The sequence below is a fragment of the Microchirus variegatus genome (assembly GCF_963457635.1).
Source record: "Microchirus variegatus genome assembly, chromosome: 1".
In the NCBI taxonomy this organism is placed as follows: Eukaryota; Metazoa; Chordata; class Actinopteri; order Pleuronectiformes; family Soleidae; genus Microchirus; species Microchirus variegatus.
Genome location: NC_139802.1, coordinates 42139029 through 42400202, shown reverse-complemented (window position 1 = coordinate 42400202; position 261174 = coordinate 42139029). Strand labels below are relative to the sequence as shown.

Here is a 261174-nt window from a genome sequence, read left to right as displayed (position 1 = left end):
GGACTCAGGGGTGGGCTATCCTATCTCTGGTGTTGAGGTTGCCGAGGTGGTTAAAAAGCTCCTCGGTGGCAGAGCCCCAGGGGTGGATGAGATCCACCCGGAGTTCCTTAAGGCTCTGGATGTTGTAGGACTGTCTTGGTTGACGCGTCTTTGCAGCATGACTGGGACGGTGGATCCTCTTTTTAAGAAGGGGGACCAGAGGGTGTGTGCCAAATACAGGGGTATCACAGTCCTCTTTTCAGGGGTCCTGGAGAGGAGAGTCTGTGGGATAGTCAAACCTCGGATCCAGGAGGAACAGTGTGGTTTTCGTCCTGGTCGTGGAACGGTGGATCAGCTCTATACTCTCTGCAGGGTCCTGGAGGGTGAATGGGAGTTCGCCCAACCATTCTTCATGTGCTTTGTGGATTTGGAGAAAATGTTTGGTCGTGTCCCTCTGGGACTCCTGTAGGGAGTGCTCTGGGAGTATGGGCATCCGGAACCCTTGGTAAGGGCCATTCGGTCCCCGTACGACCGGTGCCAGATCTTGGTTCGCATTTCCAGTGACAGTTGGACTCCGTCAAGGTTGCCCTTTGTCACTGATTCTGTTCATGAGCTTTATGGACAGAATCCTCACCTATGGTCACGAGCTGTGGGTAGTGACCAAAAGAACGAGATCGCAGATACAAGAGGCCGAAATGGGTTTCCTCCACAGAGTGTCTGGGCTCTCCTTTAGAGATAGGGTGATAAGCTCGGTCATCCAGGAGAGGCTTAGAGTAGAACCACTGCTCCTCCAAATTGAGAGAAGCCAGATGAGGTGGCTCGGGCACCTGGTTAGGATGCCTCCTGGACGCCTCCCTGTTGAGGTGTACCGGGCACATCCCACTGGGAGGAGACCCTGGGGAAGACCCAGGACTCGCTGGAGAGACTCGGTCAATGGTTGGCCTGGGATTCCCCTGGAAGAGCTGGACGAAGTGGCCGGGGAGAGGGAAGTCTGGGCTTCTCTGTTCAAGCTACTACCCCTGCGACCCGACCTCGGATAAAGTTTGATAAACGTCAATTAGATACACCTGAGCTTTTTTAACCTCACTTTTTAACATTATAGATAATATAACATGAAACACACCATAGAAAACATTCATTAAAGTGAAGAAAAACTGATTTAAATCTAAGTCAATAACAAACAGCAGCAGCATTTGTTTTGAACTCTTTAGTTTTATTTTTTTTACTGTTTATTGTGATGCAGTGATGACGTCACAGCGTCGTCCGGTTGAAGTAAACTACAGACTCTTCTTTGGTCACCTGAAAAATAAACATTATTATTATTATAATAACACATGATTTATGAATCTGTAAATAATCACATTTGATTGATTGATTTCCAGACGTTAGTTGAAGATACAACAAAATACTTTACATCAATCATTCTGGACGTCGGTGACTGAGGACAAGTGTCTCTACAGCGCCCCCTGTGGCTAAGCAATAAATGACATGAGTTAGACATAATTTATCAAAAATCTGACTTTTTTTGTGTGATGTTATACATTATTAGTTTTAAGACACTCATGACATCCTGCTGTGGCAAATTCGGCAGCGTGTGAATGGGTATGAAAGATGAGTGATAGAAAAATGTGCTGCACGTAGATGCGCTGTATGAAAGTGTGAGTGAATGAGTTAATGGCAAAACTGTAGTCATCAAGTCATCAAGACTAGACAAGAAAAGTGCTAAATAAATGCAGACCATTTACAAGAAATATTTACCCTGACATTGGCGAGGAATTCACCAAAGTCTATGGTTCTGCTTCCATCAAGGTCAAGTTGCTTAAACAAGGCACCTACATTGTTGTGCTTGTTAACTGAGATGACAGGGTGAAGTGCACCTCTCCAGAACTCCAACAATTTTAAAGAGCGGCTGTCATCATGGTCCATGTCACTAAATAATCTGAAAAACATGATGACAAGTGACAGCTGTGTCAGGACCAGCTACAGGTCAGACGCTGTTATCACAGGCCCTGTTCAGGACTGATTCAAAGAATACCAGTGAGTGGGTAATGTAGTTCTTTTTTAAACTGCAGTAGATTGACAGTGATGCAACATTCTGGATTAAAGCTGCTGTTAAAGCCTGTGTAAAAACAAGATGGACTCACCATGTGTAAATAACACACCCTTTAATTAGAGATGCAGACAGAAAGACACACTCAGTGTTAGCAACATTTCAATTATGATGAATTTATCTATGTATAAATACAAATAAATGACTGTATGTGAATGTAACAGTGAACTCTTGACTCACCTGCACAGATTGCCGATTTTCAATGAGTTTGGGGTCCGACAGTGCAGTTTGTACAGCTTCTTTGGGTCAGTGACCTCTGACAGGTCCATCTCCAATTCCAGGGTCACACACAGACACAGACACACTGCAGAGGTTAAAGGTCAGTTTTTCTGAAGTGTGGTTGTATGACTGACATATTCTCTTCCTGATCCCTGAGTTTTTTATTTTGTTTTTTAGCCCAATTTTATTCATAAAGTACTTTTAAAAAAACAACACATTTGGCCAAGGTGCTGTTGTTAAGTCCATTAGAAATGATCTTAAAGTATTTACAAAATAATACCAACTTAGAACAATACAAATTCACCCATGTCTTCAGGAGTCACAGCCTCTTTTTGCTGCCATATGGACTACATTCACTGAGACATTTGCTCTTTTAAACCAGTTCAAACTGAATGTACAAACACTGCTCTTTGTTGCAGATTAAACAGAAGAAAATACACATAAAATATTATTAAAATGACACAATGTGTCCAAGGTAAACAAGACTTGACTCACTTTCACTTGATAAAACTCGTATCAAACATCTGCAAAAATGCTACCAAACGTTAGCAAACAACTAAGAACATATTAATAATGTATTAAAAACATGTAATGTACAAATATAAATCACTACATACCGAGAAAAAGCGTGGAAATGTTCATGATGTGATGTAACGGTGTTTCCTCAGTAAGAACTTTACCAGAATGATTCATTATCACAGGTGTGTGTGTGTGTGTGAAGAAGACCAAAGCAATCGATCTCAGATCATCACATCAGGACCACTCTGTAGATCCTAATGTAAACACTGTAGCAATAATTAATTTAATCACGACTTTAAAGTTTGATAAACGTCAATTAGATCCACCTGAGCTTTTTTAACCTCACTTTTTAACATTATAGATAATATAACATGAAACACACCATAGAAAACATTCATTAAAGTGAAGAAAAACTGATTTAAATCTAAGTCAATAACAAACATCAGCATTTGTTTTGAACTCTTTTTTTTTTTTACTTTTAATTGTGATGCAGTGATGACGTCACAGCGTCGTCAGGTTGAAGTAAACTACAGACTCTTCTTTGGTCACCTGAAAAATAAACATTATTATTATTAAAAACACATGATTTTTGAATCTGTAAATAATCAAGATTGATTGATTGATTTCCAGACGTGATCAGGACGTTTGTGTCTTGTTTGGTACTTGTGCCTCACAATACTAACAGTCTCAGTCTTTGTTTACTTTGAAAATAACTTTACATCAATAATTCTGGACGTTGATGACTGAAGACAAGTGTCTCTACAGCGCCCCCCTGTGGCTAAGCAATAAATGACATGAGTTATACATTAATTCATCAAACTGTTTGTGTTGTCAAAAAGCAGTTTTAAGACACTCATGACATCCTGTGGCAAAGCATCAAGCTACTTTTTTAAACCAACACATATCCGAAAATATGCAATTTTTGTGCGAGATTGAATAGTTTAGATTAGAAAGATGCCACGATGTGATGTTTTGGTGCAGGATTCAGTTGCTGAGAAAAATACTGCTCACATGGGTGATTGTAGGAAACACATGATCCATTTAAGGTTCTTAATGCAAGACTTCATACTTACATCATTCATATGGGGCAACAGTAGCTAGTCTACATGCTGATGTGTCCTTGGCAAACACCTTTAACCTTTAACCCCCAGGTTGGTCCTGATGGCCGGGTATGAAAGATGTGTGATCGAAATACCTGCTGCACGCACTGTCGATGCACTGTATCAACGTGTGAGTGAATGAGTTAATGGCAAAACTGTAGTCATCAAGTCATCAAGACTAGACAAGAAAAGTGCTAAATAAATGCAGACCATTTACAAGACTGTGTACAAATATTTACCCTGACAATGTCAAGGAATTCATCAAAATCCATGGTTCTGCTTCCATCAAGGTCAAACTGTTTAAACACAGCATCAGCCTTCTCCTCCTCCTCAGTGGAGGAGGCAGGGTGAAGTGGACTTCTCTGGAACTCCAACAAGTTTAAAGAGCGGCTGCCATCTTTGTCCAAGTGCCTAAAGAATCTGAAAAACATGATGACAAGTGACAGCTGTGTCAGGACCAGCTACAGGTCAGACGCTGTTATCACAGGCCCTGTTCAGGACTGATTCAAAGAATACCAGTGAGTGGGTAATGTAGTTCTTTTTTAAACTGCAGTAGATTGACAGTGATGCAACATTCTGGATTAAAGCTGCTGTTAAAGTCTGTATAAAAACAAGATGGACTTGACATGATTCCACTCATCACCACACCTTCCAGCATTACCATTATTATAATTATAATTTTTTTATAACAGGACTCACCATGTGTAAATAACACACCCTTTAATTAGAGATGCAGACAGAAAGACACACTCAGTGTTAACAATATTTAAATTATGATGAATTTATCTATGTATAAATACAAATAAATGACTGTATGTGAATGTAACAGTGAACTCTTGACTCACCTGCACAGATTGCCGATTTCCCATGTGTCTGGGAGCAGACAGTGCAGTCTGTACAGCTTCACTGGGTCAGTGACCTCTGACAGCTGACGCTTGCCCTTTGAGCTGGGTTTGGACATCACCAGGGTCACACACAGACACAGACACACTGCAGAGGTTAAAGGTCAGTTTTTCTGAAGTGTGGTTGTATGACTGACATATTCTCTTCCTGATTCCTAAGTTTTATTTTGTGCTTTTAGCCCAATTTTATTCATAAAGTACTTTTAAAAACAACACATTTGGCCAAGGTGCTGTTGTTAAGTCCATTAGAAATGATCTTAAAGTATTTACAAAATAATACCAACTTAGAACAATACAAATTCACCCATGTCTTCAGGAGTCACAGCCTCTTTTTGCTGCCATATGGACTACATTCACTGAGACATTTGCTCTTTTAAACCAGTTCAAACTGAATGTACAAACACTGCTCTTTGTTGCACATTAAACACAAGAAAAAACACATAAAATATTATTAAAATGACATGTGTGCAAGGTAAACAAGACTTGACTCACTTTCAAAAAATCGGCAAAAAATGCTACCAAACAACTAAGAACATATTAATAATGTATTAAAAACATGTAATGTACAAATATAAATCACTACATACCGAGAAAAAGCGTGGAAATGTTCATGATGTGATGTAACGGTGTTTCCTCAGTAAGAACTTTACCAGAATGATTCATTATCACAGGTGTGTCTGTGTGTGTGTGAAGAAGACCAAAGCAATCGATCTCAGACCCACCTGAGCTTTTTTAACCTCACTTTTTAACATTATAGATAATATAACATGAAACACACCATAGAAAACATTCATTAAAGTGAAGAAAAACTGATTTAAATCTAAGTCAATAACAAAGAGCAGCAGCATTTGTTTTGAACTCTTTATTTTCATTTTTATTTACTTTTTATTGTGATGCAGTGATGACGTCACAGCGTCGTCAGGTTGAAGTAAACTACAGACTCTTCTTTGGTCACCTGAAAAATAAACATTATTATTATTATTATTATTATTATTATTATTATTATTATTATTATTATTATTATTATTAATAATAATATAACACAGGATTTATGAATCTGTAAATAATCAAGATTGATTGATTGACTTTAGTTAAAAATAAAGACCATACAACAAAATACTTTATCACTCTGGATGTCGATGACGGTGTCTGTTCAGCGCCCCCTGTGGCTAAGCAATAAATGACATGAGTTACACATTAATTTATCAAACATCAGACTTTTTTGATGTTAAACATTTATATAACAGCTATATAGTTGCAGACCATTTACAAAACTGTGTACAAATATTTACCCAGTAAATGGCGAGGAATTCACCAAAGTCTAAGGTTCTGCTTCCATCAAGGTCAAATCTCTTGAACACAGCATCAGCCTCCTCTTGATTCTCAGTGGAGATGCCAGGGTGAAGTACACCATGCCAGAACTCCTCCAAGTTTAAAGAGCGGCTGCCATCTTTGTCCACTTTTGTGAAGAAGCTGAAAAACATGATGACAAGTGACAGCTGTGTCAGGACCAGCTACAGGTCAGACGCTGTTATCACAGGCCCTGTTCAGGACTGATTCAAAGAATACCAGTGAGTGGGTAATGTAGTTCTTTTTTAAACTCCAGTAGATTGACAGTGATGCAACATTCTGGATTAAAGCTGCTCAGTGCTTTAAGTAGAAAAAAATAAGTGCCAGTGCTCCCCTTATACACTTGTTGCCAGGTAAATTAGGCGGTGGGCGGTTGGTTCCAACAGATCATTAAGCCCTGCCCCAGTACCTCCCCCTTAAAATTTCCACTTGTTTTGGACTGCCCTCAACCGTAAATTCCCCTCTTTGAGGAAAGTGGCTTCCCTATGGAATTGGAACACCCCTATATGCATATTAGCTAGCTAGCGGCTATTTGCTGAGTGCTACGAGAGCGTAGGCCCGTCATGTAGCTCTGCATGACGGGCATACTCTCTCTCGAAATAGCCGCTAGCTAGCTAGTTAGCTAGCTGCTAACCAACATATTCCAACACAATTTGACATTGCAACGTGCTTATTTGCGAAAATATATTACAATGAAATAGTTCCTCGGCAGATGTGGCCGCCATCTTTGTTGAATAAAATCAGCCGGCTCGCTGAATTCGCAGAGCATCATGGGTAATTTCATCTTCCACTTTGTTTTAAGCCCGCATCAGAGCTCATGGTCGTGTTGCTGTTCTGGTTGGCATTATATTGTACAGATGTGTCAAAAGAACCGGAATATGAGTATATAAGACAATTGTGATTATATTTCAACTGACTTAAAAAGGGCTCCAGCAGATGTTGACATTCAGCGTCCGCGAGATCTCTTCTTCTTTCACGTGAAGTCCTTTAAGGTGCACTCTACTCATGAGGGGCAGGAGGGCGGTGTGTACCAGTGCACACTGGGTTATGTATTATAGCCATAGAAGTATGAGTTTCACGAATCGCAGATAGAAAAATAGAACAGGACAGGGTACTATGAGCTCATGAGAAGTCCCAGTACGCCAGAGACTCAAATTGACAAGTGCAGGTACTTTGTACCTGTGCGTACTGGCCACTCAAAGGACTGAAGCTGCGATTAAAACCTGTGTAAAAACAAGATGAACTCACCATGTGTAAATAACACACCCTTTAATTAGAGATGCAGACAGAAAGACACACTCAGTGTTTTTAAATTATGATGAATGTATCTATGTATAAATACAATTAAATGACTGTATGTGAATGTAACAGTGAACTCTTGACTCACCTGCACAGATATTGGATTTTCCATGAGTCTGTGGACAGACAGCCCAGTCTGTACTTCTCCACTGGGTCAGTGACCTCTGACGTCACCACCATCTCCAGGGTCACACACAGACACAGACACACTGCAGAGGTTAAAGGTCAGTTTTTCTGAAGTGTGTTTGAATGACTGACATATTCTCTTCATGATCCCTGAGTTATATTTTGTCTTTTCAGCCCAATTTTATTCATAAAGTACTTTTAAAAACAACACATTTGGCCAAGGTGCTGTTGTTAAGTCCATTAGAAATGATCTTAAAGTATTTACAAAATAATACCAACTTAGAACAATACAAATTCACCCATGTCTTCAGGAGTCACAGCCTCTTTTTGCTGCCATATGGACTACATTCACTGAGACATTTGCTCTTTTAAACCAGTTCAAACTGAATGTACAAACACTGCTCTTTGTTGCAGATTAAACAGAAGAAAAAACACATAAAATATTATTAAAATGACACAATATGTGTCCAAGGTAAACAAGACTTGACTCACTTTCACTTGATAAAACTCGTATCAAACATCTGCAAAAATGCTACCAAACGTTAGCTAACAACTAAGAACATATTAATAATGTATTAAAAACATGTAATGTACAAATATAAATCACTACATACCGAGAAAAAGCGTGGAAATGTTCATGATGTGATGTAACGGTGTTTCCTCAGTAAGAACTTTACCAGAATGATTCATTATCACAGGTGTGTCTGTGTGTGTGTGAAGAAGACCAAAGCAATCGATCTCAGATCATCACATCAGGACCACTCTGTAGATCCTAATGTAAACACTGTAGCAATAATTCATTTAATCACAACTTTAAAGTTTGATAAATGTCAATTAGATCCACCTGAGCTTTTTTAACCTCACTTTTTAACATTATAGATAATATAACATGAAACACACCATAGAAAACATTCATTCAAGTGAAGAAAAACTGATTTAAATCTAAGTCAATAACAAACAGCAGCATTTGTTTTGAACTCTTTATTTAATTTTTTTTACTTTTTATTGTGATGCAGTGATGACGTCACAGCGTCGTCAGGTTGAAGTAAACTACAGACTCTTCTTTGGTCACCTGAAAAATAAACATTATTATTATTATTATTATTAAAACACATGATTTATGAATCTGTAAATAATCAAGATTGATTGATTGATTTCCCGACGTGATCAGGACGTTTGTGTCTTGTTTGGTACTTCTGCCTCACAATACTAACAGTCTCAGTCTTTGTTTACTTTGAAAATAACTTTACATCAATAATTCTGGACGTTGATGACTGAGGACAAGTGTCTCTACAGCGCCCCCCTGTGGCTAAGCAATAAATGACATGAGTTACACATTAATTCATCAAACATCAGACTTTTTTTGTGTGATATTATACATTATTAGTTTTAAGACACTCATGACATCCTGTGGTAAATTCAAGCTACTTTTCTTAAATCAACACATCCCTTAAATCTGCAGATTGAATAGTTTAGATTAGAAAGATGCCAAGATGTGATGTTTTGGTGCAGGATTCAGTTGCTGATAAAAATATTGGCCCTCAGCTAAATTGACTTGTCAAACCCCTGCAGTGTATGATGATGTTTGACTTGTGTTATTTTACTGAACATGACGTTAATATTTCAGTTCAAAGGACAGAAGAAAAACTGTCTCACATCGTCTCCACCTTCTGAATTGTTTGCATGACCTCCTCCTCCTCCATGACCACTCACATGTACGGCTGCAGGAAACACATGATCCATTTAAGGTTCTTCATGCAAGACTTCATACTTACATCATTCATATGGAGCAACAGTAGCTAGTCTACATGCTGATGTGTCCTTGGGCAACACCTTTAACCCCAGGTTGGTCCTGGTGGCTCGGTATGAAAGATGAGTGATAGAAAAATGTTCTGCATTTACTGTAGATGCACTGTATCAAAGTGTGAGTGAATGGGTTAATGGTAAAACATCAAGTCATCAAGACTAGACAAGAACAGTGCTATATAAATACAGACCATTTACAAGACTGTGCACAAATATTTACCTTGAAAATGTTGCCGATTTCACCAAAGTCTATGGTTCTGTTTCCATCAAGGAGAGTTTAGGGAGAAGTGTACCTCTGCTGAACTCCTCCAAGTTTAAAGAGCGCCTGCCATCTCTGTCCAATTTCAAAAATGAGCTGAAAAACATGATAACAAGTGACAGCTGTGTCAGGACCAGCTACAGGTCAGACGCTGTTATCACAGGCCCTGTTCAGGACTGATTCAAAGAATACCAGTGAGTGGGTAATGTAGTTCTTTTTTAAACTGCAGTAGATTGACAGTGATGCAACATTCTGGATTAAAGCTGCTTTTAAAGCCTGTGTAAAAACAAGATGGACTCACCATGTGTAAATAACACACCCTTTAATTAGAGATGCAGACAGAAAGACACACTCAGTGTTAGCAATATTTAAATTATGATGAATTTATCTATGTATAAATACAAATAAATGACTGTATGTGAATGTAACAGTGAACTCTTGACTCACTTGCACAGATATTTGATTTTCCATGAGTCTGTGTTCAGACATATCCACTTGTACAGCTTCACTGGGACAGTGACCTTTGACGTCACCACCATCTCCAGGGTCACACACAGACACAGACACACTGCAGAGGTTAAAGGTCAGTTTTTCTGAAGTGTGGTTGTATGACTGACATATTCTCTTCCTGATCCCTGAGTTTTCTTTTGTCTTTTTAGCCCAATTTTATTCATAAAGTACTTTTAAAAACAACACATTTGGCCAAGGTGCTGTTGTTAAGTCCATTAGAAATGATCTTAAAGTATTTACAAAATAATACCAACTTAGAACAATACAAATTCACCCATGTCTTCAGGAGTCACAGCCTCTTTTTGCTGCCATATGGACTACATTCACTGAGACATTTGCTCTTTTAAACCAGTTCAAACTGAATGTACAAACACTGCTCTTTGTTGCAGATTAAACAGAAGAAAATACACATAAAATATTATTAAAATGACACAATATGTGTCCAAGGTAAACAAGACTTGACTCACTTTCAAATATCTGCAAAAACATGCTACCAAACGTTAGCTAACAACTAAGAACATATTAATAATGTATTAAAAACATGTAATGTACAAATATAAATCACTACATACCGAGAAAAAGCGTGGAAATGTTCATGATGTGATGTAACGAAGTTTCCTCAGTAAGAACTTTACCAGAATGATTCATTATCACAGGGGTGTGTCTGTGTGTGTGTGAAGAAGACCAAAGCAATCGATCTCAGATCATCACATCAGGACCACTCTGTAGATCCTAATGTAAACACTGTAGCAATAATTAATTTAATCATGAAGTTTAATAAATGTCAATTAGATCCACCTGAGCTTTTTTAACCTCACTTTTTAACATTATAGATAATATAACATGAAACACACCATAGAAAACATTCAATAAAGTGAAGAAAAACTGATTTAAATCTAAGTCAATAACAAACAGCAGCAGCATTTGTTTTGAACTCTTTATTTATTTTTTTTACTCTTTATTGTGATGCAGTGATGACGTCACAGCGTCGTCAGGTTGAAGTAAACTACAGACTCTTCTTTGGTCACCTGAAAAATAAATATTATTATTATAATAAAAACACATGATTTTTGGTCATCTACTGAGCATTGACATTAATATTTCACTTCACATGAAAACGTGGCTCACAATATAGTCTTCGGTCTTCTCCACCTTCTGAAACGCCTGAATGACCACGTCCTCCATGACCTCCTCACATGGGCGACTGTAGGAAACACATGATCCATTTAAGGTTCTTCATGCAAGACTTCATACTTACATCATTCAGATGGGGCGACGGTAGCTAGTCTACATGCTGATGTGTCTTTGGTGTAAATAACCTTTAATATGCCATAAATGTGTTGTTCCTATAGTTATCAGTTTCATTAGTAATCTTTTAGAATTAGCGTATTTATTTTTTACAGTCATTTCCGGTGTTTGGGTTGGTGCTTTTATTTTGATAACCGGAAATGGAAAAAAAAGACGAAGCTGAGAAGAGTCAAGCGTTCGCACGGCATAAACAGGTCTAAAAAAGGTTCAAAAACGTTAAGAAAAGGATATTAATAAGTTTGTTTAGCACCTGGCTGATAAGGGGCACAAGGTTTGTCATCATTTCGTTTTAATGTGGTGCTTAGAGGGACAATGTGTAGTATTTATGGGTTTATATGACCCAAAATCCACTTTTTTATACATATTATGTGCTCCTGCATTGTCTAGTCGCTGTATAATAGTTTTTGTTTCATTTTCGTAGTGTTTCAAAAAGTCATGTTAAATAACATTGTCGCGGGCCGCGGTTGCATAGCCACTGTTAGCAGAGAGACGCCATGTTTCTACCGGAGCCTGTAAGGACAAACGCGAGAGAACAATTCAAGCGTTTCTTTACTTGTAGCGGAAGTCCCGCCTCCTCTCTCGCCGCTTCGTCTGCTATGGCCGCGGTAAGTCGCCCTCTCCCTCGCCTCAGGAACCTCATCTGCTGACACGGAGAAAGACAACGAGGACGACATTTGACCAGCTGCGGATACCGTAGCGCTCAGGGAAGGGAGGGGGTGAGCAGAGCAGCAGGTCTTTGTTGTAAATTTCAGCCTTTCCTCTAGATGGCACTATAAACTACTTACTTCACCTTTAAGACACTCATGACATCCTGTGGTAAATTCGGCAGCGTGTGAATGGGTATGAAAGATGAGTGATAGAAAAATGTGCTGCACGTAGATGCACTGTATGAAAGTGTGAGTGAATGAGTTAATGGCAAAACTGTAGTCATCAAGTCATCAAGACTAGACAAGAAAAGTGCTATATAAATGCAGACCATTTACAAGACTGTGTACGGATATTTACCCTGACAACAGCGAGGAATTCACTAAAGTCTATGGTTCTGCTTCCATCAAGGTCATATTTCTTTAACACAGCATCAACCTTCTCCTGCTTCTTCTCAGTGGAGATGCCACCACGAAGAAGAATTCTCCCAAACTCCTCCAAGTTTAAAGAGCGGCTGCCATCTTTGTCCAATTTCCCAAAGAAGCTGAAAAACATGATGACAAGTGACAGCTGTGTCAGGACCAGCTACAGGTCAGACGCTGTTATCACAGGCCCTGTTCAGGACTGATTCAAAGAATACCAGTGAGTGGGTAATGTAGTTCTTTTTTAAACTGCAGTAGATTGACAGTGATGCAACATTCTGGATTAAAGCTGCTGTTAAAGCCTGTGTAAAAACAAGATGGACTTGACATGAGTCCACTCATCACCACACCATCCAGCATTATTATTATAATAATTATATTATAACAGGACTCACCATGTGTAAATAACACACCCTTTAATTAGAGATGCAGACAGAAAGACACACTCAGTGTTAGCAACATTTAAATTATGATGAATTTATCTATGTATAAATACAAATAAATGACTGTATGTGAATGTAACAGTGAACTCTTGACTCACATGCACAGATATTTCATTTCCCATGTCTTTGGGGTCAGACAGTGCAGTTCGTACTCCTTCACTGGGTCAGTGACCTCTGACAGCTGACGCTTGACATTTTTGCTGCGTTTGGACGTCACCAGGGTCACACACAGACACAGACACACTGCAGAGGTTAAAGGTCAGTTTTTCTGAAGTGTGGTTGTATGACTGACATATTTCTGAGTTTTTTATTTTGTCTTTTTAGCCCAATTTTATTCATAAAGCACTTTTAAAAACAACACATTTGGCCAAGGTGCTGTTGTTAAGTCCATTAGAAATGATCTTAAAGTATTTACAAAATAATACCAACTTAGAACAATACAAATTCACCCATGTCTTCAGGAGTCACAGCCTCTTTTTGCTGCCATATGGACTACATTCACTGAGACATTTGCTCTTTTAAACCAGTTCAAACTGAATGTACAAACACTGCTCTTTGTTGCAGATTAAACAGAAGAAAATACACATAAAATATTATTAAAATGACACAATATGTGTCCACGATAAACAAGACTTGACTCACTTTCACTTGATAAAACTCGTATCAAACATCTGCAAAAATGCTACCAAACGTTAGCTAACAACTAAGAACATATTAATAATGTATTAAAAACATGTAATGTACAAATATAAATCACTACATACCGAGAAAAAGCGTGGAAATGTTCATGATGTGATGTAACGGTGTTTCCTCAGTAAGAACTTTACCAGAATGATTCATTATCACAGGTGTGTGAGTGTGTGTGTGTGTGTGTGAAGAAGACCAAAGCAATCGATCCCAGATCATCACATCAGGACCACTCTGTAGATCCTAATGTAAACACTGTAGCAATAATTAATTTAATCACGACTTTAAAGTTTGATAAACGTCAATTAGATCCACCTGAGCTTTTTTAACCTCACTTTTTAACATTATAGATAATATAACATGAAACACACCATAGAAAACATTCATTAAAGTGAAGAAAAACTGATTTAAATCTAAGTCAATAACAAACAGCAGCATTTGTTTTGAACTCTTTATTTAATTTTTTTTACTTTTTATTGTGATGCAGTGATGACGTCACAGCGTCGTCAGGTTGAAGTAAACTACAGACTCTTCTTTGGTCACCTGAAAAATAAACATTATTATTATTAAAACACATGATTTATGAATCTGTAAATAATCAAGATTGATTGATTGATTTCCAGACGTGATCAGGACGTTTGTGTCTTGTTTGGTACTTCTGCCTCACAATACTAACAGTCTCAGTCTTTGTTTACTTTGAAAATAACTTTACATCAATAGTTCTGGACGTTGATGACTGAGGACAAGTGTCTCTACAGCGCCCCCCTGTGGCTAAGCAATACATGACATGAGTTAGACATTAATTTATCAAACATCAGACTTTTTTTGTGTGATATTATACATTATTAGTTTTAAGACACTCATGACATCCTGTGGTAAATTCAAGCTACTTTTCTTAAATCAACACATCCCTTAAATCTGCAGATTGAATAGTTCAGATTAGAAAGATGCCAAGATGTTTCATACTTACATCATTCATATGGGGCAAAAGTAGCTAGTCTACATGCCGATGTGTCCTTGGGCAACACCTTTAACCCCAGATTGCTGCTGATTGCTGGGTATGAGGGATGGGTGGTCGAAAAACATGTTGCATCTACCGTAGATGCACTGTATGAAAGTGTGAGTGAATGAGTTAATGGCAAAACTGTAGTCATCAAGTCATCAAGACTAGACAAGAAAAGTGCTATATAAATGCAGACCATTTACAAGACTGTGTACAAATATTTACCCTGACAACAGTGAGGAATTCACCAAAGTCTAAGGTTCTGCTTCCATCAAGGTCAAACTGATTAAACACAGCATCAGGTTCCTGCTTCTTCTCAGCGGAGAGGTTAGGGAGAAGTTGAATACTCCAGAACTCCTCAAAATTTACAGAGCGGCTGCGATCTTTGTCCAATTTCCTAAATAATCTGAAAAAAATGATGACAAGTGACAGCTGTGTCAGGACCAGCTACAGGTCAGACGCTGTTATCACAGGCCCTGTTCAGGACTGATTCAAAGAATACCAGTGAGTGGGTAATGTAGTTCAATCAATCAATCAATCAAGTTTTATTTGTATAGCACTTTACCATAGCCAGACAGTACCAAAGTGCTTTACATAAAATCAATAAAATAATACATTAAAACAATATGTAAAAACAAAACAGAAAGTGCTACTAGTGCTGCAGGGTATTAGAGGCCTTCTAAAAGTGCATAAAATATAAAACAGGTAAAATAAGTACACCTAAGAGAAGGACTACCCTCGTCAGAGTTAAAAGCCAATCTAAAAAAGTGTGTCTTCAGCTTCAATTTAAAAAGGCTGAGGTCAGTAGTGGTTCGAATCTCAGAGGGCAGTCTGTTCCACAGCCTGGGAGCTGCGACAGCAAAAGAGCGATCGCCCCACTGTTCACGCCTGGACCTCGGGCCAGAAGAACAGAGGGCCCTGCCATGATCGCGAATAGTTAAAATCTCTGACAGGTAGGAGGGAGCCTGGCCGTTAATGGCGTAAAAAAAACAAACAATAAGAGTTTAAAATCAATTCTAAAACAACCTGGAAGCCAGTGGAGTGACGACAGCCCCGGGGTAATGTGTTCACGCCTGGACGTGCCTGTTAGAAATCGGGCCGCAGCGTTCTGCACAAGTTGGAGACGCGAGATTAAAGACTGGCTAAGGCCAACATAAAGTGCATTACAATAGTCCAGTCTTGAACTAATAAAAGCGTGGACAACCTTCTCGAGGTCCTGCCGACTTAAAAAAGGCTTCACTTTGGCCAGGAGGTGCAGCTGAAAAAAGCTTGTGCTGACAACAGACCTAATCTGTCTGTCAGATCTAAGCCCGCTGTCAAATATTACCCCCAGATTCTTCACATATGGTTTAATAAAGGGCGCGAGAGTTCGAAGTTATTTTTTAAACTGCAGTAGATTGACAGTGATGCAAAATTCTGGATTAAAGCTGCTGTTAAAGCCTGTGTAAAAACAAGATGAACTCACCATGTGTAAATAACACACCCTTTAATTAGAGATGCAGACAGAAAGACACACTCAGTGTTAGCAACATTTAAATTATGATGAATTTATCTATGTATAAATACAAATAAATGACTGTATGTGAATGTAACAGTGAACTCTTGACTCACAAGCACTGATATTTCATTTTCCATGTCTCTGGGGTCAGACAGTGCAGCTCATACTTCTTCACTGGGTCAGTGACCTCTGACGTCACCACCATCTCCAGGGTCACACACAGACACAGACACACTGCAGAGGTTAAAGGTCAGTTTTTCTGAAGTGTGTTTGAATGACTGACGTATTCTCTTCCACCATTGTTGACTACACTGTCTCCACCTCAATCTCTGTTGTTACTATTTTTAAGTTTAAGACGAAAAGACAAAAGCTGACGTTAATATGTGTTTGTGTTCACTGCTTCATCTACCAATCCAAGGCCTTTTCCAACAGAGACATACGTTTGTGTTACTCACTCTGCTACACCAAAGTCCACTGAGAACATTCCTGATTCACCTCACAGCACACACGAGGTTTTAGCTTGTCTTTTTAGCCCAATTTTATTCATAAAGTACTTTTAAAAACAACACATTTGGCCAAGGTGCTGTTGTTAAGTCCATTAGAAATGATCTTAAAGTATGTACAAAATAATACCAACTTAGAACAATACAAATTCACCCATGTCTTCAGGAGTCACAGCCTCTTTTTGCTGCCATATGGACTACATTCACTGAGACATTTGCTCTTTTAAACCAGTTCAAACTGAATGTACAAACACTGCTCTTTGTTGCAGATTAAACAGAAGAAAATACACATAAAATATTATTAAAATGACACAATATGTGTCCAAGGTAAACAAGACTTGACTCACTTTCACTTGATAAAACTCGTATCAAACGTCTGCAAAAATGCTACCAAACGTTAGCTAACAACTAAGAACATATTAATAATGTATTAAAAACATGTAATGTACAAATATAAATCACTACATACCGAGAAAAAGCGTGGAAATGTTCATGATGTGATGTAACAGTGTTTCCTCAGTAAGAACTTTACCAGAATGATTCATTATCACAGGTGTGTGAGTGTGTGTGTGTGTGTGTGTGTGAAGAAGACCAAAGCAATCGATCTCAGATCATCACATTAGGACCACTCTGTAGATCCTAATGTAAACACTGTAGCAATAATTAATTTAATCACGACTAAAGTTTGATAAACGTCAATTAGATCCACCTGAGCTTTTTTAACCTCACTTTTTAACATTATAGATAATATAACATGAAACACACCATAGAAAACATTCATTAAAGTGAAGAAAAACTGATTTAAATCTAAGTCAATAACAAACAGCAGCATTTGTTTTGAACTCTTTATTTTTATTTTTTTACTTTTTATTGTGATGCAGTGATGACGTCACAGCGTCGTCAGGTTGAAGTAAACTACAGACTCTTCTTTGGTCACCTGAAAAATAAACATTATTATTATTAAAACACATGATTTATGAATCTGTAAATAATCAAGATTGATTGATTGATTTCCAGACGTGATCAGGACGTTTGTGTCTTGTTTGGTACTTCTGCCTCACAATACTAACAGTCTCAGTCTTTGTTTACTTTGAAAATAACTTTACATCAATAGTTCTGGACGTTGATGACTGAGGACAAGTGTCTCTACAGCGCCCCCCTGTGGCTAAGCAATACATGACATGAGTTAGACATTAATTTATCAAACATCAGACTTTTTTTGTGTGATATTATACATTATTAGGTTTAAGACACTCATGACATCCTGTGGTAAATTCAAACTACTTTTCTTAAATCAACACATCCCTTAAATCTGCAGATTGAATAGTTCAGATTAGAAAGATGCAAAGATGTTTCATACTTACATCATTCATATGGGGCAACAGTAGCTAGTCTACATGCCGATGTGTCCTTGGGCAACACCTTTAACCCCAGATGGCTGCTGATTGCTGGGTATGAGGGATGGGTGGTCGAAAAACATGTTGCATCTACCGTAGATGCACTGTATGAAAGTGTGAGTGAATGAGTTAATGGCAAAACTGTAGTCATCAAGTCATCAAGACTAGACAAGAAAAGTGCTATATAAATGCAGACCATTTACAAGACTGTGTACAAATATTTACCCTGACAACAGTGAGGAATTCACCAAAGTCTAAGGTTCTGCTTCCATCAAGGTCAAACTGATTAAACACAGCATCAGGTTCCCGCTTCTTCTCAGCGGAGAGGTTAGGGAGAAGTTGAATACTCCAGAACTCCTCAAAATTTACAGAGCGGCTGCGATCTTTGTCCAATTTCCTAAATAATCTGAAAAAAATGATGACAAGTGACAGCTGTGTCAGGACCAGCTACAGGTCAGACGCTGTTATCACAGGCCCTGTTCAGGACTGATTCAAAGAATACTAGTGAGTGGGTAATGTAGTTAAATCAATCAATCAATCAAGTTTTATTTGTATAGCACTTTACAATAGCCAGACAGTACCAAAGTGCTTTACATAAAATCAATAAAATAATACATAAAAACAATACGTAAAAACAAAACAGAAAGTGCTACTAGTGCTGCAGGGTATTAGAGGCCTTCTAAAAGTGCATCAAATATAAAACAGGTAAAATAAGTACACCTAAGAGAAGGACTACCCTAGTCAGAGTTAAAAGCCAATCTAAAAAAGTGTGTCTTCAGCTTCAATTTAAAAAGGCTGAGGTCAGTAGTGGTTCGAATCTCAGAGGGCAGTCTGTTCCACAGCCTGGGAGCTGCGACAGCAAAAGAGCGATCGCCCCACTGTTCACGCCTGGACCTCGGGCCAGAAGAACGGAGGGCCCTGCCATGATCGCGAATAGTTAAAATCTCTGACAGGTAGGAGGGAGCCTGGCCGTTAATGGCGTAAAAAAACAAACAATAAGAGTTTAAAATCAATTCTAAAACAACCTGGAAGCCAGTGGAGTGACGACAGCCCCGGGGTAATGTGTTCACGCCTGGACGTGCCTGTTAGTAATCGGGCCGCAGCGTTCTGCACAAGTTGGAGACGCGAGATTAAAGACTGGCTAAGGCCAACATAAAGTGCATTACAATAGTCCAGTCTTGAACTAATAAAAGCGTGGACAACCTTCTCGAGGTCCTGCCGACTTAAAAAAGGCTTCACTTTGGCCAGGAGGCGCAGTTGAAAAAAGCTTGTGCCGACAACAGACCTAATCTGTCTGTCAGATCTAAGCCCGCTGTCAAATATTACCCCCAGATTCTTCACATATGGTTTAATAAAGGGCGCGAGAGTTCGTAGTTATTTTTTAAACTGCAGTAGATTGACAGTGATGCAAAATTCTGGATTAAAGCTGCTGTTAAAGCCTGTGTAAAAACAAGATGGACTCACCATGTGTAAATAACACACCCTTTAATTAGAGATGCAGACAGAAAGACACACTCAGTGTTAGCAACATTTAAATTATGATGAATTTATCTATGTATAAATACAAATAAATGACTGTATGCGAATGTAACAGTGAACTCTTGACTCACAAGCACTGATATTTCATTTTCCATGTCTCTGGGGTCAGACAGTGCAGCTCATACTTCTTCACTGGGTCAGTGACCTCTGACGTCACCACCATCTCCAGGGTCACACACAGACACAGACACACTGCAGAGGTTAAAGGTCAGTTTTTCTGAAGTGTGTTTGAATGACTGACGTATTCTCTTCCACCATTGTTGACTACACTGTCTCCACCTCATTCCTGATTCACCTCACAGCACACACGAGGTTTTAGCTTGTCTTTTTAGCCCAATTTTATTCATAAACTACTTTTAAAAACAACACATTTGGCCAAGGTGCTGTTGTTAAGTCCATTAGAAATGATCTTAAAGTATTTACAAAATAATACCAACTTAGAACAATACAAATTCACCCATGTCTTCAGGAGTCACAGCCTCTTTTTGCTGCCATATGGACTACATTCACTGAGACATTTGCTCTTTTAAACCAGTTCAAACTGAATGTACAAACACTGCTCTTTGTTGCAGATTAAACAGAAGAAAATACACATAAAATATTATTAAAATGACACAATATGTGTCCAAGGTAAACAAGACTTGACTCACTTTCACTTGATAAAACTCGTATCAAACGTCTGCAAAAATGCTACCAAACGTTAGCTAACAACTAAGAACATATTAATAATGTATTAAAAACATGTAATGTACAAATATAAATCACTACATACCGAGAAAAAGCGTGGAAATGTTCATGATGTGATGTAACAGTGTTTCCTCAGTAAGAACTTTACCAGAATGATTCATTATCACAGGTGTGTCTGTGTGTGTGAAGAAGACCAAAGCAATCGATGTCAGATCATCACATCAGGACCACTCTGTAGATCCTAATGTAAACACTGTAGCAATAATTAATTTAATCATAACTTGAAAGTTTAATAAACGTCAATTAGATCCACCTGAGCTTTTTTAACCTCACTTTTTAACATTATAGATAATATAACATGAAACACACCATAGAAAACATTCATTAAAGTGAAGAAAAACTGATTTAAATCTAAGTCAATAACAAACAGCAGCATTTGTTTTGAACTCTTTATTTATTTTTTTTTACTTTTTATTGTGATGCAGCGATGACGTCACAGCGTCGTCAGGTTGAAGTAAACTACAGACTCTTCTTTGGTCACCTGAAAAATAAACATTATTATTATAAAAACACATGATTTATGAATCTGTAAATAATCAAGATTGATTGATTGATTTCCAGACGTGATCAGGACGTTTGTGTCTTGTTTGGTACTTCTGCCTCACAATACTAACAGTCTCAGTCTTTGTTTACTTTGAAAATAACTTTACATCAATAATTCTGGACGTTGATGACTGAGGACAAGTGTCTCTACAGCGCCCCCCTGTGGCTAAGCAATAAATGACATGAGTTACACATTAATTCATCAAACATCAGACTTTTTTTGTGTGATATTATACATTATTAGTTTTAAGACACTCATGACATCCTGTGGTAAAGGATCAAACGACTTTTTTAAACAGCACATCTCCTAAAATCTGCAATTTTTGTACAAGATTGAATAGTTTAGATTAGAAAGATGCCCAGATGTGATGTTTTGGTGCAGGATTCAGTTGCTTAGAAAAATACTGCTCACATGGGCGACTGTAGGAAACACATGATCCATTTAAGGTTCTTCATGCAAGACTTCATACTTACATCATTCATATGGGGCAACAGTAGCTAGTCTACATGCTGATGTGTCCTTGGGCAACACCTTTAACCCTGTGACAGCAGCTGGCGCATGCTTATGAAAACAGGGTCATCGAATAACGGGTTGCATTTACTGTAGATGCACTGTATGAAAGGGTGAGTGAATGAGTTAATGGCAAAACTGTAATCATCAAGTCATCAAGACTAGACAAGAAAAGTGCTAAATAAATGCAGACCATTTACAAGACTGTGTACAAATATTTACCCTGACGACGATGAGGAATTCAGCAAAGTCTAAGGTTTTGCTTCCATCACGGTCAAACTGATTGAACACAGCATCGGCCTCCTGCTGCTTCTCAGTGGAGGGGTGAGGGCCAAGTGCAGCGCTGCTGAACTCCAAGAGGTTTATAGAGCGGCTGCGATCTCTGTCCAAGTTCCTAAAGAAGCTGAAAAACATGACGACAAGTGACAGCTGTCAACCAGAGACAGAACCACACCCTTAGAAATAAAAGTGCTAAGTAGAACCATATCAGGTGCTTCGGATTGTCCCCATAGGAGAACCATTTTTGGCGCTAGGGCTCCACCAATAACCCTTTTAAAACCCTTTATTCAGGAAAGGGGTTTTAAAGGGTTCTCTGGATCAAAATGGTTCTTACTGGAACCATTAGTGTTACCAAGAACACTTGAAAAACCCTTTTTTCGGGGAAAGGGTTTTTCAGAAGCAAATGGTTCCAGGTAGAACCTCAGCCCTTGTAGAAGGATCCTTTTGGAACCCTAAGAGTGCAGCTACAGGTCAGACGCTGTTATCACAGGCCCTGTTCAGGACTGATTCAAAGAATACCAGTGAGTGGGTAATGTAGTTCTTTTTTAAACTGCAGTAGATTGACAGTGATGCAACATTCTGGATTAAAGCTACTGTTAAAGCCTGTGTAAAAACAAGATGGACTTGACATGATTCCACTCATCACCACAGCCTCCAGCATTATTATTATTATTATAATCATTATAATTATATTATAACAGGACTCACCATGTGTAAATAACACACCCTTTAATTAGAGATGCAGACAGAAAGACACACTCAGTGTTAACAACATTTAAATTATGATGAATTTATCTATGTATAAATACAAATAAATGACTATATGTGAATATAACAGTGAACTCTTGACTCACAAGCACATGTATTGGACTGTCAATAAGTTTGTGTTCGAACAGCCCATTGTGTACAGCTTCACTGGGTCAGTGACCGCTGACAGGTCACGTCCGGGTCTGAACGTCACCACCATCTCCAGGGTCACACACAGACACAGACACACTGCAGAGATTAAAGGTCAGTTTTTCTGAAGTGTGGTTGTATGACTGACATATTCTCTTCCTGATCCCTGAGTTTTTTATTTTGTTTTTTAGCCCAATTTTATTCATAAAGTACTTTTAAAAAAACAACACATTTGGCCAAGGTGCTGTTGTTAAGTCCATTAGAAATGATCTTAAAGTATTTACAAAATAATACCAACTTAGAACAATACAAATTCACCCATGTCTTCAGGAGTCACAGCCTCTTTTTGCTGCCATATGGACTACATTCACTGAGACATTTGCTCTTTTAAACCAGTTCAAACTGAATATACAAACACTGCTCTTTGTTGCACATTAAACAGAAGAAAAAACACATAAAAGTGGCATTTAAATATTATTAAAATGACACAATATGTGTGCAAGGTAAACAAGACTTGACTCACTTTCAAAAAATCGGCAAAAAATGCTACCAAACAACTAAGAACATATTAATAATGTATTAAAAACATGTAATGTACAAATATAAATCACTACATACCGAGAAAAATCCTGGAAATGTTCATGATGTGATGTAACGGTGTTTCCTCAGTAAGAACTTTACCAGAATGATTCATTATCACAGGTGTGTCTGTGTGTGTGTGAAGAAGACCAAAGCAATCGATCGCAGATCCTCACATTAGGGCCACTCTGTCGATCGGTGTTTCTACTTAGATTTAACAAGACTGACGTTAACGTTGTGGAAATAATTCGTTTAAACATGACTTTAAAGTCAAATGAATGTGAATCTGAGCTTTTTAACCTCGCCGCTATCGTACTCCTGACAAACATCACAGGTTGTGTAATATCATACAGGATAAGACCACATCACACTTCGCGTGAGAAGAAAAGTTGATTTTTTTAATCAAACGAACAGCGGTCAATAACGAACGACAGCAGCATTTGTCGGAGCTCAGTGGCGGCGTCACAGCTTCCAGGCGTTCCTCATCATCAGGTTGAAGTACGCGTCGCTGTCGATGGACGCGCTCACGCCGCAGTAGTAGTTGAAAAACTCCTCTTTGGTCACCTGTCGTTCAGAAAACGTTGATTGATTTAGTATCGGCTCAACTCGCTTGGAACCGCACAAGAGCAGGTACTAAAAAAGGTACCGGGTACCAGGTACTATAAGTGATGGAAAAGCATCACAGGTGTTCACTGACTGAGGCCTTCACCTGGCCCCGCCCCTTAGTTACATTACCTTTCCGTCTTTTTCATAAGGCGAGTCAAAGCTGTCCAGAAAGGTCCGGAACACCTGCTCCTCTGTCCACTCTCCGTTCCTGAACTTGGGGTGGTACGTGGCGCTGTACACGCCCTGCAGGTCTTCAACGGTGATCACGCCGTCGCCGGACTTGTCCAGCTTCCGGAACGCCTGCATGACCACCTCCTTCCTGGCCTTGGACATGTTCGGCTGCGGGCGACACAAGGCGGTCGTTACGCCACGTCAAGGACGCACGCGGTGACTCGTCAATACAAATATATACTAACCCTGACGGTGACGAGGAATTCGTCGAAGTCGATGGTTCCGCTCCCGTCGCGGTCGAACTGGTTGAACAGAGCGGCCGCCTCGTCCTTCTCCATCAGGACGCCATAGTCGTTTAAGCCCTTCACGAACTCTCTGAAGTCCAGAGAGCGGCTGCTGTCGTCGTCCATGATCTTGAAGGTTCTGACAAATGATGACACGTGTAGCTTTATTGGTAAAAAACACAACAACTACATTCGGTTTGATATAATACGGTATGGTTTGGAAAGGTCAAGCCCTCGGTCAGGCTTGCCTTTGACTGAGAGCAGTACCTTTACTTTAGTACACTCTTAGAAGTAAGTGTTCCAAAAGGGTCCTTCTACAAGGCCTGAGGTTCTACCTGGAACCATTTGCTTAAAAGGGTTTTTCAAGGGTTCTTGGTAACGCTAATGGTTCCAGTAAGAACCATTTTGATCCAGAGAACCCTTTAAAACCCCTTTCCTGAATAAAGGGTTTTAAAAGGGTTCTTGGTCTAACCCTCCAAAAGGGTTCCAGGTGGAACCTTTATAAAAAGGTTCTACCTGGAGTCAGAAAGGGTTCTCCTATAAACTGATAAATGCCCTGAGTCGACTTGACCACGTCCTTGTTGACGACTCATCTGATGGCTTTAAATGTACCTTCTATTGCTCCAGGTTCTTCCTGGATCCAAAAAGGGTTCTCCTATGAGGACAAGTCGAAGAACCTTGTATGGTTCTACTTGGCACTTTTATTTCTAAGAGTGTAGGCCGTACCATACTAGACCAAACAGATCCGTTCAATTGGTGGAAACACGGCTTTATAGTGCTATAGACTGGATCACATGATTATCATATTAGTGTCTTGACCTACACTCTTAGAAATAAGGGTTCCATAAAGGCTCCTTCTACAAGGGCTGAAGTTCTACCTGGAACCATTTGCTTCTGAAAAACCCCTTTCCCGAAGAAAGGGTTTTTCAAGGGTTCTTGGTAACACTAATGGGTCCAGTAAGAACCATTTTGATCCAGAGAACCCTTTACAACCCCTTTCCTGAATAAAGGGTTCTTGGTGGAACCCTCCAAAAGGGTTCTCCTATGAGGACAAGCCAAAGAACCTTATATGGTTCTACTCAGCACTTTTATTTCTAAGAGTGTAGGGTGGGTGGACTCACCTGCCCAGGCCTTTGATCCCAGCTGAACCCCGGGTCAGACACTGCAGCCTGAGCCGCTCCAGTGGGTCAGTGGTCTCCGACAGCTCACGCTTGGCCTTGGTCGCCATCTCTCTGTCGTGTCTGGACGTCCCCGCCATCTCAGAGACGCACTGTTGGAAGTTAAAGAGCGACTGAGCATGACTGACGGCGCATTCCAGTTGTAGTCGGAAATGTCTGTGTTCCTAGTCGGACGTTTCAACTTGGAGGACCTCCTCAGTTTTTGGTGAAGGAGTCCCAAAATCTCAACCTTGTATTTACGTTTGAACAACAGGTAAACTTCTTTAAGAAAACGATGATGTCATAGTCCCACCTCTGTGTTGTGATGATAACTTTGATTTTTATTTCCTTCCTTTCCGTCTGGCTTGGTTCATGCTGTCTCTGTTTTTGGTGTAACAGCACCACATAGTGGCCTGGAATATTTACTACATCGTTTAGAGTTATGAAGAACTTTTTTATAAATCAACAAATATAAAGATTTTTTTCTGTTTCGTTGTAACGCTCACACAACCACACTCCCCCCCAAAAAACTGAACTATCCCTTTAAATGGTTATTAACTTGTTATTCATGTGTTATTAACATAACTTCCTGTTGTGTGTCAGGTGATCTCACCTGCTGCAGTCTGATCCGAGCTGTCCACTTCACTGTCCACGGGTAAACGGTGTGATGACGTCACAGCGGAGACGATCTTTGACAGGTCAGTGATGACACATTTATTGTTATTTTTAAACACTCATTTGAATTTTTGACCGCGCACACACAAACACGCACGCACGCGCTGCACATCATTACATGTTTATACACATTTGAACTAGTGTTTACAAATAAAAAACAAAAAAACTAACAAACAAACACTCAGACTCACCGAGCACCGCAACACACAGCTGCCCTTCCCCAAACTATCCACGGTTGCCATGGAGACCCACAGTCGCTGCTCCGATTGGCTGTTCGCCCTGAAAGGCTGCAACATCCGGTTATTTATTTACGGCGTCTGACAGGAAGTTAGTCCTTCACAGTAAAAGCCTGTATCGTATCAATAAGATTTCTTTTGTTATTATTGATCCAATCATTTTCCATCGTTTACTAATGAATAATTTCCTAACTTTTAAAATTTTATTTATCATCAAAGCCATTACAAATGATAATTGTACAGATATTACAGACAGGAAAAAGTTAAGTAAAAAAAAAAAAAAAAATCTACAAATCTGATTGAGAATGAAAACTATAATTTAGCAAATGAACACCAGTATAGTTTTTATGTATTTCAAAAATACATTATATATATTTATTTTTTTATTATGTGTAATAAGTTTGGAGTAAATCACAAAATTTCTAAATCAAAAATCACCAAACTAGCTATTTTTGTTACTGATTAAAGAAAGAATTGCAATCCATCGTCCTTGACGACGTCTTTAAGTTAGAAAAACAGTTTTAAAGAGCAAATTAAGTGTCAAACCACTGGTTTCAGCATCTTTATCTGTCACGCATGTCACAAACACAATACATCCTGTTCATGTTTCAAAGTAAAAGCACTCCAGCGTTGTAATAAAACCAGTTTGATTGTAAATCAAATAGAATGTCAATTATATCAAGTTTTAATTGGAGCCTTAATCATAGAGACAGTCAGTGTGTCATCACGTGTTTTATTAATAGATGTTATTAAAAAAACAACAACTCAAACAACATCACAACTGTTGTGATGTCATGAGGAAACACGGGTTATCCTCAGCAGCTTATATTTTTTTTTTAATTAACTTTACAGTTGTTAAGGCAACATGTAGAGCGAGGGGGTCTCAAACTCATGTGACCTGGGGGAGGGGCCAGTCGTGTGCACATGAAGTGTAACTGCGGTGAGTTATTATTTAGTAATTATCTTTACATTTGGCAGCTATTGTCCGAGTGAGAGTCTACGGGTTTGGCATTTCCTGTCAGTAGTTCTGTAGCTTTACTACAGCGGGCGCCGACGACAACTTTGACAGATCATACCGCGCCTAGGAAACAGGCATCATGTGTGCTGTTAGCTGTCGCTATAAGAGGAGTTGGTTTGAGTGAAAGTCGTCAATGGAATGTTTTCAATCATCAGCCGCAAATAAGACGGGGAAAATGGACGGATGCAAGTCTCGATAAACTTTTAGAAACCAGAGTCTGTGTTTTGAAACGCCGGCAAAACTTGTTGTTACGTGTTGTTAGTGTAGTGTCATTAAAAGCATCATTTCATTCATTCATACAACTGTCCACACAGCGCCACAAAACTATCCTCATACGTTATATGAGGCCTATGATATTACCCTGACAGTTCCATGCGTTAGCGATATTTCTGAGTGTTTGCGCGACATATTCAGGAAAACAAACCTGGTCCTTTTACACATTTTAGACCCTTTTACTTCCTCATTCAAAAATAAAATGTATAGAGGTAGGAGGTGTGTATTTTCACAGCTCAGACAGGTCAAAGACTATGATAAGCACAAGAGAGTGCTACTCTAATAGTGATTGGTTAGCTGTCTTATAAGAGTCAGCCAATCAGATGCAGAGTAGGGCGGGTCATGCCTGGTTTTCATTATTATAACTTGCGATGAATTGACGGGCTGCATTAAATTAATCATGGGGGGGGGGGCTTCATGAGTTTGAGACCTCTGAGAACAGCGACAAACACTGAGGGGGCGGGGCCTGAGCGGACATAGGCGTGGCCTCCGTCTCACAGTCGAGCCTTGCTCATGCGTCCCATCAGTTTCTCCAGTTTCATGGCGAGCGACATGTCGCCTTTGATCCGTAGTTTCCCGGACATGAACGCCAACGTGGGCTTCAGTTTACCTGAAACAAAAACAAAAACATGGCCGTTAGCAACGAAAAACACTAAAAATTCTGAACTTGTTTTCCTTTGGCGACAGCTCACCGGCGAACATCTTGCTGAAGTCGCCGGAGTCCATCGTCATGACGACGTCGGCTTTGACCGGCGACTGTCCCTGGCCCGCGCTGCCAGAGCCGTTCTTCAAGTCCAGGAACCAAACGCCCTCGTGTTCTCCTAATATGGTCGTGACGGCATTCCACCGTTAATGACACGCCCCCACGAAAACAACATCCCCTCAAAATGGACAGAAGCGAGCAGCGCTGTCGTTACCTGACAAGTCGAACTGATAAATGCCCTGCGTCGACTTGACCACGTCTTCGTTGACGACTCCTCTGATGGCCTTAAATGTACCTTCTATTGGTCCAGCAGAGGGGGGCGTGGCGGATGATGATGGTGGTTTGAATGCTGGTGTTGCCCCTGGGTTTAAAGGAATAGAAGCAGATATATTCTAAGTCTTGATTACTCGGATAAAACCACAAACTGTTACATTGACAGCGACAGTTTTTGTAGTAGTGTTTACATTATGTCTAGTACCGGCTGATATATTTATAGTACTTTTAGTATCCGGTGTAATTTACCATGTTGCTCCATCTGCTGGGCCAGAGACTCTGGTGCTTCGTCCAGGAAGAAGTCCGGCAGCAGTGGGTGACCTGTCGACCAATCAGACACCACCATGAGCACCACATGACCAAGTGTGAACGCACGATCTACTCAACCTGGCCTCGTAGCCCACCTGGTTGGACGGCGTAGTGATCAAAGTCCTGGACTCCCTGCTCTTTCAGCACGTCCTCGTCCACCAGGAAGTGTCCCGTGTAGTCCTTGGGCTGGGACAGGACGATGTAAGCGGCGTCGGCGATGATGTCGGATGTGCGGCACTGCTTACTGATCCCATCACCGCCCAACATGTCCATGGCTGCTGTCTGGATCGCTGCGGCAAAACAAAACAAAACAGAGTCAGCGTCCCCGGTTTTACGATTAACGTCAATAATGGAAGATATTAGCACGCTAACCAGCCACTCACCAGTTTTGGGCCACAAGGCATTGACGGCGATTTGACCTCTGAACTCTTCGGCCATTCCCAGGACACACATGGACATGCCGTACTTTGCCATCGTGTATGCTGGAGAAGAAGAAACAGAACATGTCAGCACTTCACCGGTGTGTGTGTGTGTGTGTGTGTGACAGGACACCTGGTGCTATAACAGTTACCAGTGTGGTTCTTGAACCAGACGGGGTTGAGGTTGAGCGGCGGCGACAGGTTGAGGATGTGAGGACGCTGACTCTTCAGCAGGTGAGGGATGACCATCTTAGACCTGGGACATGGAGAAGCTCGTTAAACTGACTGTACAGTTCCAGCACGGAGTCGTGAGCGCGACACAAGAATTATATTAACAATGACAAACTGTAGCTCTGTTAAAAAAAGACTTAAAAATACCTGAAAACATGTGTTAATCTCCAACGCTTAGCAAGGGTTAGGGTTAAAGCAGGGGTTCTCAAAGTTTTGATACCTGAGGGACAATTTAGGAACCCAATGTTGCACTGAGGGTCGAGAGTTTCAGTGAGGAGAGATTTCTATCGGCTCGTTTGCAGCAACTAGGAGGTTTTTAACCATAAAAATAAGTTAATGTATGCAAGTAGACCTCCATAACTCACATATGTGTGATAGGACCACTCTATGGGAGCTTTAAATTATTAAATTACACCCAAAAACAACTGCGTTGCCTGTCACTAGTAGAACTGTACAGTGGGGGGAAAAAAAGCAGGTTCCACTCTGTTTGCACAACATACGTCAGGTACGTCCCCCTCAGGTTGATTCCCAGCATGAGATCCACCTTCTTCATTGGCGTCTCCAGCGTCCCGGTCAGACTGATGGCACTCGCGTTGTTCACCAGGATGTCAATACCTGCCAATCAAAACACAGGCACAGTGACGATGTCATCAAGTCGTCGTGATGTGATGTCACGCAGCAGGAAGGTCGTGCCACGTCGGAGTCCCCTACCTCCGAACTTTTCCACAGCTTTCTGAACGGCTTCTTCCAGTTGCTGCTCGTTGCGGATGTCGACCACACAGGGCAACGCTTTCCCCCCGGCTGCCTCCACTGCAACGCACAAGGCACAAAGTTACCCTGGGGGAGGAGGTAAACACCCTATATGATTCTGATATTAATCATTTGACTCGTATTTTTAGCTCTCTTTACCCTCCTGAGCGGCCGTGTAGATGGTTCCTGGTAGTTTGGGGTGGGGCTCGGCGGTCTTGGCGGCGATGACGATGTTGGCTCCATCTCTGGCGGCTTTTAGCGCGATGGCCTTACCGATGCCTCGACTCGCTCCTGTGATGAAGAGCGTGAGGCCGGCTAACTTCCTAAAACAGAAACAAAAATAAATAGTAAATCAGCTGATTTTATTTACATTTATTATTTCCTCATGTGTCGTTTAAACTTCAGCGGTGGTGTCGCCACGTTTCTTGCCCCCCACACTGCTGATAGGCCAATTATCAGCTGAAGGGCGTTTCTTGATGTTGCCTGGTTGCTGGTTCTCTTCCCACGTCCAAAAACATTACAGACATGAATTGAACACTCTGAAATTGCCTCTCGATGTCAGTCTGTGAGGGAATAGTTGTTTGTCTCTAAATGTTGTCAGCTGAAATTGGCACCTGCAGCCCCCACATGTGGAAATTACGCATTGCAGCTTTAACTGGAGTAAAGGGAGTTGATCTAAGTACTATTGATATATGTGTTTTTTATTATTCTGTGCTAATAAATATGTATTGTTAGTCAGTTGAAGACAGTAGAATGGCTGTAAGAAGCAGGAATGTCAGTGGAAAACGTCCCCAAGGCAAGGCAAACATTTTTAAACCAGTTCAAATCAGCTAACCCCCAGCTAACCAAACTCCATACAATATTTCATAACTTTTTATAACTTTCTATACATAAAATCGCATTAACAGCGATCAGAGCCTAACTCGGTCCAGTTCTGGCAGGATTCTGACTCAAAGCTCAGATCGGCTCCTGCTATGAGAGTTTTGCAGTCGAGTTCTTCAAACTACGACAATTAAAACCGACAGGAGCTTCTGCTCCTCGTAGACTCACCCTGTGTTCTGCAACATTGTCCCTCAAGTTTCCCGAAATTCTGCTCAGTTGCTGCGTCCTGGACTTACAAGAGCGTTGTCTTCTTCACCTTTCACCCACTGAAAGACCTTCTTCTTCTTCGTCTAATAATAATAATACTCACAACAACTTCCGGCAGACTGTGTACGCAGGAAGGCGCCACGCTGCCCCCTAGAGGTGGGAGCGTTTATATCACTCCACAGTCTTTTACACACAGACACCAACTTCACGGCCCATCTACGCTAACACTGCCTCACTGTTAATGACCGAGCTGATGATTCTAATCAATACTGAATATTGATTTTAAAGGGAAAACGAAGATGACGATGACGGCAACAAAAACTGCTCAGGGAAGCGGAAGTTACGACGAGCTGTATGCTAGTTCCGGTCGACGGCGAGCTTAACAAAACAAAAGTCTCCAACGGTTGGTTCAAAAATGTTTTGTATTTACATATTTCTACGTTAATTAATATGTTTTTAAATTACATTGTTTTTATTTTTGTGCTATTTAGTGCTTCTGGTTAATCAAAGGCACCTTTTTTATTATTAATAATAATAATAATAATTATTATTATTTTCAAGTTATTTTGGATGTGTGATTGAGACACTAACATGACCATAGTATTAGGAACATAAACTATAACAATAACAGTGTTAAAAGTAGTTGTATAACTCCAGATTCCTTCACTGAACCTGTTTATCTTCAACTCTAATTCATGTGTTTATCACATTTATCAGTAACTTTATGAACAGATAGTGGCACTTACACGTGTGACATGAAATAACATTTTAATAAAATATAAAATAGACATAATTTGTTAATACGTCAACATACGGATGATGTAAAAGTGTAAAAATGCTAGACGAGACGTCCTCTGACGTGTCCTGAGGGCAAACTGTGGACGACAGGAATGTCGTCATACCTCCTCAAACCAACTCAGCAGGTGTTTTTACCTTGTAATTTGATCGGATTAGATTTTAGTGCTGTTCACATGTGATCAGTTCACTCAGGACGGTGTAAACACCAACATCTAATGAGTACTGACATATATTACTGCAGTAATGATATCATTCTCCTGTTGGTATGAAAAGGATTTGTGGTATTTGTTACTTTATTTGAATAATATGACGTACACCGATACTGAAACTGTACTTCTGTAGAGTACGCTGACAGTGTCAGTCTGGAGATTAATTTACTACAATTATTTAATAGTATTAGTAGATTATTTTCACAGTATCTATTAGTGAGTAGATTATTCTACTTGAACAATATCAGGTTAGTTTATTACTGTACTTTGACAGTATCAGTCAGAGGATTATTTTAACAGTATCAGTTAGTCTGTAGATTATTTTTCTTCAGTACAATTGTGTGTGTGTGTTAGTGAATTGGTCTGTTGTTTATTTCAGTGTGGGGATTTAAAAAATAAATAAATAAAAAAATAAAAAAATAATAACTCTTTCCGTTTCAATAGGGTAATACTACCTATATAAGTAAATAATGCGTGACGTCACAGTCCTGCTGCAAACACTGGCGAATACTCGAGACGTTCCGAGCTGATTTATCGATTAGCATCGATCGCTCTGATGTGAGGTGTGTCCGCCAGCCGCCATGTTCTTTCGTGACGTCAGCAAACGGGAAGTGAGCTCGTTGTTCTGCACTGCCTGGCTGCGGAGCGGGACGCTCGCGGACCAAAACAACTCTTCCTCCTCCTCTCCCCTCTTCTTCCTCCTCGCGGACCATGGACGGGTGAGCGCGGGAAACCTCCCGAACCTTCCCCCGCACGTCCCGCCTGTTTTGTCTTCCTTCCTTTCCCCGCGTTTCCTTGGTGATTGGACCGCACCTGCGCGAGCCCCTGTCGTCCGCCCTCGCGCCTCGGCGTTGTTGTTTACTTGTTTACCGATACCCGTTTCCCGCCACCGAATCGCACCCGCGTGCCGTTTGTCGCCCGTCGCGCGCCGACGGTAGCCCCCGGTTCGGGTTTTCTGCGTTTGTTTTGGTGTCGCGAGCCAACGGGGACGGGGTAGAGGTGGGGAGTGATCGTCGGAAATCTCGCGACAAGTGCGCGTTCTCGTGCAGAACACGGTGGCGTTTTCGTTTTTAATGTGACTCGTCACCTCAACTCGATGATCAGAAAAAAACGCGTTTTGTTCACCGAGATCGATCGATTGTGTTCGTCACTGATCGATTATGTTCATCCGTTCATCATCTGTGGAACAAAACCAGAACACTCTGTCATTCATTCATTATATATGTGATGTTTTTGACCGTTTTAAAGAGCAGAGGAATCAAAACAATAATCAATAATCGACTTTATGTATATAAAGTATAATCATATAAGTCATGTTTAATAGTTTGACTTTCAAATATAAGTGACAGCGAAAATGTAAATGCAGTGATTTCACAAAGGGCTTTTATTGATGCAGTTTTTCATATTTCATTTCCTTTAATTTTATTTATTTATTATTGTGTCATTTAGTCATTAAATATTTTTTTAAAAGGCTCTGTTTTTACAAGGTTTTTTGGGGGGTATGTTTGTATGACATTTTTTTTCCGGGTATGTTTTATGAGATATTCTTATTTTGGTCCCAAAAAAATTTTCCGGGCTTGTTTTTAACAAGATTTTTTTGAGTGTGTTTTTTTATGATTTTATTTTCGGGGTTTGTTTTTGCGTAAAAAAAAATTTCCGGGTCCGTTTTTATGAGATTTTTTTTGGGTCTGTTTTTACGGGATTTTTTTGGGTCTGTTTTTACGAGATTTTTTTTTGGGTCGGTTTTTGTGAGATTATTTTTTTCGGGTATGTTTTTACGAGATTTTTTGGGGGGGTTGTTTTTACGAGATTTTTTTGGTCGGTTTTTGTGAGATTATTTTTTTCGGGTCTGTTTTTACGAGATTTTTTTGGGGGGTTGTTTTTACGAGATTTTTTTGGGTCTGTTTTTTTAAGAGATTTTTTTTTCCGGGTCTGTTTTTACGAGATTTTTTTGGGGTTTGTTTTTACGAGATTATTTTTTTTCAGGTCTGTTTTTATAAGATTTTTTTTTCCAGGTTTTTTATGAGATAATTTTTCTAAAATAGTTTTTCCGCGGTCTGTATTTTTTGGGGGGATCCGTTTTTCTGAGTGAATGAGTTAGTGGAGAAGCTTCCTTTGACAGGCAAAGATGTTCCAGTTTAATCCAGTTTTACACGTTTTTTTGGTCTCCTGTCTTTAAGTCGTATTGATGAAATTGTTAGTTTGTCGACTTTGAGGTTGAGACGCAAAGAACATTTGGATCTGCTGGAGATTGCCATGGTTTGCAGTGGTCAGGCAGGCCGACTGGGCAGGAGAACTTCTCGTCTACGGAAGTGTGTTGCAACCACCTTCCTTTGGATGCGTTCAGGAGCTAAATTAAATTAAACCTTGTAAAAACAGAGCCTTCTAAAAATTATTTTAGGTGGAGGAATCCATAGTAATTTGAATGTTATCTAAATGAATTAATGTCTGCAGGTGTCAGCGTTTACCTTGTCTCGTAGCCGCTCTGCGAACATGAGCACTGTCGACCTGTCCACAGGTGAGACGCCCCTCCCCACTCTCTCTCTCGCTCTCTCACCTGACGTCATGTGACCTGTTGTCGAAAACACCTGATTCACCCGTGTGTTTGTGTCTGTTCACAGTGGATGGCACTGATAGGCTGTGTGTTTCTGAGCGCGCTCAGTGCATCCCGTCCCGGGTCCTTCACCTGCGTCAGCTTCCCCTCGACGTCTCCGAACAGGAAGTGCTCGATCTGGCACTTCCCTTTGGCCGAGTTACTAAACTGATCACGTTGAGGACCAAAAACCAGGTGCGAGACGAGACGTTTGATCATGTTTTGTCTTTGTTTTGGTTTGAAAAAACAGGGGTTCTAATCTCAACCTTCCTGGGCCTCCAACACACACACATACGTTTTCATGTCATGATGAAAACATGGCCCACATAGAATCTAGACAGAATAAACAACTACATATTAACATTAACGTTCCGTGCACTTTTCCTCATAGTGTTGAGTCAGTTTATTGCCGTTCACAAAGTGCTGAGTCATCATATGATTTTTGTTTACTAGGCGTTTTTAGAGATGGCCTCTGAGGAAGCGGCTGTTACTATGGTCAACTACTACACGTCGGCCGCGCCCACTGTCAGGAACCAGCCGGTCTTCATTCAGTACTCCAACCACCGCGAGCTCAAGACTGATAATCTGGCCAATCAGGTGAGGAGCAGAGTCTCAGGCCACACCCACTTCAATACGAATGCAGTTTCTTAAAAAAATCTAAACACTTTTCACGACAGTGACCACAATAACTTTATTTTTTGGTTTATTGACAGAGAGCTCAGGCGGCTCTGCAGGCAATCAGTGCAGTCGCAGTGCATTCTGGGGGCATGGCATCAGGAGGGAATGGGCGGGGCTTAATGCCAGGTCAGAGTCCCGTCCTGAGGATCATCGTTGAGAATTTGTTTTACCCGGTTACCCTGGAGGTTCTGCAGCAGGTCTGATTGTTTGTTTTTGTGTTACGGTTACAGTATTTTCAGATTTTGTTGTTGTTTGTTGTTTGTGTTACAATTGTGTGTCTGCTGTTGTTGTTATTGTTGTTGTCGTAGATCTTCAGTAAATATGGCACCGTGTTGAAGATCATCACCTTCACCAGAAACAACCAGTTCCAGGCTCTGCTGCAGTTCAGTGACGCCGTGCACGCTCAGCACGCCAAGGCTGTGAGTCTCACACACACACACACACACTCACGCACACGTTTGAACGTCAGCTGTGGACCAATCAGGTGACACCTTTGTGCTTTCCTGTCTTTCAGTCACTGGACGGTCAGAACATCTACAACAGCTGCTGCACGCTGAGGATCGACTTCTCCAAGCTGAGCATGCTCAACGTCAAGTACAACAACGACAAGAGCCGCGACTTCACCAGAGGAGACCTGCCCACCGGCGAGCTGGAGCCCGCCGCCGCTGCCTTCGGTGAGACCGTGCTGCACATGCAATCCCAGCGCTAAATATGGACGTACTATGGCAGTTTTTTTTAAATAAAGGTGTTTGTGTGCAGGTGTAGCTCTCCCTCCGTATGGAGCGGCGGCGTTCCCGCCCACCTTCCACCAGCACACAGGTAAAAAACACTTGGCCGGAGCCGAATCTAAGTTTATTTCGTTTTTTAATGGTGCTAAATCATGCCCGACAAAGAAATGACACAGATTGCCAGACGTCCTCCGATGTTACCCTTTGTTTTCTGTGTCACTTTCTTCCTCTTAGTGGAATGTGTTGGCGAGCTGCGCTCGTATTGCGTCACGCTCTTATTATAACTGGCTCACACATTCCATGCTGGAGACACAAGCCAAATCAGGACCAAACACACCGTGGCACTTTACTTGCACAAGGCCCTTAATCTCCCTGGGCAGGACCTAACACACTTGGGTAGTACCTAATCTAGCTTTGGTGCATCTTATGCTCTGTGGTACGGTTCAGTGTGGTACAGTATGGTATGGTTGGGAATGATACAGCTCCTGTGTCAGGCTTGCGATTTACCTGAGAACAGTGTCATTACCTTTACTTACCCTGACCGTATTCTGGTACTCTAAGGGAAGGCTGCCCTTTATTCACAATTGGGCGTAGCTTAAGCTCACAGTCCACGCTGATGTCAATGATGTGAAAAAGATTCACTAAAAAGTCATACAAATGTTTTTAGTCCAAAATGTGACCAAAACGTCATACTATACTATGTCGTCCAAAATCGCAAAAAAAAAATATGTCGTACAAAATTTGACAATTTAAATTTGACCAAAACGTCATATTATACTATGACGTCAACCAAAATGTCATGCTATACTATATCGTCCAAAATCTGACAATTTTTTTGAAAATAAAATTGTGGTCTGAAATTTGACCAAAACGTCATACTATACTATGTCGTCCAAAATGGAAAAAACATTTTTTTTTTTTTTGTCCAAAATGTGACCAAAACATCATACTATACTATGTCGTCAAAAGTTAGGAAAAAAAATATATTTTTTTTTAGTCCAAAATGTCATAGGTTAGTATGTCATCCTTATGTGTGCTAAAATCTGAAGTGGCTTAATGAGTAAGGCACTGGCTTCCTGAGCCAAGGTTTGTGGGTTCGAGTCCCATCTGAGGTCAATGATATTGAGACAAGATAGAGACAACTAGAATATGACTAAAAAGTCATCGAAAAGTGTGTCTTCCATAATGTCGTACTGTGCCTTCCAAAATTTGACAAAATGTCATACTAAACTATGTCCTCGACCTCAATGTCATACTACACTTTTTCGTTCAAAATCTGACAATTCTTTTGAAAAAAAAAATGTTGGTCCAAAATTTGACAAAAACGTCATCTATGTTGTCCAAAATCTGAAAAAAATGTTGAAATTTTTTTTTTAGCCCAAAATGTGACCAATACGTCATACTATACTATGTCGTCGACCTCATTGTCATACTACATTATTTCGTCCAAAATCTGACAATTTTTTATGAATAAAGATGTTGGTCCAAAATTTGACAAAACATCATACTATACTATGTCGTCCAAAATCTGATTTTTTTTTTGAAATTTTCTTTTTTAGCCCAAAATGTGACCAATGTGTCATACTATACTATGTCTTCGACCTCAATGTCATACTATACTATTTCCTCCAAAATCTGACCATTTTTTTCGAATAAAAATTCTGGTCCAAAATTTGACAAAAACGTCATACTATACTATATTGTCCAAAATCTGAAAAAAAAATTGAATTTTTTTTTTAGCCCAAAATGTGACCAATAAGTCATACTATACTATGTTGTGACCTCAATGTCATACAGCACTAATATGTCCGAAATCTGAAAAATTTTCGGAAAAAAAAATGTTGGTACAAAATTTGACAAAAATGTCATACTACTATGTTGTCCAAAATCTGAAAAAAAAATTGAATTTTTTTTTTTAGCCCAAAATGTGACCAATACGTCATACTATACTATGTTGTGACCTCAATGTCATACAGCACTAATATGTCCGAAATCTGAACATTTTTCGGAAAAAAAAATGTTGGTCCAAAATTTGACAAAAATGTCATACTATACTATGTTGTCCAAAATCGGAAAAAAAAAATTGAAATTTTTTTTTTAGCCCAAAATGTGACCAAAACGTCATACCATTGCATGTCATCCAAACTATAACAGACTATTTTTTTTAAACATTTTTTTTGATCAATCAAAAAAAGTCCCAAAAAGATTTTGTCCAAAATTTGACTAAAATATTCATACTGTAGCATGTCGTACACAATGTGACAAAAAAGTCATACTTTCAGTATCTTGTTCAAAATCTGACAAAAAAAGGTCCAAAATAAAATGTATCCAAAATTTGACCAAAAAGTTCTACTTTAGTAAGAGTTTCTTCTCGATCCCTCAGGTCTCTCGATGGCTGTTCCCGGGTCTTTGGTGTCTCCTCCTCGTATGTCGCTGCATATGGCGCCTCCTGCTGTCCACTCAGTGCTGCTTGTGTCCAACCTGAACCCAGAGGTCAGAGGTCACACTGTCACTCAGCAGCTGAACCAATCGGGTGCGCAGCACTCACACACGGCTAACATTTGGGTTTTTTTTTTTGGGTTTGTTTCCACAGAGCGTCTCTCCACACTGCCTCTTCATCCTGTTTGGTGAGGAAACGCTGACACTCTGAGACAGCTGATCGACAAACACACAAACACACAATCTCACAAACCACACAAGTATTAAGGATAAACAAAATTCAAAGTCAAACGTGAACAGGAAGTGAAGGATGTCCCATTGTGTGTGTGTGTGTGTGTTTTCAGGTGTTTACGGGGACGTTCAGAGAGTGAAGATTCTCTTCAATAAAAAAGAAAATGCTCTCGTCCAGATGAGTGACGCCACTCAGGCTCAGCTAGGTCTTTACTCAGTTTTTAGTATTATCCTTTATTATCCTTTTTTTTAAAAACTTTTATATGTAAAGGTTTTTGTGCCATAATTATTGTCTCGACAGCGATGAGTCACCTGAACGGCCAGCGTCTCCATGGTAACGTGATCCGGGTGACGCTGTCCAAGCACCCGGTGGTGCAGCTGCCTCGCGGCACCGCAGGACAAGAGGAGCAGTCGCTGACTCGGGACTTCTCAGGCTCCGCCCTCCACCGCTTCAAAAAACCCGGATCCAAGAACTTTAACAACATCTTTCCCCCGTCTGCGACGCTGCATCTCTCCAACATCCCGTACGTACGACAAAACATCTAAGGTGGTTTTAGAGAACGAGCGTGTTGTTGATCCCTCGTTACCTTGTCTCCTCGTCTCCTAGCTCGTCAGTGAGTGAGGAAGCGCTGAAGGATTTATTTTCCTCCAGTGGATTCACCGTCAAAGCCTTCAAGTTTTTCCAGTAAGTCACAACAAAACACTGTTTTTACGCCATTTTTTCCCAGGGTCTGTTTTTGCAAGATTTATTTTTGAGGTTTGTTTTCATGAGAAATTTTTTTCGAGATCTGTTTTCGCAAAGTTTTTTTTCAAGGTCTGTTTTACGCAATTTTTTTTCCGGGGTCTGTTTTTGCAAGATTTTTTTTTTGAGTTCTAGTTTCACAATTTTTTTCAAGGTTTGTTTTAGCGAAAAAAATGTTTCGAGATCTGTTTTTACGAAGTTTTTTTTTAAGGTCTGTTTTTACATCAAAAAAAATTTTGGGGTCTATTATTGCGAGATTTTTTTTCCGAGGTCTGTTTTCACAATAATTATTTTTTCAGGTCATATTCTGAGAATTTTTTTTCAAGGTTTGTGATAACGAGAATTTCGGGTCTGTTTCTACAAGATTTTTTTCAAGTCTGGTTTTGTGAGTTTATCTTTCGGGATCTGTTTTTACTAGGTTTTTTTTTGAGGTTTGTTTTTAAGCGATAATATTTTTTGGCGTCTGTTTTTATGCAATTTTTTTTTTTCCGGTTCTGTTTTTGCAAGATATTTTTTTGGGGGGGGGGGGGGTTTTACACGATTATTTATTTCGTGGTTGTTTTTAAAAATGAATTGATGTGAGTTGATGCTAGTAAAATGTGTCTGATCACTTCCTGTGATGTCACAGGAAAGACAGGAAGATGGCGCTGATGCAGCTGGCGTCGGTGGAGGAGGCCATCGAAGCGCTGATCGCTCTGCACGACCACCAGCTGGACCACAACCAGCACCTCCGCGTCTCCTTCTCCAAGTCCACCATCTGACCTTTGACCGCCGCCCACCCTCGACCGTCTTTAGCTTTTAGCCTGTTACCTGCACGCCAGTTAGCCTGTAGCTACACACGAGGTCATTTGTTCCCGTCGCCACGAGTTGATGGGGATTCCGATAATTAGCATTGACGAACGACGACGGCGTACTGCTGCGGCGCTAAACCGCGTTCCGAGTTTTAGGTCGAATTTTCTTGTGTTTCTTTGCAAATGAACCTCGGAGGTAAATCTTTTCTTTGTTTTTGTTAAATATATAAACACTTAAAAACATAAACACTAAGTAGTGTGCAGGCTAAAAGGTTAAAGGTAACAAGCTAAAAGCTAAGTAACGTCACAGCTAATGGTCTGAAAGCTGGTTAGCATCAGTGCTGAACTTCGCTGACCTTGTGATTGACTGACCTTTAACCCTCGACCCTGTTATCTGACCTTTGGAGCTGACGGACCAATCAGAGTGTAGGGATTCTGATTGGTCCACTGTCAGAAATATGGACCAGTGGTTGAGCTCCGACACTCCAACGATCTGTGCCTACAAACACTCTGACGTCATGGTGACGGACGACGTCACCGGGGGTCGTCGCCGTGGTTACAGCGGTTACAGAGCACATTCCTGAGTAAACCGAGCAGCAATGAATTTTGGGTAGTGGGGTTGATGTGGTGCAGGGAATTAAAAAAAAAAAGAAACTGAAATAAAAAAATCAGGAAGCATTTTTTTTTTAAAGATTTAAAAAAAAGTCAAAGTAAAAGCCCCCGAAACAGTAAATATGGTTTTATTTGTTCATTTAGCTTGGTAAACAAAAACTTGCTGCCGTAGTAACGGAACTTATTTATTTTCGTTTAGTTTCCACTGTAACTTTTTCTTTTTAGTTTTCTCATTCAAAATCGTTTACGGTTTTAATTCCAACGTTGTCGTTAGCGCGTGCTTTGACGACAATTTTGTTTATTTGTTTGTTTGTTTGTTTGTTTGTTTGTTTGTTTGGTGAAACCTCAAAACTTCTTCTGTGCCTTATTTCTCTCAATTATTCCGCTGGGTTTACGTTTAGTTTTAGTTAAGTTTTTTTTTTATTTTTACGTGTTGATCGGACTTTTATTTTATTTTTTTAATTTTTCTTCGTAGAATATATTCATTTAGTTGATACTATTTTTGCTATTGTTGGTTTATATTATTGGGGTTTTTAATCATGAATGTTTGTAAAGGTAAAGCTTTGTTGTTCCGCCCACCTGTCGTACCTGCGTGTGTGTTTAGATATATATAATATATATATATATATATACAGCATATGTGTGTGCGTATGTATCTATGTGAGGGTGTGTCACTCTGCGATTGGTTGATGCTCAAATGTCCCATCCCGATTTTTTTTTTCTATTAAAAGTAATTTAAGTCAAATTCAGCTCTTTTTATATCCCGTCATCGCTGCCGTTTAAAAAAAAAAAAAAAACAGGAAACAAGCCAGAACAAACAGGAAGCTGCCGACGCCCACTTTGCCTTCTGACCTCTGACCTTCCACCAGAAGTAGGCGTGTGTTTGTGGTTAAAAGTTTTTTGTTTTTTTTGTAAAAACATACTGTATGTACTCCGCTTCATGTTACATAAATTCTTGTGAAGACAAACATTTTAGAAATTTCGGATTATTGAATCTTGGAAAATTTAATTGGGGGCGTAAACCAAAGTTTATGTGCCTTTCAATTGGACCAACTTATTTCCGTATGATGACATCACTTCCTGTTTAAATGGCTTTCCAAACAAGTTACTGTTATATGATCGCACTTTTTATTTTTTAAATTTTGATTCTCCTGAAGGCAACGTGTTTTTTTTGTTCATCAGAAATGTGATTTTTTTTAAAATTATTATTAAACACTAATGTAAATTACCATGTGACCACGCCCACTCCACCACACACCACGCCCCCTCTTTTTTTTGGCGTTATTATTTACAGTTCTTCATCGTTCAATGTGTCCATGAAAACCAAAGGAAGCTCGTTAGCAACGAGGAAAAACACTACGACACACAAACACCACAAACAGAAGTTTGCGCGTGCAGCGCTAACGTGTTTCACGTAACCAGGCATGGGATGATATTCAATTTTGGTCAGAAACATGTTTTTCTATCTCGCATTTGTAAACAGAACTTTTATAATGCTAGTAATGGTTTTTGTAAAGGTGGACATTTTTTGTAACGTTAGTTACCTTTTGTTGTTGATGTAAATAATGTTGACGTTGGCAACATAATTCGCGTAACTTGTGTGTGCACAAATACGACGATTTAGTCAGTTTGTGCATGTTTTCTGAACACAAGGAAACGGATGATTAACTAATGTTACTAACGTTACAAAAAAAAGGCTATGGTACCAAAAAAGCTACGGAATGTTGGGGCTCCCCCTTGTGGCTGGCCGCAACTAAGTATGTTAGTAAACAGCATTTTCCGGTCACACACAACAAATTTTATATCATCCCATTCTGATGCTCATGGAGGCGAATTGCATTCACCTAAAATCATTTTAATAGTGTTCGTTTTTACGCTAATATTTTTTTTGAGGTCTGTTTTAACAAAAAAAAAATTGGGGTCTGTTTTTACGAGGTTTTTTTTTCCAATGTCTGTTTTTACGAGATAATTTTTTGGGTTTGTTTTTACGAGATTTTTTTCGAGGTCAGTTTTTACGAAAAATAAATTTGGAGTCTCTGTTCAAAATATTTTTTTTTTGGGGAGGGGGGGGCTGTTTTTACCCAAGATTTTTTCTGATCTGTTTTTATGGTGAAAAATACCCTAAATAAAAAATCTCGTAAAACCGGACCTTGGAAGAAAAAAACTGACCATGTAAAATTTTTGGGGAAAAATATCTCGTAAAAATAAGCTGTGAAAACAGACCCCTGAAAAAAAAACCTTTCTAAAAACTGATTCTGGGTGAATGCAGAACGCTTCCATTGATTCCTGTTACTCTGAGGGAACATGTAAATTTGACCTTACATATATTAATCAACGCATGTTCCATAAAAAAAACACACACACAAAACCCTCTGAAAAACAAGTTGTGTCTTATTTGGTTTCATGTCTTTTAAAAACTTTTACTTTGAAATTCTTTGTACACCTGGAAGTTTCACTACTGCAAAGTAGTTGTGGTGCATTGTGGGAGAAAGCGGATTATAATTGTTATTATATTTGAATATTTTTAATATTGAACATGTGCATGGGGGAGGAGGTGGGGGTGAGGGAGGGGGGGATGGGGGCGGGGGCTGTGTTTGTTTGTTTTTTTATTTATTCTGAAAGTGACAGGAAGTTGTAGCATGAACCACTGAATAAATAAAAACATGTGACCACGGGATGAGCCCGCCTCCTGTGTGACGAAGCAGGGACGACGACGAGCACGCGGTCGTTGAAATAATAAAACTTTTATTTGTTCATGTGTTGACACAATCCACAACCAATCTGTTGTGATGAAATAAAAAAAATTATAATAATAATAATAATAATAAAAAAAAAACACAAATAAAGACCGCATCATGGGTTCGTCCGACACGCGCGGTGTCATCAACCAAACCTGCCCGATGCTAAGCTAATGGCTAACAGTAAAGACAGCACAGTGTTGGACTGAAATGAGGCGACCATGAAATTTTTTCATTGGCTTTTTTTTTTTTTTTCTTTCTTTTCATTTTGACTTTGTTTTTATTCACAAAAAGAACTCTTTATGGCGTTTATTTACCAGGAAACGGTATCCTTCATTTAAAGAGAAACTCCGACGCAGAACAGGACGACTTCAAGAGTCCAAGCTCGCTCCTCATTGGCTGAGGATTTTCACATTTGTTTTATTTTATTTTTTAAGTAAACTAAGAGTTGTGCCGTGCTCCTGGAAATCGGATTTCCGCCCGCTAACGAGACGAGAAAGCGCCCGCCTGCTGCCCGCCGCGCGGCGGCAGTGACGGCGGTCAAGAGACTAAAACCCATAATATGCAAAATGATTTGCACTTTATTTATTATTTATTTCGTGGCGAAAAACAACGGAGAAATGCATGGTGGGATTTTTAAGCACGACTGGATGTACGTTTTATTGTGAAAAAAAGAAATATTCAGTTGAATTTCAAAAGAATTAACTGTTTCAACACTGAATCTGGTTCAGTCGTGAACTTTTTTTTTTTTTCCTCCTTCATTTTTTTTTTTTTTTTAACAATTAAAAAACTTGAGCCAATGAATGAACACAGAGTTCCACATCCTCTCTCCTCATTGGCTGATTTTTTTTTTTCCTTATTTTTTGTCGTCCAATCAAAGATCGGACAATTCAGTGCGACGTGCCCCCCCTTATTTTTTTTTACTCTTTTTTTTTTTTTTAACCTTCCTGCGCTCTCATTGGCTTGTTCTGGCATCATTTCATTTTAGCACCAAAAGGAACATAAATAGTTAAAAACGCGCACACACACACACACACTCCTACACACACACACACACTCTTACACACACACTTGTTTTCATAAAAAAACAAAAATACACATCAGTCTCTTCCCCTTAGAGGACGATGACAATGAAGGTACGCAGCCGGTTGCCGTGGCAACTACACGTCGAGGATCTCCTCCGCGGTGCCGCCGCAGCGGAGCCGGTACCGCCCGGTTCTCCAGCTGATGGTCGGGTCCCACAGAGCCGACAGGAAGATCTGCACCGCCATGGACTCCCTGATGAACCACGCCACGGCAAAGTCCAGCTTTGAGAAGCACAGAGGCCCGCCCTGAAAGAACACGTCATCCATCAGTGCTGAGATACGCCATTTTTAACTCAAGATTTAAGGTCTTTTCCAGGACCAATTTCCTCAAAATTCAAACACAGACTGTTCCGACACAGCATCAATGACCTCATGTCTATATATTACAAGGACCTAGAGGAACAGCTTCATTAATAATTACATTAATATCATGGTAAACAACAACAACAACAACAACAACAACAACAGAAACAGGCAGTACCTGAACTCCAGTGAGCTGAACGTAGTCTGACAGAAACCAGGCGAGACAGTGACACATGAAGAACACCATCATGTCCCACCTACAAACACACACACACACACACACACACACACACACACACACACACACACACACACACACACACACACACACACACACACACACACACACACACACACACACACCATTACCATAATGTCTCTGAAACTCATTAATCAAATATTGTTGGTTTAGATCAATAATCACCACGTCATATTTGTAAGGAAATTCATCTCGGGCCTGAAAACTAGCGATTATGTCCATAATCTGTTTATATTTATATGTATTTGTTAGATGAAGCAAAGAAACAGCTGGAAAAAACCCAACTCTCAAACCGGATCGCTCATCTCGTCGTTATCAAAGATATAAACCCCGCCCACGTAAGATAAACACGCTGTTGGACTATGATTCACCCTCCCATGTCAGGTGAGGTGTGAGATCACAGCTGCAGTATCTGAGTGACTTCACTGCCGTCTAAAACTACCGTCTCCGCGTCTCTTCTGCAGGTCAAAGATTTAGCGGCGGCGGCGGCGACGTACCTGAACACATAATGAGCCGCCCAGCCAATGATGAGGCTCGCCAGGAAGCACTCGGAGACGGGCTCCAGCACGGTGCCGGGAAGCATGTTTATCCTCAACTTTGTCCATCTGTAAACAAAAACACACAAGGCAAACTAAACTCAATCAAAAGACCATTTGAAGCATATCTGATCAGAATCTGATCTTCCTGACCGACTGTTCACACTATACATCGCAAGTGATCCCCGGCGTGTGCACATATGGACATTGTCTCGTCTTCCACGTGGATTTCTATAGGTACAGGCCTGGAAAAACAAGCAGTCTACACAAATCATGATTGTTCCCATCCCAGATTTCTTTGTACTTGGGTTTTGAGAGATTACGATGGCATTGAAGCCATCCCGCGCGCTACGGCCTGTCATATGGATTTATTTAAGCATCAACGTGCCTCCAAATGGACATCCGTCTCTCCAGATCATGGAGTGATGCAGAAGATCGCTCAGAAAATCTGATCGGAATCGCTTTCAAAACCACCTTCACATGTGGTTTCAATCAGTTTTGGAAAAATCGGATCGTCCAGACTGGCAAAAAAAAAAAAACTGACAAAGAATCTGATAAATATTGCGTGACGCCCAAACCACTCACAATAAATAACAAAGAATTGGTACGATAAACACGGCAAGATGGACGCCAAATTCAAAATGGCCGACTTCCTGTTGAGTTGAGTCCATGATCCTAATTCACTTTTTTTGCTCGTCTTATTCGCTATAACAAGTTCCCGCCAAGTTTCGCGCAATTTCGTGCTCAAGCGCTAAATGTAGCTAAAGAAAGTTGCACTAAATACGTTGATAATCAACGATCTAACGGTAACGACAACAAGAAAACTATCTGCTTAAATGACCCTTAATACTGCGTCTGTTTTTACGAGATTTTTTTCTGATCTTTTTTTTTTTTTATAAGAAAATTCGGAAACTCGGAAAAACAGACCCCGATTTTTTTTTTTTTTTTAAGTCAAACCGATATCTAAATACCTAGAATGAACAGCCAATCAGAGCGCAGAGTTCTACACTCACCTGATCATGCGGGATTGAAACTGGCCAATGGAGTACGAGCCGGAATTCTGCAGCGCCACCTGTGTTGCCATGGAGAACTTCCAGCCTCTGAGGAAACAAAAAGGAATCAAGATTAAGACCTGACCGACTTCAAAACGGAGAGAAAAAACAGCAGTCACGCTAACGTGCTAACCTGTCGGCGATGGCTTTAGCCATGAAGTAATCTTCGGCGATGTACTGAGCGAAGGAGACCAATCCACCGGCCTGATCCAACACGTCCTTCCTCATCAGACACGACATTCCCGTCACGCACTTGATCCCCGTCACGTTGGCGGAGATGTACGAGCGAGGGTGCGACGTCCCGAAATACACCTGCGCACACAGTTAGCGTCCGTTAGCGACGTAAAAAAACAGCAAATGAAGAAGGTAGGGAAGGAGTATTTGTTAGAGCGACCTCGCCAAAATAAAAGTTGACAACATCGTTAGCAACAGAAATGTACGTACAAAAATAAAATATATAATATGCAAGATGTCTAGCTTCAGATAATCTGCACTCTTTACATGAATAAAACAGTAAAACAGAGGTAAAATGATGATTTAAGGGTGTTTTAATGTGTGCCTGTGTGGTGTGGACGTTACTCTCTGCTGCTGCTACGGCCAATGTTTAACTTTCACACGCTCTGTAAACGTTTAATCCGCCTGCGGTACAGATTACACGGGTGTCAGGATTTTACAGTTCCGTTTAACGATTCCCCCGTCGTACCGCTGTCAGTCATTTTAATTATCGGCCTCGGTCGAAATGTCCTCCACGCTAGCTCAGCTGCTGAGGAGTTGCACTTTGAAACCAGAGTCCGAGGTGCAGACAGATTCCTGCGTTCACCTCATATTACGCCATGTAATCCGACTTCAGATGTGAAAGAAAGGCCTGCGTGGCTTAGATTTGGCTTCGCGGCCATTCAAAAATGATAATTGTGACAAGGACAATAAGGGTCTGAAAGGAACATTGGCACCCCCGCCGTTGCTGAATCAGTGGTCTGATCCCAGACAGAGATACAGGAAGAACAAATGTGAGAGAATCATGGTGTGCAGATAAAAAGTCGATAAACAGTTAAACAAGTTTCTTTTACGGCATTGGTTCTCAAAGTGCGGCCTGCGGGCCAATGACGGCAATGAATTAAAGTTGATGGTTTTGATCCAGGAGCTACTAAGCTTGTTAAATGTTTATTGGACATTACTGGATACAGACCAATAAGTGTAAACAAAAATACTGGGTATTTACCTGGTTTATATATGGTGAAGTGTAGTGTATTATTGGGTTATAAGCTGGTAATAAGCAGGTAGCTACAGCCCCCAATTACTAGCTATTTACCCAGTAAATATATGGTAACAGAAATGTGTTACTTGGTATTAACCTGTAATTAGAAGGTAAGAACAATGGAAAGAATACTGGGTAATTACCCAGTTATTATATTAATGCTTATATTACTTAACGCAATCTGCAATCTGGTCATTAAAATGATTACAAATAGGATTTCTTTCTGGTTTTTTTTCCTATTTTTTTCCTTTGGAAGCCCTCGGTCCAATGTTGGGTTCCTAAATTGGCCCTCAGGTATCAAAACTTTGAGAACCCCTGTTTTACGGGGTTCATCAACACGACTTTACTGCGTGAAAACACGCGTTAGCCTCACCTGCTCCAGCGTGGCGGCAAAGCCTTGGCGGTCGGCAACGTACGGCAACCCGTGGACCAGGCCCACCTTCTCCGTCATTTGATTGGTCATGTCTGTCAGGGTGTCGGGTTTCACTGCCACACACACACACACACACACATATATAAACAGTTAGCATTTGAAAAAAAAAACAACAACAACCTAACACTGGATTAGCAGCGGTGGCGCTAACCTCTGATGCCACTGTCACAGATCCACACCAGTCCATACTTGGCACCTTCGTAACCCGGCATCAGGTTGTTGATTTTGGGGTTGATGCCGACTTTCTTACCCCCTGGAGAACGAGAGAACGTTTAGTTATTTAAAGCATAAAAACATGCGCGTAAACACAGATTTTTCAAAGTTTCTCACCGATGAAAAGACGAGCGTCCACGTTAGGATACTTCCCCAGCAACTTCTTACAGACGTCGACCGCCGGGTCGTCGTGATCCTGGACGCACAGCAGGATCTCGTACTGAAACGCAGACGCTAGCATGATGCTACCGAACATGACACACGGACGCCTTGTGCTTCTTCTAAATAAATCACTAGGACTGTGTGCATTTTCACAATTGAAAATAATCCCAATATTGGAAATTTACCACCATCAGATTTTAAATTTTTAAAATCATGATATGCATTATCCAATCCAACTTTATGTATAAAGCACTTTCAAAACAACAACAGCTGAAACAAAAATACTGTAGAAAATATAAAAACAACACAAATAAAGAAAAGCCTAAATGGTCATTTTTGTGGGTGTGTTGGTGGGCGGAGCTTCAGACTCACCTTTGGGTAATCCAGTGTAAAGAATGTCTCCAGGTTGGAGATCAGGTTTGGGTCGACACCCTTCAGTGGCTTCAGCAGAGAGACACCTGCCATCTGTGCAAAGGACTGCTTGACCTCTGACCTCTTCCTGTGCAGGTGGAGGCGCCTGAGGGGCAAAGGTCAACAAACAATCTGATGTCATGATTTGCTCTGTGAAGCGCTGATACACAGTCAGAGAGAGCACGCTCTGCTCTGGACGGCGCTTCTTTTGTCCGGTTCACAAATTTGTGTCGATTTGTAAACACAAAGTCACTCCCCCCACACCAAAGTCCATAGAGAAAATAAGTGTACAATGACGATTATATGAATTGTTATTGTTTTTCTGAAGATACACAGGAGAGACAACTCCTCACGTCAGGACTAGGGATTCAAAATTGGAAACTTTTTATGGAAATTAACTTAAAGGTGCATTCTGTAATAAATCTAAAGCAACTGGCCATAAAATCCTCCTAATATGTCACAGAGACTCAGGAATAATCTTCATATAACAAACTGAACTCACCAACAACAACAGTACAGACAAAATATTTGCATTAAAAAACACATTTTGCAGACTGCAAATCATGTTTATGTTTTGAAATCATGTTTTAAGCATGTGGCGCCACCTACCGCCGTCTACCAATCATTGCAGTCAGTAGAGTCTCAGCTACCGAGCAACCACGGGTTGCCAGTTAGGTCAGAAAACTAAACCTAAAAGACCTTGATATTTTGAATTTGAATGTAGTAACTGTTTTTGGCCACAATTCTTACATATGGCACCTTTAAATATAGCCGGTCAATAACATATCGTCGCATAAGCTTGGCTACACAATCACATTTGTATATATGACACAGTTTTGTTAAATTATCCTAAATCTAGTAGTTAATTCTCATGAATTGGTAAAAAGACAGTTTCCAGCCGTCGTCTGTGTCGTCTTTTGAGAATACAAATTAGTGGTGGGCGCGTTAACGTCGGTTAGCGGCATCAACGCACATTAACGCATGACCCGTTAACCTAGCGCCCGGCACTAATACAAATGTTCACGTTTTGGACAAGGAAAAGGAAGGAAGACGGTTGACTGAAAAGAGAAGTGAAGGAGGGCATCCATGTTGAGAAAGCATCTCTCAACAGGAAGAGGAGGAGGAGAACGGTGATCTTTCATCTCTTCACAGCCCTGTGCACCTATAGATGTGTCACATGACCCTCACCCCCCACTCACTCACTCACCCATGTGACTTTAAACACCCTTAATGACCATTGTGAAGAAACTCTTCAACAACCGTCAGTGTCAGTTATGGAGCAGTCTGATGACTGTCATTAGGACACACTGGAGTTACAGTGAGCACCGCCCACATTTCAGAGGCCCAATTTCCTGGATTTCAATCACAAGAGAAGACGTTCCTTTCTGATTCTTCAGCTTCTTAAATGTTAACATTTTCTGGTTTCTTTGCTCCATAGAACAGAGAAATCATTCAAATTCAATTATTTTCAGACCAAACAAGACCAAATTATTACTTGATTCATTAGAGAGCAACAGCTTGATCAATCCTCACTGGTCAACACCAGATTTTTGTTTTAAAATCTTTTTTTTTAGCTGATTTAGGATCATTTTGATGCGCTGAATCCAAAAATCACATTGGTTTTGCTGAATCAGGTCAACTTTCTGAACAAAGCTTCATATTTGTTTACATGTACGGGTATTTTCACGTCATATAATGCAAAATTCTTTTATATTTCTTGCAATAAACAAATTCTGAAGATATTGAATGTGCCAACTTGACTAATAGTTTTTTATATATATATATATATATATTACAAGTCAATGAAATGGCTTCGACTAGAAGATCTTGCAAAATAAGCCTGACGTATTCTGCTACATCTGCGGTGAAAACACCATCGGTTTGAAAATCTTTTTTTTTTCCTCCCAAAACCTTTTTTGGAAGAGAAATATTATCCAAAATCAACAGATAATGTCACAAAAATGTAATTTATTCAGAAGATCGGATTTTTCAAAATCAAATTAGCAATAAAAACCCCGACCTGATTGAGAAAAATGGATGTCATTTTTTGGAATTCAGCGGTGCAAAATGGTCCTCATTCAGTCGAAAAGACACAGACAACCCAGTGTTATGGTTAGCTGCCGCTCTAAAAAAGGTTCTTCATCACACTTTGAAGGTGTAAAGGTGTCACTAATAAAGTTTATTTAAACGCATTTAAACGACGCTGCAAAGCTTTAAAACCGCACCACTCTGCAGTTTCACCATCACCACCGCGGTCAAAGGTCAAACTAACTCTGCCGGCGACAACAATCGACAGGTTCACTACAGGTCATTGTGTGTTCATCGGTTCCCAGCATGCACCTGTGTTTGACCGGAATTCGTTTCCTTTTCAAAAGGTCAAAATGTTAAACCCGCGCACAGACACAGACACAGACGACGACACAAACGTCTGTCTGAAAAGACACTTTTTAACCTCCGACAGAAGAATTGTTGACAGTCTACGGTCCTGGAAAGTCTCCGGCCGTTAAAAAATAAACTGCTAAAGTTTGTTCAATAACATCACCAGCTGACTAAAGTGCTGCGCACACAGTAATGAAAGAAATAAAACAGCGATAAAACATGGAAATTAAACCAACGCAAAGATAAACCAATGAAACGTTTGAATAGGTAAACGAATAAAACGATAAAAATACGGAATTGTTTTATGATGCACAATAAAAACCAAGATAATGTGATTAACCAGAGCTGAAGGAGTTGTTGTTGTTTTTAATTGGTCATGGGTCTGAGCTTAGGAGCTGCTAAAGAAAAGACTCCATCGCCTCTTGAACTCAAAGAGTCAGCTGACCTCTGAGCGAGAGGTCGAGACCCAGGGTGGAGCCCTGAGGCACCTCCAGCGGTCGGTCCACCTGACGCCCACACACACAAAACTCAAGATGAGGATAAAGATAGTTAAAGATAGATAAAGAGGCCGTTTGCTCAAAAAAATTTAATGAATTTAGCTCCAGACTTGACTGCAGTTGGGTCACAAATCACATTCTTCAAGTTCTTTAAGACTTCCTTCAGCACTTCCTTCTTCCTTTAAGCAGGCAGAGCTGTTTTTATCGACTTGCCCGTAAAAAGTTTGGTTTTAAACCATGAAAAAACACGCACTGTCTGCATTTCAGTGCATTGTACTTATGCCAAAGTGCATAATAAAAGGTTATTTTATGGAAAATGAGAATTTTTACATCTACAAATATGCTATAAAATGTTACACACTGGACCTTTAAAGTCACCATATAGCAGCTTTACAGCAGAGTGAGTGACTTCAGGTCATGTGACACATCTGCAGCGTGTGTTTTTAATGAACATCTCAAACATCTGAACTTTCCCTCACCTTTAAACTGAGCCTTGGATCTCGTTTCGGGTGAAACTGATTTACCGCTCAAGTGGAAAAAAAACCCAGATTGCGCCATTGCTACGCTTCACTGCACCCAACTCCGTTACAAAATCTGAGGGTTTGCACATTCCTGTCGTACAGTCACAGGAAGAAGCGCCTGATTTTTTTATTAGGAGCAAATGTGTCACACGCGCACGGACGGACGCACGCGCGCGATGTAAATGTGTTACGATCAGTCCCGGAAACTAACAAAGAAATAGTCACACAAGGATCAATAAATCATTTGAAGTGAGTCAGATTAAAGCCGAATTACAGGGCAGGTCACATTACCTCCAAAAGTCGTATTACATTCTCGGCCACGACGCGTTTCGCAACGTGAAGACCACGATTCCGTTAAATCGTCACATTTTTAAAAAGGGATTTCAACATTTCAAAGGAAACAGGAAATCTGTTGAAGTTGCCGCAACGAATCATGGCGGAACAGAGCAGACTGACACAGGAAAAAGACGTTTAGTAAATACACACGACTCCAAAACATGTCATTCTACGGTTAAATCCACAAGCAACGCGGACCCCCATCTACGCGGTATTCAATCAGAGCGCCGCGGCTAACGGTTGACCAGGAAAACGCCCAGCAATTAAACACTCCGACACGGACGTGTTCGCCACCTGTCACGCACCCGGAACCCGCCGATCGACGCCACTAGTGTGGCTCGAAAGTTCCGTGACCAAAAGTGGACCAAAACGGGTGTCAAATTCACACACACACAGAGAGAAGGGGGACAAATCAGAAGCGTCACACTGCTAGCTGTTAGCCTAGCCGCTAGCCTAACCGATTGTTCCAACTTACACGTAAATGATGGACATCAAGTGCATGAGCCACAGCACGAAGAACAGGATGAAGCCGAACACGGCCAGTCCCTGCATGGCGAGGTCCAGCAGGGCCATGGCGGGGGGAGCGTGGAGCGGTGGCCGGCGTAGAGTCACACAGGCTCACCGGCCTTGGAACGGAACCAACCAAGGGGGCGGAATGAGTGGATCCAGCTCACGAGTGCGACGAGCTTGCCTTGTTTTTTTTTCAGGCCAGCGATCCGACCTCCAGCTGTCAGCGGGGAACTTAACGTCCCGATCCGGGTCATCGGCTTCGGTACCCGCATACACAGTGACGCGGCTGGTCCCGGAGAATCCGGTGTCCAGCTCCAGGTGTTTGACAGTAAGCAGACCGGCCGACGGTCAGCTGACCAACCGCGAACGTTGTCGCATCAAACGCGAAGTTATGACACTGGAGGAGTCATTTCCGGTTTCCTTCAGAATAAAAGCTTTTGTTTATGAAAAAAACAAAAAAGGAAGATAGAACAATAATTTATTTTTTTCCAGCAAAACCAGGCATTCTTCCAAAAAGAAGATGAACAGATTCATAGACATTTCATATATTCACAGAAAAATATTGACATGATAATTTAAAAAAATAACCTGAATATTAACTTTTCCCAGTATAACCCCGATATTTCTCTATTTCAGCAAATGTAGGCAAATTAAAAAAAACATGAAATATGTGCATTTTTTTAAACATTCCTAAAAAAAAAAGTTACAAAAATAAAACAAGCACAGTAGCATCCAGTGTCATAACAGATTAATGTCAGAAAAATCTGCAAAATAAAATCATTCAAAGAAAATCAATAACAACAAATCAATCAATCTCACCATGACACATTCACCCACAATTCCACAGTCATGTATAAAACTAAACGGCAGTAACAACACTCACCATTAAATACTGAGCACGCAAATCAATTGGTCTCTACGTTGCCATAGCAACAACAACTGACCACAGATTAAAATTCAGTGTTTTCCAAATACTTTTTTTTTCCAGTTACAGTCAAAAACCTGAGCGAAGAGGAATCATTCATTCATCAGCAGTTATAAACGTGTTCTGGAATGAAGACGTGATATGTTTGTGATATGTTTGTTTTGGTTTCATTTTTGTGCAGGAACATTCGGTTAACGTAACCTCGAATGAACGCGTCGTCGTCGGTGATCTGTCGAGTTGATCTCCTGAAACATGTGGATATCATCAGTCCAGCCGCACGCGGTAAGCGCTGATTTCCATCGGCTTCAGGTGAGCCACGTGTGGTGCCCCCGCCCCTTCCTCCTTCTCCTCCTCTTTGTCGTCACGCAGCAGAGTGAGGCCGGAGCGGCGGATCGAACGGAACTGAAGAGGAGAGAAGAGGTCGTGCAGGTTCACCTGGAAGAGGAGAGACGACAACATCTGAGCAACGACGGGAACAAAACAGTGAAAAATGTGTGTGTGTGTGTGTTTGTACCTCGTCGTGGACACTCCACGTGCATACAGGTGCTGGTTCAGGGGCGGAGCTACAGTCAAAGCCCTTCCTGTGCAGGAGGAGTGCAGCTTCCTGTGACGGGCTTTCTGCTTCCTGTTGACAAACAAAACATATATATGAATTATGCTGGAACTAGTATTAATAGGAAAATGATAATGTCAAATAAAAAGTACAACAATCAAAAATAAATATTAAAAAAACCATACCTTTAGCATAAATTACATTCATTTTAAATGTAACTTTAAGTTAAAATGGTGTGTTTAAACTAGAGCTGGAACAATTAATCGATTACTAAATCAATCATCAACTATTTTGATAATCGATTAATTGCTTTGAAGCTTTTTTTCATCAATAAAACAAGATTTTTTCAGCTTCTTAAACGTGAATATTTTCTTTGTTTCTTTGCTCCACATAACAAAATAAATCATTAAAAGTGAATCATTTTGGTTTGTGGACAAAAACGAAGACGTTGGAGAACATCGTCATTTCCAGGTTTGACAAACACTGATCGACGTTTTTAGCTAGGCCCCTAGCTAAGTGGGTCAGGGGCCTAAGATTATATTTACAATGCTTCACCTTTGTTCACCTTAAGTTATTGTTTGTTTCAAAGCTTTGAAAAGTTTGTTTTTACAAGTAAAGTTTTAAGAACACAAAAACTAGGGGGGCCCCCGTAGCTCCGGCCCTGGTGTGAAGCCTCACCTGTGCGTCCTCCAGCGTCCTCAGATTCAGCAGGTGAATGTCGCACGGCAGCGACGAGTGCAGCGGCCTGAATGGGCGGAGCTTAGGCACCTGGCTGTGGCTGGGGGCGAACATGGTGATGGGAGGGTGGCACAGGGAGAGCGAGGTCAGGTGGGCGAGCAGTGACAGGTGTTCCGTGGAGGCTCCGCCCACTTCCTGTTTAAAAAGAAACAAGATCGAAGATCAAAACGAGGTGAATCGTGAAGGAAGACATCGTTATTACCCAGAGGCCGACACCCACTCACCTTCGCCGCGCTTTTCCTGTCTTCCAGCAGCAAGTTGTAGAGATTTGCCGTCAGCTTGTTGTCAGTGACGCCCTGACCGAGGCCGCGGTTATCGTCCTGCTGCAGTCGCCGGTCCAACACCACCTCCAGCTCACCTGCACAGGGCAGACGTCAGGGTGGACAGGAGGCAGGAAGTTAGCGGGACGTTAGCGGGAAGGCTAAGGTCAGACATCACAGAGTCTCTGCTCACCTGCTCGGAGCGATGCTACACCCTGACTCTGCGCCGAGAGCAACGTCAGGCGGGACGTCGCGTCCTGAAGGAACGCCGCAGAGCTCATTGGGTAAAAGTTGGCCTGCAGGGGGAGCTTTGCGAGGGTCCTCCGCTGCTGCATCTGTAACCAATCCATCATCAAATCAATAAACGAAGCTCTAATCAATATCTATACGCGGAGTAAACACGGGCTGTTTTGAAATGCTACAAACCTGGAACCCGTTGAGGTCGGAATAGAATCTGTTGCCGCTGGCGACGTCGCTGACGAGCCTCATGACGAGCTCACGATTGGACTCTGACCTGATGTCCACCATGTTGGAAATCTCCACGGCTCTCCCTGCATGACCTGAAGACGGAAGATGACGGAAGAGTTTTATGGTCAAAGGATTCTGGGAATTGGAAATATCTGTACATATTCAGCTGTGCTAACATCATTGCACAAGGGCTTTCTAATCGTCCAATAGCCTTCTAACGCCATTAGTTAACACAATGTACCATTAGAACAGTGGAAATGGGCCTCTATACACCTATGTACATATTCCATTAAAAACCAGACGTTTGCAGCTAGAATAGTCGTTTACCACATTAACAATGTATAGAGTGTATTTTTGATTCTTTTAATGTTAGATTCATATATTCTAAGTGACCCTAAAACTTTTAAACGGGATTTTGATGGAATTTGATGCATGCATTGTTTACAGATAGACACTGTGGACACACCCACACACACACACATTACCGTCCAGGTGGAAAAGTCGCACAGTGTGTGTGAAGTGGCGGAAATGGGAAGTGATGTCAGAGAAGACGGGACCTCTGGAAACCCGGATCAGCGGCGGCTCTGGGGAGGAGTAGAGCTGCAGGCGGGCGAGAGACATCCACAGAGAATTAATTATTAACTAGATAGATAGATAGATAGATAGATAGATAGATAGATAGATAGATAGATAGATAGATAGATAGATAGATAGATAGATAGATAGATAGATAGATAGATAGATAGATAGATAGATAGAGACTCACCTGTGACCCCTCCTCTCCTGGCAGAAATAGGTACGCTCCACTCCTGTCCTGGTTCCTGTTGCTCCTGGTTCCGTACCATGCAAACTGTACGCGGAGCTGACGGACAAGTCCAGACTGCAATTGCAGCTTCTGGATTTTCAAAATAAAACACACAAACACACACATAAGCAATTCAATACAGATGTAAAAAAAATGCCCATTACAAGAAACCGAATACATGTTCAAATGTATTTTTAAAACATCTAATTAATATGTAAGTATATTATAATACACTGAATATGTGATTTTTATTTTGAAAAGTCACACCTGCATCAGGCCAGTCTCCTGGGAACTCCACATCTGCACGTGCTTGTTTCTTATCGACAAGGGGACGTTGTCCTCGGGGTGAAACACCTGGAAGTGCTCTGTGTTGACAGTCGGTGTGTTGCCGTGGCGATAGAAGGTGTACCGTGCCCTGTGGGCGGAGCCGGCGGACGTTTTGATCATATGATACACGACGAGCGCCAGTGGATGAAGTTCAGCCACAAAGGAGAGCTGAGGAGGAAACAAACATGACGTCACGTAACGAAACAAAGGGGAGCGTCGGGTAAACAAACAAACAAACAAACAAACGAGAAACTTCCTCCACCTGGAACACTTTAGTGGACGCTCGGCTTGGCTCCTCCCACACCGCGGAGATCTGCGCAGCCATTGGTTGACCCGTCTCCGCGTCGACAACGCTCGCATCTGCAGAATCGACAGTGACGCTGATGACGGACGTTTGCTGCTGCTCCGTCGGGTTAAAGACGATCAGTGACCTGAACACACACAAAATGCTCTGTGTTCACTTCCTGTTTGTCAACGCGGCTAACGCTCCTGCTCACATTCAGGCCACGCCCCCCCATTACCTGGGCTCATCGCTGAGTGCGAGAGGCGTCTTCTGCGGCAGAGCGTCCTGAGCCGAGACGACGTCATCCTGCAGAGAAGTTACATGGTTAACAACAGAGTTCAGACACAGACGGGGTATGATCATCGGGGTCATAGGTCACCATGAGCAGGAAGGGCTTCGATTGGTCGTGGTGATAAAGGCTCTTGTCCAATAGGAGCAGCCAGTGGGCGGAGCTCTGCATCACCTGACGCAGGTTCAGGATGGAGTGAAACAACCTGGAAAACAAAGTCACGTCAGAGTCGACATTCTCTGATTTTTCCCTCCGTCGTCAAACTTCATCAAACTCAGTCCATTAGAGCTAACGTTAGCACTACAAATGGAAATAATGGGAAGTTAATGTTAGACGCTAACGCTACGTGGATGGAATGATAGCAGGCTAACGCTAGCAGTTAACTGATCACACTAAATGAAGAGGTACCTGTGACCGCTGCAGACGACGATGCCGTCCTTCAACAGAGAGCATGGAGGAACAAATGAGACAGAGACAAGCTAACGCTAACGACACAGGCAGGCGCCAATTCCTATCTGTTGTTTTTATACTAGTGCTGGGCACTAGGTTAACGCATGATGCATTTCCACGACGACTGACCGGAAAAAGACGCGCGTGACGTCATGTTTACGCGCCTGCGATATCAGAGGCCAGGCAGCGTTTACCAGTTAGCTCCGTTAGCTCCTTTTAGCGCCGGTTAGCGCACCTACAGTGGAACTGGAGCGGTCTGTTTATTAAAGGAAAAGAGCAGCGCTACAAATAACCAGCGTACGTGTGCCTCTGTTCTTAAAGATTAGCGTTACTTTAGAGACTAATTTTAACAATTGTGAGTCACGTAAACATGACGTCACGTGCGTCTTCTTCCGGTCAGTTGTCATGGAAACGCATCATGCGTTAACGTGTGCCCAGCACTTTTTTTATACCAACTAATGCACGAACAATATAGGACAATATGCGAGTGTGCTAAAAGGAAATAGCCACCTGGTGCCGTAGTCGACCACCACGGGGTCACGGGCCGTGCCAGTGATGGCGTCATGGTGTTGGAAAAGTCCCAGGCTCCGCCTCCCTTCCGTCAGGCGCTGGAAGTGTTCATGAGCGGGAAAAGATTCTATGGGACGACCTTCGCCGCGGTAACGACGCATTTCAGCCAAGGTCAGGCTGAAGAGGATTTCTGTCGCTCTGTGAGAAGGGAAAAAAAAACATATTTATATAAAACGAATTGTTGTTTTGATGTTGATAAATGAGCTGGGGATCAAACACCTGAGCATAGACTCCAGCGTCCTGTCAAGGCGTTTGTAGAACGGTCTGGAGGTGAAGTAGCCACTCCAGTAATGATCGTCGCGGTCAGCGTACGTGAAGAAGTCGCCGCCGAGTGTCGGCAGAGTTGTTTCTGCCGCGCTCATGTGCCGATGAAGAGCAGTGAAGTAATCCGACAGAGTCCCGAAACGAGCCTGAAGAAGCACAAAAAAAACACGGAACGTGAAACGCCGCCTTCACTCGTCCGGCTGACGCGGATCGTTGAGGCCTCTCCGCTCACCTTCACGTGGAGCTGCGGGTTCTCGTCAAAGTAGTCGAAGAGTTTCTGGTAGTTGCTGAACTGAGCGTCCCACTCGCGCGAATCCACGAATCGGAAGTCGTCGCCGAGGGGAACGAGGAGAACCGGCGAACGGAAGAGACGAGACTTCTGACGGTACTGGTCCAATAAGAGGAGAGCACTGGGAGAACAAACACACGGGTTTTCACCACACGTTCATGAAATGGAAGCGAAAAGCTCACGCTAACGGTTAGAACCGTGGTTCTCAAGCTGTGGTACGTGTACCACCAGTGGTACGCGAGCTTCCTCTGGTGGTACTTGGTATAAAACGTTCGAAAACCACTTTTTCAGAGTTACAATGTTTATGTTTTATTGTGAAAATTGAATGCCGTTACTGTTGGCCCCTCCCCCTACCTACCGTTCCTGGACATTCTGTTTGGTGATTTCCTGCGCCGGGATCTTCCACGGACAAGAGACGCGCCCGCCCGGCAGGCGGTGGAAGTCGAACTGACAGCAGACTGACGGGTTTGGTCCGCACGTGTGCGGCACGTCGTAGCTATAGAAGGGCATCATGTGACACGTGATGTCACTGTGGGGGGAGGTCTCTGCGGGAAACAGGAAGTGAGCGGCGGTGAGTACTCGTCAATACATACAAAGGACCTTTGAACACTAATGTCAGAAAACAACTGACGATTTATGAAAGCAGCTAGCTAACTAGCTAGCTAGCGGCTATTTGCCGAGTGCTTCGAGATAGCATGCCCATCATGTGACATGTGATGTCTCTGCGTGAAGCAGGAAGTGAGCGGAGGTGAGTACTTGTCAATGTCATTAAAACAAACATACAGTATTATTCAAATAAGGATTTGTTGGTTTTAGTTAGCACATGTAACACATTTTTTTATATGTTTTTTTTTGTATTAAATAGATATTAAATCGATTTTGCTTCGATGCTCATTAAATCATTTCTCACCCCAGCTCTGTCGCCACAGAAACTCGAACGTCTGTTGGCGGGCAAAGTGTTTCTTGACGGCGTAATGGACGCGCTGGATGACCATGTTGCTCAGCCCCGCCCCTTTCAGCAGGTAGGCCATGGAGGGGGAGTGGCCAAAGGGATCCACCGCCCAGCCGCTGCTCGGCTTCACACCTGCTCCGGAAAAACGCAAAAGTGAAAAGTCAAAAAAACCGTTAACTTTGCATTTGGAATCTGAAGTCTGACCGAGCGCCAGCGGACGAACCCAAGTGTTTCTGGATCCACTGGTGTCCCTCGATCAGCTGATCCAGCAGCGCGAAGTAATGAGAATTTGCTTCGTCCGGCATCACCCAGCCTCCCGTCACCAGCTCCAGCTGCCCGTTCTGCACCAGGCTGCAAAAACATAACATCACAAAAAAAAAGTGTCAGGAGATTCTTATGTACCACTTTCTCTACGTCCTGGTGATCTGGAGAAGCTTCCTGGAAGTCAAAAGTCAAAAAACACTATTTCCCTGCTTTCCGGTATCCATCTATCCATCTTCTATTGATCTTTATCCTTCACCCGAGGGTCACACAGGGATCTCAGCTGACATAGGGCGAAAAGCAGGGGGCCAGTTTTGACTTTTCGAGATATATCACAAACGGTCTGGGAGTTCCAGGATTTGACATGCGTACCTTTGACCCCCGGACAAACACAGGTGTTGCAACCAGACTTTGTAACGGAGATAAAGCAGAAAAACAACCAAACAGAAAAGACAGGATTTTAAAAAAAACTTTAAAAAAAACGGAGGTTACCGTTTGACCATGTCTCTCTGCTGCTTGTCGAGCTCCGCCCACCATTTGGAAAAATAACTGACCTCTGCCCAGATCATCTTCTTCCTGATGATGAGAAAACACCACACACACACACACACAAATGTGACTCCTCAACCAATGAAAACGATCCCTGGTGAGCGACTGATGAGCGACTGATGATCACCTGCTGTCCTCGCTCAGTTTGATCAACATGTTGTGAAGAATGTGACGCGTCTGATCCTGATAATAAAGGTCAAACGTCTTCAACCAACCTGCGAAACACACACACACACACACAAACACACACACACACACAGTGAGATACTATTTCTATCTTACGGTTACACGGTTGTGTGACAGCTGTGGACGCGTCGCAGCTTCTCACCGGGGTCGTTGTGCGAATGCGGGACCAGAAAAACCTCCAGCGGCTGCTTGTCCCACTCGCTCCCACTGTAAGCGATCTCGAAGCCCTGTTTCCAGACGCCGCCGTCGGGGTTATCGAACGGCAGCAGGTCGTAGACGTCCAGCATCTGAGGAAATGGACAAACGAGCAAACGATGAGCGAGCGCTCGATCAGCCACACACACACAAACAAAATAACGCAGGTATGCTGACCCCAACGCTGCTGTTCTTGGTTTCTCCTGTCGTTCGACAGCCGGGCACCGCGCCAGCTCGGCCGTGGGAGGAGTCTGAGCCCACATTGGCCCCTCCCCGTCTCATCTCCAATGATGCTTTGTGGTAGACCAGAGAGTCCCGCAACTCAGCGACCACACGGTTGTTGCTACTGAGGAGACGCTCCAACCTGTCAATCCTCTTCTGGAGCTGGTACAAGTCCTGCAAAGGGGATTTCAGTGGTTTAAAATACTTAGGCCCCTGTCCCAATACCTCCCCTAACCCTAAATTTTGCACGTTCACGTGTAGCGGGGAGCAAGGGGAAATGCGATTTTGCCCTTATATTCAACCCTCAAAATGTAGTGAGCTCTGATGCGGGCTTAAAAAGAAGTGGAAGATGAAATTACCCATGATGCTTTGCGAATTCAGCGACCCGGCTGATATTTTTCAACAAAGTTGGCGGCCACATTTGCCGAGGAACATTTTCGTTGTCATATATTTTTGCAAATAAGCACGTTACAATGTCTAATTGTGTTGGAATATGTTGTTTTGATACACATCCAAAGGACTGTTGAGCATTGAACACTAATGTCAGAAAATAACTGACAGCTAGCTAACTAGCTAGCTAGCCGCTATTTGCAGAGTGCTTCGGGAGAGTATGCCCGTCATATAGAGCTACATGACAGGCTACTATGAAAATAGTAGCACGCTCCACCGGTAGAATTGTCAACATGTGACGTAGGTTAGCACGTTCGTTACATTCACGACGCTAATTTGCATGTAGTGGACCGGGCCTTGGAGTCGATGTCCACCTGGAGCTATTCCACTAGTCAGTTGTCAACATGGGAAAACTTGGGGAACGAGTTCCAGCCGGACAGCGACTCCAAACCTGTGACTACTTCCTGTCCATCGAGCTTTCATTGTTCAATGATCTGTTTTCTCGGTTCAATTCAGCTTCCACTCAAGTGTCGTTTGCTTCTTCAACCGTGCAAACACTCGCTTTGTGAAAAGTGTTGTCAGGGCGTGGTCAACCTGGCTGACCGCCCTGCTCACCCGTCAGTGTGGTTAAACAGGCGTAGCCTTGTTTCCGTCACTTACCTCGTTCACGTGTAAAGCAGGCGCGCCCGCGCCGCGTTGAAGCTCCGCCCCCTGCATCAGCTCCAGCATGTGGTACAGGGTCATCACGGCAACGCAGAAGATGACGCCCACCAGCACGCACAAGAGCCGACTCCTCTTTGTCACCATGACGACGAAGAACGGTCACGCTTGTGATACAAGAGAACAAGAAAAAAAGTCACAATATGATAACATTTGAATTAAAAAGTGCTTTATGAGTTTCAATGGCACACAGAAATATTTAAAAAAACAAGTGTAATTTGTGGAAGTGTGTGTGTAATATGTGTGATCTGAATTCTGCTCTATGTACAGTATACAGAGGATTAAAAAAAAAAAAAAAAAAAAGTGTATAAATGTAAAATATGAAAAACCAAAAACTTCATGTACTGTATGAGCTTAGGCACAAGGTGTTTAAATATGTCATTGAACACGTGACTCAGTAACTTTCCTTCAAATGAATGAATGAATTAAATGTCATGGTAACATAATAGAAAAATTAGGCGTGAAAAAAAAAATCGACTTTTAAAAGAAAACAAAAACTTACTCCTTCACCCCTGGACTTCCGCGTTGTGCACGCACCGACACAGATGTTTCTTTCTCCGTCTCGCGCTCCGCTGTGTCTCGTGCCCGCCTGTCACGTGTTGTCACACATACTTCCTCAGATTCTCATGATCTATAAGCGACGTGTTCCTTTGATTTCTTTTCGTTAAGAGTCAACTTTACTCACTTGTCGCTCACGTTTGATGACACAACCTCTGGCCGCAGATGCCGCACATGCGCGCCGCGCTTTGTTTTGCTTCCGGTCTTGTTCAGGTGACTCAGCACTGTGGAAACGTCGCTTCCGGTTAGATATGGGACCTGTCAGGTTTTAGAGGTCTCTCTGTTAAAGGAAAGCTGACAAAGCACAAGGTGACGGACATGGAAACAGCCCTTTGTACGTGTTTTTGTTCCATTTTTTTGGGGCCTGTTCCAATGCATTGTGATCCATTTAAGTGATAAAGTGCATCAGGGCAAATGGATCATTTCCTGAATTTCAAAAATTCATTAAAATTATTCGTAAAGAGGTTTGCAAATATTTTCAACGCATCCTTGTTCAGGGCGATCCCGACTATTATGGTGGTAAATTTCAAGTCATTCCGAGATACTTTTTGTTTTTGAGACTAAAGTCAGCTCACTGTCAAAGTGCATCATGGATGGATGGATAATTTTCAGAATTTAAAAAATTCATTAAAATTATTCCTTAAGAGTTTTGCAAATATTTTCAACAGATCCTTGTTCAGGACGATGCCGACTATTATGATGGTAAATTTCAAGTCATTCCGAGATACTTTTTACACTCATCAATCACTAAAACGCCCTGCTACTTTTACTCTTAATACACATTTGTAATAAGTAAAAGTATGAACACAACATAACTATGAGTATATATGCATTAATTTCATCTTTTGGAACCTACCGTACCTGTTTTGAAAGCAAATGGCTGCAATTTTGAATATTTTGCATGTTTTACATATTTACCATAATGTCCCCTTTAAAAGTAGAACAGGAAGCCATGAACGCAAACAGAATGACTCTCACTTCAAAATAAAAGCTGAGATTAAATGTTCAAATTGATGGTTTACAAACAGTATTGAACTTAAAATAACAATCAAGAAAAAAAAAAAAAAAAAAGATTATTCTTATTTTTTTGTGATCAGAAGTTTAAAAGACACCGGACCACGCCCCCTCGCTCGTGACGAAGTCATGTGACCACTCCGCAGCGTGACGTATCATCAGCTGACAGCTGTCGCAGGAGTCGAGTCCCTCCGTCGACCTTCGTCTCCGTGAACCAGTCCTCTTTCAGCCCGCAGAGCGCACCTCCTGTCCCCGCCATGGCGAGTCAGTCTCAGGGTATCCAGCAGCTGCTGCAGGCCGAGAAGAGAGCGGCCGAGAAGGTGGCGGAAGCCCGTAAACGTGAGTATGACAGGCGGCCTCGGGGTTTCGCGGAGGCCCGTTAGCCTGTTAGCCCCTGTTAGCACCTGTGAGCGGCTGAGCCGCCCCCGGTGTGTTCTGTCCGATTCAGACCCGGTCCAAAGCGGACCCGGGTCTACAGTTAGAACCAGTTCTACTGTTAAATCTGAGGGTCAGTGTTTGTAAGAAGTTAATCTCGAAAAAGAAGGAAAAGGAAGATGGCGTCTGGTTGTTTCATTGACTCAAACAGTCGTTTCCTTCTCTTCAGTTATTAATCATATTTGTTATTTGATTAATAATGAATACATCAACACCTCATCATTAATGAATGTTAACGAGTGCTTTTAATGTTAAATTAATGTCATTTGTTTTGGTTCCTCTTCTGATGCTTGTGGACGTCACATGATCTCATCATGTGATCAAGACTCAGAATGAATGGAGATTAATCACAGACAGAGGATTGAATCACATCCTATCAAGAGCACAAACACACACACTCATTTTACATCCTTTGTGAGGACACACTTAGATATAATGCGTTCCCTTAAATGTTACTAGAGAATTAATCTTTTAATAATATTACTTAAGAGTCTTAAAGTTTATCACATTTACTGTACTCGAGTATCAAAAGTCACTTTCTGATATAAAATTTACTTTTAAGTAGTTTTAAGTAAAGGTTGTTGGTTCAATTCCTATATAGTCTATAATATACGTGTCCTTGAGAAAGACACTTAATCCCATGTTGAAGCTTGTGAATGGGTGAAAACTGTAGAAAAGCTCAAAACAAATACAGACCATTACCAACTCTTCTTCTGATTTTATTTGCTAGTAACACATATAGATAGGTCGGGGAAATGCAATGTTACTTTGTTACTGTACAGCACCGCCTACAGGTCTGGCATATGTACTACAAGATAAGACCCTCGTCTCTTTTCCACCACACTTCTGTCTCTCCTTGGAGCATTAAAAAAGACGAAAAAAATTCTTGAATTTAACTTGTAGAAACCATAGGAACGTCCCCCCCCCACCACCACCACCACCTCCTACTGGTCCTGACAAAGTCGGTGTTTATGCCAGAAAAGGTTCTAAAGAGGCTTTGTGTAATTGTGTCTAACTTCCTGTGCGTCGTTTCCTCAGGTAAGAACCGGCGTCTGAAGCAGGCGAAGGAGGAAGCGCAGGCTGAGATCGAGCAGTATCGTCTGCAGAGAGAGAAGGAGTTCAAGACCAAGGAGGCTGCTGTAAGTTTTCCATGATGATATGATTTAATAATATATAAAATACACCATCCTGTTTAAATCAAACCTGAATATATTGTTTAAAAAAAAACATGTTTTTCTTTGCCCTTACCCCCCAACAGGCCCTTGGTTCCCACGGTAACAGCGCGGTGGAGGTCGACCGCGACACGGCGGAGCGGATGGGTCGCATCCAGGCGAGTTACCGCGGTAACCGGGAGGCAGTGCTGGGCGAGCTGCTGCGGCGCGTCTGCGACATCAAGCCGGAGTTCCACGCTAACTACCGCGTGGCTGGCTGAGAGGGAGGGGGGGAGAGACAGGGGGAGTGGCCACGAGGTACCTGGGAGGGGTCCATATGGAAGGGGGGGGGGGGGGGTGCGGAGCAAAACGGGAGACGTGGATGTTGGCGACACGAGTGACCAAATATGAGACAAATATTTATTGTGAAGGCGTTTTTCCTGCTCCGAGCTGAAATAAATGTTGTGTTACTGTGTTGATGTTTACAGATATAAATATCAAAATTAATGTTTGTTTGTTTGTTTTTGTTCAATCTTTAACACGTCGCTGTATCTTGGGTCAGGACAGAGAACCAAACAGACTTTAGCTGTACATGACATCGTCTTAGGCAAAGCTGATTGGCTGTTTCCTCTGAACCTGATCTCTAACCTGATTGGCTGAAAGGTGGAAAGGCTTTTTTTGTGTGTGTGTGTGTGAGAAAATCTAATGTGACCCCGTGACTTCCTGTTGATGTTTGTGAAGTTAATGATGAAAATGGTGATTAAATGAAAACGTATAAAAAAGTAACTGACTGTTGATTGGCTCAGACTGTGTACAGCTGCTCTGTGGTTGTCTGACAGGGTCATGGAAGATGAGATTAGATTAGATTAGACTAAAATAGTCAACGGTGAGAATACAAAAGAGGAAATAAGCACCTTTCACCACAGACATAATGAAGTGCAGTGGCACATAATTATTGCACAGATGAGTAAGAATTTAATCGTTGTGTGTCTTGTAATTAACACCTGTCACAGCGTTTAGAGGAGTTAAACTGATATGATGATAGGTTTTCTGCTAATAGAGTTCTGACTTAAGCTTTAAGTATTCCCCTTTGTGCGTGAACCTGATGAACAGGAACTTTGTTGTTGTTGTTGTTTCCCCACAGCTTTTACAGACGTGAAGGAAAGGAATGTGTAAAAGAGTCTGTTTATAGGCTCCTCCCCCTCACCTGCTCGCTGTTCATCCTTTTACCGTAATATTGTCTTCATCCAGCTTCCTTGTTGATACCAAACCGAGTCGTGTAGAGCTGGAGCTGTAGAATATAAAAGCGTTGTATGGTTATTTAAACATTAGTTATTATGTACATCCATATGGTCACTGAGTTGCCAAACTTCTTACAATGGGGACCTAATTTTTAAAGATGTGATCTGAAAAAGACCCAGTGGAGAATGGAGGAGCATGTTACACTTGTACGATTATTGTTCTTTCCTTTTCTCTTTTCAACTGCCCAGACTTTTGATGTCTGCACATGAAAAGCTGGTCCTCCGCGTCCTGTCTAGTACAAACGTTTTCATAACGCAGCGCAGGAAGTAGGGCCCGCCGGAATCGAAGGGGAAGGAGGATGTTGACGTTGACTCGAACACACAATTATAGACATCGATGTTCCGTTAAGCAAAGCTGAAGGAAAACCAGTCGGTACGTAGAAGACACAGGAGGACGTGTGTACAGTGTATTCATAAGAATGTAGGGACGAGTAGAAGAAGACGGGGCAGGAACTGAAAGGAAGGTCAAAGGTCATCAAACGCCTCAGGATAGGGCATACAGGACTAAATCACACAAGTATTGTGTCATGTGACACATGGGCAGATGCCTCCTGGTGTGAAGAAAGAATTCCCACTATTCCTGGTACATAATATTTGGATTCATTTGGGGGGGAAATAAATATTAAAATAAAATGACTTTGGTCGAAGTTGAAGTCACTTAAAAAAACAATATATATATATAGATATATATATATATATATTGTTTTTTTTTAATATTTAAATATATGACATTTACAGTACTTAAGTATCAAGAGTAATTTTCTGACTTTTACTTTTTTAGAGGTAAAAGTAACATGCTGGCCTATGTGTCCTTGAGCAAGGCACTTAACAGTATAAATACAGACCATTACCAACTCTACTTCTTCTGATTTTATTTGCTAGTAATGAGTAACAAAGATAGTTAGAGGAAATGTAGTGGAGTAAAAGTAACAAAATAAAAAAAAGTAAAGTACAGATACCTGAATTTTGTACTTAAATATTTGTGCTTTTACATTACAACACAAAAATGCACCCCACATTTTATCCACTTTACAAATGAGTCCAAATTATACATCAAGTCTTTAAAACGTATAAAATGAACTAAAGCCCACAGATTGTATGATATTGTGAAAACTATCCTCCTTTTCTTTTCCAATAAAAACATGTAGTTGTCTCTCTCTGTATTGTAATGAGTCTATGTATCCACACCCCCAATCCGGCAGGGGGCGATAGAGCTCCTACAAGCTGGATGCCAAACGTCATTGAAATCAAAAGGAGACGACGGCGAAGAAGAAGGAAGTGCTGCTGTCGTACAGAGACGCTGACGGAGAGGAGCTCCTTCTCTTCTTCACTCGCCTCTGTTTTCCCTCCTCCTTCGCCTTTTTTGTGTTTTTTTTGTAAAGAAAAATATATTTTTCGTCACATTTCGTCAACTTGACGTGGAGAAGAAGAAGAATTCCCGGAACATCCGCGGGTGAGTGAGCTCGGTGTGCTTGCGTGACCTCTGCTGCTAACTTTTAGCACCTCACTTGCCAACGCATCAAAACCCCGACAGAGAAATGGACCGATTTAATGTTTGACTCGGAACGGCCCGGCGAAGGTCGAGCTCGGGCTCTCGTCCGAACCGGTTTTCGGAACCGGACCGGGCCTGTAGTGAGTTCGGCTCGCGTGTGGTTCACTTATAGCCTGATATGAATAGTGTTTATGTGGTTTTTGTGTGTGTGTGTATGTGTGTGTAGTAGTCAGTGACCATCAGCTGAGGAGGTTTTAGCCTTAAGTGTCAAGTGTGCGCGCGCGCGTCCCCGTGACCACAGCAACCACATTCAATGTTTTTCTTATCCTTTTAGATGAATATTTGTATTAATACAACGTATATATATGTTTCTATTATACCTGAACATTACCGGGTTAATTACTAAGAATATTTAACACGTTTATGAAAACTGCAAGTGAGTACAGAAAACAACAGTGTCACGTTCAAAGTCCCTTTCTTCCCCATTATGATGCTCACTGTTGTTCTTATCTTGATTTCCGTCTAACTTATCTTAGGCCTCAACAATCAAACATTGTGAAAACAGGGTCACTTTTCTTCTTCAATCAAAAATGACTCGATTAATCACCGAAAAGCCACAGAGAGGCTAAATAACAGTAGACATGCATTTGAGCACTTAAAGAAGGAGGTAAAGGTCAAAAAAGTGAAGTATTTTACCATCATTCTCTTGTCAACGGAGACAAAAAAAATGGAACTGAGACGTTTCACAACCCTGTATATGGCGTGGAAAAACACATGTCTGTTTAGATCTTATTTACTCTTATTTATTGTTTGTTTTTCTACATATGCACTAGGGATGTGAATCTTTGGGTGGCTCACGATTCGATTCAAAATCGATTCCCGATTCAAACGATTCTCGATTCAAAAATTTATACAATGCATAGCGTGTTAAGGCAAAATATGGCATCAAAACAATACAGTTTGCATAAGATAATGTGATCACATAAAGGCAAACTTAACATTTATTAATTCAAAACAAAACAAAAACTTACTGTACAAAAAAATAACTTGCATAAATAAAAGCTAAGACTAGCTGCCCTTTTCTCCCAGAAGTTACACAAATAAACTGTACGCAAATAACACAAGAACTAAGGGTGCGTGAGGACTGTCTGAACTAATCACAGATAATGTTTTAACATAGAGAGCTCTGCTAATGTTTTTTTTAAAAAGCCTCAGACATCGGCCCACAATCTAATCTAATCTACACGCTGTGATTTACGGGGGCCCCTGCTGTTGAAAATGCCAATGAACTACAGTACTGATTCCCAAATGGTAAAGAGTCAAGTTACAATAAACGGTGTAAATGAATAATGAATAGAATAGAAAGGAACCAATTTAATACAGGTTATAGATCGTCATCCGTGTCATTATTTCAATATAACTAGTGAAATACCCATTCAGTGTGTGCCTCTTACTCTGCACACACCTGTAGGGCTGGAACAATTACTCGATTATTAACCGATTAATCTAAATGAATCGTCTTTACCTCTCTTTTTTGCTCCATATAACAGAGACGTCATTTAAAAAAAGGAATCATTTTGGTTTGTGGACAAAACAAGACGTTCGAGAACATCACCGTTTCCAGGTTTTGGGAAACGACGATCAATATTTTCTGACATTGAAGTCTGTCAATAAGTATATGAGAATATATACAGTCACAGAGACGGGATGAACCAAGCCAAGGAAAGTGGAAAGTGCTGCATTTATTTATGTGTTATATGATATCTCATAATTACCATTGCCTCACCGTGACCTCTTTAAAATTTAAAAAAAAAAAAAACAGATTACAAAATAAGGAGCAGTAAATCACGTTAAACAAGATTCTCTGTTGGGAGTTCATCTGATCAATAATCAACCAGTTAATCAATAATCGGCTGTACAGGTGGTGAGTTCACCTGTGGTCTAAAGGTGAGACCCAGATAGGACTCGATAACAGGTCACTGAGGTCTACGTGATCTTAGGAATCGGGCGTCATGGTCACATGACTCGGTGGAACGCCACCTCCATCGCGTTCCTTGTGCTCCTCCATCACGCCTGGGTTTTTAATTTCTTTGATTTACTAACCGACTGAGATTAAAATCTCTTTTACAGGAAACACCAGAGGGGGAGGGACTGAGCGTACGTGCAGGCTCTGTTGTTCTAATCTGTGTCATTGGGTTAAAGGTCACGGTTGTTAACCCGCATATAAAGTCATTAAAGAAAGAGAGAGGGACACACTGACCTCGTCAGAGAGAGAGCGAGTGATGCTAACTCGGGTCGCTCGCGGCGACGATCGTTCTCGCTGTTAATGTTAACGATGCTGTAATCTAATAATCTAGTGGCAGGACGCAACCGCAGAGCGCTCAGATTGGCTCTTTGACTCTCCCGTAGCCTCAGGGCTCAGGCGGCCAATCGGATTAGAGCAGGGCGTCTGCTCTGTGGCGTCAGACTGTTACCGCGGTTACATCTCTGCTGCGTTGTGATCAGTTCAGTCTGAATCTCTTACTGGATGAGTTGGCATCAGCGTGACTAAGGTAAGACAGCGAGAGAGAGTTCGTAATGCGTTATTTTTTAACAATGATTTTATATTTATTTGCTTGCAGAGGCTGCAAAGCTCCAGAAAATGATGAGAAATTACGAATGTCAAATGTCTTGTTTTGTCCACAAACCTAATTTATTCAGATTTAATGATTTATTTGTTAGATGGAGCAAAGAAAACAGAAAATATTCACATTTAAAAAGCTGAAAAGTCACTACACGACTATAATAGTTGACAATTAATTAAGTAAGCAATTAATAATCGACTCATCTGCTCTGTGACTGTTCATTATTAAATTAAAATTGTTTTAAAATCTCTCATAAGTAACAAGAATACCAGTATTTTTTCCCTCCTGTATGGACCAGATTTCCATCTCTATCAGCAATATCAGAAGCAGAAATGCGTCACGTTTACGTCATCGTCAGTGAAAAACCAAATCACGAAGTCATGACGGGAACAACTGAGGAACAATCGACGTAAATCAAATTGATTTCAGACTGAGCCGTATTGGACTAAAATATTCAAATTGGCGTGTTTATTTGAAGCGTATATATTTGAATAAGTCGTGTCCATGTATACAAAGCCACAGAGACTTTCTGTTTTTAAGTTTTCTTCAGTACACGCTGTTCTCTCTCGGTTTCCTCAGGAGTATTGGGGGAAAACATGGCTGTAAATCTAATTTATTGTGGATTGTAAATTACGATTTCAATTAAAAGTGTAATTTTCAGTCGTTTTATACTGAAATCACACAGAGGTTCTTGCTGCTCGGTTTCATCACATACATGATGTGACGTCACAACGCAGCTCCACTTGAACAGAGTGACACGTTCACAGACGACACAATAGAAGAACAAAGAAACAAAAAAAAGTGTCTCTTCTTGTCGTTCACACGCAGCCGCAGGTAAAACAGGTCTTTCTGCTGACGACAATAACTGAATATTGATGACGGTGAGCGCACACTACAGAGCAAATAACACTCAGTTTTGACTAATTCATGTTACATCATGTTACTGTAAAAAAAAAAATATATAAAGTATATTTAGATTTAAAAGTTCAGGCTCTATAAAGTGACGCTGGGTGAGGAAGGCAGAGGATGGACCAGCTTTTCCGTTGAGGACTAACACGAGTTGCTCTCGTTCTTTCACAGCCACAGCATCGTAAGCGATGAACCACGACCACGACCACGCCCATCACATGCACAACACCGTGGCCACGCCCACCACCGGCCATGACCACGGTGGCGGAGGAGATCACGGAGGACACGGCGGCGGCGGCGACGCCGGTGGACACATGATGGTGAGAGCAGCTACGTTCTACCAACAGTGGCATCAAATGGCTAATGTTTCAATGCTAATGCCAACTGTTGTTGTTGTTGTTGTTGTTGTTATTAGATGATGAGCTTCTACTTTGGCTACAAAAACGTGGAGCTGCTGTTCAGCGGGCTGATCATCAACTCTGCTGGAGGTCAGAGGTCAAACAGAACCATTCTTGAACCATGATCGCATTCTTTTCACTCTTGACAATAACCCCGCCTCCTTCTCCCCTCGTGCAACCAGAAATGGCCGGCGCGTGTATCGGCGTCTTCTTGCTGGCCATCCTGTACGAGGGCTTAAAGATTGGCCGCGAGGTTCTGCTGCGTCGCAGTCAAGTCAACGTGCGCTACAACTCAATGCCGCTGCCCGGGTCTGACGGGACGGTGCTGATGGAGACGCACAAAACTGTCGGGTAGGTGGCAAACCCGGACGCTAGCGGCTAACAGGCCCTTACACGTTTACACTCTATCGGTAGATTCACATTTCAACAAAGTAATCACTTGTTCATGTCAGCGTGAAGGGGGCGGAGCCTATTTTGAAAGTCAAAGTAAAGTCCAACCTCTCGAGAAGCAGCAGGTAACTGTAAGAATCCTTGGTTCTGGTATGTTGGTTCTGGTTCTGGTGTGTGTCGGTCTGATACGAGGCGCATGTACTCATATTTGCACTTTAGTACTTTATTACAGTCATTATTTCAGTTTGTGAGTCTCGAGAGCGTTTCACAATCTTTTATAAGGGCATTCACCCTCTCGCATCCACTTTCCCTTACTTAGTCTTACTCTCACACTCACAGTGAGAGCGAAAGAGTGTCCCACAACTTGAAAACACAACTTATATCTGTGTTTTTGTTTGTAAAACACACACTACTTTCTCCTCCTTGCTCATGTTTTGCAAAGCAAAGCCACACCATGAGATGGAAGATACATTTAATATAATAGAAAACCCGTTTGGTACTAATTGGCAACAAAATATAGGATGAAAATATGTTAAGTTATATTAATTCACTCATTAGATACATTACAGTTAAACACAAGTAAACCCATAGGTATTGTACTACAACTGTAAGTACGTACTTGGCCTCTTCGCCAGCATAAAGGTTTTCATCTTTGACGGTGGATAGATGTTGTGACCTGGGATGACAAAAACATTATTCAGAGACAGGCTAACGGGAGGAGAACATGATACCAGATCCCCACAGGATCCAGAGAGACGGTGGAGGTGAATCGCCGGTAAACACTCCGCTGTATTATGATGAAAACTGCCAGCGAAGAGATGAGTTTTCTGACATATTGCCTGATTTATGTGCTGTCTACTGTATACTATGGGATGAATCACGTTCTTTTTGGCCAGTGGGCGTGTCAGAGGTTGGTTGGTTGGTTGGTTGGGACGTCGGGTACTGGAGCTCAATTGGCAACAAGTAATGAAATGAAAGTGGTGTCGGTGAATCCCTACTGTTAACCTGTTCTGTTTGATCTGTGGGCATTTGACTGTTTTGTCTTTAATAATAATAATTATTATTATTATTATTTTATAACTCACTTAATTTTTCTGAATTTGAATCTTTACAGTTTTGGGTGTTTTTTTTCATATTTTTTTCCCCACTGTGTTGACGACTCTCTGACCAATCAGGAGCTGTCAGTCTGTCGTCTGTTCACATTTTTAGTATCGGCTCAGCTTGTTTGGAACCTCTTTAGAACAGGTACTAAGAAATAGTGCTGGGCGCGTTAACGACGTCAACGTCATGTTTGCGTGACATCATGTTTAAGTGACTCCGGATTGTTTAAATGAGTCTGTAGAGTAACGCTAAACTTTAAAAACAGAGGCACACATACGCAGCACACAGGTACGCTGGTTATTTGTAGCGCTGCCCTTTTCGTTAAATATGCAGACCACTCCTGTTTGACTGTACTGAAACGAGCTAATGCAGCTAACGGGGCTAACTGGTAAACAGTGCCTGGACTCCGGCGTCGTGGCACGTAAACATGACATCACGCGCGACTTTTTCCGGTCAGTCGTCATGGAAATGTGTCGTTAACAGAGTACCCAGCACTACTAAAAATAAAACCACACAAGGTTGTAGGTACCACTGTCGATCAAAAACTGGTTCCACCTTGATGACGGTTCCAGAGAAGCTAAGCTTCTGTGGAAGTGACGGTTTTGCCACATTTGTCAAATGAAAAAATACCTATTCTGTGCCATCCCATAGAGAACAGTTGAAGCTGAGTTTCAAGTAGTTTTAATGCGGGAATACAAAAAAATCACGTAAGACGATCTGTGATAAACGGCCGATTCTGAACGAACTAGCGGCACGTTCTAATCGCGTTCTAATTGCACGTTTAGTATTGAAATGTAAATACAACACACTACATATTTGACAACATTTTAGAGGAAGCTGAGCTTCACTTACTGCGTTAGAGGAGGAATCACCGCTGCTGTGCACCACTATAACACGTCCCCCTCTGCTGTTGTCTCCTCAGGCAGCGGCTGCTCAGCCCCAGCCACTTCCTGCAGACCCTGCTGCACATCATCCAGGTGGTCGTGAGCTACTTCCTGATGCTTGTCTTCATGACCTACAACGGTTACCTCTGCATCGCCGTGGCGGCCGGAGCCGGCATGGGCTACTTCCTGTTCAGCTGGAGGAGAGCGGTGGTCGTCGACATCACCGAGCACTGTCATTAGCAAACGTGAGAGTGAGAGAGAGGGAGAGAGAGAGAGAGAGAGCGGGGAAGAGAGGGAGCGTTGACGGGTTTCATTTCTGCTGATTACAATCGTGACACACTCACTACTGCCCTCCAGAGGCGACGTAGTGGTGGTGTTTCAGGTAGCACTTGAAAATAACAAGAAACTAATTATTCAGTATCCATGGTAACACTGAGTTATTAACATTAGGTTAGCGTGCACATTAACCAACACATTTGACCAGTAAATATCCTTCTTTAGCTTCACACAAAATGTTGTTTTCTTTTTTTTTTTCTTCACACCTTCTAGTGGCTGAGCCAGCCAATCAGAGCTTGAATTGGCCAAACCTCCTCCTGTCTTTAATTCCTCTGTTATTTTTGTGCCATGACAACTAGAAGGTTAGCCTTAGCTGCTGCTAGTCAAAGTAGACAAACCATACATACACTAATCTAGTTAGTTAGCGTTGTTAGCAGAGCTCGCCGAATGAGCCATCGATCACAACATGGTATTTAAGCAGAGAGTTTAATTTATGAATGACACACTTTATATACATTATCAATTTTAGATTCTTTTGATTTAACTGCAATTGTATAAAAAAAGAGAAAGGGTTTGTTTTTTTTGTTTTGTTTTTTTAATTGAAAAATCACAAATCATGTGGTGCTTCTGTGATTCATCCACAGACATGAACTCAAACTATAAAATTACTTTCATGTTTACACACCTTTTTTTTAAATATTTTTTTTAAGTATAAAGAAATTGGAAAAAGATGAAAGACAAGTCACAGAGTCTAGTCTTCTGTGTTGCTCCCTGGGCCTTAAACGCCACACCGTCTTGCCTTAATGTGGCAATGATCGCAAAAGCCACGGTCTACAGCGGTGACCTTTACTGACCGACGCCAAACTGTCGTCCTCGTACGTCTCGTCAATGTATGTCGTAGTTGTGATTCACACCTGAAGGTAGGCGGGGTTTACTTAATGGACCAATGAGTTGCCGGGACAACTCCGTCTCTGCTGCGTACAGTAATGTCGTGTCCCACTCACTTTTCGTCTCGGTGCTGTCAGTGTTCGTGGTGCGTTCAGAGTGAGTCTGTAAATCCGAGTTGTATATGATGATTAAAACACGATGAAGGAAACTTTTATCTGGACGTTGTTTAATTGTGTCATAAATGCTGTAATAAAAAAAAAAGAATAAAGTTTAAAGAGGAAGTCCTTGTCGGCTCATTATTACTCATCACTTCCTGTTTGTTTAAATCTACTCCTCAGTGGGTAGCTGCTGCAGTTTTGGATTCACATACTCTCTCTGCAAGAGCAGGGAAATGTGTTCTCTCTCTTTCTCTTTACAGAATGACATTATTTTCTCACAACCCTCCTTTGATAGTTCTCACAGCTTCTTCTTGGACGACAACTATTGTAGGATTGGTCAGAAATGTGGAAGTGGGTGTGGTTAAAGCGGATATGAGGACTTCCCAGTTGTGTACACTTTCAGGAGTTTCTCTCCTGACCAGAACTCACTTTGAAAAAGAACACATTCTCTGTCCTACTGAGTATGTACAGGCTATTTTGACATGTTAAATAAATGTAAATATCTTAAGATATACAGTATGTAAACAGTGTACCTGTCTGTGTGTGTGGGGGGGGTTTTCCTCCAGGTCCTCCAGTTTGTGGAGTGGACGGTTGTTTGCCTCTGTGTCCCTGCCTTTCCTGCTGTGTCAGCTGTGACTGGCACCAGCAACTCTGTGGAGGATAAAGTGGTAGAAAATGAATGAATGAATGATATAAATAGTGTTTATCTCAAGTTATTTGGTTTTATTGCGTTCACTAGGTGAAAGTGCAAATTAATACTATGACATTTGTACCAATAAAACACATTTAGATTGATAGATTGTGCTGAGGGCCCCTGTAAAGGCTTGAGTATTGAGCATCTTTGGCAGTGTTTAGATGAGAAATGTGACAGATGTGTGGAAAAATGAGTGGAAACAGATGTCACCCTCATCTTCCTTTGATCTATGTTCAGATTATAGCAGCAACACACTTGAATGTTGAAAGAACTAATAATTTGTCAGGATTATAAATGCATGGAATATCCCAGTGTTTTACTCACATGTGTGTTGACAGGCTTCACCAGTGTGTGCAGGACACACTTTGACTTTGTTTGGACAAGAAATGCAAGGGGACAGGTACTACACAATAATAATAATAATAATAATAATAATAATAATAATAATAATAATAATAATACTAATAATACTAATACTAATACTAATAATAATAATAATAATTGGTTAAATTTAAATGTTAAAGTATTAAGGGTTTTATATTTACAGAGAACTGAGAGAAATACAGATTAATACTGCTGTATTTATGTTTCCGCGTCTACCGGAACTTGCGTATAACAACTTCCTGTTTGCAGGTGACAGTTGGATGTGTGTGTCAGGTCAAATCTTTCGGACTCCGCTTCTCTCGTCTCCTAATCGGGACGTAATTGTGTCCACATAACGTTAACCGGCTCCCGGTCAGGCTTCTCTCGCTGCTGGTGCTGTGATGGCCTCCAGGCGGCCGGACAGCTTCGATGGGCTCGGTTACCGGGGCCGCGATGATCCGCTATACGGAGCCAGCTACCCGCTGAGGAGCGCCGGAGCCCCCGCGGAGCACTGGGTCACCACGCCGCCGGACATCCCCGGCAGCCGCAACCTGCACACCGGAGAGCGGACACCGCAGCATGACGAGCAGCTGGGGGAGCACGGAGGTCGCGGAGGGGCAGGCGACTGGGACGCATCGCAGCCCGGCGTACCACCTGGCGGTAGGTCGGCGCGGAGAAGCGTTAGCTACATGGCTAACAGGCGCAGTGATGATAGAGGTTAGCCTGTAGGCTAACTCTCTACCACTGCTTAACTGTCTGTAAATATATTTAATTAGCGACCTATTACTATCATTATCCTTAGTTGTAGGCTAAATATGTCTTATTTTGCAGGGTATTTGTTTTTTTAGTAGAAATGTCATTGTTTGTTGTAAAGCAGTCTTAATTGTTTTGTATTTAGCATGCTAACTGTTAGTTATTTAGCAAGCTAATTGTTATTTAGCAGGCACACACACAGGCTTATTAACCTTTACATAGTTATTGGACATATGAACATATAATGTCAGGATTTTCATGACTTAAATAATTACAATATAATTCACTCTCTTAGTCAAAAATGCTAATTATATATAATGATGATATTCTTTGTTGTTACAGAGCATATGAATCGATTTGCCGGCTTTGGAATCGGACTTGTCAGGTAGTTGTTGTTCCTAAAGTGAAATGACATAATGTCTCAGCTTTTCACAATAAAAGCACTGATGGAAAACTGTGTGTGTTCAGTCTGTTCACAGAGAACGTCCTCGCTCACCCGTGTATCGTCTTCCGCAGACAGTGTCAGGTTGGTTCACGACATCATCTCGTCTCTGTGGTTGTGGACGTTAGTGCGACGTTTTAACTTGTACTGACACTTTACTCGTGCGACACAGGTGAACTACCACGCCCGATGTTACCACCTGACTCCGTTCAGCACCGTCTCCGTCATGTACGCCTTAACCAAGGCTCAGGTGAGAAAACTGATCATTCTGAAATAATTTATGACACCATTGTGAATATTAGGTAAATTATCAGTTATCAATAATCAATACTGTGTACTGATCGTCTGTTCAGGGTGTGAAGTGTCTGTGGAAGGGGATGACGAGCACGTTCATCGTTCACGGCATTACACTGGGCGCTGAAGGCATCATCAGCGAGTTCACACCGTTACCACGGTAACAAACTACTGCAGTATTTACATGGTGCACCAAAATGTTACTGTGGTACAGTACACTAATACTGCAGAAATGTTGTACGTTTTCTGTCTTCAGGGATCTTCCACACAGATGGACCATCAAACAGCTGGCTGGACATTTCCTACTTAAAGGGTCAGTCCACCTTTTCTCCTCTTGATCAGGTGATCAATAATGACATTAATTTTGTGACTGATCTTTGGGTAAATATGTTTTACTCTCTTTCGCTCACTCTCAGGTTAACGGCTATGGTTGCTCTTCCGTTTTACTGTGCCAGCCTCATCGAAACAGTCCAGGTCACCACTGATGATTGATTATTGATCAAAAAACAAACTGAAAGCTCCAAATGTTACTAAATGGCGTCTTTCTTTTCTCCCCAGAGCGAAATTGTGCGTGACGAATCGGCGTCTGGTCTGCTCGACTGCCTCCGCGAAGGTGTGGCTCGACTGTTGGGCGTAGGCGCTCCCCACAGCCGCCGCCTGCTCCCTCTCAGCGCTCTGCTGCTTCCCGCCGCGCTGCACGCCATCCTGCGCTACGTCGTCATGTCCAGCGTGCAGCGAGCGGTGCTGTGGCTGCACCAGCGCACCAAGAAGCAGTGGACGGAGCCTTCCAACCCACTGGACAACTACTTCCCTGAGCTTGCGGCGGCGTGGGCAGGCGCGCTCGTGGCGGACGTGGTCGTGTTTCCCCTGGAGACGGCGCTGCATCGCCTCAGCCTGCAGGGCACACGCACCATCATCGACGCCACCGACGGCGTGGTTGCTGTTGGAAACGGTAACAGTCCGCTGGTCCTGCCCGTCAACACGCAATACGAAGGCTTCGCCGAATGCCTCCACTCCATCCGCCGCAGGGATGGAGTGGCTGGCTATTACCGAGGCTTCGGGGCGCTAGTGACGCAATATGCGCTGCACGGAGCCCTGCTGGCGGCGGCGAGGACTGTGCTGAGGCTGCTGCTGCTGGATGGGAGGCTCAGCTAAAAGTGTTGCTATGGAGACACGGCGTGACCTTCAACAGAGTCAGCTGGTCAACAGGAAGTGTCCAATGGAAGTCTCACTAGCAACTGCCAAGTGACACCATGGCAGCCAATGGGAAAACTCTGCCACCCCTGATTGACTCATCTGTTGCCATAGTAACAGCCCCCCCCCATGTCTCAGCAGTTTGTCTCACTTCCTGCCAACAACGACATGTCACAAAAGTAAAGCCAAGTCACTTCCTGTCCCAGCATGAAGTCATGACCTGTGCTTGTGTTTAAATAGTGATTGGTCACTAAACAGCTGATTGGTCGTTGGGTGTTTATTTGTATAAAGTTGTAAAAAAAAATATGGAATAAATGTAGCGTTAGATTAAATTATTTGTGATTGTTTCACAGTCATATTCCAATCAAAGGAAAGCACTGATTTTACAAAATAAACAAAATAAGTTTGTCACAAATATGAAACTGCACTTGAGCTTTTGAAAATATGAAAAGTCAAATTATCCAGTGTGTTATTCTGTAAAAGAGTCAGCAGAAATAAAGTATCATGTAAAACTGTTGCACGCTTGTTTTTTTTAACCTGCCATGTCCAATAAAGATAAAATATTACTAACATTTTTGTTTGCTTTAAATCATTTTTTTTTTTTACATTAAATGTATATAAAAAACAAATTCTTCAATTTAAATGAGTAAATAAAACTCTAAAATCAATCGGGGAAAAGGAACCAACTTTTTTCTCAAGGCGGAACTATGTAGTCGTCGCTGCTTGTTTCCGCTCGGACTCGGTTCCTCTCGGCCTCTTAAATCAAGAGTCGTCCCCGTGTGTTTTCGTCCTACGATAGTTATTATATTTTGTGTTTTCTCCGTTAAAACTCGCCTGTTTCTTACCGGACATGCCGGGTGGCGGAAGTCTCGCGGGCGGCGGCAGCTCTCTGTTCTCCGGGTTTCGGGTTCTGGGTCTTTATTCCAACCACGTGCCGCACGCGATCCGGTTCCACCAGAAGCACCGGGAGTTCTACCTGGTGACGGCGGTCGGTAAATGTCTGCACACGTACAACGTAAGAAACTTAACACACCTTTAACTCACGTGGTTACAAATACATTATTCGCATGTTTGTCCACTTAGGGCTGCCATACACTTTTAAGGGATAATTCAGTGTCTTTATATGATAGTCGTTGCAGAGAGTGTTGTGAGCGCCCCCTGCGTCAACAACCAGCCAAAGACCCAGAAAAACTAACCTTAAAGGTGCCATATGTAAGAATGTGGCCAAAAACGGTTACTACATTCAAATTCAAAATACCGAGGTCTTTTAGGTTTCGTTTTCTGACGTAACTGGCAACCCGTGGTTGCTTGGCAGCTGAGACTCTTCTGACTGCAATGATTGGTAGACGGCGGTAGGTGACGCCACATGCCAAAACATGATTTCAAAACGTAAACATGATTTGCAGTCTGCAAAAAACATTTTTAATGCAAATATTTTGTCTGTACTGTTGTTGTTGGTGAGTTCAGTTTGTTATATGAACATTATTCCTGAGTCTTTGTGACATATTAGGAGGATTTTATGGCCAGTTGCTTTAGATTTATTACACAATGCACCTTTAAAGATTCTATTCGAGGCTGTGTGTCACATTGATAACGGCTCACTCTCCTGCACCAAACTCCATAGAAAAATCTGTGTTCTTATCTCAAAGGGAGGCAGGAGCTGCTGGTCTACTGCTGCTTCGTGTGGTAACTTTGTGTCACTGATGTGACTCTGAATGAAAGAGTGCGTCATTTAGATAAAAACCGAATACAAGATTGTAAACAATCGGAGTCACAAAATGACACATTTGAACTTACCGACGGAGGCAGCAGTGGATCCTGTGAGCTCTGACGTCGAAATGCTCCTTTTCTCTATGGACTTTGGTGTGGGGGGGAGTGAGCGCTTTACACAGTGACACAGTTTCCTGTTTGAAAAAGTAAAGTTAAACATATTCTGAAGCTCTGTTTAACGTCACATGTATTGATTGATTTTCAGGTGAACAGGTTGGGGATCGTTGCAGTCAGTGAGTATTTAAACACTTTAAACACCTCGGTGAAGTTGCCGCCGCTGCTGGTTCTCTCTGTTTTCTGACTGCTTCCTGTGCTGTCTTGTGGTCGTCTAGGTAACAGCCTGCCCGATGACATCACCTACGTGGCCGCAGATAGGATGTTGGTGTTCGTGGCAGCCGGAAAAGTCGTCAGCGCCTTAGCCCGAAACAAAGAGGTTCGCGGTTAACGATTAGCTAACGACGATAATGACTCTTTCTTTATTGCTGTTTGTTTGTTTTTTTGACAGTTTTTAAAACATTTTTCTACAGGTTGTGATGCGCTACGACAGTCACAAACGGGACGTGCGCCTGCTGCTTCCTCTGGGCGATCACCTGATCTCTGTCGACTGTGGCGGCGAACTCGTCGTGTGGGACGTGCAGGGTGGTGGTGAGTACCAAGCTAGTTCTAGACATATGGCTTCAGCATGACATATAAGGCATTAAGAGTGAATAATACAACATCCTAAGGTAGTTTATAATCAATAAATGCTTTTTTGTAAAGAATGGTACTTTACTTGTAATTTTTATAAAATAAATACACGCTAGGGGTCATGGCTTCTTATTTAGTGATAACAGGAAGTAGCTGCACTTTTAAACGTGCGTTTCTGGCACATCTCCTTGTACCTGTCCTGTTACCCATCATGCTTTGCTCTCTCTTCCCCTCCCCTCAGACGAATACATGCGTCTACAGTTTGACCCAAACACCTTTGACGTGACGGCCATGATGCACCCGAGCACGTACCTGAATAAGATCCTGTTGGGAAGTTCCCAGGGTGCATTGCAGCTGTGGAACATCAAGACCAGGTGAGAGGAGGGGGTGGGGCTGGGGACGTGGCTTTTTAGGTGCTAGTTCCGCAAAAATAAGTAAACAAAGGAACCAACATAGTTGTTTCTCTTTCTGTCCTCAGCAAGTTGTTGTACACATTTACTGGTTGGTCAGCAGGGGTCACTGTTCTGCAACAGGTGAGACACACAAAAAAAAATCACATTATGAATAATTCATTAAGATGAAAAATAGTGACTTATGTTGTTCATGAAAACTCAATTTCCCAGAGTCCTGCAGTGGACGTTGTCGGCGTTGGCACGGCGACGGGCCGCATCATCGTTCACAACATCCGCATGGACGAGACGCTGATGAGCTTCACGCAAGACTGGGGACCAATCACGTCTCTCGCTTTCAGAACGGGTACGCACTCTTCGTAGAACCAACCTGACTCAATAATCCCGGATTATTTAATCCTGCAGTCACTGTACAAACCTCTCTCCCTCTCTCGCTCTCGTCAGACGGTCCTCCCATCGTCGCGTCTGGAAGTCCTCAAGGCCACATTGCATTCTGGAACCTGGAAAACCGTCAGCTGGTCGCTCAGCAGAGACACGCCCACAGCACGGCAGTCGCGGCGGCGACCTTCCTGCAGGGGGAGCCACTGTTGGTCACGAATGGAGCCGACAACGCCATCAAGGTACAACAGACGGATGTGAAAGTGTTAATCTACCTCATGTATTCATCAGCCTTTGTCTTAAGCTGATGTTGTTGTTTTGTTTTTTTCTCCAAGGTGTGGATTTTTGACCAGGAGGGGGGCGGAGCCAGATTGCTCCGCAGTCGTCAAGGTCACAGTGCCCCGCCCACAACCATCCATCACCATGGCAATGACGGGAAAAACATCCTCAGCGCAGGTAAACAAAGAGTGATGTCATCACTGTCTGATTGAATTTACATGTTTGTCACATGTTGGTCAGTGTAAACTGACTGTGTGTCTGCCCCCTACAGGTCAAGATGGGACATTACAGTCTTTCTCCACTGTCCATGAGCGTTTCAATAAGAGCCTGGGTCACGGTCAGTTCACTCACACTCATAATCCCCAAAAAAAACATAATTAGTGACAGCAGCTTTAACAGCTTGTTTTCTCTCAACCAATCAGAAAAGATGTGATTAAAACACACAGCGGTCTGAATGTGTGTGTGTGTGTGTGTGTTTAGGGTCCATCAATAAGAAGAAGGAAAAGAAGAAGAAGAAGGATCTAACATACAGCTCGTTGCGTCTCCCTGCAATCACCTCGTTTTCCTCTGGTGGGCGCTCTCTCTTTTCTCTCCCTTTATTTTCTCTCTTGCTGTGATTGACACTCTCTCTCTCACCCTGCCTTTTGATTGACAGCTACTGCCCGTCAGTCAGACTGGGATAGCATCGTTGCGTGCCATCGTGGTCGCCTCGCGGCCTCAACGTGGAACTACCAGAGGTGCACCATGGGAGCTCATCACCTGCAGCCGCCGTCCTCTCGCAGGGACACCGTTGCCACGGTAATGATGCTCAAATTGTATGACTTTCATAATGTTATGAAATGTTATTAATTGTTGTCTTTTAACATTAGCATGTAAACACGCCGACTGTTACTCACTTCCTGTTTCCAGGCAGTCGCCATCACTTCCTGTGGTAACTTCACCGTGATTGGCTCGTCAAACGGACGCGTCGACGTCTACAATCTGCAGTCCGGCCTGCACCGTGGTTGCTACGGGGACGATGAGAAAGGTATGCTCACCCGCTCAGCTCTGTGATTGGTCCTTTCTGTGTGTCCCACCGCTAACCCTGTCCTCCTGCGCCAGCTCACGGTGGCGTGGTGCGCGGTGTCGCAACGGATACGCTGAACCAGCTGACCATCACCGCCGGCTCCGATTCGCTGCTCAAGTTCTGGCGCTTCAAGACCAAGAAACAGGAAGTGGCGCTGACGCTAAATGCGGCGCCAGCTAACATGATGCTACACAGAGACAGGTAAATTCATCATTATCACAGATGGCTGATTATATTGATTATAGATGGCTAACCTTTTGAGTCCCTCTTCCTCATGGTAGCGGGATGTTAGCGTTAGCCCTGGATGACTTCACGCTGCAGGTGTTCGACATAGAGACGAGACGACTCGTGAGGAAGTTTGCTGGTCACCATGGCAACATTAACGACATGGTGGGTTGACGAACAGTAGTGATTCTAACAGATGCTCAGTCTTGTTGCTTATCGTAATGACTGACACTGGTGCTTCATCTTCAGACGTTCAGCCCTGATGGTCGCTGGCTGATCACCGTGGCGATGGACTGTACCATTCGTACGTGGGACCTCCCCTCAGGCTGGTGAGGATGGAACAGTCCACTGTTGATTTAACCTTCAATCATGAGTGAACATTTGATCATTTGTCTTTCTTCTCTCTCCAGCCTGGTTGACTGTTTCCTGGTTGCCACGGCGCCAGTGGGCGTGTCCATGTCCACGATTGGAGACTTTCTAGCGACGGTTCACGTTGACAGTCTGGGTCTTTACCTATGGTCTGAACCAATCTTGTTTTAGGGGTTTTCTCGCCTTGTTTACTTATTAATGACATCACTTATCAGCTGACCTGATGTTCTCTTCCATCAGGACCAATAAGAGCCTATGTGGGCCCGTGGGGCTCCGCCCCCTCCCGGCTGACTACCAACCAGTGGAAGAGACACTCCCGGGAGTCACGGCGGACGAACAAGAACAGGAAGTGACATCAGAGGAGATGGACGATACATATAAATCAGCTGATCAGTTAGGGGCGGAGCTAGTGACTCTGTCGCTGCTGCCGGAGTCTCGATGGAAAAGTCTGCTTCACCTCGACGTCATCAAGGTGACGCATGACGTCTTACGTTTAAGTGTCATTGGCCGCATGACGACATCATCATCAACCTGACACTGTTTTCTTCCTGTGTGTAGAAAAGGAACAAACCTGCAGCGCCCCCTGCAGCTCCGATCGCAGCTCCCTTTTTCCTGCCCACGGTTCCCGGTCTCACGCCGCAATTCGCAGTGGCTGCAGATGAACAGCAAACACAGGTACGACTCTGCAGGACTTCACCGATGTCACTGTGAGGCACAAACAGCAACTGGTACAGTGTGATTTATGTCACGTTGTTGTTGTCTTGTTACAGTCAAAGGTGCTGAGCTGGGGTTCAATGTCCCAGAAGTCAAAGTTCGCCACTGCCCTGGAGACGGCGATGGAGTCTGGGTCATGTGAGTCTGAGAATCTGAAATTCATACATCCTCTTTAAGCGAATGTTAGCATCCACCGTACTTCACTTCTAGCCAACATAATTTGACTAATTAAAGGGAGGGTTCAGGATTTTTTGAAGTGTGATTGGATCATTTCCTTATACAACTTGTAACTACACCTTTAAATGACCTATCACTCTCTCTTTCTCGCTGCAGATGATCACCCTCTGCGGCTCCTGAAGGATTATGGGCCGTCAGCCGTCTCCATGGAGCTCAGCGCTCTGACATCAGAGGGCGGAGACAGCAGCCTCCTCATGGCCTTCATCCACATGATTGACAGCATGTTGTCGAGTGGGCGGGACTTTGACCTGGCTCACGGTTACCTGGCGCTGTTCCTGAAGGTCAGCCAATGAGAGATCAGCAGAGCATCACGGCGCGTTGTTCATGTTTGTTGTCGATCGGATCATGATATGTTGGTGTGGTTTTTTCTCTCCCCCAGACGCACCTGCGCTCGCTGTCACAGGATCCCGTCGCCATGGAAACATTGCACCGCCTGTCAACGCGGCTGGAGGCGGGCTGGGCGGAGCTACGAGCCTCGTTCGACCAATCACTGTGTCTACTGTCGTACGCCAAGAGTGCACTGCTGTGACACGCTCACACTTGTTTTTTAATAAATAGTTGTTTGACGTCAGCTTTGCTTCAAGGCGTCATTTCACACTTTATCCTCCTCGCGAGGAGCCGTATAGAGGTGCTGGTGCCAATCCCTGCTGACATTGGGCAAGGCAGGGCCAGAGTGTCCTCCCCCCATCTGTGAGGAAACTTTTGTTTGGACACTGAACCTAGTTCAAACTATTTTAGCATGTTTTCGATAGCGTCTTTGTAATATGGTTTACAGTTTCCTGGATCTCCGTTTGTTGATGGCGCAAAGTTGAGTTGTTATGAAAATCACAGATCATAATTTTACTGAAAGTTATAAAATGTAAACTTTTATTTTACTTAAAAAAAAAAAAAGAGGAAAAACTACAGAGCTGCAGCTTCCGTCTGCGCCGACATCACGACCACATCACTCAGACAGCCACAGTTTGAAGGTTCGGTCGTACGAACTGGTTGCGATCAATTTCCCGTCGGGCGACACGTCGACGCCCATCACCTGAAGACAAAATCACATTAATGTTATTAATGTGCACAATCTTTCCTACACGGACAGATCACAGAGTGTAGCTTACGTACCTTCCCCTCGTGTCCAGCGAGAGTCTTCAGAGGCGTCCACCCAGGGTGAGTCCAAATTTTAGCCGTGTTGTCATAAGCCCCGGACAACAGGAAGTGACCGTCGGTGGCTACGAACAAACAATCATTACCGGTTAAATATACTACGATTATTAAAGAGTCGTAAGAAAGAAAATACAATTTAGTTTCTTATTTACGTTGAAAGCGGACAGTAGACACCAGGTTCTGGTGGGCGGGAATCGTGTACAGACACCTTCTGTTTCTCAAGTCCCAAACCTTACAGGTGTTGTCACCACTTCCTGATGCCAAGTGATACCTGAGGAAAGAAAAATGTAACATTACATCACTGAGGTTGAAACAAATAAAACATGTAAATCTCTGATCAGCTGTTGAGTGTCTGTTTTTCTGACCCGTTTGGAGAGAAGTTGACGCTGTAAATCTCCTTCAAATGTCCCTCGAGGAAAACGACACATCGTCCAGTTCGAAGATCCCAAACGCGAGCGAACGCATCCAGGCCTCTGATTGGACAACACAAGATTAGCATTAGTCCAATTATAGCACAGTCTCGAACAGTGTAGTACATTTTAAAATGGTGGAGTGCAGTACACTACAGTATAGTATGAAATACCATCTAGTATATAGTGTAAAAGTAGTGTAATCCATATAGAACAGTTCATAGTAGAGTGTAAGTGTCTTGTTCAGTTTGTAGTACAGTCTAATGTAGGTTGGAACATTGTAGTACAGTATAGTAGCATAAAACAGAATAGTACAAAGTACAACACAGTACAGAGTTAGTACTTTACCCAGTAGCTGTCAGTGAACCGTCTGGGTGGAAGTGCAGGTCGTGGACTCCTTTGCTGTGACCTTCCTGATGGAGGATTTCCTCCTGAACCTCCAGGTCCCACAGACGCCACGATTTGTCGTAACTGCACACACACACAAACACACACAGCATGTAAATACTCTGTGCGAGTATTAGTACACAGAACAGCGATGATAACAGTGCGACACCGGCTTACCAGGTCGTTCCCAGGAACCTTCCAGATGGATGCCAGGTTATCCGTGACACGCGGTCATCGTGACCCTCGATGTCCGCCACCGGCTCGTCGCTATGGTAACCAGGGACACAGCAATTAATGACCATGTAAAGACAGATATGCTCCTCCTCCTTCTCCTCCTCTATCCCTTCCTTTATTATCACCTCTCCAGGTTCCACAGTTTCACTGAGCCATCAGTTGCACACGACGCCAGGCTGACGTCCGAGAGTTCCAGAGAGACTCCGGCCTGAGGACGGAAGACGATGGCGCCCACGTTGGTGTTGTGTCCTGACGAGACAGCGGACGGAGTCGTCATACTTTACATTAGCCCAAAATAAATGTTCACAAAGCAATAAATAAAAATGCATTTACGACACACTGTACAGTAAAACTCCACCCACCTCTGAGTGTACGAATCAGGCTGCAGTCGGGGACGGACCACAGCTTACACAGACCACTCCTGTGAGGAAGAGGAGTTTTAGCGTTAGCATTAGCTATCAAATATTACAGTACACTAATATAGCAGTGGACAGAGTCCCATACCAGGAAGCTGTAGCCAGCATTTTGGAGTCAGGGCTGAAGTGACAGAAGCTGATTGGTCGGTCGTCTCCGATCTGACTGCAGAAGTTGTTCAGATTCTGTGGAAGAAGATGGTTATTGATCATTTGTGAAATTATTGATCAGGCCATATTTTTTAAATCATTCAAAACAAACATCGGCTCACCCTCAGGCTCTTGTGCAGTTCCTGTTGCTTCATCGTCTTGGTCGACTCGGAAACCTCCTTCTGAGCACGCGCAGCGTCCAGACGCTCCACTGCCCTGAAGGACCAATCACAACTGAGTCACAACCAATCGGATCTCTCCAATATTTGAACACCGAGATAATTGTAACCATGAAAACCTTTGACAACACACACGCGACTGTCTGTCATTGGTCAATTAGTAGATGACTCACCGTGGCAGGGAGTATTTAGCCAACCAGAGGCGAGCTTCCTTCAGGGAGGTGGGGCCTTCGTGGTACCATGTCTGCTGGCACTGCAATTAGACAAAGAAAAAACTACAGTTTATTTGTGGGTACCTACTGTATTTGTGTACACGTTTACTTCTGTGTATTTGTATGCAGTTCTGCGTGTGTCCTTGTGTGTTCTGACCTCTTCCTTTGACCTCTTGGCTCGCTCTTCGTCTTTCCTGGACTTTTTCAGAGCATCTGGACCGACCACGGAGAGGACACTTCGCAGCCTGAAATACAGTCACAGGAAGTAGAAGCTTTAAATCTGGGGGGGGGGGCAAAAAAAAAAAGTACAGGAAAGACAGACACAGGAAAACAAGTCTTTCCGCACCTCTCTCGACGGTCAGCTGGTCCCTCTCCGAACAATGTGATTGGTTCGCCAAGAGCGCGGAGGCCCGCCTTGACCTCGGCGTCATCAGTGGAGACGGTGATCTGTCGTGCTCGCCGCCTCCGCTCAAAAGCCGCAAGCGCCTCCTGCTGCCGCTCGTTGGTCCGCTCCTCTATCTCCATAGTCTCGCCTGAACAGCGAAGTGTAAAAATTAGTCTCATGTCATACATCAACACATCTGTTGTTTACGACACAACACCCACCTGAGGATATGTTGATGTTTCCCGCGTCGATCCCCGCCTTCACCGCGCTACTTCTTGACGACATGCCGCCCCCTGCGACCAGGCGCTCACGCTCTTTCTCTTCCAGGCTTCCATAGTAAACGCGGCTCCTCTTCATGATCGGAGGCCCGTCCTCGTCGTCCGACATTTTGACGGCTAGTGTTTAGGACACAAAATGCTGCTGGGAAAATTCCAACACTGATGATCAGATGGGAGCACAAACAGATTGAGATGTGTTTCCTACTGCTATGGGCCTTGAAAATAAACTGTAACATGACAAAACCTAACAGTGACCATTCGTGCCATTTGAGTGTTGGTCTAACAAATAATGGCGAATGTGACAGAAATTCCACCCACAAACTTCTAGTTGAAAGTGCAGTAAATGTCATATACTTTGACTTTCACTGAAGTATCTATCACAGTCATTTCCTGGTAAAATACAAAACAGATAATGGTAAGATTTGGTTTAAAGGTAAAGTAACAGTGACTTTATGCATCATGTAACACTCAAATCATGGCCACACTCAAAGTACACACATTAACATAGCATAATGTTAGCATTAGCATCCAAACAGCGTCTTTCTCTAGCTCTACACTAACACACGCACACACTAGAACAAGTACGTAACGGGAAATGTTTATTTGGTGAAGTTAAAGCGAAAACGTTCTCATTATTTCGTTAAAATTAACTTGTTTTTTTGTTTTTACCTGAAGACAAACGAAGCCGCGGCGTCTCTCAGCACAGCACAGCACAGCACCGTGAACCGGAACGTATACAGCGAGCGCATCTGCTTCCGGGCTATGAGGTTGTATTTCCGGTTGCTATAACTGCAGCTGTTGAAGAAGAGAAGAAAGGAGGAAAAACACGGGAATATTGCTGTACACCTGTCAGGTAAACGTGACACGACTTCGTCACAACGTTAGAATGTGTTTACGATAAAGAGTCAGGAGGCGCGAGAGTGCGTTTCCGGTTTATTTAACAGCCTTTCTGTGCTCTAAATGGAGGTTAGCCGATTAGCTTAGCTTAACTTCTGTTGCTAAATGTATTTACAAATACAATTCACATCATTTTATTAGTAGAAAAACAAACATTTTTAAAAGTCTGTCTGTTTCTGTATCCCTCTTTAGCTCAATTACTGATCACGTGATTACATTTGCTGCCTAAAGTTGATGATGGTGCGTTCAAGTGCTTCAGGAGTCAACGACTGAAAATGCCCATGAACGCACCATTGTCATGAGTAAATAAATCAATAAAATCAAAGTCACAGCATTTAAAATTAAATTAAAGATGATGCGAAGCAGGGAAATGGTACAAAAATAGAAGCTGCTTGTTTTTTTTTTAATATTCACTATTTATTTTTTTAAATATATAAGATTTAAAGAAAACTGCAAGAAGTCAAAGTAAATGAACAAACGAAAACAATGTTCAGTGTGTGTGTGTGTGTTTAACCATATTGGTCTTGTGTTTGCAGAAGTTGTGAGAAGATGTTGAGGAGGAAACCGACTCGCCTGGAGCTCAAGATCGACGACATCGAAGAGTTCGAGAGCATAAAGAAGGAGCTCGAGGTGCACACAGTTTTTAATCTGATCAATATTCTGTATTTTTATAAACACTCAAAAGTATTTGGTGACAATATTGATTTGGTGATGTGTCGTCATCATCCTTCCCCATGCGATACCACAATCGGGGGGTGGGTGATTCCCACTCCTACTTCAGTTCCGTCCCTTATTTATACTTATGTAATACTAATGATCCATTTGTCAAAACATTTTTCAGGCCAGGAAGCGCCAGAGAGAGGAGGCGGAGTCAGGAGGTGGAGTGGGCGGTTCCTCTGTAATTGGTGTTGACATAATTGGGGGCGGAGCCTCAGCGTCAGCCTCCTCCTCCACGGCGGCGTCCAGGACGGAGCTCATCAACGAACGAATCGGCTACAAGCCTCACCCCAAACCCGCCACGCTGCCCACGTTGTTTGGAAGTTTACAGTTTTAAACGTGAACAGTGAAACTACGTTAGGTTTGTTTTTCCCATGTACAGATCAAAAACACAAACGGACCGTTTAAATATTGTGTAACTAGATATATATTTGAAATAAAACCATGAAAATGTACTCGAGTGTTTTGTTGTTGTTGTTGTGCTCTTAATAAGGAAACACAAAAGACGAGATGTCATCGGCTGTTTTGACATTTGATTTATTTTCGTAATAAATGCTACGATATTTTTTTATAAAGAGCGTAAACAAATATAAAAGACAAACAGATGATTAGTGTTTCATTTATTTACAGTAACAGTCAGTAGCGCTGACATAACTCATATTTAGGCTCCACCCTCCCTCGCGCAGTCCAGGAGGTGATGTTGACCAATCAGGACTCTCGATCCATCACGCTCAAACTTTCTAATACTTTTAGAGTTTTTTTTTTCAGTTACCATGGCAACCAGCAAATATTACTGAATAAGTGCTGATTTTTTTTTAATATATATTTTTATATATATATGGAGCCATTTTACAAAAAAAAATTAAGTGTTTAAAAAACAATTAAATGTAAAAATTTAAAAATGTTCAAAATAAGACAAACTGTAACATGTATGTTCTTACGTTTACCTGACGAGATGCTGGAAACTGCTCAGAAACTACATAGAAAAAAGGAAGCTGGGTGGGCGTGGTCTGTGTGATGATTGACATCTGTTTTTTTTTTTGGCATAAAAAGAAATAAAATGAATAAAAACATAATAAATAAAAAAAAATTAGCAGAGTTTGTAGTGTTTTTTAGTGTTCACTCTGTTGCCATGGTTACAGTAGTGGTGGGGCCGGTAGCGGCGTCTTCTAGCTTATGGTGTAAAAAAAAAAAAGAAGTTGTTTTTGGTTTGTTTTTCTTTTCATAATAAATAGAGGGTTTTAATCACTGAAATCACGGGAACTGTTACCGAGGTAACCGCTGAGGTTTCTGTCGCTTTTATGGTTTCTGTAGTGTCAGTCTGTTAATCGATAAGTGACGATTGAGACGTGATCAGGAAAGTTCAGTGTAAATCAGAGCAGGACACCTCACTACATTCATGCTCTTCGCTCAGTTATCGATTGATCGTGTGGATCAGCTGGTGGTGTCGACCTCGGCGTGTTTTACCGACGCAGGTTCAGTCCTGTATGCTAACGCAGGTTCAGTTCTGCATGCTGCTGACCACGCCCACCTGATTTTTTTAAAAAGTGACTTGTCTTCGCCCTCCTCCCTCTCCCCCCCTCGGATGATGTCATCACTTCTTCTTGATGGCACTGAGGTCTCGCTGCAGCTCGGAGAACTTGGGCCGGTCCTCGGGGTTGTACTGCCAGCAGCGCTGCATCACTTTGTACACTTCTTCGGGGCAACGCTGAGGGCACGCCATCCTGTAACCTAGCAACCAAGAGGAAGAGGATCAGGTCAAGAAGGGGAGGATGAGACTAGAATATATATAATCATTCCAGAAGGTGGCAGTCATGTGACATCATGGATGCGAGCCCCACAGAAGAAAAAGTGTGTCTGCAGCACCCCCTGGTGACTATATAAGACAACACATTCATTCATTACTACAGTGGTTCTGAATTAAGGGTCCGGTTCAAATTCATCCAATGCAATGATCGTGATATATGCCAACATCTCTACTTTCTTTGATAAAGCTACAGATTACAAAATAATCTTGACCTTACTCTGCATTTTTAGACATAGCTGTACCTTTCTCCACCTGCTCTCGAGCCTGCTGATTGGTCATTCCGGGGTAAGGACACACCCCCAGACTGAAGGTTTCCCACAGCAGGATCCCGTAACTCCACACGTCGCTCTCTGAGCTGTAGCGACCTGCAGCCAATCACAGAGCAGGACGCAAGAGTCACAACTAATACACAAAGATAGTCTTAGATAGTCAAAGATTATCTTCTATTTTTTTCTTAATGGGACCATAAATAAATAAATAAATAAAGACCTGAAACTAGAGGCTGAGACCTGAGATTAACTTCTCAGGAAAATGTTTACTGTTATAAACACAAACAAGTGACAAATAGAAGCTAATTTTTCCACAGACTTCCATTCATAGTTATTTTTACAGTGCACAGAGATGCCCCCTGGTGGTTAACTGCTTCTTCTGCCCCTATTGTCCTCAAACCATGTCCATTTATATATATATATATATATATATATATACAGTGTATGGTGAAAGGGCACTGTGGCAGCCATTTTAAGAACTTTATGGCTTCCCTCTTTAGGACAGACTTTGCCTGAGGGAGTCACATTATGGAGATAATTGAAAATCTATGACAGCAATGAAAAAAACCTGTTGACATTGAGGGAAAAAATGCTCTAATGTAATCAAAGTGTAGTCAGGGGAATTTAATAATACAAAATGTTAACCGTCTATTTTGAGTAAACGCCGTAAAAAATAAAGTAAAAACTCCAGTGAAAGAAAAACATTATGGATCATAAAAAGCTGTCACATTTATATTTATGCGTCTTCAGCACTAAAGCACTGAGCAGGTGAAGGTTCAGAGTTTGAGAGCTTTATGGTGCATTCAACAATTCAGAATATCCGAATTCCCAGAAGGAAGTTTCTACATATTGCTACAACACGGGTTAAAGACGTAAAAGGAACTCGCCATTAGGGGCGGGGCATTGGGACAGGACCACAGACAAGTGAGTGACAGGCGTTACCGTAGTTCAGCGCCTCCGGTGCCGTCCATTTGATGGGAATCTGTTTCAGTCCAGACGAAGAATAAATGCCGTCGTCCTCCTGACGGCTCATCCCAAAGTCGCTGATCTTCAGCACGCTGCCCTCGCCGACCAGACAGTTCCTCGCCGCCAGGTCCCTGAGATACGGACGAGAGAGGAGACGGCGAACGTGTCACACTTTGTGTTTTTCAGTAGCAGTTAGAGGTCGATGCGTTCGCGGTCTGCGGGGGGGAGATCCCAACCTGTGGATGCAGTTCTTGCTCTCCAGGTACGCCATACCGGCGGCGGCGTCGACGGAGAAGCGGATGAGCTGCTTCGTCTTCAGCTCGTCCTTCTTCTTCCTCAGAAACGACAAGAAGTCTCCACCTGAGAGACAAAACACAACTTGATCAACACCGCGGGGGGAAAAAGCAGCGGTGTCGGCCGCTTGAAGCTCCGCCCACCTGGAACCAGCTCCATGACGATGTAGATGGGCTGTCGCTGTGTGCAGACGCCGATCAGCTTCACAATGTTGGGGTGGTCGTACTGCTTCAGGATCCTGCAGCAGACACCAAATAATCAGATTATTTGGACTTCATATATTTAGTATTGTTTTTAATCGTTGGTGGTTGCCATAGTAACGTAGTAACGGGGCTGACCTGGCTTCGGACAGGAAGCGGATCTTCAGCTCCGGCGGTAGGTCTTCTTTACAGGTTTTGACGGCGACCGGCGTCTTGTCGCGCTGCAGCGTGCCTTTGAACACCTCGCCAAAGTTACCCTGCCGCCGGGCATGATGGGTAGCAGAAGTGGACACATGTTAGACGCGCGGACGCGGACAGACGAAAACAAAAGACGACGATGAAGCGTTTTCGGAGCGCTCACCTTTCCCAGCAGGTCGCCTAACGTCACGTCCTCGTGGTTCAGGATCCACTTCTTATCCTGGACGCAACATTTATGTCATTTTTTATGTCATGACCACTCTCACACGCTTATGTGTGTGTGTGTGTGGGGGGGGGGTTACCTTGACGACAGGGTTGAGCAACACGACTCCAGACTTCTTAGTGATGACCTGTTTGCTGGTGAAGTGATGCTCAATGAGCTGAGGGATCGTACCGAAGCCTGTCCCTTCAAAACGATACTGACTCTACCAAAGAGAGACAGAGAAGGTCGTTATCGGTTTGTTTGTTTTGATGTTTATTTCTTTTTGTAATGGACGCACGTCGGTGGTACGTACATCTGCGAACTGGATGATGAAGTGTCGCCGCTGCTCGTCAGAAAACACCGACAGGACGTACTCGCCCGGTTTACCGTGGCTCTCCCTCACCAAGAATTCTCCCTGTTGCCGTAGCAACTCCTGGGCCTCCGTGCGCGGGATGGCACCGTGATACCACTCCTGGTCTGCCAGGGGGCGCTCTGATGTCGGGATGACGTCAAAGAACTGCTGCTTGGGAGAGGGGGGGGAGGAGGAGGAGGGAGTGTTAGATTTGACACACACACAAGCACAGATGTTAAGGAGGAATGAATCTCACCGAGGAGGAGGAGCCAAGCATCCCTTTCGGCGAGCGGATCATTCCCGCCAGAGAGTGACGCAGGGTGTCGAAGCGAGACGTTCGCTCCTTTGCCTTGTCCTGTGCAAATAAATGTTCAGTTAACATGTTCAGGAACAGGAAGGGGTAGCTTTTATTCTGAAAAAAACAATCATTAAATGAGTATTTACAGTCGATCCAACAGAGCGAGCGTCGTCCTCGTATGGCATTGCGGGGGGCGGCGGTGGAGGCGGAGGGGACGTGGCGGCGACGGCCATCTTGGTGTCCAGCAGAGCCTTTTGGGACGCCAGACGTGCCTCGGACGACCGCAGCGACTGAACGGCGTTCCGGAGCTCGAGGAGAGAGAGTTTCTGACTGAGCAGGAGGACGCAGCTGAGGGTGAGAGACACAGCTAGTGAACACGGGGAGAGAGAGAATATTTGACAACTTTGGACAAGAGACACGAATAGAGAGAGATAGACTGACTCGCTCGTCCTCTCTGCGTTCTGCTGACTCGTCTGGATCCTGGCGTCGAGGTCGTCGGCCAGCGCCTCCTTCGTCCTCAGATTCTGCTGAGTCAGCGTCAGCTCCGCCGTCGCCGACGACGACCTGACGGCCACAGTGTGAGCAGTGAGACTCTTACTTTGGCGGAGTTAGCGGGTAGAGTTTTTTTTTAATTTGAAGGTGCTCACATTGCCTGCAGGGTCTCAGCCGTCAGCGTGTTCCACAGGATGTCGTTGGCCGGCAGGTTGTCCGTCTCCTCCAAGAGGCTCGTGTCAAACTCCACGCTCGTCTCCGGGGTCTCCGGGGACCTGAGAGAGGCATACGGTGTTACCACAGCGACGGGGGGGGACATAAGTATTACCACAGGTGATCGCAACGAGATACGAGACCTGTAGGCGTCGATGAACTGTTGGTACTCGGCCAGAGGATCGATCTGCTGAACCGCCGTCGAGATCTCCTGGTGAACTTTGACGATGTCGTCGGTCAGAAGACTGCTGATCTCACAGTATTCCTGAAGAATGCTGCGACTGCGCACAACAACCAACACAGCTGTAAACTTGATTGGCACCTTTAGGTAAACGTCATCTTAATTCAGCGCGTCATGCAACTCACAGCGCGAGCGTCATGTCCTCCTGCATCCTCTGGAGGGCGTCGAGCAGAGCGGGCGCCGAATGCTGCTGGTGTTCTTCCTGCTGCGTCCGAGCGCCGCACACCGCTAACACGTACTGGTTGTGAAGGTTGTGAAGTTTGCCCGTGACTTTGTCGTAGCGCTCGCGCGCACGCTCCGCCTCCCTGCCTGTGATTGGATAGGAGACAGAAGGGGGGAGGAGTTAGCGGCCGTGCCACCTCAGCGAAGTCGTCGTCTTCGTGGTGGGAAACGAGCGGCAGAAACCTTTAGTGAGCGCCTCTCTGTATTTCTCTTTGGCGTTGTTCGCTTCGCGGCTCAGCTGACGATACGTCGACTTCAGCTTCTCCAGATCGCTCCTGGTTACCTAGCAACCGACAAAACAACAGCAGGGTTACTGAGAGAAAGGCTCTGGGTGTAGTGATGTCAGCGCAGGTATTTCCCAGCAAACCTTGTGGTTGTGGCTCTCCAGCTGCTGATGAAGACTCTGGTAGCTCTTCTTCACTTGCTGCTTGTCCCGGATCAGCGTGGCGAGGCGGTGCAGAGGACCAGAGTTCAGGTCGTCGGCATGACTCCTCATCACGCGACCCAACGCTTCGGTCTGACGAATCACCTGTGACCACGACTGACAGAGAGAGAGAGAGAGAGAGAAGGGTCAGGTGTAAGACCGGGCGAGCGACATCATCGCTGAACGGACAGGTGAGGTCGACCTCACCTTGCTGACGGTGCTGATGTAATCGGCGGCTTCCTGTTTCTCGGTTTGCTGAGTCATGCTGAGCAGCAGGGCAGCGTATTCCTTATCGCTCTTCACGCGCAGAGTCATGAAGCGCTTCACAGTCTCCAACAGCTAGAGGGCGACACACAGGTTCTGTTAGCTATACATATATATATATATATATACATATATATATAAATATACACACACACACACATATATATATAAAAACATATACATACAAATACATATATACACCTATACATATATATACACACATACATATATATATATATACACATATAAATACATATATATATATATATATACACATATACACACATACACACACATATATACATATATATAGTTAAGTGGATGTCATGTCATGTCAATATATTTCTTAATAATCTTAACTCTGAGCCTAATGTTTACACAGTTGGTGCAACAGAACCTTCATTGATGAGATTAGTAACATCTGTGATTGATGTCAGGACCACAACTCCCTGATTTAATGCTACTTAGCATGTTGCTCATCCTAAACTGTCTTTCAGCCCCGCCTCCTCCACCACGCCTCTCTCTCTTTCTTTCTCCAGAATCAAGACGCTGAGAGAATCTCAGCTCTGATCACACACTCTCCACTCTTACAGTTCATCATATCACCATAATCTGGCATATTTGATGAAGTTATTGATACGATTGAGGAGGAAGAGATTTTGAATTTTTTAACTATTACTGAATGGACGACACAGGGTAACGAAACCAATCGATCACAGTGCAACACAGTACAAAGTCTTCACGTGTACCAAGTGCCGTTTATCTGAACAAAAGGCATCGTTTGACCCGTTTTGAAAGTAGTAGCAAAAGAGTACAAGTCAAGTTCAACCGTGTTGACAAAGAGCCTGTTTGTTTCCTGCCAGTTCATCTGATCTAATCTGATCTCCACATAACTGTCTTCTCCGAGGTCATCGCTCAAAACGACCCCGCGCAGCACATCTAAAAGATTTACACTCACCCACCCATAACGATGACCGTGTGACCCACCAAACTATGACCCCTCTCAGCTACGATGTTTAACATACAAAACATGCAACATGCCTTTAACTCCCAGTCCTGCAGCTTCAGTAATCCCTCGTGGGAATTCCTGAGATCTCGACCAAAGCCCATCCTGGATCACACACTCACTCACCCTCTCTCTCACACACACACACACTCCCACAACTCACGTGCACACACTAACACACACACACACACAGACTAACGGCGAGGGCGGGCGGGTAGTGATTGCATGGTCATCTGTGGAGAGAGACAACAAAAACACAAGTGACACTTTGACCTGCAATCAAAATATTACACTCATCACACACTTTTATTTTTTTGTTAATACTGACAGCAATATTATCGATGGATAATGGCTTTAAAATGCATTACTGGATATTAGAAAACATGCAGGAATCTGTTGAAATATACAATACAATAAAGACATTTTTAATCCATGACAAATGTATGAAAAATATGTAAATTTCATGACAGGAGAGACAAAATGACTTCTGCAGTCGGGCAAAAGGAAAGATGTATATATAGGTATCAGCTCAATAACTCCTGATATATATAAGGATATCGACAAAAAGTCCAATATCGTGCATCCCTAATTAATAATCTATACACGTCAAATAAAACCAGACAACTTTCATTAGAAACACTTACAATAACAACCGATGATCAACAAACCTCCATGTAAACTTGTTTTTATAAGCTAACTGACATTTCAACACTGCCAACTAAAACCTAAGTAAAGTTCAAATACTTGACATTCCTCGGGCTGCAGCTATCAAGCTAATACTAGCCGCTCCTCAAAAAAAAAACCCATAGAGAAACTGGGGCTAGCAAGCTAACGCTATCCGCTCTCCATCAGAGCAGACAGCAAACTGCAGCTAACATGCTAACGGTCTTTTAAAGTCTGGGAGCAGCGGGTTTGAACGTAGAGAAGTCGTGAAGTTTAAAAGTTTCTTCTTCTGTCGGTAAATACAGAGATGAGAACGATGAAGGAGGAGGAGCAGTGGGAGAGTCGGGAGGGGGCTAGCTATTTTTCCACCGCTGCTCGGCACTTTTCAGCCGCACTGACTCACCGGAAAGCGGTTCTTTTCTTCGGCAGGGTCGCTGTCCGGTCACCGCGCGTCTCTGCCGTCCTCCGCCGGGACCATCTCCTTCTGTTCTGCGCGTTTTTCTCCTCCGCTTACCCCGGCGTCCCCTCCTGTCGTCCGGGCACAGTGCTATGCAGCTAACGGCTATCAGGGAGGGGCTTCCGCCGGAAAAAGGAATGGGAGAAGGAGAGAGGGCGGGGCGTAATTTGTTATGACATATTTAACGCACATATTTACCATATTTTAATACATTTTTCACATATTTAGCACATGTTCGCCACATTTTCAGATATTTCTCACACAAATACCATATTTAGATAACATGTGTCATATTTAGCAACTATTTACCAAATTTGTTTCACATACTCTTTTCATATATTTCACATAATTACCACAAATCAGTTTAAATTTGATACATTATTAAGTGAACATGCTATATTACATTATATAACATTTAAATTGATGGCCAGGAGGAAAATTAACCGGAAGGTTGCTGGCTCAGGTACCCATGAGCAAGGCACCCTATCCCCCATTGACCCCCCCAGGCACTATCAATAATTGGTATTTGTGCAAAAATAACTAATTCTAATTCTAAATTACATATCCAAATCACATATTTACACATCATAATATGTCCAATACATTTTCCCATATTTCAATACCACATTTATTACAAAATGAAAAGAATATATTTGATATATTTATACATGCATATAAAGAAAAAGTATTATCTTACCACGTGAGAAGCACTGTAGAAATGACAGTGTTTAAATCCCTGAAAACAAGATCACGATCGTCATCAGTCAGAGCTAAAAAAACACTCTGAATATAGTGCTTTGAGCAGCATTAACTGAAATTATTATGCATTCATATATATAACAATATCCACTTTGTATGAATTGCATTGACACCTGTCTGAGTGTGTCACAGCCAATGAGAGCAGAGTGTGGGCGGAGCTTAAGTGTGTGGAATGAACCAGAGACAAAACAAGTTTCTGTCCAACCGGTTACCGACACTCACACACACACACACACACATTCTTGTACAGCATTCCTAGCGATGACACTTTTACACATAACGCTCAACAGAGGGCTGCGTCTTAACCTAAACCCATTTATAACCTGTACTTTAAACCTTAAAAAAAAGCCCTTTAAAGTTGCGAGGAGCAGCCAAACTGTTCCTCACAAGGTCAAAATGTCCTCACAAGCTGATAAAGTCAGACATGTACACACACACACACACTCTTTCACTGTCTCGGTCTCTCCCTGGTGAATATCTTATCTGAAGAATCGGCCTCATTCTCCTTCAGATAAAGTCACTCATTCATCTCTGAATCCCTGTCGTTTTGCCTCTGATCTGAATTTTATCAACGGAATCAAACACAATTCAATAAAAAAAACCTATGTATGACTCAAAAAAAAAAAGGGTGGAAATGAATAACCCCACAATAATGATTCTCTTACAAGAGCGAGACAGAGAATGAGTAGAATGGTGAGGTGGGGGTGTCAATGGGACGGGGGAGTGGGCAAACTCACTAGAGAATGAGCAGGTAGACAGAGAGAGTGAGAGAGAGGGAGAGAGAGAGAGATTGTCATCAGGTAGAACAGGTTTGGGCGAGGCGGTTAAAGTCAGTCACTCAGTGAAAAGGTAGAGCGAGAGAAAGATTTTTTTATTGCTTCTGTTGTTTCCTTTCAGTTTGGGACATTATTTTCACTTAAGAAGAAGAAAAAGAAGAAGGAGTTGGGATTAAACCAGAGAAAAGGTCTGTGATTCCTGACACTACAACAGAAGGAAACACCTGTTGCCTTCAGACAGGTATGGACGTATTTCAGACTAAAATTAACAGATAAAAAAAGCTTCAAATTGTAGAGAGTACAGACAGATATTGTCATAAATCAACATTTAATTGATGGCGTATAGGTTGTATCAGTAAAATACATGTAAAATAAATTAATTTTACATGACTGTCTGAAACAGAACATTTTAAAAACAATATGTGTAAATGTCAAATTTCTCAAAGTCGCACTAACACACCCAGATAATGCGACTGGGAGTCAAGTTACTAACACCATCAGACGGACCACAGATGGACTCATGCTGGCTTTGTGCTGCTGCATGTACCACAGTTACCACACTGTTTGCTTAGTGTCCGGGAAAACAATAGAGGAGAGGCCAGGACATAGAAGAATAAGATGACAAAACCAAAAAAAAATCAAAGCAATATTCAGGCCGGACTATTGATGAGACAGATGTAGCTTCAAAAATGTGATATTTTTAAGTTAAAGGAGCATTATGTAATAAATCTAAAGCTCAAACTGGCCATAAAATCCTCCTAATATGTCACAGAGACTCAGGAATAATGTTCATATAACAAACTGAACTCACCAACAACAACAGTACAGACAAAATATTTACATTCAAATTAATATTTTGCAGACTGCAAATCATGTTTATGTTTTGAAATAATTTTTTGGCATGTGGCGCCACCTACCGCCGTCTACCAATCATTGCAGTCAGTAAAGTCTCAGCTGCCGAGCAACCACGGGTTGCCAGTTGCGTCAGAAAACGAAACCTAAAAGACCTCTGTATTTTGAATTTGAATGTAGTAACAGTTTTTGGCCACATTCTTACATATGGCGCCTTTAATGGATGGTAGGAACCACTCGCTACACAATATGTACCGTAAAACCTGATTTTGTTCTACATCATATGAGCGGGTTGCTAACAGTTGTGGTAATGGTACTTTGCAGTTAGCATTTAAATGTACAAGTAGGTTGTGCTAATGTTAGTTTAGAGTTAGCATTTAAATGTACATGGTAGGTTGTACAATTGCTTGTTTAGAGTTAGCGTTTAAATGTACAGGTAGATTGTACTATGCTAGTTTAGAGTTAGTGTTACATTTACAAGTAGGTTGTGCTAATGCTAGTTTAGAGTTAGCATTCAGGTAGGTTGTACCCATGGTAGTTTAGAGTTAGTGTTTAGAAGTACAAGTAGGTTGTACTCATGCTAGTTTAGAGTTAGTGTTTAGAAGTACAAGTAGGTTGTACTAATACTAGTTTAGAGTTAGCGTTTAATTGTACAGGAAGGTTGTACTAATGCTAGTTTAGAGTTAGCATTCAGGTAGGTTGTACCCATGGTAGTTTAGTGTTGAGAAGTACAAGTAGGCTGTGCTAATGCTAGTTTAGATTTCGCGTTTGTACAGGTTAGGCCCCTACTCTAGTCACCATTAACTTTTCTCTCTCTTTCTTTTCTCAGTTCTACACAGAGCTCTCTCGCCCCCCCACTGGTTGATTGGTTAGTTCCAGCCAGCGCCATGTCAACCATCAATGTCTCCTTAGATAATCCCTACGGTCAGGTCAATATTCCGAGGGCTAAACTCCGCTCCTCCGACGACCCCTCTACGGTCATAGCCAATCCGATGGCTCTGGACAGTAACGTCGGGAACCCGTACAGCTCGTCAATTTCTGCGCCGCCACCATATATGGTCAAGGAAGACGGCGGGGAGGAGGACGAGGGCAGGTGCCGCGTCTGCTGCTACCGGTGCAGGCGAAAGAAGTGACGTCACGTCGGCAGGAAGTGACATCAGAAGACAGGATGTGATGTCACAGCACCAGGGGCTTGGATTAATTTATTTTTTCTGGTCGACGCTCCCTGAGGAGAAATCCAAGGAAGGAAGAAGGAAAGAAAGAGTCATGAACTTCAGGAAGTTGTGGTCATTTTTTTTGTGGACTTCCTGTTTGTTCAACAATAATTCAGACAGAATTATTCCTGAAGATTACATGGTTCCCGCCTGGAGGAAGATCAATGATGCAGCTGAACTGAAGCGACTTCTGCTGCTGCTGCTGCTTCAAAACCTTTAGATTATTTTAAAATTCATATGACGTCAACAGATTATTTTCTGTTGGATTTTTGTTCATCACTTTAGAAAAACATACAAATATTAGTTTCACAGATTATTACAATATATTTAAAAAATACACAATAAATAGTCTGTAGCGAAATTTTAACATCCCATTTTAAAATTCCATAATTCCTAGAATTAAAATAAATTAAATTATTTAATCTCAGTTTGATATTTGATAATCACAGTTTGAAATGTGTTCATAAACCCAATTTTAGAGCTCCATTTAAATTGCGTTAATCCCAGTTGGAAGTTTTGCTAATCTCAGTTCACTGATTACGGAAACGATGAAGACGACGATGAAGATGAACGAATCGCATTCACGTGGTTTGCTAACGGATGTTAATATTGTTTATTATAACAACATGATTTATATACACTTATATATATATATAATATATATATTTGATATTTTCTTTATATATGAATTTGCACAAAGTATTTACAGTATGTGTTGTCATGGCGACGACTCAGGATGAAGGTTGTTGACTTTTCTGGTGAAATAAACAGTTTTTCATATTAATAGCATATTGATTGATTGATTGATTGATTGGATTATATTAATATGATATAGAGTTTATCATCCCTCAGCTCCCTCTCTCTCTCTCTCTCTCTCTCGCTCTGTTGCCACGGTGACGTTAGTCTACACTGACTTGTCATCTGACACCAGTGACTGCAATTCCACTTTCCACTATTGGCCGATCAGATTACAGGTCAGATTATTGATCGTTTAACTTTGATACGATGTAAATAAGAAGCAATGCAACTGTTGTTTTTATTGATTATTTACTTCCGTGATCAGTTATTGTCTTGTTTACATTTTGTTTGCAGGAATTATTCAATAACTTCAATAACTAACTGCGTACGTGAGAGTGTCGATTCTGTTTACCTGTTTACTGTCAATGTTACGATGAAATGATTCAAAGAAAGAAAGGAGGAAAGAAAGAAAGAAAGAAAGAAAGAAAAAGTGCAGAGCGAGCGAGGCTGAATTATTGATGAAGCCGAGTCTCTCTCTCTCTCTCTCTCTCTCTGTCTGAGGCAAACAGAAGAACGACAGAGCAGAGAAGAAGAAACAAAAGGAGAGAGGAGGCGATTTAAAAAAGAAGAAAAGAAAAGATAAACACAGGGAAGGAGAAGAAGAAGAAGAAATACCAGTGGAATAGAAGAAGAGAAGAAGAAAAAAGGGTTGGGGAGACATGACAAACGACAGAAAGAGGAGAGGAAAGGAGTAAAGAGAGAGAGGAAGAGAAATGTGACGAAAAAACACGGAGGAGAAAATTGAGTGTGAGTGTGTTTTCGTTTAATCTGATTTGCATAGATTTCATTTATTCATGAGTGACAAAAAAAATAATATATATATATATATATATAACTACACTCTGTATGTAGTAATAGTACAATTACACATGTATATATGTAGTCAAATGTGTGAATACTGTGTTTGTATCTACTTTTGAGCGAGGTTACAAAATTCTGTAGGAAAACTTTATTGACAAAACAGATGACTTATAAAAAAAAATATTATTTCATTTGTTTGGGGTCTCAAACTCGGGGCCCGGGGGCCACATTCGGCCCGCCACTGGATGTCCTGCGGCCCTACACTTATTTTGAAATTACAAAATTCCACATTTAATGATATACAAGTCTGTCTAATGTTTCAATTACAATTGTCTACATATATATATATTCTGAGTTAATGTTTTAATTCTGTCTGTTTTTGTTATTTACAGATTCTTTTTGCGTCATAAATGTTTGGGTTATCCATCAAAACAAGCACTTTTACTTTGAAAGGGTGTGCGATGTCAGCCTAAATATTTGCAATTGCAACATTATGATGGATTTGCATGAAAATCCCAGTATATCAAAGTCACTGAAATTACCTTTCTACCGTTGTACCTAATGAAGTGGCACGTTAACGTACATATAGTCACAAAACAATTCCTTTCATTCAAACGTAAAACTTTATCATTACTCGTCAAATCAGAACAAAAATGTCCGCCGACGGGAAAGAGAAAGAGGAGCAGGAACAGGAAGTGACCCGCCCGCCCCTCCCTGCCTCCTCTGCCGCTGCCGTGGAGACGATGATGTCGCTGAGGCGCGACCTGGTGTGCATCGTGTGCTTCGGCAACTACGACCTGGCCGCGCGGTTGCCGCGGCGACTGCACTGTGGCCACGCCTTCTGCCAGGCGTGCTTGAAGCGGCTGGACACGGTGATTAACGAACAGGTGAGCGGTGATGTCATCACCTCGTTGGCGCACTCATTTACATATCTATTGAATATGTCGCCCCCGTGTTGTTTGCAGCATGTTAGTTGAGCGTAACGTTGAATAATGGTACATTCCATTTATTAAATCTGAAGTGGGAACTGGCAGCGGAGTTGAAAATCTGACCAGAAGGGGGCGTTCCAATTAAAAACTTCCAAGTAGGAACTGGGAAATTCTATGCTCTGCCCCTCCAGGTGTGGATCCCGTGTCCTCAGTGTCGTCAGAACACGCCGAGGCCCAGGGGTGGAGCGGCGGGTCTGGACCTGGACCTGGCCTCCTTCCTGGGGGTCAAAGCGCAGCAGACGTGCTCCTCCTCCTCCAGGAGCTCCGGCTGCAGGGAGGGGACAGCGGCCGCTGCCGCCACCGCCCAGGACGGGAAGCTGTGGCTGAGGAAGGAGGCCGCCGACGACGGCTGGTCACACGGAGGTCTGGCAGAGCCACGTTTCCATCGCTACGGTAACTGCTGTCCGCCACTCTCATACTGGCTGTGCTGCTGGTCATGCTGCCCTGGGCGGGGCTGACTCAGAGGGGCGGGGCTTAGGCTGACCGAAGGTGTAAAAACTTTATTTAACTGTAATAAACTGTAACCGTTTTTCTGAATGTTTACAGTTCAGTTCATAAGTATATTTTCTTCTTTGGTATATTATATGAAATGATCGCTCCTGAGACAGACGAACAATAAAGCTTCAAACATTCAAACTGTGTGTCAGTGGACGGCAAGCGTTTTAATTGTGAATCTGACGACATGAAAAATAAACATTTCACTGTTAAAGAAAAGGAATAGTTCAGTTTTTTGGGGGGTATACATCATCATGCATCGTCCCCCATGACGAGGCACACAAGGCATTCTGGGAGTTTGAGTCATTAAAAACAACGGCGTCCTCTCTTTTCATGGAAAATCACCCACAATGCCTTATGTCGTTGGACACCTTTCCTGCGCTCGGCCAATCAGAGGCAGCCGAGCCCCTCCCCCACTCTGATTCGCTGTCCCGGCTGCAGGTTAAAGTTAAAGTCTTTGGGGGCCTCGAACAAGAGAACGATGGTGGAGCCCAGGTTAAACTCCCCCAAAGCCTCGCCCTTCTGTAAGGCCACGCCCCCTTCGCTCGACGAGACCTCGTCCTGGCGCGGCGCCTCCGCTTTACCGTCTGTGACGTACGTGCGGTCGTGGAAGGAGCCCTTGCTGTAGCACGGAGCGTTGGTCTGAAGCTCCTGACCACGAAAACAAAAAACATGTGATCACGTGATCGGTAAACACACAAACGTACGATCAGGATAAACAAAAAAAGAAGATGTATTCACCTGATCAAAGTAAACCCGAATGGAGCCCACGTTCGTGGCGCCGACAGCCGTCAACGAGAAGAAGCCGTGCTGCCATTGGCCGGTGAGCACCACGCGCTCGTTGAGACAGAAGAGCTCCTTGACCCATCGAGCTACACCGGGGTTAACCGACATTAACGAACCTAACGGGAAATAAAGGGGGAGGAGCATGTTTTCCTGCTATCGCTTCATCCCTGAAACGGCCGTAACGGAGTAAAAGGTGGACTCACTCACCGGGGAAGTGACGTCGAAGCTCCACCTTCCAGTCTGTGGGCGAATGGAAACAGTGATAGTCACCTGGAGCCAGGTAAACCACCACATGGAACAGGTCGTTGTCAGGGGACGACAGGAGGTGGTCCCTGTATGAGGAGGCGGAGTCTAAGGATAGGCATGGACAGAGGAGGGTGGAGTCAGTTCAGCAGCTGGGTGACGCTAGGCTGGAGTGGGGGTGTGGTGTGGCGTGATAAGAGTGGGCGTGGCCTCACCGTTGCCGCGTTGCTGCTGTGGACCCAGGAAGTTCTCCAGGCTGTAGGTGACGCCTTTCACCTGCTCCACCTCCGAGTTCTTCACCTGACCGAAGTGGAGGATCCGCCCGTCTGCTGGCGAGATCTGCGAGAACCAATCAAAACGTCAAAAAAAAAGCAGACTCACGCGTATCGATATCAATGCAACGATGGTGGGCGGGGCCTCACCACACAGGACGAAGCGCAGAGCGGTCGCACTGCGGGTTTGAGACGCCGGCGGAAGAATTCACCCAGGTTCCTGTACTGATGCAAGTCCTCCACTGCTGCCTCCTAGTGGACAGAACCACACACATACACCCATATGTTTAACATGACGTAACCAGACGTCACGTGATCAAAGTCGCCCGGCGGCGAGCGCTGACCTGCATGTTGACCCCGAACGTCCAGATGTAGAGCGAGTACACGGGCTTCCTGAGCCAGGTGGGGAGCTCCACCCCGTTTAGGCGACCCCAGGTTCGAGAGAGGAGGCGGGTAGGGAAGGAGCGGTACAGCGCCACCTGTGGGAGTAAACGGGAACTTACGCGTTTATAATCTGGTTTTCAAAAAGGACAAATTGCAAGTGAGGGAGGAAGTGGAAGAGAATGACTGTCAGGGGGGCGGAGCCATATCTAATGATAATAAATAGTTCCTGTTATTAGCATGTTTCGTGTCAACAGCGTTTAAAGGCGGGAACATTACCGCACGTTAATGCACGACAGCTGACCGTAAAAAGACGCGTGTGACGTCATGTTTGCGTGACTCCGGATTGTTAAAATGAGTCTCTAAAGTAACGATAAACTTTAAAAACAGACGCACACATACGCAGCACACAGGTACGCTAGTTATTTGTAGTGCTGCTGTGTGTTTTCGGTCAGTCGTCATGGAAACGTGTCATGCGCGCGTTAACCTATTGGACAGCACTAGTTGTTTTGTGTGACAATCTCACACATGTGTGTACTAAACTGGACAAAGCTACAAAGTTATTTCTTGTTAATGAAAGTAAACATCTTGGCAGACACAGAGACTAGGACTCGTATCGTCACGTCGTTTGACGTCGGCTTAAGGGTTGAAGTAAGGATGTGACAGAAACAGTTACATCGTCCTGCGCTCTTCTTACCCGATTGGCCAGAGGCCGCAGAGCACTGACGGACAGGACATAGTAGAGGAAGGCTATCGGCCGCCGGCGCCAGGGGGCGGGGCGACACACCTCCCCTCTGAGCGCGCTCAGACGATGGCGAAGATCCAAGCGAGGCACCTTGAGCCTGATCAGGCCAAATGAGAGTTAACCAGAGTTAACCGGGGGGGTTAAACCAAAGCCGAGTTAACCGGTGAAATGTTGATTTTGCAGCACACTTTATCATGACATCATTCCGTAATCTCACTTAAGTGACAAAAAGGTACAAGATAACAACACGTGGACGGGACGAGGCAGGAGGAGGAGGAGGTGTGAGGAGGAGGAGCGTATAAAAAAACACAGCACATTGACGCTAAGCTAAGCTAGCCAATACAGCACAGCTAACACAAAAACAACCGATCATTGGACTCGACAGCGGATTTCCCCCCCCCCTCAGATCGATAAAGTCAAATCTAATCCCTGAGTGACAGGTGAGTGTGTTAATCTGGATGTAAGCACAGCAGCTAACTGGGTTAAGCGGGTTAACGCGGGATCAGCGGGAAACAGGCTAAGCTAGGCAAGCGCTAAAATAGCTGACCTGACACAGACTACGACGTGTTCGGACTCAACCTCTCTCTGACACTTTACGCTTTTTAAAAAAACATATATATGTGTATATTTAAAGGAATAGTTCAGCATTTTTGTGGCTGTATGAGATATTGATACGTTAGCAATAGCGACTATGTGCCGCCCAGGAGCCTTGAGACGGCCTCTTTCTGGCCCGGGAACTTCAGTTTGTAAACCACTGCCTGCATCACCAAAGTCCACAGAGAAAATCTGTGATTTTGCATCATTGCTTAACCACTACATCATCCGTTCACGTGTTATTTTGTGACAGATTTACCTCAGCGACACAAACTACTGAACAGTAGACGACAGTAATCCAGCAGCTGAGCTAAAAACACTGATTATCTTACTCTATGGACTTTGGTGTAATGACCAAATTCCAGTTTTCACAGAGAGATAGGGCTGGGAATACGTTTTAAGTCGTTAAAATCTGTTTTTACGTGGGACCACAGAAGTGCGGTGAAGCAACTACTACTACTAGAACCTGAACTATCCCTTAAAACAAACTTAGTTTTCTATTGAATCCTCTTATTTTCTTACTAATACGCCTGTCCACAGCTCTCCTGTCCCACCTGAATCGTGCTGATGCTCTCGTCCTCACCCTCCTTCCTCCTCCTCCTCCTCCATCCCGCTCTCGCTCCCTCTCGCTGTCGGCCACACGCCGCCCTCGCTTCACCTGCCGCAGCAGGTCGCGCCTCCGACGCCCGTCTCCACCGCCAGTGCGGCGGGAGGAGGAGGAGGAGGAGCAGCTCACCATGAGCGGCCGTCCGCCACCGGAGAGAGAGGAGGCCGACGACACATCCCGGACGTTTGCGTGAGTGCGTGCGTGGTCAAAAACTTAGCCCCGACAAAAGTTTCAAGAGGAACAGAACAACGAGGTGAGGTCAGAGGAGACTGGAGAGAGGAGACGGGTGAGGAGAGGAGACAAGGGAGAGGTGTGTTCTCAGAGAGGAGAGAGGACGGAGTGACACAGAGGCTGGGATTAAGACAGACAGAGAGAGAGAGGGAGGGAGAGGGATGTATAAATACCCAGGAGACTCCCCCCTCCCCCTCCTGGTTTTCTCACACATGCAGATTATGGTGCAACTTTTGTTTATTTATCATGTTGTGTATTTGTCATAAGTTTTCCTTTGTTTACAGTTTGAGTGAGTAAAACATATAACATGTAAGATATGAAAATGGAGATTTTTTTTTTTTTTTTTTTTTAATAAAAAAATCTCTTGAATATCATATTCAGTATGTAACTGAACATAAAAATAATTTTAAATGATTTTATCAACTTTTAATCAATGAATTGTGTTTTTTTTTTCTTATTTCCTGCTTATTATTATTGTTAATATTATTGAATTGTGCTTCATTCTACTGCATTTCAACAAAGTCTTGCGCATTTGTGTTAAAGTTCAACTATTGATCCATTATTTTTGGTGTAGGAGTTCAAAGGGTTGCGGCTGTGTGTGTGTAAGCGTGTGTATTTGTGTGTGTGTGTGTTGACTGATATAAATATATAAATAAATGATGGAAAAAAACAAACACAGAGTGTTTTATTTGCTGTGTAGTTTCTGTCCAAACAAACTGATCGGCCAATCGGATCGTGTCTTTGTTCAGAAGAGGAGAGTGGGGGGCGGGGCCTGGGCGAATCGGGGAAGTGGTGATGTGGCAGTGTAATAACACAGTGACCTGCCAACGTGACATCACTCCATCGACATCAGTCTCAACTTTCACCCAGACAGCAAATCAGACCATCAGTCAATCAGTCCATCGGTCAAACAGCGAAGTAAACCTGACGCAAGACAAGGACGTCTAACGGTGACAGACCAGTATTCTGTCTATACAAGTTATTATTATGATTATCAGATGAAGGACGACATAAAAGTCTCTATATGAGGAATAATAATCAGCAAAAACTTAAAAAAAAAATGCTTCTCTACTCCACGTACACGAGGTCTCCACAGACATGACGCCTTAGCTCCTCCCACCTTGGCACTTGTACAAATGGCGTGATTGTAACTCTGTCTGCGAGTGAAGTACAGTAACAGCCGTTATCTTTACGCGTGTGTTCTTTCTTTGTCCTGGGACAGTGGTGTGATGTGTGATAAACATGTCGGAAAGAAAGCCAGGGGGGTGGGATTGACACATGAGACGCGATACCAATCAAGTCATAATCAATATTACTGCAAGACAAACGTTTTGAATCGTATTAAAAGTGCAGGATTTCTCCATTTATTCACAACCATATTTAAATAAAAATATTGAATATTTGCCCTGGCGTAACGCATCTTATCTATATCATGTCACACTCAAGTATCATTACCTGGCAAAGTGAACACCTGTATTCTCAATGTTTGACTCCGCCCCCCCCCCCCCCACAGTAGACAGCCAAATAAAGATGAGACAGGAGAATAAGGGAAGAGGAATTATCGCTCACCTGTGTGGGTGAGGCCACTGTGGGCTCTCCATCCTCCCGATGGACTCTATGTCTGTAGTGCTGGTACCCAAGGTATCCGCCGCCAGTCACCAAGAGGAGGGGGAGCGGACGTGGACGAGGAAACAAACCTCGACCTGAACACAGTGACGGGAAGTCAGGTGAAGAGACATTTACAAAAACAACAAACATGAATTTTAAAATCAAAGCGATCAGAGGAGCAGATACTCACCTAGGTTGAGGCTGCGTTGTTGTTGTTGTCTGCAGCTCAAACCAAGAGCTCTGTAAACAAGACCAACATGGTGATGATGACTTACAATAAACATCTGTGTGTGACGTAACTGACGTGTGTGACGTAACATCTGTGTGGACACTCAGTCTATAAAAGCCCGTCTAAGTCTAAAATGCCTACAATAAACAGGCAATCCCGAAGTCGACTCAAACATCACGTGACCCTCTGATTAAAGTGAACAGCATGTACATGTACTTCCTGGATTAACGCCGGACTCGATCTTTATTCAATTTAAAAGCCACGCGTTCACGTCCACTTCATTTCTGCCCAAGCCGAATCGTTCACCGTTCTCTCGTGCACACGTCACACAGGTTTGCGTCATCGGTCAACGCACCGTTCGCACTTTACACGTCATTACATATTAATTTGACGCAGACTTTGAACGGAGTCCGGCGAATCGCGAGTGCGACCTCTTCACGTCTCTTCCAACACAACAGATACGTCACGTTGATATTGCGTGTTGGTCGCACGTCACTGACGCACAGCGATACACTTACTTTGTTTTATTTTTGTTCCATAAAGTACATACAAATAAAGGTACGAACCTTGAAAAGAGTAGGCAGCGCGTCCGCAAGGGGGCCGCCATGTTCCGGCTACTGACGTGACGTCACCATGTCTTCTTCTTCTTTGTTTAATGGCAGTTTGCTACCATGTGGTTTGCATGACTGCCACCCTCTGGTGTCAGTTAACTCCTACAACAACATGACTGGTAATTTATATATATGTATTAATAGGTATTGACTGCTAAGCTAGATATGATACGAATAGCTATTACTCATAATAAATCAATTTTATTTTGAGGAGAGTGTTAATAATAATAATAATAATAATAATAATAATGCATTATATTTAAGGCGCCTTTCACTTGCTTGAGTTGTAACGCTCTTCGGCAATTGACAGTACACAGAAACAGTGGAAACGGACACGTTTTATTTGTTCCAAAAATAGAACAGTTTTCATAAGAAAAATAAGTTACACTGTAAAAATATTCACCAGAGAAATCATGTCACCAGCAGGGGGCGTGCTGACATCATCCACACAGAAGCTAAATATTAAATATTCCAGAGGGTTACTACAGTGTAAAAAAAAATTAAAAATGAAATCATCAAGTACACAGCACAAATAAAAACCTACCATATGGTACTGCCTTACGAAGGATGTTATCCTGGCAACGCAGTGGTTAGCAGGCATGCTAGCAGCTTATTTATTTGGCCTTAAGTTAGCCAACAGGAAGTGATATCACAGTTTACACGTCCAGGCCCTGCTGTGTCAGGAAGTGTTCGAGCGCGCTCAGTCGCTCCACCAGCATCACGTCCAGGTCCAGGTCGTCTTCACTCGATCCTCTGCCGTGGCAATGGCGCCGAGCGGCGGCGCGCTTCCTGGGCAACCCAGCAATAGGTAGCCCCGTCCCTAAAACAAACAAACAAACAAACAATAAAATGTGTTGACAATTTCTCTACAGTTTTAACTCCTCTTGTCTTTGAAGGATTTTTTCCCAGAATACCTTGCGCCCTCTTCCTCTTCCTTGGCTGAGTAAAGTCAGGGAAGAGGAGGAGTCTACGCCGCCTCTGCTGGCCAATCAGAAGCAGCGCCCCGTCCTTCTCTCGTGGCTCCTCAAAGATGGTCTCCAGGCTCCTGTGGGAGGAAAGCAAAGCATGATGGGAAGAACAGACGTATGCTGGTGCAAGTTTCCTCAGAAGTGGCAGCAACACACACAAGTTAGGTTAATCAGTGATAAGAGTTAGCATTCTGACTAAGTTGGCTAATAGCCAAGCTAACCTATTGATTTTGATATTTACCTGTTGGTGGTCGGGTGGTTGTTAAAGTTCTTGTTCGTGTAGATTTCCTCAAGACTAAATTCTTTCTTTTTTAACCTAAAAAAAACAAGAAAAGGATTAATTTATTTATTTAGGATATTTATTTAGTTTCTTTTGTAATTCATATTTCCTTCCCGCCCTCCTCTCTTCACCTTTTGACCTTGGGCAGTCCCATAGGCGTGAGCAACGTTTCCTTCGGGGACGCCCGGCGGATTCGAATCTGTGACACGCGTTTTCCCAACTCCACCTCTCCATTTGTGCTTAGAAACCCAGAGCCGGCTGCCGATTGGCCGGCGGGGAACGGAGCCAACAGCCCATTGGCCGAACATGGGGGCAGGGGGAGGGGTCGTCTCCGAGGAAGGTGGAGGCCACGATTGGCTCGCTGCTTCGGTTGTCGGCGTGTGGATAAAGTCGAGCTGCAACGAGGCGAGCAGAGGTTGAATTCATGAGACTTCATGAAATCAGAGGCTACTGCTTCTGCATTTACAATAAAAGCTTATTCGACATTTTAAAGTAAGTAAATTACCTCTGTGTTGGTGTTTGCACGTAGCTGCAAAAGATAAAAACAACGACGTGATATTAGTTTGTTCCTTTTTGATCACCAATAAGTGCAAATATCTATAAAAGCCCAACCAACCAGTGATCGCCGATGACACTGGGCGGAGCTGTCCAGTCCTTCAGGGGCCGCAGAGGACTCCCACAGGCCCCGCCCCTCACTAAGTTTACCAACGTCTCCACAGAATCCGTGGACAGCCGCAGAATGGAGGCGGGGCGAAATGAAAACGGGGAGGAGGAGGAAGAAGAGGAAGAGGGGTGGAGCCACAGGCTGAAAGCAGCGGGATTGGGGGAGCGGGGAGGGGTGGAGTCAGAGGTCCACCATTGGCCAGATAAAACAAAAACGGGTTCCGATTGGCCGCGGGTCCGAACGCTCGGCGCTGGCTGGAAAAGGTGGAGGGAGGGGGCGGAGCTGGAGATGACAGGAAGACAGAGAAAAGATTTTAAATAGGAATGAAGTGAACTCAGTCAGCACCCTCCGCTGGTCAACTCTGGTACTGCAACATGCACTCTCACTCTCTGGGTTGTTTCTCAGTGTCTCTCTCTCTCTCTCTCTCTCTCTCACCTGTGTAGCTGCAGCGGGTCTCTGTAACCGTTCCGCCTGCCAACGACACTGACGGCCGTCTCTGATTGGCCGGTTCCTCCCTCCAGTCTCCGTTTGGCCGCGTGGACGTTGTGTAGCGTGAGCGACGCCTCCTTCTCGGCTCCTCCTCTGAAGGAGACGGCCATTTGTCCAACAAACCTTCCAGGATCCTCATCTTCTTCATGATCATCATCCTCTTCTCTGTTCTTCCACCTCCTCTTCCTGCCCCTAAACTCCTCCCTCTTGCTCTGCTCTGATTGGCTTAAACAGGAGAGAAGGGCGGGTGCGTTTGATTCCTCGCTGTCTAACGAGGAGGAGGTGGTAACCGGTGGGATGGAGACAGAACTACAGGAGGTGGAAGCAGCTGGGCAAACAGGAAGTAGATTATTTTAGCCTTTGGTGTTTCAAAGTAAAAGCTTTTTTTTCAGAATTTGATTTGATAATTGATTTATAACCAACACAGGTAATCTCACCGGGAGAAGACGCCGCTGCTGCTGCTGCTCCTCTTCCTTTCTTTCTCCGTTTCGTCCTGCTCCTCCTCTCCAAAGTATCCAGGCGACGACCAAGAGACGCCATGGCTCCTCGCAGGAGGCGCCGCATCTCCAACCGGTGAGCCGAGAGAAGGCGAGGCAGGAGGGAGGAGCAGGAACAAGCCAGCGGAGGAGCTACGGGGCAATGAGGAAGAGGAGAGACAGGAGGAGGAGGAGGAGGAGATGTGTGCACAGAGGAGGGAGAGGGATGAGGAGAAACAGCAGCAGCGTGAGGAGTTAAAAGAGCCGAAGGAGGAGAAGGAACGAAGCGAGGAGTGTGAGGATGAAGAGGAGAAGGCGAAGAGAGAGAGACAGAGAGAGTAGCAGGAGAAGATGAGGGAGAAAGAGAAGAAAGAGAGGTGTGAGCAGGGAGGGTGGAGGTAGGAGGAGAAACTGTGTTGTTCAAGGGTTGAAAGGAAAAGAGAGAAGGAGGAGAGAGAGACATTCGATGAGCGGAGGCAGGAGGAGGATGACAAATGAAAGAGGATGAAGGAGAGGAAAGGATGCAGCGAGGAAGTAAAAGAGGAGCAGCCGAGGAGGAGGAGGAGGGAAGAGATGAAGAGGAGGAGGAGAAGGGGGGAGGAAGCGGTAAAGAGGAGCTCCAGGTAGTAGGGGAGAAAACTCCTGCAGGAGGAAAAACACACATCAAAGACATCAAGACTCTCCTCCTTTATTTATTTATTGATCAAAGGTGCCAAAACTGTTACTGTAATAATCTACAAATATATTCTATCATTCATAAAAACGTATACTTAGACGCGCTCTCTCGCATTTACCTGTTTGATCAGCCAATGGGAGGACAGGACGCGGCGTCACTGATACTGGGCCCCGCCCCCTGTTGTCGCTCTCATTCAGTGCAGGAGGCCGAGAGAGCATGATGGACGCTGAGGGAGCGAGGCAGAAAGAGAGAGATGTTAAATGTGGCGTTACCTCCACACAAGGACGAGGGCTGCAGCGAAAATACTGAGCTCCAGAAGTAAAGTTATCGCCAAAGTACGCATGTACTTCACACACTGGTATAGTGAATTAGATTAAGACGGCACGAGAGACAATGTGACTCTAATTATTATTATTATTTCTTATTTTTTTACGCATGGTATATGCAGTACAATAGTATTTCTGATTTTTCCTCCAGGTACCCACTGGGGGAGCTTGGTACCACTGGTGGTACACATACCACAGAGTGAGAACCATGGGATTACGGATTATGAACATAATAATAATAATCCCTAACATGCAACCACAGACAAAAAAAACATTACCTTAGCCTAAACACAGTTAAAATCTTAGCCTTAAACCGGACCAGTTCCAGTTGTTTACATCAAGTGGAACGGTTTAGTTTGGTACAGTGCGACACATGCACGCACACGCACGCACGCACGCACGCAAAAACACACGCAAAAACACACAGACCCGCACGCACGCAAAGACACACACAATCACACACACACACACACACACGATGACGTAACGTCAGAACCATGTACAGGTGTCTGTCAAGTGTTTATTCACAATCTGCTTTTTCACGCGAAAGTGATTTTTTTTTTACTCCATCCTCGCGAGAGTAGAGAATGAATCCCTTTTTAGAAAAATCCAGAACTATTATAGTGAACTTTCCGCTCAGTATGTCGTGGGTTTAATGGCCTTGTAATGTCACGACAGCTCTGTGTGTGTGAAGGGGGAAACTGAGAAAAGAGGCACGAGTCTGGGCTCAGAGTTGAGGATAAAGCGGTATTTAGTGGAAAATTAAGCAAACTCTTAAGCGCTAGCTGCGGCTAACTGCAGTTAGCCAGCTCTACTGCTGCGTGCGAGCCGTTAACCCGGGACAAACTACCCGGGACATGCTAACGGTTCGTTTTACCTGTTAAAAGCCGGCGGGTCCGTTAGTGTCCGATTATCCGGTTATCGCTCATTTCAGACCGACGTTTCCAGGGGGACGCTGCTCATTGTAGCATCGACCCGGCGACAGGCTAGCGGAAGTTAACGTGACGTCACATCCCCCTTAAGAAAATTCTAACGTGAAGTTACAGGGTGAATTATCGCCCCCGTCTGACATAACGACCACACTGCAGCTTTGCTTTTCAAAATAAAAGCACTGTAATGAAGCTCATTTATATCCAGATGATCGTTTATTGTGATTTAAGATGACTTTACTGTCACTCTTATTCATTAGGAAACGAAATTTAAATTATATTAACATACATGACATAAGATAAGATAATATGCATGTGCAGTGTTACAGCAGCATATAATCACAACAATGTACAAAAGTATGAATAAGATAAGGAAATAAAGACTATTAAATTTAAGTTAACAGTGCTATCATTTGCAGTATTACACATTTAAATGTACATAAAAGTCTATAAAGTGCGCCCATGTCGTACATTGTTTTTAAGAATGTGAAGAGCGTCTTTAAAATGTTTAATTCTGAAATGCACTCATGCAGTGGGTGTTACTACACTGATGTCAATAGAGGAGAGCATATTTTGACTGTCGTGTGGAAGAAGCTGTTTACCAGATGTTCCTGAATCTTTTTTTTTTTTTTGCAGACTATAAAGCTGTGGCAAAAACAGAATGTGGGGCGGGTCCTTGATATAATGTTGACACACACACGCACACACACCTCTCAGCTCACGGTAAAATGGCATGTGTGGACATGTGTCAAGGGCAGGGATGCTGTTGTTTTCTTTCATGAGCAGCGATGTTGCTGCACCAGTCGTATTTGAGTAGACTGTTGTCGATGATTTCTCTGCAGAATAAGGTTTTCTCTTCTCCCTCCCTTCCCTTCTCACCTTTGACTAAAATGTTTTATGATGTGGCTGCTGTTTAATCTGGCCGCGCAATCACGGGATAAGAGAGCCAACTATATTACTTGTATAAAGTGTGTTAAAGGTGATACTTGAGTAAAAGTACAAGTATGTTGCAAGAAAATGACTTTGGTAGCAGATTAAAGGTGCATTATGTAATAAATCTAAAGCAACTGGCTATAAAATCCTCCTAATATGTCACAGAGACTCAGGAATAATGTTCATATAACAAACTGAACTCACCAACAACAACAGTACGGACAAAATATTTGCATTAAAAAATTGTTTTTGCAGATTGCAAATCATGTTTTGGCATGTGGCGCCACCTACCGCCATCTACCAATTATTGCAGTCAGTAGAGTCTCAGCGGCCGAGCAACCACGGCTTGCCAGTTACGTCAGAAAACGAAACCTAAAAGACCTCGGTATTTTGAATTTGAACGTAGTACCCGTTTTTGGCCACATTCTTACATATGGCGCCTTTAAAGTCTTAACGTTTATGACATTTACTGTACTTAAGTATCAAAAGTCATTTTCTGATATAAAAAGTACTTACATTTTAGAAGTTAAATTATTGGAAAAAGTGAGGATTGAGCCATGGTGAACCTGGAGAAAACTCATGTACACATGAGGACAACACGCATGCAACTCCATGCAGAAATCCTCTTCTTGCTGCAAAGACAACAGCGCTAACCATCTATCAAAGCACTTGAAAACATTTATTTTAAAAACAAACAAATTGAACATTTATTAATTCATGACAACGGCAGAAAACATCATTGTTTCTGCTGTACATTTACAAACAAACAATAAAAACATCAGTCTTTCTTTTCCCGCCGTCTACGCCTGCAGCAGCTCCGCAGCACGCATCTCAGTGTTGCCCAGCAGAGGGCGCAGCAGGTCACCACGACAGCCAACAGGGCGAGAACCACGTCCACGCTGTGGTACTGGAACCAGTTCAGGTCCTGCGAGGCCAGACGCAGGTGGCGCGCGCCGCCATGTCGCATCACATATTCCACCCAGAACACGGCAGTGTTCAGCGGCGACACCGGGCGCTCGCGGTGCAGCTGCGACAGGTACTGCATGTTGGTCTTGTAGCTGAGCATCATGGGAGATAAGAAAATCAGGGGATCACAGTTTTCTTCCTGCTTTTAACAGTTTAAAAGTACAATACAAAGTTGACCTCTGACCTCGGCTGGTTGATGACAGCGTGCAGCGCCTCCGTCAGCTCGTCTGACGTCATAGTGTGGATGTCGAGGACGATGGCGCCGCCGCGGCGGGTCAACCGCGCGAGGTTGTCGGGCTGATCGGCAAACAGCGGGAGACCGACCATTGGCACGGCATGGTACACGGCCTCGTACAGACCGTTAGTGCCGCCGTGGGTCACGAACGCTCGGGTCAGAGGGTGACCTGACAGGAAGGACCAACCAGGCTTTTATCATGAAAGGACTCTGTTAAGGTAACAAGGGGATTTCAAATGCACAAAACAAACTGCTCTTTACCCAAGAGGTCGTTCTGAGGGATCCAATCATAAACCTTCGTGTTTGCCGCCAACATTTTTGGTTTTTGTTTAAACCTCCAAATCACCTAATGACACAGAGACAATAAACCGATTAATTACATGTTTGTAATATATATACATATAGATATATATGTATATATATATCTATATGTATATAAAATTTCAAGTCATTTCAAGATTCTTTTTGTTTTTGAAGAAAGTCAGCTCACTGTCAAAGTGCAACAGGGCATTTCCTGATTTTCAAAAATTCATTAAAATTATTCCTTAAGCGATTTTCAATTTTTTTTAACTGATCCTTGTTCAGGGCGATGCCTTCTATTATGATGGTAAATTTTAAGTAATTCGGAGATACTTTTTTTTTTTTTGAAGAAAGTCAGCTCACTGTCAAAGTGCATCAGGGCAAATGGATAATTTCCTGAATTTCAAAAAATCATTAAAATTATTCCTTAAGAGGTTTGCAATTTTTTTTACAACTGATCCTTGTTCAGGGCGATGCCGTCTATTATGATGGTAAATTTCAAGTCATTCCGAGATACTTTTTGTTTTTGAAGAAAGTCACCTCACGACTCTCACCTCACAAATGGATCATTTCCTGAATTTCAAAAATTCATTAAAAATATTCGTTAAGAGGTTTGCAAATATTTTCAACGGATCCTCGTTCAGGGTGATGCTGATTATTATTATAGAGTTATTATAAAGTCATTCCAAGATACTTTTTGTTTGAACCCTAACCCTATATTATATACTGTATACTGTGTCTATATACATAAACTTCTGACCTTCTGTGGGATCCGTCCTAAAGCCGCAGCGATGACATCGGCGCGCTCTGCCGTCAGGTTGGTCACCATGGAGCCAAAAGAAACGACGACCACGCCGGCGTCGCCCGCACTCTGGACGAAGGCCTCCAGGTCGTCTGGCAGCTGATTGGCCGGCCTGCAGTGGAGACCTCCCACGTATTTGAAGTTGGGCGGGAGCGGGCGCGGCGACTCCACGTCCCAGAACGTCCTGATGAGCCAGATGTCGGCTTTCCCCAGAATCTCGCGCGCGCTGGTGGGACGTCCTGTCCGCACAGGAAACAGGAAGTGTGACCTTTGAGCTCGTCGGTGAAGGTCATAATCTTCTTCAAGTAGTTAGAAGATGGACTCTCATCCAAGAAGGCTTCTTCAGCTCTTAGACCTTGACCTTGACCTGACCTTTGACCTCTTCCTAATCACTAACCTTTGATCTCACTGTAGTACCCGTTCAGCGTCATCCTCCAGAAGAGCTCCGTCATCGCCGACGTGGCCACGTACGTCACCATGTTGACGACCCTCTCCCTGAAGGTCATGCGGTCGCCGTACGGCAGCGGCGCGGCGGGCACGAACGACGGCGGCGCCACCGCGTGGCCGCAGTGCCGCTCCACGACGCTGCCAAACGAGAAGCGCAGGGAGAGGACGAGCGGCGCGCCGAGCACGTCGGCCATCAGGTCGCCGCACATCACCATGGGGTCGACCAGCACGGCGTCGAACTTGGCGGCCCGCAGCGTCGCCATCAGCTGCTCGTTCCTCAGCATGCCGTCGCACTGGCGCAGCCCAAAGTCGGTGGAGCGCCGCACCCACTTGTGCAGCAGGAGCATCTTCTGCAGAAACGACGCGTGAGGCAGCTCCGTCATGGAGAAGTGGACGAAGTCGAGGATGAGTCCGTGGACTTCTTCACGAGTGTACGAGACCTGAGGGAGAGACGCTCATGTGACTCAACAGAGGCCTAAAGTATGTTTTTTTCACTATGTTTTAAATCAGTTACTTCACTCTTAGAAATAAGTGTTCCAAAAGGGTTCTTCTACACTCTTAGAAATAAGGGTTCCAAAAGGGTCCTTCTACACTCTTCCAAAATGGTTCATCTACACTCTTAGAAATAAGGGTTCCAAAAGGGTTCTTCTACACTCTTAGAAATAAGGGTTCCAAAAGGGTCCTTCTACACTCTTCCAAAAGGGTTCTTCTACACTCTTAGAAATAAGGGTTCCAAAAAGGTCCTTCTACACTCTTCCAAAAGGGTTCTTCTACACTCTTAGAAATAAGGGTTCCAAAAGGTGGTGGAACTCAAGTAAAAGTCTAAAAATGTACTCAAGTTAAAGTTACAAAAAGGTAGCTTGTTTAATTGTTTTTAATTAAAAGGCAAACCTTTATAAATTAAAGTGCTGACAAAATGTAAACACACAAACGTATCAGTCAACATGGGTCAAAGGTCACACATGCTTTAACTTTATCCCTCATTCGGGACCTCAATTCACCCGACCTTATCAGATACAGCCTCATCGGGACCTTAACCTGATCAACTCACATGACCGTTGTTGTTCTTTAGCTAAATGTTTTGTTGCAGAATTCCAGTCTAATCTTGATTACATCCTGTTTGAATGACAATATGACCTGTGACAGATACAATCAACGCTTTTGTTCAACTGTTCTTCGTCGTTTAAAGGCGCCATATGTAAGAATGTGGCCAAAAACGGTTACTGCACTCAAATTCAAAATACCGACGTCTTTTAGGTTTCGTTTTCTCCACCATTGTAGCTCAGTAACGTAACGTAACTGGCAACCTGTGGTTGCTCGGCAGCTGAGACTCTACCAACTGCAATGATTGGTAGACGGCGGTAGGTGGCGCCACATGTCAAAACATGATTTGCGATCTGCAAAAGATTTTTTTAATGCAAAAATTTTGTCAACTGTTGTTGTTGGTGAGTTCAGTTTGTTATATGAACATTATTCCTGAGTCTCTGTGACATATTAGGAGGATTTGATGGCCAGTTGCTTGCTGAACTATCCCTTTAAAGGCGCCATATGTAAGAATGTGGCCAAAAACGGTAACTACATTCAAATTCAAAATACAGAGGTCTTTTTAGGTTTCGTTTTCTGACGTAACTGGCAACCCGTGGTTGCTCGGAAGCTGAGACTCTACCGACTGCAATGGTTGTTAGACGGCGGTAGGTGGCGCCACATGCCAAAACATGACTTCAAAACATAAACAAGATTTGCAGTCTGCAAAATATTTTTTTGAATGCGAATATTTTGTCTGTACTGTTGTTGTTGGTGAGTTCAGTTTGTTATATGAACATTATTCCTGAGTCTCTGTGACATATTTTTTTGTCCAGTTGCTTTAGATTTATTACATGATGCACCTTTAAAAACCTCACGTTTTAGTTTGTCAGCACTTTAATTTGTAAAGGTTTGCCTTCAGTTAAAAACAATCCATGTGAGACAACTTTTACTCTGAGTACTTTTTCTTTAACTTGTAAAATCTTATTAAAAACAGTGGTTCTTTTACTTGAGTGTAACTGAAAGTCATTAAATTAATGTCTTTTTTAAAAATCACTGAAGCATGAAATCACCTTAAAAACCAGGAAGTTGAACTTGGCAGCGTCGCGGCTGTTGTTGTAGGGGATGGACGGCGACGCGTCGGAAACCGCGACCGTCACCGAGTGGTTCCGCCGCACCAGCTCCTCCATGATGTTCCTCATGTTCAGCCAGTGGCTGTACTCACCGGGGAACACCAGGACGTGGCCGCCGTCCGCCACCGCGCCGAGGTGATGGAGCGCGACCAGGAGGAAGACGGGAGGGAGGAGGAGAGCATGACGGAGAGGGAGAGGCTGAGGACGCTTCATGTCTCCAGCGAGAGACAAAGACGAAACTCCACAAATGTGTGACGTTTGCTTCAGCAGCACAAGATCAACGTCCAGGGCTCACAGATAAGAGCTGCGCTCTGATTGGAGGGAAGTTCCACACACAGGTTTATAGGTGGTGTCGTTTTTGTCAGGCTTCCTTCTTGTTCAGAACACCAGGTGATGAGATGATGACGTAGAATGAGACTCCGTGACACAAGACATTTACCAAACAAAGAGATCTTTATTCTGTAACATGTCAAGTGTCAATTCCAAGCTCTGCAGTTGCTCGGGAGTGCCTCAGCCAAAATCCTAAGAAGCACTAACTTCTCCTGAGCAAAGCCACACTTTATAAAGGTTACCTGCTCCTCCTACCTCTTCCTATGCCCTTGGTTAGCCATACGACCTCCAGTCTCCTCTAGGGAGCACATCAAAGGACAAATGCCAGGACCAATGCCTAACCTACACCTCCACTTTATGGTCAACCGATGATCAATCAATCAATCAATCAATCAATCTTTATTTATATAGCCCACAGTTTACAAAACATAGTTTGTCTCACGGGACTTCACAGGGTTGGTAACATCCTCTGTCCTTAGACCTTCGACCAGGGTAAGGAAAAACTACCAGGGAAAAAAAACCCAGGTACTGCTCAGATGATCCATCTGAGCAGTACCTGCTCAGACAAAATCTACAGACATCTGTCGTAAAACTTAATTGTAGGGTATTGTAAACCCCAGTTCACAGAGCATGTGAACCCACAGAATTATAGTAACATATTTGCTGTGTTAAAGTGTCTAATACACTTCATTCCCCCCTTCGGGACTTCATAGAGTCCCGAAATGCAGAATAATTAACACAGCCATGAAGTTTTGGCACATTATCACACTTGCTTGTTCACTCAACAAAATTCCCCTTGTTTGTTCTTTTTATCCAATTTAAAACCTAATTTTAAAAACCTCAATTTTGGGATCAGCTAATTAAGTAAGTTCTTATTAAATGTCCTATTCGCACATTAGTTTAACTATTTTAGACTAGGTAAACTAATCACCTATCTTAATCCAATCAAATTCGGCTACTCTTAGCCACATCTGTCAATCTCCTTTCAGCCACACTCCTTTAAATCAAATCTCCTTTGAGTGTAGGTGTAAGGGAACCCCTGATCAGCTGTTATCTCCCAATCAGAAAAACCACCCCTCTAAAAGTGGGAAAAAGATTAGGAGACCTTTCTAAAATGAAATTAGAGAAACTCTCATCCACTCAGCCAATCAGGATAAGAAATCTCCTTTAAATTTAACAATTAATATTTATCCTCTAATTGTATGACTCCTTGCCAATCGGTCATATAACACACTTTTAACACTGAAGATTTCAAAACATCCAAAACATCATCAGAAATTACACTCTAACAAAACAAATCTTCATGTTATAAAAGACACCTAATAAAAATAAAGAAAACATAAAAACAGTTTCTGTATATAAACATTCACACACATGTCATCCAGTATGTTATTTAAACGTTGAAACTTCAGTAGCATCGCCTCCCAATGCAATGTAATAAAATGTAATGTCCAGAGTACGTTGACTCAGTGAATCCTGCTTCTGTCATGTTCAGGAACCACAATCCACTTTCTGCTGTTCGAGCAGAATGTGTCGTCCACTTCCTCGTACTGGCTCAGTTGACACCATGCCATGCTCCTTCAGACTGGACTGCTGATGATGTTCTCATCACAGTTCAGGCTCCTTCTCTTGTTGGCTCAGTCCACTTCCTTTGGACCCCCCTCGTGTACACAGGTTCTCAGGCAGCATCAGTCACTCAACTTCCTCAAGCTGAGCTTCCACCATCTTTCCCGAAAGTACACAAACTATGGACAAGCCTATGGAGGGCAGTCAACGAATGTGGGTTATTTCATAAAGACAATGCTGTTACATATTTCAACTTCAGCTTGCTGTATTCATATTGATCTTACACATATGTCATTTTGTGAACTATAGCTGTAGTTTTATTTAATGTTGTGCATAGGTCGACCTGTTAGCATTTCATGCAGTGTTAGTACTGTGAATTAACATGCAGTTATTAATTTTAAGCAACCAAACATATATTTAGTTTAGTGTAATATTAGTACACATTTCATTCAACTTTGCCCTTGAATCTTTGAAACAACCTTGACTTTGAATATGGTAAACAATAATGACAAACAACCACTCACTTCCACACTCACATCTCAATTTAGAGCATCCAATATACCTAATCCCCCAGCTTGGAGATTAAATTTAGAATAAATAATATTCAAAACATTCCCAAATTCCAAAACATCTTTCATCAACTATTTCTTCTCCTTTTTTAAATCAACTGTTTCTTATCCTTTTTTATCAACTGTTTCTGCTGCAAGGTTGTCCAATGGTGCTATTTCAATCCAATGCAGACAATGGTTCATCACTATCAGAAGTTATCACTTTATTGTTCCTAGTGCCTACAAGATTCATAATTAAAATGTAATATTTTAACTATCGATCTGGTAATGGGATTCTCAGTGGCGTATTAAACTACTAACAAAGAATACAAATGCATTACATTATTTCCTCATTTCAAATGAAATAATTTCTCATAACTTCCATAAAATGTATTGAATTGTTTCAAAAATTTTAAAAAATGTATTTATTTATTTTTTTGTTCCAAATTGTATGTCCATCATTCCCCCCTCGCACAGATTCCAACTGTGCGAATCCTAAACTGAATGTTCACAATTATACAATCACCTTTTATTGTAGAATAGTCTAATAAAAATAATTTAAAATTAAATCATGAGCCACCTACATATATCCCCAGAGAGAAAATTAATATTGTACTTTTTCACACAGTTCTTCCCCACTGATTAATGAAAATTTGGGCAAAAGCCAAATTTGGCATTTTGGTCGTCATAAAAGCTCCCCCTTATAGAAATATTCTCCACAACCACATTCTCCCCAATCAGGGTCAGCTCATGAACTCCTGCAGTTTCCAGTCTCACCACATCCACAGCACAGATGTGGCAACATCCTTCACTCATTGGAAGTGACACTGTCAACGTCACTGTTCTTCACTGGAAATTAAGTCTTCTTCTTGCATTGATTGTCAATCCTCAAAGAGGTAACTGTGCCAGCTTTCTTTGCACTGCCTCACTTTGCATCTCAAAGATATGTTCACTCTTCAGCACCTCTGGATCTTACATGGGATTTATCATCCAGCCTTTCCCCCTGGAGTGCAGTAGGTTCTCCACTGCTGTTGTTCCAAGAACACAAGTCCACACAGCTTCATTTCCTTCACGTGGCAAGATTTTCTTCCACTGTCATTTCCCCATTTGCTCTCATCCACTCACTTGCCCCTTCATGAATGTCTGGCAGTCTGGACATCAGCCTCACAAGGTCAAGTGTTTGGTCCCTGACGACCCTCAGCACCTTTAATTAACAAATAGTAACCAACCAGGAGAACGTCTATCTGGTGGGTGTATGTTGGCTCTCTATTTTAGATCAAAACCTGTCTCCTAATGAGATTCTCAACATTAGTTTCAGCATCATTTCCAAATGTATCCAACCACCTGTCTCAGAAGATTAAGATTTCTGTATTTGGCTTTTTATTATTGAAATCAAGTAGTATGATTCATCACTTCTGGACTTGAAGCAGTCTGTTATACCAGAATAACCCCTAGGAAAATCAGCAAATTGAGGGTATTTTAGATTTAGATTTGTTAATCTAAACCTCATTAATGTTGATAGATCCTAAGCAATTGATGCAATCCTACAATCCTCAGCAAGCTTTGCTGATTCTCTTTGTTTTGTTTTCATCAATTCAGTTTAGAATACAGCCAACCCTGTTCTTGCATTATTTCTGTTATTGTTGGCCTTCTGCATTGAAGAAATTTCTAAAATTCTAATTGTCTTTTATTTTGTTGTGTTTTACTTTTTACTGTTTAACCTGTACAACCTCTGAATGAAATACCTCATTTTATTCAAACTAGGCATTAGTTGGTGTTTCAATTCGAGAGCTAAAACAATTAATTCTGAGAAACAGCTTAAATGTCAGAACTCATCCAATCTACTTGCATATATCTTAAATCTGCTAAAAATGCTCAATTTAAATGTATTTATCCAAATCCTATTAGTAATTCTCCACTTTTGAATTGTATGTGTAGCTTGCATACAGTCACTTTAATCCTGTTTTGTCCCCTCTCAAAGTTGTTGAGTGGAGACTGAGGCCTCACAGAGGAACTGTGAAGGTGACCAAATGTCAGAGAACAAGATGATAGGACAACATAGATAGCCCCTCCTACTCCACTGAGAGTCCTCAAGTTTAATTTCTGCCTAAAACACAGAAGAGAACACTGCTCCAGACCACAAAACAGCCATTCCAGCTAAACATTAATTGTCCAGCTACTATTTGCACCCTATTCATCAGTAAACTTACATTTTAAAAAACTTGAGTCACTAAACAGTGATACACTGTTAATCTACCTTTTGATTTGAATCCAATCAGCTGTAAATTACCACTATATTTATCTATATTTTACTTAACTTCACAAATAAAAGTAATCAGTGTCAACACCATCAGAACACCTTGAAGCAGAACACCATTTCCAAATTAGCACATGTAACTTCTTTTCATTCAAACATTTCACATACATTCATTTAATTATCATCACACTTCAAACAACTTTCAGCACAAACTCATACTCTTCCAGACACTCTTCACCTTACACACAGAGGCACTCTCACACAGACATTCAGTCAGTCAGGTCTGTTAGTGGAGTCAGTGATTAGATCAAGGTAGTCAGTCCCCTATACCTATATTAAATGTAATGGTTCTCTATTCATGTCTGAAATGATCAGAAGATATTTATTTGGTCAGTAAGTGTTCACCCAAGGCTTTGAGAAGAAAAAGAGCGTCCCCGATTTCCTCTCATTTGGGATCACCGAAGAGTCATGGCGTCCCATGTCTCTCCTGTTGACCTCTGATATCTCCTGAGCCTAATTGTAGACTATGTGTTCAGATGTTTCTTCATGCAGTCAAATTCACTTCTGGATTACAGATTATTTTAGTCCTATAGTTACTGGAATGTAATTACAGATTTATGTGTTAGTTTATAACCACTTCAGTCATTTCCACATCACATCCACAACATCCACACAACACCCTCCTTGTCTACAATAAGACAAAGTCATTTGAAACAAAAACAAAATCATGTCACACATTCATGTTAAAAACTATGGGAGCCGTTTAGAACTTAGTGTCTTGATCAGGGACACCTCGTCATAAACAATCATCCCCTCATGCATTATATACAACATAGGAACATATTTAAATTTCCACAACTGAGTTGAGCTAACTCAGCCCCAGCCACACATCATCCTCTCCTGAGTGACAGGAAATCCTGCTCTTTTCCCAAAGAATAAATTCTCTTGACTCAGCCTTTAGAAATAGAAAGACAAAACCTTTCTATTTCATCCTAATTAAACAATTATAAATAATTTGCGTGTCGGTATGTAGTTTTTAATCATTATTGTTATTATTATTATTATTATTACAACATAGACAGTTCCTATTATTTATTATAATACAGAGGCGCAGCTTGTGAACAGGCAAGGCAGGCAACTTCTTGGGGCCCTGAGCTTATAGGGGGCCCCCGACACTTGGAGCCTGAGAGCTGATTTATATATGTATTTTTTTAAGTTATTTACAGTGTTTTATTGTTCTTTATATTTATATTGTTTTATAATGTGGGTTCTTTACAGTGTATTGTATTTTTTAATTAAGTTTATATAGTTTATATAGTCTATAGCAGGGGTCACCAACCTTTTTGAGACAGAGAGCTACCTTAAGGGTAAAAAATAAAATGGAGGGCTACCATATAATATTTTTTTGTTTGTTTACCATTTAAATGATTAATATTATACTGGCGAACTGTCCAGGGCGTACCCCGTCTATCGCCCAATGTCTGCTGAGATAGGCACAGCACCCCCCGCGACCCTCTGGTGGAGGAAAAGCGGTAGATAATGGATGGATGGATGGATGATTAATATTATGCATTCAACTGCATACACATTCATTCCAGTGCTTACTCCTAACGATTACCAGTTTTTATAAACAATATCAAAGATATTTTACTGAGCGATCATACGGATACATGCAAGTGAGGTGAAGTGAAGTGAGCCCGCGGGCACCGTATTGGCTGCCTGCGGGCTACCAGGTGCCCGCGGGCACCACGTTGGTGACCCCTGGTCTATAGAGTTCCCAGGGCCCCCTGGGAATGTTTGCTTAGGGCCCCTACAGACTCTAGAATCGCCTCTGCCCATTCACACGCTGCAACATGGGGTTAACTATCTTGCTCAAAGACGCATATAGACGAGCAGAGCCGGGAATTAAACCCACAACCTTTCAGTTGAAAGACAACTCGCCTAACCACCAGAGGCGTTTCTAGAGTCTTTTGGGGCCCTACGCAAAAATTAGATATGGAAAAAAAATAAAATGTCGCGTATGCTAACCACTGAGCCTCCATGTGGCACACCAGACTGGTTTAATGTTGATTGAGGTGTCCACAGGAAAGTGTTATTCCAAATATAAAGATATCTTTGAGTACACTAAGTGACGACATTGTCGATTGTTGAAGGATTTTATTTTGTACAAAACAAGCACAGGCTCCGCCTCCTCCGTCCACAAACGGAAAAACAATAAATCGTCACATGACCAGCTGACCACTGTTCAATAAAACGGAATCAAAAGATCACCTCACACCAGTGATCCTCATGATGATGGCGACCGATCACCGAGACTTACTTTTTAAAAAACATCCAGCAGGAGGCAGCGGTGGACTGAAAACAGGAAATAAAACCAAAAAAAAGTTACAGTTAAAAAAAAGAAAGAAAAATAAATACATGAAATTAAAAAAAAAAGTTTGAACTTTAATATGAAGGATTTTACAGGAAACAAACGTCATCCAACCTTTCACAATAAAACTAAAAAGTGTGGATGGTGTGACAGGACGTTTCAAAATAACAGCTCTTTTTGTTTTTAGATTCTATTCACATAAAAACTGACACTGCTCATTGTTTTATTCCAAATAAACAAAAAAACAATAAACACTGACAGGATGTGACATCATCACATCACCTGCGGTACCGCCCCCTTTCTTTGTCCCGCTCTCTCTCCCTTTCTCGCTCCCGCGGTCGTTCTCGTTCCCTCTCGCGTCGCGGGCCGCCTCGCTCTCTCTCCCGCTGCCGCTCGCGCTCACGTCGGCTGCTCACCACAGCCTGTGTCCGCCGCAGGAAGTCGTCCACTCGCATGTCGTAGTCATGCTGCATGATGGGTAAAAAAAAATAATAAAAAAAATAGAAAATTAAAATCACAAATGCATTCGACAGATCAGGTATCAGTAAGACATAATTCAGTGAGACAGTGACAGTCACTCACCGGGCTGGAGGCGAATGCTCTGTGCTGTGGCGCCCTCTGCTTGTCTCTGAAGCGAGGGGGCGGAGCCTCGTGTGGCGGCATGGCTGGGTGGTGGTGGTGGTACGGCTGGTGGGGAGGGGGAGGCGGGTGGTTGTGATGGTAGTAGGGGGGGTGGTGCGGGGGTGGCTGCTCTACACCAGGGTACGCCGCCTGATGACACATACATGAGGACGTTAGCGTGTGTGTGTGTCGTCGATCAGCTGATCGATCGGGGAATAAGATCGATAACGCAAATCATACCAGAGTCTGCCAGGGAGCAGGAGGACCGACGCTGTGGTGATAGTCCCGCATGTAGTCATACGACTGTAACAAAAAACGACAGTGAACACACAGACTAGCATAACACACTGAATCTACGCTAACATGCTAATAGCTTACAGTGATCACATGTTCCTCATGTAGTCATAAGACTATAACAAGAAGTACAGGGAACACACAGGCCAACTTAATGGAGTGTAGCTAAGCTAACATGCTAATAGCTTACAGATAGCATATGTCCCTCATGTAGTCATAAGACTGTAACAGGAAGGACAGTAAACACACTGGCTAGCATAACACACTAAATCTATGCTAACAGCTTACAGTAATCACATGTCCCTCATGTAGTCATGAGACAGTAACAGGAAGTACAGTGAACACAGAAGGTAACATAAAATACTGTAGCTAAGCTAACATGCTAACACCTTACTGTGATCACATGTCCCTCAAATAGTCATAATGCTGTATTATTACCTTAAAAAAAAGCTAAGATAACAGTTTAAATGCTACTGTGATCACATGACCCTAAACTCGTTATACGACCCAAAAAGGAAGTAGGGTGTCCAAACCTGACACAGACTAACTGAACAAACTGATGCTAAGCTAACATGCCGTGACCACATGAACAGGCTCAGACAGCGTGCTAACAAGTTTGAGACTCACCCCGTTGAGAAAAACATCTCGTCTGACACTGGAGAATCGCCTGAAACAGTACAAATAAAACAAATTAAAGCTTCCGTCTGCAAACGTGACCTGGAGCCGACCGTCAAACAAGCGTCGCGTTATAACGTCAGGTGTTCTGTCGCTCTGCCTGTTTTTGAGAGTCTCACCTGTCCACTGGCTGGTTACGGAGGTCCTGGATGAAGCCTGGAAATAAAATACTTCTTGTTAAAGTTCTGAATTAAATGTCAAAAAAAGAGGAAAAAAACAAACAATAATACAAACAAAACCCATCAAACATTCACATTTTCTTTTGAAACTCAAAGCTTAAAAAGACAGAAACAAAAAGTGACCGCAGACGACCTGCGCGCTGGTTGAAGTCCGGTGGTCCGTCAGCTCTTGGCCGCTTCCTGCCGTGGATGTCGTACTCTTCAGGTCGACGCCTACATGAATAAGTTGACAAGTAAGACACACAGACACATGCATGCGGAAAACACATCACACACACACACTTCAGCAATCAATAGGGCTGTCGCGGTTATTGCAATATCGCGGTAACGTCATCTTGTCAAGTCCACGGCGGAGTCAAATTCACAGAATAAATCAGACGTTATTTCGCGGGCGATTCAAACCGTCTCATTATTCTTACCTTCATGATTTGATTTGAGTCCAGTTCTGCCGGGTTGGCTCGGTTTTGGACTAACATCAATAACTTACACGCGTCCGAGCCATAAAATGCAGCTTATATTAACTACATGGCAATTTCAGTTGAAAAATCAATACCACGACGGCCCTCGTGATCAATAATATCTCTCCATCCAACCAACCAATCAGATGACTCGACGTCCTGGCGGACTGGACGCCATGTATGTTTAACGCATGTTGATAAATTTCACTTCAGACACACAAGCAAAACAACAAACAAAGAACCTGTGAAAGAACATACCGCTTCTGTTGTTTATGTGGGCGGGGCTTGTTTGTTTGTCAACAAAACTATAAACAGTTTTTCTCCTCATCAGTCCATGTTAAAGGCTTTTTTAACCAAAAAAAACCCTCTTATTTTGAAAGGGTGGAAGGAAGTGATGATGGTGATGATGATGGTGCAGTCCTGTCAAGCAATACCAAAAGCCCCGCCCACTTCAATCCCAGCCCCACCCCTTCGAGACCTGCAATAGTCCTTCCTTTTGCGCGGTCCATTCGGATTCTGACTCCGCCCCCTCAATAGTGTGACACACACAGTCCTGAATCAGTGTGTATGTATAGGTGGAGTTGGGGGCGGAGTTAACGGTCCTTTCTTGGAGGGGCGGGGCTTATCTTTTTCAGTCCAACAGTCTGTAACTCTACCTTATTAGAGCCAGTGAGGAAGCCCCGCCCACTCACAAACATCAACCCTCTCTTTGGATATAGTCCAGAGGCCCCGCCCCCCCGCTGACCAACCTGCACCGCCTTCTCAAAGACCAGAAACAGTCAGTTCTACAATGCTGGCCCCGCCCCCCTCCAGTGACGCTCGTCCTTTATGCTTTTATTTTGAAAGGCTCAGCCACAGTCCCGCTAAGAATTCAGATTTTTAACATCCGAAGTACGAAACTCCTGCAAAGAAAAGAAATTCAGTAACAACAGAATTTAGAAACTTAACTCAGAATAATTTGTTACCGTTTAAAGAACTATATGTTAAACTGTGAACGTTAAGAAACGACTCTCCGGGCCTTTTAACTTCCTGCCTGACTCTTTTACGACTTCGAACCACAGACGCAGAAGCGAGGTGTCGCTCCAGCGACTGGACAAACCGCAACAACCAGAGAACCAGCAACACTGGACACCCGACATGGCTAGCCACTGGCTCTAAGCAGCGGTCGTCTCCGTCGTCCAGCAGCAGGTGGCGCTGTGGTCACAGCAGGAGGAGAAGGAGAACAGGAACAGGAAGCGGGAGGAGGAGCTTGGTGATTGGCTAACCTTCCCGGTTCGCGTTGCGGCGGTCGGCCTCGGGGCCGCTGTTCCGACGGCGTCCGACGTTTGTGACGAACGCGGCGAGCTACCTGGTGGACGTCCACGCTTTCATCCAACGGGAACAGGGTGGAGAGCTGTCCGCCGACATCTGGTTGGATCTCCTGGAGGAGGAGAGGAAAAAAAAGAGGGGAAGAGTTCAGTTTTTTTTCAAGCGTCAATGTGTTAGCAACACATTTAACCACACGGGGAAAATAAGAGCAGGCGGTGAGCTCACCTGTCCGTCACGGCCGATCTTCACCGGCTTGTGTTCGTTCCAGGGATTCGACAGGTGGGACGTCTTTGTGAAGGGAAGCTCCCTCCTACCAAACACACACACACACACGTATAATGTGACCAACTGACCATTATCTAGTACATATATATATATACACAAACATACATACACACACATATATGTATACATATATATACACATACGTATATATCTATAGACATACATATATACATATATACACACATACACACATTTATATACATACACATGTGTATATATACACATACATATATATATACATACACATATGTGTATATATACACACACATATATATACATACACACACATATATATACATATGTGTATATATACATATATATACACATATATATATATATATATATACATACATACATATGTGTATATATACATATATATACACATATATATATATATACATATACATATATACATGCATATATATACACATGCATATATATACATATACATATATACATGCATATATATACACATGCATATATATACATATATACAGTCACATATATATACATACATACACACACACACACATATATATACAAATATATATATGCATGTCATGGTTGTTTACCTGCAGAGCCAATCGATCTTAAAAACTCCGCCCAGCATCTTGGCGTTCATGCCGGCAGGAAGAACCCAGTGAATCGGAGATCCCCCATGATGAGACTCTGATGCCAGGCGAGCAAACCCTACAGACACGTCAACAACAAAAGAAAATATATTTAACATCGTTTCCAGATAATAAATAATAATAATTAAATCAGACAATCAATCATCAACTGAGTCACGCGTTACCTTGAAATTTGCCACTCTCCCTCACGGAGAAGACCAGGATGACACTGCGAGCCGAGCGGAAAGCTGCGTTCAGCTTCTTCTCGTTCACGGGAAGTGTTGACCACACGCCCTGAAGAAAAACAAACAAACACACGACATAATCAATATCATGTGCTAAAATCTTCATCATTTCGAATTAGAGCATGGCGACGCTAGGTGGCGTCGTACCTTGGCTTTAGCCAGCGACACATTCTCATGGTTGTTGCTCTTGATGAGGAAGTATCGAGCGTCTCGCAGGATGTAGCGCAGCTTCGTGGCCGGATCTGAAAGGCAGAAAGTAATCAGATTACTCATCCGACGACAACACGGCAAAGAGGTCTCGTTTTAAAGAGAAATCAAGATGGCCGACTTACTCTCCATCCCCTTACGAACAGCCCGCACCGAAGAAGACAACTTCTCATGCTTCTTCTCTGAACCTTTAAAAATAAAAGCATGGGACTTAAAACAAGACCATTCAAAAAGCAAAAGAAAACAAACAAAGTATGCATTGTTGTCATAGTTACCCGACGCATCTGAAGCGGAGCCTGAGTGAATCGACTCGCCGTCGTCAGAGAAACTGACCGAGGAGGCGGAGCGTGAATCTCCGGCCTCGCTGCGAGTGTCGTAGTCGTTGCCTTCGCCGCGACGCTCGTACTCCTCCTCCTCTTCTTCGTCGTCCTCCTTCTCCCCTTCTTCCTCCTCCTCCTCCTCCTCCTCCTCCATGCCCTCTTCCTCTTCGTCGTCCTCGTCATCTTCCTCATCCTCTACATGGGAACCGGCGGGGGAGGAGCTTCCCGATCCCTGATCGGAGCCATACTCTTCGGTTGCGCCCCCCTCTGATTGGTTGTCCTGCTGGTGGGGGGGGGGACTTGGACGACGCTCGTCGCGCCTTAACTTCTAGAGACAAACGTTTACAATAAGTAACAGGACAAGTAACAGTACCACTGCTGTTAATAAGCAGTAATTGTAGTATCAGGAGTACTGGCGGCAGTAGAAATACCTGAGGCAGACCCTCTGGGCCTCTCTGAGAGTCACGGGGACGTGCGTCCTCTCTCATGCGGCTCCTGGGCGGAGCCTCTCGCGTCCCCCGGCGACCTTTTCGCTCGTCGTAATATTCGTGGCGGTAGCTGGAGCTGGTGCTGGTGGAGTGTCTGCCCCGCGGGCTCGGTGTCGTCTTCTTCGACGAGGAGAGAGGCGGACCGGGCGCTCTCTTGTTGGACGATGACCTCGAGGGGGCATGACTCGCTGATGGGCGGAGCCTCTTCAGGTCATGGCTGTCGGAGCGCTCACTCTTTCTCTTTGTACCTTTGTACAGACAGGAAGAAGAAGGAGGAGTCAAATGAGATACAAGACGACAACATCCTGATCAGTAATAGCACTATAGAGCTACCAGACACTGAATTAGTACTTTCAGTAGTAGTATTTAAATACTTACTAGCAATACTTGGCATTTAGCTTTGTATTACTAGAATAGGGGTAGTATTTTTGAAATATCTTCATTGTTTTTGTTGTTACGTGCCCACCAGTGACACTTGGCCCTGTTAGCGTAACAGTTAGCAAAGATGGCGGACATTGTTTACATTCTGGGAATGAGGTTCTGTTAACCTACGGGTGGGTCTAAAAAGTACGGAATTAGCGTAGCAGCTCCAAGCCTCGGACCAAGTGACAATGAAGATAATTCTCAACTCTATGGAGTGGTAGTACCAGTATCAGTACTATCAGAGATTGTATTGAAGATGCACCTTTCTTGTCGCTGACGTCGCGCTCGCTCTCAGGGTTGTAAAGCTCATCGTCTTGATCCGGAGCTTCAGTCAGAAGATCTTCCAGAACGTTCAGCTCTCCGTCTGAAACAAACAAAAAACAACTTAGTCGACACAGGAACTCGATGAGCTGGTTGTAGTGGAGTGGAGTGGGCAAATGTTTACCCACAATTCAACTATAAAGGCAACGTGATGCTCAATGTTCATAGTTGTACCACTGGAAAACAATTGGATGAGCAATGTCATAGCTCAACAATTTACGTCATCAAACTTTAATGTAACCAAATCCAGCGTTATCGTAGTAGTTTGATCTATTTATTGTGACGAATAATAATAAAAATGAGCTGCTATGTAAACACCAATAACGCGTCATGCCACATTGTTGTTGACATTTCATTTGGATGTTAACTTGTGTGTCACGTTAAGGATCGAGAATGATCGATACATAATTTATGAGCAGGACACGTAATTTATCCTCCATAATAATTAACCGATCACAGCCCTGATCGATTAGGGAAACAGCGTGGTTCAATTACACGCGGTGGGAGCTAAACAAACACAGCGAGAACGTGATTTCGCAGATGCAATAATCGCAACTGGGACATATGCTCGTTGCTAACGTCATCAGCTCACTTTAATGAATAAATAATCGATACGCGATCGGTCGATCAACTGCACTGCGAACCCAAAGTATCATGAGAACAAAGATAGCACGGATGCTAACTGTGGCTAACAAAGCAAAAAAAAAAAAAAGCTCGCGTGCGTTACCTTTGTCCTCGCGCCGGTCAGCCGCCGCCATCACCGCCGCTACGACGTGTCACTGGCTCGTGCACAGGTGTGGCACGGATGGACCGAGTATGAGTTGAATCCAAAGAGAAAAGGAGGAAAAAAATAGAGAGCTAAACGCAAACAGGGCAAATGGCGGACACGGGATTCCTTCTTCTTCTTCTTTGGTGTTTAGCGACGGCTGGCACAGCAGCTTATTGGGGGCATTACCGCCACCTTCTGGAGCGTGGACCAGTGACAGGAAGCTGGTGCCATACGCTGTGACAAAAAACGACCAAAATCATTTATTGCTCAAAGATTTCAAACTATTGTTTTCATCTAGTCACTGTCCCCTTTCATCCGTTGATACATCAACACATTAGACTTGGATGGCGAGCACACATTAAAGGCAATCTTTCCATAGGAGAGTACTTAGCATTCCAAAATACTGCGGTGCATCATGGGAGTGTCGTCCATGGGGCTATTAGCACTGTAGCTGCTAGTAGTAATTCCTCTCTCCACGCGACTTCACAGTGATAACCAGGGGTGAATGTAACGAAGTACAAATACTTCGTTACTGTACTTAAGTACTGAGATTCAGTACTTCCTCCACCACTGGTGACAACACAGCGTTTGTTTACGTTCACCTCCAACACCAGTAGCCCCAAACGTGGATGACATGACACATCCCACAATGCAAAGCAGTTTCCAGGGACTTTCTTTACATTTTGATGTTTTTAATAAACATTTGATTCTCAGTGTACATCCTGTCAGAAATTATTTCGAGGACTTAAATATAAAACATTATTTATTTTCAATTTATAATGACAGTTTCATCCTCAATAGTTTTATTTTTTACATAATGTATGGGTATTATTTTGAAAATTCCACAAAGGAAGTGGTGTTTCCAACCGGAAGACCACGTCATTCCTGTTTCGAGAGCCACAAGCCAGCCGGAACCCGGAGACTGGACCCGAATAAACTCTTGAGCTGAGAAGAAAACTTTTAATTTGGGAATTTTAATATGGCGGACGAAGCCACGCGCAAGGCCGTGTCCCAGATTCCGCTGTTGAAGACGCACGCGGGGCCTCGGGACCGCACGCTGTGGCCGCAGAGGCTGAAGGAGGAGTACCAGGCGCTGATCCATTTCGTGGAGCAGAACAAGGGGGCCGACAACGACTGGTTCCGTCTGGAGTCTAACGCGGACGGTACGCGGTGGACCGGCACTTGCTGGTTCATCCACGAGCTGCTGCGCTACGAGTTCCGGCTGGAGTTTGACATCCCGGTGACGTATCCCAACACCGCGCCCGAGGTAGCGGTGCCAGAGTTGGACGGTAAAACGGCCAAGATGTACCGCGGCGGTAAGATCTGCCTCACCGATCACTTCGCGCCGCTCTGGGCCCGGAACGCGCCCCGGTTCGGCCTCGCGCACCTGATGGCGCTGGGTCTCGGCCCGTGGCTCGCGGTGGAGATCCCGGACCTGATCAGCAAGGGACTGGTGGTCCACAAGGGGCCGCAACGCGAGGCGGCTGAGTGACGTGACGTGACGGGACAAAAACTGTTAAAAACCTATGAAAACACACATCATGACTGTGCAGCAGAGTGGGAAATCACGTTATGTAATAAAGTTATATTTATGATACTTTATTATGATTAGAAAACACCAAGGAGTTGGACGGTGATGATGTCAGTTATGAAGAGCGGATTCTAATGTACAACTATGTCCTCAAAGAAAACGTCATGATGTCTGAAACATCAATAATATTTGTTCGAGTCAGTGACGTAAAGAAACATCAATTCCACTTTCTGTCGTATTTTTTAATTTTTTTATTGTTGATCTTATTTTCCATCTTGGCTCATTTCCTCAGTAAACTTGGATAAGCTCCTCCCACTCAGCTGGAGGCCACACCCCGTTTTCTTGCACATTGCTCGGCGACGACTTCCAGTCCCAGCTCCTCACAGGAACGCTCCAGGTGGCGCCGTAGTTCGCCGTCACGTAATCCAGTGTCTCGCACGGAACGCGCACCTTGAGCTCCAGAAGCTCCGTCCAGCAGAGCGAGAAACGAGGGAAGATGTACCTGTACGAAGGAGAGGAAGAAACGTTGCTTTAAACGTGGCTCGCACGCACGCGGTGTTTCACGTCACGTCAGAGTTTTACGTACTTGAACTTCCTGCCGCTCTTTGCCTGCGTTCCACCGTTCCACGCGATGTCTCCGTCCTCGTAGAAAAAGAAAATGTCCAGTTTGACGTCCCCACTCACAAATGACAATTCCAGACTGTCGTCCACCTGTGGTTCACAATAAAAGACCCAAAAATTAAAATTAAACACCCAAAATACATGCCTGTCTTCCCCATGTATGAATGGGTTTTCTGCAGGTTCTAGACACTCTAAATTGACCATAGGTGTGCGTGTGAAAGTGAATGGTTGTTTGTCTCTGTAGCCATGTAATGGATTAGCGACCTATCCAGGATGTACCCTGCATTTGGCCCTATGTCAGCTGGGATTGGCACCAGCGCAACCCCCCATGACCCTCATGTGGAGGGTAAAAGAGTAGATGTATGGACCCAAAATACAGCCTCAACACAAAGATAAATAAAGTCTCTAAGTAAGTGTCGATGTGTTTACGAAAGACGCAAAAATAAAAAAATAAGAATGTGAGTTCTGACCTTTCCAAACTTGTGTTTGAGTGACAGTCCGGCTTTTTGGAACGCTGCAACGATGTCAGACTTGAAGTCCACAATAAAGATCCCGATGTCCACGTCGCGACTGTACGAGATGACGCCGCACTGCCTGAACCAGCCTGCAGGGGGGGGCGACATTTAAAATTTGAATTGAATTAAACCTGGTCATGATGCTGTTATTATGCTTTAAAGTTAGCCAGTTAGCGTATTACCCAGACAGGTGCCGCTGCTGAGCCAGAAGGGAATGTCGAGGCCAGCGAGAGTCCGAGCGGCGATATGAAGCAACGACTTCGCATTTCTGCGAAAATCCACTGCCGCTTGAGACGAGTCCTCTGGGTAAAGCTACGTTCACAAATAATGGAGAGAGAGCCAACACTTTAGATTCAGATTTTTTGGAATTAAACAAAACTTCCAGGTACCTTAAAGCTTTGAAAATGAAAAAAAAAAAAGTCTTAAGTTCACAAGTTCAATGTAATGACATCACTTTATCATATTTTTCCCTGCTGCTTTTGTGTCCTGTACCCCTTCACAATAAAAGTCCTGGGTTCTGTCAGACCTGGAGAAAGGTGCGGGCCTCGCGGTAACGGCACTCCAGGAAGTGTGCATGTCGCTGCTCGGACAGGAAGCGAGTGATGTTGTGCGGGACTTGAATGTCAAGACCATCCAGGACGGTCAGGACCAGCTTTGGCCTGCAGGGGGCGAGCACACACAAAACACACACCAGGATGTTCAGAACATAGCACCCGTTTGCTGACATGTTACTGTGCGTGTCAGAATGAAGTGTTTATAGTTGTAGTATACCTGTCATAAGCTCCAGTGTGGTGTCCATAGTCCAGCAGTTTGAACGGAGCAAAGCTTCGGTCCATGTTAGCTTTTAGCCGTAGCGCTCCGTGCCACAGGTAGTTGCCGCTGCGCTCGTACAGGAACACCACCTGCCACAAAACACACGGTTATTGGAGTCATTTCTGTGCTTACCAGGTATTGCGAGGTTATGTGAATCCACCCACATGGATGATGTAACCATGGAGGCGGAACAGGAAGTGCAGCGGGATCTCTTCTCCTGACAGGGTGTCCAAACTGGCCAAACGCGGGTCCTCTCCTCGCACCTGCAGCAGCTCAAAGCCTTTCTGCTCAGCAGCCAACAGGAAGTTGGCCTGACAAACAAACAAAGAACTGTGTCAGATGGAGTCTGTGCTCCGGTCATGCAAAAAGTACTGTTTTTTTGTTCACAATTCTGCTCGAACTGTAGTGGAAAAAGGGTTAATCGTCAGTTACATCGTCATTGATAGTTTTAAAAACTCACATTGTGCTTCCATAGGTTGGCCTGCAACGCAAATGACGTGATCGGCCGGTCAGTGCACAGGAAACTGCAGTGTGGCTCACGCGTCTGCCGGTCACGCTGCCGCAAAGCATCCTGGGAGAGTAAGGCGAGCGCTGCGGTGTCGGCGAGAAACAGCGGCAGCCTGAAACGCTGCGCGAGGGCCAGGAACTTCTTCACCGTCTGCTACAGAGAGAGAAGAGCAAAAAAAAGGGCTGGTTAGTTACCATGGAAACCACGGACAGTTACTGTGGAAAACAACAGGTTATGGAAGCAACTGACAGTTACAATAGTATGTAGTGCAACAGAGCAGTTGCTATGGAAACCAAGACAGGGCACCGACAGAGAGGTTAACATTTAGACAACAGTAACAGTGCTGCTATTGTTAATGCTAACTTACCCATTGGATGTCACTGGCAGTCAGGTGACCCGTTTGGCTCAGGATATGAGGACCAGACTGCAGAAGAGCAAGATAGGTCATTAAATAAACAAACAAATGTTTAAATGTGCCATATGTAAGAATGTGGCCAAAAAAGGTTACTACATTAAAATTCAAAATACCGAGGTCTTTTAGGTTTCGTTTTTTAAAGTAACTGGCAACCCGTGGTTGCTCGGCAGCAGAGACTCTACTGACTGCTACGATTGGTAGACGGCGGTAGGTGGCGCCACATGCCAAAACATAAACATGATTTGCAGTCTGCAAAATATATTTTTTAATGCAAATATTTTGGCTGTGCTGTTGTTGTTGTTGGTGACTTAAGTTTTTTTCATGAACATTGTTCCTGAGTCTCTGTGACATATTAGGAGGATTTTATGGCCAGTTGCTTTAGATTTATTACATAATGCACCTTTAAAAATGCGTTGTGGTAATTTAACTAACTCGAACATAAACAATGGATGTCCTCACCCCGGTGACGTACTTCCGGTAGTAATAGAGCTGGAATAGCAAGAACACGCAGCTGCTCGCGATCAGCAGGGACAACACGACCGTCCGGTTCACGCGAGGCATCCGGAAAAAGTGCGCAGTGACCCGCGCCTCATGACGCCAGCGGCGGCGGAGCGCTCCGTGAGGGATAAAAGTCGGTAAAACCGTTACACCGAGCTGTCCGCAGTGTCGATAACACCCGCCATCTTTAAAACGACCCGCCGCTTCTTCTTCGTGGACGTTTATTGGCTAAAACTGTATTGGTGCAACAGCGCCACGAGCTGGTGAGGAGGAGTCGCGCCGTTCTCGAGACGCCACATGACCGCGCTTTGCTGTGCTCGTACACAGCTGTGACGTCACTCTAGCAAATAGTATTTTTCTAGACTTTGTATGGCCTTTAGGAAGGTTTTACAAATATGAAACTCCAATCAATTAAAAATATTGAATATAAAGATCTATAAAAGTATATGACCACGTCTCGAGGTATCCTGTGGACACTTTTAGTGACGTCTCTTTTACTATTGTGGTCAATGGGAATAATTGCTTTTTGGGCCCAATGAGTATCTTTTGTTGCAGTACACAAATTGGCCACTATGATACATTTGTCTTCAAGGCAGAGGGGGCGGTGCTCTATCCAGATCTTAGAATACATCCATGGGTTCACAACAAAAAGACGGAGCTAAACTTCGCCGGACTTCCAGAACTCCGCGGACCGGGGACATGAGCGGCCTCCACCGCCTCTAACGACTCGCGCCGGTGCCGCGTTTCCTTGGGATGTCCCGTTCGGCTGCCTCCGTCTGAGGTGGACTTTGGTCGTTTCCTTCAAACCGAGGAGGTAAGAGGCGGCCGCGCTGTTAGCTTGCCTAGCCACTAGCCTATACAGATCAGCTAGCTCCGCGCTAACCATTTGTTATGGTTGGATGTGGGTGCTCGGGCGGTTCAGCGGGCTCACCGGCGACGGCCACAGTGTTCAGCCGCACCGTAAACATGACGGCCGGGAGAAATAAGATGGAGTGCACCCGGTGGTGCGGCTGTGATTCGGGTTAAACACAGTAAGTCGGCAGGTCAATGGCAGCTGGACTGCAGCTGGAATGCTATCTGTTCAGCTAACAGCTAAAGAGCTAGAGTTGCAGTGTTTTAAATGTACTTTAACTGCAAACGATGGTAGTACTACTGGTTTACCACTGCAGTATTAATACTACATGTGTTAAAGTTCACCTACAAGTGAGAGTGTGGTTGGTTTGTGACCACTGTATGTGTGCGTGGAGGACAAGTTCTGATTCAGAACTATCTTTGTGCGCACAGTTTAGCTAGCCCTCACGACCATCAGGGGTTTTTCCTGGGCTAAGATTAGGGTTTAGGTTTAAACGCAATAGTGTGTTTAATCAGGGAAAGATTAGGGATTAGGCAGTGATTTGTGTAAGGTCAGGGAATGTATGCGGACTATGAGTGTCCACACTATGTGTGTGTGTGTGTTTGTGTTAAAGGGATAGTTCAGGTTTTCTTAAGTGACGTCACCCCACGATTTCAACGCATTTCAGTGGAGAAGTCGAAATTGCTTACATGTCTCAGGCTAAACCATTGTTGTACATGGTATTTTGTGCACATGGCAACATAAATATGCACTGTTCATGCCAAAATTAGCTGTGTGTGTATATGGTAGCAGATATTGTGGAATCCTGAACCTGGGAATGTTGGGTTGCTCCAGGTTTCTGAGATAAAACGTCCAAGGTTAGGGGGTTTCCATGATCTTGAAAAGTCAGTGTTCAGTCTTCAAATGGAACATGCAGAGGTCCATCATCTTCGTGCTGCAGTGTATTAGATTGTGTGGATTTTTGTTGTTTTGCATCTTTTTAAGCCCAGTTTATACTCCTGCGGAAATTGCTCTACGTCGGTTATGGAGACCCCTCTACGTCGCCGCAGAGCCTCTCCGTCGTCTCCGGCTGCGTGTAATATTTTTTGAGTGTCCGTCGCTCCGTCAAGGGACAACTGAGACGGAAAGGGCTGCGATGGGTCCTCAGGACAGGCCAAGTTAACGCTGCTCTGTGCCGGCCACTGCCAAACTATAAATAAGTCATATCTTAATAATCACACCACATGTTTAGACTCTAAATGGCCAATTTCTCGCCTCAAATGATCTTAAAACTGCGTTCTGGGACACAGAAAACATTTATTTCAGGTGAGAAACGGCCAATGTTATTCAGCTGCAACAACAACAACAACAGTCTTTCTCTCTCGGACGCCATTGCTCACTGTAGAAAGAAGCACAACAACCTTGCATAGCGACCCCTACTGATCGGGCGTTAAATTGCAGTACGTAGCCGGCACCACGACAGAGAACTATGAAGGCTCGAGGGGTCTCCGTGGTTACGCAGTTGTATAACGCATTACGCAGTTGTAGAAGTATAATGTAGGCTTTATAGTTTTGTTTGGAACATTTTTCTATGCTGCATTGTCGAGCAATACTATCAGACCCGACTGGGGGAGTGTTAATGTGTACACGCCAGCAGTGCAGGGAAAGTGTGTTTCAGTCTTACTCTAACCTGTTTGGTTTCCTCCTGTGAAATGTTACCATTATGACATTAAAAAGAAATCACTTCCTGTGGGCAGCGTGAGATTGTAGCCACGCAACGCAAGAATTGAGCACCGCTTTGCTGAAAAGCACAGAGAGTCATATGGGGCTGATGGGCGTAACCGAACTTGTGTGAACTCATTTGACAGTGGTTTGACATCTTAACGTTACAGTTTTACGATAACACCATCCTATGAAAAAGTTCTTTATTCCTGTCTAACAGGAAATGTAAGTTTTTAAATCGCTCAACATCAATGTGCACAAAAAGAAATTGTGTGGAGTCAGAGATACAGGAACTTATTTTCTACTGCTGCTTCTTTTGGTAAGTGATAAAATTAAAAAAGTATTTTCAGCTCCAGAGTCTTAAAATAACACATTTGAACCGAATCAGAAATTTACAGGCATTAGCTATTTGAAACAGGCTTCCTGCGGGGTCTTAAACAGTATTAAAAAATCTTAATCGCAATTTCATGAGGTATTACATTTTGTCCATAGAGTTTGACTGCAGAAAGTATGCATGAATGTATTCATTTTCCTCCCCGTGTTTGTTAAAAACAATAATAATCTCAGAAATAGCCTGAAATTGTACTCTATAGATTTAATTGCAAACTGAAACTGTTTTGTAAGTTAAATATGTGTTGCTGATTATAGTTTGAAGTGGCAATAAGGCCTTAAAATATTTCGAGAAGGTCTTGGATAAAGGTATTGAAATAAACTATAGGATTCCTGTGAAAATACTAGCTGTCAATCACACAATATCCACTCAAATCTATTTAATTCTAAATGGGAACAAAACTTGCATCATATTTTATTGGAGACCGGAAACATGCGAGGAAGACGGGGAAAAATGTGAACTAACATTGCAAATCGAGTGAGAAGTAAAAGTTTACAAGGACTTCAGTTCAGTGAGTTTGAGATTCTATGAGTCGATCTTCCTGATGGAGGCAGCAGTGGATCAACAACTCCCGTGTGCCCTGGTGTAAAACAGTTTTTCTCCATGGTCTTTTGTTGTTGGGAGAGTGAGCGGTTTACTAAGTGTGACTCAAACTTCAGTTGCCAGTTGGAAACATGAAGCAGCAGCAAGTGTATTTCTAAAGATATCACAGACTGAAGATGATTAAGATTTTACTCTTGGGGGGGGGGGGGTTCACTGTGACACATACACACACGCACGTGCAAACACCCATTACTCACAGTTTTGAATGAATTACACAAAGCATGGTATTATTTACAGGCTCATGAGCTGATGACATGCAGTGATGATGGACTGTTACTCATGAGAAGCGTCAGCTGATGTTCGTATGTAGACAGATGCGTGATTCATTTGAGCTGCGGTTTAGTGCAGTGTTCCACTTATGATGCGTGTACTTGTATTTGTTACCTCTTAAAGACCTTTTCCTGGAGTAAACACCGACCTTGTCAGGACCAGTAGTGTCATGGAGACCAAAACTTGTTCGTACTATGACAGAACTCAATTTCTGAGGAACTAGTTGAGATAAGTTGAGGTGTAAGGTGTTTGAATTGTGACATTAGGATGGCTAAAACACTTTGTTTAGGCTGTCCAAATTAATGGAAGTCAGTGCTGTGTCCTCAGAAGACCAGCTGTGCAAAACGGTGTGTGTATCTGTATTTTAATCCCACTGTGTGTGTGTGTGTGTGTGCGTTAATCCCGGCGTGTGTGCATATTAATCTGTGAGTGTGTAAATGTTTGTGTGTTAGTATTTCAGTAACCCGGTCAGTCCTGCAGCAGCAGCAAAGCATGCTGGGAGGAGGAGGAGGGGGGCTGCCCCTCCCTCCCCTCCCCTCCCCTCCCCCTCTGGCTGTCTCTGGCCTCTGATTGGCTGCTCTCTCGCCCAGCTGACTGCTCTCTCTGTCAGACAGCGAGCGAGAGAGCGAGAGAGAGGGAGGGAGATGGAGGCGACAGCGATGGGGTGAGCTGCCATTTTCTCTTTCTTTTACTAACACCTCTCCATCCTTCATCCCTTCATCTGTTTTATCTGCTTCGTGTGTCTGGTGTTGAATGAGTGAGTGAGTGAGAGGAGGACGGGGGATAAGAGGGGAGGGAAGGGAGGGGTGGCCACTGTCCTTTCATTGTCTTCTCTCCATCCTCTCTGGTTTGTGGTTTAATTTATTCTGTTGTTTTTGATGGAGGGAGTGAAAGAGAGAAAGGGGGGAAAAGGACGACGGGAGAGATGGGGGGGTAGAAAGGGAGAGGTGGGGGAGGCAGGGGTGATGGAGGAAGGATAGAAGAGGGAGAGAAAATGGCTGCCTGGTGATAGGGGATGGAGACAGGAAGGGAGGAGGATGAGGAGGAGAGGCTGCTGTTCTCTGCTGTCCTTCACTGTTTCTGCTGCTGCTGCTGCAAACTTTGTTTATCGTCGATGGATCAGACCGTTCCGTACACTTTGATTAGTCATTTTCCATCGATCATGTTGTGTTTGATGAATTATTGATGAGCTCAGATCAGACAAAAAGGTCTGTGCTGCAGTAATGTAGTGTCATTATGTTACAGTGGGGTATTGATGCAGTTCACACGAGTACACCGTAGTGTTTCTGCAGAGTAATATTGCAGTGTATTGTCACAGTTAAGTATAGTGTGCTGTAGTGCACGATTGTATTACTGCAGTACAGTGTACTAAAACTCCAGTACGCTGTCATTATTATTGTAGTATTACTGCACTACAGTGTAGTATTACACAACTCACCGACTATAATGATAAGATGGATCATGATGCCTCAGAAAGCGACATGGTGTATTTCATCAGTTTCATCAGTCCAACAGTCGTGTCGTGTGCACCTAATGCACAATATATATTATTCTATTTACGCTTTATGCATTTATATTGAAATAAATATCGCAAACCACCGCTAAATAATTGGCTGTCGTGGTGCCCTGCTGTCTGAGAGCCATCAGCTGTTTCTCCGCCTCTCCTCCAGCTGATGATGACGATGAATATCATCGTTAAACTGTTTTTACTCCTCTGTTCGGTAGAAAAATATCATCAAGAACATATTAAAAATGTACTGACTGAGACAGTCCTAACTGTGACTAGCTCTGCATTGATCAGCTAATATATCTATCGCCTATAGTCCGTCATTAATTATGAATACATCAACAATGTTTACCACTCTGCTCGTTCTACGTTCTCTTTTTTTAATCTACTCTGAGAAATAAATACATGTTTACTAGTCTGTTCCCCGACAAGCCAGCAATTGACAAACACAGATGGCTGCTAAAATGTCCAGTTATTGATTTTTCCGTAATCCTATTGCTTACGTACCGTGTCCAAATGGGAATGTCCTGAAACAGTTTTCCTATGGCGATCACCTCGATTTGAAATGTTTTCTAGCGTGGAATTTGCCAAATATTCTGTGCAGACCATTATTTTCATAATCTAATCTAATCTGTCAATTAATAGTAGTTAATTCCTTAATTGTTGCAAAACAACAACTACGTACGTAGTGTTTTAGATATGGCAGACTGAGTTCTAAATGAATTAAATAATAGTATTTGTTATTTCTTGTGGGAAGGGAGGGGGCATCAGAATCGCTCAAAAGACCCTTATTGCTGATTACGTGGAGGGGGGGTTAAAATGAAGGAAACCAGAAAATATTCTCATTTAAGAAGCTGAAAAAAAGACTCAAACCGATGAAGCAATTCTCAAAATAGTCGATGATTCATTCAGTAATGGATTAACAATCGATTGATTGCCGTAATCTGTTGTAAGGTCAAGTCTCTGAGCGTTTGCGTTTTGTTTTTATAGAGATTGGGAATTAACTTTGGTAATTAAAAATGTGCAACATGTTATTTTGAAATGTGTTTTTTTTGTAATATGAATGTATCATGTTATGATGACGTGTCTTTCTGAACCTGTGGGATGTGTGTGATTGAAGGCATCAGCGCTTTTTTGGATGTCGGTGTTCTATCTCTCTGCTCAGCTGTGCTGCTCTGCAGGCAGCGATTTGCACGAGTGACGACGCTGCAGTGGCGTTGAAAGTGTTTCCACTTTAGTGAGCAGCAAGTGTATACCAGTGGTTTCAGACAGTCACCTTTCTCTTCACTGAGGCGCTTCCTCTTACCGCTCATCACATTAAAGTGAAACCTGACGCTGCTCCTCCAACATCAGCACACAGTGATAGGATAGCTTCTCAGGGCGAGGTGTTTTCCTGGACTTGCAGGCTCACGCAGCATCAACTCGGGGCGAAAAATGTAATGTGCAGAGTTGGTTTTTATGAAGCCGAAAATACCCAACTGTGCTGAATGGAAACGGTTAAATGCTATATTGAGAACTGTGGAAGTGAGGTCTTGACAGTGTCGGTATCGTCTGTGTTCCTCAGGTCAGCCGTGGCTTTTCCAACATGGCGGCAGCGTCCTACGATCAGCTGCTGAGGCAGGTGGAGGTTTTAAAGATGGAGAATTCCAACCTGAGGCAGGAGTTACAGGACAACTCCAACCACCTGACTAAGCTGGAGACCGAGGCGTCCAACATGAAGGTCAGTGCTGATGAGGTCACGTGATTGAGTGAGTGAGTGAGGGGGGGGGGGGGGGGGTCAGCTGACTGGGAGAGACAAGTAGGTCAGCTGACCGTGTCGATCAGCTGAGTGAGGATGCTCCTCTCTGCTACATAAACTCTCTCTCTCTCTCTATGTAAATTTAGTTTAGTTTAGAATAGACGTGGTATTTTCCAACAATCACATGCTACGCTGACTTTCAGAATGAGCTCCATGTTGTTGATCAGAGTGAGGTGTCGGTGTGTGTGTGTGTGTGTGTGACGATCTTTGGTCAAAGGACTCAGTAACCCTGTCAGAGTGAGCAGTCTGTGGTTAAATTGTTTGTTTTCTTTGTGTTCATTTTCTTTTTGGTCTGTTCATTTTCGACCTTTTGTTGTTGTTGTGTGAGTTTTTGTGTACCCGCTGTTGTTGTCCTCCTTTTGTTTTTGCTAATGTCCGTGATTCTTACTTGCCCCCCCCCCCCCTCTTTGCAAACACACCCTCACTTCCTGTTTCCCAATTCCTGTTTCCTGCTTCCTGTTGTGTGGATGAGTAGCAAATAGAGTGAGTGTTGCTAGTTCCACCATGTCGCTGTATGGGCGCTGTCGTTTCATTGTGGTAAGAGACATAGACCGACCCACAGAGAGAGAGGAAGTTTAATCTGTTTGTGTTTTGTTTTATTGTTGTTTATAGGAAAACATGGTTGTCTTATTTACAAGACGTTCAAAGCATCCGTCCTCATGCGTCTCTGTGATGTCGCTCTGTACCAAACAGGAAGTGCTGAAGCAGCTGCAGGGCACCATAGAGGAAGAACCCGGAGATGGGTCGGGATCTCAGCTGGAGCTGATCGAGAGACTGAAAGGTAAAGAGTCTTCCTCGCTTCCTTTTATTTGAACAGGTTCTGCCTCATTTCAGACCAGGCTTTGGTCTCCATTAGGCCTACTGGTCCTGACAAGCTCGGTGTTAATGCCAGAAAAAGGTCCTAACACAGGCACACACTCACTACACGTCACTGTGCTGTCTTTTCTCATCAGAGATGAGCATGGAATCGTCAGGTTTTAAGGCCAGGTCCAGGCCTCCTTTCCCCCCCTCGTCCTCCTCCAGCTCAGCCTCCTCTGGCTCTGGAGCTTCAGGGTCAGCTGGAGGTCCGGCGACTACCTCGGCCTTCCCCAGGAGAGGGCTGCCGTCTGCGGGCAGAGACAGCCACGACCGCTGCCTGGAGGAGCTGGAGAAGGAGAGGTACTGCTGAGGACGAGTGAATATTACCGAGCAGCACTGAGAGTGTGAATGATTTTTAGCTGTTACCACGGGAGGAAGCTGCTGGGAAACGGGCGACACTGTGTTGCTATGGAAACTACTTTAATTTTAACAGAGCACTTGTTTTTGCCACCAGTGTGCTCCTGTCTCTTTGTGTTGCTCTGTGATTGGATGTTGCTGTTGGCTGCTCTGCCCTCCCTCCCTCCATGTGCTGTCTGTGATTGGCTGTTGCTCGCCCGACAGGTCCCTGTTATTGGCTGAGCTGGAGAAGGAAGAGAAGGAGAAGGACTGGTACTATGCTCAGCTGCAGAATCTGACCAAAAGAATCGACAGTCTGCCGCTCACGGAGAACGTAAGAAACGGAACAGTGCTCTTCCCATCATGCTCTTCTGCTTCCCCAGTGAGAACCAGTTTGATTTGGTCTTTTTTTTTTTTTTTTCAGTTCACGTTGCAGACGGACATGAGTCGGCGTCAGCTGGAGTTTGAGGCTCGGCAGATCCGCTCAGCGATGGAGGAGCAGCTGGGCTCGTGTCAGGAGATGGAGAGGAGAGCTCAGGTAGAGTCAGAGGTCAAACAGGTCAAAGGTCACCATGTAACAGCTTTGACGTCATGTGTCCAACAATCTTTGTGTGTTTGTATTTGTGTGTTCAGGCCCGTGTGGCTCGCATCCAGCAGATAGAAAAGGACATCCTGAGACTGGGAGCCCGACTGCAGGTGAGTTAACCACTGTGTGTCTCCTGTGATCATGTGACTCGGCTGATTGACATCGTTTTTTAAGTCTCTTTCTCTCTGTCTCTGTGTAGGTGGAGGGAACTCAGGGGCCGAGCGAAAGCAGTGCATTGGTCGCAGCTCAGGTTAGTGTTTGTCTTACACGACCGTTCAAGAGATAGGGGTCACTTAGAAATGTCCTTTTTTTAATGAATATAACATTAAATGAATCATAAATACATTCTATACATTGTTAATGTGGTAAACGACTATTCTAGCTACAAACAACTGGTATTTATATGTACTTAGGCGTTTAGAGGCCCATTTCCAGTGTTCTAATGGTGCATTGTGTTTGCTAATCGCGTTAGAAGGCTATTGGATGATTAGAAAACCCTTGTGCAATGACGTTAGCACAGCTGAAAACATTAATTTTGCAACTCTTTTGATGAATAAAAGTGTTTATAACAATTGTGTATATATATATATCTATCCTGTTTCTTCCCTTTGTGAATCCCGATTCAATCTTTTTTTTCTTTTCTCCTTCAGAGTTCCAGCAGCCGATTGGACCACGAGCCGGCCAATGAGACGAGCTACTCTGTGCCTCGACGTATCACCAGCCACCTTGGAACCAAGGTCAGGATTTTCCAACGCGCCACCTTATCGTCCCTGCGGAAAGCGATTCGTGATCAATAACCGGTGTAGTGTATGTGTCTCCCCCTACAGGTAGAGATGGTGTACAGCCTTCTGTCCATGTTGGGGACGCACGACAAAGACGACATGTCGCGAACGCTCCTCGCCATGTCGAGTTCGCAAGACTCGTGCATCGCCATGCGTCAGTCCGGCTGCCTCCCGCTACTCATTCAGCTGCTGCACGGAAACGACAAGGACTCGCTGTTGCTAGGTAACCGCGCGGTTCCTCTATGTCCCCACTTCTTTTTATCCGTACGTTCGTTCAGTTGTTCATTTTCGGGTGCATCTTTCCGTCAACCCAGGTAACTCGCGTGGCAGCAAGGAGGCGCGAGCGCGGGCGTCGGCGGCGCTCCACAACATCGTTCACAGTCAGCCCGACGACAAGCGAGGGCGGCGCGAGATCAGAGTGCTCCACCTGCTGGAGCAGGTGCGGCATTACTGCGAGGCCTGCTGGAGCTGGCAGGAGAACCACGAGAGGAGCGTGGAGCAGGACGACAACCCTAGTAAGTGAAGCCTATCGTAGAACAGATGATCCCAGGGGCTTTTTCTGCGTGAATACACCTTAATTGTGTTTGTGTGTGTGACAGTGCCATCTCCAGTGGAACATCAGATCTGTCCGGCCGTCTGTGTCCTCATGAAGCTGTCTTTCGATGAAGAACATCGCCATGCCATGAACGAGCTTGGTAAGTGACCACCTGAGACTCAACACCTTTTCGACCTCATCCAAACGCACGCCCTCTGACCCCGCCCTCTCTTGCTCTGTAGGCGGGCTCCAGGCGGTGGCTGAGCTCCTGCAAGTCGACTGTGAGATGTTCGGGCTGAGCAGTGACCATTACAGTGTCACGCTGCGACGATATGCCGGCATGGCGCTCACCAACCTCACCTTTGGAGATGTGGCCAATAAGGTCTGGCCACACGTTTTTAATAAACCTTTTTCTTTTCACTGATGGTTCTGATGGATGAGTTAACTGTTTGTTTGTTTCCCATCAGGCCACGCTGTGCTCCATGAAGGGCTGCATGAGAGCGATGGTAGCCCAGCTGAAGTCTGAGAGTGAAGACCTGCAGCAGGTTTGTTACCATAACAACGGTTTGGTCACCTGTTACCACGGTAGCCTGTGGGTGTGATACTATTCTCGTGTATTTTCAGGTGATAGCAAGCGTTTTGAGGAACTTGTCATGGCGCGCCGATGTCAACAGTAAGAAGACGTTGCGTGAGGTCGGCAGCGTGCGAGCGCTGATGGGCTGCGCCCTCGAGGTTCAGAAGGTAAATTAATATTCGGTGCAGGTTTATTCTGGGTTAAGTGAGTTTCCGAACCTCCCTCTCACGGTCTCTTGTTCTCTGCTCAGGAGTCGACGTTGAAGTCCGTACTGAGCGCGCTCTGGAACCTGTCGGCGCACTGTACCGAGAACAAGGCCGACATCTGCGCTGTGGACGGCGCTCTGGCGTTCCTGGTGGGAACTCTGACTCACCGCAGCCACACCAACACGCTCGCCATCATCGAGAGCGGTGGAGGCATTCTGCGCAACGTGTCGAGCCTCATCGCCACCAACGAGACACACAGGTAAGAACCGACTAGGCAATAAACTCGATAGGGTGACACAGAACACCGTGGACAACCCATAATCCTCTGCTCCCTCTGTGTCGTCTTACAGACAGATCCTACGTGACCATGGCTGCCTGCCGACACTGCTGCAGCACCTGAAATCCCACAGTCTTACCATCGTATCCAATGCCTGTGGCACGCTCTGGAACTTGTCGGCGCGAGACGCCAAAGACCAGGAGACATTATGGGAGCTGGGTGCTGTTGGCATGTTGCGCAACCTTATCCACTCCCGCCACAAAATGATTGCCATGGGCAGTGCTGCAGCCCTTCGCAACCTCATGGCCAACCGCCCGGCACGCTACAAGGATGCCAGTGTGGTGTCACCAGGCGCTGGCGCCCCGTCACTGCACGCCCGCAAACAGAAGGCGCTATTCGAGGAGCTGGACGCGCAGCAGCTGTCGGAGACCTTTGACAACATTGACAACCTGAGCCCGAAGGCTGCACACAGGAAGGGGCGTGGCTGCAATGGAGCTGGAGGAGGAGCAAGCGCAACGCGGCCATACGCCAACACGCCAGTGCTGTCGAGCCCAAAGAACGGCGATGGGTCGAAAAGGATGGGGGAGGACACCGTGTACCCGGTACGGCCGGTGTTCCCGCCCAGCGTCCGAGCGTCCAGTGACAGCCTGAACAGTGTGACGAGCGCCGACGGCTACGGGAACCGTGGGAAGACGAAACCGTCGGCAGCAGAGCCTTTCTACTCCTCGGACGAGAGCGGCGCCAACAAGTGCTGTGTGTACAGGAAATACCCGGCTGACCTGGCCCACAAAATCCGCAGCGCTAACCACATGGCGGACGATGACGGCGCAGAGCTGGACACGCCTATAAACTATAGCCTCAAGTATTCTGATGAACAATTGAACTCTGGGAGACAGAGTCCAAATCATCGCGGTGGCATCGAGAGCGATGACGACGACGGACAGGACACTAGGCTGAGGAGAAGGAATGACGGTAGCGAATCGGCAACAGGCAACGGTCGCATGGCATCGGCCTCGCAGCCACGCTACGTCTCTGCGACGTCCAACTACAGCGGTGAATCCACAACAGAGCAGCCGATCGACTACAGCCTCAAGTATGGTGCCGACGCCCCCCGCAAACCACTGTTCAAGTCCGAAGATGCCACAACCGCCTCTCCTTCGCCTCCTCAGCCCACCACCGCAAATAAGCTCCGCCCGACCGCTCCTCCAACCAACCGCGGGGTTCCTAAAAGCAACCAGGAGTCGACGCAGACGTACTGCGTGGAGGACACGCCCATCTGCTTCTCTCGAGGCAGCTCGCTGTCATCGCTGTCGTCGGACGAGGAAGAGGACGGCGACATGATTGGGAGAAAGAGGAGAGGCGGCAGCGTCATCAGTGGCGTCGGCGGCAGCGACTATCCGACGCTTCCTGTCGGCGAAAAAGATGATCTCGAGCAGCAGCAGCAGCGGCCGCAGAAAGAAGCAGAGAGCCAGACTGCTGCTGCTCCTTCCACACGTGGCAGACGGAGTCATCACCATCACCACGGCCACGCCCACCATCACCATCACCACCACCATATGACGACTACTTCCTCCGGAGCAAGGACTCCTAAAAGCCCGCCCGAGCAGCCATACGCCCAAGAGACGCCGCTGATGTTTAGCCGCTGCACGTCCGTCAGCTCATTGGACAGCTTCTCGACGTCCTCCATCGCCAGCTCTGTACGTTCCAGCGAGCCGTGCAGCGGTGTCCCAAGTGGCGTGGTGAGCCCCAGTGACCTGCCCGACAGCCCTGGGCAGACCATGCCGCCAAGCCGGGCCAAGACCCCTCCTCCACCCCTACCGATGCAGAAGAACAAGGAAGAGGATGCGGCCAAGAAGGACGTGCATGAGAGCAGTGCCGACGTCTTGTTGCACTTTGCCACCGAGAGCACGCCGCACGGCTTCTCCAGAGCATCCAGTCTGAGCTCGCTCAGCCTGGATGAGCCGTATATCGTCGCGGAGATGAAGAAAAAGAAAGAGGAGGAGGAAGAAGAGGAGGAGTGCAGGGACACGGAGAAGAAAGAAGAGGATTCAGCAAAACCCATCCTCGACGAATCGGACGACGACGACGACATTGAAATCCTGGAGGCTTGCATCAACATGGCCATGCCCAAGTCGTCGCGGAAACCAAAGAAACAGCAACAAGCAGTGCCACGGAAACCGAGCCAGCTTCCGGTCTACAAGCTCCTCCCACCTCAAACCCGCACCCAATCGCAGCAGAGGAAGGACCTACCACTGCTGCCGCCAGAGGAGGTTCCGAGAATTTACTGTGTGGAGGGAACGCCCCTCAACTTCTCCACCGCTACCTCCCTCAGTGACCTCACCATCGACTCTCCGCCCAATGAGGAGGCACCAGATGCCGTCGTACCTGTGGCGCCACCCGCAGCCGCCCAGAGGAGGCGCACCGGAGCTCCAGAAGGCGAGAACGGCGACGACATCCTCGCCGAGTGCATCAGCGCCGCCATGCCTAAAGCAAAACCCAGAAAACCAATCAGAGCGGCAGCAAACAATGATCACCTCCAAGCTCCGCCTCTCCCCCCTCCTCTTCCTCCTCCAGCCCCAACTCCTCTTGTCTCTCAGCAGCAGCAGCAAAAGAAGAAGCCAACGTCGCCTGTGAAACCGATGCCCCAGCGGGCGCCATACAACGTTGTCGCCGCCGCAACGACTAAACCAAAACCGGGGTTTGCCTTCGACTCGCCACGACACTACACCCCCATCGAAGGAACGCCTTGCTGCTTCTCACGCAATGACTCTCTGAGCTCTCTTGACTTTGACGAAGACGACTGTGGAGGCGGCGTTGAGAAGGATGGAGAGGAGAAGAAAGTCAAAGAAGAGGAAGGCAGGAAAAGGAAGCAGCAGACGGCCGCCGTTTTCCCACGCACAAAACCCGCGACCAATCAGATAACGACGGACGAGAAGCAGAAGTTCGCCATCGAGGACACGCCCGTCTGCTTCTCCAGGAACTCGTCGCTGAGCTCGCTGAGCGACATCGACCAGGAAAACAACAACAAGGAGTTTGCGCCGCCTGTTCCTGAGCAAAAAGACTCAGGAAAAACTGCAACAAAGTCTCCTCCCACTTCGCAGACGGCGGATTCAAAACCACGCCCCCCTGCAGGCACTGGCTACGCTCCCAAAGCCTTCCACGTGGAGGACACCCCCGTCTGCTTCTCCAGAAACTCGTCCCTGAGCTCGCTCAGCATCGACTCGGAGGACGACCTTTTGCAGGAATGCATCAGCTCTGCTATGCCCAAGAAGAAGAAGAAAGCTGCAGCCGCTGCCGCCGCCACTGTGCCTGCCGCCGTCACCACCACGCCACTTCCTGTTCCCAAAGCTGCTGACAACACTCTGGCGGAGGAGGAGCCTCCAGAGGCACCAAGAAGCCCCGCCTCTCCTGACTCCGAGTCATTTGACTGGAAGGCAATCCAAGAAGGTGCCAACTCTATCGTGAGCAGCCTGAACGCTGCTGCTGCCGCCGCCTCATCACTGTCCCGACAACCATCATCAGACTCTGACTCTGTTCTCTCCCTCAAGTCTGTCGGCTCACCGTTCCACCTGCCCATCGCCAAGAACAACGCGGAGGAAGAAGAGGAGTTGGAGGAAAAGGATGCGAAGCGAGGCGCAAGGATCCTGAAGCCAGGCGAGCGCAGCACGCTGGAGGCGAAGAAGAAGGAGGAGGAAGACGAGGCAAAGGCGTTAAAAGGTGGGAAGAAGGTCTACAGGAGTCTGATCACAGGGAAGCCAAGGTCGGAGACTGCAGCCAGGGGGCGGAGTAAACCCAGAGCAGCTGCTGCTGCCAAAGCTCCCGGCAGCAACGACGACAGAGGAGGCGGCTCATCTCGGGACTCCACGCCGTCTCGCTCCTCCTCTGCGACCAATCAGAAAGGAGGAAAGCTGTCGCAGCTGCCACGAACGGCGTCTCCAGGAAGTGCATCGTCATCGTCGGCTTCCAGACCGGCCAAACAGAGCGTGGCGACACCCAGGAGCGGTGCTGGCGGCGGTGGTGGCATCCCGAGGAGCGAGTCGGCATCGAGGGTCGGCAGCTCCTCTGCAGCAAAGAAGCAGAAGGCGGAGCCTGAGAAACCGACGCTAGTGCGACAGTCGACCTTCATCAAAGAAGCGCCGAGTCCGACGCTGAAGAGGAAGCTCGAAGAGTCGGCAGCTGCCGCGGCGGCGGCTTCAGAGTCGCCGTCCAGTCCTGACGCACCGCTCCCTCCAATGACTCGGAGACACGACGTTAACCGCTCGCACTCCGAGAGCCCCTCGCGCCCACAGGAAGTGACGTCATCGTCGCGAGTCAGCCGCACCGGCACCTGGAAGCGAGAGCACAGCGGAGCAGGAGGAGGAGGAGGCGGCGGAACTGGCGGCAAGCACTCGACGTCGTTGCCTCGCGTCGGGACGTGGAAGCGGACGGGAAGCTCGTCGTCGGTGTTGTCGGCGTCATCGGAATCCAGTGACAAGGGCAAGAGCGAGGAGGAGGGCGCCGCGAGGATGAAGGGGACGTGGAGGAAGGCGAAGAGCAACGCGGACTTTTCGGCCGGACGCAACATAATCGACAAATCGGAGGATGTGTGGGTCCGCCTGGAGGACTGTCCTGTCAACAACCCGCGCTCCTCCTCTTCCTGTTCAGCTCGCTCGCCAACTGCTGCCAATGCCCCGCCCGTCATCGATAGCCCTGCCCCGTCCAAAATCCCGTCCTCCACCTCTTCCTCCTCCTCCAATCTCAACCTGCGTCGCAGCTGCGAGAGTCTGGACGACAAGACGCCTGAACGCCAACAATCCCAACAACAACTACAACAACAACCGCCGCAGCAGCAGCAGCAGCGCGGTCAGCAACGCAGTGGCGCAGTCGCGGCGAGAGTCAGCCCCTTCAACTACACGCCGAGTCCCAGGAAGAGCAGCACAGACGTCACCGCCACCGCCCCAGCGCCCAGCACGACATCGTCGTCGACCACGCCCACGCGACCCTCGCTCATCCCCACCCCCGTCACTAAAAAGCGGGAGCCGAAGGGCGGAGAGGGCGGTGCCGGTGCAGGTGGTGGCGGCGAGCGCGGCTCTTACATCGTAACGTCAGTGTGAAGAATCTGGACTAAAAAAAACAAACAAACGCCACACAGTGTAAATATGGAGAAAGAAATGTGTATAGGAAGTGAGTCTGTATTTAAGTGCTAGCCCCGTCCCTCTCCTGTCATTGGCTGTTTTCACTTGTCAATCACGCTTCCTCAGCCAATGAGAGGAAACTTTAAAAACAAGAACTTTTTATGTTTTTATACCACTAAATTACATGTAGCGCTTAGCCCCGCCCTCTCCGTCTGTGTCCCCCGCATGGCCCCGCCCCCCAAACCCATAACAATGACAGTTACCATTGTGACAATAAGATGATAACAGTTTGGTGATGATATTTAACGAACGTGTCGAATGTAACGAGAGGAATCACATAAACATTGAAAATGTTTTTTTTTTTTAACCTTCTACGTAAGTTTTTTTCACTCTAACACAAGGACTTTTAATCTGAAAGTCTTGTTTGTCGCTGAAAACTACCCGCTCTGTGTTGCCTTGGAAATGAATAACACTGTAAAACATAAGTTATTGCTGTAAACCCGTTAAAGCACATGATGAAACAAAAAGATTTTTTGCCAAAAAAAAACTTACCTTTTGGTTTTCACTGTTTTTTTTTTCTTGAGGAAGAAAAAGGCAGAAGGTTTTGGTGAAATGTTGAAACAATAAAATTCTTTAGGAGCAAACCGTTGGTTCTTATCGTTTTCATTGAAATAAAGCGTACGTTTTAATGTGTGTCCTCCTGACATGAGACTTTGAAGGATGCAGTTAATAATATACTGAAAGTGTCCAAAAAGACTCTTGACATTTAATTTTCTGTAACTTTACACTAAAGGATTCAGCTTTATTTTGAAATTTTGAAGGTGGAGTGATCTGTATATCTCAGGATTTTACTATGAACTGAAAATTAAACATGAACTTTACGATCTCAATTATCAATGACCTGATAAAAATAAATGGAAGACAGAAGCTTTATTCTGCTCTTATTCTTGTATTTCCATATGCTTTTATTTTATGGGTGGCGAGCCGAGTTTTAATGTGAAAGGGCCCCCTAGTTACTTCCTTTCTCTTCAGCTTTATAAGCTTTTATTTTGAAGGCTTGTGTAGAAAGCGACTGTAATTCGCGAATTGTTAAACAATTTATTTATTTTTCAACTAAAGATGATCTGTAAACACTTATACGTCGATATCGCTAAAATATTAAAATAGTAAAACACCGCTGTTCGGGTTTCCCCCCCCTTCTATCAAGCGTTTTATTTTGACGGCACAGGCGTAAACTGAGCCTGTGACGTATGACGTCACTTCCGGACTGTGCCCCCCGTCTCTCTCTGATCATGGACAGTCAAAAGGTAAGATTCTGATCGATTAATGATCGATATCTGATCAGTCTGATGAGAGCGACACACTTATTAAATGTATGGCGAGAGAGAGAGACAGGAAGTTAGCTTACCGTTAGCTGTCTAACCAAGTCAGTCTCGCGACCTTTCCCCCCTCTCTCTCTCTCTCTCTCCGGATGAGTGAGTATCACTTTGAATGGCGGATTCTCTCTCTCTGGTCCAGTCAATATCGGGAGTGAATATTTCAATCACCGATCGTGAAGTTATCGATTATCACGTGCTCAGGTGACGTCATTCGACCCCTGTCTTTGCTGTCAGTGTAACTCCACCTTACTCTTATAAAAAAAACACTGATATTTGTTTTCAATAATAATTGGTATTAGGCAGGTGATTAGGTCACGTGACAGCATTACCTTTCCCCGTGTTGACTGGTGACGTCACAGACAGTAGATGGAATTAATCAGAAACGGAATTCCAAAATAAACAAAACAGCAACAACACAGTTCACATGCTAGCATGCTAACCTGAAGCACAGGTGTGTTCAGTAACAGATCATGTGACGCTAAACACTGTCCCTGGATTCATTGAGTCAATATTTATATTGATTATAAGCTAATAATCTGCTTTTGTGTGTTTGTTTGGGAAACAGGAAGCTCTTCGCAGGATCATTAGCACATTAGCCAATAAAAATGAAGAGCTGCAGAACTTCCTGGAAACGGTTGACAACACGTTGGTGGGACTACAGGTGAGGGGGGCGTTCCATTTATACTGGAACTCGGAAGTGGGAAGTGGGATTGAGGCGGAAACGTCAGGCATCGGAAAATGAGGCTTTAAAACCTGAAAGTAAACTTTGTCCAATCAGAGGGAGTCCTGCAAGGTGACGACAGACCTGGAGGAGGAGCTTGAGCTGCTGAGCTCCGCCCTCCACGAGCGAGGCGAGGAGCTGCGCGACATCATCACAGAAGAGAAGCACAGGAAGGAGGCGGAGCTTCAGGTGCGGAATCTGATGTTTTCGCGATTGTCATTGAATTTTGTAAACTTGATTTGATTTTGAAATTCTAATTTTCTCATTTTGTTGAAAACTATGTTGTTTTTCAGGAGCAGCTGTCGGAGGGAAAAGTGGCTCTGCAGTCGTGCGAGCAGCTGCTGGAGTTCGCAAACCAAACGCTCGGCATCACCACAGAAGAAGAGTTCCTCACGGTTAGAAAAATATACATAAAAAAATATAAATTTTAAACAAACATTCAAACATAAAACATTTTTTGATCATCAGTATTTTGTCTTTATTTCCAGGCTGCAAAACAAATCAAAGAAAGGTTTGTATGACCTGTCAATCAATCACCTGACATGTCAATCAATTATAAATCAATATGCGATGTCACCAGATATTATAATAACAACGTATCAATATTCTGTTTTTCTTTTCTGTAACATTTTTTATTTCTTTTGTTTGTTTTGCTTCTAATGTTAAGCTTTATTAATGAATCACAGCTCTCAATCATTTGCATGTTAACCTCACCCCAATTAACACAACCACACCCCATAACACATTAACCCCGCCCCTAACATACCAATCCTGCCCCCCAAACATGGGACCCCCTTCCAATCCGATGGGACCTGCCACCCCCCAACCCCCCCTCCCGTTGCCAGGGTAACGATGGCGCCAGCGTTTCGGCTGACGACTCGTCCGTCTGTGTCGGAAAACATGGCGCAGTTCACTGTGGACTTCAGTGCAGAGAGGGCGGGGCTTCAGCGACTTGAATTCCTGCCAGGTGAGCCATCAAACACGCCCACCCAATCACTAATCAATACTTTACTAGGTCAGCTGTGATTGGTTGAAATGGTTTTCACAGTTCCCAGACCTCCAGAGATCGACGTCTCCAGGTGCGTCATTTGCAACAACAACGTCACCGTTGCCTGGCGACCGGCCGACGAGGGCGACGGCGACGACTTCGCCGGACCGATCAAAAGCTACGAACTCGAGTATCGCAAAGCGAGCCACGACGGCTCGCTGAGAGCCGCGGCGGAGGCATGCTGGGAAAAAATCGGCGACATCGGAGATTCCCAGGTCACCATCTCGGGTGAGGAAAGTGTTAGCGTCATTTTCGCTTCATTTCATTTAATAAAGTTATTATCGCTAACTTTTATGGATGGGAAAAAATGATGTTTTTCAGATCTGAAGTTTGATTTCCGCTTCATCGTGTTTCGCGTGCGAGCCAAAAACAAAACGGCCGCTGGGGAATTCTCTGAGCCCGTCGCCATGGAAACCAGAGGTGAAAAAATGAGCGAACAGCAGCGAATGAGCTAGCTGCGGCGGGAAAACGTCGCCGTACGAAACTCTTTAATCCTCTTCGTTTTGCAGCGTTTAACTTCGGCTTCGACGCGGCAACGGCTCACGCTGAGCTGAAGGTCCACGGCGACACGGTCACCTGGGAGCCTCAGCGGGTCAAAGGTCACGACCCCCGGCTCAGAGCCAAAGACTGCAAAAGCAGGTGAGGAGACGCATCGCCGACGCTCGGTCATCAATGCGTTTGCACAATCTGTAAATAATGGAGAACACTCAGGTCACGTGATGTCATATTTTGTCCCTCTTCAGTCTCCGTACCGCGTCCTCTCCGACAAACTCAGGTAGAAACCGCTGTCGACGACCGGTTGCTTAGCGACCGCCGTTTCACCTTCTCCATCCACCATGTCTCCTCCCATGCAGCACCTGCATCACTGCCGACATCATATCAGTGTTTGTTTGATAATTCGATGACATCTATTCATGTTTGTTTTTTGAGACCGATTTTTAATTCTTTAATTTTGACCGCAAATTCACGTTAGTGTTATTGTTGTTGCACAGAAACATTGTTGAGAAAAGGTCTCTCTTTCAGGTTTCGTTGAGTTCATGTTCGAATCCATGTTTTACAGCTTCATCGTTCAGCTTTGACGTCATTGGCTTTTTTCCACCTCATTGTTTTCTAATCACGTTTGTTCCCTGGAAACGTCTCCTGTCTATTATTATTATTATTATTATTTTTTTTTAATATTGCTGTATTTTGTTTGCAGCAGAAGTGCGACACCGTCGCCCAATAAGGCGGGAAACCGAACGGGTCGCGACAGATTCGCTGGAGAGTCGTACACAGTGCTGGGTAAAACAGAAAAAGACTTTTATTTTGAAAATATACGTGTTATTATTTTCTATTAAAGGTGCATTATTAGGAATAATGTTCATATAACAAACTGAACTCACCAACAACAACAGTACAGCCAAAATATTTGCAAATCCTGTTTATGTTTTGAAATCATGTTTTTGCATGTGGCGCCACCTACCGCAATCAGTAGACTCTCAGCTGCTGAGCAACCACGGGTTGCCAGTTAAGTCAGAAAACGAAACCTAAGAGACCTCTGTATTTTGAATTTGAATGCAGTAACCGCTTTTGGCCACATTCTTACGTATGGCGCCTTGAAATGTTGAAATATTCTCTCAGGTGACCAGGAGATGACGGGCGGCTGCCACTACTGGGAGCTCCGCCTCTTGGCCGACTGGAAGTCGTTCAGTGTGGGCGTGGCTTACCGGTCCAGCCTGGGCCGCTTCGACCAATTAGGGAAAAGCGCCGGTTCGTGGTGCGTCCACGCGAGCCAGTGGCTGCAGAACTCGTTGGCAGCCAAACACAACAACCGAGCCAAGGCGCTGGATTGGCTGCTGCCTCAGCGAATCGGAATCTACTGCGACTACGACAACGGTACGAAATAAACGTTTGATTTTTTCGTCATGTCGTGGTTTTATTTTATTTTTTAAAATTTCATTTTCGCATTTGTGTCGCAGGCGATTTATGTTTCCTCGACGTCGATCAACGTCGTCTTCTTCACTCCTTCAAAACAAAGTTCAGCCAGCCGCTCGTCCCCGCCTTCACTGTGAGTACTGCACTGACGCTAGTCCACGCTACTGCTACATACGCTAACTCTGTACTGCAATACTGTATCTGCATTAGTACTACAATGCCAACACAGAAGTACTTCAGTACTATGGTTGGGAATAATGTCATGATATTGCAAAAATACTTCATCATATATTCTGCTATACTCACAAAACAGTTCTAATGAGAGTGAGCACGTGGCTCCATCTAGTGGACTGAAACTATTAACGATTTTTTTAACGCTACCAAAATATGCAAAATTCTGGCTAACAAGCTAGCTTAACCCAGTCTTCTTCTAACACTGGCTTACCAAAGCACTGTTCACTAGCGCCATCTAGTCACACACGTGAACAGCACACTCAGGCAGTACAATAATAAGGAATACTTAAGATATTGTGTTGCGATATTTCACTGAATTGATTTTCTTTACAGTACTAGAGCAGTAATTTTACAGCCATACAACACTGCTACTGTAGTACTGTGATACTACTGTAGTGTAAGTACTGTAATACTACTGTAGTACTACTATACTCAGTAATACTGTGTTGCAGGTGTGGTGTGGCGGTATCACCGTGGTGACGGGTCTTCAGGTGCCGAGCTTCATAGAAAGTTTCCTCTCCACCAGTCGGAGCCTGAGCGACTTGTCCCAGTAAATGTTTCATATCATCAGTGATTTAAAAAAAAAAAGTTTATTTATGAGTAAAATGTAAAGCGTAGAATTTGTTTATCATGAAATGTTTATTTGAAAAAGCTGTTTTTAAGAAGAAAAAAAAAGTTATGGATTGTTTTAGTATTTTTAAAGGTAGAGAATATGTTTCTATTTATGAATGATAAGGTGTGACACATCAATAAAGTTAATTATCATGAAACATGAATTAAAAAAATTAAAAATATAAATATATATTTTAAATATGAGCCGTTGATTGTTTCTGACTGCTTTTAGTTTGAAAGTCTACATTTTATTGTGAAAGGGCTTTTAATCTGAAGCAATTGTAATTTTTTTCCCCCATTTATTGAATTAAACAGGAAGTCTTATATTTTGATGTGTTTAAAGCTTTTATTCTGAAAAACTTTATTAGAGCTAGCGATTTATTTTGAAGGTGAGAGCAGACTGTCCAAACAAATAATTTTGATAAGCTGTGAAAAATAAAAATAAACATTATTAATTTGTTCTTCTGTCTGTTTTATTGAATTTTTTATTCATAATCTGTTAATATTTGTGTTTAAAAAAAATATTTTATACTTTTACTGTATGATTTTAATGTAAATATTACATTTCTGATCACAATAAAACAAACATTGAGACACAGAGAGGGGGGGTGAGGAGGTCATCTCCATGGCAACAGCGAAATTTTAAACAGTGGAGCGGGTGGGGGGAGGGGCTTGTTTCCATGACAACAGGACAACACAGGAAAAGAAAAGAAACTGTGGAAAAGAAGGAAGAGGAGAGACGAGACGGAAAAGGTGAGAAGGGAACGAGTGGAACCGTTTTATTTTCCCACAATGCATCTGTTGTTTGTTGTGTTTGGAGAAAAGCTTTTCAACAAACAAACAAACAATAGCGATGTGATGATTCAGTGATCATCTCTTCAGGCTCCTGAATAGTTGGTATCTGCTGCAGGTCGATGGCCTGTTTCCGTGGCAACCGGGAGGAATTCTATGGAGAAGTCCTCCTATTGGACGAGACCAAATTCCCGCTGACGGCAGAGCAAGGCATAAAGGTGAGCGAGCACTTCCTGTCTGTTTACACACACACACACACACTGAATTGTGGTGTCACTCGTCCCCATTCCCCCTCCCTCCCCCAGAAATCCTCAAAGGCAGCGGCCATTTTGAAGCAGGTGTTTTCTCGCCTGAACGTGGTCGAGGTCGACTTCTTTGGTCTGAGATTCTGTGACGACAAACAGCAAACGGTGCGAGTTTTAGTCGGCGCTAATAACTTGTTATGTTAATAAAGTAATTTTTTTTAAATAAAGTTATTTCAAAGTGTGAAAACCTGCTTGTTTCAGAACTGGTTGGATCCTTCAAAGACGCTGTCACAACATCGCAGCCTACGTACGTTTCTCACTTTATGATGAAAGTTCTTTGTTGTTTTGTTTATTTTTTTTTTTCAAAAGTCTTTTTTTTATCTCTTTTGTCTCAGTTGGGCCTCCTTACATTTTTTACTTTGGCGTGAAATTTTACGCCGAGGATCCGACGAAGCTCGAGCATGAAACGACACGGTAAAGTTTTAAAATGACTAATAACTTGTCATGTGGTAATTTGACATCCTTCGGATCGATTGATTATGACTGATCGTTCGCAGGCATCAGTTTTACCTGCAGCTTCGTCAGGACGTCCGCCGAGGTCGCCTGCTTTGCCCCGCCCACCTCAGACCACGCCTCTTTGCGCTGATGACGCAGGGTGACGTCAAATAAAAACATATAAATATGTTAAATTAATGTGTTTTATTGATGTTTATTTATATTTTTTTTCTTGTTCAATTCCACTGTTAGTGGAGCGAGGTGATTACGGCGCCACAGACATGTTGGACCCTGACGAAAACCAGGAAACGCTAAACATCTACAGGTCGCTGAGGTATAAACGTAGAGACGTGTAAACGATATTTACGACAAAGGTAAACAAACACGTTCACAAACTCTCTTTCTCTGTGCAGCGGCGTCTCTCGTCCCCAGGCTCTGAATCTCTTCCTGTCCCAGTGCAGCTCTCTGCAGATGTATGGAGTCTCTCTGTTCAACGCCTACGTAAGAGCGATAATCAGAATAACGATGGATTATAACGTCAAATTACTAATTTATGTAGAAACAATAACAAATCACTCAATCAATCAATAAATATGGAATATTTCATCCATTTTCATTGCCATCACTCCCATGATTCTTTGCCAGGGGGAGAACCAGTCCGAGTACTTCCTGGGTCCAACTCCAGTGGGCGTGGTCATCTATAAGAACAAAGTGCTGGTGGGAAAATATTTGTGGTAGGAGTGAGACCTCACCATTTTTCTTCTATGTACACGTCTTTGATCGCTCTTTAGTTTTTTTTTTTTTAGTTTTAGAGTAAATGTAAGTGAATTTAAAAGATAGACAGAACCTTAACAACTTAAACTTTTCTCCTCAGGCAGCGAATCACCAGACTGCACTTTAAAAACGAGACGTTTGAGCTCAGAGTCGCTGGAAAACAAGTGAGTTCCTGTTGACATTCTGATGCTGATGCTAATGCTAATGCTAATGCCAACACAACACAGAGAAAGAAAGTAATAACAGGTGTATTTGTGTGTGTTTCAGGGCTCAGAAACGTCGTTTTTCTTTCACACGTCAGACTGTAAACGTCTGTGGAGAAGTTGTGTTGAACATCACGTTTTCTTCAGGTGACACACACACACACACACGCACACACACACACATTATTGTACTTGCTGCTTACTGAGGACCAGCATTTCCACTTTATAAATCAACACAATTACAAATATATCTACTTCATGAATGACATCTAGAAAGAACTACTGGGTGCAGTACCATAACATGTCTGCAGGTGATGCCCCAGAGCAAAAAGTGTGTAAAACGCCATGTCTGGAAAATGGGTTGTTGTACCAAATTGAGGACCTAAAAACAGAGTATAGCATGTTTACAACCTAAGGAAGTGATTTCAATGAAAACAAAGTGAGGACTGGCCAACATGTCCTCACTTTGTAAAAATGACCTCACTTTGTTGGTTAAAAACCCTCACTGGTCCTCAGTATGCTGCAAGTACAAAACACACACACACACACACACACACACACACACACACACACAGGTCTCCATAACCCTGACCTCAGCCTAACCTTAAAATTTTTTAATTAAATAAATTAAAATGTCACCGCTACATAAAGAATAGCAGGTAACTGTTTACTAATTAACTCTTGGTTGTTTCAGGATGTCTGAGTCAAACCCTGTTACACACAAACTGAGACACAACAGGTAAACAAAGAAACATTTACATGACATCATTTATTTTAATTTAATTTAATTTTATTATTTATTTATTTTTTTGTTTATTTGCAGCATTGCTCATTCGCCCACTCTGGCTTTTCCTTGGCTAAACGTCAGCATGCGTCGAAACAAAAGTGTCAACAACAAAACAACAACAGCAGATCTCTGTATGAGACCTAAACAACCCAGTATGTTGTCTTTAATGTGAATATATTCTTAACTTTTTTAGAATCATAACTTAATTTTACTGACTCTCTCTGTCTCTCTCTCAGCCACACATCACACACCAGAGAGTGTCAGCAGTGAACCAGTGAAGACACAGACAGCGCCACCTGCTGTTAACAGGCGAGAGCCTGCTGATCATGTCTCCTGATATATATATATCATTGGCTGAGAGCATTATATCACAATGTCACCTTGTACCTGCAGGTCAGAAGGTAGAGCAAAGGAGGATCATGCGAAGCCCAGTGCACCCTGGGAAAGCGGCAACACTGCCAGGTGAAACAGGAAGTGAGGAGTTTCATTGTTTACATAGACATGCGACTCATCATCTGTCATCTGTCTTCAGAGGCCTGTTCAACCCAAGGTTTCCGCCCACAACCAAAGAGGACAAAGATACGAAATCACAGAGGTAAACATACAAACTAACGCACTAACTAACTAGCCAACCAGCTAGTCTCCAACTAGCCAACCAACTAGCAGCGAAAGAGCGAGCTAACTAACCAACCAACTATCAAACAAATGCGCTAACTAGGTAACAACTGAATGAGCTAACTAACTAACCAACTATCAAGCAAATGAGCTAACTAGCAAACAACTAAACAAGCTAACTAACTAACCAACTATCAAACGAATTAGCTAACAACTGAACAAGCTAACTCACTAACTAACCGTTCCTGTTTTTGTTTCAGGCGATGCAGAAGCCTAGATGATGATCAACCAATCAGAGAGCACAGAAGGAGGTGAGGGGTGTGGTCTAATGCCTGGTGCAAAAGTGTAACGCAACATAGTTAAGACATAAAATAGAAATGAAGCATAGTTCAGTTCAGTTCAGAAATATAGACGTCAGAAGAAAACAAAATTAAGTGTTCATTTTGTTCGTAGATCTCGTTCCCGCGGCAACACAAGCAGCGGCAGCGAATCGGAGAAGACAGCGAGTAACAGCGAGCGACAAAGACGACGAAAGAACCGGTGACATGAAGTCTTTATTTATTGATACATGTAACTTATGTATTCATTTAGCATTGGTCGCCATGGTGACCAGAGACCTGTATGTGGAAGCTTTGGTGAAGTGACCAGTGCTACTGCTAATGCTTATGCTAATTCCTTACTCTACACACCATACACCATGCTAACAATTTAGCACAGTTCAAAAATATAGCCATTTTGGCTAATGCTAATGCTAATGCTTTTCTTTGTAGGCGGAGTCCAGATGGTCTTCTATGGCAACACATCGAGTAAGTGTGTGTGAGAAGAGAGTGGGCTTCCTTGGTGCTAAGAAGCTAAGCTAAGCTACTTTGTTGAATTATTGCACGTTTTGATTTGGGAAGAGACAGGTTTTATGTGGTGCTCCCCCTGCAGGTGACTCTGAAGCACTGCACGGGAGGTTTAGACTCTTACTTTACATTATACAATACTTACCTTATATTTAATAAATAACTTATATATTCATCTGTGTGTGTGTGTGTGTGTGTGTACAGGAAGCAGCTGGTGGAGCCCAGTGTTTCCCTCACCAGACAGACAGAGGAAATACCTTTTACGGACGTGAGGTAAGGAAGGAAGGAAGGAAGGAAGGAAATAAGGGAGGTAGGACAGACAAAGGGGACAGGACTTGAACTTGAATGTCTGTGTCCCACAGAGTGTCACACGGGCCAATCAGAGCGCGTCAATCTCCGAGGAGGCGGCGACATCGCCAGTGGGCGTCGGCGTCAGACCTCTGGTGGGTGTCAGTCAAAAAAAAGAGTGTCCTTCAGTGATGTCGTCGGTAAGTCAGTCATATTAAAACTGTTTCCTGTTTTCCAGCGCAAAGATGGCGCTCGTTCCTCCTCTTCCCGTTACCAAGACAACCGACACTTCCTGCCATTTACCGGCAAATCCCTGAAAAGGCGGCCATCTTGTTTTTTTGTTGTTGTTTTTTTTTAGTTATTTTACATAAAAACTAACAGTATTATCTATTGCATTAACAAACAGAAATAATTTACATATATCATTTCAACGAAATAAGAAGAAAACAAAAACCCTGAACTAAACCACTGAATTATTGCGCAGTTAGCGCCCCCTTCAGGGCAGATGTTACAGGTGTGAACTGAGTGTCTGACAATATTAAAGTGACTGAACTTTGTTATTTGTCACATGTGTGTCAAAGGACATACTGCTCTGTCTCACACACACCCACACACCCACACACACACACACACACATGCTCCTCACACACCTATAGTGAATTTGGAGTGCTACAGTTAAAACAGCTATTTAATAAACATGTGTGTTTAAAGTTTAAACATGTGACACACTCTTTAGCCCCGCCCCCCCCTTCTCCGATCATCAGAGGGTCAATCAGACGTGGGTCTTCATTTAGTTTCGGACAAAAATTTTGAGCAGCAGCAGAAACAGACCACACAATAATAATAAGAAGAAGAAGAAAAAGAAGGAGAAAAAGAAGAGATGGAGGAGCTGTGCAGTGTCAGTGGACTGGATCCTCTCTGGGTGAGTCTCATATTCAAGATTTGCGTGATATTATCATTTAACAAGACACGAATCATCCGATTTAATCAATAAGTTGATTTATTTAATGACAAACTGATTAAAATGTCCCGCTGCATCAGTCACCTTTAAGACCAGGACTGAGTCTGATCCAGAAGCCTGATCTAGACCCTGATTCAAAAGGATCAGCCTCTTCCTGTGATGTCACTAAATGTAACCAGGTGGTTTTCAAACACCTGCACAGGTGCCGCTGATTTGATGTGAAACCAGGAACCTGTGTGTGTGTTTGTATGTGTGAGTGTGTGTGTGTGTGTCTTTGTGGGTTCTTGTAACATTCTGGTTCTCTGTCTACATGTGTGTGTGAGTGGAGGCTGAGAGGAACTTGGTGTGGACCTGAACTTTGTGGACTTCATGGATTAAATAAAGGGATTTAAGTGTCACAGTTATAACAGACTGTCTGCTGATCTCCTCTCGGTGAACCCGGTCTTGTGTGTGAGCTGGATCCTGTGGGGCTCCGTGTCATGGTTGAAGAGGTGTTGCTAATTCTGGACTTTGTTTTGGACTTTGTCCAACTGACTCTTTCCTGAACGTTATTCTGGGCGTACTCTTCTTAGACTTTGTTCTGGACTTTATCTAAGACTTTCTTCTGGACTTTATCTTATACTTTGTTCTGGACTTTATCTAAGACTTTATTCTGGACTTTATCTAAGACTTTCTTCTGGACTTTATCTTAGACTTTGTTCTGGACTTTATCTAAGACTTTATTCAAGACTTTATTCTGGACTTTATCTTAGACATTTCTTCCAGACTGTTTCCTGAACTTTTTGGACTTGCTACTTCTTAGACTTTGTTCTGGACTTTATCTAAGACTTTGTTCTGGACTTTATTAGGACTTTGTTCTGGACTTTATCTTAGACTTTTCTTCCAGACTCTTTCCTGAACTTTTTGGACTTGCAACTTCTTAGACTTTGTTCTGGACTTCATCTTAAACTTGTTTGTGGATCTTTGTTGACTGGCCTTTGTTAATGAATTCACGTTTGTCGCTTGTCCGTATTGGTCTGAACTCTGTGTTTCTGTTCCCAGGACTGGAACCTGACCTGGTACACCTCCAAACCAGACCTGACCCAGTGTTTCCAGCACACTGTCCTGGTGTGGATCCCCTGTGTTTACCTGTGGACCTGTTCTCCGTTTTACCTGCTGTACCTGCTGCTCCGCTCCCACCGAGGCGTCATCCCGCTCTCCAAGCTCTGCTGCAGCAAGATGGTAAGAATCTGGTCTGGGATCAGGAATCAGAGATTAACATGCCGATTATTCTAATCTTGGTCTAAATGATTGAGTCTCTGTGGGTCTCTGTTGTAGCTCCTCGGTCTCAGTCTGGCCTCCTTTGGACTTCTTGAGATGTTTTACTTTGTGATGAAGGAAAATGATGAGATACACAAGCACCTGCTGATGCTGCTGGGTCCGATGGTCCGGAGCCTCACGTTGGTACGTCACAACTCTTCAAACAGGTGCTGGTCACCATGGATACCAGGGTTTTAGATCAGATTTAACTCCTCCTCCTCTTCTTCTTCCTCGTCCTCAGGTTCTGGCTGTTGTTATAATTCAGGTGGAAAGAACGAAGGGTCTTCGATCATCCGTCCTCCTCTTCCTCTTCTGGACACTTCTGGTTCTTTGCTCCATCGTTCCTCTGAAGGTCAACATCGAGATGATTATTGATCAGGTATCAGCGAGCAGTTCCACCTCTCAGATCCGGTTTTGATCCTCGGTCTTTAGTCCTGGTCCTGGATCATTGTGTTGTGACCCAAGGAATGAGACTAGAATGGACTAGGCTAAAGGTCTGGACTGATCCTGAGAGTCTGGAGAATCAGATGAAGTAGTTTAATAGTTTATCAGTCGCTGCTGACACAGTGAATCTAATCTTGGTTAGTGTCTCTGTTACCTGACATGTCTTTCCGCCTCATACCACCAGGGGTCCTCAGTGAGTTTCACACCTAAGGGCAAACCCAGGGTTTGCATTGTCGAAATACTTCAAGTTTTAAAGGGCGATCCCACAAAAACACCACTTTGTACAAGTACTAACAGTTTTAAAGGGTCATTTCACCCCAATTTTTTTTCCTTTGAAAGTCAAATAAGAATAACAACATAAGATATAAAAAGGAAGGAATTATTGACATTATTAATAATCATTATTATTATTATTTAAATATGGTTTGCGTTGTGTTTCAGGGTTTTTCTTCAGACACCGTTCGATTTGTGGCGTTCTTCATCTGTTTCGCTCTGCAACTCGCCGCGCTCGTCCTCTGCTGCTTCTCAGACCGCAGAACGCTGTCTGACAACGCTGCCCAGGTAACACACACACACACACACACACACACACACACACACACACACACACACACACACACGGATAAACTCTTGTTTAAACTGTTTGTCTCCTCAGAAGAGATGTCCCGAAGAAGACGCCTCCTTCCTGTCAAAGTTCCTCTTCTTCTGGTTCAGCAGGTATGATCTTTGCATCCATAACAACAGCTCTTTTGTTGCCATAGAGACAGATGTTTTTTTTTTCAATATGAAATTATACAGAGGTTTATTTTATTTTTAAATGTTAACTCAAAAGTCAAATGTGTTTTAGGATTTCAAAATAAATGTTTGTACTTGAAGTATATAATGCCTGTCACGTTTTCTCGTCCTCTCAGTTTGATGGTTAAGGGTTACAAAAGCCCCCTGCAGGCCACAGACCTTTGGTCTCTGCGGGACCAGGACTCTTCGGACCGGATCATGGCGGACTTGGAGAATTTCTGGACTCAGAAGTGTAAACAGTTGCAGTACGACTCTTCACGTTCCGTCTTTTAAAATGCAGTATATTGATATGTTGTGAAGTCAGTGGGGATGACCACATGCACAGTAATAAATGACAGCGTTGACGTGTTCCGCAGAAAAGAGTCCCCCGATTCTGATTCGTCCCACTCCTGGTCCTGGTCTCGCTCGGACAGTTTCTCGGGCCCGACGGAGAAGACTCACCTGTTGAAGAAGAACTGCAAGGGGCGGGACTTCAGCCTCTACCTGCTGCACGCTCTGGGGTGGAGCTTTGGCCTCTACTTCCTGTTTGGGACTCTGTGTCTCCTCCTCCACGACGCCTTCATGTTCGCCGTGCCACAGGTGCTCAGGTGAGTCCGAGGTCAAAGGTCGGGCAGGAGATGACACCGGTAAAAGTCATAGATCGTTTGACACAATTTAATGACGTTACAACGTGCTCAAAGGACCGAGTCGTTGAAATCAGAATAATGAGTAAATTGCTGAATAGATGGCACAATTCTTGTTCTGCGTGTCGTCCTCAGTGCTCTCCTGGTCTTCATGCGGGACGAGAACGCGCCGGTGTGGAAGGGTTTCCTGTACGCCGTGCTGCTCTTCCTCTTGTCGTGTCTTCAGTCCGTTCTTAATCATCAGTACATGTTCCACTGTTTCACCGTGGGAATGAGACTGAAGACGGCGCTGATGGGACTCATCTACAGGAAGGTGACCAACACCAACAACAACAACAACAGACTAAACAAACTTTAACCATGACCACAATTCAAATCGTAGTCCTAAACATAACCAGTTCCTTAACGGGATAGTTCGGAATTTTGGACATAAGACCTATTTTCCAACTCAGCCGGTGTGATGGAGACGTTTTCAAGAAATTTCATTCAGTTCTTCTAGTTGCCGAGTTCGCTGATGCTATGGCTAGCGCAAGTCAATGATACCAGCTAGCATGGCATTAGAAACACTCATACCGACTCCACAGTGCACCCGAGGCAAATCAATTGTAACGGCAGACTATCGATCTGTGTTGATAGAATGTTTGAATTAAAACCAACCTTGCAATTTGAAGGATTTATGTCGATTTATGCACCAGCGAACTCGGCAACTAGAAGAACTGAATGAAATTTCTTGAAAACGTCTCCAGACGTCTGCATCACAGTTGGAAAATAGGTCTTATGTCCAAAATTCTGAACTATCCCTTTAAGAAATGAGGTTCTGCCTCATCAGGACCAGGTTTTTGTCTCCACGAGGACTACTGGTCCTGACGAGAACATTGTTTGACATTGAAAAAAGAGTCAAACAATCACATACAAAGTTGCCCACACCATTGTCAATAAAGTTGTCCGTGTGGTTTGAACGTCAGACTCTCCTGATGAGCAGCGCCGCGCGCAGACACTTCACGCTGGGAGAAATCGTCAATCTGGTTTCGGCCGACACTCAGAAGCTGATGGACTTCGTGGTTTACTGCAACAGCGTGTGGATCGCTCCCATCGAGATCGCGCTCTGCTTCTACTTCCTGTGGCAGGTAAACGCAAACACAAAGAAACGCGGTGTAAAAAAACAAAAAAAACACGGCGAACGAAAACATTGAGGAATATTTGATCGACAGCTCCTCGGTCCAGCGGCTCTTGCTGGGATCACTGCCGTCGCCTTGACCTTTCCCCTCAACGCTGTTCTGGCTAAGATGAGAGGCAAACTGCAGGTGGGGAACCATTGGTTTTTATTTGATTTGAATGGGTTTTGAAGTGTGCTGAACATCCTTTGCTTCCATCAGGAGGTGCAGATGAAGTTCATGGACGGTCGAATCAAACTGATGAATGAGATCTTGGGCGGCGTGAAGATCCTGAAGTTTTACGCCTGGGAGGAAGCGTTCCTGCGCAGAGTCGGCGTCCTCAGAGACGGAGAGCTCAGCGCTCTGAAGAAATCTCAGATCCTTTACTCGGTCTCTCTGGCTTCGTTTAACTCCTCCTCCTTCCTGGTGAGTCCGACTCACCTGTGGTCAAACTCACTGTTTGTTTGTTTGTTCCTAATTCGTCGCCGTCTCTCTCTCTGTCCTCCTCAGATCGCCCTGTCGGTGTTTGGCGTCTACGTGTTGTTCGACGAACGAAACGTCCTGGATGCTCAGAAGATCTTCGTGTCCGTCGCGCTCATCAACATCCTGAAAACCCCTCTGAGTCAACTTCCTTTCGCCATGAACACGACGATGCAGGCGAGTCATCGACCCGACACCGAGGACCACAGAGTCACACCCGACTTGTGACTGACGTGAATGTTTCTTTGTAAATCAGGCCATCATCTCCCTCAGACGTCTGACAAACTTCCTGTGTCAAGATGAACTGCGGCTCGACAACGTGGAGAAACTTCCTCACAGCACAGGTATGACGGCGTCTCCCCGGTATGTCCACGCGAAGCTGAACGCTCCCGGGTGAAACCGACAAAATATTTTATCAGATGTGCCATTTGTTTAGACGGCGGCAGCGTTTTTAGGGCTTAAAAACGCCAAAAAATGAACCCACCCTTCAGAGTGGAAATCAAAAAAACGTTCCATCATCATCATGTTCCCGTCTAAAACGTTGAAAACGCAAAATTGTGCTCCGAGCTGCTAGCGCTGGCATATCCTCCCGTACGCGTTGACGTCAGATCCATGCGCAGTACAGCCAAACGACAACAAACATATCGGATTATATCCATCAGTCCTGACATTCAAGTTGCCTTAGCTGCTACTTTGCGCTACTAGATGGAAGTAGGACGTTTCAGTGCTCCTGCTGTTGTTGTATGGCAGTGCTTCACAGTGGCACCTAGCCACCTGGCATGCATACTACATCAAATTTCACACACTTTTGCGTCACCGTGACATTCTTTCCTCAGGAGGAAACGCCATCGTGATCGAGGGCGGGGTCTTCTCCTGGTCGCATGACGATTCTCCGTGTCTGCAGAGCATCAACGTGAAGGTGAAGACGGGCTCGCTGGTCGCCGTGGTTGGGCACGTCGGCTCGGGGAAGTCGTCCCTGCTGTCGGCCATGTTGGGAGAGATGGAGAGGAGGTGTGGCTTCGTCTCCATCAAGGTGACGACAGTTTGAGAGGGCAACCCCCTAGCGGCGGAAACGCTTCAAACAAAAACGATTAATCGATTGTTTAAAATGTCAAAATCTATGTGATAAGCAGCATTGTTTCACACGTGATTGGGGTTGGTGGGCGGGGTCAGGGTTCTGTGGGCTACGCCCCCCAGCAGGCCTGGGTCCAGAACGCCTCTGTGAAGGACAACATCGTGTTTGGTGGCGAGAGGAAGGAGAGCTGGTACCATCGTGTTCTGGAGGCCTGTGCGCTCCTGCCGGACCTGGACCTGCTGCCTGCCGGGGACGCCACAGAGATCGGTGAGAAGGTACTGTCACTGCCTCCATCACACCACCAGGGGGTCATGAGGAGTTTGGGTCTATCTTTGAACATTATCGACGGGTGTGTTTGCTGACTGCAGGGCTTGAACCTGTCTGGAGGTCAGAAGCAGAGGGTCAGTCTGGCCCGGGCCGTCTACAGGAAGTCCGACGTGTACTTGTTGGACGACCCGCTGTCGGCTGTCGACGCACATGTGGGACAACACATTTTCGATCGAATCATCGGACCCAGAGGACTCCTCAAAGACAAGGTCAGAATGACCGTGCACCAGTATTCGCAAGTGCTAGTGCCACTCTTGTGGCGGCCGACAAGTTTTTTGTTTTCGTTGCAAGGAAAAGGTCAATCTCCAGCTAGGAGTGATCCTAACTGGAGGAAGACCCCGAGCAAAGAGAGCCCTCCACATTTATACCTGTGCAACTCCCCCTTTTGCATTCCTCCAATAGACAAAGAGTCTGCCATTGTAGGCGGTGTTTTCGCACCTCATTGTCTACTATAGGTATTGGGGAGCTGACTCCCTGCGGATGCTGTAGGAAGGTGTCAGTTCAGGCTAGACACAATATAAAATACACTATACACAAAGGGCCTGGTATTCTGTACTGGGCTGCTCAGAGCTAGAGAAAATGAATTTACCATTGCAATACGAAGTCGTACTAAGTCGTTTGTCGTTTTCAGACGCGGGTGCTGGTGACTCACGGCCTCAGTTTCCTGCCCAGAGCAGACATGGTCGTCTTGATGGAGGACGGCCGCGTCTCCGAGATCGGCTCCTACGCCGAGCTGATGGACAGGAAAGGAGCCTTCGCCAAACTGATCCAGAGCTTCAGGGGAAGCGGGCGCCGAGAAAACCCCGCCCTCACAGACAAGAGTAAGGCCCCGCCCACGCATATGTGAACGCATCACTTCCTTTCTGTATGGAGGAGGGGCTTAAGTGTGTATATGTGTGTGTGTGTTTGTGCGTGCAGGCAGCAGAAAGGGCGTGTCTCGTCTCAGTTTCACGGATTTCGATCTCTCTCAGGAGCAGCTGATCAGGTAAATGCAACACTGGCATTTAAATGTTCACATTTTCATCATCATAATAGTTGTGTGTGTGTGTTGCAGCTGTGACATGAGCAGTGCCAGCGTCCAGCAGATGAACGACGTCGATCGGGATCTGGACGTGGACGACGTTGGTAAACTGACGGAAGCTGACAAAGCTCACACGGGGAGGGTGTGTGTCCTGTTTTTCGTAAACTTCTGTATCTCTTACGAGCATGTTAGCGATAACCCCTGACCTTTGACCCATGCTGAGTCTGACCTCCGACCCTGGCCTGGTCTGCTCACCCTTTTTTTTCCGAAACTAAATCCAAATTGGCTGAATAAAATAACTTTGTGTCAACACTGCCCTCCGTCTGTCACCAGGTGAAGCTGCAGATGTACAGAGAGTACTTCAAGACCATCGGCTTGACCTTCATCATGACCATCATCTTCCTCTGTGCCTTTCAGCAGGCCGCGTCGTTGGCCTACAACTACTGGCTGAGCCTGTGGGCGGACGAATCGCCCGTCACCGGCACGCAGAGCGACCACGGGCTGAAGCTGAGCGTGTTCGCGACGCTCGGGTTCACTCAGGGTCAGATGTTGCTACGCACACGTCGTCTGTGCCGAGCTCCGCGGCTTCTGTCAGAAAACCGTCATTGGGAACACGTCGGTCTAAGTTGCCCTTCCTTTGTGTTTCAGCGATGGCCATGTTCGGCACGACGCTCGCCATCGCGCTGGGCGCCATCGTGGCGTCGCGCCACCTTCACGCCGATCTCCTCCACAGCGTCCTTCACTCGCCCATGTCCTTCTTCGAGGCCACACCCAGCGGGAACCTGCTCAACCGCTTCTCCAAAGAGATCGACGCCATCGACTGCATGATCCCCGACGGGCTGAAGATGATGCTGGGCTACCTGTTCAAGCTGCTGGAGGTCTGCATCATTGTGTTGTTGGCCACGCCCCTCACAGGACTGGTGCTCCTCCCCCTCGCCTGCGTGTACGTCTTCATCCAGGTAAAGGTCTCTCTGAACCGTCGTCACCTCTGGGCTTTATACTTGTCTTTATACTTACTTTGTGTTGGTCTCCAGAGTTTCTACGTGGCGTCTTCGTGTCAGCTGCGGCGTCTGGAGGCGGTGAGCCGCTCGCCCATTTACAGCCACTTCAGCGAGACGGTGCAAGGCGCCGTTGTCATCCGGGCCTTTGGCGAGCAGCAGCGCTTCGTCCTGGAGTCCCACCTTCGCATCGACAACAACCAGGAAGCGTACTTTCCACGATTCGTCGCCACAAGGTTTTCATTAAAACTCCCAAGAAATATATAGCGATTCAAAACTGTAGCTTGCGTAGCTTTTAAATACAAACAAATGACATTAAAACTACTGTCAAATTAGTTCACACAAAGTCGATTATGCGAGAAAACTGCAGAACAAGGGTGAATTCCAATTCCTTGCTTAACCCTCAATCTCAAAAATGCGTGCACCCTCTAGTGCAAGTGCTGTCCCGATTCTCAGAAACATTAACTTGAGGGCGAAGTTTAAGGGCTGTATCGCCCTCAATATTGAGATTTTCCAAGACCACCCTTGGGAGCAAGGGCTACCCAGAATGCATTGCGTGTTTTGACAGAACAAAGATGGCGCCGAAAGCAGCGAAACGAGTACGCTTCAAATTAAGTATTTTCTTTGTTAATAGAGATATAAAAATTATGAAAACCATTGTATTATCTTAGTTTAGGCCCATATTATGGATTACTTACGCCATTGTTGCGTAACATCAATTTGCGTTATTCTGCCCCCCACAGTCTGAAGACGTATCTGCAGTTAAGGGGTGTCCCATTTCTAAGTGACAAAATAACCCTCAACACTTGGTTTTGAGGGCCAGTTCAGATTAAGGGTTGAGCTTGAGGGTTAAGATAGGAATTGGAATTGGCCCCTAGTTTGAGTATGACTGAAAACACAAAGGAACATCTCAAAAACTTGGTCATTCTACAGTTTGACAGGATAAACCCAAATGCTCCCTGTTCACAAAGACGAAATGGAAGTAAATAACAACAAAAATTCACCAAAAGTTATGCACTACAGCTTTAGTATTTGACCTGAGATACAACAGATGGTTGATATTTTTTTAGGATGTTTGCATTGTGATGATTTCTGCTGCGTTCTTCCTGGTTCAGGTGGCTCGCGGTGAATCTGGAGTTTTTGGGGAATCTGCTGGTTTTGGCAGCGGCCATCTTTTCTGTGCTCGGCCGTGCAGAGCTCAGTCCCGGCATCGTGGGTTTGGCGGTCTCGCAATCTCTCCAGGTTTAGAACACCGTTTTTTTTCTGCCTTTTAGTACAACGTAAAATCCCAAAGCTTCAGATAAGTGATGCTGAGTCTGGTGTTGGACAGGTCACTGGAATCCTGAGCTGGATCGTTCGATCCTGGACTGACGTGGAGAGCAACATCGTTTCCGTTGAGCGCGTGAAAGAGTACGACAACACGCCGAAAGAGGTTTGGACCTTTACGACGTTCTGCCACTTTATTTTAAAACGATTTAAACTTGATACTAGAGTGTATTCTGTGTTTCATCTTCATCGTCTACCCTCATGTCCTCATCTCTCTCTCTCTCTCTCTCTCTCTCCCCAGGCGGCGTGGACCGTCCAGGGCAGTTTTCTGCCAGAGTCCTGGCCGACCACGGGTACCATCCAGTTTGAGGATTATGGGCTGCAGTACCGTAAAGGACTGGACTGGGCCTTGAAGGACATTTCTATCAACATCCAGAGCAGAGAGAAGGTCAGCAAAGACTTCCATGAGTCCCATGCGTGACACATACTTGTATTCTTTTGAGTATTCTTTTGAGTATTCATCGAGGAAGTGACCGTTATTTGTCAGGTGGGCCTTGTTGGGAGAACGGGAGCTGGGAAGTCGTCCCTCGCGTTGGGAATCTTCCGGATCCTGGAAGCGGCAAACGGACGGATCTTTATTGACGGCGTCAACATTGCCGATATCGGCCTCCATGACCTCAGATCCAGAATCACCATCATCCCCCAGGTCTGAACTCCCAAGATTACACCAGTTCACTTTCTGTACTACTTTAATGCAGTTTCCTATAATTGGTATTATCGGCAGTATAACAAAGGCAAGCACAAGTTAGGAAATGCAAGAGTGAACGAAAGATTTCTTACGATTTACGATGAAACTACTGACCCCGGCTATAATGTGACCTCTTCGACCTCTATGTTTCCAGGACCCGGTGGTGTTCTCCGGTTCCCTGAGGATGAACCTGGACCCCTTCGACACCTGCTCGGACGAGGAGCTGTGGACGGCGCTGGAACTCGCTCACCTCAGCGGCTTCGTGTCAGAGCTGCCGCAGAGGCTGAACTATCAGTGTTGTGAAGGAGGAGAGAACCTCAGGTAGGCGGATCTACCTGCGACCAGGTGTTTACAAACCACAGTTTACATGTACAACGAACGTGTGTTCAGATACAGAATGTGGGCGGAACCTGCAGGTAAAACCACAGACTGTACTTAAAAAAAAAAAAAAAGAAAAAAAAGTGGCCTTACTGGATAGCCACCAGAGGGAGACACAGCTGCACGACCTTACCTTTCACTCACTCATTGTCAAACAACCATTCACTACAAGAAATCGGGGGAAAAAACCCTGAACGGAAACCTATCTTGGGTTAGCCAATGTTAGCAACTTCAGCGTAGCATAGCAACACGTCGACGGTTAAAAAACAAACACTACTTTTGTTCAACAACTGACTACATGTGAGACGAATATGACAGACCTGCAATTAAAGGTGCATTATGTAATAAATCTAAATCAACTGGCCATAAAATCCTCCTAATATGTCACAGAGACTCAGAAATAATGTTCATATAACAAACTGAACTCGCCAACAACAAAAGTACAGACAAAATATTTGCGTTAAAAAAGTGTTTTGCAGACTGCAAATCATGTTTATGTTTTGAATTCATGTTTTGGCATGTGGCACCACCTACTGCCGTCTACCAATCATTGCAGTCCGTAGAGTCTCAGTTGCCGAGCAACCACGGGTTGCCAGTTACATCAGAAAACGAAAACCTAAAAGACCTCGGTATTTTGAATTTGAGTGTAGTAACTGTTTTTGGCCACATTCTTACATATGGCACCTTTAACTATGAAAGTAGCAGTGTTTGTGAGTGGCAGCCATCTTGGAATCCCATGTCGTCGTTGGTTGAAGTTGCTCCGACATGAAGGGGGCGTCATTTTTTATGAAATTCCGACTACAACAGGACACCAAGCATCAGTTGCTAGCTTCAGGTTTAAAATGTTAGCTATGGAAGTGATGTCTCCTTTTAAGGGGAAAACAATGAGGGCAACATGTGAGTGGACTCTGGTGTGATTGGCTCAGCTTTAGAGAAAGGTCACGAGGTCACGGTTTCTCTCTTCACAGCCTCGGTCAGCGGCAGCTGCTGTGCTTGGCTCGGGCTCTGCTGAGGAAGACCAGGATCCTGGTCCTGGATGAGGCCACGGCGGCTGTGGACCTGAAGACCGACCAGCTGATCCAGTCCACCATCCGCAACCAGTTTGACGACTGCACGGTCCTCACCATCGCTCACCGCCTGAACACCATCATGGACTACACAAGGTAGCGACGCCGTGACAGAACCACGAGTAAAATAAATAAACAAATAATTTACGAGCTCATAAAACGGACAGTAGTCGCAAACATGGAGCTTGATTAAAGTTAGTAGGTCTGTACAAAGATGCCGTAGGATGGTCACGGGGTTTTATTGCTGTGTTTTACTGCGTTTATGACGCTGCTGTAAATGAAACTGTCCTTTAGTATATTTGTTCATGCGCTCAGTGTCCTGAAGCGACCAGTGTTTACAGACGAAATGTCTAGGGCATCTTTCCGACTTTTGTTGTGCGTCTCAGATTTGAATTTGTCTGCTTCTTGAACCTCTTGTTGACTCGTCTCTCTCGTCTCATCAGGGTCATTGTGATGGACAGAGGCACCATCGCAGAGATGGACTCCCCCCCTGCGCTCATCACTCTTCAGGGTCACTTCTACCAAATGTGTCTCGAGGCCGGACTCGTCTGAGATCGGCTTTTGTTTTTTGTTGTTGTCGTTTTTTTTAAAAAGAAATGCATCATCCTGAAGAGACGTTCACATCGCACGGTTGCTCGGGGACTGTACCATCTTGAACTTGTTATAATTATGTGTGCATCTGTGTGAGAACAAGTAAAATCCAGACAGGGAACTGCAATCGGCTTGTGTCTTCAAGATTCATTCATTCTTTCTTTGTCTACCATTTTCTATATATATCTATTGGTGCAAAAGGTTAACGCACGTTAACGCATGACACGTTTCCATGACGACTGACCGGAAAAAGACGCAAATGACATCATGGTTACGTGCCGCGACACCGGAGTCCATGCACCGTTTACCAGTTAGCTCCGTTAGCTGCATTAGCTCCTTTAAGCATGACAGTGGAACTGCAGTGGTCTGTTTATTAAACGAAAAGAGCGGCACCAAAATGTTTTTTTGTTTTTTTTTAAATTGTCAAAATTTGGACGACATAGTATAGTATGAGGTTTCTATGTCTTCTATTAAAAAAAACAACAAAAAAAAAATGTTGGTCCAAAATCTGACAGAAATGTCATACTATACTATGTCGTCCAAAATTTGACAATTAAAAAAAAAAAAAAAAAAAAAAACTTCTTGGTCCAAAATTTTACAAAAACGCTATGCTATACTGTCAAATTTTGGATCAAATTTTTTTTTTTTTTTACATTGTCAAATTTTGGACGACATGGTATAGTATGACGTTTTTGTAAAATTTTGGACAATTTTTTTTTTAATTTTTTTTTCAAATTTTGTACAACAGTATAGTATGACATTTCTGTCAAATTTTGGACAATTTTTTTTTTAATTGTCCAATTTTGGATGACATGGTATAGAATGACGATTTTCTCAAGATTTTGGGCAACATAGTATGGTGTGACGTTTTTGTCAAATTTTGGACCAAATTTAAGTGATATGTTTCTCAAGACCACAGACTTCACGAGTCGATTGAGATGATTTTCAAGGCTCCGGGTCAGCATCCAGTCTTGCAAGACTGCTCTCTTTAACGCCTGTTAGCGAAAAACCCAGACTCCTAAGCTGCTAAAACATTATAAATTCCTCCCATTCAAAGATACAAACGATACAAAAAACCAACATTTTATCTGCTCTTTATTGGAATGTCCACATTTTGGTTAAAACACCTGCGGATAACAAAAAGGTCCCATGTTGCTCACACCATGGCTCTGGAAGAAAGTGAGAGAAGATTACAGCTGTAAAGTTGTAGTTTGATTTGAACGACAGAGAAGAGAAAATATCCCATCATCCCCTTCAGAGATCGTGACACTTTATCGAGCATCGAGTGTGCGGACACACGGTGGCTGACGGGTTTAACAGCTGCACTGCTCCAGGGGCAGGTGCTTGTGCTCGTGGTTGTAGGCCGATCTGGAGAAGCACTCGGCAGCCTTCCTGTCGCACTCGCAGCTGAACATTGCACATCTATCTTTGTTGCCTGAGGAAACGGAAATGGAGAGAAAACCACGTGGTTAGCAATCAGGCGAGAGCGTAAATATTTGTTATATTTTTCAACTGGCATTGGAACCCAATGTTCTCTGCAGAGTCGGTCTTGATCTTATCGGGATGTGTTGTTGTTGGTGTTTATTTTGAGAGCTCACTATTTCCCTTTTTACATTACGTTACATTTACGTTTGCAACATTTTTTTTCCATTTTTTTTTTTTCATTTTGGACGACGTATGTCGTTTTTGTCAAATTCTGAACCAAAATTTTTATTTTTTTTAAATTGTCAAATTTTGGACGACATAGTATAGTATGACGTTTTTGTCAAATTTTGGACCAATTTTTTGTTTCAAATTTTTTTTTCAAATTTTGGACAACATAGTATAGTATGATGTCTTTGTCAAATTTTGGACCAAAACTTTTATTTCGAATATTTTTTTTGAAATTTTGGACGACATAGTATAGTATGATGTTTTATCAAATTTTGGACCAAATTATTTTTTTCAAAAAAAATTATCAAATTTTGGATGACATAGTATAGTATGTCGTTTTTGTCAAATTCTGGACCAAAATATTTTTTCAGAATTTTTTTTTTTAAATTTTGGACGACATAGTATAGTATGGTGTTTTATCACATTTTGGACCAACATTTTTTTTTCAAAAAAAATTGTCAAATTTTGGACGACATGGTATAGTATGATGTTTTATCAAATTTTGGACCAAAATATTTTTTTCAAAAAAAATTGTCAAATTTTGGACGACAGTATAGTATGTCGTTTTTGTCAAATTCTGGACCAAAATATTTTTTTCAAAAGAAATTGTCAAATTTTGGACGACATAGTATAGTATGACGTTTTTGTCAAATTTTGGACCAATTTTTCGTTTAAAAAAAAAAGGTCAAATTTTGGACAACATAGTATAGTATGATGTTTTTGTCAAATTTTGGACCAAAACTTTTTTTTCGATTTTTTTTTTGGAAATTTTGGACGACATAGTATAGTATGATGTTTTATCAAATTTTGGACCAAAATATTTTTTTCAAAAAAAATTGTCAAATTTTGGACGACAGTATAATATGACGTTTTTTTTTTTACAAGAGATGAATGGGAAGCTCTTGTGTGCGTGTTGTTGTCGTGGGAGACTCACCGCTGCAGGTGATGGTGTTGTTTTCTTTGTCACACAGGTAGTTGTAGTACGTGATGTAAGGATATTGGTAGAACTTGCATTCGGCGAGTTCCTCGGCTTCTCCGTAACAGTTGTCGTGCACTTGGCAGCACCTGCAAGTTTGACAAGACACACTTTTTTTTCCACACGGACTGAACGGGGCATTATTTATGTCGCCTACGGTTAGCGACCGCGCTACTTTGAGGTCCTGGTTTATACACTTATACTACTCAGTCCACAAACATTGCTTTATGTCAGTGTTTGTATAGAATATTAATGTAAACACTCTGGTATCAAACCATTTATTTATTTATTTAACAAACGCACAGAGAACTGACATTTTCACCATTTTATTTGCAATTTTACATGTCGTACACACACAACCTTGTTTATATGCTTTAGTGGGGACCGTCAAACAATGCCGTTTTGCAGTGTTGGCACAGAATTTGAACGTGAACGCTCCCATAGCAAACCACTTGTTTAATAAACATGTAAATAAGCAACAATCTTTTCTTTTTTTTACTGATGATTGTGGTCACCGTTCAAAAACAGAGGTGGTTTCAGCGACAGTCCTGCTCTCTGTCTCCCTCTTTGGCTATCAGTGGTACTGCAGCCTTTGGACGACAGTATATAGTATGACGTTTTTGTCAAATTGTGGACCAAAATGTTTTTTTCAAAAAAATTGTCAAATTTTGGGTGACATAGTATATATTATGACATTTTTGTCAAATTTTGGACCAAAAGTTTTTTGTTTTTTTTCTGAAAATTTGGACGACATAGTATAGTATGACGTTTTTGTCAAATTTTGGACCAAAATCTTAAAAAAAAAAAAAAAAAAAAAAAAGGTCAAATTTTGGACAACATAGTGAATTATGACGTTTTTGGTTTATTTTGGACGACATAGGATATAGTATGACGTATTTGTCAAATTTTGGACCAAATTAAAAAAAAAAAAAAAAAGGTTAAATCTTGGACGACATAGTATAGTATGACGTTTTTGTCAAATTTTGGACCACAATGTTTTTTTCAAAAAAATTGGCAAATTTTGGATGACATTTTTTGTTTTTGTTTCTTTGTTTTTTTTCAAAAAAATTGTCAAATTATGGATGACATTTTTTGTTTTTGTTTCTTTGTTTTTGTCAAATTGCACCATTTCCTGTGGATGTAGCATTAGCACATGAACATAGTAAGTGAAATCAGAACCTGTCCAGATCATCCACAGGTGTTCCACAGCCTCCTCTTCCACAGTAGCAGCCGTAGTCGGCGTAGTCCAAAATAGGCCAGCTGTCCGGCATCAAGCACAGGATCATGGATCGGAACTGGTGGAGTGCATTCTTCTCTGAACCCTGGGCTGAACATAAGGAGTTTTCTTTTAAAGCGTCCGTTCACAGCCGCCCCACGTGCAGGTCAACATCTACTCACCGACAGAGAGGCCCACAGCCAGGAGAGTCAGAGTCTGGAAGGTTTTCATCGTGAAATCGTCAGAACTTTCAGCTGCAGTTGTCTTCTCTCTGCGAGCTCCGCTGCTCCTTATAAAGCAAACACAGAGCCTCGTGCTCCACCCTGGCATCTGTTCATCGGTGGTGACACTTATCGTGATGTATGACCCGAGACATTCAAACAAATAAAAATCTTAATAGCAATGTACATCGTCTATTGTCTTAACTCGTGACTGAAGTATTATGTTTTTGTCAAATTTTGGTATAGCATGACGAATTTTGGACCAAAATGTTTTTTTCAAAAAGTAAGTTTTGGACGTCATACATATATAGTATGAGGTTTTTGTCAAATTTTGGACCAAAATCTTTTTTTTCAAAAAAGTTGTCAAATTTTGGACGACATAATATACTATGATCTTTTAACTGACATACTAACCGATTACTTTTTTTTGTCAAATTCTGGGTGACATACTAAACTTTGACACAGACAGGACTTCGCATCCATGATCATTGCCTTTGAAGGCCAGTGTCTGAACCATTAGGCCACTGTGGAAGAGTGAGGACATGACACATGTTCTGTATTTGTCACTGTATTTGTCACTGTACTACATAGTATAGTATGTCGTTTTTGTCAAATTTTGTACCAAATTCTTTTTTCAATAAATGGTCACATTTTGGACGACAGTATAGTATGTCGTTTTTGTCAAGTTTTGGACCAAACAAATGTTTTTCATTAAAATGGTCAGATTTTGGAAGAAATAGTATAGTATGTCATTTTTGTCAAATTTTGGACAGAATTTTTTTTGCAAAAAATGGTCACATTTTGGACGACATAGTATAGTATGACGTACTACATTGTATAGTATGACGTTCTACATAGTATAGTATGTCGTTTTTGTCAAGTTTTGGACCAAAAAAAGGGTTTTCCAAAAAATTGTCCGAATTTGGACGACATAGTATAGTATGTCGTTTTTGTCAAATTTTGGACCATTTTTTTTTTGCAAAAAATTGTCACATTTTGGACGACATAGTATAGTATGACGTACTACATAGTAAAGTATGACGTTTTTGTCAAGTTTTGGACAAAAAAAAGGTTTTTCAAAAAATTTGTCAGATTTTGGACGACATAGTATATAGTATGTGGTTTTTGTCAAATTTTGGACCAAATTTTTTTTGCAAAAAATGGTCCCATTTTGGACTACATAATATAGTATGACGTACTACATAGTATAGTATGACGTTTTTGTCAAGTTTTGGAACAAAAAAATGTTTATCATAAAAATTGTCAGAATTTGGACGACATAGTATAGTATGTCGTTTTGTCAAATTTTGGACCAAATTTTTTTTTCAAAAAATGGTCACATTTTGGACGACATAGTATAGTATGACGTACTACATAGTATAGTATGAAGTTTTTGTCAAGTTTTGGACCAAAAAAATGTTTTTCAAAAAAATTGTCAGAATTTGGACGACATAGTATAGTATGTCGTTTTGTCAAATTTTGGACCAAATTTTTTTTTCAAAAAATTGTCACATTTTGGACGACATAGTATAGTATGACGTACTACATAGTATAGTATGTCGTTTATGTCAAATTTTGGACCAAAAAAAGTTTTTCCGAAAAATGGTCACATTTTGGACGACATAGTATATAGTATGTCATTTTTGTCAAATTTTGGACCAAATTTTTTTTGCAAAAAACGGTCACATTTTGGACGACATAGTATAGTATGATGTACTACATAGTATAGTATGACGTTTTTGTCAAGTTTTGGACCAAAAAAGTGTTTTTCAAAAAAATTGCCAGATTTTGGACGACATAGTATAGTATGTCGTTTTTATCAAATTTTGAACCACATTTCTTTTTAGTACGTCATTTTTGTCCACAGCAGCTTGGATGATCAGGTCTGTTGTACCGAAACCTCCTGTGCAGCACCAGCTGGAACCCATCTCACTTACATGCAGACACACACACGCACCCACTAGAAAAAAGCAGTCACAAACCCCGGGTCGGGAACAATAGCACAATTCCACTCTTTTTTCCTTTTATTTATTAATCTTTCTGATATGCGTTTAAACTGCATTAATGTTTCTGTTAAGTGACAAGCACCAGAATACATGATGCAGATCTTGTCGGGCTCTCCTAACAGTTTGCTCTGGACATGCCCCTGTATTCCTCTTTGTATGGTGTTCTGGCAAAACACTCAGCGGCCTTCTTGTCACATTCACAGAGGTCAGCCTGACAGTCGTTGTTGTGACCTGCGGAAGGGAAAGCATGAAGGAGCACACTGGTCAAAGGTATGCCACATTTTCCTAATAAATAATGTGACAGATTAAACGAAAAATAATCCCTGACAGTCATCCTGTAAGAGGTGGTGTTTTGCTGCTGGTATTTACTGAGTCACAATTATAGCTTATGCGGTGCTGAGCTACTAAGTCATAATTATGAGATGCTAAGTCATACTTATGAGATACTAAGTCATACTTATGAGATGCTAAGTCATACTTATGAGATGCTAAGTCATAATTATGAGATGCTAAGTCATGATTATGAGATGCTAGGTCATAATTATGAAATGCTAAGTCATACTTATGAAATACTAAGTCATACTTATGAGATGCTTAGTCATACTTATGAGATGCTAAGTCATAATTATGAGATGCTAAGTCATGATTATGAGATGCTAGGTCATAATTATGAAATGCTAAGTCATGATTATGAGATGCTAGGTCATAATTATGAAATGCTAAGTCATACTTATGAAATACTAAGTCATACTTATGAGATGCTTAGTCATACTTATGAGATGCTAGGTCATGATTATGAGATGCTAAGTCATGATTATGAGATGCTTGGTCATGATTATGAGATGCTAGGTCATAATTATGAGATGCTAAGTCATACTTATGAGATACTAAGTCATACTTATGAGATGCTAAGTCATAATTATGAGATGCTAGGTCATGATTATGAGATGCTAAGTCATGATTATGAGATGCTAGGTCATAATTATGAAATGTTTATTCATGATTATGAGATGCTAGGTCATAATTATGCTAGATCATAATTATGAGATGCTAGGTCATAATTAGGAGATGCTAATTTATGATTATGAGATGCTAGGTCATAATTATGAGATGCTAGGTCATGATTATGAGATGCTAAGTCATGATTATGAGATGCTAGGTCATAACTATGAGATGCTAGGTCATAATTATGAGATGCTAAGTCATGATTATGAGATGTTGGTCATAATTATGAGATGTTTATTCATGATTATGAGATGCTAGGTCATAATTATGCTAGGTCATAATTATGAGATGCTAGGTCATGATTATGAGATACTAAGTCACAATTACGAGATTCTCAGTCATAATTATGAGATACAGGCAACTCTCCAGTAAAAACGTGGTCATGATTTGAGGTTTATACGTCTAAAGTGTGGAGGGGATTGTGTTTACTCACAGGTGCAGCTGATCCGACTGCGTCTGCAGCAGAAATGGTAGTAGTCGCTGTAAGGGTCGTTGAAAATAGGGTCACAAGCAGACGACGCTCTCACTTGACTGTAGCAATTGTCATGTTCTTGGCAGCACCTGCACGTTTAAAAAGGCACGTTTTCAAACAGACTCAAACAGCATTTGTGTTGCTTTGACAGGAAGCTGCATTGATATAAAACAAAGTGACAGAATTGTGACCTATCCAAGTCATCCACAGGTGTTCCTCTGCCTCCATAGCCACAGTAGCAACCATAGTTGTTGTAGTCCATAACAATTCGACCCTCTGGCATCATGCAGGAGATCATTTCCAAAAAATGGGGGATTTCCCTATCGTGGGCTGGAGAAACAACAAGGTGGAACAAGTCAGTTTCACAGAGGAGGAACCACGTTTAGCAGGATACAAACAAAGCATCACATTTTACAAATAGAGGAAGAGAACTGGTATTAGTATCAATCTCAGTATTAGTATAAGTGAAGATGGCTGTAAATGCGTCTGTTTACAACCACGTGGAAAAGATGTTCTCACCCAGAGTGAGTCCCACCACGGCCACGAGGATCAGAGTCTGGAAGGTTTTCATTCTGTGAGTCTGTGATCTTCTTCTTTGTGTCTTCTCACTGCAGCTCTCTCCACTCATCCACACATCTCTCAACCTAAAGTCTTACTTATATACAGTAGTCGTAGGATCTCTCTCTCTCACACACACACACACAAACCCCTATAGCTATTTATTTGGCCTTGTTTTAAAGGGAAATGTAAATATGTCAATATTTGTTGACGGGATGAAGTAGTCTGTAAATTAAGCTGTGTGTAAATCTATGTACGTATACATACAAACACATATATATACTAACAGACAGACATACTAGCTATATATATGTATATACATATATATATGTATATCTATATTTATCTGTATATGTATATATATATATATATATATAAAAAGTAATTTTCCTTTGTAAAAAGAAATTTTAGAAATTTTTGACTTTTTTTTTATTTTTTTTTTACAAATTTTGAAAACTTTTTTAAAAACTTTTTAAAAACGTTTTTGTCAAATTTTGGATGACATACGAACCCAATGACTTTTCTGTCAAATTTTGAACATTTTTTTTTTCTTTTTTTGTCAAATTTCGGAAGACATACTAACCCAATTACTTTTTAGTCAAATTTTGGATTTTTTTTTTTTTGTCAAATTTTGGATGACATACTATATAATGACTTTTTTTTGTCAAATTTTGAACATTTTTTTTTTTTTACTTTTTTGTCAAATTTCAAATATTGTTTTTTTTTACTTTTTTTTTTTTTAATACATTTTTGTCTAATTCCGGACGACATACTAACCCCATGACTTCTTGTCAAATTTTGGACATTTAAAAAAAAATAAAATATATATAAATATATATTTTGTCACTTTTTTTTACTAATTTGTACAATAACACATGGATAAACGAAACATCTTTTGAGTTTTGATGTTATAAACGAAAGCTCCATAGATTGGATCCAATTCACTTGGAGGAGAAGGTGAGGCGAGGGAACTTCAGCCGCAACAAGAAACTGTACACACTGTACCTTTAAACAACAACAACAAAACAACCATTCACTCTCATGCATCATTTTGCATCATTTTTATTCAGATAACACAAAGCTTCAGCAACAAAGAGCTTTTCAGTAGGCTGGTGATCGGTGAGTAACATCACAGACATCATCCTGTTAGAAATTGTACTGCAGTGTAAGCACCAGAATACATGATGCAGATCTTGTCGGGCTCTCCTAACAGTTTTCTCTGGACATGTCGCTGTATTCCTCGTTGAATGGTGTTCTGGCAAAACACTCAGCGGCCTTCTTGTCACATAGACAGAGGGCAGCCTCACATTCGTCGTTGTTACCTGTGGAAGGGAAAGCACGAAGGAGCACACTGGTCAAAGGTAGAGTATGCAGCATTTTCCTAATCAATAATGTGACAGATTAAACCAAAAATAATCCCTGACAGTCATCCTGTAAGAGGTGGTGTTTTGCTGCTGGTATTTACGAAGTCATAATTTTGCGATGGTAATTCATAATTATGCGGTGCTAAGTCATAAAAAGATGCTATCTCGAAATTAAGTCATAATTACGAGATGCTAAGGCATAATTATGAGATGCTAGGTCATAATTATGAGATGCTAGGGCATAGTTATGAGATGCTAGGTCATAATTATGAGATGCTAGGTCATAATTATGAGATGCTAGGTCATAGTTATGAGATGCTAGGTCATTATGAGATGCTAGGTCATAATTATGAGATAATAGGTCATAGTTATGAGATGCTAGGTCATAATTAGGAGATGCTAAGTCATAATTAGATGCTAAGTCATAATTATGAGATGCTAGGCCATAATTATGAGATACTAAGTCAATTAGGAGATGCTAGGTCATAATTAGAAGATGCTAAGTCATAATCATTAGATGCTAGGTCATAATTATGAGATGCTAGGTTATAATTATGAGATACTAAGCCAATTAGGAGATGCTAGGTCATAATTATGTGATAATAGGTCATAGTTATGAGATTCTAGGTCATAATTATGAGATACTTAGTCATAATCATGAGATACTAGGTTATAATTATGAGAAAGTAAAAACCTTGGTCATGATTTGAGGTTTATACGTCTAAAGTGTGGAGGGGATTGTGTTTACTCACAGCTACAGCTGATCAGATTGTGTCTGCAGCAGAAACTGTAGAACTCGGTGTAAGGGTTGTCCAAAAAAGGGTGACAAGAAGAGGACGTTCTCGTTTCACTGTAGCAATTGTCATGTTCTTGGCAGCACCTGCAGGTTTAAAAAGGCACGTTTTCAAACAGACTCAAACAGCATCTATGTTGCTTTGACAGGAAGCTGCATTGATATAAAACAAAGTGACAGAATCGTGACCTATCCAAGTCATCCACAGGTGTTCCTTTGCCTCCATAGCCACAGTAGCAACCATAGTTGTTGTGCTGCAAAACAGTCCGACCCTCTGGCATGATGCAGGAGATCATTTCCATAAACTGGGGGATTGCCCTCGTGTTCCTTTTGTTGGCTGGAGAAACGACAGAAAGGTGGAACAAGTCAACGTCAATGTCACAGAGGAGGAATCACGCTCATCAGGATAATAACAAAGCATCACATTTTACAAAGAGAGGAAGAGAACTGGTATTAGTATTAATCTCAATATCTCAATCACGTGGAAAAGATGTTCTCACCCAGAGTGAGTCCCACCACGGCCACGAGGATCAGAGTCTGGAAGGTTTTCATTCTGTTAGTCTGTGATCTTCTTCTTTGTGTCTTCTTACTGCCGCTCTCTCCACTCATCCACACATCTCTAAACCTAGTCTTACTTATATACAGTTGTCGTAGGATCTCTCTCTCTCACACACACACCCTCAGACAAAGGTCAATGGCTATGAGCTATTTATTTGGCCTTGAAAATATGTAAATATTTTGTGACTTTTTAGTCAAATTTTTGTGGACTTCATTTTTTGTCAAATTTTGAACATACTATAGTACGACTTTTTTGTCAAATTTTGGACACATTTTTAAAAATTACTTTTTTGTCAAATTTCGGACAATTTTCTTTTACTTTTTTTTTGTCAAATTTCAGACGACTTACTAACCTATTTTTTAAGTCAAATTTTGGACACTTTTTTTTTTGGTAAAATTTCGGACAACTTTTTTGTAAAATTGTTGAAATTTTTTCTGTTCAAATTTCACAAGACATACTAACCTATGACTTTTTTGTCAAATTTCGGACAACATACGAAAGTATGACTTTTTAGTAAAATTGTTAAAAATTTTTTTTGACTTTTTGTAAAATTTCAGACAACACACGAAAGTATGACTTTTTTGTAAAAATGTTGACAATTTTTTTTAAACTTTTTTTTTTGTAAAATTTCAGACATACTAAACTTTGATTTTTTAGTCAAATTTTGGACAGTTTTTTTTTTTTTACTTTTTGTCAAATTTTGGACAGTTTTTTTGGTATATTTTTTTATACATATACAAATACATATACATATATATATATATATATATATATAGACCCTCATGTACACACCTACTTACACATACACACACATGTACAATTAAATAAATAGGAAAAGTTCAATAAAATGGTACATAAACAATAATCGTGAAAATAAATCAAATGTCTTGAATAAATGGACGAACAAACAAACAACCACACAAATAAACAAATAAGGGTGTGCTGCCGCTGTGTCAGTGTTAACCACGACACGCAAATTGTGGTTGAAGCCATAAAAGTTCATAACATGCAAAGTTTACCTCACCCCCGCCCCAAAACCACACACACACACATACACAAAAACAACTCAAACAGTATTTGTGTAGTATAATGTATACTTTTAATACAAATACCTCCTTAAGTGAAAGTATACACACCAGCATGGTTCAAACTTCACATTTTTTTTTTTTTTTTTTTTAAAGGTACTGCAAGTTATTTGCACGTCAAACATAAAAAAAATAAAAGAAAAATGAAAAAATAACTACTGCCTCCACATCATGGCATTAAATATTGGCTCGTGGTCATCGTTACTACACAGCATGATCCAACAGGAATTATAATGATTACACTATAAAAAAAACAACAACAAAAACCCAACTCTTGTGTAACACATGATCCTATGATGGTCCCTTTGTCAGTGTTGTGGTTCTTCAACGCTAATATTGGTCACTTCTCCTTTAAAAGACCTTCAGCAAAATCAATTTTAATGAATCTCAATATTCAGTTCTGATGATTTCTTTGTTACGCGGAAAACAAAGAAACCAGAAAATATCCACATTTAAGACGCTAAGAAAGACACTCAAACTGATTATGTCGATTGTCAAAAAAATGTTCTGTATTTGTTACGTTCTGTACGACATAGTATAGTATGACGTTTTAGTCAAATTTTGGACCAAAAAAATGTTTTTATAAAAATTTTAGGATTTTGGACAACATAGTATAGTATGACGTTTTAGTCAAATTTTGGACCAAAAAAATGTTTTTCAAAAAATGGTCACATTTTGGACAGCATAGTATAGTATGTCGTTTTAGTCAAGTTTTGGACCAAATTTTTTTTTCAAAAAATTGTCACATTTTGGACGACATAGTATAGTATGACGTTTTTGACAAGTTTTGAACCAAAAAAAGGTTTTTCAAAAAATGGTCGGATTTTGGACAACATAGTATAATATGTCATTTTTGTCAAATTTTGGACCACATTTTTTCTTTCAAAAAATGGTCACATTTTGTACGACATAGTATAGTATGACGTTTTTGTCAAGTTTTGGACCAAAAAAAGTTTTTTTTAAAAATGGTCCCATTTTGGACGACATAGTATAGTATGACGTTTTTGTCAAGTTTTGGACCAAAAAAAGGTTTTTCAAAAAAATTGTCAGAAATTGGACGACACAGTATAGTATGTCGTTTTTGTCAAATTATGGACCAATTTTTTTTTGCAAAAAATGGTCACATTTTGGACGACATAATATAGTATGACGTACTACATAGTATAGTATGACATTTTTGTCAAGTTTTGGACCAAAAAAAGGTTTTTCAAAAAATGGTCACATTTTGGACGACATAGTATAGTATGACGTTTTTGTCAAATTATGGACCAAGTCCACAGCAGCTTGGATGATCAGGTCTGTTGTACCGAAACCTCCTGTGCAGCACCAGCTGGAACCCATCTCACTTACATGCAGACACACACACGCACCCACTAGAAAAAAGCAGTCACAACCCCCGGGTCAGGAACAATAGCACAATTCCACTCTTTTTTCCTTTTTTTCTTAATCTTTCTGATATGCGTTAAACTGCATTAATGTTTCTGTTAAGTGACAAGCACCAGAAAACATGATGCAGATCTTGTCGGGCTCTCCTAACAGTTTGCTCTGGACATGCCCCTGTATTCCTCGTTGTATGGTGTTCTGGCAAAACATTCAGCAGCCTTCTTGTCACATTCACAGAGGTCAGCCTCACAGTCGTTGTTGTGACCTGCGGAAGGGAAAGCATGAAGGAGCACAACTGGTCAAAGGTAGAGTATGCAGCATTTTCCTAATAAATAATGTGACAGATTAAACCAAAAATAATCCCTGACAGTAATCCTGTAAGAGGTGGTGTTTTGCTGCTGGTATTTACTGAGTCACAATTATAGCTTATGCGGTGCTGAGTACTAAGTCATACTTATGAGATGCTAAGTCATACTTATGAGATGCTAGGTCATGATTATGAGATGCTAAGTCATACTTATGAGATGCTAAGTCATACTTATGAAATACTAAGTCATACTTATGAGATGCTAAGTCATAATTATGATATGCTAGGTCATAATTATGAGATGCTTAGTCATAATTATGAGATGCTTAGTCATACTTATGAGATGCTAGGTCATGATTATGAGATGCTAAGTCATGATTATGAGATGCTTGGTCATAATTATGAGATGCTAGGTCATGATTATGAGATGCTAAGTCATGATTATGAGATGCTAGGTCATAATTATGAAATGCTAAGTCATACTTGTAAAATACTAAGTCATACTTATGAGATGCTAAGTCATAATTATAAATCATAAATATTGTTTTTTTTAACTTTTTTTTTTTTTAATACATTTTTGTCTAATTCCGGACGACATACTAACCCCATGACTTCTTGTCAAATTTTGGACATTTAAAAAAAATAAAATATATATAAATATATATTTTGTCACTTTTTTTTACTAATTTGTACAATAACACATGGATAAACGAAACATCTTCTGAGTTTTGATGTTATAAACGAAAGCTCCATAGATTGGATCCAATTCACTTGGAGGAGAAGGTGAGGCGAGGGAACTTCAGCCGCAACAAGAAACTGTACACACTGTACCTTTAAACAACAACAACAAAACAACCATTCACTCTCATTCATCATTTTGCATCATTTTTATTCAGATAACACAAAGCTTCAGCAACAAAGAGCTTTTCAGTAGGCTGGTGATCGGTGAGTAACATCACAGACATCATCCTGTTAGAAATTGTACTGCAGTGTAAGCACCAGAATACATGATGCAGATCTTGTCGGGCTCTCCTAACAGTTTTCTCTGGACATGTCGCTGTATTCCTCGTTGAATGGTGTTCTGGCAAAACACTCAGCGGCCTTCTTGTCACATAGACAGAGGGCAGCCTCACATTCGTCGTTGTTACCTGTGGAAGGGAAAGCACGAAGGAGCACACTGGTCAAAGGTAGAGTATGCAGCATTTTCCTAATCAATAATGTGACAGATTAAACCAAAAATAATCCCTGACAGTCATCCTGTAAGAGGTGGTGTTTTGCTGCTGGTATTTACGAAGTCATAATTTTGCGATGGTAATTCATAATTATGCGGTGCTAAGTCATAAAAAGATGCTATCTCGAAATTAAGTCATAATTACGAGATGCTAAGGCATAATTATGAGATGCTAGGTCATAATTATGAGATGCTAGGGCATAGTTATGAGATGCTAGGTCATAATTATGAGATGCTAGGTCATAATTATGAGATGCTAGGTCATAGTTATGAGATGCTAGGTCATTATGAGATGCTAGGTCATAATTATGAGATAATAGGTCATAGTTATGAGATGCTAGGTCATAATTAGGAGATGCTAAGTCATAATTAGATGCTAAGTCATAATTATGAGATGCTAGGCCATAATTATGAGATACTAAGTCAATTAGGAGATGCTAGGTCATAATTAGAAGATGCTAAGTCATAATCATTAGATGCTAGGTCATAATTATGAGATGCTAGGTTATAATTATGAGATACTAAGCCAATTAGGAGATGCTAGGTCATAATTATGTGATAATAGGCCATAGTTATGAGATTCTAGGTCATAATTATGAGATACTTAGTCATAATCATGAGATACTAGGTTATAATTATGAGAAAGTAAAAACCTTGGTCATGATTTGAGGTTTATACGTCTAAAGTGTGGAGGGGATTGTGTTTACTCACAGCTACAGCTGATCAGATTGTGTCTGCAGCAGAAACTGTAGAACTCGGTGTAAGGGTTGTCCAAAAAAGGGTGACAAGAAGAGGACGTTCTCGTTTCACTGTAGCAATTGTCATGTTCTTGGCAGCACCTGCAGGTTTAAAAAGGCACGTTTTCAAACAGACTCAAACAGCATCTATGTTGCTTTGACAGGAAGCTGCATTGATATAAAACAAAGTGACAGAATCGTGACCTATCCAAGTCATCCACAGGTGTTCCTTTGCCTCCATAGCCACAGTAGCAACCATAGTTGTTGTGCTGCAAAACAGTCCGACCCTCTGGCATGATGCAGGAGATCATTTCCATAAACTGGGGGATTGCCCTCGTGTTCCTTTTGTTGGCTGGAGAAACGACAGAAAGGTGGAACAAGTCAACGTCAATGTCACAGAGGAGGAATCACGCTCATCAGGATAATAACAAAGCATCACATTTTACAAAGAGAGGAAGAGAACTGGTATTAGTATTAATCTCAATATCTCAATCACGTGGAAAAGATGTTCTCACCCAGAGTGAGTCCCACCACGGCCACGAGGATCAGAGTCTGGAAGGTTTTCATTCTGTTAGTCTGTGATCTTCTTCTTTGTGTCTTCTTACTGCCGCTCTCTCCACTCATCCACACATCTCTAAACCTAGTCTTACTTATATACAGTTGTCGTAGGATCTCTCTCTCTCACACACACACCCTCAGACAAAGGTCAATGGCTATGAGCTATTTATTTGGCCTTGAAAATATGTAAATATTTTGTGACTTTTTAGTCAAATTTTTGTGGACTTCATTTTTTGTCAAATTTTGAACATACTAAAGTACGACTTTTTTGTCAAATTTTGGACACATTTTTAAAAAGTACTTTTTTGTCAAATTTCGGACAATTTTCTTTTACTTTTTTTTTGTCAAATTTCAGACGACTTACTAACCTATTTTTTAAGTCAAATTTTGGACACTTTTTTTTTGGGTAAAATTTCGGACAACATACGAAAGTATGACTTTTTTGTAAAATTGTTGAAATTTTTTCTGTTCAAATTTCACAAGACATACTAACCTATGACTTTTTTGTCAAATTTCGGACAACATACGAAAGTATGACTTTTTAGTAAAATTGTTAAAAAAATTTTTTGACTTTTTGTAAAATTTCAGACAACACACGAAAGTATGACTTTTTTGTAAAAATGTTGACAATTTTTTTTAAACTTTTTTTTTTGTAAAATTTCAGACATACTAAACTTTGATTTTTTAGTCAAATTTTGGACAGTTTTTTTTTTTTTACTTTTTGTCAAATTTTGGACAGTTTTTTTGGTATATTTTTTTATACATATACAAATACATATACATATATATATATATATATATATAGACCCTCATGTACACACCTACTTACACATACACACACATGTACAATTAAATAAATAGGAAAAGTTCAATAAAATGGTACATAAACAATAATCGTGAAAATAAATCAAATGTCTTGAATAAATGGACGAACAAACAAACAACCACACAAATAAACAAATAAGGGTGTGCTGCCGCTGTGTCAGTGTTAACCACGACACGCAAATTGTGGTTGAAGCCATAAAAGTTCATAACATGCAAAGTTTACCTCACCCCCGCCCCAAAACCACACACACACACATACACAAAAACAACTCAAACAGTATTTGTGTAGTATAATGTATACTTTTAATACAAATACCTCCTTAAGTGAAAGTATACACACCAGCATGGTTCAAACTTCACATTTTTTTTTTTTTTTTCTTTTTTAAAGGTACTGCAAGTTATTTGCACGTCAAACATAAAAAAAATAAAAGAAAAATGAAAAAATAACTACTGCCTCCACATCATGGCATTAAATATTGGCTCGTGGTCATCGTTACTACACAGCATGATCCAACAGGAATTATAATGATTACACTATAAAAAAAACAACAACAAAAACCCAACTCTTGTGTAACACATGATCCTATGATGGTCCCTTTGTCAGTGTTGTGGTTCTTCAACGCTAATATTGGTCACTTCTCCTTTAAAAGACCTTCAGCAAAATCAATTTTAATGAATCTCAATATTCAGTTCTGATGATTTCTTTGTTACGCGGAAAACAAAGAAACCAGAAAATATCCACATTTAAGACGCTAAGAAAGACACTCAAACTGATTATGTCGATTGTCAAAAAAATAGCTGACGATACATTCACAAAACGGATTAGCCGTGGATTAATCGCGATGATATTGATGACGTGAGCCGCTACCGACGCCTTCTCCTCGTTCTTTCGTGAGGAGAGATCAAGTTTTAGACCGAGCTATGGTCTGGTTTTTGTGCGACGGTGAAAACCAGGCTCAAGAATTATTGTTCATCATCATCGTCATCATCATCATCGATGTGCTTAATAAAGTGAACAAGATCAGGCATAGCATCAAAACGACTGTGTATACATTCAACAACAACAAAAAAGTGCAAAACTAACAATTATTTCAAAGTTAATTTATGATAAAATAAAAAATAAAAACAATTTGGAGTTTTAGGCTCAAGATGTCCTCAGTAAGCACCACCCTTCCACTAGGGGGCACTCCAACAAAACCCAAATACTTACCATATGTAAATGAAAGAGGTAATTATGTGTTATCTAAGTTTTGAAATGACTCAAACAAATAAACAAACAGTGGTATCCGTGACGACTCGTGTGTGAGGCCCTCCTGGAAATATTGATGCTGCCTCAACGCTGCCCCCTACTGTTCATGACAGTATTGCACACACACACACAGCCATGGCAGCCATGTTGTGTGGTGGGGTTAAAGGTACAGTGTGTGAGCATTAGTGACCTCTAACGGTGAAAGTGCATAATGTATAATAAATGTTCAGGGGACTACGGTGGCTTTCAAAGCTGGAAATGACAATGTTCTCGAACGTCTCGTTTTGTCCACAAACCAAAACTTAATGATTTATTTGTTATGTGGAGCAAAGAAACAAAGAAAATATTCATATTTAAGAAGCTAAAATGAAAAAATAATGAAAAAAAGCTTCAAACCGATTATCAAAATATTTTCAGCTCTAACGGCAAGTCTTAAATTTGAGGGCTGTCACTTGCAGCGTAATTACTTTAGACAGTCTGATGAACGTCTAGGCCGTATATATATATATATATATATTTTCACTTTTTATTTTAAACCAAATTTCGGGTAAAAATAAATACATTTCAGCCAATAAACCTTTCCTAAATGTTACACACTGTACCTTTAAGGGCTATTATCTCGGGCCTTAGTCCTAAAATGTTTTATGCTAAGACAGCTAGCGACTGTAATGCTAACACTGCAACAACACTGTGACTGGAAAACGACGACGAATTATGGAACCAGAGCAGAAAGAAATCAAAAGTTGATAACACGTGATAATAAATAATAAGATAATCTGCCGCGTGCTCCGTGATCACACTCTGAACTAAAACTATTTCAAGATGAACAGGTTAAATAGAAAACAGTGAAGAACTAACGCAGTGCATTCTTTTTCCTTTCTGCGATTCACATCACAGCGACAGTCACATTCGTCTGAGGTCTGTCGGTCCATGCTCTCACCACTGTGTGTGTGTTTTAAACACAGACACAGTGTCCTACCTGCTCAATAATGCCACGCTACGTCTACTGAGCTTATTATTGTTATAATAACTACTGCTTAGTACTTAGTCAGTGCAGGAGTAAAGGCAGAAGATGGAGGACACGAGGGACCGAGCAGGGACGTACGTCTACAACAGCAGAGGAAACAGTGAGTGTACAAGATATCACCTTCCTCCTCTGACCTGTCAGTTTTTATATCCGTCGTCAACATTAACGAGGGTTTGGACGACATTGTCGGAACCTTAGTTACTTCCTCGTTCAAAAATAGAGTCTATATGTGTTCTATGATCTAAGGCGACAATTTGTTTAATTTTACAGTACGAATATAAACTTGGATTTAGAGGCGCAACTAACGATTATTTTCGTAATAGTTTGGTTCATAAAATATCAAAAAACGTCCAAGATGGAAATGTTTTTGTCCACAAACCAAAACGATTCAGTTTTAATGATTTCTTTGTTACGTGGAGCAAAGAAACAGAGAAAATATTCACATTTAAGAAGCTAAAACAAGCAGAAATCTTGTTTTAATCGTGAAAATCGATCATCAAAATAGTCAATTCAGTCATCGATTAATTGTTTCGAAGATTCGAAGGGGCTGAAAAATGATCATTTTGAACTCCAACTTCATTCCAATCTCTTTCCTCAACCTCACTCAGAGTCACCTCATTGAGCCAGGATGAGGATTTATATCAGGAGTCTGGCAGAGCTAATATTTTGTACACTCAGTGTACACAGGTAACACACGGGGACGGAATTCATACAAAGTCTTATATAGGCTTGTAAAGCAAAGTGGTGACGTACTTCTTCTTGTAGCGATGCGTCGCGCTGAGCACCATCACGCCGTCCTGCGGCAGAAAAACATGGAAACAAAAGTGAACTCCACAAACGTGTTTCTATGTTATACACAGAGGTGTGTGTTTGTGTGTGTGTGTACGTGTGTGTGGTGCGTTGTAAACCAGTCAATAACAATACTGTACACGGTAATCCTGACAGGATTTAGCATGCGTACTTCTCATTATCGTAACTGTGTGACTCCGCGCAACCCTCATGTTGCGGATAAAGCAGCAGAAATAGAGCTTTGTGCCTCCATACACTTGTTATTACAGTCCCCCAGTTTTCCTTTCACCCCAACCGGGCGAGGCAGATGGCTGCACATCTTTGAGTCTGGTTCTGTCATATTTCTTCCTCGTAAAAGGGAGGTTTTTGCCTGTCACAGCCAGACAAAATCAAACAGGAAGTTAGCTCATATCAGGAACGCTTTCACGTATCGAAGCACAAGATCTGAAAAATGAAGTATTGATGAAATTCTCAGCTGAAGCATCAACACACCCTGTTCCACTAGCTGCTCGCATTAGCGAAATGCACCCGAGCAAGCGCACTCTGCAGTTCCCTAGAAATGCATTCTAGTTGAATTCTACAGCCCTGAAATCAAAATAAATCCAGGCGGCCTGAATATCATCATGTTAATAAGAGGACATAAAACAGAATTACACTGTTGACCCATAGGATCGTGTCGCGGCTGACTTCCTCTATAACCAATGCACATCATCATGTTTGTTTTTCTCCGTCAAATGTCTGTCCTCCAGCTCCTCGAATATAAAACAAAAACACAGTTAAGATCTTACCTTAATGGAGAGAGCGTAGAGGTGGTTCAGCATGACATGGTTGGGTTCTGGGAGTAAAGCAGGGTCACACTAGATGAAAACAAAAAAAGAAACATAAGAAAAGATGCAAATAGTGATTGCAACTACTGATTTTTGTCTATGCTTTAACTTAGGAGGAAGGAATAACGGTTACGGTTTGAAGTGGGACAACTACAGGCCTGAAATTCACAGTTTCAAGAGCGTAAACACTTACAGAAATGCCCGTGTCTTTGTTGAGGATGACCTGCAGCAAATGAGGCGGCAGTATGGGCGGAGACTTAAACTTCTCTTCCTGTTTGGGAACGTAGGCGTCCTGGTGATAAGGTCCAGGAGGAGAACTGGAGAGGTCTAACGAGGGCGGTCACATCAGGTCATTAATGTTAAAACGCCGGTGTGGAAACTCTCACAACAACAACAACAACAACAACAACAACAACAACAACAACAACAACAACAACAACAACAACAACAACAACAACCTGCTTCTCTGTCCTGTGCTCTCACCTGACATGTCGGAGCATTTCTGCGAGTCCACCATCAGAGCGTCAAACACCTCAAAGTCTGTCTTCTTCACCTGGATGATGTTGTTGACGGTGCCGAGCTGACTGGTGGTGACCGGCTGTGCAGCAGAAAATAAGCAAGCATCGCTCAGATTACTGTGATCGTTGTCAGAATATTACGTTAAAAGACTGGAGAGAGTGTGAGAGTAAACTGCTGACCTCGGCTGGGTCGTGGGTCCACTGGCCGTCCACGTAAAACTTGTACTGATGCTCGCCCTCAGGCAGATCCACGATGGCCACGAAGGTGTTCTGACTACATGGATGACAAGAGGGCGAGAAAGAGGATTTTTGCGTTAAAAACAATAAAAATGAGGATTTACCTTATATTTTTATAAGGGTTTTTATTTGTACAGCATATCATCACAGGACCAGTGTAAAATAATCAGTCGTGAAAACAGATCAGACTGTTCAGGTGATAATGAATCAAGAATAGAACAATTTCAATGCCTTTACATCAGCATCCAGCTAAAGGTGACTGGAGGGCTGCAATGATTCATCAGTTACTAAATGAATCGTCAGCTAATTTGATCATCGATTTGAGCCGTTTCTGCTGCTCCACATTTTTCAAAATTTTCCATACTTTTCCAGACTTCTCTGAGGATTTTTCAGTCAATATTAAACATCTGAACACAACTTGTTAGATTCTTATTATGTAAATAAACGCTTTTAAAATCCTTCGCTCATTTTCCATGAAGCCAGCTCTCGGAAAACGTACAGTAACCATGGAAACTCGACACCATTCTACAGCCAGCTTGATTAGTTTTATATCATCTACAGCACATGTGTCAAACTCAAGGCCCGGGGGCCAGATGTGGCCTGTGTGTAATAAAAGCATATCATATTTGATGGCCCTATTAACTGGAGTAAGTATGGTGTGCGGGGCCGTCGTAAAACTCTGATCAAGTACTGAGGAAGTGCTGTTCTGGAAGCCGGATCTCGTGATAATATTTTGCGGCGACAGGTGGACAGTGTGATATCATTAAAAAACTGTGTGTGTGTAAATGTGACCCTAATGAGTCTACGACTCTATAAAGTCCACGTCCACAGCTCGACGTCATGCCGGCTGAAGACGTCTGCTTTTTTTTTTTACGACCTTTTTACGTTATTTTAAATAAACGAGCTCACCTTCGCGTGAGGGGAATCTTGTTGGCCCAGTTGTTGAAGGATCCGGAGAGGTAGACCTCCTTACCGTCGCCGATCCAGCGGAAGACCGTCGGTCGGTCCAAGGTCGGCGCTTTGTCGTCTGCTTCTAAGTCTTGCTGCCACGCAAGGAACTCGTCTTTCTCTAAAGGAGCCTGGAAAAAAAACGAAAGAACAACAAAATTAGAAACGAGGTCACGTTTATTGTTTTGCATGAGATGTGGTGCAGACTGAGCCTGAACATAGTCTGTGAGTCTGCGTCCAACAATTACACAACAACAAAGTGTTGTATTATGTGCAGGTCATCAGATGCTGAACTTCAGGGAATCATCCTTTTCTGCCTTTAAATATAAGAGTTTCGTTTAAAAAAGTGACAAAAACTCAAGAGAATTAGATGCATTAATGTAAAAATAAACGTTAATGCGTTTCCATGACGACTAACCAGAAAAAAAACCGCTTGATTGTTAAAGTGAGTCTCTAAAGTAACACTAAAACTTTAAAAACAGAGGCACACATACACAGTACACAAAGGTACGCTGGTTATTTGTAGCGCTGCTCTTTTCCTTTAATAAACAGACGCTCCAGTTCCACTGCAGGCGCGCTAATGGAGCTAAAAGGAGCTAATGCAGCTAACGGAGCTAACTGGTAAACGGTGCCTGGTAAACATGACATCGTGTGCGTCTTTTTCCGGTCAGTCGTCATGGAAACGTGCCTAGCACTAAAAAAATAATAAGTAACAAATAATGGACAGTGGGATTATTTTCCTCGATTAATCGAGTACTTGTTTGTTTTGTAAAAATGTCAGAAAAAGTTGAAAAATGTTGATCTGCGTTTCCCAAAAACACAAAATTAAACTAAAATTATTCTGATTTTAATTATTTCTTTGTTATATGACACAAAGAAACCAGCAAATACTCACATTTAAGAAGCTGTAAGATCAGAAAGCTTGCATTGCAGCCCTAATCAGGTCATTAATATTTGCTTGACCTCTGGTTTCGACAGTGACATCATGTGCAAACGGCATCGACACGACTCACTTTCAGATCTTCACCGTGAAATATATCAGCGTCTTCAGGACTGTCCATGAGGATCTTTGGCCTCTCTCCCTCCTTCATTCCTCGGCTGTCTCTCCGGTGAGCCTTCTCGCCGTGGCCCATGGCCGCCCTCTCGCTGCTCGTGTTCCCCATGGCTTCGTCTTCTCGTGGGCCGAGGCAAGGTCACTGCGAGAGGAAGAGTGCGAGGTGTGAATGTGAAGCCATTTATCATAGACAGCAACAGCACTTCCTTTCAAAGATCTCATCAATCAAACGAGAAAGATTCCTTTACACGTCGAGCATGAAATGTCATGATTAGACTCATTAACAGTGAGAGCAGCAGCAGCAGCAGCAGCAGCAGAACATCCTCACTTACAGGTGCAGAATCCAAATTACGAGCAGCCGTGCGTTTGAATCATCACAAAAAGATCTGACGGACAGAGGGAAAAACCAAACCTTTTACCAGACTGCAGCTTTGCAAAGGATGAAGCTGTGTAAGACGAAACTATTTCTATCAAATCATGAAATACTCCCTGCAGCTGGGAACTGAATGACATGGTTGTTTCTTCAACATCCAACCTGAACTCCTGCAGTGTTGGATACAGTCAGGCTTTTATCTTCTCTGAAACTTGACTTGTTAGGGATTGTGATTTTTAAACTTTATACTGATTTCTTAGTTTTCTGTCTCTGTGTTGATCTTTAAATGCTCATGTACAGCACTTAAATGCTCACTAAATGAAACTACAATGCTCTATAAATGAAACTACCTTCTCTCTATAAAATGTACACTTTTTCTTTGAGGTTTACAGCTTTTAAACCATTCTGAAATAAACAATTTAACACAACACTTCCTTCTCTTGCTCCATATAAGAAAGAAATCATTAGACCACATTGGAACATGTCCATATCAAAAACCCTTATACCTAGACTTGTTAAACCTGGACTGGATTGTCCCAGAGAAGCTGCAGATTCACTAAAACATTGTTTCGGAGTTGTGAAACATTTGACCTATGTTGGAAAATGCAAACAAAGGGGACATTTCACAGCTTTTTCTGCAGTTAGACCAAATTGGACCAGGTCCAGATCAAAAATCCTGATACCTAGTCTTGTCAAACCTAGAATAATGTCCCAGAGAGGATGTAGATTCTTCAAAACACGGTTCCTTATTTCGGAAACATTTGACCTATTTTGTGAAAACGCAAAAACAAAGGGGACATTTCACTGCTTTTTTTTTTTTTTTTTACATCTAGACCAAATTGGACCAGGTCCAGATCAAAGACCCCTATAACTAGACTTGTCAAACCTGGACTGGATTGTCACAGAGAGGCTGTAGATTCCCCCAAACATTGTTTCTGAGTTGTGAAACATTTGACCTACTTGAGAAAAAGCAAAAAGTGGACATTTCACAGCTTTTTCTGCATCTAGACCACATTGGACCAGGTCCAGATCAAAAACTCTTATACCTAGACTAGCCAAACCTGTACTGTATTGTCCCAGAGAAGCTGTAGATTCTCCAAAACACTGTCATATTTGTGAAACATTTCATTTAATTGTGAAAATGCAAAAAAAAAAAGGTTCACTTGACTGCTTTTCATTGCGTCTAGACCACATTGGACCAGTTCCAGATCATAAACCGAGATAACGGGCTTATCTGTCCACGACCTAACTGTATTCAGAGACAGGCTAACGTGCACAAGCTAACCCTGAACACGGTTATTCAGGGTAACAGTAGTCATTTACAGCCGAGTTTATCAAAAGAAGAAGAAGCACAGCAGGTGCAAACACGTAACTAGCAAGGTGAGCTAACACCAGTTAGCATTTAGCATGTAACGGTCTCTCTGCTAAAACAGCTGCTGCTAACAGCTGCTAACAGCTATTAGCAGCTACACACAAGCGACACACATTATAGACAGCCAACCGTCATTTAGCGTTTTGTTTTCCATGTATTTATTATTTACCTGAGCGGCGTTTAGTGTCGTTGCTATCCGCGTTTGTTCGTCCAGTCCATTTCCCCACGATCACAACAAACAATCCCGCTGCGCATGCGCAGCAACAGCTGATTCAAATCAGTCACTGATTAAAAAAATCGTCTGCAGAATTTCGCGTGAAATTGTAAACCGAGATTCACCTGTTATATCATTTTAAAGCGTTAATTTCAAGGATAATGTTAACGTAACGTATGCTAAAGCACGATAAGAACACAAGTGCGTCGACGTGAGACGTGTAATTGCATATAGTCAACACTAGATGGAGCCGTAGGACAAGTACACAAATACAAAACAATGGCTTCTCAATTTATTACAACACTTATTACAAAAAAATAATAAAAATATGTTATTTATTAGCGCCTTACAGAACATTCAAGGACAATTTGAAAAATAACAAAGATAGTAAAATACAATTATACACCAATAAAACAGCAGGTCAATGTTCAATTCTGAAAAATGTGAGAACTGATTATTCTCTGACTTTAATCCCAGAATTTCGAGTTTAATTCAGAATCGTACATATTTACATGGTAGGAAAAGAGTTGGAATTTCTGACTTCTGAATTTTGAGATTAAAATCAGATTTGACTTCTGACTCTAATCCCACATCTCAAGATGGCTCCTCAGATTTAAGAGACAGATTAAAGTCAGAATTAACCTCAGAACTCTGACTTAAATCTGAGGAGTCTGTTTCTGTTTTTTCTTACCATGTAAAATGGTAAAAGTCAGACTTTCCCTCATAATTTAATCTCGTAATTCTGACTTTAATCACAGAAGTCAGGCTGGTTTATGATTATTTTATATGTTTATCCTCTTTCATACTTTAATGACTGGTAAAACAAACAGATGAGCCAAATACATGAGGCCAAGGCCATGAAATCATGCTGTTATCAGTGTTATGAGTTAAAGCAGCTCAAACTGTCTCTGTTTTTAGGCTTATCTTTTGTCCAAACACAAAAAAAACAACAGTTCATGTATCTTCTCTGATGATGATGATGATGGTAGTTCTCTGTGTAGCCTTTAGTCCTCCTCCTCAGGGGGTATTTAATAGCTCAGCACCTTCTGTTGAAGCAGGGATCATGTGGAGCTGCAACAAAAACCATCTTTTTCATCTCTGTGTCGTCCTCTCGCCATGGACTCCCTCATTACCACACACAAACTTTGACATAGACTTCAGACAAGGAAATAATGATGATCCTCCAGCCACAGGGGGGCAGCAAATGCTGGACGCTTTCATACGTAATGATAATTTTGTGTTATTGAATTTTTTTCAAAAACAGTGTGCAGTGGAGATGTGAGAACCGAAGGCTGATTCACTTCAATTTCACATGTATGATAATCATAATAATAATAATAACGCCATTCCATTAGATGCAATCATCTCAAGGCGCTTTACATTTTGAGGTCACAACCTTACAATTATTATAAAGAGGCACAGCAAGTGAACAGCTAAGAGCTAACACTTTAGCGACAGTGGAGAGGGAAAAATCTGCCTCGACTGAGTGGATTAGGAGAGAGGAGAGAAGGGGAGGAGGAGGCAGGGAAAGTGTTCTATGTATGCGATGTGTGAATGTGTGGATGAGTATTTCTATAACAGTACAGCAGACACCAGGCGTCATCATTCATTCATTGCAATTTCAGTCCAGCGATTTTTAATCAATTTCTGTGAGGAACTTGGCTTCATTTGACACAAGTAAGAATACTGGGTAACACTTTAGATTAGGGAACACATACTTGTTTATTCTCTTTAGTAAATAAAGATGTGCCCCCAGGACAGGAAGGCGCTATAGAGCAAAAACTATGAGGGGCCGTGTAGGCCATAATTCCTTTTTTACCTCTCACATTACATTTTGTTACCTCTCACATTACATGTTTTTTACCTCTCACATTACATTTTTTTACCTCTCACATTACATTTTGTTACCTCTCACGTTACCTCTCTAAATTACATTTTGTTACCTCTCACGTTACCTCTCTAAATTACATTTTGTTACCTCTCACATTAATTTTTTTTACCTCTCACATTACATTTTGTTACTTCTCACATTACATTTTGTTACCTCTCACATTACACTTTTTAACTTCTCACATTACATTTTTTTTACCTCTAACATTACATTTTTTAACCTCTCACATTATTTTTTTTTACCTCTCACATCAATTTTTTTATCTCTCACAATAATTTTTTTTACCTCTCATATTAAATTTTTTTTTACCTCTCACATTACATTTTTTTTTACCTCTCACATTAATTTTTTTTACCTCTCACATTACATTTTTTTACCTCTCACATTACATTTTTTACACATTACATGTGAGAGGTAAAAAAATTGTATGCGAGAGGTAAAATTGTGAATTTGAGAGGTAAAAAAGGAATTATGGCTTACACACGGTGTCACACTGACACTGTCTCCATCATCGTCACTGTATGCATTTTTATTTTGTCCGTTTATTTGACAAATTTCCACGTTGCCATTAAGGTCATGATTGTTATTTTTCCCACAAACAAACAACATAGTCAGGGAATGATGTAAGTATTTATTTGAAGCAGATAGAGCGCATTTAAAAGGAACCAGATTGTTGTAACCTGTAAGTCTGACTGGGCTCTGAGGAAAAGAGTTGGCCTGGCTGATGTAGGTGGGATGTGATGTTTACTCTTTCTTTCTTTCTTACTTTCTTTCTTTCTTTCTTTCACACACACACACACGGAGGTGGATCTAAAATTGGACTGCAGGAAAAGGAGTCGGATGCTGCGCTTGTGCTGTTGGTTTTGATGTGTTGAAAGAGACATGACAGTGGGAGGGTGAGGACGCAGGTGGGGGGGGGGTGAGTAAACAGAGCGCACCCATCATCCATAACAAGCTTTTTCCTCCGTGCTCTGTGCTGCACTCTCGCTCTCCCCCAAACTTGCCACATCTCTACAAAGAATCCATACATTAATCCACTCTCCTTTCTTTTCAAATCCCTCTGCTCGATTGTCCAGATGATTTAAGCCACGATTCTAATCTAAGATTGAACAGTTCTGATGTCTTTGTTCTTACAAAAAGGTCGTTTCGGTCACAGAAAAAGGTCGATCCGTCAAACTTGGTAGACCTGCTCTCTCCCATTGTCTGAGCATGAAAATGGACTCTTTTAATACACTCTTGTTACTATTACTCCATACATGTATTATTATTATTATTATAATAATACAATGAAATGAAAAAGCACATTATTGATCCACTAAAATAAAAACTCAAACGTGCACAACCACAACCGTAAAGGCTCACAGAGGATCAGAACTTTAATTAATCCGTCTTTTATTGTCTATCTCAGTCCATATAGATTAAATAAATATTGGAGTGCCAATGAATAAAAATAATCTCTCACTCTCATGGGAATCATCATCCAGTGTTGGCTCTCAAAGCTGCTGCTGCCGCTGCTGCTGCCGCTGCTGCTGCTGATGATGAATGCTGTGATGTGACTGATGTGCTGACGTCTCACCTCGGCACTGCTCTGACACCACCACCACCTGCCCAGAGCTGTGACCTCACTGCCACTCTCATTAACCATCACTCGTCCCTGCTGAAACAGCAGCAGCAGCAGCAGCAGCAGCAGCAGCAGCAGAAAAAAGAAACAGTAGAAGCAGCAGAAGAAGATGAAGCAGTAGCAGTGGAAGCAGGACGAGAAGAAGCAGCAGAAACAGTAGAAGCAGTAGAAGAACAAGCAGCAGTAGAGGATGAAGCAGTGGCAGTAGAAGCCGGACGTGAAGAAACAACAGCAGCACTAGAAGAATAAGCAGCAGCAGAGGAAGCAGTGGAAGCAGAATAAGCAGAAGAAACAGAAGAAGCAGAATAAGCAGAATAAGCAGTAGAAGCAGAAGAAGCAGTAGATGCAGAAGAAGCAGAATAAGCAGAATAAGCAGTAGAAGCAGTAGAAGCAGAATAAGCAGTAGAAGCAGAAGAAGCAGTAGAAGCAGAAGAAGCAGAAGAAGCAGAAGAAGCAGAATAAGCAGTAGAAGCAGTAGAAGCAGAAGAAGCAGAATAAGCAGTAGAAGCAGAATAAGCAGTAGAAGCAGTAGAAGCAGAAGAAGCAGAATAAGCAGTAGAAGCAGAATAAGCAGTAGAAGCAGTAGAAGCAGAAGAAGCAGAATAAGCAGTAGAAGCAGACTAAGCAGTAGAAGCAGAAGAAGCAGAAGAAGCAGAATAAGCAGTAGAAGCAGAATAAGCAGTAGAAGCAGTAGAAGCAGAAGAAGCAGAATAAGCAGTAGAAGCAGACTAAGCAGTAGAAGCAGAATAAGCAGTAGAAGCAGAATAAGCAGTAGAAGCAGTAGAAGCAGAAGAAGCAGAATAAGCAGTAGAAGCAGACTAAGCAGTAGAAGCAGTAGAAGAAGAAGAAGCAGAATAAGCAGTAGAAGCAGAAGAAGCAGTAGAAGCAGAAAAAGCAGTAGAAGCAGAAGAAGCAGTAGAAGCAGAAAAAGCAGTAGAAGCAGAAGAAGCAGAATAAGCAGTAGAAGCAGAAGAAGCAGAATAAGCAGTAGAAGCAGAAGAAGCAGTAGAAGCAGAAAAAGCAGTAGAAGCAGAAGAAGCAGAATAAGCAGTAGAAGCAGACTAAGCAGTAGAAGCAGTAGAAGAAGAAGAAGCAGAATAAGCAGTAGAAGCAGAAGAAGCAGTAGAAGCAGAAAAAGCAGTAGAAGCAGAATAAGCAGAGCGTGAAGAAACAGCAGCAGCACTAGAAGAGGAAGCAACAGTAGAAGCAGACGCAGAGGAAGCAACAGAAGCAGCAGAATAAGCAGCAACAGAAGCAGCAGAATAAGCAGCAGCAGAAGCATCATACTCTCAGTAGTAGAAGTCTTTATTTCCCTGGTTGAGTCAGTGAGGAGACGATGACTCACACATTCACACTTGTGTGTCTTTATTCTGCAAATGTTCAGACTGTTGTTTTGGATCATGTCATTATTATTATTATTATTATTATAATGACACAGTCACACACAGACACACAAGCTTGTGTTATTAAAGATAGTTTTTGTCATTTTTTTTATTGTTCATTTTGAATTATGAAGGTCGTGTGGCTGTAAAGAGACATTTTTTATTATTTTAATGAACGCTGTTTTCATAAAGTCTTTTATTCCTTTAAATAATGATCGTTTTCCTGGATGTTTTACCAGAACAACCTTTGATTCTGTGCAGAGCTCAAGTGTCACATTAGCCTCAGCTTTAATGCAGCAGTTATTCTGGTCAACAGCATCATAATTCAATCTGTTATGCAACAATTGCATAAGATCCTCATCTAAATGATTTCTCCGCAAGACAATTTCTCTGTCGCTCTCATCATTTTACTTCAGCTGTTGTTTATGCTCCGTCTCTCTCTCTCTCTGTCTGACTCTGTTCTGTGTTCTCTTTGTTGAGTTTGTGAAAGAGTGTGTGTGTGTGTGTGTGTGTGTGTGTGTGTGGAGGAGAGGGAATTTATACTTTACTTGATTTAAGGATAAGATCAAATGAGACAGGATATAATGTGTTACAATAAGGTAGGACAATGTGTTAGATGATAAATGAGATGAGATTAGATGAGATCAAATGATATTAGAGGAGATGAGATTAGATTAGATAAAATAAAATGAGATGAGATTAGATCAGATGAGATTAGATCAGATGAGATTAGATGAGATAAAATAAAATGAGATTAGATCAGATGAGATAAAATAAAATGAGATTAGATCAGATGAGATTAGATGAGATAAAATAAGATGAGATGAGATTAGATCAGATGAGATAAAATAAGATGAGATAAAATAAGATGAGATGAGATTAGATGAGATTATTTGAGATTAGATCAGATGAGATAAATTAAGATGAGATGTGATTAGATCAGATCAGATTAGATTAGATTAGATTAGTTTAGATTAGATTGGATTAGATTAGATCATATGAGATAAAATAAGATGAGATGAGATTAGATCAGATAAGATAAAATAAGATGAAATAAAAAAGATGAGATGAGATTAGATGAGATTATTTGAGATTAGATCAGATGAGATAAATTAAGATGAGATGTGATTAGATCAGATCAGATTAGATTAGATTAGTTTAGATTAGATTGGATTAGATTAGATCATATGAGATAAAATAAGATGAGATGAGATTAGATCAGATGAGATAAAATAAAATGAGATGAGATTAGATCAGATCAGATTAGATTAGTTTAGATTAGATTGGATTAGATTAGATCATATGAGATAAAATAAGATGAGATGAGATTAGATCAGATGAGATAAAATAAAATGAGATGAGATTAGATCAGATGAGATAAAATGAGATGAGATTAGACCCTTTCCAGAATAAAGGGTTTTTCAAGGGTTCTTGGTAACACTAACGGTTCCAGTAAGAACCATTTTGATCCAGAGAACCCTTTAAAACCCCTTTCCTGAATAAAGGGTTTTAAAAGGGTTCTTGGTGGAACCCTCCAAAAAGGGTTCCAGGTGGAACCTTTATAAAAAGGTTCTACCTGGAGAAGCTGAACCTGATATGGTTCTCTGTTCTCTTCTGTGCTTCACCTTCAGTTAAACATGTAAATGAGACGCTTCACTTCTGACAAATCTGAAAAACAACAAAAAACTGAAAGACGGAACAACAACTTCTCTCTGAACAAACCACTCAGTGAGGAGAAGACTGACCTCTGACCTCTGACCTCTGACCTCTGACCTCTGACCTCTCAGTCATAATGAGAGACTTCTCATCTGAATTGTCAGCAGGTGAAAGGTCCAGTGGACACATGATACTCCACAGAGACCCCAGGGACTGTCCTCTTGACGCAAACTCGAGCCGACACTCGTCTTCTTCACGATTGCCACTCGTGACGCTCCCTCTGAGACGATCCTCTTGACATTCACACAGAATATAGAATGTTTGAGACCGAAAAACCTCCAACGTTTGCATAAATAACGTAGGACGTAGGATGCATTTACCTGCACCTGTCAGCTGTAATTATACAGGAGGAGACGATCGAGTTTGAGGGAAGTGGTTGAATTTGAACAATGAGCAGTCGTCGTGTTACGCCTGTCACATTTCTATAGGAGCACAACTGTGTGTGTGTGTGTGTGTGTGTGTGGCTGATTTGACACTTTTAATTTCACACCAATTTATTCCAGCAGCTTAAATTAACTCCACTAAACTAAACATTTAACATACACATTCTGTTGTTAAAATGTCCTGTTAACACAATAACTATACAGAAATAAGGGTTCCAAAATGTTCCTTCTACACTCTTAGAAAAAAGGGTTCCAAAAGGGTTCTTCTACACTCTTAGAAATAAGGGTTCCAAAATGGTGCTTCTACACTCTTAGAAATAAGGGTTCCAAAAGGGACCTTCAACACTCTTATAAATAAGGGTTCCAAAAGGGTCCTTCTACACTCTTAGAAATAAGGGTTCCAAAAGGGTTCTTCTACACTCTTAGAAATAAGGGTTCCAAAAGGGTCCTTCTACAGGGGCTACCTGGGACCATTTGCTTCTGAAAAACCCTTTCCCCGAAGAAATGGTTCTTGGTGACACTAATGGTTCCAGCAAGAGCCATTTTGATCCAGAGAACCCTTTAAAACCCCTTTCCTGAATGAAGGGTTTTAAAAGGGTTCTTGGTGGAACCCTCCAAAAGGGTTCCAGGTGGAACCTTTGAGCCAAAAAGGGTTTTCCTATGAGGACAAGCCTAAGAACCTGGTTCTAATTAGCACTTTTATTTCTAAGAGTGTAGTACAAGGTCTTAATTGTGACCAATTTAAAAGGACTCAAGTTGCAGTCTTTAATGTTTGTGGGAATATTATAAATACAAATATTATTTGTGTTAACAGAACTGTAATCCTCAGAGGATTTGGATGCCCCGACAGGTCTTTGTGGATAATCCACTCGTTTTTTTTGGATTTAAATGAATAAAAGTCAGGGACATATAATGGTTTATTTAATTCCCTTATGACTTCAATGACTAGTTCCATTTTTACAAACAAAGAAGAAGAAAAGTGGAGTTTAACACCAGAAAAAAAGACTAAGAATAGTCTGGGGAGACTCTTTAGTGAAGTTTAATTTACACCTTTTCTTCGAGCACTTAGCACTTTAACATCTAGCCACTGTTGGACAATGTCTCATTTTATTCTGCAATTTAATCTCACTGTTATTGTTATATTGTTATCATCTTGCATATTCACATGTATATGTTCATTAATATGCACCGTGCCATCGTAACTAAATAGCATCAAATTTAAAAATGAGTCGTTCTCATAATCTCTCCTGTTTATTGTGAAAACCTTTCACCCCAACCTGTCTAGGCAGATGGCCGCACATCTTTGAGTCTGGTTCTGTCAGAGGTTTCTTCATCTGTTTAAAGGGAGTTTTTTGTGAGATAATATATGTTGTGATTCAGCGCTATACAATTATTATGAATGAGACGTTGACACGAGGAGATGTTTCTCTCTCTGAGCTGAATAAAAAGAAAAAAGAAAACAACCTCTAATTAATTCCTTTTGTATCCGTCAAGGGAAATTCTCGCCTATACAACAGCGACAAAAACACACAAACACAAAAGACTCACGAAGGACATTGAATGCCATGCATTTATTTCAACACTGACAGATCTCTCTGACGATCGGCATTCATTCACGTCATAACCGTACTTTATTCCTTCGTTTACATGGCATAAACACTACGTGAGGCTCTATTTCGTTGTGTTCCCCAGTGATCCGTGTGCATTTAAATCGTCGCAAGAACATCGCTAACGCCTTAAATACAGAGTCTTAAATAGTGCGTCTCTGCATATGAGCAAAAGACAAAAACCGTCTTTTCCTATTTCAGCTCGGGATTAACGTCAAACAGTCGTCCGACTACGTCTCATTCCCGCCGTGCAAACGACGGCGCCGGAGCAGATGTTCCCATCTCGTCGTAGTGAAGCTCGGAGAGCACAACGGGGGGGGGGCACAGAATGTACAATACGTATGGCGGTATATACACGGGCTTAGATTTTCCACATTAAGGAGAACACATACTGTAGATTCTGGGATGAGAGTGAGAATAAAACAGAGGATACACCAGAGGATACAGGAATAAATATGTAAAAAACAAAAAAAAAAGATTCATACTGGTATGAAGCAGTTGTGATATAGTACGTCGTTCGCGGATAGCTATCATTCCTGTTTCGGGCATACGTCGATGTGATGGTGGCGGCTGCAGGCTTCGTCGTCTCCCCCGGGGGAGAATCCATTTGTCGGACGGCACAACCAGTAATGAATTTTGCATGTGCGCCTTCTGTGTGTGAGTAACAGTTTTGACGGTGGAAAACACAAAACCATTACAGGAGTTATTATTAGGAGGAGTGAATACTTGAAAGAGTAACAAGCTGTCGGATAAATGCACCTGCAGCAGGAGGTCGGTCATGGAGCGCGTTGTTCTGCGTGAGTCACTACGTTTGCATTACGCCTGGAAAAAAACAACGGATTACTGTGTTACCAGAAACCAGACTTTACAAATACACGTTAATTTTAGCACGACTGAAATTGTACTAAATTGGAATTTTTCAAAAGTCAGACTAAAGCCCTATTTGGACTGGATTAGTTTTTCCTGGGTAACCCATGTAATTTTTGGATTAATGGCCAATTCGCACGCGATAAGGAATCCACAATTGGAAGGAGTAAATCGGGGTAAATCGTCTATCCCAGGATCCTTTACTGGGCCCGGTTGTTGAGTCGCCGCTAAGACCAGTTCCCCCCCATACAAGGCACATGTTCTATCACCCTACCCCTGAACCCGGCACACCGACAAGGGCCCCGACTATTACCCCCCTTCGTTGGGCAAGGGGGTTAGCGAACCCCGGTGATCCCCAACCCCGGCACTGGCTACGCGCAAACAACTTCACCCAGCCCTTTTCCCGGACAACGGGGACAGCGCTCCATTTATACACCGACGCCACCTCCTGTCGTCATTTTTGCGCTACGCTACTTCTTCTAAGACACCGATCAACGTAAGGCCTCGATCCATGCTTGAAAATGCAGGCAAAACTACTCGTAAACAGGAGGTGACGAACATTTACGCACATATTTACTCGCTGGTCCATTCGCACGGGAATACTATTAACCGGGGTAATTGTTCCGGAACTTTTTATCCCAGGTAAAAGTCGCTATAATCTACTGAGTATTGACGGGACTAAAATCACTGAGAAGCTCTGGTAATAATGACTTTACGCAAACCATCCCATTTAAAAAAACTAATCCCGTCCAAATAGGGCTTCCATACACCCAGATAACGCGACTGGGAGTCTAGCTAGTTAGCGCATGTATATGTTCAGTTACGCCGAAGCTAGCTTGAGCGCTCTGCGCATGCTCCGCAGTTGCCCCTCCCCCCAAGCCGTGACCCCCACGTAAACAACAGAGAAAGGTTCTGGTTCACAGAAAAAAAATATGAATAAATAATGTTAAACTTCATGAACGTCGGAAGACTCGCGATGGTGCTCGACATGCTAACAACTAGCCGCCAGCTAACCGGGACACCGCCTACTACTAATATGCTGAACGGGGGGTGTATCGCCACCTAGTGTACAGGACGTGGACACATTTCCTGCTAGTGCTAAGTACTGTCGTCCAATTAAAATAGCGTAACTGTGTATTTGTGTGGATAATGTTTTCACTCAAATTTGCAGAAGTAGGCTGACTCACTGACTCACTGCACGAGAGATGAGTGGGTTAGTGTCTTCCTCGTTCTATCTTGAACTATTATTTTTGTGTTTTTTTGTTTGCAAGTCGTGAGGTTTTTTGAAGAGTTTGAAGGTTTTTTTGGGGGGGTTGGGGTGGTGGTGGTGGGTGAGGGTTTGTGAAAACGGTGACAGCTGCTGTCACTGGCGCCTTCGTCGTGTCGTGGATTGATTTTGACGCAGAGGAGGAGAGACGACTCCATCTCTCGCTGCTTCACCCTGTTCATTCCTTTTCGCCGCGTCGTCGCGCCGCCACTTCTATCTTCTTCCTCTCGTCTGCAGACTATCTGGTACGTCGTCTCACTCTCTCTCTCTCTCTCCTTGCTCTGCTTGGTTTGCGGCGGAAGGTTCCACGACTATAGAGGAAGAGGGATGTGCATGGCAGAGCTGTTGGGACGTGCGGCCAAAATATAGATGGCGCTCTCCCTTAGAAAGTCTGCCCAGGTCAGTGGCCTGTGAAAGAGAAGTCGAGTCATAAATCACGGTTTGGTTTAAATCTATATCAACGTCAGCAGTTGGGTACACAGTGTAATACAGAAGAAATAGAGGGCACATTTTGTCCGACTGCAGTTTACCGTTTGAAATCCCATTTAAACACTTATAGCGCCGTCACGGGTTCCTGGTCAGGTTTTTAGTTTTGTTGGGAACCTCTGTGTTTTAGGTGTTCGTAGAAGTGGAAGATCTACTGTCCGAATTCATTCAAGTATATTTGTGAATCTTTCTGGGCACAAACTTGGTAACTTGGTGTTACCAATCTTGCAAGATTAACATTCGTAACACTGTAATTACGTTTGAACGATACAATCCACTGCTAAAAATAATCCCTCACAAGCGCATTTACGCTTGTTTTTGTAAACGTGGCGAGGAACTCGTGGTGACCACGTTGACGCGTTTCCATGACGACAGGCGACTGTTTATGTGCCGCGGCACCAGAGTCCAGGCACCGTTTACCAGTTTGCTCCTTTAGCTCCTTTAGCTCCTTTAGCGCCGTTAGCGCGCCTACAGTCAAACTGCAGCGCTACAAATAACCAGCGTACCTGTGTACACACTCTTAGAAATAAAAGTGCTAAGTAGAACCATATAAGGTTCTTCGGCTTGTCCTCATAGGAGAACCCTTTTGGAGGGTTCCACCAAAAACCCTTTTAAAACCCTTTATTCAAGAAAGGGGTTCTAAAGGGTTCTCTGGATCAAAATGGTTCTTACTGGAACCGTTAGTGTAACCAAGAACCCTTGAAAAACCCTTTCTTCGGGGAAAGGGTTTTACGTAGAACCTCAGCCCTTGTAGAAGGACCCTTTTGGAACCCTTATTTCTAAGGGTGTACTGCGTATGTGTGCCTCTGTTTTTAAACGTTAGCGTTACTTTAGAGACTTGTTTTAACAGGGTATCGGGTATCACGCAAACATGGCGTCACGTGCGTCTTTTCCCGGTCAGGCGTCATTACGATTTTTGAAGAGAATTTCCGCTGTCTTCGAATTTTCTCTCGACAACTGCGAAGTGGTCGCTTGACAACTCAGCGGGAGTCCCAGAACAACTTCAAAGTGAGTATAAAGAGAACGCGTCGGACACGCGACAGCGGGAGGTCAGGGTTTAGGCTATTAGCATATAGCGCGCGCTAATTAGCATATACCGCGGGACTTTTGTTCAAAAAAAAAATGGCGGGAAATTTCGCCGATATCGCGAAAAGCGTAATGTAAATGGGCTTAAATCTTTCGATTTATGGACAAGTAAAACAGAATAACCCTATTTCCTGCACGCAAACATTCTCATACTACATGCTCTTTGCACATGTGCGGGCGTGATTTAATGCAGCCGCACACTAACCCCACATTACAACACAGTAAACTATGCAATTAAAACTAATTTGGAAATATTCTAATGAGCGTCCAGCCTCTGTCCTGCTGTAATTTCCCCGCTAATGGTGCTTTGAAAACTCAAAGTTATAAACTTCCCCGTCTGCGGACGCTCTCGGCTCGCTAACATTCAGCTCACGACTCTCCCGTGCAGCTTTTTTTGTTGTACTTGTTGCTACCCCCGCAGGCCACTTCCTAAAGTATTGGTCCAATTATATTCAAATGATAAAGGCTTTCATTATGCTGTCGACGGAACCTGGAAGCAGACAGGTCGTCGCTGACCCTGCTGCATTCCTCAGGGGGTTGCATTGTGCATTTTTTTTTTTCCTCTGAAAAAACAGTCTGCCCACGCTGCTGTCTCCTCTTTAACAGTCTTGGCACAGAACTCGCGCCGCTGTGGATTCACAGGCGCCGTAAAATAAGCTGCTCCACTGGGGGGAAAGTCGAGGCCGCGGTGACGAAAAAATCAGTCAGAGAGTGGGGGGGTCAAAAATCAAAATTGGGTTCAAGACGAGAGTCAAACTGGGTCATTATTTATTCGACAGAACTGATTATATGCACAAAGCATCACTCAGACGTGGTTCTACGTTTTAGGTCTTGTTTTTTCGGCGTAATCGGTGTTGTTGTGTCGTCTGTAGCTGACGAGGCAAAGGCAATTTTCCACCTCGGTGGACAACAAACACGTATTCTATTCTAGAAAACGTCTACTTTTGATCCAAAACCCTTTGCTAAATTCCATCATTTGTGGCTAAATACTTACGATAACCTGTGCATAGACACTGACTATCGACAGTTACCCAGAAATAGTCGAGCTGACCTTGTAGATATGTACAATATGTACATTCTACCTTTAATATAAACAATAGTTTGATGACATCAGTGTGGAATCATGGGAATCGTTGTCTTAAGAGATATTCGAGCTGCAGAACGTGCAACAGTCGTAATATAATACTCACATTAAAACACAACGAGTGGTAAAGATGATTTATTTACTCGCTCTGACCTTTCTTAAAGGGTTTGCACATCCCATAATGCACAGCTATTATACGCTAATGGACAAACCTGGGTGTGTTTTTGCTGTATAAATAACAGAGGTAAACTGAAGGGAAACAACACAAAGATCTCCCACGATCCCGCGCTGACGTCCCGACGTCATCAAACCAGATCTTTTGTTCCCATCAGAGCGAGGACTAACCTGCTGTCACCAGTCTTGCTCTTCTCACTGCCAGAGCTTCCTGGACTGCTCTCACACATGGGGCCAACTTGACTGATGCTGCGTCATCGAGAAGAAAAACAGACAAAAATAAGTGAGTGTGTCAGCACAAACATGTTTACCTGCTGTGACAAACTAACAAAAGAGAATATCTTTAATATTATAGTGATTCTGTTCGCAGTCTTAAAACAGCTGTATGTAGGAAACGTATGACATGTCGTCAGGTTAAGTGAAAAAAGAACATGTTCAATTGAAACTGTATAATAATAATAATTAATAATTCCATCAATATTGCAATTTCATATTTTCAACCTTCTGCCTTTGAAGATGTACATTTTGACATCACATTTTGTTTACCCTGCAAATTACCATGTGCTGGGACTAAGAAGGCAGGATCTTATCTTATATCGACTCTCATCCAATCACCCCGTCAATCTCATCATGTCTCATCCAATCCCACTTCATCTAATCTCTAATCTCATTATATCGCATCCCATCTCATGAGATTTTACCTCATTACATCCAATTGTATCTCATTTAATCTCATCCGGTCTCATATCGTCCCACCCCATCTCATCTAATCTCATTTCATCCAGTCTCATCTCATCATCCCATACTGTCTCATCTAATCTCATCATCCCATACCGTCTCATCTAATCTCATCTAGTCTCATACCCTCCCATCTAATCTCATCCAGTCTCATCTAATTTAATCTCATCTCATCATCCCATACCATCTCATCTAATCTCACCCAGTCTCATCTCATTTCATCCAGTCTCATCTAATCTAATCTCATCATCCCATACCATCTCATCTAATCTCATTTCTTCCAGTCTCATCTCATCATCCCATACCCTTCTGTCTAATCTCATCCAGTCCCATACCCTCCCATCTAATCCCATCCAGTCTAATCTAATCTAATCTAATCTAATCTCATCATCCCATACCCTCTCATCTAATCTCATCCAGTCTCATCTCATTTCATCCAGTCTCATCATCCCATACCATCTCATCTAATCTCATCCAGTCTCATCTCATTTCATCCAGTCTCATCATCCCATACCATCTCATCTAATCTCATCCAGTCTCATCTCATCTAATCTCATCCAGTCTCATCTAATCTAATCTCATCTCATCATCCCATACCATCTCATCCAGTCTCATCATCCCATACCATCCCATCTAATCTCATCCAGTCTAATCTCATCATCCCACCCCATCTCATAATCTCATCCTATATAATCTCATCAGATTCGAGCTCATCTCTTTGACCTTCTCTTTGATCCTCGCTAAATCAAACAGGTTGCGTTGAGATTACGCGTCGTCGTCGCCGCAGCTTTCGGTTCCACACCTGTGAATCACGGCGAACTCCTCATCTCCGTTCTCTGAGATAAATCCCCTCAGATTATCCTCCTGACTGACTGACGGCTCCTTCAAACGCCGCCTTTCTCGCCTGTGACTGACTCTCATTCAGGGATCAAAGGGAGCGCGTCGGACATTTTTTGTCTGAATTTCAGTCGGCGCGAAGCGAGGATGCATTTCAGAGTTTTCATCCACAACCTCCTCGTCCTTCTCCTCTATTTACACTCGCTCAAACACAAGGCTTTTCTTCTGATCCCCTATAATTACATGCCACTCCTCATTCAGGGACGGCGTGCGACGTTTAAACTAACTGCGTTTTTAAAAAAAAGTTGAGACGCTGATTTTTTCCCCCGTGAACGAGGACTTAATCTAGGGATGAAAATGTGAAATGCAGCAGGAGGAGGAAGGAGGAGGAAGGAGGAAGGAGGAGGAAGGAGGAGGAAGGAGGAGGAGGGGGGGAAACACTGGAGGACTGCAGAGTGCTTTGACGATGTTGAATGTGAGGAAATGAAGACAAAGCCATGCAGTGATGAGTCACTCACCCACAATTCATAGGAGAGCAGAGTCCCATGAGTCTGTGGTGGAGAGGTGACAGGGATGGAGATGACAGCGCACACACAAAACACACACACACACACATAGTGATGAAAGGTAGTCGTTTCTTAGCTTTACCCTTTTATTACATATTTATAAGAGAGTATAATAAGATTAGGGAGTGCACATTAATCACATACTGTTTAACCCTAGAACACCCGAGCAAATACATTCATGTCATTTTCATGAAAACCAAGTTTTCATCTTCATAATTGCTTTTTTTTGTTTGTTTGTTTTTTTTGTTCCCAAATTGCAAATTTTCCTACGGAGCCCCTAAAGGGACAAGAAAAAAAAAAGAGCACCTGATCGTATCAGGTGAGCACCTGAAAGTATCAGGTGAGCACCTGATCGTATCAGGTGAGCACCTGATCGTATCAGGTGAGCACCTGAAAGTATCAGGTGAGCACCTGAAAGTATCAGGTGAGCACCTGAAAGCATCAGGTGAGCACCTGATCGTATCAGGTGAGCACCTGAAAGTATCAGGTGAGCACCTGAAAGCATCAGGTATCAGGTGAGCACCTGATCGTATCAGGTGAGCACCTGAAAGTATCAGGTGAGCACCTGATCGTATCAGGTGAGCACCTGAAAGTATCAGGTGAGCACCTGATCGTATCAGGTGAGCACCTGAAAGTATCAGGTGAGCACCTGATCTTATCAGGTGAGCACCTGAAACCTTTTTTTTTTTTTCTTTTATTCATGTCCCTTTAGGGGCTCCGTATTTTCCAGCCATTTTGGAGCATTTTTATTTTTTGGTCCCCTCATGATGCTTTTTACAGTTTAAAATAAAAGAACACTAACTCAAATTTGTCATGTTTTGATATATTTTGATGACGAGTACTTTTTATCGGGTGTATTTATTATCTCGGGTAAAAATCACCCAAAAATCACCCCAAAAAAAGTGAGAAAATCTGTGTTCATTTCTCGTTTAAATGCATTTATGGGTTTCAACCATGAAAAAAATAGTTTTTTCCTATTTAAAAAAATTAGATGATTTTTACCTTTAATTTACATCATCTTCCATTAATATAAAACTGTCCACTCCTCGTCCAAAATCATGATCTTATGGAATCAAAACATGCTTTTAACTGATTATTTTTTATGTTATTTATTGTGTACAAAAAGCATAAGAAACGCTCTGACTTAAAATCACCGCTTGTATTCCTACTTTTTTATATAATTAAATTTCCTCGCTCTACCTTTGTGTAATTCTTTAAAAAAAAATCATTGAGTGGCTATTATTCAAAACCACCAGACTGTATATTCATCCTCTGCTTCTTCTTCTTCTTCTTGGCTGTGGTTTTCTGCCACAGGCTCAGTCAGGCTTTTTTGTTGTTGTTGTTTATTTAATTAGTTTTTCTTGAGAAGTAGAACTCGTTTTTCCATTATGTTGAAATGCACTTAGCAGAGTCACTGCCTGTTGGCTAAACTTACACTTATGACTTTTTATGGAATGGAAAGTCTATTGTTAAATTTATAACAGGGTTATTATAGTTAACGGAAACCAAGTGAAAAAATAATTTAGTTAACTGAAATAAAAATAAAAACGACAATTAAAAAAACAAACAAACAAACAAAAAAAAGACAGTCAAAAAGGACCACGCCCATTTTTAATTTTTATACAGTCACTGATTCAAACTGAGTTCTTTTTGTAACTTCCTGGTGCCTCACTGCTACTTTCGTCCTACACTCTTAGAAATAAGGGTTCCAAAAGGGTTCTTTTACAAGGGCTGAGGTTCTACCTGGAACTGTTTGCTTCTGAGGGTTCTTGGTAACACTAATGGTTCCATTAAGAACCATTTTGATCCAGAGAACCCTTTAAAACCCATTTCCTGAATAAAGGGTTTTAAAAGGGTTCTTGGTGGAACCCTCCAAAAGGGTTCCAGGTGGAACCTTTGAGCAAAAAAGGGTTCTCCTATGAGGACAAGCCGAAGAACCTTATATGGTTCTACTATGTCTATAGTAGAGTATACTCTTAGAAATAAAAGTGCTAAGTAGAATCCTATAAGGTTCTTCAGCTTGTCCTCATAGGAGAACCCTTTTTGGTTCCAGGTAGAACATTTTATAAAGTCTCCACCAAGAACCCTTTTAAATCCATTCAGGAAAGGTGTTTTAAAGGGTTGTCTGGATCAACATGGTTTTTACTGGAACCATTAGTGTTACCAAGAACCCTCAGAAGCAAACTGTACCAGGTAGAACCTCAGCCCTTGTAGGAGGACCCTTTTGGAAACCTTATTTCCAAGAGTGTACACTTAGAAATAAAAGTGCTACGGAGAATCATATAAGGTTCTTTGGCTAGTCGTCATAGGAGAACCCTTCTTGGCTCCAGGTAGAACCTTATTATAAAGGTTCCACTTGGAACCCTTTTAAAACCCTTTATTCAGGTAAGGGGTTTTAAAGGGTTCTCTGGATCAAAATGGTTCTTACTGGAACCATGAGTGTTACCAAGAACCCTTGAAAAACACTTTCTTCGGGAAAGAGTTTTTCAGAAGCAAATGGTTCCAGGTAGAACCTCAGCCCTTGCAGAAGGACCCTTTTTGGAACCCTTATTTCTCAGAGTGTACTCGTATCCCAGCTTGAGAACCGCGGATGCGCTCGATGATTGACACAAACGTGTCCGTATCTCAGACTAACAGCTCGGTCTCTAATCCGTCTCTCGAGTGGAACGATGATTCCGCTTCACGTCAAACGGAAACAGAAGCGTCTGAGTGTCTGCTAACGACGTGAGCGGCTGCACAGGAGACATTAGTGAATGAAGTCAGTGCATTTTGTCCTCAATGAAGACGCTTGTTTGTTTCGCTGTTGACGAGACTCAAATACATTTGGCCTGAGAGGAAAAAACAAAAAAAACCAGAAGCACTTTACGTTTTTATTGCTCATCGCACGTTGTTGTGTGCCACACACATATCTCTAATTAGCGATCGCGTCCACGTCTCCCAGAGGCTCCGCTCTGTCCCGTCGTCTTTGTGTTTGCAAACTTTTCAATTCAAAGTTGAATCCCTGAAGGGTCATAGCTGCACTGAACTGAGGATAAATAATGAACGCAAACGAGGACAGAGTCATTAAAGTCGTATATTTGACTCTGCAGGTTTCGTGTCCCGCACACAACAATCGACGCCGTGACTTTAATTTTAAAACGATCAGAGAATTCAAAGAAGGAATCGTTTTCACGCGTTTCAAGATTAAAAAAAAAAAAAAAAAAGTCAATCAGTGTTTAATTATAGACAAGAATTATCTCCAGATTTAATATTAGGCCGAACAAACTTAAACAAAAAAGAGTAGTAATAAGAAAAGATAGTGGGTGAATTTAATTTAATTTAATTAAATTAATCTCGGGGTTTGTTAAAACGTGTATTGTACAGCGTGAGGACGTGTTTTTAATACGTTTTCTGGAATAATCTCACATATTTATCGTACGCCGTTCCTTTACGTGTTTATTGATTTAGTTTTCTTGGTTTAATCCAGTCATTAATGTTTATTGTGGCCTTGAATGTCTTTGTCCTTTTAAGCGACTGCTTCTTTGGTTTTTAATCACCGTTGTTTTACTGCTGCTCGTCCAGCGCTTTGTTTTGTTTTGTTTTGTTTTTGGATTTATCTCTTGCTTGGCTTCGTTTCTCTGGTGAAGAACATCGTTAACGCCGCGGTGCGTGACCTTTGGTCAATTGTGTTGTTGTTGATGATGATGTTATTTTTTTATTCTCCCTCTGGTTGGTAAGATTATTGGTTTGCTGGGTCCTTCATATGAATCTATCAGACCTGACTGAGGGAGCGTTTGTTTGTATACAGCTGCAGAGCAGGGGCGGGGCGGAGTCTTTATCCTATCAAACTGCTGAACAAGCGTTTAAATTCTTATTTTCATGGACGCTCTTTTGTGTTTTCAGTCAAACTCTTGGCTTGTTGCGCTCATTTTGCTAGCTTTACTCGCGCAATGTTGCTGCTGCCTCATCTGGCTTTACATAGAACATATCGCTTCCTGTGTGCAGCACTGTTGGATAACAGGTGAAACATGAACTATCTATAACCAAGTTACGAATCTCCTCTTGTATAAACAGTGAACTGGATTTGGACTTAAAGGGATAGTTCGGAATTTTGGACCTATTTTCCAACTCGGCCGGTGTGATGGAGACGTCTGGAGACGTTTTCAAGAAATTTTATTCGGTTCTTCTAGTTGCCGAGTTCGCTGATGCTATGGCTAGCGCAAGTCAATGATACAAGCTAGCATGGCATTAAAAACACTCGTACCGACTCCACAGTGCACCCGAGGCAAATCGATTGTAACGGCATGTACATATCTGTGTTGATAGAATAATATTTGAAACAAAACTAACGTCGCATCGCATGGATTTTTGAGGGACTACTTTCTCAGCACTATACTTCCGGCAGCGGAATCAGTCCGCCGCTGCCGGAAGTATGACGCGCTGCTGCTGCTGCTGCTGAGACATAAATCCTTCAAATTGCGAGGTTGGTTTTATTTCAAACATTCTATGCTGTGTTACATCTACACTCTTAGAAATAAGGGTTCCAAAAGGGTCCTTCTACACTCTTAGAAATAAGGGTTCCAAAAGGGTTCTTCTACGCTCTTAGATGTAAGGGTTCCAAAAGGGTTCTTCTACACTCTTAGAAATAAGGGTTCCAAAAGGGTCCTTCTACACTCTTAGAAATAATGGTACCAAAAGGGTCCTTCTACACTCTTAGATATAAGGGTTCCAAAAGGGTCCTTCTACACTCTTAGATATAAGGGTGTCGAAAGGGTCCTTCTACACTCTTAGAAATTAGGTTCCAAAAGGGTCCTTCTACACTCTTAGATATAAGGGTTCCAAAAGGGTCCTTCTCCGCTCTTAGATATAAGGATTCCAAAAGGGTCATTCTACACTCTTAGAAATGAGGGTTCCAAAAGGGTTCTTCTACACTCTTAGAAATAAGGGTTCCAAAAGTGTTCTTCTACACTCTTAGAAATAAGGGTTCCAAAAGTGTTCTTCTACGCTCTTAGATATAAGGGTTCCAAAAGGGTTCTTCTACACTCTTAGAAATAAGGGTTCCAAAAGTGTTCTTCTACAAGGCCTGAGGTTCTACCTGGAACCATTTGCTTCTGAAAAACCCTTTTCAGAAGAAAGGGTTTTTCAAGGGTTCTTGGTAACACTAATGGTTCCAGTGAGAACCATTTTGATCCAGAGAACCCTTTCCTGACCTATATCACTTTAACGTTGTTTTGACATCTTTCTACAAGTGTTTTTGCAGTAAAGCGGTTTGTCATCTGCAAAAATAACAAACACTGCGTCACTGTGACGACAAGAGGAAGACATTGAGAAAATTGAGACGCCTTTTAAAAAAATCTCTGTTCCCTGAGAAGCCGAAGCTTTTCTCCGAGCAGAGACGCCGTTCGCCTACAGATGAGCTCCTGCCTCTTTGACTGTTTTGCGTTTCCCCCCGTTCATCCCCGTTTACACCATCTCCACTTGGACAAAGACCAGGATTTGTTGTGGACACTCACTGGTCCGCGTTGTCGCGCGGTCTCTCTCACCTCACGTTGCAGGACTGCGAGTCCTTGTTCAGGTTGTTGAACCAGGACTGCTGAGCCTGGCGACATTCTGCCCGTGTGATCGCGCCGTCTTTGTCCAGATGCAGACCCAGGAACACAGACCGGGCTTTGTCTCGCTCCTTGGCGGTCAACAGGCGCACCATTGAGTTCTGTGCCAAAAATAAAAAGGCAACGCACACACACGTGTGTGAGATAAGTCGCTCGTAAAATCACGACGACGATAATAATACGTATTTGTTCCAACACAGACAAATTTAAATAATTCTACGTCAAACTAACTGTTGTTCTTTTAATGGATTTAAAATAAGAACAACGTTACACTTTCAATTCTCTGTTTCTGTGAATTTCTTGTGAGCACGGCATCAAATTTTAATATCGTTACAGTTTTATAAAGTGAATATAATCTATTTACTTCAAAACAGAAATGGTTTGAATTAATATTGAGCTAACTGAGACCGTGAATAACTGTCAGGACTACTTTAGAAAAATGCAGGAACTTACATTTAATGCCTAAATGGTCATAATAAGCAGTGTTCAAGATCAGAAATTACAGTATAGTTATAACTCCACTGTTGTAATTTGTGGGCGTGTCTAAAATCAATCCCTGTTTTAAAATATTCTCACTAATCTGGTATAATCTATAAAACGCCGATTTACTCCTGTGCAAACTTTAAACCACACACAGACACATTCAGTCAACATTTAAACTGCTATGTGGACGCAGGTTTAAACATGGGTGACTTTTGTTTTTCAGTTAAACCAACATCAAAATCTACTGGATTAGCGATAATCTGATCTGAACAAAGAAAGATAGGGATTCAGTAAAAACAGGCAATATGAGTTTTTTAATGTATAAACTGGGGAACAAACCGAGGTTGTTTGCCAGTAGAATTTCGTGGACACTCATTTATATTTTCAGTCAAACTCGGCTTGTTGCGCTCATTTTACTAGCTTTACTAGCGCAATGTTGCTGTTGCCTCATCTGGCTTTACATAAAACATATCACTTCCTGTGTGCAGCACCGTTTTGGATAATAGGTGAAATATTTACTATATAACCAAGTTCTGAATCTCCTCTTGTATCAACATGATCTGAATTTGAGCTAATGTCCAACAAACCAACATCAGAATCTACTGGATTAGCGATAATCCGATCTGAACAAAGAAAGATAGGGGTCCAGTAAAAATCTGCAGTATGATTTTTTTCAATGTACAAACCAGGGTTGTTGAGCAGTAGAATTAACTTATGAAGAATTTTTTCGTGGACGCTCATTTGTATTTTCAGTCAAACTCGGCTTGTTGCGCTCATTTTATTAGCTTTACTAGCGCAATGTTGCTGTTGCCACATCTGGCTTTACATAGACCATACCACTTTCTGTGTGGAGCACTGTTGGATAAGAGGTGAAATATGAACTATCTGTAACCAAGTACTGAATCTCCTCTTGTATCAACATGATCTGGATTTGAGCAAATGTCCAACAAACCAACATCAAAATCTACTGGATTAGCGATAATCTCATCTGAACAAAGAAAGATAGGGGTCCAGTAAAAATCTGCAGTATGATTTTTTTCAATGTACAAACCGGGGTTGTTGAGCAGTAGAATTAACTTATGAAGAATTTTTTCGTGGACTCTCATTTGTGTTTTCAGTCAAACTCGGCTTGTTGCGCTCATTTTACTAGCTTTACTAGCGCAACGTTGCTGTTGCCTCATCTGGCTTTACATAAAACATATCACTTCCTGTGTGCAGCACTGTTTTGGATAATAGGTGACATATTTACTATCTAAGTCACTACTTACTATCTATCAAACTCGGCTCATTTTGCTAGCTTTACTAGCGCAATGTATTTCACCTCTGTGCGGAACTTCCTCAGCATGGCCAGAGACTCATAGTAGAGGAAGTCCGACCACTCAATGTGACCCTTCTTCTCAGGATCCAGCGCCGCAAACTGACCCAGGACCTCCTCCTCCTGCTCGTCGGTCAGGTCCTTATCAAACTGCAGCTTGGAGACAAAGTGTCGGTACTGGAGCAGCTCGTCCGACACCAGGCACGACTCTGCAGGAAAACCAGAGAAAACCGATGCATCACATCGAGGCCTAATTAATGACCGGCCGGTCGTCCGGATTTATGGGACTCGTTTTCTGCAAAGGTAAAAGCCACTGAGAAATATCAGACTGGGTAATAGCCGGGTAATAACTTTGACAGAGAAAATCCAATAGCAAATTCAAGGAGGTGGTGGTTATAGTTCACCAATGATTTTTTTTTACCTCATTTCTTCTGCTGAATGCAGGTCTAGAAAGTTCACCGCGGAGACGGCAGGTGTGAAATGTTGCGGTGGAGATAATCAAAGTTTCTTGGCCCAAAGCCTCCTCACAGATGAACGGGGGAGGTGATAGAACGAGAGGACAGGAAGACAATCGTGCTTCACGTTTTTTTGTTGTTTGTTACAACGTTATTTTTATGGTTCGGATTAAATGAAACAAGAGAGGTCGAACACTTCATTAGCAGCAAATTACATTTACTCGTGTAAGTGAATAGTAAAATCTTCAATTGTTACTTTTCTGTAAAGGGAATATTATGGAAGGTATATTTGGGAGTGTTGCAGTTTCCCTCTGAAATTACGGATTCGCTGTAATTTTGCGACTATAAAACCGAAATGAAAATGCTGCTATGCTAACTGCTAACGCGTGCGTAAAAAAGTCCATTTAAATTTATGGAATTTATGAAAGAAAATGATAACTAACTAACTGTAGCATATGAAAGTGGATATTATGATACAAAAATGCTTCAAAAATCAGAAATATAATTTAAACTAAGGTTTTAGCGACTAAAATTACGCCGATTCCCGTGCGATAGCCGATATTAATTCGCATTATGAAGCTGTTACGTGGAAAATGCAGGTCAGTGGTGCATTTATTTATTTATTTATTCTGCGCCACTCCAATCTGTTTTTATGTGTTTTCATTGATTTTGTTCTGTTTTTTTAACTACCTGTTTTTTTTTTTTTTTTTTTACGAGCGATTTTCAAATTCGATTTAATTTCTTAATTTGAGCGCTTTAAAGCAACATTTGTAACATTTTTGCTATTTTTTGTTGTTGTTAATGCGATTATTTCGAAATGATAATAATTGTTTGCTGCGTCCAGTTTCTGTCAGGCAATACTATCAGACCTGACCGAGGGAGCTGTTGTTAGTATACAGCAGCACAAGAAGCGCTTCATCCATTCAAACCGCCGAATGACAGGTTTTTAAGAAGTAGAATTAACACCTGTAACGTTTCATGGACGCGTCCAGGTGACCAGATTATTATTATTACATGTTACTGAAGTGTGATGTAAAATATGTAACGGACACTCGAAGGGGAATCACAGAAACCTTAATTTAAGGCAGGTGTTGTCTCACCCGGGATGATCTTGCACTGTTTGAAGGTCTCCACCAGGCTGTACATCTCCTCCTCCGTTAGCAGTAGATTCAGATTATCCTGCAGACATAAAGAGGGTGAGACGAGGGCAGGGGAGGGTGAATTACAGTCAGGTGGGTTCGTCGCTCGGCGGTTAATAAGACGCTCTAATCATGAGAACTTCTCCCCCCCCCCTCCGTACGACCTCCTGCAATTAGCCGCAGGCTATTCGCAAAAAAGCATCGAAATCCATTAACTGTTGCGATTTCCGATGGTAATTATCGCGACGTGCCGCTCTGCTCTGTCTCCGAGTCTCATTATCACCGGATCATTAGTCAAACAAAAGCCAGACGTAAAAAAAAAGAACATTTGATTCAAAGCAGAACGTACGAAGAAATCTGATGTTTTTTCCTCCTCAACAATCCAATTAAGCACAAGCTAAAGGAAGAGAAAAAACACACATATATGCATATTTACAAGTAACAGAAAACAACAAATTACAGCTCCAGAATATTACATCAGATGTTTCCTCAGCGGAGCAAGCGAATAAAACATCACCGACATGAATATTAATATTGGCATTTTGTATTTGTGCTCTATTCATCAGATTAGCCGAGCGATTCGATTTTAAACGGTCTCTCTGGGATTATTGAGGTGAGTCCATTCCAATTTGTTTCCCTCGCCCCTTCATCGCTTCTGCGCAACCACTTACCCTGAACACATAAATAATAATAATAATAATGATAATAATAATATAACAGGAATAAAATAACACCCTCACGCTCAGCAATTACACAACCTGACACCAGATTGTTTGCTGCATATTTGTAAATTAATTTGCGGTGGTGGTGAGGTGCCGCGTTTCACACATTTACTGAGTTTCTTCCCAAAAAAAACCTAAAATATCCACGGTTTTTGATACCAAAAAAATCAATATACTAAAGATGTTTCTTTCTGGAGCGTTCCCCAGATTAATAATTATGAAAAACACAAGATTATTATCAAATGTTAATTCTAATCTATATTAAAATCACTAAAAACTAGATTGAGTTCCACGTATACTCTTAGAAGTAAAAGTGCTAAGTAGAACCATACGAGGTTCTTCGGCTTGTCCTCATAGGAGAACCCTTTATGGCTCCAGGTGGAACCTTAACCCTTTTGAAGGGTTCCACAAAGAGCCCTATTAAAACCCTTTATTCAGGAAAGGGTTTTTAAAGGGTTCTCTAGATCAAAATAGTTCTTACTGGAACCATTAGTGTTACCAAGAACCCTTGAAAGAAGCAAATGGTTCCAGGTAGAACCTCAGCCCTTGTAGGGACCCTTTTGGAACCCTTATTTCCAAGAGTGTACACTCTTAAGAATAAAAGTGCTATGCAGGACCATTTAAGGTTCTTTGGCTTGTCCTCATAGGAGAACCCTTCTTGGTTCCAGGTAGATAAAGGTTCTACCTGGAACCATCTTGGAGGGTTCCACCAAGAACCCTTTTAAAACCCTTTATTTGGGAAAGGGTTTTTCTGAAGCAAATGGTTCCAGGTAGAACCTCAGCCCTTGTAGAAGGACCCTTTTGGAACCCTTATTTCCAAGAGTGTACACTCTTAGGAATAAAAGTGCTACGTAGAACCATTTAAGGTTCTTTGGCTTGTCCTCATAGGAGAACCCTTCTTGGTTCCAGGAAGAACCTTTTCATAAAGGTTCTACCTGGAACCATTTTGGAGGGTTCCACCAAGGACCCTTTCAAAACCCTTTATTTGGGAAAGGGTTTTTCTGAAGCAAATGGTTCCAGGTAGAACCTCAGCCCTTGTGGAAGAACACTTTTGGAACCCTTATTTCTAAGAGTGTATTTGCCAACTTGTATATTGAGATTATCCTTGACTAAACAAACACAAGACTCACAAGAACGAGTGAAAATCATCTTGTGCACCTTGAGAAATTATAAATCCAGGCCGTAAATCGGGGTTAGGACTAGTGGAGAAGTACTGGTACTGCACGGCGGACAGTACCGGGACACTTTTCTGACAGAAAATCCCCACAGAGTCACAGTTTAGCGTAATAAAGTAGTGTAATGTTCACTAATTTGTTTTGTCTTTGTTAAGCTGCTTTTGTAAACGTTATGTTTTTCCTCTCCTCAGTTCCACACATTCCAACAGCTGCTGCGATGTCTTATTCATCAACGACAAATATCTGTGGCTCTGTCATTTATCGCCTTGTTAAATGTGTCCTGCTGTCGCCGTGCTGCATGAAAACGACTGCACGGAACGATCCTCACGCACTTCAGAGCGCTCAGCAGAACATCACGTGTGCTTGAAATAGAGCACATCTTTCGTTCCGGTTGGAATTCGTGCAAATTAAATGTCACGTTTGTCTCAAACGACGAATCCAGATTACGCACTACCACTAATCACAAAAATGGAATTCTCCCCCCCCGAGCCGCGTGGGAGGTTGTTTTTAAAATTAACGCACGCTAAAGCATAATCTGTCACATCTCTAACCCCCCCCCCCACTCTCTCGTTTTTCATTTACACACTTAACCAGAACATAATAAAACAAGACAGGATACGGCGTCTATTTATCCAGCTGCCACTGAGAGAACGAGAACACGAGGAACACAAGCGATGGTGCTGTCATCTGAAAAAAGAGCTTCTCATTTCTCTGCATCTGCTGTTTGCAGCCACAGTCACTCTGTGTGCAAAACAATGACATTAGGCCGTCTGCTATGAATATGCAGCCATGATGCTGCTGCATGTGCATTAAATATTCCTTTTTAAAAAAAAAATCTAAGTCTATACTGCATTAAAGATGATTTCTCGTTTTTTTCTCATAATATGACTTTATTATGACTTAATTCTCATAATATGACAACTTTTTTATCATAAAATTACTTTTTTTCCCTTATAATATTATGACTATTCTCATATTACAACTTTTTTTCTCATATTACAACTTTTTTCTCATATTTCGACTTTATTCTTATATTACGACTTTTTCCATAGTGTTATATAATATTACGATTTTTTTCTCATAATATTACAACTTTTTCCCTTATACTTTATTCTCACATTACAACTTATTTTCTCAAATTACAACTTTTTTCTCATATTACGAATATTTTCTCATATTACGACTATTTTCTCATATTACGACTTTTTTCTCATATTACGACTTTTTTTCTCATATTACGACTTTTTTCTCATATTACGACTTTTTCCATAGTATTACATAATATTCCGATTTTTTTACTATTATGACTTTATTCTAATAGTATTCCAACTTTTTCTCATAATATTACGACTTTTCTTATATTACAATTTTTTTCTCATAATATTACATACTATGACTTTTCTCATAGTATTACATATTACAATTTTTTCTCGAAATATTATTATTATTATTTTTTACTATTATGACTTTAATCTTATAATATTCCAACTTGTTTTCTCACAATATTACAACTTTTTTAATATCATTACTTTATTCTCATAAAATTACAACTTCATTCTCATCGTACTATGAATTTTTTCTCATAATATTACGACTTTATTCTCTTCCGTTTGGCCCTAACCCTCCCGTCTCATCGTGACAGCATCAGAAAAATAAGAGTAAAGTAAAGGCCCCAGGGGGAAGAGAGTAACATGATGATAATAATAGCAGCATAATCTAATTTAATCTGGCAGGTTACACAGTTCAGTTATTTAAGCCCACGCTTAATAAGAAAATGACAGCTTCGGTTGAACGCTCAGATCAGCTTTTAAATAACCTCACACGAGGCTTCAGTGCCACAGCGGGAAGTCAAAGACATAAATAAATGTTGTGCGGGAGTCGATATTTATGTGCTCACACTGAAGCCGATGATGACAGATGATGATGCTATAATCATTGGGGCTGTCATGAAGCATTATCGTGTAACTCAGCCGCTCCGGAGCCTCTTTAGTCACTTTTTATCTCACAGCAGAAGCAGATGTTTGTTAGCAAACCCAAATATTAGCTTTAATCAAACATCGTGCAGGTCAAGAGTTGAATATTTTCTCCTAAAATTTGATTGAACATGTATTTGATAGCATTAGTTTGAAGGCAAGGCTTGCCGGTGATTTCTCGCGTTATGCTAACACCATATTCGTTCAACGGACACCAGTTTCTGGGATTTAGAATAAGACATTCTTGCACAAGTACACGTTAGCGGTTAGCGTAAAGTTTTCTGTACTCGGTTTAATGTCGAGTGGCACCCAAAACAAGAGAAGTAACAGGAAGTAGCAGCACTTTAGCACACACGTGTTCAACGAAAGAGGTTTTCTTTTTAGCAGTTAGCTTGCGCTGTTAGCCCTGAACGACCGTTTGAAGCCAAATGAAAGATAAATGGAAGTAAAATATTAAAAAAATAGTAAACAATCATAACACTGAGTGTATTGCTGTTTTGTTTCTCCTCTGAATTGTTTAGTTTGTGACAGAATTCAGACACAGTTGTCGCAATGATGGAAAAAAAACAAACATAAAAACACTTACGATGTGAACGGTGTTAATTGCCTTTATTTTAGTAGCAACACCCGGGTTCACTTGCTAATAATGTCGCTAAAGAGGGTTCATTTGGAGCTAAAGAGAGAACGTACAACTATACAATTATTACGCCTTGTTTAGACGGCCAGATATAGTAATATATTTTTGCAAATCCAGATTTTAATCAGTCTTTGAAAATCTGGATAGCAAACCAAACAAAATTGTCATCAGATAGCGAGTGGATAGCACTTCACCATAAGAGTGCGTCTCCGTCCACGTCCTGAAGTGGTTCGGCAGATCGGACAATCCATCCTCAATATGTCTCGGGTGTATTTGCCCAGTGATGGCAGTACCGCAGAGTGAAAGTGACATGTAGGACATAATACCCTAGTCTCCGTCACTGCACAACAAAAACACAGCAAGCAAGCTAGCTCAGATAGGTTGGTTATGTCTGTGTCGTTCTCTAAATCTGCCTTCAGCCTGAACATAGACATTCAAAGTCATTTGCCATTAACAACATAAACCTTCCTGCCTCTGATTGGCTGCCACTTACTGCCACACAAGGTTGACTCGTTTATCCACTTTCAAGGAAACCCGGACCGGGGTCGTACCTATGTTCCCCCGGGTCCTATGTTCCCCATGTTTTTAAAAAAAATAGGGTCCAATGTTCCCCGTTTTTCCCAAAAAAGGTCCTATGTTCCCCACTTTGTGGAAGCCTGGGTGTGGAGCTCCAGGGTAAAGTGTTAGGGTTAGGGTAGGGTAAGGTAGGGTTAGGGTAAGGGTAAGGGTAAGGGTAAGGGGTAGGGTCCTATGTTCCCCGGGTCCTTTTGGGTGAAAGTGGTCACATACAAAGCGGGGAACATAGGACCCTTTGGGTGAACAGCGGGGAACATAGGACTCTTTTTTAGAGAAAGGGTCCTATGTTCCCTGGTCACATACAAAGCGGGGAACATAGGACCCGGGGAACATAGATACGGTCCCACTCGGTCCATCTGTTTCCACATATGCATATGTAAAAGTGAGTCTGAGCTATGACACAGAAACAGTAGGGTCGTACCATCTGACTGTCAGTCCCTAAAGTAAACAGCTGTTGTCTGTCGCTGTTAAAGACCTGGGATTCACAGTTTGAATAAAACATTTCTCTCTCGGCTGAATCGTCGTCTCCTCCCACGTTCTTCGCTGTGTTCCTCCCTCTCACAGTGAAGGATCCAGACGCAGAAAGAAGACCTTTCATCAGTGTCCTTCTCTTTCACACCAGACTGTGTGAAAAAAAACCCTCTCTTTCTCGGCACAACTTTGGCAAGTGCTCGAGCTTCTCAGGGAGCGAGAGAAAGCTCTGAAGGGTCCTCCAGAAGAAAGCACTCCTAAGCTGTTTGTGCAAGAATTAAATAAAGCAGATTGCATGATGATCACCGGTGTCATCCGCTTTGGATTTGGCCTTGAATTCCTGATGAGGAGCTGGGCATTTGTTAGCTTTTCTTTCAAAAACAGAATTCAGTTGAGCTCAAGCTGAAAAGTGAAGAATTTACAATGGGTACTGTTTCGCAAAAATGATCTCTTTGACATGCTTTTCCAGCACTGTGCGAAATACAGGGGGGGTCTGGGGGTGTTAGACCCCCCTGATTACCATTCAAGACCCCCTGAAAGCCTCAAATGCAACATTTTAGGGGGGTCTAAACATGTTACAGTGTAATCGGAAAGCATGTTTTTTTCCTAAAGATTTTTGTATTTTCAGTTTTACATATATGATCTACATACATAATACAGTTTGCATGCTTCCTTATCCTTTTTAACCAGACAAAATATTAATTATTTTATTTCTAATTGTGTATTTTTGATGTTTTAATTATTTGCTTTCCAAATGGCGCTGTGGAAAAAGCCCACATCTGACAGGAAAGATAGCCAAGATAGTATTGTGCAACAAATGGATCATGTCCTGATTTTCAAAAAATCATTATAATTATTCTTTAAGAGATATGCAAACATTTTCAACTGATCCTTGTTCAGGGCAACACCGACTATTATCATGGTAAATGTCAAGTCATTCCGAGATACTTTTGTTTTTTCAGAAGAAAGTCAGCTCACTGTCAAAGTGTATCAGGGCAAATGGTTAATTTCCTGATTTTCAAAAATTCATTTCAATTATTCCTTAAGAGATATGCAAATATTTTCAACGGATCCTTGTTCAGGGTGATAACAACTATTTTCATGGTAAATTTCAAGTCATTCCGAGATACTTTTTGTTTTTGAGAAGAAAGTCAGCTCACTGTCAAAGTGCATCAGGGCAAATGGTTAATTTCCTGATTTTCAAAAATTCCTTAAAATTATTCCTTAAGAGATTTGCTAACATTTTCAACTGATCCCTGTTCAGGGCGATACCGACTATTATGACGGTAAATTTCAAGTCATTCCGAGATACTTTTTGTTTTTGAGAAGAAAGTCAGCTCACTGTCAAAGTGCATCAGGGCAAATGGTTAATTTCCTGATTTTCAAAAATTCATTAAAATTATTCCTTAAGAGATATGAAAATATTTTCAATGGATCCATGTTCAGGTTGATAACGACTATTATCATGGTAAATTTCAAGTCAATCCGAGATACTTTTTGTTTTTTTGAAGAAAGTCAGCTCACTGTCAAAGTGCATCAGGGCAAAATGGTTAATTTCCTGATTTTCAAAAATTTATTTAGAACATTTTCTGGGGTCACTATTCCACGTGACAGCAGCATCCCTCTTCCTCTTTGCCTATTTACGTCTGTATATTACGCCGCGTCTGAGTTCTCAAGGACTCTCTGCCTTTCGTGTTTTTAGATGTTGTCATGGCTACAACACACTTTCTGATCTCACCTATCAGAAAGTGTTTTGTTGCTAACGTATAACAGCTGGGACTGTTTTCGGGATCTTCCTCAAATCTTCAAACTCTCTGACACATAATCCTTAAATCCATACAGAAGTGGTGATGTGGGACGGTTTAAGCTCTTCTTCGCTGTCGGTTATATCTTTATTTTTATTTTTTTATCCTGTACAAATTACACAGACTGAGGTGTGATTTCCTCTCTGGTCCTTATAATGTATTTATATTTAATCGCGTCGTGCTTGATGTGACTAGTAAAAGTAGGTCAAAAGTCCGAGTGATTCACAATCACTCCTGTTGCAGTGAATGTGCAAAGTCAGCAGAGCTTCAGAGCAGCAGCTGATTAACTCACCTGGAGCTGATCGTCAGCACTAAATGACAAACACCTGAGCTTCTCCTGTTGTGACCGAGTCCTTCGACTGCTGCTCCAACACTTGTTTCAGACACATTTGGGCCACGTTTAGGCTCAGTTATTGGACAGAAAGTCATGACAACGGGGAAGAAGCGAAGGAGCACAAGTTGGGATTTGAAGATTAAAACAAATAAACCTAAAGTGTGTTGCTGTGTTCGAGAAAAGAACAACAAAGCTGGCCCTAATCCTTCGCCTTGGCTGTATTATCCAGCCTCAAACACTCACAGCTGCGACGCCTCGCGATGTAAATACGGAGGAAACCGAGACAGAAACCAGTCAAGTCGAGGAAATCAGAAGCTGCAAGAGATTTAAATAATCAACTGTTGGCACTGAAACACGCACGGGGGGTGTTTTTCTTCTTTGGCTCGCCTGCATGCATTTGCATTTGCAAATTTGCAGGAAGTGTGTGTGTGTGTGTGTGTGTGATTGTGCCGTAGGAGGCAGCGAGACTTACACAATAGTAGCAGCTCCAGCCTGGAACGGCGTGGGCCGTGTCCCTCATCTCCTGCAGGGCCTCGGCGCGCAGGTATCCCAGCTCCCTCAGGCAGCCGTCGTGAAAGACGCGCGTGCAGATCCTGCAGGGGAACAGGTCGTCGGCCGTCCACACCTCGCACACGTCGCACATCTCGTCTCGTGGTGGCTGAGATTTAAAAAAAAACAAACAAAAAAAAAAAACAACAATAACGGCGGTTAACAGACAGATTTTTAGCTTGATAGTAGGAGAAATTCCAGATTTGCTGCAGTCTTAAAAAGTCACACTCTGCTGAAAGTACGAGCTGTTTTTTTCATGACTCGTCAAAAACAGAGTGCAGGAATCATCAGTTTGTGTGTTGTGTGTTTACTAAAAACCCATCTCTCTGTGTATTATTTATAGTATGATGACTAAAGGAAGTGACATTTTAGAGAAGTCATCGTAAAAACCCCCGCAACTGAATCTTAGATATACTCTACAACGCCATTATGACTGGTCAGAAATTAACTTTAAGTATATTTAATTATCCTTAATTGAAGATATCTACATTTTAAGATATCTTGAATTACAGCGGACCTTGACTGGAAGTTCCAATCAACGCTGTTTTTTAGTGTGTATCTGCATCATTACCTTGTTTATGAAGCCCTGAAGGTTCAAAACAAACAGTTCAGCCACTGTTGAGAACGCTGTGTTTTATTGTTTTACAAGAACTCTGAAAAAACCAGGTCCGGTTACGTAAACACCGGTTCGCCTGAACAGCAGATCGTCCTGCTCCGGGCACTAGTCCGGGCACATCCGGTTGCGCACATTGAACCGCAGAAGAAGAATAACGTCCGTTGTGGATGTGTTTCACGAGCGACAGTGTCTTCTGACTCTGGGTCTGACTCCGGGTCAAAGTCATAGTAGTAGAAGCAGTACATCCACCATTCCAGAGGGGGGAGCTGTGCTTCTGAGAGCGGGTGTTGAGCGGGTGAGCTGATTGTCACTTCCGGGTATTGGCCAATCACAAGACTCTGTCTTCTGTGTGAGAGTTGAGTCTCAAATCTCGCGGCTGGGAAACACCGTCAGAAAAGAGGATTTCTATCGGCTCGTTTACAGCAACTAGGAGGTTTTTGACCATAAAAACAAGTTAATGTATGTAAGTAGACCTCCATAACTACAACAGGACCACTCTATGTGAGCTTTAAGTTTCATTTAAGCCCAATTTATACTCAACGTAGGTTACGCAGAGCCCTCTCCGTCATCACCGGCTGCACAAAATATTTTTTAAGTGCTAGTCACTCCCTCTTAGGGACAACGGAGACGGCTGCGATTGGTTCTCAGGACAGGCCGAGCTAACGCTGCTCTGTGCCGGCTCGCTGTGCGCACCGAGCGTCCACAGAGGCGGAGCTGATCACCGCCGACAACGTCGCTGCCAAACTACAAATACGTCATATCTTAACACACAAACCACATGTTTAGACTCTAAATGGCTCATTTCTCGCCTCAAATTATCTTAAAACTGCGTTCCGGGACACAGAAAAGTGCGAAACGGCCACTGTTTCAATGTTATTCTGCTGCAACAACAACAACAACAGTCTTGCTCACTGTAGCCAAAAGCACAACAACCTTGCATAGCGACCCCTACTGATCGGGCGGGAAATTGCAGTGCGTATCCGTCACCACGACGGAGAAGTACGAAGGCTCGAGGGGTCTCCGTGGTTACGCAGTCGGATAACGCATTACGCAGTCCGAGAAGTGTAATGTAGCCTTTAGTCGTAGATATCTGAAACCGGGATTATCGACATTGCGGATGTCCAATGTTCAAGTTTGAGCTACAGCATCGTTCGGATGATCTGAAGCTTAGTTCAAGACGTCCAGAAAGGACAATGTATCTTCAACTGAGGACAATTGAAGATATCAATGGCTAGTCAAATTAAAGATGTAGATGTAGGCAACTGGAATTAGGGATATCTACAACACAGTTTGGCTCATAAGAATGACGTCACAGATATCACTCTGTCAGGTTTGTTTAACGTCCTCCTGTCATGTCGGCTGTTACTGCTGTTGACGCCACAGATAAGAGGAGCTAACTCTTGTTTTTCTACCTCCCAAAAAACAGTCCGTGGTCAATCTCTGGCTTCTTTTACTCTGCGCGACGCCGAGCGTGTGACCTCACCCGTTGCATTTATTTCTGAAGCTCTTCAGAGAAGGCTGTTAAGCGAGTTGCCGGGGGGTAAAAACAGAGAACCCGATGGATGTCGGCGAACTCCATCCTGTTAGTCAGCGTCGCCCCCCCCTGGACGGGGTCACCTCTCTGGAGCCGGTCAAAGCCGCCTGCCCACAGAGTGCTCACTGTGAAGAGCCCTCTCTCACATAACAACCACTACCACCAGCAGCACAACAACATCAGCCACACATCTATCTCTCTGCTGGTGTTAGAAAAAAAACAACTTTAAACTTTCTTTCACCTTCAAAAAGACAGTTTAGATAACACTCAGGAGTCTCTTTGCAGCTCGGCTCTGCTGCTTTATCGTCATTCCGAACTGGACGAAGGTTATAAAGCACTGCTGTTGCCATGGAGATCTCATATTTATTCCCCAGACTTGAGGATTTAAATGTGCTTTTAAAAAAAAATAAGATGTGTTGTAATATGGTGTACTTCTGATCAGGAAAATACCATGTTTGTTTTTTATGTGATACCAAAACAGCCAGAGAGTAAGGGTGAATTCCAATTCGTTGCTTAACCCTCAATCTCAAAAATGCGCGCTCCCTCTAGTGCAAGTGCGGTCCCGATTCTCAGAAAAATTAAGTTGAGGGTTCAAGTTTAAGGGCTGTATCACCCTCAATATTGAGATTTTCCGAGACCACCCTTGGGAGCCAGGGCTACCCAGAATGCATTGCGTGTTTTCGCATAGCAAAGATGGTAAGAGATGGAGTACGCTACAACTCAAGTATTTTCTGAGTGATCGTTTGCTATCGTTTACTTGTCAATAAGTCGTGGTGTGTGGTAACTGTCAGCTGAATATGTCCGTGGTTGTGGTATTTGTATGAGTATCATCTTATAACTAACTGACAACTTAATAACTTGACTGACAAACGGATGGTAATAAATAATCCTGACCTAAATGCGTTCTTCTTCTTCTTCTTTTTTGGAGTTGACAGACTGGACGCAGCTTTTCGCGTTATTCTGCCCCCTACAGTCTGAAGACGTATCTGCATTTAAGGGGGTGTCCCATTTCTAAGTGACAAAATAACCCTCAACACTTGGTTTTGAGGGCCAGTTAAGATTAAGGGTTGAGCTTGAGGGTTAAGATAGGAATTGGAATTGGCCCTACATCTCACATTTGCTGATGATAACCTGTTATTCATACATGTGACGTGTGTTCCATACACACCTGTTCCTTCTTGTCCAGCTCCACCTCCACCGGCTGGTCATCGTCAGCTTCCCGCTTAGGCCGGACGAAGGCGGGCGGCGTGAGCTGATGGCTCTTGTCGAGATCTTCGGGCTCCACCCCCTTCCCGTCGCGCAGCCTCGACCAAGCCTCCTGGTTGACCTTGCACTCGTCCCTCGTCTGCAGCGAGGCCTGGCGGGAGGTGGACGCCGCCGCGCCGCCCTCCGTCTCCTCCTCCTTGTCGGCGTCCTCTTTGTTCTTCTCCTCGGGGTTTGCCGAGGTTCTGGCGGGGCCGTCGCTTTCCTCCGCCTCTCCGTCCGCCGGTTTAGACGTGGGAGGGCGGTCCTTGATGCCGGCCTGGAAGGCCGAGATGACGGTGGTGCATTTCTGCACCTTGTCCACCTGCTGCTTCTTTGACATTAGCACTCCCATGGCTGCAGACGGACAGACACAACAGTTACACAAGTATGCAAGCATATATATAAGCAGAGTCATCAACCAAGACCAAAACCCTTAAAGGTGCCATATGTAAGAATGTGGCCAAAAACGGTTACTACATTCAAATTCAAAACACCGAGGTCTTTTAGGTTTCGTTTTCTGAAGTAACTGGCAACCCGTGGTTGCTCGGCAGCTGAGACTCTACTGACTGCAATGATTGGTAGACGGCGGTAGGTGGCGCCACATGACAAAAACATGATTTCAAAACATAAACATGATTTGCAGTCTGCAAAAGATTTTTTTAAATGCAAATATTTTGGCTGTACTGTTGTTGTTGGTGGGTTCAGTTGGTGTAGGGGTTAGCACTTGGAACAAATTGGAGCCCTGGTTGGAACCAGGGCCTTTCTGCAAGGAGTTTGCATGTTCTCCCCATGTGTGCATGGGTTTCTCCGGCTTCTACCCAAAGTCCAAAACCATGCAGATTTGGGGATACAGTGAATTGGTCACTCTAAATTGACAGTAGGTGTTGGAGTGTGGGTGAATGGTTGTTTGTCCCTGCGATGGGACTGGCGAGCTGTCCCGGGTGTACCCCGCCTATCGCCCTATGTCAGCTGAGATAGGCGCAGCACCCCCCGGCGACACTCCGGTGGAGGATAAAGCAGTAGATGATGGATGGATGGATGGAATTACTGAGAAAATACAGCCAAAATTCCCAATTCTGTTCCATACAACAACTTGCTTTGTATCCGTATAGTATAGCCTGTTATTTGATAGCCTTTCCAGACCTAAGAACCCTTCTTTTTCTACCATGTTTCAATGTCCCATGACGAGTAAGTCATGTTGACACTGTGCTCTTCTCTACTCTGTGTTCACTTAAAATAGAAACTAGAGAAAGCACTCAAACCTCTTCCAAGACACCAAAACACTAATTCATTTTGACTTTATCCTCTTTAGTTGTTTTATTTTTGGATTTTTTTTGGGGGGGGGGGGGTTCTTGCATTGATTGATGTTCCTTCCGGTTTTAGCTTGTATCTACGGCGTCATTACACAATTCTCAAACAAGCTGCCTTTAGCAATTATTCTTGTAAAACAAATACGCGTTCGGGTCAACCCTTTACCAGACAAAGAACTGTATTTGGTAGAAACACATGGATTTCAGAGATCCAGCTATGTTCCAGAAAAGTACTGTAAGGCAAAATGTACGGTCATCGGACTTGGTCTTCTCCTGCATCTACTGTAATATCTCCAAAACTAATGATGGTAAGTTGAGGGAAACATCTAGCGGTCCCTGAGGACCAGAAATTGAGAAACACTGTTCTAAAATGTTCTAAAAATATTGTTCCTTTCAAGTTCTTTGTGTTTTTCCTGTATATTCTGACTCATACTACTTACCTATACATCGATTCTTTGGTTATATCGTCCAATAACACAACAGGGTTGACAATTTCCAAGTGTTTCAAAGAGTGCCCAGTAAAGGGTTAAAGGTTGGTGGTTTCTTCTTTCACCTTCACTCGTGCGGTAACCACAAGTTGCAGGAGCCCAAGTATCAAATGAAGAACAAACCAGGTTTGCGGTACAGATTGAGTGTCGACATGAGTTTATCACGTTTCAGCTCCTTGTTTAAGTTGTCAACTTTCTTGTTTGTCTAATTTCCCTCCCCTGTGTTCCCGCAGTGATTGCTTCTCTTGATTGTTTCCACCTGGTTCTCATTATCGCCTCAGTTCACTGCGTCTATTCTCCGCTCTCTGCCAGATTGTCTTGTCTGAATCGTGAAAGATTTCCAGTCGAATTTCTTTCGCGAGTGTTTATGACTTTGTTTGTTCCAATGTTTTTTTTGGATTTTTTGTGTGCCAAACCCTGAATATGGAGGGTTTATTGGGTGAATTCCAATTCCTTGCTTAACCCTCAATCTCAAAAATGCGCGCTCCCAGAATGCATTGCGTGTTTTGACATAACAAAGATGGCGCCGAAAGCAGCGAAACGAGTACAAATTAAGTATTTTCTTTGTTAATAGAGATATAAAAATGATGAAAACAATTGTATTATCTTAGTTTAGGCCCATATTATGGATTACTGACGTCATTGTTGCGTAACATTTATTTTTATTTTACGATCTTTTGTCAATAGTCGGCCGGTGCGAGCGATTGTTTGCCATCGTTTACTTTTCAAAAAGACAACTGACTAACTGACAACCTAATAACTTGACTGACAAACGGATCGTAATAAATAATCGTGACGTAAATGTGTTCTTCTTCTTCTTCTTTTTTTGGAGTTGACAGACTGGACGCAGCTTCCGCGTTATTCTGCCCCCTACAGTCTGAAGACGTAACTGCATTTAAGGGGGTGTCCCATTTCGAAGTGACAAAATAACCTTCAACACTTGGTTTTGAGGGCCAGTTAAGATTAAGGGTTAAGACAGGAATTGGAATTGGCCCTTAATGCCTGAACCATCCCGCGAGTTGTGTCTTGTGCACTCTGACATGAATTCCCATATCTTTATCAATCAAATCTGTTAATTCCTTTGCTAATTCATAAACTACATCCCCCAGAAAACATCGCCACCATCTGTTTTGCTGCTCACAATCAGACACAGACGGACGCAACGGGAAAAACGCACCCACATCAGTCGAGATAATTACTGATGTACACAACGATAACCGAAGAGCTCTCTGGCGCTATCGCGTTTTCACAAAAAAAGGCCACAGTGAAAACCATCTGCAGTCGCAGTGACGGGATCATCAATCCCTGACAATATTTACTCTCCCCGCTCGTCACATAGTGACTGTGAAAAGCTCCGTCTGTCCAAATCTCCCACTTCTTTTCCACTCGTCGGCGCCAACGTCCCCCGAGCTCAGCTCCTCTCTCTCTCTCTGCTGGTTAAAAAAAAACCGGTCCATCTGCTCCCAGCCCCACGTTCCCCGAGACTCGATGGAATCGTAGTATTTCTTTTAATACGACGTGCGAAACGAAACGAAAACGCGAATAACGACAGCGTGAGCGCGGGAAACGAGTCCCACAGCTCACATCGCACTTTGTACAAGTGTGGACTTTTCTCTTCGTGTCATGTTACCGTACACGTCGATGCAGGAATCAAAACCTGGCGATAATGTAAGGGTTAGGGTTAGAAATAACTAAATAACTTTCTGTATTTATTACTTATTCAAGTTGATGCATTATAGATGTAACCTGGTCTGCGATGGTGATGGCGTCCCTTTGGGGGTTAACGCCATCGCCATGCATTGTGGGAAATGTAGTTTATGGTCAACGCACACAGTAAAGCAGCATAGACCTATTTTAACACAGATTTTTTGGCCCAATTAATCACTCGCGGGCCACTTAAAATGACGTCACATCTTGACATAATGTGATTTAATCGTTTATTACAAAACTACGTATGCATATGTATGGTCTTGTATGGAACTTGAATTGCCCTTTGGGGTAAATAAACTTTTGCGATATCGTCTTTGCCTGTTTTCACTCCATTATCTCACTGGTAGACAACATTTTCGAGTTTGTGAACCGCTCACTCTCCCACACCAAAGTCAATGCAATTTCAGCTCTCTGGGGACACAGGAGCTTGTGTTCACGGCTGTGTGTCACAAAGTGTCATTTTGAACTTCCCGACGGAAGCATCGGTGGATCGACAACTCCACCGCATGCTGCGATGTGAAAGCACTAACGTATCCCGCGCTTGACAAACGTCGACAGGTCGAGCCGTAACAGTTTGACTGACGCGGAGCAGCTGCGCTTGTCTTTCGAAAATAGTCCTCGCGCCTTCTGTTGTTGTTGCTACCCGCTGGAAATCTGTCACGAGTGGGAAAAAAAACCAAACACATCACCTATTACTCCTGCGCGAGCAGGAGGTGGTGAGCCGCACAAACGCTACTGACAGTCAGTCAGAAACAAACCATGTGAGCAGCTTGACAGCGGCAGGAAGTCAGTTACTCCGTCACTCTGTGGCATCTAATAAACTCAGGTATCAAAGCCATGCTGTGACCCATTTGTGTCGCAATTCATTTGTACACAGAGAGAGAAAAAAACCCTCCACAAGGCTTTTAATTAAAGTTATCCTGAAAATGATAAGGTCTTTTTTTTCCCTCACCATCTAATTTAACAGCTTCATTGTTGTTGCAGGTAGAATGGAAACTGCCTGTTAGTGGAAAACGAAAACACATTTTCTTACACATATTTATCTCCGTTTGTGACCAGAAACAAACAAATAAAGATGTCATAACATAACAGAGCTAAACATTAACTTGAAAGCTGTAAGTTAGCATTTGAATGGACACTTGTTTTACGATGGTGTCGTACAACCATGTACTCCCAAACTCTAGGGGGAGCTCCGTAAGAGGGAAAAAAAAGGGCAACCAGACTTGCAAAGTTCCACTTTAAAGAACTTTAAATACGGAACAGTGTTTGTATTTCCAACATCCTGCCTTCATGTTCCCTCTGGTATCATATATCTGTGTTGATTCCCATTACGAGCTGGTGGATTGTTGTGAAAAACGAGCCGAGGGCGCAGGCTTCATTAATAATGCAGGTGAACAGGGGGAACCACTGTTGATTTTCTTTTTTTTCCCTCTACATATTTTGCAGAATGAGATTCGGAGCATGTTGATGCGAGTGGTTCGAGGGGTATTTAAATTATTTCCATGCTGTGTTTACCGCAGACATTGATTTGATAGAGTTTACGCAGACCTTGGGGCTTGTAGTGTCACTTTGTTGATGTCTTTTCCCCTCTTGCAGTTTATGAAACCTATTCTCTTGGCTGGCCATAAAATAACAGTATTTCTTTGTTCTTGATTACCTCCTTTTAAATGGTACAGCCCATTATCTGGATCCATTTGAACCAATATAGCATCATGTTGTTATTACTTCTACCAAGGAGGTTGCTACTACTACTGTTAGCTACAGTTTTTGATGGATCAATCTGATTTTTTTTATGGTTGGGTTGATCCAACATCCAAGTATGTTCCCGTTGAATTTTGTTAAGAATTGACCCTTTGATGATGTCACAATCGTGAAATCCCCATCTGTTATAATGGGCAAAATCAATGGTCAAAACAACAGTTTGTACGTCTGTCAAAAGTCATTGGATTTGAATGAAAACAATCAAGAATAGACGCTCTACCATCATATTGAGCTTCATCTGGATCTAAATCTAATGGTTAAGTCCAATTTAACAAGTTCAGATGTGTGTATCTCAATGACCTCTGGTAATAGCAGGTATATTTCTATACAAATCCAGAAAAAAACCACAATTGACAAAGTGTCTGAGTGCTCTCATCATTTGTGTTCATAAGAAAGAAGCATCGAGCTCATCTTCACAGGGCAACAAAAAGCCATCAGTTGGCTAATATCTTTGCCAAAGCCGCTCTTTGCCAAAATGGTCACTTGTGTAGATAACTACATCTGTATATATAGCTCTGGACGTCTTTGTTACAACGCCATGTTGGCAGGAAAAAGCATCTGCAAAAATAAACACGGCACCAGTTCTTGATTCAAGCTGTCACAATTCACTGTGGACGTTAAATCCAAGGAGATTGAGCGATATATCTCATATATCGAGCCGTCCAATTCCCCTCCCCCCACAGTTTCTATTCACGACACAGTTAAACCAGACCTGCAGTATTCAGACATCTTCACCTTTATCTCATCTTGCTCCAGAGAGCGCTAAGAAATTGGAATAAGAATGTGTAAAATACAACAAAAATGTTCTCCTGTTTGCTTGACCCTGACTGTACGATGACGTTTTTGACCATTTTTGGACGACATACTATACGATGACGTTTTTGACCATTTTTGGAACGACATACTATACGATGACGTTTTAGACCATTTTTGGAACGACATACTATACGATGACGTTTTTGACCATTTTTGGACGACATACTATACAATGACGTTTTTGACCAATTTTGACCATTTTTGGAACGACATACTATACGATGACGTTTTTGACCATTTTTGGACGACATACTACACAATGACGTTTTTGACCATTTTTGGACGACATACTACACGATGACGTTTTTGACCATTTTTGGACGACATACTACACAATGATGTTTTTGACCATTTTTGGACGACATACTACACGATGACGTTTTTGACCCTTTTTGGACGACATACTATACTATGACGTTTTTGACAATTTTTGGACGACATACTATACTATGAAGTTTTTGACCATTTTTGAACGACATACTATACTATGACGTTTTTGACTGGACGACATACTATAGTATGACGTTTTTGACCAAGTTTGACCATTTTTGGACGACATACTATACTATGACGTTTTTGACCATTTTTGGATGACATACTATACTATGACGTTTTTGACCATTTTTGGACGACATACTATACTATGACGTTTTTGACTGGACGACATACTATAGTATGACGTTTTTGACCAAGTTTGACCATTTTTGGACGACATACTATACTATGACGTTTTTGACTGGACGACATACTATAGTATGACGTTTTTGACCAAGTTTGACCATTTTTGGACGACATACTATACTATGACGTTTTCGACCATTTTTGGACGACATACTATACTATGACGTTTTTGAATAGACGACATACTATAATATGACGTTTTTGACCAAGTTTGACCATTTTTGGACGGCATACTATACAATGACGTTTTTGACCAAGTTTGACCATTTTTGGACGACATCCTATACGATGACGTTTTTGACCATTTTTGGACGACATACTATACGATGACGTTTTTGACCATTTTTGGACGACATACTATACGATGACGTTTTTGACCATTTTTGGACAACATACTATACTATGACGTTTTTGACCATTTTTGGACGACATACTATACGATGATGTTTTTAACCATTTTTGGACGACATACTACACGTTGACGTTTTTGACCATTTTTGGACGACATACTATACGATGACGTTTTTGACCATTTTTGGACGACATACTATACAATGACGTTTTTGACCAATTTTGACCATTTTTGGACGACATACTATACGATGACATTTTTTGATCATTTTTGGACGACATACTATAGATTACATTCTATAGTATGTCGTCTATACATTCACAGTTGATTTTGCAACTACCCACAACTAAGTGTTGTCAAGAATAGGTCTGCGTTATTGTGCATGCATGTTTGCCTCACTGGAAACAGAGGTAATCAAGTTAAATGAGCTGATAATGTTCATTATACAGAGAACCTCCTACTTTATCCTCCTACATGCTCAACAAGCTTTAACTCTGTGATTAAGAAGGTACAAGAGTAGATTTACTTTCCAAGAGCACTCAGGAAAGCCGACCTGATTTCCGGCTGAACAGCTGCTAGTTTGATGTTCCATCAGGAGAGTCTAGACACAAGGGAACCCCAGAGAAGAAGTGAGTTTTGCGACTGACACAAAGTCTTTGCCGAGTCCTTGACACAGATTTGCGCGCCGCGGAAAACATATGTGGCTCGCGGCGCCTGCGGAAGAACATCCTGCATCTTAAACGGCTGATTTCACCCTGTCTGTGGCTTGTTCCGTCCTCCTGCCCTCAGGAAAGCATAACTGGCCCATTTAAGTGTTCACCACAACATCAAGTCAAGTAAAAAAATAAAATCAGTTTCTCGCTCGGGGCGGCCTTCATCTCAGCCAGCGCAGCAAAAACAAGTATTTATTTATACTGTGCAGTCCTCATGTAGACATAACATTTGGGGAATAAAGTCCTATTATAGGTTATAAAGCGTTCATGAACTTCTACCCTGAAGCATGGGACTTAAATGCCAACACAAAATAGGTAAATGAGGAGACTGCAGATGTCCTCAAACACTTGAAACAAACATTACAGTCTGTAAATAAATATATAGCTAATAGCTATAGCTACTGTTGTCATTGTTAGTGTATTTTTCTTTATCCTTTTAAATTCACAAATCATAAACACTGTTTATTTACAAAAGCATGACGGCAAAACCCTGAAGATATTTTTGAGATAATTTGCTAATTCAAAGGTCAATTGTGTAACATTAAAGACGAAAATGTAATAATACCCAAAAAGTATGTTTGTACAAGTTTGTATTTCTTTTAATATAATAATATATTAGGTTTTTGTTGCCCCAGAATAAGCCTTTGTTTATGTGCTGAAAAAGTGCACCAGGACAGTTTAAAGTAATTTCTAAGTTGTCCAGCAGAGGGTGTATGTGGGCACCTTGGCGATTAGGGGCTTAAAGTGGACGTCCCCGTTGATGTGGTGAAAAGTCATATTTATAAAAAAAAAAAAAAAAAAAATGGAAAATTAGAAAATGATTTGCTTTTCTTCACAGAATCGACAGTCATGCAGAATTCAGAGACTTTTAGGTTTTATGTTACACAGTTTTAAGTAACATTCTGTGGCAAACTCGCCCGTCTTTTTTTGAGCCAACACATCTCGTAAAATTTTTGGACAAGATTTTTAACGTTTAGATTTTGTTTAGTTTAGAAGAAAAACATGTTTTTACCCGATGAATGAATATGCTGAGAGAAAAAAAATCCGGTAATCAGTGGCGATGTAATGAACAAATCTGCTGACTCAGCTGTTCGGCTCATTGTCATGCGAGTCTACCGTGACTGCATTAGCCTCATGAGATTTGTGCAGAGGACACAGGAAATGGCGAACTACACATTTAATGAATTGATATCGGATCTTTCAAATGAAGACCGACATATAGGATTAGCTTCTTTTTTTTCCTACCAGGTCATTGCAACAGCCACATTCATTTTTTTCTCGTCCCAGCTGCTCCTGCTTTAAAATGAAAATTCTTCAACGTTAGCACGTTCCCGTGTTAAAATATAAACGATTCTCATTCCACTAGTTATTCTCAGCATGTTGCTGTTATTCATGAGCGCAGGAGGGTGTTGTTACCAGATGAAGTGACCTTTTTTTAAATGAAGAGCTTCTCCTTGACTGAGACACAGTCATCTGGTGCTGGCTCCTTCGCACATGAATCTCATTAAAATCCAGTTCTTCTTCAACTGAGCTTTGGCTCTTTTTTGTCCAAGTGTGCTGGAGAAACTATGTCACCTTCTGTTTATCTTTTCCACTGCGGTCCAGAATGACTACATCATTATCTGCCAAATAGGAAACTTGGGTTTTAACACTTTAGATTAGGGAACACATATTCACCATTAACTAGGTGCTTACTAGCATGCATATAAGTAGCATATTGGCTAACATGCATATAAGTAGCATATTAGCTAAAATGCATATAAGTAGCATACTAGTCAATATGCATATAAGTAGCATATTAGCTAACATGCATATAAGTAGCATATTAGTAAACATGCAAATAAGTAGCATACTAGCTAACATGCATATAAGTAGCATATTACCCAACATGCATATAAGTAGCATATTAGTTAACTCAACTCAACTCAACTTTATTTATAGAGCGCTTTAGGCAGCTAAAGCTGGTACAAAGTGCTTAACAGTACAATAAATAAAACATGGCACATAAAACATAGGAGACAAAATAAAAACAATAAAACTATAAAACAGTAACAATGTTTAAATAATAAAAAAACAATAAAACTATAAAACAATAAAAATGTTTAAACAATAAAACACTAAAACAAGAGCAGAGTCTCATGCTGAGTTGAACGCAGAAGAATAAAAATGTGTTTTAAGATGAGTTTTAAAAATGGACAGTGAGGGGGCCTGTCTAATATGAAGCGGGAGGGCGTTCCAAAGTTTGGGACCGGCAATGGAGAAAGCTCTTTCCCCTCTGAGCTTCCGTTTAGACCTCGGTACCTCCAGGAGCAGCTGGTCAGCTGACCTGAGGCACCGAGCAGGAGTGTAAGGATGGAGAAGCTCAGAGAGGTAAGGCGGGGCAAGACCATTTAAAGATTTAAAAACAAATAAAAGAATCTTAAAATGGACTCTAAAATGCACAGGCAGCCAGTGAAGGGAGGCCAAAATGGGAGTAATGTGCTCCCTCTTACGTGCTCCAGTTAAGAGGCGAGCAGCAGCGTTCTGGACCAACTGGAGGCGTGAGAGGGAGGACTGGCTGACTCCAAGATAAAGAGCATTACAGTAATCCAGCCGAGATGTAACAAAGGCATGGATTACTGTTTCAAAGTGCTTTTGTGAGAGAAAAGGCCTCACCTTTGCCAGCTGCCTGAGGTGAAAAAAGCTGGACTTTACTGTTGCCCCAATTTGCCGGTCCAATTTAAAATCACTGTCCATAATAAAACCTAAGTTTGTCACTAAAGGCTTCACATACGATGCCAAAGGGCCCAAATCAGCAGGGGGGGGTTCACTAGAGCCGCTAGGACCAAACATTATGACTTCCGTCTTCTTTTCATTAAATTTTAAAAAGTTCAGTGACATCCATGCTTTTATGTCATCAAGACATAATAGAAGTGGTTGCAGACAGGCATTTTTCTTACTCAGTGGGACATAAATCTGACTGTCGTCTGCATAAAAATGAAATGAGATGCCATGTTTTCTCAAGATGGAGCCCAGGGGAAGCAGATACAGGGAGAAGAGCAGGGGCCCTAAAATTGAGCCCTGTGGAACCCCATATGACAGTGGAGCAGAGCGGGACTCAGAGCCACCGAGGCGTACACACATAGATCTTCCCTCAAGATACGATCTAAACCAATTAAGGGCGCTACCACTAATGCCCACTAGGTGCTGCAAGCGTGCCACTAAAATATTGTGGTCCACAGTGTCAAACGCTGCAGTTAGGTCCAGCAGGACAAGGATCACAGAGTCTCCAGAATCAACCGTCAGGAGGATGTCATTAAACACTCTTAATAAAGCTGACTCTGTACTATGCCTTGTTTTAAAGCCAGACTGGAAAATCTCCAGAATATCATGCTCGTCCAGGAACGACTGCAACTGGGCGTGGACAACTTTTTCCAGGATCTTTGAAATAAAAGGCAGCTTGGAGATAGGTCTATAATTGGCTAGCATAACACGATCAAGGCCAGGTTTCTTAAGCAGGGGTTGTACAACAGCATGTTTAAAACATTGGGGGACAACACCAGAAGACAGACTGCTGTTAATAATGGCCAGGACTGACTGCCCTATACAAGGAAATACCTCTTTAAAAAAGTGAGGCGGGACAGTGTCACAGGGAGAGCCTGATGGCTTCATCTGGGCAACCACTTTTTCTAAGGCAATCAGAGACACGGGCTCAAACGAATCAAGCACAGCTGAGAAAAGCACACTGTCAGAGGGGTCAGACACAGGTGTGGTGATTAGAGCCCTTGTGGTAGCAACCTTATCAATGAAGAACTGCAGGAAGCTATTGCACATTTCAGGGGATTCCTCTGTGCACACAGGCTGAGGTGAGCCAAGAACAGACTCTATGGTTTTAAATAACACACGTGGGTTGTGAGAGTTTGATTCAATAATATTTGACAGGTGCTCTCTTCTGGACTCTTTGACAGTGCTCTGGTAGCAGCGCCAGCTGTCTTTTAGGATTTGGCGAGAAACCTGCAGCTTGTCCTTTTTCCACCTGCGTTCAGCTTTGCGGCAATCCTGTCTGGCTGCGCGAGTTCTCGCATTGAACCAGGGCTCAGGTTTAGCTTTGGGCTGCACGGTTTTAAATGGAGCCACAGAGTCCAATATGGTTCGGCAGGAGGAGTGAAACGAAGAACTGAGCACCTCCGTGTTTGGTAATAATTCAGAAGGGACACAGAGCTGGTTAAAGGCAGCAGAAAACTGACCGGCAGTGACAGAGTTAAATATCCTACGACAGCGAGCAGGGGCGGCAGATTTAACTGTAGCACAGGAGACAGGAGCTTCGAACAGTACCGGCAAATGATCGGAAAACACATCGTCACATATTTCCACGTTTGACACAGACAGACCGTGACAGAGGACGAGGTCTAGTGTGTGTCCACGTTCATGAGTGGGACCAGACACACACTGCTCTAAGTTAAAAGAGTCAATAAGGCTTAAAAAGTCCTTCACCAACTGTTTGTCAGGACAGCACACGTGAATGTTAAAATCCCCTACAAGGAGAACGCGATCGTACTTGGGCATAATTTCAGCCAGAAAATCAGAGAAGTCATTTAGGAAGTCTTTGTTGTATTTGGGCGGTCGGTAGATGACGGCACACAGCACCGGGTCGGAGCGACCCACCTCAAATATATTCGCTTCAAAGCTGGAAAAGGAGGACGAGACAGCGCACTGCCTACAATTAAAGTCGTTTTTATAAACAGTCGCTGTTCCTCCCCCACGACCCGATGACCGCGGGGAGTTGAAAAAAGAACAACCAGCCGGTAGAAGTTCGATCAGAGGGCTGCACTCACCGGCACCGATCCACGTCTCTGTCACAAAGAGGAAATCCAGGCCACGGGAGTTGAAGAAATCCCTCAGGATGAATGTTTTGTTCACCAGTGATCTGGCGTTCACCAGGCCAAACCTGGCAGGGGCCGGGGGCTTCGGTTCGGCTGATCGCAGAGACGGTGGCAGCGACTTCAGGAGGCGGAGGTTCACGCCGCGCTGTGAAAGTCGCGGAGGGCAGGTGCGGCGGGGCCGGAGTCCCTCAAACGAGCCGATGACAGGAATAAGGCAGGCATCGATGGGATCCAGGAAACGCCAAGGCACGGCGAACGGATGAGTTAATCCATGTCCTGTCCGGGAGATGGACAACGATTGAGCCAGCCTGACTTTCAGCTTCACCAGCCGCCCGCCGCGTTTGCCACGGCGGCGGGAACGTTTCCGCCGAGGAGGTGGCGCAGAGGCCCGGCACAGGTATGTCGGGATCCCCGCTAGTAGCGGAGGCACGGTTTTCTGCCCATTATGCTTGAATGCACATATTTCACCGACATTTCGTCGAAGACTCAAAAGAGCCTGACGATCATACACCAGCAGAGACTCGATCTGGTTAGTGCCAAGGGCTATAAACAACACAAAAATCAACCATAGTAGGAGCAAGAGGCGGCCAGCAAAACACAACGGCGCCATCTTGGATCAGAAAGCACTTCACTATATTATGAACATGCATATAAGTAGCATATTATCTAACATGCATATAAGTAGCATATTAGCTAGCATGCATATAAACAAACATGCATATTAGCTAACATGCATATAAGCAGCATACTAGCCAACATGCATATAAGTAGCATATGAGCTAACATGCATATAAACAGCATATTAGCCAACATGCATATACGTAGCATGTTAGCCAACATGCGCATAAGTAGCATATTAACTAGCATGCATACATTTAGCATACTATCCAACATGCACATAAGTAGCATATTAACTAACATGCATACAAGTAACATGTTAGCCAACATGCATATAAGTAACATATTAGCCAACATGCATATAAGGAGCATATTAGCTAACATGCATATAAGTAGCACATTAGTTAACATGCATATAAGTAGCATATTAGCAAACATGCATATAAGTAGCATATTAGCCAACATGCATATAAGTAGCATATTAACTAAACTGCATAAGTAGTGTATTAGCTAACATGCATAAAAGTAACATACTAGCTCTTTATTGGGAAATATTAAGCACTTATTAACACCTTATGTAGGAAACATCTTAATTCATGTGGTAATAGAGGTAGCTGGTGTTCGCCAATCTAAAGTGTTACCAAAACGTGTAACTTGTTGTCTGCTGTTTCTTTTCTCTCTTTCATCCCTGAAGTTTTAAATGTACAAAAGCAGACGCCGGTGTTGAATTGTGCGTGAGATACAAATGAGCGTTGTGTCGTCTGCAGTCCATGAAGCATAAGTCCCCGCCACGCAGCCTGAGAACATAAGGCCCCCGCAGGCCATTAGAGACGGCCCGGCAGGAAGAGGGAGGCAAAACGACTCCCATTTCACTGGGAATAAACGCGATTGAATTTCACACAAGCACTTACGAGGGGCGTGGAGTGGACGGGATTGCGTTTCAGTGCAAAGACACGTGTCCCGTAAGTACCGCGTAATCAACTTGAATCCACAGTGGGCGCCGTCTTTCCCGTGAATGGAGTTCAGCGGTTGTGTCTCACTCGAGCGGAAACTAAGTCGATTTCTGCCTTGGCTGCACGACGCACCACATTACACCAGGTATGACTTCACTAGAGGTGATTTGGGAGGGACGCACTTCCTGTGGAAATATTTGGTCGGGTTTATGTAGATTCAAGAACGTGTGACGCAAATGTAGTATTTGTTCTATTTGTATTAGATGAAAATCAAGAAAAATAAAGTATGGGTGATGATTTAACTCTAATATAACAGTTTAATTGTAGCAAATGATACATAAATACTTCACTTTAGTACACCGTAATAACACTAATAGACTGTCTCTTCAACCTAATCAATCATTTTCTGCACCGTAGTGCACGTTTATGCAGTATTTTCAATAAAAAAATATCTATAAAACAAATATTAAATACACAAAATACGTCAGCAACATTTTACCTTACACTCTTAAATAAAAGTGCTAAGTAGAACCATATAAGGTTCTTCGGCTTGTCCTCATAGGAGAACCCTTTTTGGCTCCAGGTAGAACCTTTTTTTTTATAAAGGTTCCACCTGAATAAAGGGGTTT

At 42.7% G+C, this 261174-nt stretch overlaps 27 protein-coding genes across 31 annotated transcripts; 12 read left to right on the top strand and 15 right to left on the bottom strand.

Annotated features, from left to right (window-relative positions):
- Positions 1-23642: 23642 nt before the first annotated feature.
- capslb (calcyphosine-like b) lies at positions 23643-25499 on the bottom strand (the record flags this gene model as incomplete). The annotated part of the gene is made up of 4 exons (XM_083887542.1): positions 23643-23744; positions 23916-24125; positions 24203-24380; positions 25363-25499. The coding sequence occupies 4 exons, from the start codon at positions 25497-25499 to the stop codon at positions 23643-23645; spliced, it is 627 nt and encodes a 208-aa protein (XP_083743668.1).
- A 1532-nt stretch (positions 25500-27031) lies between these two features.
- Positions 27032-31455, bottom strand: hsdl2 (hydroxysteroid dehydrogenase like 2). The gene is made up of 11 exons (XM_083899268.1): positions 31336-31455; positions 30445-30608; positions 30247-30345; positions 30036-30150; positions 29457-29560; positions 29269-29367; positions 28981-29175; positions 28826-28897; positions 28518-28664; positions 28293-28421; positions 27032-28210 (listed from the first exon to the last, which is right to left on the bottom strand). The coding sequence occupies exons 1-11, from the start codon at positions 31350-31352 to the stop codon at positions 28095-28097; spliced, it is 1257 nt and encodes a 418-aa protein (XP_083755394.1). The 5' UTR covers positions 31353-31455; the 3' UTR covers positions 27032-28094.
- Positions 31456-35083: 3628 nt separating this feature from the next.
- Positions 35084-40685, top strand: LOC310935960 (polypyrimidine tract-binding protein 3-like). The gene is made up of 12 exons (XM_083899973.1): positions 35084-35169; positions 35428-35571; positions 35688-35849; positions 35961-36071; positions 36167-36326; positions 36412-36471; positions 38764-38873; positions 38974-39007; positions 39164-39256; positions 39352-39574; positions 39658-39735; positions 40421-40685. The coding sequence occupies exons 2-12, from the start codon at positions 35440-35442 to the stop codon at positions 40551-40553; spliced, it is 1296 nt and encodes a 431-aa protein (XP_083756099.1). The 5' UTR covers positions 35084-35169; positions 35428-35439; the 3' UTR covers positions 40554-40685.
- A 4137-nt stretch (positions 40686-44822) lies between these two features.
- On the bottom strand, positions 44823-54164 carry ugcg (UDP-glucose ceramide glucosyltransferase). The gene is made up of 10 exons (XM_083886300.1): positions 53851-54164; positions 49604-49748; positions 49187-49289; positions 49008-49109; positions 48797-48909; positions 47302-47480; positions 47130-47216; positions 46078-46185; positions 45500-45578; positions 44823-45264 (listed from the first exon to the last, which is right to left on the bottom strand). The coding sequence occupies exons 1-10, from the start codon at positions 53946-53948 to the stop codon at positions 45094-45096; spliced, it is 1185 nt and encodes a 394-aa protein (XP_083742426.1). The 5' UTR covers positions 53949-54164; the 3' UTR covers positions 44823-45093.
- Positions 54165-55074: 910 nt separating this feature from the next.
- On the bottom strand, positions 55075-64187 carry man2a1 (mannosidase, alpha, class 2A, member 1; the record flags this gene model as incomplete). The annotated part of the gene is made up of 24 exons (XM_083909776.1): positions 64084-64187; positions 63522-63688; positions 62421-62645; positions 62197-62341; positions 61996-62083; positions 61812-61895; positions 61282-61409; positions 61017-61190; positions 60465-60651; positions 60050-60227; positions 59773-59963; positions 59494-59691; positions 58624-58738; positions 58483-58550; positions 58224-58392; positions 57902-58129; positions 57596-57724; positions 57315-57429; positions 56788-56921; positions 56555-56696; positions 56326-56459; positions 56042-56236; positions 55325-55435; positions 55075-55245 (listed from the first exon to the last, which is right to left on the bottom strand). The coding sequence occupies exons 2-24, from the start codon at positions 63666-63668 to the stop codon at positions 55075-55077; spliced, it is 3456 nt and encodes a 1151-aa protein (XP_083765902.1). The 5' UTR covers positions 63669-63688; positions 64084-64187.
- Positions 64188-65322: 1135 nt separating this feature from the next.
- On the top strand, positions 65323-67020 carry atp6v1g1 (ATPase H+ transporting V1 subunit G1; the record flags this gene model as incomplete). Its single annotated transcript, XM_083886003.1, has 3 exons — positions 65323-65492; positions 66627-66727; positions 66847-67020. The coding sequence occupies exons 1-3, from the start codon at positions 65411-65413 to the stop codon at positions 67018-67020; spliced, it is 357 nt and encodes a 118-aa protein (XP_083742129.1). The 5' UTR covers positions 65323-65410.
- Positions 67021-69341: 2321 nt separating this feature from the next.
- Positions 69342-77201, top strand: slc31a1 (solute carrier family 31 member 1). Its single transcript, XM_083899664.1, has 5 exons — positions 69342-69493; positions 73237-73385; positions 73481-73553; positions 73646-73814; positions 75877-77201. Exons 2-5 carry the CDS (start codon positions 73254-73256, stop codon positions 76076-76078), a joined length of 576 nt encoding a protein of 191 aa, XP_083755790.1. The 5' UTR covers positions 69342-69493; positions 73237-73253; the 3' UTR covers positions 76079-77201.
- Positions 77202-78499: 1298 nt separating this feature from the next.
- slc25a46 (solute carrier family 25 member 46) lies at positions 78500-81384 on the top strand. Its single transcript, XM_083888388.1, has 8 exons — positions 78500-78877; positions 79313-79355; positions 79439-79496; positions 79585-79662; positions 79766-79866; positions 79963-80019; positions 80123-80180; positions 80265-81384. Exons 1-8 carry the CDS (start codon positions 78619-78621, stop codon positions 80859-80861), a joined length of 1251 nt encoding a protein of 416 aa, XP_083744514.1. The 5' UTR covers positions 78500-78618; the 3' UTR covers positions 80862-81384.
- A 351-nt stretch (positions 81385-81735) lies between these two features.
- wdr36 (WD repeat domain 36) lies at positions 81736-87564 on the top strand (the record flags this gene model as incomplete). The annotated part of the gene is made up of 22 exons (XM_083888435.1): positions 81736-81915; positions 82876-82903; positions 83003-83103; positions 83198-83315; positions 83599-83731; positions 83836-83890; positions 83981-84113; positions 84212-84387; positions 84481-84601; positions 84696-84761; positions 84905-84994; positions 85080-85222; positions 85334-85451; positions 85526-85691; positions 85772-85880; positions 85965-86044; positions 86126-86233; positions 86325-86556; positions 86643-86759; positions 86855-86936; positions 87132-87316; positions 87415-87564. Exons 1-22 carry the CDS (start codon positions 81751-81753, stop codon positions 87562-87564), a joined length of 2676 nt encoding a protein of 891 aa, XP_083744561.1. The 5' UTR covers positions 81736-81750.
- Positions 87565-87885: 321 nt separating this feature from the next.
- prpf4 (pre-mRNA splicing tri-snRNP complex factor PRPF4) lies at positions 87886-91558 on the bottom strand. Of its 2 annotated transcripts, none has more exons than XM_083885860.1 (15): positions 91505-91558; positions 90779-90974; positions 90519-90705; positions 90330-90417; positions 90134-90213; positions 89904-89997; positions 89723-89817; positions 89581-89639; positions 89344-89467; positions 89162-89251; positions 88946-89068; positions 88553-88660; positions 88340-88458; positions 88146-88252; positions 87886-88065 (listed from the first exon to the last, which is right to left on the bottom strand). In XM_083885860.1, exons 2-15 carry the CDS (start codon positions 90942-90944, stop codon positions 87979-87981), a joined length of 1527 nt encoding a protein of 508 aa, XP_083741986.1. In that variant the 5' UTR covers positions 90945-90974; positions 91505-91558; the 3' UTR covers positions 87886-87978. The 2 variants fall into 2 exon arrangements, with proteins under 2 accessions (XP_083741986.1, XP_083741985.1); XM_083885859.1 differs by having other exon boundaries at positions 90779-90977; positions 91505-91542.
- Positions 91559-91608: 50 nt separating this feature from the next.
- cdc26 (cell division cycle 26 homolog) lies at positions 91609-92890 on the top strand. Of its 2 annotated transcripts, none has more exons than XM_083899824.1 (3): positions 91609-91688; positions 92269-92362; positions 92574-92890. In XM_083899824.1, exons 2-3 carry the CDS (start codon positions 92282-92284, stop codon positions 92784-92786), a joined length of 294 nt encoding a protein of 97 aa, XP_083755950.1. In that variant the 5' UTR covers positions 91609-91688; positions 92269-92281; the 3' UTR covers positions 92787-92890. The 2 variants fall into 2 exon arrangements, with proteins under 2 accessions (XP_083755950.1, XP_083755951.1); XM_083899825.1 differs by having other exon boundaries at positions 91645-91688; positions 92272-92362.
- A 533-nt stretch (positions 92891-93423) lies between these two features.
- fer (fer (fps/fes related) tyrosine kinase) lies at positions 93424-101097 on the bottom strand. Its single transcript, XM_083900164.1, has 20 exons — positions 100964-101097; positions 99933-100130; positions 98835-98966; positions 98571-98744; positions 98387-98486; positions 98107-98290; positions 97884-98021; positions 97683-97802; positions 97477-97599; positions 97182-97383; positions 96994-97092; positions 96699-96905; positions 96486-96608; positions 96347-96403; positions 96124-96242; positions 95929-96023; positions 95728-95851; positions 95468-95622; positions 94499-94621; positions 93424-94180 (listed from the first exon to the last, which is right to left on the bottom strand). The coding sequence occupies exons 2-20, from the start codon at positions 99999-100001 to the stop codon at positions 94044-94046; spliced, it is 2481 nt and encodes an 826-aa protein (XP_083756290.1). The 5' UTR covers positions 100002-100130; positions 100964-101097; the 3' UTR covers positions 93424-94043.
- Positions 101098-106870: 5773 nt separating this feature from the next.
- rnf224 (ring finger protein 224) lies at positions 106871-107664 on the top strand (the record flags this gene model as incomplete). Its single annotated transcript, XM_083909672.1, has 2 exons — positions 106871-107104; positions 107338-107664. 2 exons carry the CDS (start codon positions 106871-106873, stop codon positions 107662-107664), a joined length of 561 nt encoding a protein of 186 aa, XP_083765798.1.
- Positions 107665-107928: 264 nt separating this feature from the next.
- pisd (phosphatidylserine decarboxylase) lies at positions 107929-113491 on the bottom strand. Its single transcript, XM_083888412.1, has 8 exons — positions 113359-113491; positions 113130-113263; positions 109347-109481; positions 109153-109254; positions 108946-109069; positions 108695-108838; positions 108443-108603; positions 107929-108352 (listed from the first exon to the last, which is right to left on the bottom strand). Exons 1-8 carry the CDS (start codon positions 113486-113488, stop codon positions 108092-108094), a joined length of 1191 nt encoding a protein of 396 aa, XP_083744538.1. The 5' UTR covers positions 113489-113491; the 3' UTR covers positions 107929-108091.
- Positions 113492-114664: 1173 nt separating this feature from the next.
- LOC310943876 (uncharacterized protein) lies at positions 114665-116545 on the bottom strand (the record flags this gene model as incomplete). Its single annotated transcript, XM_083909554.1, has 7 exons — positions 116356-116545; positions 115873-116202; positions 115762-115785; positions 115388-115651; positions 115218-115292; positions 114923-115053; positions 114665-114828 (listed from the first exon to the last, which is right to left on the bottom strand). The coding sequence occupies exons 1-7, from the start codon at positions 116517-116519 to the stop codon at positions 114665-114667; spliced, it is 1152 nt and encodes a 383-aa protein (XP_083765680.1). The 5' UTR covers positions 116520-116545.
- A 3982-nt stretch (positions 116546-120527) lies between these two features.
- Positions 120528-124868, bottom strand: LOC310943784 (UDP-glucuronosyltransferase 2A2-like; the record flags this gene model as incomplete). The annotated part of the gene is made up of 6 exons (XM_083909435.1): positions 120528-120807; positions 120900-121119; positions 121212-121296; positions 122011-122291; positions 122450-122939; positions 124596-124868. 6 exons carry the CDS (start codon positions 124866-124868, stop codon positions 120528-120530), a joined length of 1629 nt encoding a protein of 542 aa, XP_083765561.1.
- Positions 124869-131511: 6643 nt separating this feature from the next.
- ythdc1 (YTH N6-methyladenosine RNA binding protein C1) lies at positions 131512-139052 on the bottom strand. Of its 3 annotated transcripts, none has more exons than XM_083894400.1 (17): positions 138890-139052; positions 138104-138205; positions 137362-137666; positions 136886-137258; positions 136736-136798; positions 136551-136645; positions 136344-136452; positions 136120-136237; positions 135488-135572; positions 135220-135374; positions 133630-133709; positions 133437-133473; positions 133270-133309; positions 132589-132651; positions 132310-132498; positions 132010-132194; positions 131512-131711 (listed from the first exon to the last, which is right to left on the bottom strand). In XM_083894400.1, the coding sequence occupies exons 1-17, from the start codon at positions 138918-138920 to the stop codon at positions 131663-131665; spliced, it is 2079 nt and encodes a 692-aa protein (XP_083750526.1). In that variant the 5' UTR covers positions 138921-139052; the 3' UTR covers positions 131512-131662. The 3 variants fall into 3 exon arrangements, with proteins under 3 accessions (XP_083750526.1, XP_083750527.1, XP_083750528.1); XM_083894401.1 differs by having other exon boundaries at positions 136886-137255; XM_083894402.1 differs by lacking the exon at positions 131512-131711 and having other exon boundaries at positions 131783-132194.
- A 757-nt stretch (positions 139053-139809) lies between these two features.
- Positions 139810-140683, top strand: ufc1 (ubiquitin-fold modifier conjugating enzyme 1). Its single transcript, XM_083893124.1, has one exon. The coding sequence runs from the start codon at positions 139911-139913 to the stop codon at positions 140421-140423; it is 513 nt and encodes a 170-aa protein (XP_083749250.1). The 5' UTR covers positions 139810-139910; the 3' UTR covers positions 140424-140683.
- A 60-nt stretch (positions 140684-140743) lies between these two features.
- fktn (fukutin) lies at positions 140744-144000 on the bottom strand. The gene is made up of 10 exons (XM_083893113.1): positions 143794-144000; positions 143287-143343; positions 142872-143072; positions 142576-142722; positions 142370-142500; positions 142125-142257; positions 141781-141910; positions 141554-141687; positions 141049-141173; positions 140744-140964 (listed from the first exon to the last, which is right to left on the bottom strand). Exons 1-10 carry the CDS (start codon positions 143893-143895, stop codon positions 140751-140753), a joined length of 1374 nt encoding a protein of 457 aa, XP_083749239.1. The 5' UTR covers positions 143896-144000; the 3' UTR covers positions 140744-140750.
- A 541-nt stretch (positions 144001-144541) lies between these two features.
- Positions 144542-160752, top strand: apc (APC regulator of WNT signaling pathway). Its single transcript, XM_083891413.1, has 17 exons — positions 144542-144646; positions 150722-150877; positions 151649-151736; positions 151909-152113; positions 152375-152483; positions 152574-152687; positions 152783-152845; positions 152935-152985; positions 153386-153472; positions 153563-153740; positions 153832-154032; positions 154117-154212; positions 154295-154434; positions 154520-154597; positions 154677-154793; positions 154877-155091; positions 155183-160752. Exons 2-17 carry the CDS (start codon positions 150743-150745, stop codon positions 160200-160202), a joined length of 6897 nt encoding a protein of 2298 aa, XP_083747539.1. The 5' UTR covers positions 144542-144646; positions 150722-150742; the 3' UTR covers positions 160203-160752.
- Positions 160753-161515: 763 nt separating this feature from the next.
- On the top strand, positions 161516-166124 carry fsd1l (fibronectin type III and SPRY domain containing 1-like; the record flags this gene model as incomplete). Its single annotated transcript, XM_083909319.1, has 13 exons — positions 161516-161530; positions 162168-162263; positions 162381-162512; positions 162617-162718; positions 162812-162834; positions 163169-163290; positions 163372-163599; positions 163693-163791; positions 163881-164010; positions 164570-164652; positions 164992-165246; positions 165330-165418; positions 165972-166124. The coding sequence occupies 13 exons, from the start codon at positions 161516-161518 to the stop codon at positions 166071-166073; spliced, it is 1476 nt and encodes a 491-aa protein (XP_083765445.1). The 3' UTR covers positions 166074-166124.
- Positions 166125-167045: 921 nt separating this feature from the next.
- epb41l4a (erythrocyte membrane protein band 4.1 like 4A) lies at positions 167046-170586 on the top strand (the record flags this gene model as incomplete). The annotated part of the gene is made up of 14 exons (XM_083909202.1): positions 167046-167141; positions 167229-167333; positions 167430-167475; positions 167564-167642; positions 167726-167823; positions 167916-167997; positions 168077-168164; positions 168309-168397; positions 168538-168601; positions 168705-168787; positions 169821-169889; positions 169960-170022; positions 170303-170353; positions 170496-170586. The coding sequence occupies 14 exons, from the start codon at positions 167046-167048 to the stop codon at positions 170584-170586; spliced, it is 1104 nt and encodes a 367-aa protein (XP_083765328.1).
- Positions 170587-172055: 1469 nt separating this feature from the next.
- On the top strand, positions 172056-184363 carry LOC310937713 (multidrug resistance-associated protein 1-like; the record flags this gene model as incomplete). The annotated part of the gene is made up of 30 exons (XM_083902047.1): positions 172056-172097; positions 173178-173357; positions 173454-173579; positions 173677-173814; positions 174321-174440; positions 174535-174596; positions 174791-174919; positions 175031-175261; positions 175433-175610; positions 176263-176424; positions 176509-176601; positions 176674-176877; positions 176962-177108; positions 177188-177275; positions 177768-177964; positions 178105-178281; positions 178375-178542; positions 178965-179154; positions 179252-179318; positions 179388-179496; positions 179688-179895; positions 180003-180313; positions 180389-180588; positions 181468-181594; positions 181683-181784; positions 181920-182066; positions 182166-182324; positions 182521-182687; positions 183713-183907; positions 184255-184363. The coding sequence occupies 30 exons, from the start codon at positions 172056-172058 to the stop codon at positions 184361-184363; spliced, it is 4533 nt and encodes a 1510-aa protein (XP_083758173.1).
- A 1352-nt stretch (positions 184364-185715) lies between these two features.
- Positions 185716-188332, bottom strand: LOC310943493 (phospholipase A2-like; the record flags this gene model as incomplete). Its single annotated transcript, XM_083909085.1, has 3 exons — positions 188211-188332; positions 186990-187120; positions 185716-185837 (listed from the first exon to the last, which is right to left on the bottom strand). Exons 1-3 carry the CDS (start codon positions 188315-188317, stop codon positions 185716-185718), a joined length of 360 nt encoding a protein of 119 aa, XP_083765211.1. The 5' UTR covers positions 188318-188332.
- A 9510-nt stretch (positions 188333-197842) lies between these two features.
- Positions 197843-200535, bottom strand: LOC310943400 (phospholipase A2-like; the record flags this gene model as incomplete). The annotated part of the gene is made up of 5 exons (XM_083908956.1): positions 197843-197958; positions 199038-199148; positions 199943-200070; positions 200173-200320; positions 200484-200535. The coding sequence occupies 5 exons, from the start codon at positions 200533-200535 to the stop codon at positions 197843-197845; spliced, it is 555 nt and encodes a 184-aa protein (XP_083765082.1).
- Positions 200536-204062: 3527 nt separating this feature from the next.
- On the bottom strand, positions 204063-209970 carry prkab1a (protein kinase, AMP-activated, beta 1 non-catalytic subunit, a). The gene is made up of 8 exons (XM_083892734.1): positions 209915-209970; positions 207960-208142; positions 206908-207077; positions 205942-206035; positions 205727-205841; positions 205437-205570; positions 205205-205273; positions 204063-204424 (listed from the first exon to the last, which is right to left on the bottom strand). Exons 2-8 carry the CDS (start codon positions 208107-208109, stop codon positions 204347-204349), a joined length of 810 nt encoding a protein of 269 aa, XP_083748860.1. The 5' UTR covers positions 208110-208142; positions 209915-209970; the 3' UTR covers positions 204063-204346.
- Positions 209971-221004: 11034 nt separating this feature from the next.
- phf24 (PHD finger protein 24) lies at positions 221005-246633 on the bottom strand (the record flags this gene model as incomplete). Its single annotated transcript, XM_083886771.1, has 8 exons — positions 221005-221101; positions 223695-223772; positions 225617-225649; positions 231187-231353; positions 233057-233259; positions 234606-234684; positions 242810-242995; positions 246205-246633. 8 exons carry the CDS (start codon positions 246631-246633, stop codon positions 221005-221007), a joined length of 1272 nt encoding a protein of 423 aa, XP_083742897.1.
- Between the last annotated feature and the right edge of the window lie 14541 nt (positions 246634-261174).

Coding starts and splice junctions, on each gene's coding strand:
- slc31a1 (XM_083899664.1), top strand. CDS start 73,254: ATGAACCACGACCACGACCACGCCCATCACATGCACAACACCGTGGCC. Junction 73,386..73,480: donor ACGCCGGTGGACACATGATG/GTGAGAGCAGCT, acceptor TGTTGTTATTAG/ATGATGAGCTTCTACTTTGG. Junction 73,815..75,876: donor GAGACGCACAAAACTGTCGG/GTAGGTGGCAAA, acceptor TTGTCTCCTCAG/GCAGCGGCTGCTCAGCCCCA.
- fktn (XM_083893113.1), bottom strand. CDS start 143,895: ATGCCTCGCGTGAACCGGACGGTCGTGTTGTCCCTGCTGATCGCGAGC. Junction 143,344..143,793: donor ACCGGAAGTACGTCACCGGG/GTGAGGACATCC, acceptor GCTCTTCTGCAG/TCTGGTCCTCATATCCTGAG. Junction 142,258..142,369: donor CACACTGGAGCTTATGACAG/GTATACTACAAC, acceptor CGCCCCCTGCAG/GCCAAAGCTGGTCCTGACCG.
- fer (XM_083900164.1), bottom strand. CDS start 100,001: ATGGGCTTTGGTCGAGATCTCAGGAATTCCCACGAGGGATTACTGAAG. Junction 97,600..97,682: donor GCTGAGACCCTGCAGGCAAT/GTGAGCACCTTC, acceptor TGTGGCCGTCAG/GTCGTCGTCGGCGACGGCGG. Junction 94,181..94,498: donor TCGAGAGCAGGTGGAGAAAG/GTACAGCTATGT, acceptor CTTGGTTGCTAG/GTTACAGGATGGCGTGCCCT.
- apc (XM_083891413.1), top strand. CDS start 150,743: ATGGCGGCAGCGTCCTACGATCAGCTGCTGAGGCAGGTGGAGGTTTTA. Junction 152,114..152,374: donor GAGGAGCTGGAGAAGGAGAG/GTACTGCTGAGG, acceptor CTCGCCCGACAG/GTCCCTGTTATTGGCTGAGC. Junction 152,846..152,934: donor GACTGGGAGCCCGACTGCAG/GTGAGTTAACCA, acceptor GTCTCTGTGTAG/GTGGAGGGAACTCAGGGGCC.
- ugcg (XM_083886300.1), bottom strand. CDS start 53,948: ATGGCCCTGCTGGACCTCGCCATGCAGGGACTGGCCGTGTTCGGCTTC. Junction 49,110..49,186: donor GGACGCTCGTCTTTTCATCG/GTGAGAAACTTT, acceptor CTCGTTCTCCAG/GGGGTAAGAAAGTCGGCATC. Junction 47,217..47,301: donor GCTAAAGCCATCGCCGACAG/GTTAGCACGTTA, acceptor TTGTTTCCTCAG/AGGCTGGAAGTTCTCCATGG.
- hsdl2 (XM_083899268.1), bottom strand. Junction 28,422..28,517: donor TTATCAGTTCGACTTGTCAG/GTAACGACAGCG, acceptor CGACCATATTAG/GAGAACACGAGGGCGTTTGG. Junction 28,211..28,292: donor CTTCAGCAAGATGTTCGCCG/GTGAGCTGTCGC, acceptor TTTTTGTTTCAG/GTAAACTGAAGCCCACGTTG.
- ufc1 (XM_083893124.1), top strand. CDS start 139,911: ATGGCGGACGAAGCCACGCGCAAGGCCGTGTCCCAGATTCCGCTGTTG.
- LOC310935960 (XM_083899973.1), top strand. CDS start 35,440: ATGGCCTCTGAGGAAGCGGCTGTTACTATGGTCAACTACTACACGTCG. Junction 36,472..38,763: donor CACCTTCCACCAGCACACAG/GTAAAAAACACT, acceptor TCGATCCCTCAG/GTCTCTCGATGGCTGTTCCC. Junction 39,257..39,351: donor CGCCACTCAGGCTCAGCTAG/GTCTTTACTCAG, acceptor TTGTCTCGACAG/CGATGAGTCACCTGAACGGC.
- pisd (XM_083888412.1), bottom strand. CDS start 113,488: ATGTTACGTCACACACGTCAGTTACGTCACACACAGATGTTTATTGTA. Junction 109,482..113,129: donor CAGTGGCCTCACCCACACAG/GTGAGCGATAAT, acceptor TTACTCCCACAG/GTGGCGCTGTACCGCTCCTT. Junction 108,839..108,945: donor ACAGCAGCAACGCGGCAACG/GTGAGGCCACGC, acceptor GCCTATCCTTAG/ACTCCGCCTCCTCATACAGG.
- slc25a46 (XM_083888388.1), top strand. CDS start 78,619: ATGGCCTCCAGGCGGCCGGACAGCTTCGATGGGCTCGGTTACCGGGGC. Junction 78,878..79,312: donor GCCCGGCGTACCACCTGGCG/GTAGGTCGGCGC, acceptor TTGTTGTTACAG/AGCATATGAATCGATTTGCC. Junction 79,867..79,962: donor GAGTTCACACCGTTACCACG/GTAACAAACTAC, acceptor TTCTGTCTTCAG/GGATCTTCCACACAGATGGA.
- cdc26 (XM_083899824.1), top strand. CDS start 92,282: ATGTTGAGGAGGAAACCGACTCGCCTGGAGCTCAAGATCGACGACATC. Junction 92,363..92,573: donor GCATAAAGAAGGAGCTCGAG/GTGCACACAGTT, acceptor AACATTTTTCAG/GCCAGGAAGCGCCAGAGAGA.
- ythdc1 (XM_083894400.1), bottom strand. CDS start 138,920: ATGGCGGCGGCTGACCGGCGCGAGGACAAAG. Junction 136,238..136,343: donor GGAGAGTGGCAAATTTCAAG/GTAACGCGTGAC, acceptor ACGTGTCTGTAG/GGTTTGCTCGCCTGGCATCA. Junction 132,499..132,588: donor CTGCTCCCTGGCAGACTCTG/GTATGATTTGCG, acceptor ATGTGTCATCAG/GCGGCGTACCCTGGTGTAGA.
- prkab1a (XM_083892734.1), bottom strand. CDS start 208,109: ATGGGGAACACGAGCAGCGAGAGGGCGGCCATGGGCCACGGCGAGAAG. Junction 205,274..205,436: donor ACAAAGACACGGGCATTTCT/GTAAGTGTTTAC, acceptor GTTTTCATCTAG/TGTGACCCTGCTTTACTCCC. Junction 204,425..205,204: donor TCTACGCTCTCTCCATTAAG/GTAAGATCTTAA, acceptor TTTCTGCCGCAG/GACGGCGTGATGGTGCTCAG.
- prpf4 (XM_083885860.1), bottom strand. CDS start 90,944: ATGTCGGACGACGAGGACGGGCCTCCGATCATGAAGAGGAGCCGCGTT. Junction 89,252..89,343: donor AAACTGTGGAACCTGGAGAG/GTGATAATAAAG, acceptor TGGTTACCATAG/CGACGAGCCGGTGGCGGACA. Junction 88,459..88,552: donor GTCAACTTCTCTCCAAACGG/GTCAGAAAAACA, acceptor TTCTTTCCTCAG/GTATCACTTGGCATCAGGAA.